This window comes from Lacerta agilis, chromosome 2 (genome assembly GCF_009819535.1).
Source record: "Lacerta agilis isolate rLacAgi1 chromosome 2, rLacAgi1.pri, whole genome shotgun sequence".
NCBI lineage: Eukaryota > Metazoa > Chordata > Lepidosauria > Squamata > Lacertidae > Lacerta > Lacerta agilis.
Window position 1 is genome coordinate 67126117 of NC_046313.1, and position 288358 is coordinate 67414474.

At 43.7% G+C, this 288358-nt stretch overlaps 4 protein-coding genes across 9 annotated transcripts; 2 read left to right on the top strand and 2 right to left on the bottom strand.

Moving 5' to 3' along the window:
- Window positions 1-36999: 36999 nt before the first annotated feature.
- On the bottom strand, window positions 37000-92094 carry MST1R (macrophage stimulating 1 receptor). 3 transcript variants are annotated; one of them, XM_033140573.1, is made up of 21 exons: window positions 91966-92094; window positions 86504-87821; window positions 64364-64552; window positions 63565-63687; window positions 61488-61658; window positions 59008-59186; window positions 55023-55197; window positions 54309-54454; window positions 51916-52077; window positions 51207-51300; window positions 49410-49637; window positions 48609-48755; window positions 46507-46672; window positions 46153-46245; window positions 45503-45694; window positions 44731-44811; window positions 43449-43630; window positions 40879-40988; window positions 39976-40141; window positions 38686-38822; window positions 37000-37681 (listed from the first exon to the last, which is right to left on the bottom strand). In XM_033140573.1, the coding sequence occupies exons 2-21, from the start codon at window positions 87710-87712 to the stop codon at window positions 37447-37449; spliced, it is 4185 nt and encodes a 1394-aa protein (XP_032996464.1). In that variant the 5' UTR covers window positions 87713-87821; window positions 91966-92094; the 3' UTR covers window positions 37000-37446. The 3 variants fall into 3 exon arrangements, with proteins under 3 accessions (XP_032996464.1, XP_032996462.1, XP_032996463.1); XM_033140571.1 differs by having other exon boundaries at window positions 45503-45697; XM_033140572.1 differs by lacking the exon at window positions 91966-92094 and adding an exon at window positions 91890-91957 and having other exon boundaries at window positions 45503-45697.
- Window positions 92095-98047: 5953 nt separating this feature from the next.
- MON1A (MON1 homolog A, secretory trafficking associated) lies at window positions 98048-111416 on the bottom strand. Of its 2 annotated transcripts, none has more exons than XM_033140575.1 (6): window positions 111234-111416; window positions 106155-106299; window positions 103434-103901; window positions 101010-101775; window positions 99667-99814; window positions 98048-99197 (listed from the first exon to the last, which is right to left on the bottom strand). In XM_033140575.1, exons 2-6 carry the CDS (start codon window positions 106276-106278, stop codon window positions 99057-99059), a joined length of 1647 nt encoding a protein of 548 aa, XP_032996466.1. In that variant the 5' UTR covers window positions 106279-106299; window positions 111234-111416; the 3' UTR covers window positions 98048-99056. The 2 variants fall into 2 exon arrangements, with proteins under 2 accessions (XP_032996466.1, XP_032996465.1); XM_033140574.1 differs by lacking the exon at window positions 111234-111416 and adding an exon at window positions 106914-107000.
- A 3625-nt stretch (window positions 111417-115041) lies between these two features.
- On the top strand, window positions 115042-166170 carry RBM6 (RNA binding motif protein 6). 3 transcript variants are annotated; one of them, XM_033140578.1, is made up of 21 exons: window positions 115042-115136; window positions 118629-118677; window positions 120112-121429; window positions 121827-121916; window positions 122652-122721; window positions 131899-131972; window positions 152461-152535; window positions 154257-154317; window positions 154926-155186; window positions 155684-155844; window positions 156692-156789; window positions 157142-157184; window positions 157648-157705; window positions 159293-159384; window positions 159474-159626; window positions 161035-161124; window positions 161993-162253; window positions 163143-163217; window positions 164242-164339; window positions 164882-165011; window positions 165908-166170. In XM_033140578.1, the coding sequence occupies exons 2-21, from the start codon at window positions 118634-118636 to the stop codon at window positions 166031-166033; spliced, it is 3378 nt and encodes a 1125-aa protein (XP_032996469.1). In that variant the 5' UTR covers window positions 115042-115136; window positions 118629-118633; the 3' UTR covers window positions 166034-166170. The 3 variants fall into 3 exon arrangements, with proteins under 3 accessions (XP_032996469.1, XP_032996468.1, XP_032996467.1); XM_033140577.1 differs by having other exon boundaries at window positions 115052-115136; window positions 118569-118677; XM_033140576.1 differs by lacking the exon at window positions 115042-115136 and having other exon boundaries at window positions 154932-155186.
- A 3888-nt stretch (window positions 166171-170058) lies between these two features.
- Window positions 170059-191089, top strand: RBM5 (RNA binding motif protein 5). The gene is made up of 24 exons (XM_033140579.1): window positions 170059-170129; window positions 175399-175624; window positions 176086-176247; window positions 176379-176448; window positions 176883-176956; window positions 179055-179138; window positions 179930-179990; window positions 180147-180212; window positions 182239-182399; window positions 182830-182927; window positions 183124-183211; window positions 183356-183433; window positions 184326-184398; window positions 184760-184848; window positions 185229-185307; window positions 185800-185891; window positions 186406-186567; window positions 187064-187210; window positions 187288-187362; window positions 188039-188218; window positions 188819-188893; window positions 189692-189789; window positions 189886-190015; window positions 190428-191089. Exons 1-24 carry the CDS (start codon window positions 170113-170115, stop codon window positions 190551-190553), a joined length of 2511 nt encoding a protein of 836 aa, XP_032996470.1. The 5' UTR covers window positions 170059-170112; the 3' UTR covers window positions 190554-191089.
- Window positions 191090-288358: the final 97269 nt, after the last annotated feature.

Consider the following 288358-nt stretch of genomic DNA (forward strand, 5'->3'; position numbering starts at 1 on the left):
AGTTCTTGTGTCTTTCTGATTCATTGGAGGGTTGTTGCCTGTCAGATAAACATCACTGATCTGAAGAAGAATGTCAGTATGATTAAACAAGTCCTTCTAATGACTACCTCATTGCCCTGTGTTACGTTCTTTGACTGAACCTAACAAACAAACTAGCTAAAAATGGAGAGCCATGGCTGTGTTCCAAAAGAGCCTCCTAGTTTGCCAAGTTAATTCCTATCTCCTTTTGTCTCAGTCACATTAGTTGTCCTATCTACCTTACCTGAGTTTCTCCATCCTGTTTTCTAGACCTTTCTGCACCACCTAGTTTCCCCAGTTTTGCACAGATAGCCCTTGGCTTGTTCCTTTCAACTTAGTGCTCAACTCTTGTCTGCAGAATGCAGGCAATTTGACGCAGCTTGATGTAGCCCTCATTTTGCTGCAACTTGCTCCTTCCTGTAACTGCTGGTTTCAAACCAGCTATCCCTTCCTTGCTGGCTTCCCAGAGAGGTAGAAATAATACAGTCTCCTCTGCTAGCATCTGAGGCATTTGTGTCAGGCACCTTTACCTTCCTGAGCTCCCTGGCATATGAAGTGCAACTGGACTGCAAATTACTGTAGCTACAGCACACTCCAGTCTATTCTCTGCCACTGCAGCACATCTGAAAAACAGTGTCTTGAGTTTTTGTTCCATGTGAAGAAGCTGGAAAGTGCTTCATGCAGCCTGTTAAATACTTGTCCTTGTTTATAAATGCATCTCCCACAGAATTGTCACCATCTTCCCTAAAAAGGTCTCCTGTGCCTTTAAGCCCCGCCTAATGGTGGAAAATTCAACTGCTGCTTTCCTTTCCATTGTGGTTCTATGACTAGAAAGCTGCACCTGTTGAGTTTCTTGCAGACATACAACTATGAGAAGCACAGAGGGGCTTGACATGTGCAGATGTAACTCATGGGCAGCCATGGCTACATGTGTACGTATTTCTCCAACTCATGTGTGAGCACATCACAGGTAAGTGCTGAATCTTCAAAACTAAGAGCAAACATTTCCATGGGACCCAGTACTGGGAAGCAGATGTGCCTCTGTGAAATGCACCTTTCGCCTCCTTTGTGGCAAAATGAATAAACTGAACTGAAGCTTAACATTTGCTTGTTAGCCTTCGAATCATTCTTACCATTTTTCTTTGTGTCCTTTGTGTTCTTTCAGGGCCTTCTACACAATGAGGCCAGCAGAACTAGGTACCGTAGTTTGCAATCCTCTCTAATATGAACGTAAGTTGCCATTGTCTGGCTAAGGGCCCTGATAATCTTTGTCTCTGCTACAGCATGCTGGGAACTCATGTTCAGTTCATTTTTCAAAATGACCTCTGAGCCCACATTTTGTGTACCTACATGCCTAACCTTGCTTTTGCTTCGCTAAAATAGAAAGCCTTATTGCCGCTGAGTGGATAGAAACCTTTCCAAAGAAGAGCTTCTCCATATGTGCCTCCTACGAGTAGGTTTCCTATTGTCTCAAGTATTGTCTGCTGTTTCTCCCAGAGAAGCTGCTTTAAGATTATATATAACCACTCTGGAGTTAGCTGCTCTGGCCGTGGGCATGGAGCTGAATGGGACTATGTGTCACTTTAAATGGTAAACATAGTGGCCCAGTTCACAGGTAATGCTGCGCTAACTCATGGCTTAGCATGAGCAAGCAAATGTGTAGGCTGCCAGAGAAGAGATTGTGTCCCCTTGACTCCTTCCCAGCTGTTTGGATTTTGCTGTGTGCCACCAGAACCCAGCCTTGTGGTTTATGTGGGATATCTAGCCTCATATAACCAACATGCTTAAGTATGATTAATGCAGGAAGGGGTTAAGACCACAGAGAAAGCTGTCCTGCCAGGCTTAGCTCACCTTAGGAGGGACTAGGTAATCAAGCCTTTGTTCCCCTCAAGTCTACCTTGTTAGTGTAATGTGAACTATGGGTTAAATTACACAGTGCTTGGTCTTGAGGAGCATGTTCACTATTTAGCAGGAAAAAAACTCCAGTGAAAATCCTCGTTATTACATATTTTTACATGGCTGTTTATTTGTATATATTTTAAAATTGTATATATGGATGTTTTATGATAGCCTATATTTGCAATGCCTAATAAAGGTTTGGAGTATACCCCCTATGTCTGAATGTTCTGAGGTAAGAGTGTCAGGTGCACTGAGTTACCATAGCAACACCAGCAAGGTTAAGTGTATGACTTGCTGAGTCATTCAGTCTCCCATTGGTTCAGAAAATATGCCAATGTGTAGAGATGGATATAATAGTCTCTAGGGCATTATTCTCATTATGTCTGTTCTATGTCCAATTACAAATGCTGATGCTATGCTGTTTGATGTCAGGGTCTAGACATTTGCTGGGGCTCCACATACCTTGCTGATACATCACACAGGTTGAAGTGTGGTGAACTACCAAGTGACAAGTCATCAGCATACCCGAGAAGCTCAGTGTATGAGGAGGTCTGAGCTGGTTGCTCTAGACCACATGGTTTTCACAAGCTACTCTTGAGTTCCTATACCAATAATTTAGAAACTTTCATTACTGTAACTAAGTCAAGTTTTACTGCCTATGAAACTTTTTCTGAACGCTGTTTGGAAAAGCACATGAAACTGACCTTTAGAGAGTTTGTAAGTAAACTATTTTTAACTTACCAAATGTATGGACTTTGTCTATGGTAGGGAAAGAGGGAAACTTTGGAAGGAACCCGGAAGAGCATATTTTAAAGATCTAACAGACTGGTATTTCTGTGCTTTACTTTGCTTCAGATTTAGTGATTATAAATCTCTGCTGGGGTTCTCTCAACAAAGAGTACTTGCCCTAAACTTGCATCTTGGCACCCATAAATTCTCCTTTTATACTTGTTTTTTCCTTGCCACTAACATTTTAGCTCTCTCCAGATAAACCACAAGCTGCTACCATGGTTTGTCCTATGGTTTACAGCTCATGGTTTGTGTGGAAGAGCTAAACCATGAGCCTGACTTTTGACAACTTGCTAAGCCAAACCATGACTTAGCACAGGGTATCACCAAAACAACTTGGTAGGAGCAAAGCAGTTCTGATCTCCTCTCTGAGAGCCTCTGCATCTGCTTTACCTTAAAAAATATAGTTCTTGAAACATGCAGAACTTCCCAAGAAAAGCTGCAGTGCCCTCAGTAAATAGAAGCTTTCAACTGGAAGGAGCAAGGCTTGCATCATATTACTCACTTAGAGCTACCAACCCCACCCTACAGAGCTTTTGGTTGGAGGGCTCTCATCCAGTGGAGTTTGCATATACTGCCACAGCCCCACCCACTTCACTGAAGGCCAGGAAGCAATATTGTCTCCCTAGACCAAAGCTTCTCCCTTGTGCCCAAGGCTCCTGCCAAGATCTGTGAAAAATTTGTTGCTGCTATGTGCTTCATCATATTAGATTTACCCTCTGCTGCTAGTTTATGTTGGGTTTCTTATCCATCACCTTAAAACAAGAGGAAACGTCATTAAACAGGTGGACAAGGGCAGATACCAATTTGTATAATATTTGCACACTCAGAGATGATTACTATAAAAAGCATCTCAACATAGCAAGGAAGACTGTGGCCAGGTGACTCCATAAGCCCATTCTGCCCACTGCCCAGGTGCTAACTCGATGGGCAACTTCAATGCCCCTCCTGCTCTCCCATCTCCAGGTTCTTTAAAGCAGACTTGAACCCAACAGCCCTTCCAAGAAACAAAGATAATAGTGCTACCCTAACTCCTTTACTAATTCAGTGAAAGCTCCAGCTTCCCCCTTCCTCCACCTGAGTTATCTAATATGACCGGCCGATAGGCAGAACTGCTCTTTCAAGGTTTTTCAAAGAGGTGGAAAAGCATTTGAAAGACATAGAATTATAGAGTTGGAAGAGACCACAAGGGCCATCCAGTCCAAACCCCTGCCAAGCAGGAAACACCATCAAAGCATTCCTGACAGATGGCTGTCAAGCCTCTGCTTAAAGACATCCAAAGAAGGAGACTCCACCACACTCCTTGGTAGCAAATTCCACTGCCGAACAGCTCTCACTGTCAGGAAGTTCTTCCTAATGTTTAGGTGGAATCTTCTTTCTTGTAGTTTGAATCCATTGCCCCGTGTCCGCTTCTCTGGAGCAGCAGAAAACAACCTTTCACCCTCCTCTATATGACATCCTTTTATATATTTGAACATGGCTATCATATCACCCCTTAACCTTCTCTTCTCCAGGCTAAACATACCCAGCTCCCTAAGCCGTTCCTCATAAGGCATTGTTTCCAGGCCTTTGACCATTTTGGTTGCACTCTTCTGGACACGTTCCAGCTTGTCAGTATCCTTCTTGAACTGTGGTGCCCAGAACTGGACACAGTATTCCAGGTGAGGTCTGACCAGAGCGGAATATAGTGGTACATAGCTTTGCAAAATGCAGTGCCTTCTTTAGGTTCGCTTATTGTTGTTTTTGGTTTTAAAAAGGCACCTTGGTTTGATCTTTTTGGCAACCTTACTGTGAGGAGTTCAGCCCTGAAGTAGGCATGCTCATCTGTCTCCAGCATGACCTTTGAAGCACTTTGTGTGGGGAGACACAAAATGCATATTTTGGCAACATGTTCTAGACCCCTGAAAGGAGAATGTTACTTAATGTTAAAGTAACGTTCTCTGGCATTCTCCCACAAGGTGAAAGTAGGAAGCCACTTTAATAATTTCTCTTTCAAAGCCTTTCTGCATGGGACTGGGAGATGGCAACTGCAGAACTCATGAATCCCTCGGAGTTTCCTCAGAGATGCTGGGTCACCATTCTGCCTTGGAGCCTGGATCTTGCCCAGGGCTGCATTTGTGGCTGGCCACCGAGACTCACTCAAGCGTTGATGCTGCTTAATGTTCTGAATCTTGGTTTGTTCATCTTGTATCTCCTTCCAGCATTTGCAGTACTTTGCAAATGTGAACCATTCTGAAAGGCACATTTAAGAAGAGCACATGTGCCTAGCAGGCTGCCCCTGGCTGCAGAGCCAATTGCACCACACTAAGCTTTCCTTGATATGCCAGAGTGCTTCTCTATGCAAAGAGACCTCACTAATTCCTGGTATGCTGGGACCTGGTCAAAAAAGGGGGGGGGCTGGTTCCGGGCTGATGGTTAATTGGTTTAAGTCAACAGTTCACACGGAAAGGAAGCAGTGGAAGTCAATGCAGAAACACAGGAAGTTGCCTTACGCCAAGCCCTTGTACCATTGGTCCACTTAGCTCTCTATTGTCTACACTGAGAGGCAGCAGCTCACCAGGGTTTCAGACAGGGATATCTCCAAGCCCTACCAGGAGATGCTGGGATCTCTTGCATGCAAAGCCTGCACTCTACCAGGTTTTGACAACCTTCGTAATGATCAGTCAAGGTTATCAAAAGGACCTGTGGAAGATGAAGGGATAGAATCTTGCTCAGGTTGGAATCCCCTGGCCCAGCCCGTGTCCAGGCCTGCATCCCCATTTGCCGAAACTGGGATGCAGGCCAGGATCTGGCTCCCGATAGGAGGTGTGAGCTTATTCCCACAGGGACAGCCCAACATCATGGGGTCCTTTTTGCCTTTCCTCTCTGCCTTTCCTCTCTTCCTCCCTCTCGCTCTCCTTCTTTCTCAGTGTGTCTTTTTCTCAAACTGCAGCTTCTGTGTCTCACAAAGCAACAGTCATAGAATCGCATGTCCAATCTCGCTCACCATCCATTCCACACAGCCACTACAATCATTCACTACCTCAAGCAACGCCTCTATCAACCACACATACGCAAATGAATCGCACTCAACAATATTACAACCCACATATAAAGGGTCACTGCCGAGCATGCACATATAAGATACACTCCTAATCTGAAATAGTAATGGACTCATGCTCCACTCCCACTGTGTTGAACCAAAGGCGGACTGCAAACTCCATCTTGGTGGTCAAGATAACCCCACAATTAATTGGTGGCTGTTGTAACAATGAGCTCATATATGTTTATATTCACTTGCTTTGATATCAGCTAATTGGCTTATATATATGTTATCCCTAGCTGTGGCTTGGGATGTTGGGCTCTGAGCCCAGAAAGGTGAACCATCTGTACGATTTGGGTATGCATGTTTGCTTGGGCAAAAACAAGCTATCTCCTTGCTGCGGTGTCTGTCCCAGGTCTGCAAAAGCTAGGAGAACTGGCAGACTGCTTTACTGTAAGTCTACATGTTTTGAAATAAAGCACTAGAAGTGGCCATTCTGATGTTTTGGGCATCCTTATTTGGTATCTTTGCATCCAACCACCCCAATGAGCCTTCTGTTTGGCCTATGGTTCATCCATTGGACCATCTAATACTCCACTCCCACCCTTAACCTGAGAGGGGCCCAGATCTATAACAGAGCAGGCGCTCACACCGGAAGGTTTAGATCTATTTCCATCCACTCTCAGCTACAGAATCATAACATGAATAGTATTGCACAACCTCAACACATGATGAAGGAACAACCAGAACTGGTAGCAGACAGAAACATCAACCACACACTCAAGTTGGGGTATTATATAGGATTATATTACATTGCTACATTTTTAACAAATATTGTACAATGGCTAAATAAAGGAGAAACGACACCTGTTCAAATATTTATTCAAAATCATGACAAAATGCCACTTTAAAATCTACCTTGGGCATATGATGAAACACATTAAGAGATAAATCATTTAATAAAACCCAGTTTATTTAGTGGCATAACAAATCTGAGACAATGGAACAAATATAAGAAAATCTTCTCACCTGGTGTGTAGCATAGTCAATCATTTCTAAATAATGTTAATTTTCAGCTCCCTGGCAACATGGAATTGAGGCCTGAGTATAATATTACAACAATATGTGGTATAACAAAAAAAGAGTCAATATTCCAGCTAAGAAGCTTTCTGATTAAAAATACTAATGAAAAAGCAGAATTAGAGCTCAAATGAAAAGTTAATCACAAAGGAAGAAGTGTGTGTGTAATCAATACTTGATTTAGTTGATAAAAGAAATTTATTTAAACAGAAATGGCAAAGAAAGAAAGAAAGAACATTATATAGTTGGAATCTAATCCCATATCTGTTGACAAAAATACAGTGGTACCTCGGTTTTCGAGTGTCTCGGAAGCCAAACGTTTTGGAACTCGAATGCCGAAAACTGGGAAGTAATTGCTTCCGTTTTTGAATGCGCCTCAGAAGCTGAATGGCTTCCACTGTGTCCCCCCCCCCCCATTTTTTCAATTGAACTTGCAGCCAGCCCTTTGTGCCTCGGTTTTCAAACATTTTGGAAATCGAAAGGTCTTCCAGAACAGATTACCGTACATTCGAGAACCGAGGTACCACTGTATATCCAAAATTTAGCAAAATGTGCTGGAAATGGGGGAGAGGCAAATATTGCACTTTATGTATATATATGGTGGACATTGTGAAACGATCAAAAGCTCTACACACACACACACACACACACACACACAGTGCTTTTTTCCTGAGGGAACACAGGGGGACGCATAACCCTAAACATTTTGTGAATCTTTGTACTTTTGTCCATTTACTGTATTTATTTTCCCCAATTTGAACTATAAAATGGTGGTTTTCTTGGGTCAAAATGAGAGTATACACACATACAGGACATTACAGGAAAATCCTTGCAGAGCTACAATTCCCGACACCCTTTACAAACTACAGTTCCCAGGATTCTTTTAGGCATGAGGTAGTTTAAATGGATGGTGTGTACATTCTCCTAGACATCTCACCACTGCTAGTCTTATTAAGCTCTGACTGCCTGACTTTAAGAAGTGCAGGAGCCTGTAAAATAATTATCCTACTAAACTCATTAACTTTCTCTTGTCATTGCTGCAATGAATAATGCACCAAGCCCCTTATGCAAAATGCATGCTCAGAACATTACAATTAAAAATCCATAAGTATTTAAAAGCTTAGAAATGGACAGGAATGGTCATCTCTATCAATATTCCAGCCCTATTACACAATCTATGCTAAGGACATGTTTCACAAAATGCTCCTATTTATGACTCCTGGGATGGCTGCTACATTCTTCCATCACACCTGTCAGCAGGGAAGCACTGCAAGAAAGCATTCATCAGCACTTCTCTGTGATGAGTAAGCAAAAAGCCCAGACTATATATAGCAGATGTTCTATGCTGCGCCAGGGCCAGCTCACAACATTTGGACCCCAATGACTCGATACACAGATCCCACAGCATGTAGCTTTCCCGGTTTTATCCCCAGCCCAGCCCAGCCCAGCCCACCCTGCTCTCTCTCTCTCTCTCTTGGTATAGGTGGTCCCTCTGTTACAACAGAGCAGGAGAAACTTAAGGATTTAAGAGTGTGGCTATTTGGGAATGGGAATGAAAAGATGCTGCTGCTAGATGCGCTTGCAAACCTGCGCTCAAGCGAAGCAGGCAAGAGGGAATGGAGTATGGAGAATGAAAAAGTAGATTGCACCCAGCAAGACAAGAGTAGGCAGAAAGTTCCACTGGTGCACAAGGAGGCAGAGGGTTTCAACAATGTCCATATTTGGTGCGTGTGTAGAATGACAGTGCCCAGTTTAATGCCCCAAACCCCAAAACCCACCATATTTATAGCTGCAATCCTAAATGTCATTCAAGACCCACAGAACACAAAGAAACTTACTTTTGATCTGAGTAAACTTACTGTGTTGCAGTTAGAAGAATGTCACAAGCATGGCAACCTAACCATGCTCTTCTGCCAGTGTTGTGGGCCCCATTCTGACATGTATCAAGTGGAATGGAAGATCACACACTAGTGAGGCATGCATGTGGGTATTGGAAGTTTGTGACTAGAGTCAGTTATGTGATATCTCCCCCTCTGCACCCCCAATCACAATGATCACCTCGTATCGGAGGAGGAAGCCAGTTATACAGGTGGGCTGATTACCAAGGATGTTTTGGTACTGGGATGTTAGTGTGCTTGACTGTGGTGTTAAGTAATGCAATGAGGCCTTTTAGTAAGGATACCCTTATCATTTTAAATCTCAACATGTTCTAATCCAATAACACCTAGCACATATTCATATAGCTTGCCATGAACACTAGCAAGTTCTGAGTTTTCATTTTCAAAAGACAAACTTTGAAAAAACTGCCTGAGGTAACTTATGGGGAAGAAGAATCAAGAATAGAAAAGATATCCAAAACACACACAAGTGTGAATAGAGAGAGAGAGATGGAGAGAGAGAGAGAGAGATTAATAAAGTCTGCTCCACTGAAAACAAGCAAAATCATATTGAGTAGGTGACTGTCTGTCTATCTATCTTCCCACCCATCTATCTATATGTTAAAAAGCTTTGTTATGATAGTGTATCACGGCTCACAGATGGTAGCATTTTTGATAAATGTTACGCAAAGTGCCGAACAGCTAAATTGATCTGCTGCATCTGCATATGTGTTGCATTAATTAAATTTTTTAAGAGTGAGACCCACACTAAAAACCTGCACTGGGACCATCATCATCTACTTCCGCTGCTCTTCTTTGGCATTTATTGCCGACATCCCCCCCCCCAGATAAAATAAAATAAAATAAAAGATAACAGAATGAGGATTTGACAGACACTACCAGTTCAGGCTGCCTCTCATAGCTGAGAGTGGGCTGGGACCAGCATCTTATGAGTCACTTCCTCTTCTTTCCCAGTGATCAGTACTGCCCACCTGCTCAGCACCACAACATTGCCAAGGCTTCCCACATTGCAACCCCTGACAACTTTTGCCCTGAATCTCTCGACTCAGGTGAGGGAAGATGTTCACAATAGCTTCCTCCTCCCTCTTCATTTGCATACTACATTCAACATGCACAACCTGTAATTCTTGAGGAGGGAATTTTTAGAGGCTGTTTAATAAATACCCTATATATTGGCACCTGCACTCCTGCTGTTAGGAATTCCTGGGTGATGCCATCCCCTGTAAATCAGCAAAGTCTAATGAGGAAGACTTCATCTAGCTCCCTCGTGTATGATTGACCCATACAAGGTATAATATTTAAAGACAAACATGGAAAAATATCAGCCCCTCTGATATTGGGGCTTGGACTGGCTAGTTGAACCTGGCCCCTAGACATCAAAATGGGGTCAGGTAAGCCTTTTTTTTTTTTTTTTTTTTTTTAGCAGACAAACCCAGATCAAAATATGCAGGTGTATTTCACCAATGTTGGGTTTATGGCTTGCCATATGCCAAAGACAGAAAAATCAGAACCCAAGAAATCAAAATCAAAATCCTTGCCATAAACACCATATGCTGGTATTTACTGATTGCATAATAACTCCTGGAGGTCTATGGCAAAGAGCAGTGAGAAATCAAAGCCCCGCTCTGGCCTTTTGGCAGAAAGTGCAGTTTCGGGAATTCAGAGTACAGCTTTTGCTGCTGCTTCTAGACTTAAAAATAAAATAAAATACCTTGAAGCAACCTTGAATGTATTCTGGATGGAAAATTTGCCTGGGAACTTGCCTAGGGGTGTATAAAGTGATGCAACAGCATAGAACAAAGGCAAAGGGGGAATGCACGTTGTTCTTCTGAAGTTCTAGAAGCTCAAAGAGGGAAGTTTCTCCCCCTTTGCCCAGATGCAAAATCATGGGATGACTTGGACATGTAAAAAGAGCTATTAAGTATCAAACGCATAATAGAGAGCTTTCATATCAGCTGTCATCACCTTAGACACAACTCTTTTTTAACAGGCATGTTCAATTGTCAGTCACTGACTGATAAGACATGTACTTACCGGTACACTTTTTGGGGAGATCCAATGCAAATGAGATAATGGATTATATGTCCATCTTGTGGCTGGACTGCGGTGGCCAGAGTCTCGTCTGTATTGTTTAACTCAGGAATAGGCAATGTAGTGCTTCCAGATGTTGCTGGACTACAGCTCCCATCATCCCTGACCATTAGCTCTGCTGCCTGGGGGCGGGGCTGATGGGAACTGGCATCCAACAACATCTGGAAGGCACATGTTTGCTCCCCCTGGTCTAATTAGTAGCAGCTTTCCAGCAGAGCTCTTTCTAGTCACCTGCCCTCTGGGCCTTTTCATTGGAGATGCCAGAGACTGAGCCAAGGATTGCCTGCATGAATTCTGCCAGGATCTTTTCATATGCCAGTCTGTGTGGATGGGGGAAAGGAGATTTCAGCAGATGCAGATTGCCCTACCTACAGTGATGAGAAAAACAGTGTAGACTCAAATTGCTTCTTTCACACAATTATTAATAGACACAGGAGTTCCTGTGTATCTGGACACCTTAAGAATGTGTGAATCAGCCCAGGGTCTACGGCATTTGGACCTGTAAATCTTAATTATAAGTGTTGCTCTATGCTGGGGAAATCTTGTAGTCCAGCTCAAGTCCTCATTTCCTATCCACAGAGTAAAAGGTAAAGGTAAAGGGACCACTGACCGTTATGTCCAGTCATGGATGACTCTGAGGTTGCGGCGTTCATCTCGCTTTATTGGCCGAGGGAGCTGTGTACAGCTTCCAGGTCATGTGGTCAGCATGACTAAGCCGCTTCTGGTGAACCAGAGCAGCGCACGGAAATGCCATTTATCTTCCCGCCATAGCGGTACCTATTTATCTACTTGCACTTTGACGTGCTTTCAAACTGTTAGGTTGGCAGGAGCAGGGACCGAACAATGGGAGCTCACCCTGTCACAGGGATTCGAACCACCGACCTTCCAATTGGCAAGCCCTAGGCTCTGTGGTTTAGACCACAGCGCCGCCCACGTCCCATCCACCGAGTAGGTTGATTAATAACTTCCAGGAATAGTCAAATAAAAATAATTGGGACAGTCTGGAAAGCGGACTGTGCTTGGTTCTGGAAGGGAAATGGTAAAGTTCTCGAAAAGCCTTCAGAACTTTAAAGTGGAATATTTAGTTTATGAACTGGAAAAAGCCCTTGTTCATTTCCCTTGCCAATGTGGTGCTGGAAATATTTTTAGGTATCATGGATGAACAATCAGGAAAACAATGAGCACAAGCTTCTCATTTATATCCATTCTGCATGGCCTAATTAAGAAACATTAAACATTTAAACACCAGCCCACTTGATTGGAGGCCGTCATTAAAAAAAAAAAATTTAGTAAGTATGATCTTTGAGCATGCAATATGAACCTTTCACACACACACACACACACACCAATTTCTGATACTTCTAAATTCATGATAATCCTGCCCCTGCTTCAGGTGAGATGGCTAATCTATGATGCTCTAAGGATATTGCCCAATTTGAAGAATGCTGGGACTGAGTCACCTTCACGAGACCCCTTGACACAAAGAATTTCAGTGGGCCTACACAAAATCTGAGGATGTAGCTGAGTCAGGTATACGGAACTATGTTTTTCAAGACCTACATTATTTTTATGATTGCAAGCTAATTTAAAATGTTTTAAACATTGTTTTAATGTTGTAACCTGCCCTGGGACGATGATGAAGGGTAGGTAATAAAATAAAATGGTGGCAGCAGCAACAACAACAATGAAGTATCTGGCTAATACCCAGAAGATTTTAACAACCTGGCTGTAGTGGAAATAACACTAATCCCTTCCCACTTCTTCCTGCCTGCACCAAAGCCAACCATTACGTACCAGTGCTGCCTTATGCCTAACCTGATAGGGGTCCCGGTGGCATTCTTCTGTGGTTCATCCTTGCGGCTTCCCCAGTGTGCTGCTTACATTACAATGCCTCATCCATTACAATTGCTCAGGACCACAATACCTCCAGGACCGCCTCTACCCATATGAACCAACCCAGACCTGCGATCGCCATCTGAGGTCTTTCTTTGTGCGTCTCCTCCGTGAGAAGTCTGGAGGGTGGCGACGCAAGAACGGGCATTTTCTGCAGTGACTCGCTGCTTCCGGAATGCTCTCCCCAGGGAGGCTCACCCGGCACCTTCATTACATACCATTAGGTACCTGTCAAAAACTTCTCCCAGGCCTTTGGCTAATTAAACAATCTACTGTGTGTGTGCGCGCGCGCGTGTGGAAGTTATTGTTTTTGTTTGTCGCTTTATTATGTTTTTTGTGGGTGGGGGGCTTATATTGTAAACAGCCCTGTGATCCTCAGGTGAAGGGCAGTATAGAAATTTAATAAATAAAAAATATACGATATACAGTAGTTGCTTTTCCTTCCAATTACTCATTTGTTTTTTGATTGCTGCCCACTTGCTATGCACTGCTTATACTGTAGGATCACTCTAGTCTTCACCTAGATCCCCATCCTGGTTTCCTTCTCTCTACTCAGGCCCATGCCACACTTCCAGTCTCATAGGCTCCACTCGCATTCACTGCTTGCCACCTTTTCTACCGAGGAATGATGCTTTGATCATCACGGCATCCAACAAAAAGTCGGCAGGGCTGTTCTCTTCTCACAGCTTTCGGCTGCTATGTGCTGGTTTCATCCCTGCTCCTCTGATCCTCCCCCACCAGCCACATCTGAATGCTCTCCACATACCTTCACCTTTGTGGTTAGTGCTGGAATTCAGCAAGACTTTAATTGGATCGGCCTCAAATTGCCCTCCTCTGCCAGAGAGACCTTAAGATTTTAAACTCTCATATTTCTGGACTGAATATAAAGCAGTCCATTGGAGGGCCAACCAAGTCCTGCCCAATCAGGGAAGTAGTAGTAGTAGTAATAATAATAATAATAATAATAATAATAATAATAATAATAATAATATAGTAGAATTAGTTACCAATGGGGAGAAATTCAATTCAGTTGACATTCAAAGGCAAATTTACAAAATCAATACCTTTCAAAACAATCCATGAACTGAAACATAGCTATCCTTCAAAATTCGTATTTCTCTGGATTTTTGCAATGCAGTTCTCCAGCCAAGCAATGTGCATAACAATGCATATACGAGGGCGAAGTATGCATATATTAGTGAAGAGGACATACAAAACCACATTATTGGGGAAATGACTGAAGAGGCATCTTTTGTCCTGGCATTCACACAGGGTCAGTGCAGGAAAAGTTAGCCTTTTATCAGGACATCAGTCTTCAGTCTGATTCCTGTTGTGGGCTCAGGAAAAGAGCTTACAAGGTTTTGGCAGTACCCAGAGTAGTGGCAGGCAGGCAGATGATGAGAGTTACTAGTGCAGGGTCTCTAGCCCAGAAGACAAATGCTTAGGAGCAGGTGGCCAAAGAATCCAAGCTCAAAGGCCTTTGGCACAAGGATTTCTCAGGGTCAAATGCCAGTCTTCCTGGTCCCTCCCCAAGTCACATGTCCTTTGAGCCCTTGAAATGCATGCATGCCTTAGTTTCCTGCAAGGTCTTCTTATCCCTAGTTAGCTGATCAAAATGTTCATGGCCATTCAGATTACCAGGGTTTAGAGAAGCGCATGCAGAAAAGAATGCACATGTGAATTCAAGTAACATTTACTTCGGAGGGATAGGAGAGGAGTGGTGTGTCTTGTTTCACAAATGAGAGGGGACACTTCACATATAGAAGAAGAGCACTAATCTATATCTTGGAGGCAAAGCTTCTCTCTGCTCCCTTGACTCCTTCCTTCAACTACAGCATCCTTCTCTTATTTCAGTATATCTTAACTGCACCGTGGCCTTTGCCAATATGCCTTCGGGGTACCATGGAACTGTTGAAAAAGTGTTAGAAGAACTGGATGCATAGCTAATTAAAGTGAATCCCAGGCTTGTTCACCAACTCCCCCACCAGTCTTGGTGGGGAAAGGAGCCAGTGGTTAGCTTTGGAAAATATCCATCACCACATCAGGTAGGTTTAGCCATGTCTAAATAACTCAAAGGGCACCTCTCGACTGTCCTACCTTGCAAAGGTGGGAGTACTTTTGCCTCTTCTTTAACAAAAGGGAAGAGGTGTGTGTGTGTGTGTGTGTGTGTGTGTGTCTTCCCATGTGTCAGTGTGATTGGTTGCTGACCACAACGGTGCAATATTTCTTATCATCCTGTTTGGGTCATGTTGTGGGACCATTCTGCCTCAGACAGCTGGATCCTGTCTAACCAAAGTGGTCTTCTTCCTTGCTCTCAGGGGGAAACCATGCAGAAGATGAAGGGCTCACCCTCAGTTTGTTGGCATTCCAAAATAGTCAAGGCAAGAAGGTGTGAGCCCACCAGTTTTGCTGCCATCAATGGAAGCTGGTCCAACAAAAGTAACTGCTTTTCTCAAGATGTATCTGCGATGGGAAGAAGCAACTGTTGCACGTATGGAAGTGCAACCTAGAAGGGCAACATCTGCTAAAGCATCAGATCGCTGGATCAGACAGTGGGATAACCAATTTTGAACATTGACTTCAAAGACTGATTTCTGTAATTAAAAAGCTAGGAGGCTTCTGCTTTCAATTTGGGGGGCGTGAATGGCGGGCGGGGGAAGTTGGAATATGGCGTGGCGGCTGCGCTTTGTAATTACAGCTCGGAGATGATTTCTCTAAGGACTCAAAATTAAAACCCATCTCTCATTTGAAGCTGACATGCACCATCAGCTGCATCTTCAGTATAACATCTCTGCTTCGCCCGTTGCTTAAAGGCCTTGTTGGGACATGTTGCTATTTGGAGCAGTGGGTGCTCCAGCTGCTCCATTGTGCTGGGAGATGGCCATCACCCTCGGATCTGATCTGAAAGCAGCTGCTTGCGTTTCAGAGCCCCGTTAGAGCACATCACGTAGCCCAGCTTGGGCATAATCACAAGGAGGTGCTATTTTTAAATGTGCAGTTGATCATTCATAGTGTGAGGTTTGTTTCCCTGGGCAGCAGAAATTGGGGGGGGGAGGGAGTTGATATCTGGACCAGCCAATTAACTTAACGAAGCTGGTGGAGTTGGTTTTGAGCAACCTCAAGGGATCTAACAACAACAACAAAGAGTCAATAACTGGTTCTGCAGCATGATTTTCAAGCCATTCCAAATTCCATGAAAGAGAGACTCCGCCTACAATCAGGTCAGAAAGGGATGAAGAAATGATGGGCATCAGAAAATGACATATAAGACAAATGGAGGTGTATTGATTTCTCCTAGATGCAAGGAAGCACAGCACGGGCAGATTTGCTCAACACTTCTTGAAAGAACAAACCATTTAGTCCTCTGAAATCCCAACAGATTGCTTTTATGTGTCATGTTCCTGTGTGTGGATTATTCTGGATTTATAAAAGTATGGTGTTTCATATGATTCCATGCTTCTCGAAGAAGAAGGAAATTCAAGGAGATGTTGCTTACCTCTCAGAGTTACAGTTCCCAGCATCATTAACCAACTTCAGGTCCCAGGATTCTTTGGGGGAAGCCAATCACTTTAAATGTGCTTTAAATGTATGCTGCTGATGTGACCACTGACAGTCTCCAGCAGTTATCCTTGTATCCATTAACCCTCTCCTGTCCACTTTGCAATCTGCCCCCTATAGTGTGGGGAGGGGGGGGGACTGAGGAACTCTCTTATATCCATACTCTGTTTCACCATCTCAGTTCAGGGAGACATACATGAGGTAATCTCATTTGCTCTTCACAACAACCCTATGAGGAAGGTTAGGCTGAAAGAGCGGGGCTGGCTGGTCCACTGTCACCCACTCAGCTTAACTGTTGAGCAGGAATTCGAACCCGGGTCTCTCTGCTTTACGTCAAACACTGGAACCATGCCACTGTGGCTCCCCAACAAGGGTGACCAGGTGCAAAAGGAGAGAGAGGGTTCGTGCACCTTTAACAGTTGTGCAACAGAAGAGATTTCAACAGGTGTAGCTTGCCATGCATGCTCTAAGTACTGAAATTTGTACTTCCAACACACTATAAAAGGTGCAGGGGTCCCCTATCCTCTTTGCCCAGCACTGAATCATGCCTGAAATGGCTGCAAAAAGTTGTCCCCATGTTTTCTCAGCAAGTATGGCTGTGCAGGTGCTAGTTGCCAAAGACTTGTGATATCTGGTCCAACTCTCTGATTTGAGAGCATAAAAAGTGCCTGCTGGATCAGGCCCAATGGCCCAGCTATTACAGCATCACTGGCCAGCCAGATGCCTGGGGGAAACCCACCAGCAGAACCTTTCCTGCAGTTTCCAGAAACTGGCATTCAAAGCATCACTGTTTCTGTCTGTGGAGGCATGTTTATTCAGTTAGAGCCTTGCACTGGCAGAAGGTACTCAAAGGAATAGCCATAGTAGAAAACATTGGTCTAAACCAGGGGTCCCCAAACTAAGGCCCGGGGGCCGGATGCGGCCCAATCGCCTTCTAAATGCGGCCTGCAGACAGTCCGGGAATCAGCGTGTTTTTACATGAGTAGAATGTGTCCTTTTATTTAAAATGCATCTCTGGGTTATTTGTGGGGCATAGGAATTCGTCCATTTTTTTTTCCAAAATATAGTCTGGCCCCCCACAAGGTCTGAGGGACAGTGGACCGGCCCATGGCTAAAAAGGTTTGCTGACCCCTGCTCTAAACAGCCACTCTACCAGAAATGGAAAGCTGAGGTGTACCATTTACATCTTTCCCAGTGCTTTTTGTTCTGGGGGGACACAGGGGTACGCATACCCCTAAACATTTTGTGAATCTAAGTTGGACCTCATTGAGGGGCAGTATTTCAATATGAGTAGGGAAATGAGAGTACCCCTAAACATTTTTAAAGAAAAAAAAGCACTGATCTTTCCCTTCTTCTGTAGTATTGCCAGCGGTGGGTCTCTCTGTAAAAAATCTGAGTCAGCCACTTGAACCAGAAATGCTGGCGCTGCAAAGGACGGTTCCTTTTTTCCAGGAGAAGATTAGTTGGAAAGAGGTCTTTGTCAGGAATGAAAGGGGACTGGTCTGTAGGTGTTCTCCATCTTCTCCCAACTTTTACAACTCCCCCGCAGCCGGGAGGTGGTTGGGTCATCAAAGGCCCCTGTTCCACATGGAGTGGAGAGGGGGGAAATCGCTCAGATAAGGAGCCTGGAACATATCTCTGGTAACTTGTTTGTCTCCATCATTCCCAAAGCAAGTGGAGATGTTGAGGACAGGACTCATGTGTGCACACAAACACATACACACCGAACACTGATACAGAGCTCGGAGGACACCTGAGCACACTTGCTGCCTAAGGGCTAAATTAAACGTGATGCATTCGATGTGTCTTAGCATTTAATATGCACTTTAAAAAACAAACAGGGAAATGGCATCAGTTGGGGATGGCAGTTGATGATTATTGGGATCACTGCCTGCAGGCATGTGGCACCAGTAGGGGATTTCCCCCAACCCACCCTGCAAAGCTAATACCAGGTTCAGAAGAGGGCTTTCCCTCAGGGCCACAGCAGGGGAGGAAAGGGTTACATTCCCCATCCCCTGCTAGCCATGACCCTGATAATAACCTTGCCCAGCACAAAATTAAACTCAGAAAGGAAAGGGCGATATGAAAGGGCAGTGCAACATCCTATGGACGTTAGGACACACACACACACACACACACACACACACACACACTTTACATTGCAGATGTGGAGTTGTGTTGACATTTTTCATATTGTCATAGGCACTGAAAAAGGTGGCTATGGCAATTGCACAATCCCATTCCTGTTCCCACCTTACTCTTTGGATTGCAGTGGGCATGTCTGCTGGGAAAGGAAGAAACTGAAATTCCCCCGGCAACTTGAGTTACCACTCCGAGTCACCTGCAATAGAAGCAGAGTACTGTGTGAGGACATCATGTGGATCTTGCATATGAACTTAATAATGGCTTCTTGTATCTCCCCCCCCCCCACACACAAACCCACATTGTCTGCAATGAATCACTTCTTAATGTCATGTGTTCTCCTGACATAGAAAGCTGGTGATTTTTCAAACTGATCCTTGTTTTGATCAATATGACGTTTTCATTCAGTGGGAAATTTCTGCTAGACTTAAATGTCACTTATGGAACGACTTATGGAAATACTGTTTCAGTGTATCTGAAGAAGTGTGCATGGACACGAAAGCTCATACCAAGAACAAACTTAGTTGGTCTCTAAGGTGCTACTGGAAAGAATTTTTTATTTTGTTATGGAAATACTGTTACGGTTTCCTACCAGGTTTTTGTGAGGTGGGCTATTGGTGTGGGTCGCCCTGAGGCAACACCTGGCCAGTATCTTGGACTGGATAAAGGGATATGATATGGGATGGTGTTCCAGGGAAGTGTCTCCATGGAAGCTGAGAGGGTCAGGTGATCGTCAGAAAAGACAGCTCATCCAGAGTCTACCACCCTCAGCCCCAGCCAGGGGCAAAGTTTCTGTGTGTGATAAGAGGAGTCCCAGGGTGGGTTGCAACATTAAAACGTAATATTAAATACAGTTCAAAGCAACTTACAATCACAAAAATAAGGTGGGTCCTAAAAATATACGAAAGTGTCAAAAGCTGCAATTACTGCAATTGCTGTTCCCAGCTTGCTCTAGGTGTGTGATGTGATTTCTGTCTGCAATAACCCGACCTGCAGTGGCTTTCTGAAGGAGAGTGGCTTAGTAAGCTGACCATAGCAGTTTTGTTTGAGGAGTGTTTAATCCCAGTGGGATCTGCTTTTCCTTATTATAGAGTAGTTGCAGCTCAAATGCATTTAGAAGGTGGTTATTGATGAAAGAGAAGCTATGCATTGGGTGTGCAGTAAGTAGAAGGGAGGTTGTGGACTCACCTTCCTTGGAAGCTTTTAAGCAGAAGTTGGATGGCCATCTGTCATGGATGTTTTAGTGAGATTCCTGCCTTGCCGGGGGTTGAACGAGATGACCCTCTGGGTCCCTTCCCACACAACAATTCTAGGATTCTAAGAAGAAACTGAGGCAGGGGTGGGTGTTTTGGAGTACCTGAGATTGCTGGCTGCCTATTGGCTGTACCTCCCACTATGCTCAACCTGTTTATGTGTAAATACTACACAGCACCAAGAAGCTTCCAGTGGCCTACTTCCAATGGAACCCAAATACACATAAGCTCTGCAGCCCTGGAGCTCCTCCCCATTTGGCACATTGAAGAGAGCCTAACAATGCAGACTGTGTGAAGAAGGATGCTACTTCAGTGTCACAAGTGTGTAATTGTTATGCAGAAATAGCTTGATAATATTAACCCTGCTCACTAACAGAGTCTTGGAGGCAATCATTTTACCTTTAAATCTTGTTATATATGTATACATGCACAAATAAGTGTTCACATGAACACTTAGGTGAGCGTGGGTCAGGCATTTTGTTTACAAAGCAAAATTATCACTCTGGGAGTGGGATGTGTGTGTGTGTGTGTGTGTGTGTGTGTGTGTTAAGAGTTTCTTCCTGCGTGCTGGGGTGGTGGTGATGTTAAGCTTATTGGCTTGCTCAGCTCTGCCAGGAGAAGCAAACAGCCCAGCCTACACACTCTCTCACTTGTTTTAGCATCCCTCCTCTTCTCCAGGCAGCCTCTCTTGATTAGCACAGGATTCTCCTTTATTTCCTCTCCTAAAATGATTTCCCCAATTCTAAAAGTAGCATGCTATGGATTTTAAGAGTCGCATCCAGCTAAGTTATACGGAGATCAGCTGAAACGAAGGGGCCTAAAATAGTCGTGTCTATTAATTTCAGTTGGTCTTTTCCGAGTACAACTAACACGGGATACAACCCATTATTATTTTCCTTGTTCCTTGGCTTCTCCACCCCCCCTTGCTTCATTCTGAGGAAAAGCCAAAGGGATCCTACATCAGATCAAGGCATTCCAGGGTGGTGGCTGGTAGAGGGCCTGTTCTGCCACTCCTATGGTGGCTAAACATGTTGTTCATCATTTAAACCCTTAAATAATTTTAAGTGGTGTTTCTAACAGCCGTGGCAGTGCAGTCACCTTGCCTAGAATGCCTCACACTGAGGAAGTGACCCTTCTCTCCTTCCTCAGAGCAAGGGAGGTGGGGAGCTTGGGTGGTTGGATCATGGAGGCAGAAGCAGGGTCAAGTGAGTAGGGGACCACCAACTTGCCACCCCCATGTCCACGGCTGGAGATAATTGCCTCAGGTTGCCTCATGAGTGCTGGTCCTGCTGTCCCTTCTCTGTTCCCCATCCTATACCTACCAGTGTTGTTCTGCCTCTACCCCACCCCTTGTAAAAACGACTCCACTTTCTGCAAGGCTCCCACTATCAGCTTTCAAACAAAGCATGCCGATTGCATAATTTATGGTGCACGCAGAGCTGGTATATTATCTGTGCAATGAACAACCACGATGACGTGAGCCAATGGCAAGCCACGCACCTGAGCCACACTCCTCCCAACAAGCGGAAGAGAAAGTTTTAAGGGACACAAACAGCTGGGGACACGGTTTCCCATCATAGATGGATGACCTGGAGGCTGACTAATTCCACAGTGGCAGCTGCAAACAATTCCTACCATTCTTTAGATCTCCTGCATCAGCTGTTTTCTACATTTCAGCAGCCTAGCCTTCATGTCAGGCATCTATTCAAGCCCACTGCTTCTGAGAAGGAGAGGCTTTCGGAGTTTGCTATCATCATTGTCTCCTTTTCTGCCACTCGCCGCCCTTAGGTTAAAAAGCCAAATTCCTACAGTCTTTGCTCTTGCAGTGTGTCCACCAATGCTTCTGTGCATTTGTTGGCCTTTTAAAGTATTTCCAATGGTGTTCCAGTTACGCCCCTACTGCACACACACACACACACACACACACACACACCTGCCTATATTCCAACATTTCTCTGATGAAAATAGGGACACCCTTTTTCTATACCCTTTGGCTGACTGATATTCTACAGCTTTTTATATGTGTTTGTGGGAAGGGAAGGTTATTGCTTTGTTTTTGTTTTAACTCTTTCCTTGTCCTTTCACCTTGTATTTTATTCTCTGAACTTGTGAGGCAGGGTGGTATGTCAATTTAAATAAGTAAATAAATGCCCTCCAACATTTCTCTGATGAAAATAGAGAAATTCCTAAGGAAAAGTGGGACATTCCCAGATAAAATTGGAAACTGGGATGGCTTCTGTAAATCCAGGACTGTACCTGGAAAATAGGAGAGTCTGGGGAGAAAGTTAAGCACCCTTTCCCCAAGAAACTGCTCTTGCTTCCCCAGTCCCCACCCTAGTTCACCATTCCCTGCACTGGGAGAGGCAGTCTGCTGCAATTCTGCCTCAAGTGGCAATTGCACCCAACATCTCTCATTGGCCCTTCATGTGAAATTCCTTATTGTCCATGGGAGGAGTGGGGTTGTTTTCCGATGAGATAAGCGCTTTTTTTTCTAAAAAAATAAAAATAAAAAATAGGTGCCAGTACTCGCCATGATGTTGTTACAGTAAGTGTCACATTTTTTAACAATAAAAAAGAGGTACCGTGTACCCTTAGAAGCAGCCCTGGATGAGATGATGTGGACAAATTCCCCTTGCAATCCATTTTATGTTTGACAACACTTCCGAAATATGCATGGCACGCCAAACGCTTGGGACAGGTGTCAGCCCTGAAACCCCACCCAATAGGCCTCAATCCCTGGCACCCCAGAAGCTAGAAACCCTACTGCAGTGCAGGCCAGATTAAACCTTTGAGCTCCCTCCCTGAAGCAAAGCCTTCTTTGCAGCCGTCTCCGATGACTAAGTTTGCTGTAATAACCTCTACTTAGCAGCAGGAAAGAGCAGCGGATAATTGCAGCTCCACTTCCCTTTCGCACGCCTGCATTGCCAGCTTTTCTTTTGCATTAGCTTCGGGATGAGCAGTTCCAAGGTTGTGTTGTTTGTTTGTTCCAATTTCCTCGGTAGCGACAGCAGCTTTGTAGAGGAATCCAGTTAGCACAATATAGCACAGTTAACGTTGTCTGGAGGCTTTTCTTGCTTTTGCTTGGCGCTCCCTTGCTACGAGCTTCGCGACCATCCTCCAAATGCATAATCAGCAACTTCTCTCTCTCTCTCTCTTTTCTTAACGAGATTATTAAAGCAAGAGCAGCTCGTTGCCAGGAATGGCATTGGTTTCCCTTTAGCACAAACAAGCATTCACAGCCGTCAGTGCAATTGAAAAAGCTTTTTATCATAAAGTTCCAGTCCAAAATCCTGCTCCTTTTCCAAGAAGTCTTGCCAACCTTCCTTCTTCTATTCCTTGCTCATAGAAGAAGAAGAATCTTCTCCAGGAATTTACCATCTTGGGTGGTGTTCTGCTCTCTTTGTTTCAAGCACTCCAACACTCTATTCAACTTAGCAGTGTTCACAGTGGATTCTAAAACACAGACAGTCAGTCAGTCAGTCATTCCTTCCTTCCTTCACTCACATAAAATGGAGCCAGTGTGGTGTAGTGTTTAAGAGCGGTAGACTCGTAATCTGGGGAACCGGGTTCGCGTCTCCACTCCTCCACATGCAGCTGCTGGGTGACCTTGGGCTAGTCACACTTCTCTGAAGTCTCTCAGCCCCACTCACCTCACAGAGTGTTTGTTGTGGGGGAGAAGGGAAAGGAGAATGTTAGCCGCTTTGAGACTCCTTCGGGTAGTGAAAAGCGGGATATCAAATCCAAACTCTTCTTCTTCTTCACTAGATACCTCCTATGTGACCAGCGTTAGCCAATCACATGAGAACTATAGAGAACTCTCTAGAATTCAATTACCAGCAAATTGAGTTTAAACACATAGTAATGCACACAAGCATTTACAATTTCAGTGAATTAAATTGCTATACTTATCAACACCCACCCCTTTGGCAGAGGTAGCAACTAGGGGTAAATGGAGCTTTCAAGCAGTTCTTAGGCTGGAGCCAAAGAGAGCTCATTTTTCAGAGTGTTGAAGGTGCTTTGAGAGAGTCATGGTTGCTGGGTGTGTTTGTGTGTGCACCCATTCCATGGTCACCTGCAGTGAAAACGTTGTCCATGTTTTCGAGCTGCAGGGGAAGGATGGTAGCTCAGTGGTAGAGCCCCAGTTTGGAATGCCCATGGCCCCAGTTTCAGTTTTCAGGATCGGGATGGGGAAAGCCCTGGGTCAGGGGCTCTGGACAGCTGCTGCCAGTCAGTGCAGAGTACAGTGGTGCCCCGCTAGACGAATGCCTCGCTAGACGAACGGCATTCGTCTAGCGGAAGCTGCCCCGCTAGACGAAAAAGTCTATGGGGCTGCTTCGCAAGACGAAAAATTTTCGTCTTTTTTTTTCGTTTAGCGGAGCGCGGCTGTCATTGCCGCTTCGCTAGACGAAAAAACCGCTAGACGAAAATTTTCGCAGGACAAATTATTTTCGTCTAGCGGGGCACCACTGTATTCGGTATGGAGCTAGAGGGGCGATTTGTCTGCCTTGTGTTTCAAAGCCTTAATAAATAAATAAATAAATGCTTGACCAGGGAGGCAAAAGAAGCATGTATACACCCAGAGCAGCAATGTCTCATACTTGACACAGGGAGATCAGTCTCTTTCAAACGCCATTTCTGCATGCACTCAACCATGAGCTCATTCTGTCCTGCTTTTTGCTGTCTTAAAAAAATACGTATTTAAAATGTACGTATTTTATACACATTCTTGCACATTCCCCCCCCCATAAGATACACATTTTTGTGCACATACTTTTAAACCAAAGCTGCATGATAAAATCTGGAGAAGTTTGCAATCCAACTGATAGCTGTGTTCTGCAAATAAGTCCAGGACTGGGCAAATTAGCTTTAAAATGCAGACTGAATGAATTATCTATCACACCAACGTTCTCTTTCTTCAGCCTCAGAAAGATCCCCCGTTGCTTCGTGTATGTCCATTGCTCTCGGTGCCCACTCAACAGGGAACAGGGAATATAATGACCCAGAATGAGAGGGCTGGTTGCGTAGGACTTGAGACCACAGGGTGATTTTCTCCTAAAAGGAACAAAGAGTTTCCTTAGCTTTATGTCCCCATATCTTTGACCCTCTGGGCAGAAAAAGCATCTGGGGGGAGAATGCTCAATGCTGTAGAGTCAGGTGGCTAAGAAAGAGTGGGTTTAAAAAGCCCCTCTCTCAATTCATCTATTGATGACCCTCATGGCCCCTTCCAGGAGGAATTCTATGATTCTATGAGCCTGAGGCTGTGCACATGCATGGGGGTGGGTGGGGGGAGAGAGAGAGCTTTCTGGTGGAAATATGCTTGCATTGAATTAGCCAAACTGTTTCCATCTGAGCTGTGCACCTCTTTATTATTGACTGCTCCATTTGGTAGATTTGAGAGGCTTTGAAATGTCAAACAGAGCCACTCAATTCGCAATATTTAATACCTATTGTATATTTTCCATATAATCAAGCCACCCATCCCAACAGACAGACATGCAAATATGTCCCAGGTATAGTGGTACTGTCCCAGTGAGATCCCTGCATACCTCCTTTCCTTTCTCTGATCCCATAGGGAGGAGAAGAGGGGCTGCTGCATATGTGAATATGGCATTTACATTTGCTCCCATAAATGTGTGTGTGTGTGTGTGTGTGTGTGTGTGTGTGTGTGTGTGTTTCCCCTCGTGAAAACTGCACTTTGGGTGTTGTCAATTCTGTGCCCCAGAGCTCTGAGTGCCTAAGGCTCCAAATAATCCTGCGCCCATTTCCTTGATAGTAGAGCTGAGTTGTGTGATTGCCAATGTACAGGACTGGAAGTAATGTTTGGCAGCCAATCGCTTCCCTGAGTTTCTCTCTCTCCCCCCCTCTCTCTCTTGAATAGTGTAATAGTACCAAACACCAACTGCTGTTCAATGTCTGCCTCCCAGCAAAGTCACATGGAAGTGTATCCTGTTGTTGTTGTTGTTTAGTCGTTCAGTCATGTCCGACCCCATGGACCAGAGCACGCCAGGCACTCCTGTCTTCCACTGCCTCCCGCAGTTTGGTCAGACTCACGTTGGTAGCTTTGAGAACACTGCCCAACCATCTCATCCTCTGTCGTCCCCTTCTCCTTGTGCCCTCCATCTTTCCCAACATCATGGTCTTTTCCAGGGAGTCTTCTCTTCTCATGAGGTAGCCAAAGTATTGGAGCCTCAGCTTCAGGATCTGTCCTTCCAGTGAGCACTCAGGGCTGATTTCCTTCAGAATGGATAGGCTTGATCTTCTTGCAGTCCATGGGACTCTCAAGAGTCTCCTCCAGCACCTTAATTCAAAAGCATCAGTTCTTCGGCAATCAGCCTTCTTTATGGTCCAGTGTTAGAAAGCCAATTACATGCCCTGAAGAGTGAACCAATGATTTTGTATGCTAGTTATGACAAAGTGCCAAAGGGTAGCGCCTGGCCAACATCTTCCCCGTTCCAAGCAATTTGCCCTGGCTGCCACTGCGAACCAGGTAAAAAAAACCTACCACTTAACAGCTGCTGCCTCTTGTCCATTTGCAGAGCACATCCCTAGAGCGGTTTAAAAAATGCTCAGAACTATTGTGGTGGAGTGTGCAACAAGCTGATGCTCAGGGAAACAAATGAGGAGAAGTGGAAGCAGCGCAGTCTGCAGGAGAGATGCAGCCAGTGAGGAGCTGCTGAAATCAACACACCCCTCTATCTCTGCAGCAAAGAGCAGAGCTGGTGTTAGAGCAGCAGCAACAGGGTTTGGTGGGTGCGTCTGGCAGTGGTGGGTGAGATCTGGTATGTTGGCCAGGTGAAGATGGAAGACTAGGCTCCTAAGAGCTATCTAGGCCCTTTCACATGGTCAAAGAAGACCATGCTGGGTGCTCTGCAGTCTGAGAGAGCACACACAGGCCACCCCATGGCCAACACAGAGACCAAGATGCTCCTGGCTATCTTCCCATGAGGGTCCTAACCCTTAACATGCTCCTGGGCCTTTGTATGCTCTTTTACAGACAGTTATGCAGCAGGTGAAGGTTCTCCTAACATGGTGCCATAAAGCTATCCTGCAGACAGTCTTGTCAAGTTACTGTCCAAGGCACAGGAGCCATGCTGTGGTGATCAGTAGGCAACCTCACACATGCACGGGGGGGAGGGGTGTCTTTCCCCTTTAGGGATCACCAATGTAGGATTGCACCCTAAATCTCCTTTGCATTCATCACAACCTTTGTCTTTTACTATGAGCAGGGGTATTTGAAATCTGCTATAGCATATGGTGGGAACTGTAAGAGAATTTAAGTTCCTTTGCTGAAAATTTTTAAAATTTGGCTTCTCAAAGCCCTGATCACATGGATGTAGGCTACAGACTTTAAGACGAGAAATCAATTCACGTGCATTTCTCTCCTTGACTGTTTTTCAGATGCTTCCTATTCTGTTCCTAAGCACCTCCAGTTTTCGATTCCAAGAGCTCACTGTGTTTCTAGCCACCACCACTAGAGAAGATTAAAATATTGCAATCTCAAACACAGTGTGGGTATTCGGATGCTTCAGTACATATGCAAAGTTTGCATTATAATGCTGTGAAGTTCATCAAAATGCTTGTCTGACATGTCTCCTTTCATTTACAGTACTTTGCTCCCCTGTTGCTTTGAAAGGTCCTTTTAAATAACGTCCTTTCATACCATGTGCTCGGATTAACCAAGTGATGACTCACAGGTAACCTGGCAACTTCTCCTCAAGGCTGGTGAATCTCAAAAGATGCAGAAACAGCTCCCTGAATGTATGAATAATGACATGACCGTTCAACCCCAAAGATTCATATTTTTGAAACCTTGACAAACTACAAATGTGTTTTTAATCCAAACATTTGACTGTAGATAATTCAGTGCATTTTTAAAATTTTGCCTACTGGTAATCTTTTCAGTTCTGTTGGTACCTACCCACCGTTACCTTGGTGACTAAGACCCTGTAACCACGATTTCTTCCCAGCACTGAAGCACTGGTAGCTAAGGGCCATCTTCACTTTGGGATTCAAGCGCTGTAGGCTTGTTGTCATGTGTTTGCGCTAACATTGGTTGTCCTTTGAAACTCAGATCCTGGTAAGCATTTATGAAGTTGGAAAATGGTGTTTTTCTGCTTCCTGGCTGCCAACCCAAATTGCTCACTCTCTAAATTGCTCTGCCCCGGCAGAAAGATCCGTCCTTTGCCATAAGCTCCAGCAAATATGCGCCTTGGCCCCAAGGGTTGCTTCACCATAGCTTTGATTACTGCAGACAGGGTACTGCAGAGCTCTCGTTCTGCAATTCGCTGGAAGCATCCCCTCCAGATTTTCAGCAAATCTTGGCACGTCACACTAAGTAAGCAACAATACAGATCTGGAAAGAACATTGCTACGAGGTGGAGTCAGTAAACAGGACGAGGAAGCAAGGAGGAGATGGTTATATCCATGCCCAGGAAGAACAAGGCAAGACACAAAGGTTGGATTTAAGCAAGGGACACAACTTTATTAACTCTGCAGTGAGCAGCAGTTTGAATTCCTCCATTGCACGTACAGACCCCTGTGTTGAGACAACAGAAACCAAAAGGCCCTGTGACTCATCTGAACTCCTGATGAGCTTGGAGACTGAAAGCCATTGTTGTAACGGCTTGCAGGTCCTCTCTGCCCCACATACTAGTTGAGTAAAGGGGACAGCCTGGGATTGCAATGAGGCACTACAAATCCTCCAATGGGAACTGTGCAACGACAGCCTAACATTTTTATTATATAGGAAGATAGAGATAGGTATATTCTTGTTGTTGGCCTAAGTGCTGTCATCTTTGCAATGTCAGCCTTTCCAATCTGAACTTTACTGTGAGACTCATCAGACCCTGGGCCCAGAGAGCTATTCAGTCCAATATAAAGGCTCTCTGCTTTTTCAAAAGACATAGCTTGCAACAACGCTTTCAAAGAAAGAAGGTACTATAATTTCCTGAAACTGGAAAATCCCCTGAAAGCAGGAACACTAAATTTCTCTGACTTACTGCTGACTTGAAAGGTTCTAGTGTAGGCATGGATCAGTGGTGAGATGTTCCTGCACATGTAACCATGAAATTGGCCCCTCAGCTTCCTATGGGGCTATTACAGGAAAGAGCACTAGACTGGAACATTGCCACTATAAAAACCAACAGGACAGAGAGCTTTCCAAACTCCTAGCTGCCTATCCACCCCCATTTCCCAGAAATTATCAGGATTGCGAAACAGATTACTGTGAGGGACTCCCCCCCCCTTTCATTTGGGATAACATCTTTCAAATGGGTTAGTAAGAATATTTTAGGATGTAAAATACACAAGCTGTTCCAAGTTCAGTTGAATATTCTGTGCAATTTCTTGTCAGTACTGCTTTGCCTCAGGTCAGGTCAGTCAAGGATGTGTGTGTGTGGGGGGTCCCTTCTACATTTCTAGCAGCTAACATTATTATTATTTTAAATTCTGGATATTCTTAGAGGAGTTAAATAAATAGCACCTTGTCCACAGTTTTAATGAGTTATTAGTTCAAGTTGGTGATGCTGTATATTTCTCTTAATAGTTCACTGATAATTACTTCCCATTTGCGAATATGACCTATCTTCATCCTTATGTAGTGTAATTTGGAACAAGATAAAAATTTCCTTTGTTTTTCAGACAGTCTTTTTTTTTTAATAAGGAATTTGTCTTGATAAGACCAAAGAGAAATTACTGGTTTGTATTATTGTAGCAACAAGGACACTGTATGTAAAGTATTGAGAGACAAAATACCCTCCCCAATTAGGTAAAGGAATGGAGAATCCCGGTTTTGGGACTCAACATGTTGGAGGGTATGAGACAAGCAGAAAACGTCGCTCTGTTTAAACACAGCCTCAAGAAGAGGAGGGGAAAGAGTCAATTATTGTTTCATAGCTGAGGGAGAAACATGCAAGTTCTTCCAGGAAGGAGTGCCCTGCTCCAGTCATAGTGATACCATCTGTGGAGTCCACAGTGGGGTCTTGGTGTCTTTGCTTGTATGCTGTTCAACTGAGCTGCCAAGGGGAGACTTGAAGGGGCTTCTTAAGCATTCTGTGGGAAATTGATTTCACTTCCAGCTGTTGGGCTTTCCCCCTTCTAGGCAAGCTCAAGGGCTGCCTTGCTGGTTTTGGGGGCCTTGGGAGGGCTGTAGCCCAGCAGTAGAGCATCTGCTTTGCATACAGAAGGTCACAGGTTCAATCCCTGACATCTCCAGGTAGGATTGGCAATGACCCTGCCTGAAACTCTGGACAGCTGTTGCCAGTCGATGTAGACAATACTGAACTAGATAGGCCAATGATCCAGCCCAATATAAGGCAGCTTCCTGTGTTTTCAGGATGTTTTGTGAGCATGAGAAATGAAAAGAGGTCATGTAAGAACTTTCCATGATGGAGAATTGGTGGGGTGTGCAGCATAGGGAAGAGCATTATTCAGACTGTCACACAAGCAGCGACTGTTTGTAGGGGAGGCTGTAGTGTGAGGCAGTAGCGTGGCTAAGCCTACACTTTGGGTCTCCCTGCCCATTGAGATCAAGCTAAAACCTGTTTAGGCAACCCTGCCCAGGTGCTTAGAACACTGATGCAATTTTAATCTGTTTTAGTATTATAACATTTGTATGGTTTAAAGCATTGTGGTTGTTTCTTGATTTTACTGTTTTATCTTTTGTAAACCGCTTGAATGGTCTTATTTTTTTAAACTATCAAGTGGTTTATAAATGATACTTTTAAGCCCCAGCTCACCTACATATGCTTACTGTACTGTCTATACAGACTCTTTGTAGAAAGCTCTATACATGTGGCCGTAAACCTTGCTTCTGCAGGGCCTGTGTGCCAGCATGCATCGTTTGCCACATGCATATGGGCCGGGCAGATGGTGTGCTGAACTTGCGTAGGTCTAAGGTGGAGTGCATCGTCACTGTGTTTCCCCCTTCCCCTTCCATGCGCTGAGTCCACTTCACACATGTTCAGTTGTGCCAACAGTATTAAGTGCTATAAATTCAGCATTGTTGCCTTGGGGTGTGATGTGACAGGAAGAGACAGTGTAGAGTAGTGGTTAGTGTTGGACTAGGACCTGAGATACTAAGGTCCAATTCCCTGCAAAGTCATGAAGCTCACCAGGTGATTGGTGACCAGTCATTGCCTCTCAGTCAGGGGTGCCATCTGAGGGGCGGTGAGGGGGTCGAGGCCCCCCCCAACATTTTCAAGGAGGGGTCCTTGCACCCTCAAAATTCTGCAATGACGCCACTTGCTCATGTCGCATGGCATGTGCGACTGATGTCAGCACGTCACAGGGCATGTGATGCTGGCACCCTCAATCGTGGGGTGGAGGCTGGTGTGCTTGCTCTCAGTGTAATCTACTTCATAGGGCTTCTGTGGGGAATGAGGAGAGGGGAAACCATATATGCCACCTTGAGCTCTTTCTTTCTTTCAATCTTCATTTTATTTGTATGTCGCTGTTCCACCGGGGGGGGGGGGGGGGATCATGTTCAAAGCAGCTTACAACAAAGAAATCAGGAAAGCATTGCAAAAAGAATTCCATAATAACAGAAGACAACAACACAATAGCAAATATAACTGCATACCGAAGAACCAGCATTTCAGCGCTATAAATACAACAAGATTACATTAACAACATTACACCTCCTGGCAATAGCAAGAATAACATGGGAGCTTGACAGTTTCACCTTGGTCCTCTGCCACGGTGTTGCTCACAGTCCATCTCCTGAGGCAGCTTCTTATAAGGCTTCCAGGGGCGGCAGGGTGGGTGGGTGGTAGCTGGAAACACCTCTCCCATTATGTAGAGTACAAAAGCAATAAATGAATATAAATAAATAAGGCTTCAGATTGTTCAGGAAGGATCCAAAGACACATTCTCTTCTTGAGGACTGGCTAGCGCTGTGTGACAGTTAAACTAACTTTTGCTGGACCAGACAAAAAACTTCCCACATCAAATGCATTACCAAATGTCAGCAGTGGTGTAGCAAGAGAGGGGCGATGGGGGGGCACCCCAGGTTACAGGGGAGGGGGGTGACACTCGACGGCCCCTCCCACCAGTCCCCAAACCGAGCCCCGCTGCCCAGCACCCCGTCCGTGCTGCTTTATGGAAAGCCGGGGCAGCCCCACAAGACGCCGCTCGCTCGGCAGCTTGCTCACTTGCCGCGGGAGCAGCAGCGCCAGCCTGGACAGACTGAGCATGTGTGGCATTTCCGTGCATGCACAGTCCGCCTGACGTGCGTCGTTACGCCGGTGCCCCCGCCCCCTGGGGGGTGCCTCTGCCCCAGGCAGCGAAGAGGCTTCCTACGCCCCTGAATGTCAGAACACATTACAAAATACCCTTGAAAACTTAATTCAAATAAACATGATTTCTTCACAACTTTATTTAGGTTGCAATCCTAATTATAGACACTTATTGGGTTGTTGTTTTTAAATTGATTATGTATTTTGTTGTTTTATACTGTATTTTGATTTTATTCTGTGAACCGCCCTGAGGCCTCCAGGTATAGGGTGGTATATAAATTCAATCGATGTCTTGGTATATAAATTCAATAAAAATAAAATAAAATAAATAGGAAGCACCTATTGAGTACACTGATACTTAAATGCATAGGATTATACCTCATGACATCAAAATAGAAAAGTCTGGAAGCCTGGAGAATGACAGAACAGACCCTTGAGGGAAGAGAGATGGCAGGAAGGAACCTGTTGGTAGCTTAGGAAAGAGATGGAGGATGGGGTGTGTAACGGATCTGCCCTTAGTCGGGGTATGGTCAGAAACCCCCAGTGTGTGAAGAGTTAAGATTCCGTCTGGTTGAGTGGCAGTTCGCTCGCAGGAGGCAGGACTTTTTGCCCTTTAAAAGGAGGGAGCGGCAGTTGGTCAGGAGGGAGAAAGAGGGAGGGAGTGGTGACTGAGGGAGTGAGGGTTAGAGACCAGGATAGTGGTGGGTAGGTTAGGCTAGGTCGAAGGTTTAGTATGTTATATTGAATAGAAAACCTTTTATGCTGTTATGAAACTACGTTTAAACTTTTGATTCTCTGAAACCATTTTGCTCTAAAAAGAAAATAAAGACTAGTTTTGTTGCTATAAGTCAGGTGTCGTCAATTTTTGGGTCCAGCGGGTTATAAACTGCTCATGAAGAGGTGAACCCAGGGAAGAGTCCAAACTGTCCTGCGGGGTGTTAGTTTGTGTCTTAGGGGTTTCACTCAGGAGGGGCTAGCGGGCTGAAACATTGTGTATGCCACTGAGTTGCTAAAAGGGTTTAGCAGACTGCTACAGTGAGGGATCCAGAGAGAGAGACCCTGGGGCTGTAGGCAATAAGGTGTTTAACCCCTGAAGCCCAGAGCAAGGATTATAAACGGCCGCGGCAGCTGGACAAATACACTCCGGTTACTAAGATACTCCCATTTTGTAACTACCAGGGAGTTAACTTCATTGACGGACCTCTGAGGGACAGGTGGGGGGGGGGGGCTAATTAGTCTGACCTGGAACACCTGAGCAATAAAAAAATAAAATAAAATAAACTTAGTAACAGGGGAGGGGAGTGTGAAAGGGAGGTTCATTGCAGGGTGGGTGAGTGTTTTTGGTCAGGTTAGCCATATTGATTTGTATGCTGTCGGTAGATTTTTGTCATTGTCTTGTTGGGCTGTGTGTGTGATGAAGGGGAACCATACCGGGGTGAAGGTGTCTTCTTCTGTTTGTCCCTGTGTCAGTTTCAGGTTACTAGTTAGTTTTTCTAGTAGGGCTGTTTCCCATACTATTTGGTACCATTGATCCATGCTTACTCCTGACAGGTCTTTCCAGTGTCTGGTTATGTTGTTTCTGGCCGGAGAGGCACTCTTCTGAAGTGGGGGGGGGGGATGAATTCCAGGGCTAAGTCATTTCCCTAGCATTACCACCCCCCTTGCACAAAGTTCTGGGGCAGAGTAAAGGTGAGCTCTGGCAGCTCCTACAATAAAATATCCTTCAAATGAGTTAAGACTATGCTGTAGAGTGGGCCAGTTTCTCTTGCTGTGGGGTCTCATTCATCTGTTCTCTCTGGGGCACTGCTTTGAATTCCTCTGTTGCCTCTTCTGAAAAATGCACCACTTACCTTTGTACCTGGGCCAAGGGTCTCACTTCTCTTTCAGAAACGAGGTAAAAAGGCTTTGTGCTCTGCTAAATGACAAAGAACAATGAGTCTGTATGCTCCCGTGCAGCTGCGGGAATCCAAGGCTAACCTGGTCCGATCAAGGCCTTGAGAATGAATGAAGCTATTTTTGGTCCAGGCAGTCCTTGATGTACCTTCAAGTGGTTTTGCCCTTTCAGACACCTCTGCTTAATTCTCTTAATAATCACAATACATCTCCGTTAGGTGATCGGAGGGAGGTCTTAAATGCATGTTCTCACAGCTGAGCCTTCATCTCACAAAGGGACTGATGGACGCATTGAAGTTTGGTCCATACCAGTTCTCAGAAGGGACAGGACTAAATCTGTTTCCAAGCATATATTTTTTTTTGGGGGGGGGAATCCTTAAAAGAGTGTGGCGGGAAGCAGAGAGTGGGAAAAACAGTCCAATTAATACTGAGCATGCTCACTGGCTGCAGAATGCAGAGTATCTGTTGGGGTGAAACCAGGGGTGCAGAATGAAACGGAACGGAGTGTCCTGGAAAAGGTCTTAGTGGTGGGCTGGCATCCTCCACATCAGCACTCCGGATTGCAGCACTTGGATGGATGCCCGTCCTGCTTGTCAGAAAGAAAGATGCTTGGCTGACATGGGATGTAACAGGAAATGAGAAGTGTTTGCTATATTTTTAGACTCGTTTATTAAAACATTTAATAAAATGTTTAAAACAGTGACAGACGAGATGGTTTCACAGTGTCTAAGAAGAAACTGCAGTTAAGAACGTAAGAACTACTTTGCGGAAGCAGAGCAAGCTTCCATCTCTTCTATCAGTGGTCAGCCAGATGCGTACCGGTAAGTGTGGGACCCACAAGCAAGGCTCTCCGCCTGCTGCTCACCTGCTCTCATCTACACTGGACATTTGGCAACATTCTGCTCTTGTACATGGTGGATGCGTCTCACTGTGTTGGCTGTAGCCCACTGATAAGTTATAACAGGAGGGACTTCAGGCCTGGGGGTGGGGTGGGGTGGGGGGCAAATGTAGCTTTCCAAGCCTATCTGGCCCTTGGCCTTGACCCCAGACCACACCTTCTCCCTAGGCCAGAGCTTTCCAAACTGTGTGTCGGCTGCAGTGTGTAGGCATGTCACTCAAACGCTCTTATAAGGGGTTAGTTTAACCGCCGGTTTGCTAATAAAACTGAATGACTGTGTCACGAAATGATGTGTGTCTAAAAACCAACATGAAAAGTTTGGGAAGCTCTGCCCTAGGCCATGGCCCTCACCAGTCCTGCTTTTTGCACCCATTTTTGAGTTGGTTTTGCCTAGCTAGAAGGTGTCCTTGAACCCACAATGCTTTTTCCTCGGCTGGATGGAGGATAGAGAACGGTGTGTGTGTCTGCAAGAAACTAGCCCACTGTGCAAAGGTAAAATGTACATTTGTGGCTGGCCCCGCCTACTTCTGGCTTGTGGTCTCTGGAATGTGGCCCTCAAGCTGAAAACAGTTCTCTACTCCCGAGTTGTTGAAAAAAGCCAGAACAGTCAGAACTATGAGAGCTAGGGATTGAATTTTCTGAAAATGTCAAACTTATCCACATGGAGGTTTTTTTTTCTAATTAGAGTTACTATTTTTTAACCTGCTCAGCTAAAAATACAAACTATTCTCACATTAATATTAAATGCACATTACATGCATATATATGCCAGGTCTCCTAACGTAGCCAGCGCATAAACTGACACATATAATAATGCACATAGCTGTATAAAAATACTTACATATAAAAATAATGCTGCAGATATACAGGACTACATGAGGTGTATTTTGTGGATAATTTTGCATATGATTAGATTTTTTTAAAAACAACAAACCTGTGCACTTCTATATAAGCAGACACTCGGTGCAAGAGGTGTTGCAAAGTGGGCAAAGCTCGACTGGGCCACACCTGCCAAATTCTCTGAATGAATTCATTTTAAATAGACTCCTCCTCCATCCCTAGCAATAGCCATCTCTACAATTTACCACATTTATATCCAGTCTTTCTTCAGAGTTTAAGGCATTTTCCATGGTTCCTGCTCTGTAGCCTACCCTCACAACAACCCTGTGAGGTAGGTTAGGCTGAGAGCAAGGATTACCCAGTGAAATTTTGTGGCTGAATGGGAATTTGAACCCATACCTCTTTCCACAACCCTAGCTTAACCATAAAATTTGCTTTATATTTCCTTTTTAAATGATATCCATTTGCTAGCACCACAATAATTGGTTTCAAAAGCAACCTTTATTGTGTGTGCCATCACAACAATCCTGGGAAGTAGCGTGCAGTTATTCCCATTTTTATAAATAGAGGACCTGAGGCCAAGAGACATGCTCAAGGCCAACCTAATGGGTCTGTGGCAGAGATGGGACTTGGACCCAGTTCTCTTCGAGAACCCAGTTCAGAGGGAAAGCTGAAGATGTCCTGAGCTAAACGTGTATAAGCCCAGGCTCCTTGAACACAGTGGATCTTACTTTAGAGTAAAGTTGCAGACTCCACCCCTTGGCTAACACTCTGGGGCCTGCATGACCAGAATTGGGTGTGGTGACACCCCCTACCATACCACAAGAGATATGGTTACAGGTGGGTAGCCGTGTTGGTCTGCCATAGTCGAAACAAAATAGAAAATTCTTTTCAGTAGCACCTTAGAGACCAACTGTGTTTGTTCTTGTTCAAGAGATATGCACATTCATAAGACACAGATCACACACAATTATCTGATGAGTGTGATTCTTTGTGTATCTTTCACTTGAGCACCTCTGCATGGAAAAGAAGTTGGATTACCCAGAGAGGAAGGGTAAGAGGACTGTGTGGATCAGTCATGGTCTGCCCAGATTGAATAAAGGGAATCTGCTTTGGAATCGGAATCAGATTACTCCCCCACTCCTAGCTTCCCAAGTCAGACAACAGGTAGCTCTGTGGGCTGACTCAGTTAAAGGACCTTGGGATGAAGAACTCATGGGAAGTGCAGCCACTTATAGCTGTCAAAGACAAAGGACTCGCTGTTGGAGCAATACAATGTGATGCTAAGCGTGCTGGGAAGGGCAGGGGGCTAGCCTTGATCAATGTTGAAAAGAGGGCATTTTGGGTCACTCGGCCTGCTTCCCAATTCTGCCTGCAGCTCCACTGCATAATGGATGCCATCTTAGCAATACAGACCCTCTGACAGCACATGTGTATATGCATCACATGAGACAGAAAGGCCCGCTTTGAGAAACAGTCCTTGAAACAAACAGTAAACAACAGTCAATTTATTCCTTTATATACAGATTCAGCCACAGGCTGAGACATTAAATTACTTTATAGCCCTTTCTAAAACAGGCCAGCATCCAAGGTCCCACATATTCTGGATGTTTCACTATTCCAAGAGGGGTAAAGGGACCTGCCCCCACCTCTTATGGAAGGGATGAGCTTATCTCTGCCTTTTCCTGAGCCCTTTAGCAGGGGGATCATATCGCAGAAGGCCTCCGGCCATGGTTTCCTTGAACCCACCAGGTGGGAGATGCTTGAAGGGAAGCTGCAGGACAACTGGAGAATCCAAGCTGCGGCAAGCCAAGGCTCAAACGGAGGATGGGTCAGGAAGCTTCCTCAGTCAGAGAAGTGAAGCTACAGGAAGGCCGGCACTGCTTGCATAGTGTTAGGCTCAACTCAGGTGTGCTACCCGAGAATTGTCTCACATCACTCAGTGCACAGTAGCAGCCTCTTCCTCACTCAGCCCACTGGAGTCCAGATCATCCTCGCAGCTGGTCAAAGGGGGGAAAGGCTGGTCTTGATCAAGGTTGACATAAGTGACATTCAGGTTGATATAATGCTCCCCCTTTAGACTGGCTAAAATATGCTGCACTTCCTGGATTACTGCAGAGAAAGTTGGTCGCTCCTCAGGACTTGGGGCCCAGCAGTTCAGCATTACGGTGTACCTGTCAGATTAAACACAGCCACACACACATTACAGCAGGGGGAATGCTAGACCAAGACCTCTAGCTTCAAATCCTAAGGACAGCGTAGTCTTGTGGTACTGCATAGCCGTACACCATCTCCTGGGCACGTTCCAAGATAACAAACTGCCATGTATTCCCGTTCCTCATTCTTCAGCAATCCCTGGCCCACAGGCAACGATCCTGCTTGTTGGCTCATGTTCACCGGGAGTTGTATGGAAAATAGGGACTCTGGAACATTTGGCAAATAGGCTGTGTACTTAGGATATGCATGGCTGGGATGGAGGCCCTCAGAGGGTCTATCAATCTGGATATTCATGGCAGCTCTAGGCAGTATTGAATCTGACTTGATAAGAACAGGCTTTCTGGGCTTCACAAGCATCCCAAAGTCTGATGGACTTGGTAAGTTTCATCACAGTGCTATATTGTGTTGCAGTTACCACATGGCCTGTTTTAAGAGGAACTCCCAAAATGTTCGTCTCTGGCAAATCTCATCACATTGGGAATCTGGGTCATCTGAACAGTACCAGGTCTCTGAACCTCATTGTTCACTGAGAAGCCCGTGCAAGGCTAGCAGGAAGGGGTTGTACAGAAAAAAAAGAATTTTAAAAGGCTGATGCCAATTAAAAGAAAGGAGTAGACTCTCTTCCAGTGAGCCCAACCTCCCCCCCCCACCATCTCATTCATAGCTTCTTTTTACCTTCCCCTCTGCCAGGGGAATATACTCTAGGTGTAGTACACACCCCAGTTTATTGGGATACACATTTTTTAATTAATCTGCATTGTTTTGCATAGAATTCTAGAACACTTCCCCCAAGTATGACTGCCTGTGCCTCTCCTCACATATTTCCATGTAGCCTAGTGGAGACCAGCTGGATGCCATCTCAGCCTTCCTATCCCTCCACATGCTTCAAGGGTCTTGCTAACCCTTCCTTCCCTAAGGCAGAGGTTTTGAACAGCCCTGCCCCAAGTTCATATATACTCACAGAGAATCTGGGCAGTATTCTGGCTGCGGCAACCTTCTCCCTCGCAACAAATAGCGGGTCATATCATATGGGTCCACTTCAGGGTACGGAGAAGCCCCTCGCGTCATCAGCTCCCACATGAGGACCCCAAAGGACCACTGGGCAGAAGAGCAGAATGCACAGATGGAGAACACATATAGCAGAACGCACAGGTGGCAATGCAGATCTGTGACCCCCAGATGGGGTGCAAACAGTCTAGGAGGGCACTCAGGAGAGGTTCACCTGGTTCCTCAGCATCCCCCATCTACCAAGCACCGCGTGTTTCCACAGTGTCGAGATGCAGCCTTTCGTGCACAGGGGCACAAAGACATTGAAGAGAGGCCTGAGCTAACAATATGTACATGTAACCCACAGAGTCTTATGAGTTATGTCACTCAGTGATTAGCGAGAGTCTGGAAGTATCTCTGTGTCAGAGAGACAGTAAGTGTGAATGAATGTTTGTGCTTGCATATGGATAGGTATGAATGTGCATGTGTGTGGATGTATATGAGTGCATCGGAGGGGGTTGGACTAAATGACCCTTGAGATCCCGTCCAACACTGTAATTTTGATTCTATGAGTGGCTGTTTATGTGGATGGCCAACCCACTTTTTGTATTGGCCCCACCCACTGCTGCCATGCAGCCCTCGGTAAGTTTACCATGAGGGATGGTGGCCCTTGGGATGAAAAAAAAAAACTGTTCCCCACTCCTGTTGCAGCAATTCTGCAGCCAGGACAGGAAACGCTGTGAACATGATTCTTCAACATCAACTTCATTGGACTGGTCGTGTTGTTTGGATGCTGATTATCATCTTCCGAAGTAACTACTCTATTCCAAACTTAAAGATGGAAAGTGTAATGCTGGTGGTCAACAAAAGAGGTTTAAAGACTCTCTCAAGGCAATTCTTTAAAAATGTAGTATAAACACCGACAATTGGGAAACACTGGCTTGCGATCGCTCCAATTGGAGAACAGCCTTTACCGAAGGTGTCATGGACTTGGAAGACGCTCGAACTCAGGACAAAAGAGAGAAACGTGCTAAGAGGAAGGCATGCTTGGCAAACCCTCACCATGATCAACTTCCACCCAGAAACCTATGTCCCCACTGTGAAAGGATGTGTGGATCCAGAATTGGCCTCCACAGTCACTTACGGACTCACTGTTAAGACCCTGTTCATGGAAGACAATATTACTAGGCTACGAGTGATCGCCAAAGAAGACAACCCTAGTTCCCATGCCTAAATAGCACCCACTGCCTTTGCTTGCACTTACTACATCAGACTTGGTGGTAAATTTTTGGGTCTGCAGGCTCTCAAGGGCCATCCACTTAACCGGCAGCTTTGCTCTGCGGTGTCGCCGGATGCTGTAATATTCCTTGTCGAAGACATCTCTGGCCAGCCCAAAGTCTGCCACTTTTACTGTGAAAGTCTCATCTAGCCTGCAAAACACAGAGAGGGGAGGGGAGGGTTTAAGAGCACACACCACAGCCAAAAATGAATTACAGTCCTTCGGTCACGGAGGCACCATTAAGCGACTCAAGTCCCACTTCTGGACTTTTTGACATTTCAGCCCAGGCCTGAGAAATCAGCGTTTGCAGTCCTTTTCAAGACCTATGAGCGCTTAGCGGTTTCCCAAACAGCTTTTAGAAGGGCAAGAGAGAACAGCTTAGCCCTGCATGTAATGAGCGACCACCATACTGAATGGGTGCTCCTCCCAGCCAAGGCGAAGCTGTTGCGCACTGAGAGAAGCTTGTGGGGCTTGTTCTACCTGCTAATACACAGGCTTTCACAAAAACAGTAGGTGCAAAGGTAAAGCAGCTGTAGGTAGGGAATAGCTATACTGACACCAAGCAGGGCCTATTTCTGTCAAAACTCAGGGAATAAATCAGCTAACAGGGGAAGAGGCCTGACAGACTCATCCAGGAAGCCTGAAGGCCAGCCAGGTATTTGTTATTTATTACATTTATATTCCTTCAAGGAGCTCAACGGAGTTCTCCTCCATTCCATTTTATCCTCTCAACAACCCTGTGAGGTAGCTTAGGGATGAGGGAGAGAGAGTGACTGGCCCAGGGTCACCAGTCAGTTTCATGGCCAAGTGAGGATTTGAACCCTGGTCTCCCAGGCCCTAGTCCAGCACTCCAACCACTATGTTCTACCCACTCATTTCAATACTTACATACAGTTCCTAGCAGCAAGGTCTCTGTGCACAAACTTCTTCTGGGCCAAATATTCCATCCCTTGAGCCACTTGCAGCCCAAAGCCTATTAAATCCTTCACAGTCGGGTTCTGGGGAGGGAGAGGAAACTTAAAATGAGTTTTCCATCTGGCTCTAGAGTTTATGCCCCTCTCGAGGTCTGAACTGCTTGCTTGTAACTCCCTCAAGACAACACAGCTGAAGCTAATTTCAGGGCTACTTCACATGGGAAAAATTTGCTACTTGGATATCACTTCTGAGTGGGAAATGGAGTGCGCCCTGCATGCACACTGTCCTATGGGATGAGCACATGAGCCGACAGACACTCCAGCTGTAGGAATTTTCTGCTGGTAGAAAGTTATTCTCTTTTGGGAGCTCACGTGGCACAGACACTTGCACATTACTTGACAAGGCCTGCGCAGGGTGCAAGCCATAACGTGGAATTGATATCGAAGCACGAATATGGTCTTATGTGCCGCTTCCCTTAAGACTTTATAATAATGCGTTACGGATGAGTATGCCTTTGTGGCCCCCTGGTGGGCAGAGGCGCTCATTGCCTCTCCCTATCTTACTCAAAGTGTGTCCCGACCACTTTTTTTTTTTAATTGCCCTTGTCCCATGAGCAACATTTCAGCAAAAATAGTGGGATACAGTAGCTGAACATAAGAAGTAAAGTAAAGGTAATGGTACTACTACTGTTACTACTCTCTCTCTCTCTCTCTTTTTAAGCCACATGTTATTTTAGGGTTGTTGGAGAAGAAAGTAAATACTGCCCTAATCTTACAGCTGTAAAGGGTTTATAACTGGCCATGATTGTATTTGGTCAGCTAGCTAATGAAATAGGGCCGAGAAAGGGAAAGGAACATAGGAAGCTGAGTCGGACTATTGGTTCATCTCGCTCAGTATTGTCAATGCCGACTTGCTGCACCTCTGTAGGATTTCAGGAAGGGGACATTCCTACCCCTACTGGGAGGTGCCAAGTCGAAGTGGACCTGGGACCTTTTGCATGTAAAGTATGCGCAGCAGCACCGAGTCACTGCCCTTCCCAAGGAGTTTTGTTGCTCATTGCTAATGACATTTCCCCCTGTGTCCAACAATCTCACAAGGTACACGTGCAACAACATCCCCTGCCGTGTTTACAATGGCAGAGAATGCGCAGCCTCAGCGAACACCCCTTTTTTGAACGTGTACGACTGCTCCAAAAGTGCGCTGCATCTCAAAAGCGCTTTTGGGAGAAAAGCTTTACTCCCCCTCCCCCCACCCCCAAGGCCTTGCTATTGACAAGTAGCTGGAAGGAAGCGAAAGCTTGGATCCCCATAAAGATTCAAGTCTCTGTATGTAATCACTGGATACAAGATGACATTGCTGTGGGGCCTGTTTTCAAACTCTTTAAGACAGACACAGCTGGCGCTGCCAGAGGTTGCTGCTCAAACTCCAGACTTAGGCAAGATGACAACGGTCTGAAGGGCTTCTGCTTCCCTGTCTTAAATCTGTCATGGGAATGGGCGGTGCATGTCCAATCCTGCTTTGTAAATGAGGCTACATGGCACATATTGTGTATGTAGATAAAATGCTTCTATGTAGAAATAATACGAAACCTGTGGGGAAAAGATCCCATGTATGCACATAGTGAAAATACATGTGTTGAGCTGTCACACACCTGACAATGTACACCGAGTTTTAATGCTATTTCCTACGTAGAAATGCTACACCCTTAGGTGGCCACACACAATAATGGTAACTGTACCACTTATTTGATCGTTGCAAGCAGTAATGATGAAGATGAAAGTGGCTACAGAGGTGGCGGGGGGACTGAAGCCTGCTTACTACCCCTGGCTCTGTTTTTCTCCCCAAAGTGAAAGGGAAGGTGGTGTTGCTGCAGCTCTCAGCAGAGAGTAGCTAGTTCTGCACTGGCCAGGGTGGGAGGGAGACATGATTGTGCTCTGCGTCTCTGGCAGTAGCACCAGCAGCAGGTACATCAGCGACCAGCTCACGTTCCTACTGCTCAAGAAGTCTCCGAGTCAGCAAAAAGCAAAGAAACACACAACCTCTGCTCCTTGGATGCTGAGGTCCCAGCTGCAAGAGCAAAAGCTACTGCAAAAATAAGGTGCTTCGTACATATAGAAAGCTCCGGAAGAAACATGATGAGAATGCTTGAGCTAACAATTTCTGCTCTGCTGCAGGATGGATTTCTCTCCCTGCCGCACCCGGGGGGTGGGGGGTGGGAGGCAAACCCTCAGTTGACTCATTGTTCATTCCATGGTGGTGAACACCTAACTGGGGGAAATGTGCAAAGACTGCAGTGATTAAACAGGAGGACATCCTGCAACAGGGATGTAGGGGGTTCACAAGGCCAAAGCAAAAGCTGACCAGAGTTGAAAGGGAGAGGAAGGAAGGGTCCACTTCACTAGGTGGGTGCGAACCACCCTCAACCCAACGGTAGCTTCAGAATCAGGAAGTCAGCATATTGGCTTTGAGATGCTCATCTCCCAGAGCAAGTCTTCCAAGGGCTGCCTTGCTGGTGTAAACCCAAAGTGGGAAGCAGTACACACCCTCTCCTCCGAACGGATAAAGTGCCGCAGGTCTCCATGCTTCATGTATGGCAGTACCACCCGGGGAAGCCCCTCCCTAGGGAGGGCAATCCCAATGAGAGAGAGGACGTGGGGGTGGTGAAAGCTCTTCATCAGAATCCCCTCTTTCAAGAACTCTTCCACCTCCTCCAAGTCCGTGATTCCTGGGGGAGGAAAGGAAGCAGGCTGTGAAAAGGCACCGGAGCAGCATATCCACACAAGGAACCGCAAAGCTCTTGGGAAATGGGTCACTGGGGTGCAGGAGGTGCGCACGAAAGCAACACAAGATCCGTTATGGATGGCACAAGTAGCTCGTTTGGACTTGGGACAGGACATGCCAGCAGGTTCAGGCTAAGCTTGAATGCCAACCCTACAGGTAATAAGGGAGGGATGCCTAGCCGGAGTAAGAACGGCTCAGGGCTAGGTCAATGTGGCACGTGGGTCCCTCTGCTTCCCAAGGCCCCAAGGGATGCTGTTGATAAGGAGGATTCTTCTCAGACTACACTCAGAAGGCCAACAAGGCCTTAAAGGCGATTGGCTGAACTGGAAGCCTTTGGTATGTCTCATTGGAGATGATGAACAAACAGCAGAAGTTGGTTACAAAAGCATTCCTCCCTCTCCCCACCACCCAGTCCAGGACTGTTTCCTGAAGTGTGTCGGAGAGCTTCCTTGGGGAAGCTTTAACAGCATGTCCTCCCATCCCCAACCTCTCTTCACAGCTATATCCACCTACTCTTGAGTGGAATGACATTGCAAAGGGACACCAAGACTTTGCCGCAGAAAATGGCACTTAAGCTAATGGTGTCTCCTTGTACCACGTCACTGAGCAAGCCGAAGGAGAGTGCAAAGTAGGGCAAGTCTCCCTAGAATCCAGATTACGGTGCCATTTACAGAAGGAATTATCCGAGTGCCTTCCTTCGATGATTAAATTGCCAAGTCTTCCCCTACAGAACTGAATCTATGCTGGTTATAGTCCAGTTGAAGTAGCATGGTGCCCCTTTTCTCAGGGGAGGGGAGGGGGTGGAAGAGCCCACTCACTTTTATTTATTAAGCAAGCAGAACACTCTTAGAAACTGTCCGCTCCAATGCTGGAAGAGGGACATAGAGCATGTCCTTCAAGTTTAAATAACAACAACATTGGGGCATGACCTGGTGAGCAGCTGGTGAGGAGGGAGAGGGAACAGGCCCTTCGTCCCTTGGCTTCCTTTTACAGGACAGTTAAGTGCAGTTGCCATTTCTGTGAGAGGAAGGAGGGATTACTCACGGTTCAGAGATTTAACAGCACAGTGTATATGTCTGTGGTCCGAATCTATGTACGTTCCATGATAAACACTCCCAAAGTGACCTGGACAGGAAAAAGAACAAAAAGACCTACTAGACACACAGCCCAGCATGCAAATCAGGCACTCTCAGCCCAATCCATTCCTTTGGGTTTTTGCATCAGCCTCTTGCAGTTAGAAGGCTGCACATCTGAGTGCAGCATAACACAAGAGTGCTGCATAGGCTGTTTCTGTGCTGGAGGCACAGAATAGAACAGAAAACATTGTGAAGACTTGCCACATTTACCAGGCTAACATGGGCGCCTGTGCGTGTTATGGCTTTGTGTTTGAAACACTTAAGCCTGAACAAGAATCCAATGGGTTGCATCCAACAAAGTGGTCCAATTAGTGCAAGGACTTCTGCCTGCGCAATGGGACTTCCTCTCCCAGTACACCCCCCCCCCATATATGCTCCAGAGGGTTAGGAGAACAAATAGGGGTTGTGAAGAAAGCAGAGGGAGAGGAAGTCCCATTGCAAAGGCAGAAATCATTCTGTTAGTAGGACAACTTCATTGGGTGCTACCCTATGTAACCCTAAAATCTGTGCTTTCAAGATGGTAATCAGAAATGCCTAGCAGAGAAAAGCACCTAAAAACGCATCTAGCATGGGGGTGTGAAGGGGTGGGTGGGGGTACTCTTCAAACACAGATTGTAGAAATTGTAACAAAGCTTTGCACACTATGGGTGATTGATACGGGCAAGCTCAAGAGCACTTACCTTTGCCAATGATCTGGTCCTGTTGCATAACCAGCTGCTCTTCTGGGATTAGAACGTCCTTCACCTCTTCTAACAGTTGCGGCCGAAAATTTTTAATGGAGTAAGAAGGCACCCGCATGAAGGGCATGGCAGAACCGTCACTGCTTCCTGTGTAAGAGGCGCTTCCGAGACTCACTCTAGAAGTACGGGGCTCTGCTAGAGCAGTGCCATCAGGAGAATGGAGGAGAGGAGACTGGCGTTAGATAGGTGCTAGTGAAATGGTAATAATTGTTCATTTAGCACCTCCTGCCATGGGGTCTCTTCTGGATTCCTGGCAAGACGGTGTCCCCACATGTCAATGGAATGCCACATGTTCCTCCCAAACAAAACGACCAAAGGAACTGGGGCATGGAAAGGGATAGGTATTTGAGCACAGTGCTTTTTGTTTATAGGAACATTTAGAGTGAACTGTGGAGATGGTGATGGGAATCCTAGTATCAACTTGGGACATGGTTGCTAGTGCAAAGCCAAATATACCATATGACTAAGCCTGCTGCCCAAGCCAAGGCAATCCCACGATAGGAAATCACTAGGCCAGACCACTTATATGACCCTATCCCAGCTGCTCCAAAGCACTAGGAGCTGTTAAGAGTCTCTTTATGCATCCTTACCAGCAGTATCTGTGTAATTAGTGTTGGAGGGAAGGAGAGGGATGCTCGTCATGCCCCTGTTGAGGCTTGAGAGTCTTTCCAAGTTTTCAGTTCCTGCAGAAACAAAAAAGGAACACTCAGTTCTCTTTCCCACAGTTTGTACGCCCAGCCTCTCCCTTCCATGCCTAACCCTGCCCATCTTGCCAGCCCGGTTACTAAACCAGATTTGATATATGCCAATGCTCTGACTGGAGACCTCACAGTTAGACGCAAACCAGCACAATCATTAAAACACTGGAGAAATGCAGTTGAATGAATACCTTTACTGAAAGCTCTGCTCTGATCAGAAAGCTTTGCGAGAAGCTTGCAGTTTACCTGACTTCTTCTTCTTCTTCTTCCGCTGCAGGAATTTCATCACGAAAAATGCCAAGAAGCAGAGGAATAGGATGGCTACAATGGTCCCCAATGTAACAGCAACAGGAGATAAGGAGGATTTCACAACCACAAAGCCTAGGTCGGTGCAGTTTCCATTCACACAAATCTAAAAGGAGGAAAGGACATGATGGAAGCAGGTTATCAGCCATGCCAGAGCAATGGCATCCAATGGGCAGGAAGGATCCAGGAGGTAGCAAGGCTTTAGCGTACTGAACTATATCACACATTAGTAAACTTGTATAACAAATTGCCAGCTGGACAGAAAGGGAGCAACTCAAATATCCAAGGATGTTCAGAAGCCTGGAGGGCCGTTGTGGACATTGCACTATTAGTCCCAAAGCTTGTGGTCAGTCAAGGTTTGGATTCCATGGAAGGACATAGTTATCGACACTCGATGTGTGCTGTGGTGACATTTTGGAAGGGGACTCTTGAAGTCCGTCTGTTTGGTCTGTTTCCTGCCCAGAAGGGGGATGATGATAGCGGTAGAAGGAATCACAGGGCAGGAAGAAAAGAGATCATGGGAAAGGGGCAGTGCAGGGCTTCATCTTTGCACAAGATTCCTTAAGTCTAGACTCAAGTGCAAAGAAGGCATCTCTGCTAAGGTTGTGATGCTCTTGTAGGAGGAGGAGGAGAACCATGAAATGTCCTGGAGGGAGGGTAGCAGGATGGCAGCAGGACACATGGCACAGAGCTGTGTCTTTTATTCCCTTGATGAGAAAAGCAGCAAGGGTGTGTGTCAGGGAGTGATACACTGAGGATGAAAAACAGCTAGTATGGAAAAGGATAAACATCTCCTCCTCTCTGTCCTTCTCTCAACCTGAAGGAACCCCAGAGGGGTAGAAAACAATCAGAGAGTCATATACACATTGTAATTTCTCTCATAGAATCTATAGAAGTGACAGGCACACACCCCCTGTCCTGCCCCCTCTTCAGTAGTTAAGACCACAAGTACCTGACTCCTCCTTTAGGCAGGATTTGGCATGCTCTGTACACAAACAAACTAATAAACTTTAAAACACACACACACACACACACACACACAATTCTAAACTCTGGACTGGCCAGACAAAAAAGAGAGAGGGAGAACGCACATGCATTCCACAGCTGGCCTGTAGCAATGCCTCTGAGAACAGAGAGTGCCCACACACACACACACACACACACAATACCCACACACCCAGAACACCAGCAGAGAATGACCCAGGGAAAGTATTTAGAGCCATACTGGGTGTGCCCTTGAAAATCAGTGCCATCTAGAATTTGGGTAGTGATGCAAGCATGGGCACCAGAACCAATTTTTTCACCATGTGCTGTTCAGTGCAGGAACTCCAGGGCAGTAGAACTGATTATCCACCTCTTTCTCACCCCCGCTCCTGAGAGTCTTGCGGATATACAGATGGATTTTCTTTTTTAAGAGAGCTATTCAGAGTCCCTGGTGAATTCCAGACATGGAAAAACCCTTTCCTAATGAAAAATGAGTCTGAGGAGTAGTGCCAAGGGGAGCCAGAAATTTCCCAATGTTCTGCTGTAAAAATGTATCTGTGGCTTGTTTGGTTTGGATATGCCAGGTAATTTTTTTTAAAGACTTTCCTTAAAGGTCAGAATTAAGTCTGCTCTGAGCTCACAAGGCCAGATGTTATAGATGACGTGGGATGACACATCCACATGATGCGACCCCAGATCAGTTTTCCAGGGTGCCATGTCATGCTTAGCTGCTCCCTTCACTACTTCTCAAACATGCGTTATTAAATAGCTTATATGTTTCAAAAGGAGAGATAAGCAGAAGTAAGGGGGCAAAAGCTTGTCAGAATAAGAATGTGTGGAGCTACTTGCCCCATGTTTGTTCAGTTCCATTGCATCTGCAGCCAGTAGTGGAAAAAACAAATGAGTGACTGAATGGTATCAGGGGAAAAAGCAGCCAGAACGGGCAGGATGGGAGGAGGCCAAGCTGCAAAAAAGGAGAATGGGCCAGAGAAGGCAGAGAGAGAGAGAAGCATGTTGTGGCATCAGTGTTGGTTGCGCAGAACTGTTGCAAGCTTCACCTGTGCTGGCAAACGATGCAGAGGGGAGTTCAGGTCCCCGGGGATTCGGCAGGTCACCTCGTTTTTCAGCACAGTGGGGTGGCATTCTTTGCCAGCCACTGTCATGGAGATCGCCATGCAGCCTGCCAGAGCATCCAGTCCGCTATGCTGTACAAACAAATAAAGACATACATGTTAACCCATTTCGGGAAAAGATCTTCCTCATTGGGCCTCTTGGCTTTGTTTCCCCATGTTTCCCAGACTCCCATGTAAACCCTGCTCTGAATCCACAAGCACTTTTGTCTATCCAGAAGAAACTGTTCCTGATGGCGCTTTAGCATCCCTACCCTCAGCCCAACCCCCCCCCCCCCGCTCACATCTAGTACATGGGGAACTATAAACAGCAGCAGCACCATTGCCATTTTATTTAATGGGACCCCCTTCACTATATACAACTTGATTTCTTGGTGCCAATTCATACGCTGCTAAATGGCTCTGTGAGTTAATTCCAACCTATGGAAGCAGTGATCACATATGAGCACTGCAACTTCAGAGAAACTTCAAAATAGCCAACAATGGAGCAGCTTCTTTGTGCAGAGAATTACACATTCTCAGAAAACCCCACTTGCAGACACTGCTGCTATGTCCTCCATGGCTGTGATCCTATTCATGTTTACTCAGAAGTACAACCCACTGTGTTCAATGGGGCCTATTCCCAGGAGTTGCCTAGGGTTGCAGCCTAGGTTTTTCTGATGCCACACTGCTCAGGTGAGCACAGCAATATTGTCCACACATATTGCTGCCCAACTGACAATTACATACATGGATCTCAATCTCATCCTCTCCTGGATTGATTGTGTACAATTGGTCTTGCCGCTCAAAGGGGTAAATCACTGGCTTGGGGTAGTAGCGGATGCGAAACGTCTGGTGCCTCAGAGCTCCATCCATCAAGATCTTCAGGTTCCCATGAATGCTCGCTGCCTTGTTTTCCAATGGGTAGTGAGGACTCTGGCACACGAGGCTCATAGCAGACCTTTCCCCCTTACAATCCTGAAGACACCAAGAGAACAGTTTAACTTCATCTGACTTGGTTATATCTATCTGATCACTGCTGGAACACTGGATTCAGTTCAAGGGCACACCTTACTGAAACAAGTGTAAACTAAATAGGAAGGGCATTGTGAAATTCAGGGGTTGAAGAATATGCCTTACCATGAAAGACAAACTGCATAAATTCCACAGCTTAATTATGCATTCTGTGCAGCTGTGTTTAATTTGCATGCTCTGTACCTATTAATGATCAATTTTGTTGCTTCCTTGGCACTGTTATTTTACCATGCTGAATCAATGGGATTTAAATCATTATTAAATCAGTGAGAGGGAAAGGGCACATTTAAATCAAGTTTCTCGGCGATACTTCATCATATATTTCCTAAACAATGGTAAACATCTAAATTCTGCAAATTTTAGAGGTAGAGTTTAAGAATTCATATTTGAGAAATAATTGAACTAGCTCTTCATTTTCGTAGAAAATATTCCTTTAACTCAATAGAAGACATTGATTCGGTTTAGCGATTAGGGCTAATATACTGCACAGTATTCTACCCCTTTCCTACAGTTTTTGGTCTCTTTTTCCAATCCCTAACAAAAAGGATTTTTTAATCTGCCGCAGCAAGACATGATACGATCATCCAGGGTAAAAATTCTGAAGGATGTTAATTGCTGAACAAACTATTCACAATTCCAGCAGTTTTTGTGTGATTTGATGGGGAAAGCTTTTACAATGAGCAGAATCAAAACCAGGTTTATTTAAGGCAAAACATAAGGAGAAATTGTTAAGAAGAATGAAAATAAAGTCAAAAACAACAGCTACCAAGTACTTGAAATATAAGGGGGTGGGGACGACTAAAAAGGCTGTAAAATTGTACATTCCATAAAGGAAATGTTAATGTTTGAGGATAAAACAAGCACAATCTATACATAGTTAGGTGCCCCTCAGTTTATCTTTTCACACAAACGAAAGAAAATGCTTTTAGGTAGTCCTGGAAGAACTATTGAAGGATATTCTTACTCATTTAGCAGCAGGGAGGCACCTCCCCACACAAACTTTGCTTTTTGCATTTCCTGTTGGTGAGCTAAAACATCACCACAAACTGTCTTCCCCCCCTTCAAATTGTAATGATTTATTGGGTTGACAGAGAACATTCTCTCCATTAGTCCATCTCTGAGACAAGTCCCTACAAGGACATACAGGGAGGTATTCTTACTGGGTGTCCTACACTTTGCGCTTCCAGTAGAGAACTATCTGCAGAACGATTTGCTGATTTGCTTGTTTGCACTGTGCTATGACACTATTATTATACACATTATTGGCAGAGTTGTGCCACTAGTTGACTGTTTGTCTATAAGTATCTCCAGGCTTTGACATGCATGTTGCACTTTAGTGTGTTTAACTAAGTAAAATTTATATTTGCAAGCCGGTTTGGTGTTTTGGTTTTGTTGTATTATATCTTATATATGCACTTGCAGCATGTTTACTCAGGCCAATGGGACTTGCTCTCTAGAAAGTGTGCTTAGGATTGCAGCCTTCATTTCTCTCCCTCCACCTTGAATACTCACCTTAGCTTCAGTAAGCACTCCGGCAGACTCAAACTGCACCTTTGCATAATACACTGAATCCAAATTGGTGCCACTGATGGAGATATTTGAACCGCTGAAGAAGAAGAAAAATCAGAAGGCTGTGAAAAAGTTTCCTTATCAAGAGATCCTATAGGTATATCCTGGTTGTGTAGGCGGACCTGGGCAGTAAACATGGGAAATCGGTAATGGTACATCCAGTTCTCAGTTTCTGGTGGTATAAACATCGAGGTCTGTGTAGGCCAGTCTAAGGCCAATTTAGGATGAGGTTTAGGCTGCAATGCTACATACACTTAGCTGGGATTAAGTCCCACTGACCTCAATGCAATTTACCTCCAGGTATCTGCACTGAATAGCACTGTTGCTATGGAGCCTCCATTTAATTTGGTTAAATGAGATATTTTATGGCTTGGGACCAGGAACTTTGCTTCACAAATAGCATGATGCGCATCACAGAAAGCCTAGAACAGGGAATGCAATGAGACATGACTGAAAGGAGACATTCTTCCAAGAATCAGGGCAGCCTTTGACAACCAAGGGCCCTCCAGATGTTTTGGAATACAACTTCCAGCAGCCCCAGGCAGCGCTAGCTGTATGTGTGTGTGTTTGAATGTATGTATGTATGTGTTATATTCCAAAAACATCTGGAGGGCACCAGGTTCATGAAGGCTGAATAAGGGTGTTCACTCACTCATAGCTGCAGTTGGGAGAGATGTGGTGTATCTGGGGATCTTCCCGATACCAGAAGGGCTTCGGAGAAAGAAACGGCTGTTCATCTATTACTACAGTCACAGAAGCGTTGCCCAGGTTGTTCACAGGAGGGGTGGTACAAATTATGGCTTCCTCTTTCTGGCTGGGGAGAAGAAGACAAACAGCATGGTAAGGCCCTGCTCAGCTACCTACCATTTAGTCTCATCCTCCACAAGGTCAGGGTGAAGGCAGTCCTTTGGATAATTGCATCATTGTAAGTTATGTCATGATGCTGGGCCATGCCTGCAAACTGCCGCCATGTAAAGAGGTGGTCCCACACACAATTATCTGCGCCTGCTCACTCTGGAAGATGTGAGAATGCGTCACCAGGGGTGCAGGTCCTGACAAGACTCATGTGGCACAGCCTGATGAGAGCATGACTAATTTAGTAAAGGAGATGCAGCATAACCAGACCCGGTGTCCATGGTCCAGCTAGGTCAGGCACTGGCTGAGGGGTTCAAGGACTTGGGGGGGGGTTCACTACTCTGCCCTGGCTGTGCTGCCATTCACCTTGGATGCTTTTCATTTGGTGAGTGGGGGTGCTGCTGCTGCTAAACAGCTTGGCTCCCCATCTGCAGTGAACACCCATGATTCTAAGGGATCCAAAATGCCATGCCCCGCTACATAGATCTAGCAAATGTGTTGCTTTCATAGGTTCATAGTCTGGTTAGGGCTATATGGGTCTGAGCTTTGCATTGTGGGTTAATATATAAAAGGATGTCATATAGAGGAGGGTGAAAGGTTGTTATCTGCTGCTCCAGAGAAGCGGACATGGAGCAATGGATTCAAACTACAAGAAAGAAGATTCCACCTAAACATTAGGAAGAGCTATTCGACAGTGGAATTTGCTACCATGGTGTCTCCTTCTTTGGAGGTCTTTAAGCAGAGGCTTGACAGCCATCTGGCAGGAATGCTTTGATGGTGTTTCCTGCTTGGCAGGGGGTTGGACTGGATGGCCCTTGTGGTCTCTTCCAACTCTATGATTCTATGATTCTAAGATGGTGGCTAGTCACTGTAGATGGGAAACCAAGCTTAGTTCCCATTCTGAAGTGCTGTTCCATGTCCATCTGAAGCATATGGGGGACAGATGAAGGCTGAGAAAGCATGTGGCAGCCTCCACAACCATGGCAAGTAAGGCAAGGTCCTGGTTGAGGTGCGTGCTGAGGCTGTGCCATGGCCTGGCACCAGCTCTGACCAAAACTACCAAGCACTTTGGGATAGAGAAGAGATGTGAAACCATGTTTCTATCTTCCATTGAAGTTGTAACTAGAACCTAAGTCACCCTCATTCATTTTGAGGAACCTTAAAAAAATAGTGGGTTCAAGCTAAAACTTTCCTTCCACACAGTATAGGCAGAAGATGGTTGATAAGAGGAGTGGTGGCTGTCCTCTCCCTCACATACCTCTGCCTAGAGTAAGAATGATTATGGGAGTATTCATAACCATTCATAACAAAGGGAGATGGCAGATGGCTATGAACTCACATGCCCTGCAAAGCTCTACTCGGTTCATTTGCTTTCACACAAGCAACAGAGACTGTGACTCATTAGGAAAGTATGACTGGTGTGGGGGCAGGCAACCACAGATTTACACACAAAAGAACACAGGAAAAGAGTTGTCTGTTGCATCATCAAGATGTTTGACACCTCAAACACTGACCATTTATATTTAGATATTCTGTATCATTTTCCTGGAGATAATACCAAAAGAACTGGAGGGGTAAAGGGAGCTGGTAACATCTAATAAGGTTGCCTCAAACCAGCCTGGCTAATGTCTGTGGTCAATCCATTAGCTTCACACTAATGCTACAGTGCTAGAAAATGAGAAAAATCCAACATATCTGGGTGGTCAAAAATGTGTTAATTATTTTGAAAACCATAGCTCCATCCTTTATCAAAGGCCATGAACGCAATTCCCAGGCTGACAAGCCAATATTACAATTAAAGGTAAAGGTACCCCTGACCGTTAGGTCTAGTCACGGACAACTCTGGGGTTGCACGCCCATCTTGCTCTATAGGCCAAGGGAGCTGGTGTTTGTCCGCAGACAGCTTCCGGGTCATGTGGTCAGCATGAGTAAGCTGCTTCTGGCGAAACAGAGCAGTGCACAGAAACGCCGTTTACCTTCCCGCTGGAGCGGTACCTATTTATCTACTTGCACTTGACGTGCTTTCGAACTGCTAGGTGGGCAGGAGCTGGGACCGAACAATGGGAGCTCACCCTGTTGCAGGAATTTGAACCGCCGACCTTCTGATCGGCAAGCCCTAGGCTCTGTGGTTTAGACCACAGCACCACCCACATGCCCAATGTTACAATTAAGTGTCACTATTTGCCATACCTTTCCCTTGTGACCAAGGGACAATCCCGGCCATTAACCATCACCTTCCTTGTGCCTCCCACCAGGAGGTTTTGTCCTTGGATAAAGATCTCTGTTCCTCCAGCCCGTGGGCCGTACGGTGGATGGATAGAAGTTATTTTAGGCAGCTGTTGATAGTGAAGAGAAGAAATGCTTAACTCAGTGTATCAAACTCTCTGAGCCCTGTAACCAACTTCGAGAAAGAAAGGGAAGACCACTGTTTTTCACAGACATTGAGGTAAGCACAAGATGTAATGAATTTAAGATGTGGCAAGGTAGTTTGGTGTAAAATATAAAAAGAAATCCTGACCATCGGGACCAACAGCCAGAAAATAGAATAAAAGTAGAGGCTGCAAGACCTTCTTCTGGAGAAGTGTTTGCCTAGAGTGGCTGATTACTAGTTCTCAAGTAATGAAACTTGTTACTAGAGATTTCTTAAGCAGAAAAGCCAGGGCTGGACCTGGGAATTTAAAAATAAAATGCAGGTTTCCCACCAAAGCACCCAAACTCAGTAGCTGAGATTGGCAATCTTGCATTATGTCTCTGCACCACTAGCCCCCATGGAACACCAGCTGCAGAGCACCAGAACGCCTATCACTGGCTCTTAGCAGGTCTATTAAACTCTCATTACATCAATGAACAAAGCCATGAAGAAGCATGCAGGAGCAAAGTTAGTGGAAAGAAACCAAGGCTCACCTTAAACTCAAAGCCACTGAGGACTGAGGAGCCACTGATGTAAAATGGGGTGTGCTCCTTCTCTATAACAGTGACCTCAACCTTCTGTGGCCCCAACATGTTCACTTCCTTTTTTGGTGTCAAAGTGCAGACAATAACTTCAACATAATCTTTCCAGCGCGGCACTTCACTGTACCTGAAAAGCAAAAAAGGGTGCTGAAAGCATGCACAAGAAACTAATGTGATTATGATCTGCCTAATAAAGTCTAGTAGCTCTTTAGCACCAGGAAATGGAAAATTATTCACAATAGTTCACTTTTACACTACTAACCTTAGGGCCATAGCTGTCAACTTTTCCCTTTTCTTGTGAGAAATCCTATTTGGAATAAGAGAATTTCCCTTAAAAGGGGGGGAAAGTTGACAGCTATGCTTAGGGCAGATATGGGGAACCTCCTGCCTGTGAACCAGACCTGGCCAGCTGGACCTCCACATTTGACTTGCAGGGCTGTTTCAGGCAAGCCACACCTACCTGCCCTACACCTGATGTCATACATGAGGGTGTGGCTTCAAAGGAACATTAATTAATTTAACATGAGATCAGGGTTATTGCTTTGTTGTAGCAAGGTGCGCTCCCATCATCTTATGAACAATGCCTGCTTCCCTTGCTCCAGCAGAAGGAAGCAGTTCCACTGAATGGAAACCAATTCCATTCTTCCTTGAACCTCTGAAAGCTGGAGGTTCAAAGAGTAGCTTTGGTTTTTAGAGGTTTAATGAGCAGAGAGGGCTACCTGCAAAATGGCTTTCAAACAGCCCACACTGTGCTTTGAAGTCTCAGCAATCAGGGCTTCAAAATGCAGCATCACCTGATGTCATAGTGATGGCATGTGACTGACAGGTGGGTAAGGTCACATCCTTCTGTCAAATTTGGCCTGCAGGGGTAGGGAGATAAGGAACTGGCCTGCAGGTCAGATAATGTACCGCATCTCTCCCTTACAGCAATTCATCTCTAAAGGGTGTGTTTGCAGAAAGTGGCAACAAGAGGATGGGTCTTTTCCATTGTAGTTGCCGAACTATGGAATGCTGTGCCCAAGAAAGCTTATCTATGCCAAAATTGCCAGTTTTGAGGTACCCAGACTTTGGGATCTCAATTTAAACTGAAATGTGATATGTTCTATGGTCTCTTTTAATGCTTCTCTTTTAATGGGGTAGGATAGGAGAAGTCCTTTTTATTCTTGTTAATAGATGAGGGCCTTCAGAAAAATATAGAAATTTAGGTTTTATGTTTGCTTATTCCATGGTTTTTTGGAATATACCGTATTTACATGAATCTAATGTACCATCGAATCTAATGTGTGCCTCAATTTTCAAAACCTTGACACCAAAGAAGTATTTGCTGGCGAATATAAATGAGCCATCAAATCTAATGCACACCCTAATTCCCGTGATGTAATTAGGCAAAAAATGGTGTGCTGACTTTGGTCCATCCATTTCAAGAGGTTCACTCTGAGTAAAAGTTAGTTGAATACTGTCCATACATATATTATATATTATTGTGGCAATATTCTTTGAATGCACACCTGCATATTGCAGAGTGAACTCAGGGAGTCAGCTTCTGTAAATACACAATGCCTGGGCTCCAGCATGCAGTTATAACTCCATCAACTGCCTCCTTCACAGAGGGCATACCATCATCCTCAGTAGGGATTGTGGTGATGGATCAGCTTGGGTCAAGCAAGGGCTCCAGCTTGGAAATACTTGATCATTTGTGGAATGGAAGAATTCAATTCACCTATTTCATTTGCAAGTCCAGAATCAGATGTGAAAAATGGATCGGGTGAGAGCAAGACGTAACAACTGTGACTCCTGTCATGTCTTCCTATATACCTCTGTTTCTCACTCTAAACAGTTTTTAAGGGGCATTTCCTTACCCAAATATGACCTGCCCTCTCACCTACATTCAGTCTTTTTCAAAGAAAATGCTGCCAGACAATGCTCAGTTGTTGGTTTTAGTTTTAGTTTTTTGCTTAATGCAGATCAAAGCTCACTGGAATGACTGACTCCAGCACAGGCCATGGAGGTGAAACTCTATTTGTACTAATAGGGAACAGTAGAAACGGCTGTTTCATTTCCGCTCCGGGAAAGCTGCCAATGTCTAAACTGTGACACACAGAAATGTCTCCTCTCCTGATTTCAACATGTAAGTGTAAGGCTGCTATGACATCATCTGAGGGCCTCACACAGGCAGAAAGGAGTACCAGAAGGAACTCTAGAGAAATTCATATTCTAACCATAAGCCCCACATCTTGCATCTAGTCTATGAATACATTGATTAAATGAGAAGGAGAGAGAGATGGATTTAGCCAAATGGATAGCACTGTGCTAAGTAAAAGGGCCAACTACCCAATGACTGAACTGCTACCCTCACAGAACTGGCAGGACCTCTGCAACCATGAAGACTAGAAAATGCCCCCCCCAAAAAAGAATTTCAGGATTCTACTGATATTGTTGGATGCCACATATATTCTAAACTCCACAGTACTTTTATGCACTTTTATCTTGAGAGCTCTGGAAAAGAAAATTCTAAACCAGAACCAATGTTTTATTCATATCATAATTCCCCTCTAATGGTGCTCAGGGAGTTGTGAGGAAAGAACAACAAACCACACAAAAATTCATTTAAGCTGAGTGGTACAAACACTCTTGAGGTGAAAAGAGAAAGAGAGTCTGTTCACTAAGGCTCCCACATAACCTACACCGCACCCCGACAGAGCCCTATGTCTTCCTGAACTTGTCTCTTGGCTGGCCCCATTTTCCTTCAGGAAGATACCAGAAGCTGAAGAAAACATTAGACCACTGCTGGCTTAATGTCCCTTAGCAAAACACCAGCAGACTGTGAAAACACAGAGTCCAAATCAAGAGAAGGGAGCACTTTTCCACCAGTTTTCCCCAGACAGCTTATCAGCTGTGGCCTCACTCTGCCCATCTGGCCTCACACATACCATGTGGAGACTGAACAGAGCACTGTGCCATTGTCAGCCAAGACTTCTGAGATTAAGGGCTCATCCAGACTTCCACTTGTCCTTCCTCTTTCTGCTAGGAAAACCTGCTCTTTAGCGCTGAATTGGAACAAACGTCAATCGGGTTTTCTGCAGATTGGCGTTTGCTCCCATTCAGTGCTGGGTTTTCGCAGGGAAAGCAGTGGGGTAAATGGAAAACTGCTCAGACCTGTGCCTAGAAAGCACAGGACAAGGGTGAAACCCCTCAGTCCCGTGCTTTCTAAGCAAAGGACAAGCGCTTAATGTACGCATCATTCAGTATGCTCCTGGTGTGAAGCACTGAAGAACAACACCAAAGGGAGATAGTTCTTCAGAGGGACCATGGGGCAAGCATGCACAAAGGAATTGCCATCAATCTTGAACTCCAACCTGGAATGTAAAACTCCTGGACGAGAGGGAATATTGCTTAACTTTGTACATTATAGGCTGCCTGCTTATATTGAAGGCTCAGGTTAGCTTTCAACCCCCAAATATAGGGTATAATTCAACATAGTGCTAAGCAGACTGCTCCACCAGCTGAAGCATTTCTGCTTGCCTGATGGCATGCTCTCTCCTCTCCTCCCCCTTTTGCAGACTTCCACTAGTGGGACCAGACGGTTGAACATGGCCCTTAACTTCTCCAAATTTAAAACAGAGTTTATATATAATTATAACACCATGGGAAGTCTCCATGCTTCTACTGACCTATCCAACCTGCCTTCACCCTGCAAAGGTAGCCCAGGCACACAGGCCTAACAAGTCTTCCAGAAGATGCTCAGGCTTAGATTGTGGTGAATCTCCAAAGAAAAACAGCCACCAAGAATTCCTCTCTGCATACCTTTCTTACATGCATAAGGCACATTTACAGAATGCTAGTCTGTGTAGATGGAGGGCTGAGAAAGTGAACAGGAAAGAAGGAAGGGGGAAATTAGTGTTTGCAGGCTTCGTGTTTTTTAAATTTCACATGTTACCTGTTTTCTAGGCTCTCTTCAAACAGTATGGTGCAATTCTTCCGTCCCACTGTAACCTTGTAGTCACCAAGGGTTGAAGGTGAGGCATCAATGCCAGTGAAATATGAACCTGAACGAAAGCCTGAGCCACAGAGTGTCACCTTAGTGCTGCCTTGTAGTGGTGCATTTCTGGGGTGGAACTGTGAAAGCAGATGATACACAAAGCTTTACTTACACAGTCACCAGCAAGATTCAAATAGTCCGTAGATATACCTGTCTGCTGCTCAAGTTCCAAACACCAATAAGACCCAGTTATTGGCACCAGGCAATGCTTCAGACATACTGGTACTCTGACACAAAGAGAACTTACATGGGAATGGGAATTTTTTTCTCCAGGCCCTTCCCTAACTGCTGCAAAAAGCCTTAGGTTATGATTCACTTCTATTTGAAGGAAAGATGTTGAATGAATTATTAGGATAAGCTGTTGCTCGGACCAAGTGCAGGAAAGTTCAGCTGCGTGCAGTAAAAGGTGCACACAGTCCATATGGGGAACACAAATTGGCAGATATCCCAATTATCTGCAATTAGTTAACATGAGGTTTCAAAAACTGTCTAGGATCAAGGCTGTCTTGGTCAGGGCTAAACTAATGGTGCGATGAAGTCACCAACCAGACCTTGAACAAGGGTGAATAGCAGCAAGCATTTGAGCATGAACATTTAATACTCCCTTGCTTTATGCTCACAACAAACTTATTTTTCTCTTGAGGCCAAGAAAAAGTGACTTGATGAAGGCCACCCAGTTTGCTTCAAGGGTGAGCTTAGATCTGAATGTGTCGCCCATATTCAAAATCAGTATAAACATGATATCACAGCATTTGCCTAAAATTTAATACAGGGAGCAAAATATGCAAATGGCAAAACATTTAAACAACTCTAAGTGTGCTTCTTTAATAATATTTTTATATGTTATTTATCTAGTTTAAAAAATGGATAAAGAGTGAAGCAGAAGTTTAAATTTATTCCCTTATCAAGCTGTTCCTCTGCCTCTTTTTGAAGCCAAAGTAATTTGACCTAATGACTCCCTGTGACGACAGGTGACTAAATGTTAATGGTTAAGCGTTTACCTCAGAACGGTTTGCTCTGCTAAATATTAACTCACCTTAACGGAATATAGGAATTGCAGTGCACATCCACATTAAAAGCCACAAAGAGACAGTCTTAATCAGCCACAGCAGCAAACCATGAACATGCATAGACTCTTTATTGGTATCAAGGAGACTTTTCAGATGCCGGCAGTGGTGTGAAGATGACCCCATTCCCAGAGGAGCCACTGCACACCTGGAGTGTGTGTCTAGGCAGCCTCTCTGACCAGAGCTAGGGAACCTCAGGCCCAGGGGTCAAGGGCAACTCTCTTTATCTAGTCCTCAGCCACACCTCCTTCTGTTTATCTAGTCCTCAGCCACGCCTCCTTCTCCCATCCACACCTCTCACTAGTCCTAGTCATATCCTCCCTGAGCATTTATGCTTGTCTGGAATGTGCCCTTGAGCTCTGATAACAGCCATACAGTGGCTACGTTTACATTTCTTGCTTTGCCCACTTTTTGCATGACACCTACAGAAGGTTGCCCAGCTGGGAATGTGGCCTTTGGCCTGAAAAAGCTTTCCCCCAGCCCTGCTGTAAGAGGAGCAAATGTATGTGGTCTCCATATACTGGCTGTTTCATGCGCACCAGCCCCAACCTGCTTGAGACAAAGGGGGAAGGTCAATACCAGAGCACCAGGAAGGGCTTTGCACTATAGCTGGAAACTCATCGGACCACCTTTGTCCCCACATGACTGTTCCTTGTGTACATCAAATGCAGTGAGTCGTTCCAAAAGATATGAAGGATGTGAATGCATAATATTGATATAGGTGTTTGTGCTAGGCTTGTGGGTTTTCTAATTTTCTGTTTGGGAAACAACAACAACACTGCCCTCACTATAGGCAAAACGCAGGAGAACACAGTGTTCAATGATGCCATGCTGAAGTCACCCTTTTAGGAAAGAAGAAAAGGTTCTCACAGAGTAAAAGAGAGAGGAAGGGTGTGGGTTTTTGGGGTTTTTTTTGTCCCCCACCCCCCATGGCTCTACTCGAGAAGTTGAGCCAGTGGTCTTAAGTGCTCTATTTGGAAGAACATACAAAGCAAGAGGTTAAGACAGAAAGAAAAAATACACCCCGTGGAAAACATAATAACTAATGCAAAATGCAGGTGATGCATGTCTCGGGAAATGCAGGCATTATGGGTCCCAAGATGCCCAGAGTACTTTAGGCTTTATGACAAACACATTTCACAAACAGAAATATAAAAAAGCCAGACATTTAACAAAGGGTAGGGGGGTGGGGGAGAGAACTAAAGTAGCCCCAAAGCACCAAATAGCTCCGTGAGCATAGCTGCAGTGTGCATAAGCCAGCATGTCAATGTACCATTAGGCAATCTCATACATAAGAAGATACTTGCGTACATCAGTGAGGACGGGAGAGCAGCTTTTTTGGTTCCACTCTCCCTTGCAGTCTTCCCGACGGGTGCATGCATTTCCACACCAGCCACACTCCATAAAACTCTCCGCCTTCAGGCAGCGGAAGCATGTCAGGAAATGGCGACAGCCTGGACCACTTATTTTCACCTGGGACACCTGCAAGATGGACAGTTGCCAAAGAGGATGGGTGGAGCTCAACTTTGCATGCAGAAGGTCCCTGCTTCAATCCTCAACATCTCCAGGTGAGACTGGGAGAGACCCCTGCTTGAAACCCTGGATAGCCACTGCCAGGCAATGCAGGTCAGCAGCACTGAACCTCCAACCCACTGTGAGATCATTTCCCCCAGCAGGCTGACCACCCACCCACTGCCCCACACCTGATATCATGTATGACAGTCAGGTGTGGGGCAGGAAAAGATATGTCTCCAAAGGAGCCTTAAAATGCACACCCAAGTGTTCACTGGAAAATGGGTTTGTATCAAAGAATCCAAGCCCCACTTGGATCAGCTTCGCTACAAAGTATTGGAAACTCCTGGGTGCAGCCAATCCAAGCAGGGATTGACGTCACTACCAAACAGCTAAATGGCAGTGACTTCAAGGCTGGCTTGGATCCACTGGGATCTTCCTGTGCAGCACAGCTTGAACTCAAGCTACACTGCAAAGTAAAAATGGGTCCTTTGGCATCATGTTGATGTCAGGTGATTGACAGGGGTGGCGGCACTTAACTCCCCCATGCTTGGTGTTGGACAAGCCTGAGCAGGATGAACCAATGATCTGACTTACTGTAAGGTAGCTTTCTATGTTCATTTGTCAAGGGGACTGATGGTCTTTCCAACAGCACATCTTTCAAACAGCATGTACTTTGCTCACCCAAAAAAATCAATTTACTTATAAGTATTTTTATACTGTCCTTTAACCATATTCCCAGGGTGGTCCACAACAGGAAAAAACCAATTAAAATGTGAATGCAATCTACCCTCAGAACAGCCCCCACTTGTGGATCTGCCACACTCGGTGCTTGTAGCTTGTATCAAGACATCAAGACATCAGACAGACAAAGCAGGTGGGCTCATAATATTCCTGGTCTCAGCAAGGCGCTGTCATCAAGTTCTGAGCTCTGTTTTACAGATGCCTGACCAGAATATTTTTCTTCTCCCCCAGTAAAGCTAGAATGAGTTGGCAGCAGAAAATGCCAAAAACCTTGCTGAAATCCAGTGGGACTGACTCTTTGCCATTTGATGAAGCCACTAAGTCTGAGACCAAAAAAGGTTAGGTAGGCAGCCCTAGAGCTTTCAGAAGAAAAAAGTGAGGCCCAATGAAATGGTGACTTAGAAGCACCCATTTTTCAATTAAAGTTCAAACATCCTAGGAGAGATAAATGACTGGCTAGAGACAGCAAGTTCAAAGGATTTCTGTAGAAAGAAATGAAAATTTAAAGGGCTGGAAGAGTCAAGGAAATGCTAATAAAATAATAAGGTGAAAAAGTAGCTCAAATAAGCCTTTGTGATCTTGAAGGGGGAGACATCTGCTACTCTGACATAGCTTAAGAAGATAGTTCTTTCCAAAAAGGATCATACTAAGGGTCCATCAGTCCTGGAGGACTGTATCTCCTCAGAATGCCAGAGGTAGATTGAATGGTCTTCTGCCTCACAAATTTTCTGCCTGTGGAAAGCTACCAAGACAGGGAGGAGATGACCCTTGGGGCCCCTTCCAACTCTACAATCCTATTATTCTGTGACTAGGCTAGAACTCTTATCCCTGATGTATGCATTTTCTGCAGCCAGGCAGGTTTTTATGTGGGGTGCTATCAAAACATGTGCACTCTATGTGCACTCTAAACTGGTGTAAGAATGCCTCTGCCACTCAGTTTTCCTGAACATGTACTTTGGGTCTGAGATGATGGATGAAGAGATCAGAGCAACCTCAGCATTCTCTCCAGATGTAAAATCAAAGCACCTGTAGAATAACCCTCCTCCCACCCAGAAACAAGCAAATAAGTAATGCTTCCTTTGAAATCTCAACCTCCATGCACAGTTGAGCTTCAGAGCCTCACAACTCTTACCTTTTTTCCTGTGACAAACAGCAAAGAGTCATTCAGCTTGCTGACTTCTCGCAGCACTGGCAATGTCTCCCCCAAGGAGAAGTTGGCCAATACATTTGTGTAGACATTGGATGGAAGCACCACCTAGGAACAAACACACACAAAAGCTTACACACCCTCAGCAGCTGTTTTTAGTGGAGCAGGGACAACACTAAGCAAACACATCTGTCTGCTGGGGCTGCGAATTACAAGCAGGAGAGTAACTCCACATTTTAATGAACATCTCTGCACACTGCTAAGTGCTATGAGATGCTGAAATAGATGTATGAATAGATTTGGGCACCCGGGATTCATGCTCAGAATTCCTGATATTCTGCAGGTCGACTCTCCAACAACCCCAAGAGTAATTCCTAATAGCAATTTCAATTATAATAAATCCTTGAGAAGTTTAGCTGTTGACACTTCCTACAAGAAACATTGGGAATTATAATTTTGTGAGCATGCTGAGAAACCCCTTGTTTGTTATCCCTAGTTCCCTCAAAGAGCTAGAACTAGGGAAAGGGTTTCTTGTAGAAAGAATAAGAAGAGAATAAAATAAAATTAGCTTAAGTTGACAGTGGAAACGTGGTAACATTTCCTAAATGTTAATGGATTGGCTTTCAGCTTTACAGCTTTCAAAGTACCACAAGAAGCCATTTAAATACATGGTGGTATTTAAAGAGATATTTAAACACTCGCAGCAGATGATAGCACAGAGGTTCACCATATTATAAACGCATATTAATAGATATAAAAAGCAGAGCTGCAGCTCTTAACTGACCTGCAGAACACGTCCTTCTGATGTGCCTAGATGAGCCACAGTCACCTCACCTATTACAGTTACAAAGATGGAGGTCAGCAGCACTCCAGCCATACGTCCATTGAAGAGGTCCACCCTGTAGTAATTTGTAGAGATGAAGGTGGGCTTCTTCCAGCAGCTGGTGTCCACCAGTGGGGCTGAGAAATTTACCTGGCATGACAGAGAACAGGTGCTGTTTCAGATGCTAAGTGAAACATGCCAGGAGTCTCAAACTGGGGACTTTGGCATCCCTGCACCACCAGGTCACCAGAGGGAGCTTCCTAGTCTGGCCTCTGTTGTACAGCAGTGCAACCCCCATAATGGCCAAAGCTAATGCTTTGTCGCGCCAACCATAACAAGTGACTTGAAGTTTCAATAAAAGCTTGGCTGAACCTATACAACTGTTGGAGGCTGAGCAACTTTTTGATGACAGAAGGTACTAAGTAGACCCCTGCCTTGTCTCTACTTGCCTCATCATCCTGCTCTGAAATTTGGGGGTTTTATTGATGGGCAGGGCGTAAATCCTCAAACAAACAAACAAACAAACAAACCAGGCATACAGCCCACCTTAGACCACATCATCTGTCTCTGGGCCTTTGGATCATTGCCTGCCTGCTCTGTAACCTGGCCAATGGAAGGTCTGGATCACGCTGTTTGCTTCCGACTTTGCTGGGCCCTGACACTGAACAGGAAGGTTAAATACCAATTATCTAGTCTATTCCCTCTCTATCAGCCTGCCAAAGCGAAGAAATGTAAGACAACAGCTTATCCAAGTTCACCCTTGCCCTCTGCTGGAGCCTTATGAGACTAGAAATCCTGGTTTGTTTACATGCTAGAAAGTCCAGCTGCCTCTTTATTTGATACCCCGGCAATAAATATACAGTATTCTGCATTCTTCCTCTATTGTACCCACTCCTGTTTTGTTTGTTTATTTAGGAATGTCAAACAGATAAACAGCTATGTGATTTTTAAAAGACATAGGAAGGCAGCCCTGTTCAGGGAAGTTTTTTAGTGTGTGATATTGTATTATGTTTTTACTATTTTTTGTTGGGAGCTGCCCAGAGTGGCTGGGGCAACCCAGTCAGGTGGGCAGCATATAAATAATAAAATTATTGTTGTTATTGTTATTGTTATTAATATAGTAGTATTGATAACACACCCACTAACTGAGTTTTTTTAGGCAGCTTCTAATATATTAAAAATTGAGTTGTTATGTGCATAATCACAAAATGTACAGTATTTGTGTGTTTCCCCCCCAATCCCAGCCCATAAATGGCAGTCAAAGGAGCTGGATATGAGGTCCCTGCCAGCCAGACCTTTCTCACTGGGCCTCTCACAGCTTCTGGCTCTGGCAGCAGAAGCAGGAAGTGCTAAGGGAGAAAAGGTGTTAGAAGCTTCTCCTCAGTCCTCCAATGTTCCAACGGCCCATACTACCATACCATATTTCACCCATAGTCCTGCAACCTAAGCCATGTGTCTGTTAGATGTGACTATATAACTGAACCAATCAGAGTCTGCATTTTAAACCAAATAGTCCGAAGTTAAGGACACAACATTCAGCCGTACACAATACATTCCTGGTGCATTGCTTCTCCCTGCTTGATTGCAGCGGCACATGCTATCCTGCTACTTATTGTGCCCTAGGGACATTCTCCTCCAATATATGAAGCTCAGCTCACAAGGAAATCAGAGTCTTCTCACTTGGTCCTGGATTAACACCAGCCATTCCTAGCACACAAGCAACCAAATGTTTTCAGAGTAGACAGAGTAGACAGTCACAGTCAAAGCCCTTAGAGCTATAAGGAGCAAGAGCAGATGCTGCAGAAGAAGTTGACCAATTACTGTAAACAAAGCAAGCCTTAAGGACACAAAAAATTATGCAAGGCACTCTTATGAAATGGAAGAGACATCTGGAGTTTGTTCAAGATCAGATTAATGAGACACAAAGCAAAGGGCAATATAAGCAGCCAAATGACAATTTACGGAAAAGAGGAAAGCGTCAGTCATTCTTCAGAGAAAAAGACAAGAGATTAGGCTTAACTGAATTCACAATAATCAAGCACACACATAGGCATTTTTAAAAAAGAAAAGGGGGGGGGGAACTTGCAATAACACCCCATCAAAGCACAGTTCAGATTTAAGAGGAAGCCATAGTTTCCTGCTTCAGGAATAAGCCATCTGCTTCTGGTTTTGAGCAAACCACAGATCCTGATAACAATCAATCTCAGAGAACTATGGGTTCTTTAAAACCTAGGATTGTCATAGGGTTATTGAGCTGTTCTTAGACAAACCCCAAAGTTATTGAGCTTTATTTTTTTATTTTTTATTTTACAAAAACGCCCCCCAAAAGCGATTTTTTTGATTGACTTGCCTAAGATCCAGGACAAAGTGCCGCCTTTCGGAAATTCCCCCCAGATATCAATTCCGCCTTTGAAATCCCGGCAACGTCCGGGAAAATCCAGATGTATGGCAGCCCTATTTAAACCACAGTCCTACAAGCCTAATCAGCGCATCAAATCTTCCCTGGTGGCCTGTCAGCTCATTTACTGAATTTGTTGGCAAGGATGCTACTGCTGGGGGAAAACAGTCTGCAGAGCACCAGTGGTGACAGAATGATTTTCATTCCCATCATGGCAATGGACAGGGCAGAGATGCAGTGCCTCCTGGGCACTTCAGAAAGTCAATGTGATGTCTTGGGAATAGGGCAATGTTTATTCCCATCATGGCTTCATAGTTTCAACTCCCTGGCAACCCAATGCCATTACGGGGGCGCAAATTCCTCCTCCTCACTCATTAACTCAATTATCTGATAAGGGTCCTCCCCCCTCATCAGCTGATCAACCCCCCCTCATCAGCTGATCTGCATAGTTCAACTGAAAATGTTTCTCCTGGGTCACAGACCCATAGAATTGTAGAGTTGGAAGTGATTTCAAGGGTCTAGTCCATGGGTAGGCAAACTAAGGCCCAGGGGCCAGATCTGGTCCAATCGCCTTCTAAATCTGGCCTGCGGATGGTCCGGGAATCAGCATGTTTTTACATGAGTAGAATGTGTCCTTTTATTTAAAATGCATCTCTGGGTTATTTGTGGGGCATAGGAATTTGTTCATTCCCCCCCCCCCAAAAAAATATAGTCTGGTCCCCCACAAGGTCTGAGGGGCAGTGAACTGGCCCCCTGCTGAAAATGTTTGCTGACCCCTGGCTAGTCCAACCTCCTGCAATGCAGGAATTTCAACTAGCTCATGCATGACTGACTGTAGTCCAACATCTGCTTAAAAACCACCAAGGTAGGAGAGTCCATCACCTCTTGTGGGAGTCTGTTCCACTGTCAAGCAGCTCTTAATGTCATAAAGATTTTCCTGATGTTTAGTCGGAATCTCCTTTCTTGTAACTTAAATCCACTGGTTTGGGTCCTAGCCTCCAGGGCAGGAGAATACAAGCTAGCTCCATCCTCCATGTGGCAAGCCTTTAGACATTTGAAGATGGCTATCATATCTCCTCTCAGTCTCCTCTATTCCAATTCCCTCAACTGTTATTCATAAGGCTTGGTTTCCAGACCCTTGATCATCTTGGTTGCCCTCCTCTGCACACATTCCTGCTTGTCGTGCAGAAGTGGACACAGCACTCCAGGTGTGGTCTGACCAAGGCAGAATAGAACGACACTACTACGTACTTCCTTTGATTGGGACACCACTTCTGTTGAAGCAGCCAAAATAGCATGAAGGTTTTTTTGCTGCCGCATCACACTGTTGACTTGTGTTAAGCTTGTGATGTGTGTAGTGTGCATGTGAGTGCCGGCGTGCTGGGTGGCCACACATAGTTTTGGCCACACCCATTTCTGGGATACAGCCCCTGCAGTGTTTGTCAAGGGTGGGTGGGTATGGACTTCTGTCTGCAAAAGTTTAACCATTTCTGTTTTTAAACTGAAGTTTCAGAACAAGCTAAAATCAGAAACCAAATAAAGATCCTGGCTTGTTCCCAGCCACCCTAGTTTTAATAAGCTCCTGAGTTTGAGGAACCATCGTTTGTTTAAAATCAGAAGCAGAAGGTTCCAATCTCCTTCTTGGGAGGAGAGATAATGTGAGCCCAGGGCTCACCACAGCTCAGTTAAACTGCAGGGAAACATGGTTTCCAGTAATATCTGAAGTGGGCTACAGACCCAATATGCAGATGGACACAAGGCCACCATTGTAGGGACATGGGTGGCACTATGGTCTAAACCACTGAGCCTCTTGGGCTTGCCGACTGGAAGGTTAGAATCCCTGTGACGGAGTGAGCTCCCGTTGCTCTGTCTCAGATCCTGCCAACCTAGCAGTTCGAAAGCACACCAGTGCAAGTAGATAAATAGGTAATGTCTGAAGCGGGCTAAAGACCCAATATGCAAGTGGGCACAAGGCCACCAACAGGGGGCTACAGGAGGTGCACATGTACTAGGTCCCCCTCTTATCTTTCTCTTTAAAAAAGAGTAAATCTATTGGACACGATTTTATGACATGTCTAAAGAAAGTTACAAAACACGAAGGCTACTCTAATGCTTTGGCACTTGCAGGCAACGCCATTGTGAAGGATACTTAATCACTGTTGCCAAGCAACCAGAGGAAGGGATGTTGACTACCCCCATTTGGGACTCAGGTGCGGAGTCATCCCAGAGCAGGAGGGGAAGCTGAATAATAATAATAATAATAATAATAATAATAATAATAATAATAATAATAAAATTTATACCCTGTCCATCTGGCTGGGTTTCCCCAGCCACTCTGGGTGGCTCCCACCAGAATATTAATAATAATAAAATAAGTGATAAAACATAAAACATAAAAAACCTCCCTAAACAGGGATAGAGGAGGAAACTCTGGTATGTTTGTTTAAGCATTTTTCTCATGTCTACATTATTTCATTCATGTCCCAAGTATGTTACCTTCACAGAACAAAGCATAACTGGCTGGCTTTTGTATGTTTTACTCTGAGGTAATTCCCTTGAAATGAAGGTTTCGCAAAAAATGTGAAATCTCAACCCGCCACCCGCACATCCCATTTAGTATACCAGGCCCATAAAATTCTGTTGGCTTCCCTTGATTTTACAGAAAGATCCTTCATCTTCAGGAAATATCAATATGTAATAAATGTTCAGAGAGAGAGAGAGAGAGAGAGAGAGTGAAAATAAAAGGGTGCTTTCTTCCTGCACATCAGGATTTGTTTATTTTTACACTTGAAATGCAGCTGGGTTTGGGGAAAACCAAAGAAAAGGCAAAATGTCTCCCAGGGGACTATTCACATAAAAACAATTACACAACAGACATTCATGTGATGGAAATGGTAATTTGAGGAAATTCTTAAAATATTCCTTACTCCAGCAATTGACCTCATGGTATGAGGGTTAAGTCACCCTGAGGCAACAACTACCTTTTGAAAATCACACCACACTGTGTGAATAATCCTAAATTTGAAACAAGACAGCCTTGGGGTATAATTATAGGATGAAGTGCTTTGTGAAAACCGCTATATAAATGAATGAATGGATGGATGGACGAATTTCTCAGAGGTAATCAGCATTCTTGGCTAGGGGTAATTCCACATCAACACACACTCCACTACAGCTCCCAGGGTCCCTTGTGGGGAAGCTATAGCACTTAAACCAGTTACAGCTGGTCATGTAGCCTTTTAATTAGTTTTTCAGTGCTCTGCTGACTCAGGGCCTCACCTGTCTTTCTGTGGGAATTTCCTTGATGCATTGTACACCCACCTTGCAAACTTTTCCATTTTCTCCTGCTATCAGTCACTGAGTAAGAATTGACTGGGCGAGACCTATAAATCAAAGTATGACCCAGAAATCTCTCTCCCTCTAATCAGTTCAAAAATATTAAAAGAAGTGTTCATGCAGGTTTGTGCTTGCTTCTCCTGAATGGAAAAAGTAGCAAACATGAGTCAGGAGAAAGTCCCCCCAGTCCTCAGGTTGCAGGTCTTTTACAGTCGAATACTTGGCTGTCTCATTTTTCATTCTCAACACCTGATTATTTATAAACAATCTAAACAGCATCAATCCCAGTACAGTATAGATCTTGGGGTGGGGAGAATCCCATGGTTTGCTTTCCTTCACTGTGAAAACTTCCCATTTATTTGTTTCTTTAAGTCACTTACATCTTGCCTTTCTGTCAAAATTTCTCAAGGTGATTTACAACATAAAATATTAAAACAGTCAATATTAAAATGTTAACAACAAAAGCAGCTATAAGACAACATTTTAAACAGCCAAAAGAAAATTTGTGGCTACAAAAAATAAAAAATAAAAACTAGTTCAAGAAAGCTTTCTTTAAAAGCTGGTCTTAGCCACGGGTGTTAGTTCTGATGACAGTTTGCAGCTGATGTGCAAGCAAGCTAGTGTTGAGCCAAAATTTCTAAGTGACAGTTTGATAATGCTTTAAAACAAACATATATTAAGGAAAATAGAAACATCGTCATCCCACCTCACCCCCCCATCCCACCTACCTCTTTCCCCCTTCTCTCCCTAATGTCTCAACAACCCAAACTGATTTGTAAAAATGTTACATGGAAAAAAATACGAGAGAGACATTGCACACACTTTTGTAAATCAAGAAAATCTTCAATAAAAACAAACAAACAAACAAACAACAACAACAACAACAACCCTCCTCTCTCTTTTTGAGTAGGAAATTATCTCTCTGGGAACCACCAATGCAAAGCACAGAAAATATTTATTTGCTGTATCTTCCTGTTGCATATTACCCCCTACTTAGCTAAAATGTACTGTTTTATTTGTACTTTAAATACCCAGGAACTGTTACATGTGCCATTCTCACACACCTTGCACATTAGAAAAAGGCAGATACACTTGCAACCACTGCAGAGGCCACTCCGAGAGGACCTGAGTCTCCGAGAAGCACTCCGGTGGCCAAGGACCCATGGCTAGAAGCTGCCATCAGTGTAAGATCACTGGCCTCACCAGCCCCACACAAAGCAAAATCTCCCTTTAACCAAACTTGCCACTCCTCAATCCCAGTAAGGTCTTCCATGCCTTATTCTAGGTTACTTCCTACTGTTTCCCCACTAGAACCTCTTCTACATGCGCCCGAATTGCTCAGGAATTATATGTGCCGTGTATTGATTTGGAGTAAAACATTCTCTAATAAAAAGACATTAAAGAGCATGTGCCAAGCAGTCATGGGAATGTGACGGAAATCCCTGCTCAAACTTCTACTCTCTGCAGTGAATGTGTGGAAGGGTTCATGGCAGCAGACTGTGAAGCCAATTTCCCTTCCATGTATTGACTTTACATAGATATAAGTTATCTGTGCTGCACAGCAACCACAAGGCTGCTACTGATACAGAGTCAAGCTTCTGTTGTTCTATGGTGCTTTGACACACCCATCCTTGAGGACTGCTAGGGCTCAAGATGCCACCCAGCTGCCAAATCAAACGAACAGCCACTATGCTGCCACGTCCCGTGAAGACAAAAATTTCCATCGCCGCTGTTCTTTAACAAGTTAGCACTGCAAGAGGAAGATGAATGAAGTAATAAAAATGAGCTTGCACTCTTCTCCACGTGCTTCCTTCCTACCTTCTGAGAGGAAGGCAGTGGAGAGGAAATCTTCATCACCATTTCACCACAGCCTGAGTCAGTCAGTCTGTTCCAACAGTGATGGTTTGTGGAAAGTTGGTTTGGCAAGACTGTGGCTGGGGAAGGGGTGGGGTAGGTGAAGAAACCTCAGGCGTATGTCCCAAGCACAGGTCTGGGACTCATAGCAGGGTCCTGAGAATGCCACCGTTTTAATTGGCTTGGAGGACAGATGCCAACATGCACTTCCAGCCACGTATTAAGAGAACAGAAAAAAAGCAGAACTATTAAAGACATTTGCTAATGTTTTTCTTATAGCATGGATTTATGTTGTGGGAGATATTCAGGCAGATTTGGGCTGTCACTGAGACAACACGTGTAGTGCATGGCAGCAAACTAAGATAGTTGGGAGAAGTCTTAGTTTTGGTCTGCTTTTACTTGAGCAACAAACCTCAAAGCCACGAAAGAGAGCACATGCACAGTAATGTATGAAACAGAAAGTTGTGCAAAGCTCACACGAGTGCCAGGAAATGGACATACAATGAATCTCTCTCTCTCTCTCTCTAACACAGAATGAATCTGCAGGGAAGTGAGCTGAGCACTCTGAGGGCCTGTGGGACAGTTATTTTGACCTAAAAGTGCCATTGTGTGGTTCTTCCGTACAAGGAAAGCAGCAGGAAGAGCAATTATGGGCTGAGTCATGCTCTTAATAGGTTTGGAGCAATCTAGACTTCTTTTGCCATTCTCATATTATTTCCGGAGCATTAGGAACAGGTTCAAACCACCTAACAATAACTGGAAAATGCTGCAGTCTAAAATGTCTTCCACAAAACTGTTGCACAGCTTGTTATCTCAGTGGCGGATCTTGGCGTTTCAAATTTCAGTGGCGCCCTGTGAGACGCCGAAATCTGGTGCCCCCTCCATCTCTTGCCTTCTGTTGAACTTCATAGTTGTGGCTCCTGCTGCGGCACTCCAGAATCTCTGTGCCCAGTATGACCAAACTGGTCGCGCTCCCCTAGATCCACCTTTGGTTATCTCCACAGGTACGATAACCAGGATCCCATAAATTCCACATTTATTTTACTATGCACTGCCTGATTCAACTCTGTGCAACTCTTTACTGATGATTTTAAAGAGGAATATATATATGAAGCATGTAGAACTTGTGGAGCATTCACACCTCTACAGCTGGTACAAACAGATGTCCAGGGGCGTAGCAAGGGGGGCATAGGGGGCGGTCCGCCCCAGGTTCCATAATAGAGGGGGTGACAAATGATCAAGGAACAATTACTGCCCTACTAGGGTGGCTCATATAAAACTTTTTTTTAAAAAAATGCCTGCTCCAAAGGTCTTATCTTACTATACAGTACTAGGGATTATATAGCTATATATGAAATTTCATGCGTATCGGTTAATATCTTGACCCTCCTCCACCAAAATAGCTGTTTTCCTATGTCATGAAGGCTGAAATTTCAGTTCAGTGGAGCACTTACTGTTCCCAACCCTAACCCTGTGGAAAGCCATCTAATTAGACTTTAATTTGATTTTGAGATGTTTTTAGTAGGTAATTTAATTATTGTTTGATTTTATACCAATGTTATGTATCTGATGTTAGCCACCCTGAGCCCGACTTCAGCTGGGTAGGGCGGGATATAAATTAAAGTTTATTATTATTATTATTATTATTATTATTACTTGTTATTAATAGAAATAGAAATAATAGAAATAGAAATAATAGAACTAGAAATACTTTATTGTCACTGTATCACATGTTTACAGTGAGATTAAACGACCCCCCCAATCTCTAAGTCCTTGTCACACTCTGTATGCTGTCATACTACCACCAACCCCAAACGTCAGCTGCAATGTTGCTGTCTTTCATTCAGCAGCCTCACGGCCCATGGGTAGAAACTGTTCTTTAAAAGGTGCTGGCCAGGGTGTGAGTCATCCCTGAGAATGTTTCTTGCTCTTTTATTCCTTTTTAAGAAAATATGAAATAACGTAAAACAATTTTTGCGGGGGGGGGGGATCAATGGAGGTGGGGTGACAAGAACTTTTCCGCACCCGGTACCACCTGACCTTCCTACTCCACTGCAGATGTCATCCCCTAAAATATGCTGCTGCTGTTGTTAATGTTGTTATGTTGTCAGGCTGTTGAACGGAACATAAAATAGCGAAATTGACTTGCAAGGTGGTGTGTTGTTCAATAAGAGATTGAGTGTTTGGGGGGGAGGCTCATTTAATTTCATTGTACACAGGTTGTACAATGTCAATAAAGGTATTATTATTATTATTATTATTATTATTATTATTATTAGATGGACTCTGTCCTCTGAAAGTGAACACAGTGAAGATAAAGCTGATATGCCAAAGGAATTTTCACAGTGTTGATCCCTACAGAAAGAGACATCATAATTCAGTAACATTTTTGCCCCAGAGATAGCCACGCATTATATGACTCTCCATGGTCATTTTGTGTGAATGAACTCCACTGATCCCTTTACACACAGCTGTAGGGCCTGATTGGAGCGTCTCTCAGCATGGCTCAAACAGAGCTTGGAGTTTGATTTGTGTTCCTAAATCATGTTGTCAACTGAAATTGCCACTTCAAAGGATTCTACATAAAGAAAGCATTCCATGTAGCCATTTGAGCACCAGCAGATGCTTCAAGGACCCTCACCCCAATCGTGAAGTGAGTAACGCTTTTCAAAGTCAGGAAAGCTACCATCTTATTCTTTATTTCCTTGCGGCATCTCTAATACCTCATCTGCCCAGCACAAGAGCACAAGGCATTCTTCCTCTCAGTTACAACTAGGGTGGGAGTGAATCAGAGCTCAGTAGGACTGAGACCCAATGCCAGGAATTAGCCTTGTAAACACGTGGTATCATTAGATGAGGGATCTCCTGTGCTGGCTGGGCCGATGGGAGTTGTAATCCAAAGCCTCAGTTGGTAAAGGTTGGGCTACAACAGCAGAGGAAACACAACGCTGCATAACTGCAAGATATTATAACACAGATGTTATAACACAGACACAGAGCTAATTTGAGCAGCTTGCAAAAACAGGTGCCGAATGTGCCAGACACAAAGGAAGCATAGGTGAGTTTATTTGTTTGAGTTCCTTTGTGTATCTATAACTTCCAGGTAATAAGCTCAAGGAAAACAGCAGCTAAGCTGGAAAGGACTTTGATAATCACGTGCCCTTTGTATTCTGCAAGGGGTTGAAATTACATTTCTAACCACTAAGCTTTCAGGTAAACTTCACTCACTCTAAAGGTCACAGCTCACTGTACTCTTATGATGCCAGAATTGTTTCAGTTTCAAGAAGTCCAAAAACCTAGAATGATATTATTGCCTGAAGCCACCTTTGTCAACAAAGAAGTGTCACATTCTTAACAAGAAAAATATAGCACCGCATGGTGTGTTACTAAGCATGAAAAAAAATCCTCATTATTTTTTAGGGTTCTGCAGCTTAACTGATGGAACTGGTGGGATTTTTTTAAAGGCTGTGAGCGATTCTATTTGTCTGTGGCACAGTGGGCATTGCAAAACATGTGAATAGTACAGTTCCACAATTGCAAATCTAATCTCCTGCTAGGACGAATACCAGGGAAGCAGGAACAAAACACGGCGCTAATATATAACACTAAAATTTATCAATATGAACTGAAATTAAAAACAACATCAAAATATTGTGGGTAGCAGACATGGGCTTACCCACACTTCCTCTTGTCTCACTGTTTCCCCTGGGGGAAAACTGCTCTTTAGCACTCAATCGGAGCAAAGAGCACTTCAGGCTTTCTCTGGATTGCTGTCTGATCCAATTTAGCATTGAAGAATAAGTTTTCCCTGGGAAAGGAGAAGGGCAAATGAAAAACCGCTCGGATCTGTGCTTTCTAGGCACGGGACAAGCGGAAGTGTGGATGAGCCCATAGTGGGAAAATAGTGGAATACTGTCTGCACACAATGTGATTGAACTATGATTTTCTTGTGGTTCTTAAAGTTGTTGAAAAGCGGTCTTCTTGACTGACTTTAAAAGAGATGTATTCAATTCCTGTAACTTCCTTGTTCTCCCTAGTATGGGACCTGGCTTCAAGATGCAACTAAAATCTTTCTACTCCATATTAGGGCACTCATTAATAAAACTGTGTCCTGAAAATTCTGTAAAGGGCAACTTTACCAGGGTCTGTGTTTTCTTTTCTCCTTCATGGATCACTGCCTTGTCGTGGCGAAGGGGCTTGAATAACTCAGAGAAGCTATGAGCTATGCCGTGCAGGGCCACCCAAGATGGACAGGTCATAGTGGAGAGTTTTGACTAAATGTGATCCACCTGGAGCAGGAACTGGCAAGCCACTCCAGTATCCCTGCCAAGAAAACTCCATGGACAAAGACAACAGGCATATAAAAGTTATGACGCTGGAAGATGAGCCCCTCAGGTCGGAAGGCGTCCAACATGCTACTGAGGAAGAGTAGAGGACAAGTACAAGTAGATTCAGAGCTGATGAAGTGGCTGGGCTAAAGCCGAAAGGTCGCTCAGTTGTGGATATGCCTGGAAGCGAAAGTAAAAGTCCAATGCTGTAAAGAAAAATATTGCATAGGAACCTGGAATGTAAGAACCATGAACCTTGGAAAGCTGGATGTGGTAAAAAATGAGATGGCAAGAATAAATATTGACATCCTGGGCATCAGTGAACTAAAATGGACGGGAATGGGCGAATTCAGTTCGGATGACCATCATATCTACTACTGTGGGCAAGAATCCCGTAAAAGAAATGGAGTGGCCCTCATAGTCAACAAAAGAGTGGCAAAAGCTGTACTGGGATGCAATCTCAAAAATGATAGAATGATCTCGATATGAATCCAAGGCAGACCTTTTAACATCACAGTAATCCAAATTTATGCACCAACTACCAGTGCTGAAGAAACTGAAATTGACCAATTTTATGAAGACTTACAACACCTTATAGAAATGACACCAAAAAAGGATGTTCTTCTCATTATAGGGGATTGGAATGCTAAAGTAGGGAGTCAAGAGATAAAAGGAACAACTGGCAAGTTTGGCCTTTGAGTTCAAAACAAAGCAGGGCAAAGGCTAATAGAGTTCTGTCAAGAGAACAAGCTGGTCATCACAAACACTCTTTTCCAACAACACAAGAGATGACTCTACACATGGACATAACCAGATGGGCAGCATCGAAATCAGATTGATTATATTCTCTGCAGCCAAAGATGGAGAAGCTCTATAAGGTCAGCAAAAACAAGACCTGGAGCTGACTGTGGCTCAGATCATCAGCTTCTTATTCCAGCTTAAACTGAAGAAAGTAGGATTTCAGATTTCCAAAAAAATAGCAAGGAGAGAAAAGAGGGCCTTCTTAAATGAGCAATGAAAGAAATAGAGTAAAACAACAGAATGGGAAAAACCAGAGATCTCTTCAAGAAAATTGGAGATATGAAAGGAACATTTCATACGAAGATTACCATAATAAAGGACAAAAGTGGAAAGGACCTAACAGAAGCAGAAGACATCAAGAAGAGATGGCAAGAATACACAGAGGAATTATACCAGAAAGATATGGAGGTCTCGTACACCCCAGGTAGTGTGATTACTGACTTTGAGCCAGACATCCTGGAGAGTGAAGTCAAATGAGCCTTAGAAAGCACTGCTAATAACAAGGCCAATGGAAGTGATGATATTCCAGCTGAACTATTTAAAATTTTAAAAGATGGTGCTGTTAAGGTGCTACACTCAATATGCCAGCAAGTTTGGAAAACTCAGCAGTGGCCAGAGGAATGGAGAAGATCAGTCTACATCCCAATCTCAAAGAAGGGCAGTGCCAAAGAACGCTCCAACTACCGCACAATTGCGCTCATTTCACACGCTAGCAAGGTTATGCTTAAAATTCTACAAGGCAGGCTTAAGCAGTATGTGGACCGAGAACTCCCAGAAGTGCAAGCTGGATTTCAAAGGGGCAGAGGAACCAGAGACCAAATTGCAAACATGCACTGGATTTTGGAGAAAGCTAGAGAGTTCCAGAAAAACATCTACTTCTGCTTCATTGACTACGCAAAAGCATTTGACTGTGTCGACCACATTAAACTACTGCACTGAGAGCCAGTATGGTGTAGTGGTTAAGAGCGGTAGACTCATAATCTGGTGAACTGGGTTCGTGTCTGCTCCTCCACATGCAGCTGCTGGGTGACCTTGGGCTAGTCACACTTCTTTGAAGTCTCTCAGCCCCACTCTCAGCCGCTTTGAGACTCCTTCGGGTAGGGATAAAGCGGGATATCAAATCCAAACTCTTCTTCTTCTTAAAGAAATGGGAGGGCATGATCACCTTATCTGTCTCCTGAGAAATCTCTATGTGGGACAAGAAGCTACAGTTAGAACTGGATATAGAATAACTGATTGGTTCAAAATTGGGAAAGGGGTACGACAAGGTTGTATATTGTCTCCCTGCTTATTTAACTTATATGCAGAATTCATCATGCGAAAGGCTGGACTGGATGAATCCCAAACCGGAATTAAGATTGCCGGAAGAAATATCAACAACCTCAGATATGCTGATGACACAACCTTGATGGCAGAAAGTGAGGAGGAATTAAAGAACCTTTTAATGAGGGTGAAAAAGGAGAGCGCCAAATATGGTCTGAAGCTCAACATCAAAAAAACTAAGATCATGGCCACTGGTCCCATCACCTCCTAGCAAATAGAAGGGGAAGAAATGGAGGCAGTGAGAGATATTACTTTCTTGGGTTCCATGATCACTGCAGATGGTGACAGCAGTCACAAAATTAAAAGACACCTGCTTCTCGGGAGAAAAGCAATGACAAACTTAGACAGCATCTTAAAAAGCAGAGACATCACCTTGCCAACAAAGGTCCGTATAGTTAAAGTTATGGTTTTCCCAGTAGTGATATATGGAAGTGAGAGCTGGACCATAAAGAAGGCTGATCACTGAAGAATTGATGCTTTTGAATTATGGTGCTGGAGGAGACTCTTGAGAGTCCCATGGACTGCAAGAACATCAAACCTATCCATTCTGAAGGAAATCAGCCCTGAGTGTTCACTGGAAGGACAGATCCTGAAGCTGAGGCTCCAATACTTTGGCTACCTCATGAGAAGAGAAGACACCCTGGAAAAGACCCTGATGCTGGGAAAGATGGAGGGCACAAGGAGAAGGGGACGACAGAGGACGAGATGGTTGGACTGTGTTCTTGAAGCTATCAACATGAGTCTGACCAAACTGCGGGAGGCAGTGGAAGACAGGAGTGCTTGGCATGCTCTGGTGCATGGGGTCATGAACAGTCGGACACGACTGAACAACTAAACAACAACAACAACAACAACAACAACAACAACAACAACAAAGTGTTTCCTTTAGAAAAATGATGCACAGTAGAGACTGTCGTGTCTTTAAGACATACAATTTTATTTACACATATTTACACATATATACACCTGAGTCTACTTTGGAGTTCAGAGCATTCACATCTCGAGAGGGGTGTGCTTTCTGCAGGAATGCAACACTGGATTCCAGGACAGTCAAAATGGCATCCTCATGTCTCTGTCCCAGCTTGTCTTAACCAGCCTGCCAAGAGTTCTCCCGGCTCTGCTTCTCCCCCACTTGTCAAGCCTCTTGCAAAACCCCACAATTTTTCCTACATCATCACCCACTGTAACCCTGAAAACGTCCCACCTCCCAACTCTTTCTTAATAGCCTGACTGCCAGGTGATGCCCTAGTCTGGAAAAACAAGCTCAACTTGTATTCTTACACTGTTAAATTGTCTGGCACCCAGGGAAGGCTCCCAGCATTTAGTAATTCGAATTATTTAGTCATCCCTGACACTTACTAACTCAAGGAGTTATGGATGCTTTTGCACCCACAAACTCTGGGACCCAAATATGCAGGTCCATGCTGAGGAGGTGGGCAGCTGGGTATACTTGCCCCGGGCCTTGGAGGGCTAACATACCCTCAAACATTTATCCAATGAAAACATTCCATTCCATAATGATTATATTCTCTGCAGCCAAAGATGGAGAAGCTCTATACAGTCAGCAAAAACAAGACCTGGAGTTGACTGCGGCTCAGATCATCAGCTTCTTATAGCAAAATTTAAGCTTAAACTGAAAAGGGCAGGGAAAAGCACTGGGCCAGTAAGATACAATCTAAACCAAATCCCTTATGAATACACAGTGGAAGTGAGGAACAGTTTTAAGTATTTAGATTTGGTGGACAGAGTGCCTGTAGCACTATGGATGGAGGCTCATAACATTATACAGGAGGCAGCAACAAAACCATCCCAATTGAAAGGAAATGCAAGAAAGCAAAGTGGCTGTCCAACGAGGCCTTATAAATAGCGGGGGAGAGAAGGCAAGCAAAATGCATGGGAGATAATGAAAGATACAGGAAATTGAATGCAGATTTCCAAAGAATAGCAAGAAGAGACAAGAGGGCCTTCTTAAACGAGCAATGCAAAGAAATAGAGGGAAACAATAAAGGTATTATTATTAACTGCATTTTCACCAACAACAGTTTGTATGCTGGACAAATGCAGTATCTCCACAACAATAGTGTAGCCCAGGGGTAGGCAATCTAAGGCACGTGGGCCGGATGCGGCCCAATCACCTTCTAAATCTGGCCTGCGGATGGTCCGGGAATCAGTGTGTTTTTACATGAGTAGAATGTGACCCCAAATTAAGGAAATGGGGTGAGATTGCCCAGAGTTGTTAAGCTTTTTTTTGGGGGGGGGGTTACTGACAATCGCTCACCTGCCTCACCGGCGCTGCCAATCGCACGCACGCCGAAGCCAACAATTGTCTGCCTGCTCGCTGCCAGCAGCCACCAATCGCCAGTCCAACTGCCGCAGCAGCAGCTAATCGCCAGCAGGCCTTGCCACAGCCACCAATCACCCGCCAAATTGCCTTGTCTTATACACCTCGTCTTATACACGGAAAAATACGGTAAATCTTAGTTTAGCTCAGCATGGCACAGGAGCAAAAAGGACCAGGGAAAAGCCAAGTGGCTTCAAGCTCCTCTCTGGGAGCCCACACATTCACAACAGTCCCAGTAAGCCATAGTTTTGCTTACTATGTCATGAGAAGCAGGCCTCAAGAGTTGTTGGCCTTGTTTTCTGGTTACATTGCATGGGGATTTCACTACTGCCTGCTCCCTGTTCCTCTTTTTGAAGAAATCTGTGCTTCAGTCAGACATCTATGTAAGGATGCAGGAGGATCAAGAAAAGGGGATGACTAAGCTTTATTGCATAATAATCCATAGACTTTAATCACAGAATTGCAGAGCCAGCGATACCCATCTATTCATCCTGCCAATGTTTTTGTTTCCATGGGCAAATATATAGGAGGGGGCGTGCAGCCATCAGGTCTCAGCTAGCCCAGATCCCACTTAGAAATGTTACATAAGTGCTTTTGTTAAAGTGTTAGGAAATGTTTGATAAACAGACCAAGCTACCACTTCTGGCCATGTTTATCACAGTGGCTACTGGAAGAACCGAGGCATGTCAGTCTGAGAATGGGGCTAGCCACAACGATAACCATACATCAAGTAGGAGGGGAAAGATGGGAAATAATTATGACACTTTTTGATGAATAGGGAGCAGGTGGGGCTTGCTCCCAGGCAAACCTGTATATTAGATTATACCCTATGCTAACATGTAAGCTTGCTTGCATTCTCTTTCCCATCCCTCTTTCAACATTGATCTTATTTTCACTTTAATCTTAGTTTTGCTCTATCTTGCCTCTCCACTGCCCTCATATCCAAAATGTCTTTACTCTTTCATCTGCTCACACACCTCTTTCCAATTCTTACTTTTACCTCTGCCTTGTGTCAATATTGGTGTACACTGTAACTAAACATCTTGCACCCACAGATTAAAGGGCACAAAATCAAGATTTGGCTTCAAAATCCTTTCTCAATGGCAGGAAAATAAAATTTTCAGTCCTCGAATACACCAAGCGATAATGCACTTTTAAGAAGCATTGTCCCAAGAGGACAAAAGCCATTTCTCAGTGTTTGAATCAGCTCTATTTCAGTGCCACCTGGGAATACACGGTGTAATAATGGGTCTATTAGCAGCTACATCCTAACAGAGATAAGGAACATGAGAGGAATATGATTTGGCTCCGGAAAGGGGGAGAAATGCTGAACATCTGAAGTGCATTCACCAGTAACCAAGTTGAGAAAACCAAGCAGCTGCAAACAGCTGACCGAGACTTTTTACATACCTTCCAATTGCCTTCTATAAATAAAATTAACAGCCATGTCCCTCTGGCCTATTGTCTTTAAAAAAGTAACTGGTTTAAATATTTGGAATTTTACACTTCAGTCCTGGTTGCAACGAACAGTTTATTTTCCCACCTTGAGATTTACGGATGAAGGGCAATATACAAATTTAATACAAAAAATAAATAGAAATCAGTGCAGTATAGTATTTAGTGTTGGTATGGGACTAGGGAGGCCAAGGTTCAGGTCCCCATTCAGTCATGAAGCTCACTGGATGGCCACTTCTGCTCAGCCTAACCTGCCTCCCACGATGTAATGGGAAAGGGGAGAACCGTTTATGCCAGCTTGAATTCCTTGGAGAAAAGGCAGGATATACAGGTAAATGTAATAATAAATAAATAGAATGGAGAAAGTGGACAGGGAGAAGTTTTTCTTCCTCTCGCACAATACTATAACTTGGGGGGGGGGCATCCAGTTACACTGAAAGTTGGAGGGTTCAGGGCAGACAAAAGAAATCACTTCTTCGTGTGCAACATAATTAAATAATGGAATCTGGTCCCACAGGAAGCAATGATGGCCACCAATTGAGGATTAGACAAATGTACTGATCCTCAGTGGCTACTAGCTACCATGCCTGTGCTCTGTTTCCAATGCTAGAGGAGGCAGCACCACTTGCTGGGAATTGCACCTGTGGGGAGCACTGTTGCACTTCTGCTGGCATGCTTTCCATAGGTATCTGGTTGGCCACTGTGAGAACCGAAGGCGATATTATTTGGGACTTTGGCCTGATCCAGCAAGTCTCTTCTTACATTCTTATACTCTACGCTGCCTGCACAAGCAGATCGCTCCCACGAGTAAAGAAATGGGGCCATAAGTAACACATGAACCAACTTTTGCACACATTAGAGCTGCTATGTATTTCTTCCGTGTTTGTAAGCATGCCTGGGATATCGGGTACCAAAGCAAACTGTAGCATGCATGCCGCAGCACTGAGAAACGCCAACGTTGGCCTAAGGGCAGTGGTGCTTTTTAAATTTACCCTTTCCCACCTGTGTTCAATCAGAAGAGCCCAAAGCAAATGCACATTCCCAACCCATCACAGTAGGGAGATTATGAAAAAGATTCCAAAGCAGAAATACTTGATTTTCCAACTGCCTACGCTTCAGAAAGGGTGTGCACTTGGATTCCAGCCACCGCAATTGAATTCTGGTTTTGCCCCCATCCGGCGTATACTCGTTGGACTAATCGTTTTATCTTATTATATTCCAGCTTTAACGAAAGTGATGCAATAAAATCGTCGCCATGGGAGACTCCGTAAACACCCACCAGCACAAAAGCCTCCCCACTCCCTTTTAAAGAAGCGGAAGTACATGTTGCAGCAAGTAGCCATGAAACAGCTGCATGTGCTAAATGATGGCAGTGAAGAGCTGATGAACATACACTGAGATGGAGACTGCTTCACAGCTTCAATATTAACGAAATGGGTAGATTAAAAAACCCCAAAGAAAGCCAGAGGCACAGAATGTGAAAAGGATTTGGGAGAGCACGTGTGTTGGTGTGGGGAGGGGACTCAAAGATGGAAGATAAGTATGCGTTGACTGATTCTGTTTTAAAACATAAAAAAAATAAATCCCCAGCATGCCAGAAGCCTTAAAACATGCAATTCCAGTAACCACGTTGCCTCGAAACATGATGCTTGTTATTCTAGTGGCACGCCACCCTCCATTATTCAAAGTATCTTCTTTTCCTAGTATTTGAACGTATTGTGGCCATTAATCAGTGGATAAGTTCTAGAGAATCTTGGACTATAAAGATTAAAATGCTGGTCTGGAAACAATCCTATGAAGAATTCCCACTGGAGTTATCAATATATCTAACAACTTCCAGATGCGTAACCATGCTAGTCTGTTGAAGCTAAAACAACAAAGAGCCTTATGGAATCTTACAGAATAACAGATTTATTGTAGCACACGCTTTCATGGATTAGTATCCAATTATTATTATTATTATTATTATTATTATTATTATTATTAGAAGTTTAGGGAAGTTTTTAATGTTTAATTCTGTTGGGAGAAACCCAGCCAGATGGGCGGAGTAGGTAGATAATAATAATAATAATAATAATAATAATAATAATAATAATAATAATAATAATAATAATAATAATAATAATTACTGTATCTTGCTTTGAGTTTAATGAAAAATCAGTAAATTAAGTAAGGTTACTATTAAAGGTAAAAAAAAAAAACTTATCCTGGATCTTTAGGGGATTTGCACTGGCATCCACAAACCAAGCATACAGGATTTTGATTAGTTCTTCCACACCAAGATGAATGAGAAAGGAACTATGCTTTGCTCACAGCATGGAGCTGCTGCTAAAAATGGCAACCCAGAGTCTGGTTCTTTCCATCTTCCCTGTAACGTAGGGGTAGGCCAATCTGCGGACCTCCAGATGATGTTGCTGGACTCCACCTTCCATCGACCCTGGCTGCCATGACCAGTGGTCAGGGATTATGGGAGCTGTAGTCCAGCAACATCTGGAGGACCAAAGGTTAGCCAGCCATCCTGTAATGTGTAGAAACCCTTTCAGTATCATAATATCATCAAACTGTGTGTTTTCTCCTTCACCCAACATATTGTTGGAGGTCATTAGCCTGGGTGGGGAATGTACAACAGAATAATATCATGGAACTGGGTAAGTGTTCCAACATGTTAATGAAGAAGAAATATTTGATGGCTGGAAGATACTGTTCCTGGCAACCCTGAATTTATTAACTGTGAGGATATGTAAGATTATCTTCATGTTTGCAGTTTGTTTGTAATGTTTTTACATTTTTAAATTATGGTTTTGTTTTACAGTCAAACCTCGGCTCCCGAACGCCTCCGTTTTGAAACGTTTCGGCTCCTGAACGCCGAAAACCTGGAAGTAAATGCTCCGCTTTTCACATGTTTGTCGGAAGCTGAACATCCGACGCGGCTTCCACGTGTGTGCAGGGAGCCGGGCCTCGGTTTTCGAACATTCTGGAAGCCAAACGGGCTTCCGGAACAAATTACGTTCAACAACCGATGTTTGACTGTATTTGTATTGTATTTTTTACCACTTTGCTAACTACCTGGAAATGTAATAAATAAATAAATAAATAAATAAATAAATAAAGTTTGCAAAAGTTTGACAGGACCCTCATGTTTCATGAAACACAGTACTAGTATCAAGGTCTGAAGAAATGTTTTTTTCAAAAGAGAGAGAGGACGCAGCAGAGGTCTCTTTGGGTTTTGTGTAATGTCAGTTCACCTGAGTTAACAAGTATGGTCTGGTGGCTACAGTGCTGGGATTTGTACTCAGGTTAAAAGCCCACATCTGCCATATTTACAGCTGGCCAGCTCTATTCCACCTCCACCAGATTCCGCCCTTGGACAGCCAAGGCATTTCTGATAAAGGCTGCAAAACCAAACACTCAGGTTGTAAATACAAGGAACGACCCTACTTTGCAGAAAAGGCAGACAATGGGAACAAGTGGGAACTAATGGAAAGAGTAATAGAAAAAAACCTCCAAACAGTTCTTTCAGCTAGGTGGAGAGGTACAGAAAAGACACTCAGACACCAACTCAGGAATACAGCAGCCACCCTCCCAGGGATGATAGTAGAAGAACCGAGTCCAATGAGGAAGAGTGATGTGTCTTTTTGACTCTTCTGGCTCCACCTCTATCTGGAGCAGTGATTCCCCACTCTGGCAGAAACAGCAGCTGTATAAAGTCTCACCAATCTGCTTCAGATTCTCTCCTGTTAAGACCCTTCTGTTGCCTGAAGGAAGCTAGGTCTCTCTTTTCTCTAAAAGTCAGTGCAGAAACTCTCCTCTGGCCTGTGCTTTGTTTCATTAACCTTGCCCTCCCCCAGGTGGGTGGTTGTTGTTTTTTGGTTCCCTACACTTGATGGGGGCAGGGGGTGTACCTTGCTGGCAGCCTGCAGAGTCCAAAACTGCCCCAGAAGGTGGAGTCCCAAAGTGCTGGGCTCTCCTACTAACATCCAGGCAACCTCTCTGCCATTTGTTTCTGTCTGTGCAAGTCTGTTCTGACGTAAACATACAGTGCTCATGTAACCTTGCTTCACAGTTTCTTAATTTCCTGACTTTAAAACGGGCCTTAGTACAACTTATCTCAAAGAACTGTTTTGAATATTTTTTTTCAAAGCCTGTAAAAATACTGTATATAAGTGACTAATGATAATTTCCTCCAACCAGCCCTCAGAATCACCTCTGATATCACATATAATAATTTCATGTAAGAAGATGGGAAATGATTGCTGGGAACTCACATTATGTGGACAGTACTCCAAACCCTGATAAAACTTCAGTCCTCGAGGCACACGGTTGTGGACGCCCACATTGCAGCACTCCTTCATCCCTTCATCGATAGCCTCATTTATCTTGTTCACGGGGAAAGCGCAAACTGCCGAGTAATTCCGGGGCACTTTGCTGCCTTCCAGGCTTTCAGCAAACACCCCAAAGAGAACCAGTTCTCTGTCGGCATCACTGACAGTGATCTCAGGAGCCAGTTTTGAGCCAGGCTGGGTAGCATGAGCTGCTTGCAAAACATTAAAAACGACATCCCTGGGGGTTGCCGCAAGACTCCTCTTCCGCTTGGTGTTAAAGCGGCAGTCCAAGTTCAGTTCACGGTACGTGCGCACTTCCGTTTCATCAGTACTGAGCCGCACGATCCTAGTGTGGTACACGCTGGACTCCGTGTTTTCTTTTTGGACTGTTAGGAAATATGCAAAGTTCCGGTATTCAAAGGAATACACATAGTTAACTGGGTATGTGTCTTGAAACACAGGTAGCACCGTTAAGGAGTGGAAAGGATGGTCGAACCCTTCCGCATTACTCTTGAGTCTCCGTATAGACACGGATTTGGGGCTATATGTCTCCGCAATGTTTCTGTTAATGGTAGATGCAACGTAAAAGTAGACCGTGTGTGCCATATCAGAAACTACAACTCTAGTGCCTAAAGGACTGGCCACACAGTCTGGACACTCAGAAGGCCCGTTAAATTTAGCAGAGAACAGGCATTTGGTGTCGACCGACACAACATTGCCCTTTTTTTCAATCTCATGCTGGAAGCAGATTCCATGATGGGAAGTCCCACAACTATAAAGCCAAAATTCTTGAGGATCCATCACCAGAACTCTGTTATCTGTATCTTCGGGATTCATTGGCCCTTTCACGGGGCACTTGGCACAGATCTCACACGCGGCGTTTCCCCAGGGACCAGTCACTATCGTAGACAGAATTTCCATCTTTGAGTTCAACATGAAGATCTTGTTCCGAACTGCAACAAAGATCGCATCATCGTACTCGGAAGTGACAATGTTCTGAATGGAACTCCCAGCATCGAATGTAGGGAAGCTGTACTTCACTGTGAAATCTCTGGTCGAGTTAGACCATCGAGGTGGGCATTGCCATGCCTTCCCAATGATTATTGTGGGCAATAACCCCAATGTGAGGCAAAATAAAAACGATACACCCATACTAGGGAGGTAACAGTAATGCAGAGTCCCAGACCTCAGAGGCTACCTCAGCTTTTCAGTTCTGTGTGGAGCTGAAATCCATCCAGAATAGTCTACCATCGCATTGCAACTGAAAAGGAGAGAAAATATGAATGACTGACATTGAAGAAAAAAGAAAACAAGCTTGCATTTACCGGTAAGTATTACAGAGCATCCGATAGAAGAGGAAGATATTGAGAAGCTGTGTTAAGTCTGATGCAGCAAAAACAACAGTTCTGTGGTACCTTAAAGATGAACAGATTCCTTACATTTTTATATTTTATTTATAAAAATATTCATATTCTGGGAAGCTTCCAACATAATAAAAACACAGCAAAACATCACACAATTAAAAACGCCCCGATACAGAGCTGCCTTCAGAGAGTTGTATAGTTGTTTATCTGTTTGACATCTGATGGAAGGGCATTCTACAGGTTTACAAGAAAAACAAACAAACAAACAACTAAAATACATAAAACCAGTGCTATTTTTCTAGAAAAAGAGGTGCCAGAACTCACCATGAACACCTTCCTTGTTCTCTTAGAATGGCAATGGTGCCCACCTGAGAGGTGCCAGAACTGGGTTCCGGCAAGTTCTGGCTGGAAAAAAGCATAAAAGCATATTGTAAAAACCAGTTAAAAGCAGACACCAATTAACAATTGTGGGAAGATGTTTTCTTAACTGCCTGGATAGGCCTGTTGGAATAGAAAAGTTTTCAGCAGGTGTTTAAAAGTTGAAGCAGAAGTTCCCTTCTTATGTCATAGGTTTTTGGGCCTCGGCCTCGGCCCAGTATAGCCTACCTGAAGGAGCGTCTCCACCCACATTGTTCTGCCCGGACACTGAGGTCCTGCGCCGAGGGCCTTCTGGCAGTTCCCTCACTGTGAGAAGCAAAGTTACAGGGAACTAGGCAGAGGGCCTTCTTGGTAGTGGCTCCTGCCCTGTGGAATACCCTCCCACCAGATGTCAAAGGAATACTTTAGAAGATATCTGAAGGCAGGGAAGTTTTTAAATGACTGATGTTTTAATGTATTGTTAATCTCCTGTTGGAAGCTGCCCAGAGTGGCTGGGGAAACTCAGCCAGATAGGCGGGGTATAAGTAATAAATTATTATTATTATTATTATTATTATTATTATTATTATTATTGGGTCGCACAATAAAAGGCAGTTGGATCTTCTTGTGTAAAGGAATCCTTTACAGAGGCTATACTGTCCGTGAAAATCTGGCCATACAATGTCCATGAAAATCCGGATGTATGGCAACCCATGCCGGCAGTGCCGTTTTGGGCAAATAAATTGAGATTTTGCCAAGAAAGCTCAACAACTTTTAGCTGGTGCCCATCATCACATCTGTGTCCTAAGTCTTGTTGCTTTTGATCTGATGTTTTCACCAGGCAGTAGAGGATCTAGGTAAAGGTAAAGGGACCCCTGACCATTAGGTCCAGCCATGGACGACTCTGGGGTTGCAGCGCTCATCTTACTTTATTGGCCAAGGGAGCCGGCGTACAGCTTCCGGGTCATGTGGCCAGCATGACTAAGCCGCTTCTGGCGAACCAGAGCAGCGCACGGAAATGCCGTTTACCTTCCCACCGGAGCGGTACCTATTTATCTACTTGCACTTTGACGTGCCTTCAAACTGCTAGGTGGGCAGGAGCTGGGACCGAGCAATGGGAGCTCACCGAGTCGCAGGGATTCGAACCGCCGACCTTCTGATCAACAAGCCCTAGGCTCTGTGGTTTAACTCACATGGTTTAATCCATGAAAATCTCATGGATTAAAAAAACAATTCCTTTCTTTTCTCATTAAAAATTATACCAAAAAGCAGGTGGAGGATGTAATAATAACAACTTCATAAGCATTATTTCCTATATATGTAATTGGTCTACATCAGTTAATATTTGCAGGCAGCTTAACACTGACTATCAATGGGGAAGGTTAAAGGTTTTAATAATGTTAAAAAATGATTTAAAATTATTCATATTTATCACTTTAATTGAATTGAATATGACAATACAAACATAGAATACAAAAAAGTAAAACATAACAACAGATGACTGGTGCATCTATTATTAATTAAAGTTTGAAAAGACAGTTATTTTTACTACATTCTTCAGTAATTGAACCAATATAATAATTCCCTTTCCTTTTATTTCTGGTTTTTACATCATCTGGGTGATAAAACTGCCAGATGGTTTTGGCAATTTGGGACTGACTTCTTCGTGAGCTTTATTTCTAATAATATCTGCCATATAAACCTTTCTGTTTCTGGAGTCAAGAAACAAGGTTACCCCCACCATTCAATACTGTATGCTGGGACAACCCCCCTGCCAAAGGCCTTAGAGTTTGAAAAGGAAATAAAATCATACAAAACAGCATAGAATTTATATGTGTATGTTTTGAGTGACCTCTTGCCACTTTTAATTTATGCAGCAGCATAATATTGAATATTTACAGCCAATTTTTCATTGGGCAGGACAAGACACCCATTGGGCGGGGCAAGTTGGGGCAGGGCGCACTGCCTGGAGCCTCACCGCTGCCTCCCCCTCAGTTGTAGGCTAGCAGAGGGAGAGCAGGCGCAAGCCCCATGCTGCCGCTTTGGGCAGCGCCGAGCCTGCAGGCACCCGAGCCACCGTGTCACTTCCAGGAGACACGCATGGCTTGGGCGTGCTGCAGGCCCCACGGTAAGTGCCGCTCCCTGCAGTGTGTTGCCCAGTGCCCCCAGCCCCCCCCCCCAGCTACGCCTCTGAATTTATGTGACATCTTTTTGTTTCTCAGTGGTAGGGCATCTGCTTTCATTCACGTCCCTGGTTCAATTTCCAGCATCACCAGGTGGGCCTGGGAATAATCCATGGCTGAAACTCTTAAGGACTGCTGCCAGTCAGTGTAGACAGTAGTACTGAGCTAGATAGACCAATGGTCTGATTTTCTATAATGCAGCTTTCGATATTCCTGAAATACCCAAAGAATAAAAAATGGTGCTCTCTCTTTGAATTAACAAATGAAGCAAACATTAAGTGATCTGGATAATCAAATCTCATTATCACTGGGTGCAGCACACACACAATCCTATATATATGGGAGGAAATGCGCACACAGTGCAAACGTGCATTCTTGGGTGTGGCTAACACATAATAATGGAACACCCAGATACTTTATTTTAAGTGCCTACTCTCCTGTAGAAATATCTCCATCCATTAACTCTGATCATATGCATGCTTATTCAGAAATGCCATGAAGTTCAACTGAATTTACTCCCAAACAAGTGCAATAACATGAATCACCCAGTAAGTTTATTTCCCCAGTGCACAACTGAAAATAAGGGGATTTAAGGGGGTTATGACTTCAAACATTACACAACAGCAAAACCAAATTTGGCACCAGGAGTGTATACTCACTGGGAAGCCCCAGCAAGGCCAAAGTCCCTGGCAACTCTACCTGCATAACACACACCAACAAGCACTGTTTCGGGATGAAACATTTTTGCCTCACCTTTCAATCTTAAGGGGTCAAGGCAGTTTGCATAAATATCAATTACACACACACACCCTTAAAAAAAAATCACAGCTCCAAAAGCACAGCAAAACACTATCAGGGTTAAATCAGATAAAAGCAACTGCCCTTGACACACCCATCTATCAAGAGAATACTAGGAAGGAGGTAATCGACTCTTTTAATGGACAGCTTCTTGCTTGCTGGCTAAAGCGCAGCAGTGAGGATGCCAAACGAACCTCTCCTTGTCGTTTTCGCACACTGCATTTTTCGTGTACGCAAATATAAAAGGGTGCATTAAAAGAAAAGAAAAGAAAAGCCGTGTGATAGTTGTGGGCAATGGGTGTCTATTGTGCCCTGCTTCGAGCTGAGGCCAACTCTGGGGCAGAAGCGAAAGCCAGGCTGGCGGTATTGCCCTCTCTCGAATTCTCCTTCTCCCAAGCGCCCTGGGCAACAGGTGACCCGGGGGGGGGGGAGCCCTCTTCCTCCGGAGGGCGGGCGAGCGCACCGCGCAAATCCCAGTCGGGGCAGGCGCGGCGGGAGTGTGAGAAGCTCCGCTCCTTCCATGCGCCCAGGTCCTGATTCAGATCCCGCTACGCGCTCGTGGACTGGAAAAGAAACCGAGTAGGGGGGCAAGCCTAGGCGGAAGGTAAGGCCGGCAGCACTGCCCACCTCAAGGCTGAGGCCCCCGGCTCTGAGCTCCTTTCCGACCCCATACAGCGCGACTTCCCCGTGGCCAAGGACTCACCCCGCCGCAGCCGCCGTCTCGGACTCTCTGAACTCTGCGCCGACTACACACCTGCCTGGGGAGGCTCCCAGGAGGAGGACGGGACGGGACCGGGCGGGGACAGCGCGCCGAGGGCGGCACTCAGCCCGCCTCCGCCTCCGCCTCCTCCTTCTGCCGGGCCGCTTCCGCAGCAGCCCGTTCCCGCCTTTGGGTCGCGTCCCAGAGCTGTCGGCGAGGAGTGGAGAGGGGCGGACGCCCGGCCTTTGTAGGACAAATGACTTCCCATAGAGGGAGGCGCAGCCCGGGTTGGCGCGTTCAGGCGCGCTCAGAAGTCGCCCTGTCTGGCAAAGGAGAGACAGGGACAGATAAAGCGGTTGCCCCCTCGGGCTGTGTCCCGACAGCCGGCGCTGGCGACTGTGGCTACTTCTCGGGGTCGGGGCCACTTCTCGGAGGAACAGGGCGCAATCCGTCCCGGCTCTCACCCCGCACTTTCCGCTGCGGATAGAGGACTTTGACCGCTGCGGCTCGCGCGGAGTAGCTTTCTAACGTCTGCAAGGGAAAGACGCGTGTCTGTAATCACCGCGGTGCCTGACCGGAAGCCGTGATTGCCTCCGTTCCCCGGCGTGTATCCCTTGGGTTTAGTTTCGTCGTGTTGGTTTGGAGTAACAAAAAGGAAAAGGGGGAGGGGACTCTTAAAAGACTTTTAAACATTTTATTATGCCGTAATAAAGTTGTTGCTTTTAATGTTTTCCACAGTAGCCTTTCTTCTGTTTGTAGGCTCGTTTTGATTTCAGACATTACGAAATACAGCGGCATCGGCGCTTGTCTGGCATGCGGAGTACAGTATGTGGGTGGATGGTTATCAGGAGTTGCATGAAATTTATTGTTTAAAAAAATAAACTCAAAGGATCTTGGGGAAGGCTACAGTAGGCTATGTTGTAACTGGAAGCTGCCCGGTGATACTGGCTGAGTACGCAGCACACGCCCTCGGACGATTAGTTAAGGGTGCCGGGAATTATAGCTCTGAGGGGTAAACTAGGATTCTTTGTTGGTGGTGCTTTGAATGTATGATGTGTATACATCCTGATTAATACTTTCCACTCCTCCCACCTTGCAGCTCAAAATCGCCTTCTCCCATTGGTTTTCTCACAGGTGTGGGAGAAAGGGGAGACTCCTAAAACATTTTGCTGCCTGAGGAGAAATAGCAAATGTCTCTTTCCCCCACCCCCAGTCAAGAAGCATGGTAGTTATTCAAGGCCAACTTAGCTATTTGGCTCCTGAAAACTTTACAAGCAGCCTCTCGCTGAGAGGAGGAAAAGGCAATAATATGAATAAGGAACAATTCACTGCCCTTTTACTACACCCCAAATCAGCTGCCTTGGGCTGCCATCTCATGCTGCCCAACAGTAGGCCTGCTCCTGTAAAGGGAACTCCCTTGCACACTTCCTCCCACCCAGGCACAGTCTGCCACAAGAGACAAGGCAGAGCCGGAACCTGAGAGTTGCACTCTGTGCAGCTAGTAATTTGCTGTGCGCACTACATCTCCAGGTGAATACCGTATTACCGTAATGTTCACAAGAGAAACACATCTGAAAAGGAGACTTGACATGCAGAGGCAATCGTTCCTTCCCTGGCAGGTTGGCATGCGTCTGTCTGTATGTTCATAAGCACACATGCCCTCAATGGCCTAGATTCAGCAACAGCAGCACCATGGAGGGAGAGGATACAAGTACGAGGGGAGTATTATTCTGTGTTCTGAAATCATGAGAGGGGTCCCTCTACAACCTACTGTCTTTGTGTGAAGGGAGAAGAGTTGCTTTCAGCCAACAGAAGGAAACAGTTCTAACTTTAAGATGGCTTGCGGGAACACATTGTATTTACTGGGCTCTAAAAATCTAACACATTTTGTGAAAGAAGGGAGAATTATCAAAGAGGGGGGGGGTCACCCAGACATCTCAAACCATTATTTTTAGCAATTTTCATTTCCTATCTCTATGGTAGTAGATTTTAAATAACTAGTATTAATGCAACATGACTGCATCTTATGACATATAAATCATATTGCAACTTATCATTCTTCATTTCTGTTTTCCTGATTATTTCTGATCCATTTCCTTCTTGGCGTCTTTACCTCCGTTGCCTATATATATATATATATATATATATATATATATATATATATATAATTATTTGCATTGCAAAGTGTTTTGTTTTCTGCATTTATTTTATAAATGTATGCCTAAAATGCATGCATGCATACATACATACATACATGCATATGAGGGGTGGGAGAAGCTAAATCTTCTTGGGCTTTGTCTCCCACAAATGTCATGTGACAGCAGCCATTCCTCTGTGGGCGAGATGGGAGCAGGCCCCATTCCATTCGCTTTGCTGGAAGGCCAGTTCCACTAGGTTCCCCTGCCCCCAACCCATTTCTGAACTGTTTTCATTCCTGAGCTAGTACTTATAAGAACCGCTATTTAATAATTGGTGCCTGAGTTTGCTTTCCTCTTCCTTTCGTGTTGTGTATTTTTGTAAGCTCACAGGAAGGGGCTGTCTTCCTTTATTCCACATAAGCTGGACTGAAAGGTTTTTGGGGTGAGGACTGAGAGGCAGCAAGGTAGACATGCTCTAAATAAATAAACAAACCTTACAGATCTGGGATTGCCTTCTCCCACACGCGGCAGACAGTATAATTCCCATCATCTTACCATAACAGTAACTGTATCCCAAAAGATAAACGTTTTCGTTATCAACTGATCTGCAGAGAGTTTCACAATCTTGCCCTACACTTTTCTTAACAAGGCTTATTAAAATGTGATTTGTGTTGAGAAGATTTAAATAAGGCAATGTAAGGGTTGTTAAAGCTGACAACTATTTTACAAAAGCCACCAAGAGCTCCTTTCTACACAGGAATTGCTTGCGCTGAATTAAAGTAGCAAGATCAAAACCATGATTATATCATCCATCTCTGGCATTCATGCTATTATTTCCAGTTTCTTTGTAGGGCTCCTTCCGGCTTTTCTCCAGGCATTTTAAATGCCCTTGTGAAATATTTTCTGGGAATCTCTCTTTAGTGGGGTAGCATAGTAGTTGCTGTGCCCTCCCTCGAAGGACAGAGCAAACAATGCAAACAGGAGATTTAGTTCAGCAAGCTAGAAATCCCCAAAGGGGCAGATTCCCCCACAAGATGGTTGTGGGTAGTAATACAGAACCCCTAGAGTAATTTAATACTGGGGATGTGCGATCATCCATGTTCAAAATGATCAGGGAGATCTTGAGATGAAGAATAAAATCAAGGAAGCATCCAGAAAAGGGTGACTTCAACTACCATCACATAGACTGGCTACATGTGTGTTCCAGTCATGACAAATGGGCAAAATTTATTGAAACCCTAATAATTTGCTCTAGGACGCGGGTGGCGCTGTGGTCTAAACCACAGAGCCTAGGGCTTGCCAATCAGAAGGTTGGTGGTTCGAATCCCCGTGACAGGGTGAGCTCCCGTTGCTCGGTCCCTGCTTCTGCCAACCTAGCAGTTCGAAAGCACATCAAGTGCAAGTAGATAAATAGGTACCGCTCTGGCGGGAAGTTAAACAGCATTTCCGTCACCGTGCACTGCTCTGGTTCGCCAGAAGCGGCTTAGTCATGCTGGCCACATGACCCAGAAGCTGCCTGCAGACAAGCACCGGCTCCCTCGGCCAGTAATGCGAGATAAGCGCCACAACCCCAGAGTCATCCGCGACTGGACTTAACGGTCAGCGGTCCCATTACCTTTTTACAGTACATATGGTCATGGAGCCGACCAGAGGGCAGCACCCTGGGCTTAATATTTGGTGCCGTCCAGAACCTGCTGCAGGCTATAAGTGTTGCTGAACCAATTGGGAGCAGTGACCATAGCACTATTAAAGTACTGTAAACATACCTGTAAATGGCAAATAGCCAAGAAAATTCAACATGGTCACATTTGTCAAAAGAGAAAACTTCCCAAAAATGAGATTAGTAAAAAGGAAGCTGAAAGTCAAAGTCAATAGGGTTTTCTCACTCAAAAATGGCAGGGAGTTGTTGAAAAAAACGGTATTAGAAGTTTAACTGGAATGTATACTACAGGTCAGGAAAGGAGCAAGAGGATGTCATTGCGGTTAACAAGTAGTCAAAGAAGCTATTAGGCAGAACTCTTCCTTCAAAAACTGGAAGTCTTGTCTAAATGAGAAGAACAAAATGGAACACAAACTTTGGCAAAAGAACTGCAAGCAGGGATGCTCATAAGGGATGAACAGCGAAACTTCTCTTATACTCTTTTGGAATTGATCTTTGCCTAAACTTAAAGCAAGCCCTATCTGGGGGCACCCTTGATACGACATGTAGCAACTGCAAAGTTGCACAACCCAACAAAGAGAGTAACAATTATTTCACATATACAGAACTGCAGATTTCCTGAAACCAAATGGTTTAATTAGCAAAAGGTTAGGGGAGATGTTATCGAGAAAACTCAAATGATATACTTTGGATTAATGAAAGTACTATTGAGAGAGATTTGACATGATATGTGAAGGACAGAAATGAGTGTGGATTAAGTAGGATTTTTAGTTGGGTAATTTAGGTTTTCTCAACGGAGGTTCCAATATATTGAAAATGAAAGTTATAAGTATTAAGGAATTGATCAAGAAGATTGTAACTGTAGAAATCTAAAGCAACTATATGACATTCTAATTCACATGTGTAGCAGAAGATGTGACCTTGGACGCAGAATATGTGACACTGTAAGCACAGGAAATTTGTTCATTTTAAAAATTCCATTTGGATCGATTTCTTGTTTGTGTTGTCACTGCCCTGATCGTTAAGAAAGCTTTCACACTTCTGACCCTTTGCTGCCACCTTGTGGCTGTTGTGTTCCCAGCCTTTTAGAGACGAGTTGACACAATGCTTTTGCTCATTGCTTTAATGAATTACATTGCCATTGGTATGTCACATTACCCTTCTCTCCCCCCACCTTCCCCCCTCTCTCATACACATTAGGTATTAAACAAGCTTAGAGTATTGAGTTCCTACAAAGTCTCACATCTAAGGCTGGGATCACACTGAGACAGTGAACTTGGGCCTAAGGCTGTACAACTGCAGCATGGATGCGAAAACTGAATGCCTATCATACCAAAAAACATAATTCACATGGAAAACTGGATGTCATGGAGAAGGGGTCCAGCCTAGCCTTCTCCGACATGCTATTTCTCCATGTGCCCCCCCCCCGCTGCCTGCAATCTGAGGTGGTACAACCCAGGCAAAGGTTTAATATCCGTCTGAGACCATGACCAAGGATAAATAATGCCCAGTATTTGGTTGAGGTAAATGAGACTTGTAGAATAACTGTATGGTCTTCTCTCTGTGTATATTACAGAGGTCAATCCGAGAGAGAGAATTCTCTTTGCTGATCTACTTTGGGACTTGGAGGACCTAAACACAATCCTTTGTATTCTCCCAAACCTCTCAAATGCAGTCAGGTATGTATGCTACATGCTGTCCACACCTCCACTCCACCTCAGCTGATTTTGTTGTTTGCTATGTTTTTCGCTGGGTAGAATATCAGCTTTACTTGTGCCTCCCTCCAGATCTGTCTCTACATTTCTTATAACGAAGCAGTTACAGCGTGGACTGCAGGCACAACCGCCACTTCCATATGTATGCTTTTCACTATACTACCGGTATTTGTTATTCCTGGAGCACATGGCGTTCTTTAATTATGTGTAAACGGTATGTGGAATGTGATTGCTTCACCATGGATGGGAATAATCTCCTGTTACATCACAGGTGTGTTGGGCATGGGGAGTAGAACTTAGCTCCTTTGTCACCCATGAAATTTGTAAGTCTGCCTCCTCAGTAGACTGTATCGCCTCCGAGTATTCCTATAACACGAGGCCAAAAAAGCATCTCTGTCTTTTCTCTTCTTATTTGCACCTTGTAGGAATGTTATTAACGAAAGGATAGAATGCAAAATATAATTGCAGACAGATGTAAGACAAAGGTGGTTGAAGCTTGATGTGGAAAACACCTTTGCCTTTTTGTCTTCTAACAGTGTAAATCATTCTGTCCCATCTGAGCTTTTGATTTCTTCTGGTATGTCCTCAGTCTGAAAGTGATCAGTCTAAACAATTGTTAAACAATTAAAAGAGTCTTGCATTATCCACACCTATACTTGAACCTGCAGCTTTCCTTTGGGGTTGAAATTATGAGTAATCTAACAAAGAAAAGTCTATCGGGCACCCAGAGCGGCACACATGCCGTGCACCCGGGGTTGGCGCGATCCGCCCGAGGGGATGACACCTGGGGCGGACTGCCCCCACCACACACCCCTTCCTATGCCCCTCTCTGTATGGGCAGCATGTGGAGTACAATAGCAGAGATGTGGATACATCAGAGCTTTGCAAACTAGGAACTTGCATAAAAATTAGAAGGAATCAGTGACCTAAGCCGATTCCAAAGGGAAGTGTGCAGCAGGGAGCTAGACTGTTCATAAAATGCTCTCTCTGCTCCCCAGTACATGCTCCTTTGATGACCCGCTGCTTGAGGTGCAAGGCAGCGTGACACAGAGGACATTTGGGAAGTCATTAAAGATTAGGGAACCCACGGGCAATGAAGTACACTGGACTCCTTGATGCATTGGCTTGGGCAACAATACAGGGAAACAATTGCCTGAGCTTCTCCCAAGAGAAGTTTGTTAGGAGAGGAGGGGAAAACACACTCGGGAGATGTGGACAAGATTTGGTTTAAGACAATCTAAAAAAAAAGTGGCAGAAGTTACATTCTATGTTGGGGATGAAGAGCATCTTGGGTAGCAATCACATGGATGAAAGCCAGGAGGATCCATGTTTCAGTTCCAGATGCAGCAGAGTTAATGTTTAAAATGTAGTACAAACTGAAATGCAAGTCTCCTTCCCAGATGCTCCCTGTAGGCACAAAACTCTGTTCTCCTCAGACCCACCTTTTCTCCTCCTCCTCCCATTTCTGCTTGGGGAAGGAATCTCGGAGAGAGGGTCTAGTCTCCCCAGAGGCGAGAGGACGTCCCTTTGGGCATTCACTGGCACTGAGGAACCCCAGGCAGACGACACAGGCCGCAGCAGTCAGTAAGTCTGGGGTGTTAATATAAAGAGCCGGTCTTCTTCCTTGCGGATCCACCTCATAAGTTTGTTGACAGCGATGACAGCTGCTGCTTTGGTTCCCAGGGGGCTGAAGCACACGTAGAGCTCAAAGGCACTAGTTACCTGGAGAAAGGAAATGTTAAAGCTCCATTACAACATGCCAACAATGCAAGCCCACTCCTCTAGAAGAAGGATTGTTGCCGTGGTGGTTGCCAAGATTGAGATTTTGGTATTTTTCACTGGTTCAGGTGGTGTTGGTGAGAGAGGATGTTAAAAAGAAGAAATGAGAAGAAATCTGATGAAGAATGATTTGCTGCTTTAAACCTTGCATGCTCTTTTAACCGTCACACTTACCATGCTATTTTTAAAGATTAAGTTAATGGACATTGGAAAATGTATCCAGAGGACACATCCGCAAAGCGCAAATGTACAAAAAAAACAAGGCATTTGTTGCAATACCAGCTAGCATCCATTTCTGATCTTGTAATCCTAAAATGGTGAACCCAGATAATAAGCTCGTACATCAAGTTATAGCCGCAGGTTTTGCTTTTCCTGTGATTTTTCTAGCAATTGCCACTGAGGTGTAACTTACCCAAGCCAGGAGATTTTCATTAGATCCAGTGTAATAGATGTAGCTCAGAGGACGGGAAGAATTATGGGCCCGGCTGTGTAAGTACTGATACAATCCCAGAAGTCTCTCTTTTTCCTCCTCAGTGATGTAGGGAGCATCAATCTCTGGGCTGGAAAAAGAAATTTCCCCTTGGTTGAACCTCTTGTCGTGAATGGAAATGAAAATGGACTACAGCAGAATAGCTTCTTTTCATAGGGCAAAAGGAAAGCTATTCAGAAACAAGTTCAGGAAAAAAAGATCTGGGGCAGAAGCCAGAGCTAAGGAACTAGCTAAATGCATTCCTGGTTATCAGATGAGCTGTCACTGAAACAGAATTCCTGCAGTTGGTTCTAGAGGTAAAACCAGTGGGCCATGCAGCGTCGCAGCGATATGTTATGCATCCTATGAGCTCTTTAGTAGCTTGGTGCCCCAAAGCTAAACATGGAGGCCATACTGACTGGTATTGACCATTCTGTCACAGAGAAAAGTAGACCAACCAGAACAAGGGTACATGAAAGACCACCTGCCCTTGAATATTATTATCATCATTAATTTTTTTGATCGCCTTCTACACAATCCTCTTTAAGGCACAAAACCAGCAAACCCTCCCAAACAGCAGGTACAGTGGTACCTCGGGTTAAGAACTTAATTCGTTCTGGAGGTCTGTTCTTAACCTGAAACTGTTCTTAACCTGAAGCACCACTTTAGCTAATGGGGCCTCCCACTGCTGCCACCGCACTGCCGCCGCCCGATTTCTGTTCTCATCCTGAAGCAAAGTTCTTAACCCGAGGTACTATTTGTGGGTTAGCAGAGTCAGTAACCTGAAGCGTCTGTAACCTGAGGTACCACTGTATATTTAAAGCAAAATTAAAATACAAAATAGACACTTTTCCTGACCCATAAAATTGGGCCCTGCACTGAATTCCTGTTTTTATAATACTGGTTTGTTTTTTATTCTGTATCTCTGCGTTGTATCAAAGCAACTTTTACTCAGTTAGTCTGTCCATTAATTGCAATGGGTCTACTCTGTGAATGGCTAACATTGCCTACAACTCTGTTTTTACGATTCTGTCCTATTGTTTCTATGTTGCATTTCATATATCACTGGAAAGAATCTTTTTATTTTTTATTTTGTTTATACTATGGCAGACCAACACGGCTACCTACCTGTAACTACATATATCACTTAAATATCTTTTAACACTTAAGTCGTTTAGAAATGCTTTTAAATAAATACATAAATCCCACCCATCCTTGCCACTTAACAAAGCATCAGATAATATTAATGAGCTGAAAGAAAGACGCAGCCTAGAACAGATTCTCACCTGGTGAAGAGTCCTGAGCTCTTAGATTTGTAGATGAAGTGTCGGAGGTCTGGGATTCCCACCTGGGAGACAGTGTAGAAAGGAGTGCACAGCGCCTCCACAAGGACATGATAAACACCGCGCTTCTTCAGCCGTTCCTGGAACCTGCGCTTGCAGTCAGACACTGTGAAGAAGTCCTCACGGTCAGTGGAGATCAGAAGGAGACACAAGTCCGTGTCCTGCGCCAAGTAGGAAATGTGAGCGTGGAAGAAACCGCTGGAATTGAACTTGGGCAGGCAGATGGGAGTCCAGGCTTCTCCTTCTCTAAATGAGGAGGATGAACTGATGAGGTTGAAGAGTAGGTGGAGGTCAATCGGATGCAGGAACTGGTCCTTTTTTCTCACCAGAGATACCAGCTGGTTCTTGGATAAGAGGATGGAGAAGACCAGGCTTTTAGCTTTGGCTTGCTGGAGGCAGGAGCTCACGGCATCCCTGACTGCAGCATCCATGGGGAGGCAACGTGCAGCCCCCATCAGAAAGCTTGGGTCCCTTGCCATCAGGTCTAGCAAGTTGTCTGTGATGCGCTCGGAGCCTGCCAGCAGTCTCCTCAGGTCATAGTTCTGCTTCTGCTGGAAGATATGGCTGAGCTGGGTCCACGTCAAGAGACTGAGGATCTGGTAGTAGATATAAAGGAGCTCCTGAGCAATTTCTTGTTCTGACTGCCGTGTCTGAGCCACAGCAACCAGCACCAGGGGGCTCCTGCGCACAAACACCACCTTGTACCCATCTGCCAAGAAGGCAAGGATGGGGAGGGAGAAAGCGAGAAGAAGCACATCAGTTTCTTTAGAACACAGTGGCAACTCCTGAACACAAAGCAGCTATGGTTCTTTTGAGGCAACTCCTCTGAATCCATAGATCACTTGTGGGGGAATCTCTGGCCTGCAGGCCTAACTAGGCTTGGCAGAGGTCCTAATTTGGCCTTGGAGTCTGTTTTCCACAAGCCACTCCCACCTATCCCACAGTCTGCAGCAAGCCCCTTTCAAGTTGTCACCTGATGTCGTAATGATGTCAGATGATTGACAGGTGAGCAATCCCACCCACTTATCAAAGTTGGCCCATGTTGAGTGGGGCAAGGAAGACTCCAGCCCATTGGCCAGACCCAGTTCCCTAACCTTATTATAGATGGTGGGAAGAAAATCAATTTCCTTACAAAGCAAATATCCTTGCAACAGTGTGATAAGAAGCCTACACTCTCCTGGAAACCCAGTGTTTAAAACCTAACAAAGAATAGGAAAATCAGAACTCTACCGCGTATGCAGTTAGCAAGGTTGCCTTGCTATGGCATAAGGAAACCATCTTTACCAGGGGCTCATATTTTAACTTCATAGAGTGACTTCCCATTTTTAAATATCTACTTCTCACCAAGTTGATCAATTTGCATCTGAGCTCTACTACTTCAGATTGCAGGTGAGGGTTCATGTGACTAACAGCTACTCTACCAAAAAAAGCTTTTCTACATAAAAGAAAAACCCTAGACGTCATGGAGAAAGGTTCTAACCTAGCCTTCTCTCTGGTGTGTGTGTGTGTGGGTGTGTGTGGGTGTGTGTATTTAACATGCATGGATTTTTTGTGATCCCCATCAGCAATTTAAAATGATATGGTCCAAGCTTGGGTTTCCCTGCTCAATGAGAATTAGGGGTAAGAAAACAAAGAAAGGAGGCAGGGAGAGCATCTAAGTCAGTGTTTCTCAACCTTGGGTCCCCAGCTGTTGTTGGACCTACATCTCCCATCACTCTTGACTAATGGTCTTGCTAGCTAGGGATGATGGGAATTGTAGTGCAGCAACAGCTGGGGACCCAAGGTTGAGAAACACTGATCTAAGTTAATTGCTAATGGTTAGGGCAGTGATTGTCAGGATTTAAGGAAGCATACTTATAGAATATTGCCTTTGACTGGTATCTACATGTAGATTCCCCATCCCAGAGACTGCAGCACTGTCAGTGTGGTTATCAACATCCATAGATAGCAGTCTAGAAAGGCTCTCTTGACCAAACATGGATTTAGATAATCATTTTTACTACACTTCGGCTTGGGACTTGCCTTTCAAAGAAATCTATAGCTTCCTTCTCTGGCTTAGTTTTGTAGCATTTTCTAAACAAAATATGAAAATAGCATATTGTTCTCTTCTGATTATTCTGTGTACAAGTTGGGACTGGCAATCGGATATTCGATGACATCTAATATTTCCTAAAACTGCTGGGTTAGAAAGGAGCATAATAAAAACATGTCCCCACGCCACTCTGGCAGGGGGCTTTCCTGGGGAAAGATCATTCGCACTCCTTGCTCCTGTTTTCTCAGGTTCTTTTCCAATTGGGGGAACCAATTGAAAAACGGTAAGATAGCGGTCTCTTGGGAAGAAACCCTGTCAGTGTGACTCTTAAGTACCTGCATGAATAGACCTAATGGAATTCTTCTGTGCTTCAAGGAAGGACACGAGAGCCATCATCACCCCCATGATGCTGGACAGTGCCTCTTCAGACCCATAGCGGGAATACACCGGCTTGCCTGCCTCACTCAGAACAAAGACATGCTTCTGGTGCATGCGCCAGGCATCCATGGTCACGTCTTCTTCCTCCTTCCCGGACAGCACAGAGTCTCGGCGTGAGGCCTGCGGCGAGAGCTCCAACTTGTCTTCTTTGCTGTGCCTTATCTCTTCTTCCAAATCCAGGGCTATGCCAGTAAGCTGGGTGCTCAGTTCACTGAAGTCCTTGCTGATCTCCTCCATCTTTGCCTGCTCACCTTGGCGCTCTTCGCTTTCCTCCGGGCTCTGGGGAGCTGCATCCTGATTCTCGGTGCTGGTCAGGTCTTCATAGGACTTGGCATGAACAAACATGGCTCCCTCCTGGCCTGCCCCTTGTAAACAACATGCCAGAACAGATACTGAGTTACTCCCAGGAAGGAGCAGATAAAAAGCTACAACAAAGGCATCATCAAAGAATGACTAGGAAAACTCATAAATGCCCACAAGACACATATGATGGCAAAAATCTCTCAACATTTTCCTTAACCTTATACCAGAGTTTTTGTTTCTGTGCTCCTCATTTAGTGGGTTACAAGCTGCAAACAGCAGATTTCAATGGTTGTGTCATGCTGTAAGGAAATATCCTTTAGTTAAATAGCATGCGTGCTTCCTAAGCCACAATGAATGCTCCTCCTTAGAAAGCACTCCAATTCTATAGATTTCTTTAGAACAGACAGGGCCTTTCATTTTAACATTTTGATGTGGTAACTGCACTGCAGGATAGCGGGAAATTGAGGTCCTTGCACCCGAAACCCTTTGACTCCCATCTAAGTATCTGATATTCATTATCTTCCATACTAAAGCAGAACATGTGCATTCTTTAGGTACATTCATCTATCACAAAGGAACTGCTTCACTGAGCCTTTTGTAGTAGTTTTACAAAGAAATAAATGAGAAAACAATTCTCCACAAGCAGCTGAAAAGCACATGCAGGTTAAAGATGTAATCCTAGGAGCACTTTCTTGGAGTAAATCCCATCAATAAGAGTAGAATTTACATTACGAAGTAAGCATGTTTGGGATTTGCTACTTGTTGATTATAAAGGTGACCCCAGACAGGTTTATTCTCACCATACAACCATGTTGAACCTGCAATCAGGTCTATTGGTCTATACCCTGTTCTGTGCAGACAGAAGAAACACCTTGGTGCATCTGTAACAGCAAAACCAGATGCTTTCATGTGCCCCAGCTGCAACAAAATATGTCACTCCCATATCGGTCTCCACAGTCACAGTAGGCTCCAACGGTTTCACTTTACCCCCAATGGTGCACCCTTCCATTCTCTCTTGAGACAGATGGATGCAAACAACTGTTCTGGATTACCTCTTGCTTTCCAGCAGTGCAGAATTTAGTTAGCTCTGTTTTGTGTCCTCTCCTTGTTTTGATCAAGGGAATATGACATTTATTATTGCTGGCATAAGGTGTGGGTGTACGCGGTCTGGAAATGCTGCCTAAGGAATAGGTCAAAAGCTTCTGGTTTTGTCATTATGACACTGTCTGTGTTTATGCCAGCCTCAGATGAGCGCTGTTGGCTGGAGATTTTTTTTTTTTGGTCAGTCCACAGAGTTGATCAGATAATGGTGCCTGACTATAAGTTCATAACAATTTTGGGGGGTGGGGTGGAGAGATCAGCAGGCAGTGAAGAGCCCAAGTCACAGAAAAAATGTTTTTGCATATATTATGTATACTTGACTGAAAATAGATTTGAATACGAATTTCCTATTTTAAACAAAATTCTGGCTCAGCTTAAAAAGTAGGAGACCTATAAACCACTTAACCAAACCATTACCCAGGGGCCAGTAAACTTTTTCAGCAGGGGGCGGTCCACTGTCCCTCAGACCTTGTGGGGGGCCGGACTATATTTTTTTGGGCGGGGAATTGAACGAATTCCTATGCCCCACAAATAACCCAAAGATGCATTTTAAATAAAAGGACACGCTGATTCCCGGACCATCCGCGGGCTGGATTTAGAAGGCGATTGGGCCGGTTCCGGCCCCTGGGCCTTAGTTTGCCTATCCATGCCTTAGAGCATAGTGAAGTTGTTCCCCCCCCCACTCCCCATCACACCTCTTGCCTCCCTAGCTGTTCACATCAGCACAGCTTCGTTAGTGTCAATTTGATTCTGTTCACACCAGGGAGCGGAAATATCTTTACCCTATGCAAAGGTATTTGCAAGAGGTGTGAAGCTTGAGAAACAATGCATCAAAGAGTAGTATTTTATAACCAAGTACAGGATAACATGCATTTGGATAATTTCATGTGAACACAGATTAAAAACCCAGCACTGAAAAGGCAGTGGGTGCATAGAAAATAGCATGGGGAACACAGTCTAAGCGGTGCACAAAGAAAATTGTAGATTAAACACAGCACCCCCTTGCATTGCCACTCTGCTGTAAGTGTGCCAACTGTGGATCTGGCAAAAACAGATGTTGGTGGGAGGGGAAAGCGCTAAAACACCGGCCCCCAAATAAAGGAGAGTGGGACAGAGAACAGCCCCACCTGCCTGGCAAAGCTTTGGATTGGGTGGTCCCTCTTCCTTTGCTTCGCCCTCCCCAGCCCCCTCTGAATTGCTCTGCCCACACCTACCTGGTTCTGTTCCCTGAGTGAGACCTGGGGTAGGACTCTCTGACCTCTCAGCATGCTTTCTGTCGCATGGGACCAATGAGCCATTGGGCACATCTCCATCCTTCTTGTGAACATCAGCAGCCATCCCTTGGAAGCTTGTTGGGACCTGCAAACAAGCAAACAAAGAAAGACCTGCTAGCTTTTATTCCCCAAAGCAGTGCAGAACTTATGCAGTTACCTAACCTGAGTGACAAAACAAGTGCATTGGAGCACCTCCATAGCATTGGATTTATATGAAGTAGCCTGGAAATGCTTCAGTTTTAATTACGCTATGGTTATCCCACATAGAGTGAGCATTTTCTAACTGCGTAGTGCAGCGTTCGTTTCTTCTCAGCACTGACCTATGAGAAAAGTTACTATCATTTTCACTTTACAAATGGGGAAAGGAGGCTAAGATACAGTGGCTTGACCAAAAATCACCCTCTGAATCCACGGCTAAGCAGGTATTTGAACTCAACAATGCTCTCAAGACCTGGAAGTATGCAATGGGGGCAGATGTTTCAATAGCAACGGCACTAACACCAAATGATTCAAGTGTTTGGTAAGGATGGCTAGATCTGTTGATGCAGCAGTAAAATGGTCAGTCTTTTCCTGCAATGTGTAACAATCGAACAGGAAGCAGGGGCAGTGGTCCTTATTCACAGGACAATTAAAGTATTATACGTACAGAATAATGTTTCTATTTGAAACCGTGAAGCGCAGGAGAGTTTGGTAATGTACTCAGCGATATCTCTCTCCTCACTGATGAACAGTCTGCTTCTGAAAGAGACTCCTCATATTAACACAGGGTCAATAAAAATGTGTCTTTTCCATCTTGATTTATTAAATGTCAACCATGTCCCATCGGTGTTTGCCTGTGGTTGTTAAAATCAAATGATAATGGAGGAGTCAAATCCTTATTATGAGATTAGGTGGACAAATCACAAAAAGACTCAAAAGCAAATGAAAGCACACGTCTTCCATATTTTCAAACTTTTGACGGCACACACAGGATGGGAAAGACATTCTGATTATTTCAGTTAAAGCAGAATTGGTTACAAGCTGCATGCTTTTAGTCTTCAAACATCCAGGCACATAATGAAATTAATTAAATGATAAGAGCTGGTAGCACTGAACACCCTCTTTCGTTCCATCCCAGATACCTTGCTATCCATAGCATGTTGAAGAATTCTACACACTGGGGAATTTTCACCCCCTGATGATGTAAAAAGTTAAGTGTCGTGTATGAAGATGGGTGTTTATGTTAAGCTGGTTGGCAGCTGGGTGTTTATTTTATTTTAATTTATGTCCTTTGTAGTTACAGGTACTTATTTTTAATCTCTGTCATCTACCACAAGACCTTGGAATGTGCTGAGCTAACTTGTTACAGTGCAACCTACCGGTAAATCTATGCTTGGCAGGGTGTTGGAATGGATGGCCCTTGTGGTCTCTTCCAACTCTGATTCTATGTACTCTGAGGTAAGCACTACAGAATTCAATGGTTCTTACTCCTAGGTAAGCAAGTATAGGATTGGCTGGGGAAACCCAGCCAGATGGGCGGGGTATGAATACATTATTATTATTATTATTATTATTATTATTATTATTATTATTATTATTATTATTATTAATTAGATTACAGCTTGAATGAACTCATGCTACCATCTGATACACTTTTTCTGGGTGTTAATCCCAATGAACACAGTGGAAATTATTTCTGAGTCAAGGTGCACAGGATCTGCAAGTAGTTAACAAAATAAATAAAGTTATTATAGATCAGCGCTGAACTGAATTTAATTTCAACTGCATTGCTTTTAAGGGGGGGATTCCCACTAAACAAGATTAAAAAATAGGTAGAAATGGAAATCCAGAACTAACTTAGTACTTGACTTCTGGTATGAGTTAAGCTGGTCTGTTTCCTTGTGCCTTTCTCCTGCTCTCACATCTATCTTCCTGGTACAATGGTTAACTGACTTGAGCCATTACCCCATCTGCTTTTGTGGCTGGTTTGCTCCCCCACCCCCCTTGTGCAGCAGTGTAAATTTTCAGCACAAATTTGTGGAATCCTATGCATGAGTTTGGCCAAACTGCAGGAGGCAGTGAAAGATAGGCATGCCTCCTGGCGTGCTCTGGTCCATGGGGTCACAAAGAGTCGGACACGACTAAACGACTGAACAACAACAAATGCATATATTTGGAAGTAAGACCCAGCGAATTCAGTAGAATTTACTTCTGAATAAACATGCAAAGGTTTGGAATGCATGCTGTTTCAGAATTCTAGGTCTGAAAAACAAATGGTGCATAGCCAGCTGTACACTTTGAAGCGATGCTTGTCCCAAGGAAACACTGCTAAACAACAAAAACCAAAATACAAATAGCTTAAATACTAATAGGCTTTAATGAAATATAACATATTAAAGAATTCGAGTAAAATACAATGAAAATTTAAGCATGAATTTTACTAAAATCTATCAAGGTTTAATATATTAAATGATATACAGAGAAAGATAAAATAATATACACAATATATACATAAATAGCTACATTAAAAAATTCTTGGCAAAACAGAGCAACACAAAATTCAGCAAACGAAAAGAGCAACTATTTAATAGGTGTTTGGTTCAGAATACATACTTAATCTGCATGTATTGGTACAGTGGGAAAAGTCGCTGGTTCTGCATTTTATTTTTGTTAGAAATTGGGCTTTTGTGGTTTAACACAGGAATAGGGAACAGGACATAGGTTAGCAACATATGGTTCCCTATTCCTGTATTAGACAAGAGAACTCCATTCTTATAAAAAAGAAAAAGAAAAGAAAAAGCAGAAACAGTGACTCCCATCAACCCTGGCTATTAACCATGCTAGCGATGGCTGTTGGGAGCTGGAGTTTAACATCATCCAGAGGTCAGAGGTTCCCCATCCCTGGTCTATCAGATAAATCGTATGACAGATGTTTGTCTCTTTTTAGAGATGGAAGTATTGGGGTTATTCCATACTATAACTTTGGGTGATGTGCGAGAAGCATAGTGAAGAGATACCAGGAGCTAGGAAATTCCTCCAATGTTCCTAGGTGTGTTTTACATATGTTCTGCAATTAGGTCCCACGACACACCCTTCAGAGGGTGGTTTTGGACGGCCTGCAGCTTAATTTATTTATAAAAATATTTATATACCACTGTATCAAGATACACATAAAGATCACAGCAATTTACAACAATATAAAAGCATACAACCAAACAATAAAATTTACTGATGAGCTGAAGTATCTTCAGCAGACTAATTAAGATAATTGTAGCTTATGATTATACCTTAACAACCTTGAAGAGGTTGCAAGTTTGAGATTCTATAAACTGTAATTAATCAAGCCCTAACATTTTATCAGGCCAACTAACTGCTTATTTAGAAATTACCAAAATGTTTATTTCAACAGGACAGAGATGAGAGGAAATACTAATACTAATACTAATAATAATTTATACCCTGCCCATCTGGGTGGGCCTCCCCAGCCACCCTGTCTCTATTCCAAGACACTTGGCTCATCCCAAATTGTATCCCCAGTTGCATCAAACTTTTTTTCTTTACATAAAAGAAACTCACTGTCTTATGTAGCACAAAGTAAATGGTCCCCAACTGCCAGACTTGGGGTGGTGGTAAGAACCTGCCCGTCCATCCAGATTTTGTTATCAACATGGGCAAGCTAAGACACACACCCAATTTTGCCTCTCAAGGTTCTCAGTGCAGCACTCTCCTCTTTAATCCTTATCACAGCCCTGGGAGGTTGGTTAAGCTGAGAGATAGTGACTGGCGCAAGGTCACCCAGTGAGTTTGTGGTTGACTGTGGTTGAACTCACAAACCCAGTGAGTTTGTGGTTTAAACCGGACCTCCCTGGTTCTAGTTTGACACTCCAACTACACCACACTGACTTTACATTCTCCTGGGTGAGCTGCCATATACCCACAAAGACCTGGGAGACCTGAGTTCAGTTCTTACCATTGCTACAGAGCAGCGTTCAAAATCTGCCAGGCGCAAATCTGCGATCAAGTGAAGATGCCCAGGCGCCAGGATGGCGCCTGATGTCTCCACCATCTGGAGGTGCATGCCTGGGGATCCTTGGACCTTGTCTGTTTTCACACACTAGCATCACATCTTGTAGAATTCGGTCCATGATATTTTATCTGCACAATCAATATGAATTATAGGAACCAAAAAGTTGTATTGAAAAATACGACTTTTGAGCCACCTGGCCCCAAAATGGCAACTAGGCCTTTCGTTTTGGCAACTGTAACCCTGGTTTAAGGAGCCATTTGGCGCAGAGCATATATATTGGAGTTTCTCACACTGCTACAGAGTACAGACTGAGTGTGTGGCCTTGGACAAGCTACTCTTCTTTCAGGCTCAGTCGTTTCCTTATGCAATGACAATAATGGCCATTTATAACAATAAAAGTTATCAGCATGATAATGGTTATAAAGTGTTTTGGCCGCTGTAAAGTGTGATATAGGCATTTTGATATCAGTATTGCAGCCTTTTGCTCTAGGATGAGGAGGCACACAGGGCCACAAGTTTGACCTGCTGCTAATTGGTAGAGTTAATTGCTCTGTGGACAGACATTCAGCCCAGCATATTGCTAGCCTCTAAATCAAATAATTATTTATGCTTTTGTACAACTTCTGATCCACACTGAGAGCACCAGCACACAATTTAAGTAGCGGGGACATAGCCAGCCCTTCTCAAGAAATGTCCCTGACTTTTACCTTGGCTACATTTCCTCCTGGGCTCTCAATCTCTCTCTGTCGGAGAAGAATCTCCTAGGGAGCACAGTGTGATCCCAAACCACTCCGGTTTCTTTGCTTCTAGTTTCCTGAGGAACCTTATTGTTGTTGGCTTTGGTAGTACAGCAGACGGATTTGTACGAAATCCAGTTTGGAAGAATTTCAGTTGCCCCGATTTATGTTGCTCAAATAACATGGAAAATATGCAGGGCTGAAGAAAGAAATCCACCGGCCCAGCCCCTGTATGTGCCTTCCTGTTTGGTCTAGCAGCACACAAAGGATACTTACAGCTTTGACAGGAACAGCCTGCGGAGGAGTGGAAAGAGCCAGTGAGTGTCTGCTTCTGCAGTTGCCTTGCCGGTGATGTCTAAGCAGAAAGGGAAGAGGAGAGGGGGTTCTGCATGCTGCTATCTCCTCTGGGGACTCTGATGCTGCACAGCCACGGACATGCTTCCCCTGAGTCTGCCCTCGCCAGCTATAGCCAGGAAGGTACAGTGCACTACCTACTTTTCCTTTCAAAGGTCACTTTCAGGGCCACAAGTCCCAGTGCATCTTGGGGAATGTAGTTCCAAGCTGCAGTTACAGTGTTTCAGTAGACAAAATACGATCTTCACAGAAAATGGAAGAGACTTCTGGTTAATGCACATCTGCCTAGATGTGAAAATCCATGAAGCAGATTTAAGCTTTCTCTCAACATAGAAAAGCTTGGTGTCCGTGTTTGATGATAACAATAGGAGTGATCATTTAAGTGTCACTTAGTTCAAAGCACTCTACGTGCATTCTATCTTGAATCCTTATGACAGCCTCGTAAGGTCAGCTGACACTATTATCCTCATGATGAAGATGGGGGAATGGAGAGGAAGTCCTGTTTCAAACTATTAAATCCTGTTTTGTTGTAATGTTTTTATTAAGTCACATCACATTCTTAAATGTTAAGGAGGAAAAAAAAGCCAAAACAAACAATTCATAGCTGTCAACCTTTCCCTTTTTTTGCAGGAAATTCCCTTATTATAGCATTGGGAAACAGCAGGGAGGGTTGACAGCTATGACGAACATGTGGCATGTTTTTTTCAGAAGTTCCGCTGGGTTTTATTCCCAAATAAATGTTTGTGATTACAGCCATGCTGCCACATTACTTAGAATTGAATTCTCCTGTGTTCATTCGAACTTACTCCTAGAAAAGCATGTATTGAGTCTGTTACAAAAATAAGTTGAAGGGCTTTGAGCTGTTGTATGCATTGAGATCTGTAAATCAGAACGTTCACATTCAGCCAGTGTACTGTAGTGGTTAGAGTTCTGGACAAGGACCTGGAAGATCATGGTTCAAAACTCCACTCAGTCATGAAGCTCACTGGCCAACCTGGGGCCAGTCACGAACTCTCAGCCTAACCTACCTCACAGGGTTATTGTGGTTAAATGAGAAGAACCATGTATAGCACCTTAAGCTCCTTGGGGGGGGGGGAAGGTGTGATATAAATGCAATAAATAAATAAATAAATTTAGCTCAGTTAACTCAACCTTGGCAGTCCTTACAACTTCCATAATCACAGTTCACACAACTTTTCAGTTCAATCTGTTGCAGGCTTATACAGAGGTAAACCGCATCCAATACAATGGGATTTACTCCCAAGTAAGTATGTGTGGAATGGCAGTCATAGCTACTTCCTTGCACCAGTTCCAAATTATGATCTGTGAAATAACCTCCACAGGTGCAAAGTTCTTGAAGGAGCAGCATGTTGCTCTTGAAGGATCCCCGCCCCCCACAGAAAACCTATTGTGTTTGTCCTTATAGCACTATTTTGGAAATCACAATAATTAGGCACTTTAGGGTTGGTGCAGAAAAAAACTGAATGTAGGCAAGATTCTATCAATTGAAGATGCAGAATTGCAACACCTGGTGTGAAAATGCTTAAGAACTTAAGGATCAGACCAAAACCCATTTAGTTTAGAATCCCTTTCCCTACAGTGGCCAACTAGATGCCCCTGGGAAGCACAAAAGCAGGCAATACGCCTCTCTCGCTGTTTCTCTCCCAGAAACTGGCATTTGGAGGTCTGCTGCCATTTTGTTTAAAAGAATGAACATAACATTTTATGAGCATGCCACTAGTATCTCATTCTCCAACTTGGAAACTGGCGACAGTGCTCCCTTACCTCTGCTTGACAAAATAGTTCAGAATAGTTAATTATATTGAGAATATGAATGTCTTGTCAAACCCACATTTAAGGAAGACTAGATATATGCCTTTCAAAAGACAGGCAAGGTGTGAAATGCTTATTGAGGAGCCTAAAAGTGGAGGAAATAGGAAACACAATTCCACCGTTAGGGTATAGTGATTTCCATCACCTCTGTGATGAAAGGGCAGGGTTTGGCCTACTGGTTTCTGGGGGAGATGTGTGTGCATTCCACCACACAACTTTACACATTCAAGCCTCCATCACCACAATGAAACCAAAGGACAGGGACGGGTTTACTGGGCCTTCTGCTGCCCCGTGCTTGATGAGGCTGCAGGCCTCCTCCACTTCCTGTCTTAGTGCCACCTTCCCTTCTGCTTTGCAAACCTAACTGCATTCTGCTAACTATGCTTACATGCACAACCCAAACCCATCTCCAAGTAATGATAGTGTGTGAGGTACACAAACCCTCCATGGGTGTTATCAAGTGTTTATACCACCGCAGTACTGACCAACTTCATCCATAGCAAAAATCAACAGCACAAATCTTGTCATCGCCGTCATGGTTCATACGAGGCTAAAGCAACAAGTCGCAGTATACACATCGACGCTAGAGAAGAGGAGGAAGTGGGTTGCGGAGCATCCTGGGAAATGTAGTTATAAGACACACATCCCTCCGCATTGAGCAAGTGACTTGTCTTTTTATTTCCTCTTTCCAAGCAGGGCATTTAGGGCATATAGGAGCATTATAACAATACAAATATTAGAATTACAATTCTCTGATGATTGATTTCCCGAGTCAATCTGTAGCTATCTTTTTCTTATTCCATGGGGCATACGTGAGAGCTGTCTACACAAAACAAGTGGGAAAGGACCTGCAACAAAATGTTTATTAATTTATGGATTTACAGCCTGCTCGTCACCATATTCTAGTTCAGAGTGATCTTGTTCGCGGTGCAACCGTGCCCTCGGCCACGGAACTCCACTGCATTTCCCCACCCCTGCAACAATCGATCAGCGTCCTGTAGCTACTGATGCTCAGTCCTCACTGGGTTGACTTCTCATTTCCCCCAGGGTTTTCTTTTGCCTTTTTTATGTGTGTACTTTTTCAAACCTTGGGATTACTCCGAGTTCCCTCTTGTACGTGGCTGTTGTCTGGCAGCAGTACGCAGATAACAAAATTGGAATATATTCTATAGAATATAGAATAAAGAAATCCAGGATTTTGGCGTAGCTGTAATTTGGTAGCAGCAGCAGCAGCACTTTCTCCGCCTTCAGCACCCGACAGCAAATCACGCCTTTTCTAACACAGAACTATTATTATTGTTGTTGTTATTATTATTAAGTTTTAAGACCTTTAAAAATTCATTTTTAATGAAATTTATATACCACTGACTGTGAGAAAAACCGTTAAAGCTGTTCCCGTGCCAGTGCATTGTTTCCAAATTGAAGAGCGTTTAACTTACACCAGTTTTAGTGCAGCTCCCTGCTAATATTTTCAGTGAAAGGCGGGATGAAGTTGGTCTAGCTTTCTTGCAACAAAGGGCTACCTACTTGAATAAGCCCCACCCAGCATCCTACTGCATATAAGAAAATTTATGCTTCAGTGACTTGACTGCAGACCCGTTGGGCTTCAAAGTTTGAAAGCACTCAACTAAAAAAAAAGAAAAGAAAAAGAAAATTCCGCAAGAAAGCTTGCTTTTTTAATTTTGGCTGCGACACGCAGCCCAACCCCACAGACGCTAATATCCTGGATTTCTCCATTGTTTTCTTTGGGCAGCTCCCACTTCCGCCTTTTGGGAAGACCCCAAAAGATGGCTTCCGAAGCTATCTGGGCCGTTCTATCTGCCTTAAGTCTATGGTTAGCCGTATAGGCCGCTGTGCGCGTGCCCCGGGATGGCTGGGTGCTCTTTGCAAGGTCACATGGTTGAGCGCACCGGAATTTCCGGTTTCCTCTGGATCGGCGTTGCGGCTTCGCTGTGGAGGCCCAGGGTGGCAGAGCTGCCTGCCTTCCTTGTGGTGGGTATCTTCCCTTCGCGCTCCCGCTCTTTCTCTGGCATGGAAGGCCCCGCCTGCCTCGCTTGGCATGTGGGGACGACTCCCGTCCGCCTTGGGTCGTGAGGGAGGCGGGTAGGGAAAGGGTCCCTCCTTTTGTCCCTCTCGGAGCAACGAGACCGCACGCGGGAAACGCGCTTGTAGCTGACAGGGCCGCACGGGACAGGGCAGCGGGGAGGGGAGCCTCTTGCCAGGGATACCGGTGACTCTGACGCATCCTCAGCTCTTGGCATTTACAGGGTGGGGGGCAATAAGAGGGGGGGGGCGCGTTTGGGCTGTAGAAGTGCTCTCCCGGAAGAGGTGGGCCTGGAGGGGTATCCGCTTGTTAACAGTGAAGGAGGTAGACCCAAGTTCTGCACCCGGCGACGGCGCGGACTGTTGGTTTATTATGTATTTTGTGTCCTTTTTCTGTAGTTTTATGTTGTGAACCGCCCTGTGATCTTCGGGTGAAGGGCGGTATACACATTTAATTAACAAAATATTTATTTGGGGGGTGCGCGATGGATTTCAAGCTTCCTGTGAGAACGCCTTTGGAAGGTTCCCATTCAGTTACTGCTATCTTCAGTTGACAGGGTTGTTCAGAGGCCTCTCTTCCATGACACTTTGGCGAGCTGCTGCCAGTGTAGGCTAAGATGTATGATGTACCATTGGACTGGTTTATGTAGCAAGATGGTTTCCTGTGGTCCTCTGTCATGGAGAAGTGGGGTGCTTGCAGATTTGTGATCCAGAAGTATAATTGGAACAGAAGGTACAGAAACAAAAATAAAACCCCTGGCTCTAGGAATAATTGTGCAAGCATCTGGAGAGGAAATGAAAAGTTAGTAAATTTAAATGATCTTAGGAAGGCGTTTTTATTTTTAAAAATATATTCATTGTTTTATATACTGTAGTTAATTGGGAAAACAGCAGATATCACCGGCTATCTTAGAAGGGGCATTCTCACAAGACAGAATGCTAGCAGTAACGCGCGCACGGACACACACACTGCAGGGTGTTGGAGTGGATGACCCCTCTGCAGATGTAGAATCATAGAGTTGGAAGAGACCACAAGGGCCACCCAGTACAACCCCCTGCCAAGCAGGAAACACCATCAAAGCTCCACCACACTCCTTGGCAGCAAATTCCACTGTCGAACAGCTCTTACTGTCAGGAAGTTCTTCCTAATGTTTAGGTGGATAATATAATCGTATCATTTTTACAGCTCATTCCTAACTGGCTTTTTGGAAGTAAGAGTGGGATAGAAATTTAATGAATTAAATAAAAATGTCTGCTTGGAAGCAATTCCATTGTATTTACCGCCAAGATGGTAGAATTAGGAGTGTGGCCTTAATTGGCTATGAGTAATAACTGTAGTCTTAGAATCAAAGCAAATGCGGTCACACTTTGTTCCAGTGACGTTGTTGCTGCAGGCAACACATATGAACGACAGATTCTAATTATGCAAACCCTCAACAACCCTTTACCTCTCCCTGAGCTCCTTAGAGTATGAGTGGGATACAGAAATGGAATACATAAAAACTATTTGGCATTTCCCCCCATTATATTTACTGAATATCTGGAAAGACTTGTTGATGGATATAGAGCATCTTCTTGTTTTTATTAGTTTTAATATGGTAGATTTTTTATTCAGGGCACACTTTATTTGAGCATTGGCTTGGGAACACCTAATTCTGTATCCAAATTTTAATTTTGTTAACAGCTGCACTTATATGCTGCTAGAAGACACCCATTGCAAACTGACTTTAAGCAATTAAAAATAATATAGAGTTTGGATTTGATATCCCGCTTTATCACTACCTGAAGGAGTCTCAAAGTGGCTAACATTTTCCTTTCCCTTCCTCCCCCACAACAAACACTCTGTGAGGTGAGTGGGGCTGAGAGACTTCAAAGAAGTTTGACTAGCCCAAGGTCACCCAGCAGCTGCATGTGGAGGATGCAGAGACGTGAACCCGGTTCCCCAGGTTACGAGTCTACCGCTCTTAACCACTACACCACATTTGTATATATAATAGATAACTGAAAATGCAAATAAACAAAAAAACCAGTTTTAAAACAAGCATTAATTGTTACAAATCATCAGCATCAAAAACACTCAAAATCAGGTAATCAATATATTGAACACTTTTTAAAGTATAATTATTATTTTAAAATAAAAGTTATATACATTGAGTTCTGGGAAAACAAAGGACATACCTCTGCAAATAGTTTGTCTGCCATTAAAATTGTTGGTTTTTTTTTTTTTAAAGTTGTGTACAGTAACCTTCAGGGCAAAAATGGAATATCCTTGGGTTGAAATATTCACCTAGTTTCTCTTGTGCTGCCATTTCTAATTGTACATCAATTTAAATTGGGATGCATACAGACTTTTGTTTATAGAGTGGGTGTTTAAGGCAAATTATGGTGGAGTTCAGGAAGTGCTGTACATTTGCCAATATCCAGAATAAAGAGCATCTTGCTAGTGTTTTGGGCAAAACACAGATGATTTATTTGTGGGCAGTTAGGATGGACTGGAAGTGGCTCTGAATTTCAGGTAGGCTAGATGTGTGTAAAGTTCAGTGAAGATTAGATAAGAACTCCTTTCTCTGATTTGCAATGCATTTTGCTAGGCTCCTTCCTTACTCATACTTCCTCTTCCTGTGCTCTTTCCACTCTCCATATCTCATCTCCTTTGACGCTTCTGAATAAATTATGGAGCAACTTCACACCATAAATTAGCACCTGTTGCTTTCCTTTGGATATGACCCATGTTGTGGTATTGATGCTATGTTTTAAATTGCTCTAATCAGAATGGGCTTACAGTGGTGCCTCGCAAGACGAAAATAATTCGTTCTGCGAGTGTCTTCGCATAGCGAATTTTTCATCTTGCGAAGCACCAAGGCAGAATAGCGGTTTTCGCGGGAAAATTCCCCCCCCCCCCCGTCTTGCGAAGCAAGCCCATTGACTTTTTCGTCTTGCGAGGCAGCCTTCCGCTAGCGAATGCCTTTCGTCTAGTGAGGCATTCGTCTAGCGGGGCACCACTGTATTTTATTATTCTAATTGAGTTAAATGCTGTCTGTAGATGTGCAGGATTCACTGAGATGTTGAAAGACCTGATGAAGGTTCTAGGCTGTCATTGATTCAACCATTCTTGTGAAAAATAGGACCTTGCAAACCTCATCAGTAGAGGTGATGGGGAAATGTTTTGATTTAGAGTAGTTGAGTCTCACAGTTCACAATGGAAATGCGCACTGTCTTTCGGTTGCACAGTGGTTGACTGCTTAGCTTTTGACTCTTACCTTGTAGGTTCAAATCATTCAAGAAGTTGAACTGGGTAATATTTGCTGGTTTAAAAGATAAAATTCATTAGGCAGAAGAATACTAATTTATTTGGCTTTTTATCATATTTGTATCTTGTAGAAAACAAAGCTGCAGTTTGACAAAAAACAAGAACACTTTCTTCTGTTTGTCTTATCACAGACAAAATGTGGGGAAACCCTCGACCAGCCAACAGAATGGGTCCTTTTCGGTAAGTGTTTAACATGAAATACGTTTTTGTATTTATATTTGTCCTGTATTAGGCTAGATGCCATATAACAAGATGACACAAAATCTCTGCTTCATAATTGGTAACCACTTGTGACAACCCACTTGCACAGCATCCTTACAGGGCTTGCCCTTCCCCTCCACCAGCTCCTCCTCAGGGTTTCCTAGTGCTACTTTTTATGTAGTCAAAATAACATCTTGAGTACTAATGAGGGAGGTACCATTAGTTCTGGGGGAACTATGCTCAATGGTCATGGAATGCTGATGAGAGGAAGAGGGTAGAATGGAGTATCCTGGAAGCAGATGTAGCTGGTGCATATAACTCAGTGTACACTTGGAAGGTATGAACATTTCCCTTGTCAAATTGACAGTTATATTAACAAATGCCTACAGGAATTACTGAATGATGCTTTGGCAGAAAATAGATTCCATTCAATGTTGGGACACTATATAGTCATGGAAGAGTGTTTATGGTCATGTTTATATGTGCGGGACATGAACTTGACCTTCGTGGCCAAAGCTACTTTGCTAGGCTACTAGAACTGTACATTATGCCTTGTGTTATTGTAGGGTTTCTAGGATCAAAAGCTGGAAGCTTTATGGCATGCATGCATATGCTCTGACACAGTGAAAAATCTTGATAGAAACAGCTATATTGACAGAACCACTGATAGGTTTGGGGAAATGTCTTCAAAGAGTAATGGATAGTAGCCATCAGCAGACGACAGAGATGCTTTGCTTTTATGCATGGGTCTGCCTACTAAAAACGCATGAGACATGTTAGATGGGTACGCAGTTGTTATGGTGCAGTGAAGGAGCACATGAGGAAGGTGCAATATGCATTACTGCAAACAGATCAAAGTAAGAAAATGGTGCAAGCCGAGAAAGTATATAAAATCTCATAATTGTCTCTTCTCCTTGATAGTACATTACTGCAACTAACACATGGACTGGGCAGTGTTGTTCAAATATTGATCTTGTCCACAAAGGCCTTGTTTTATGAATATAGCAGCATGAGCATAGTTGCTCAGCTGCTTAAGATAGTGATAAAACCAGATTTAATGGAAATTATTTGTTTGGAGGAGCATCAAGGACAAATGCGGTGGCTTCCTTAATGGAGAATTCCAAATGCCCCAGCTGTATGTACTGTGAGACTATGTAGATTGTTACCTTCAATGACTCATTAATATTTCAGGTATTCCATGTTGAGTTCAACTGGGAATTATGGTGAAATGGGAGTACGCAAGTTTACTTGTCACGCCTGTCGTATACTACCTCCTCTTAAACTACCAAACATCAATATCTTCTGCGGATCTTACTGTTGAACAGCTCTGTAAAAGGTTTAGAGAAGAACATGCTGATGTGTAGATTACAAACTCGAAGGACATTATGAATAACACTGTCTTTATTTCTACAGTGGGAGCCAAGAAGAAAGGTTTGCTCCCGGGTGGAACAGGGATTACTCTCCTCCTCCCCTTGATAGTCTTGCTCAAGAAAGACACTCTGGCAACTTCTCTGGCAGAGAATCACTTCCTTTTGATATCCAGGGACACCCAGGCATCCTCAATCCTCAGTTTGCCAACAGAGAGGAACCTACTTTCAGCTTTGGAGGTAGAGATGGACCACATAGTGACTTCAGAGGTGGGGAGGGTCATTTGCATGGTTTTGGAGGCAGAGATTACCCACCTTCTGATTTTCAGAATAGAGATGAGTCACACTTGGACTTTAGGGGCAGGGTGCCACTTCTTCCAGATTTTAGAGGCAGGGAGATGTATCAAGGAGATTTCCAGGATAGGGAGGGCCAATCTATGGATTATAGTGGAGGAGACATTCCTCCAATGGATTACAGGAATAGGGATTCTTTCCGTATGAACTACAGGGATAGGGAAGCTCATAATATGAGCTATAGAGGCAGAGATGATGCTCCATCTGATTTTCGTGCAAGGGGAACATTTGATTTAGACTTCAGAAACCGAGATGGATCTCACCCACACTTTAGGGCAAGGGACATGTCTGAACAGGATTATAGGGGCAGGGAGCAGCCATATTCAGAGTTTAGGAAAAGAGAAATTCCTGATATGGACTTGAGGAGCGTGGGTGCAGCTGACCTAGACTTCAGAGACAGAGATGCACCCCATTCAAATTTCAGAAATAGGCCAAAATCTCAGGCTGATCAGGATTTTAGGGGTAGGGATGTGCCACCTACTGTGGATTTTGCTGACAGAGATGTGCCCTCAGTGGACCCAAACCTTGTGGACTACCAGCATAGCCTTTCTACAGTGCCGCCAACAGATAGAGAATCTGAGGTAGATGAGGCTGGACTTGCTGCTAGAGAGAGGTCTTCCTTTAGTGTTCAAAGCAAGGAGTTTCCACATTCAGAACCAAGAGCCAGAGAAGAAGAATCTCAAAGACAGAAGCCTGAGACTGACTCTTCACTAGACTTCCAAAGTAGCTGTGGTCCTCTTCCCACTCTTCAGGACCAAGATAAGCCTTCTCAGGCCTTTGTTAGCAATCAGGAGTTCCCTGCGGGTGAACAGCAAGTGTCTGAACCATCTGCTCTTGGACCTAAGGAAAAAAGTGACCTGGAGTTCCTTGGAAGGCAGGATACAGACTATAGGGGCATTGAGTATCGAGATGTAGATCATCGACTGCCAGGAAGTCAGCTGTTTGACTATGGACATGGCAAGTCTTTTGCAGAGGGCAAGTCTTCTAAAGATTCTCAGCCAGATCTTCAGGTATGTGATTCGTTTGAAAGCTTGTGTCTATAATCATGTGTAAACATATTTACGAAAGCTTTGGAAGAATATGTTAATTACAGCCTCCCCTCCTTTGTATATTTAAAACCTTAAGTTAAGCAATGATATTTTATAATGTTGAAACTTTCTCAAATCTAGTAGTCTTCCCTTGCTTCCTTTGCTTATGGGTAGTGATAAAGCGGGATATCAAATGCCACATTCCTGACTGACAGGGGACTTCAAACAGCTTACATGTGAAGCTGATTGTGCTTCAACATCATGAACGTTTTATATAAAAACAATACTGTGTTATTTATTTTAAATCATTATAAACTGTTTAGTAAAATGATAGGTCTTCATTATTGTCTTTAAAGTTTCCTTGAACCTTTTCTTTAAGGACCAGGATTATAGAACCGGCCTCAAAGATGTAAAACCGAGTAAGCTGATTCGACTAGGAAAAGTGCCTCAAACTGCAACAAAAGATGATGTAAGTATTTATTTTGCTTCTTGGAACTTAATTAGAACAGCCAATGATCCACAGTAACAGTTTTTTCCATTTGTTGTTGTTGTTGTTGATTAAATTTATACACTGTCCTTCATCCAAAAATCATTAGGCGGTTTACAACATAAAAGCACAAAATGCACAACATAATAGTGAAAACAATAACACCCCCAACACACACATTTAAAGGCCATATATAGTTTAACAGCCAAAGGCCTATTTGAAGAGGATTGTGTTTTCCTGGCACCTAAATGTATGTAATGTGGGCGCCAGGCGAGCCTCCCTGGGAAGAGCAATCCATGCGGGGAGCCTCTGTGTAAAAGGCCCATTCTCATGTTGCTGCCCTGTGGACCTCTCATGGAGGAGACACACAGATAAGGGCCTCAGATGGTGATTGCAGGGTCTGGGTCAGTTCATAGGGGGAGAGGCGGCCATTGAGGACCTGAGGCATATAAGTCTACATAGATCAAAACTAGCACTTTGAATTGGATCTGGAAACTGCAGCCAGTGCAGTTGGGCCAGGATTGGTGTTATACACTCAAACTGTCTTGCACCAGTGAGCAACCTGGTCATTGAATTCTGCACCAGCTGAAGTTTCCAAAGTGTCTTCAGAGGCAGCCCTGTGGTAGAACAGAATGTTCCTTTTAAAAAAATGTTACCGTGTAGGGTTTTGTTTTTTTGTTTTTTAAACTTAACCTGAAACTTTGTTTGCTTCTGTAGATTCTTAATGCTTTCCAAGCTTGTGTTGGGACACCAGTGAAGAATATGCGCCTGAAAGATTATACTACAGGTGAGAATTTATTCAGTGTCTATTGGGTGGATTTACATTTCACCTTGCAATTATGGCTTCCTTTTCTGACATCCTTACTACTATTGATTAAATGGCCTTTGGGTCATCTAGTCTTCCCTTGCCTTCTTAAGGATTGAGCCCAGGCTTAGCAGAGGTGATTTACAGCTGACTTGCTAATTCTACGTTAGCCATGAAAAAAGCCCCAAAACACTCCAAAGGAAGTCTTCTGGAGAGGACAGTGGATTGTTTCTAGTGGATGTTCTTTATTAAATTTTCTCATTGGGCAATATTTTTTCTCATCCCTGAAATACTTGCCCTGTAACATCCTATGTACAAATAGTCTTCTCGTAAGATTTTGTGGCACCTAATTCCAGTATCTTCAAATACTGATAGCTCTAAATAGCTCAGTGGAAATGTTTCTATACTTGCCAAGTGGAAATGTTTCTATACTTCTATGCTTCCCAAGTTTCTATACGCTGGGTTGGACTTCTCATTTCAGAGGATGACTTCATTAAAATTTCCTGGCCTCAATCCTTAAATTCCTGACTTGTTCAAATGAAGTTTAGTTAGGGAATAATTAGCAGTTTTCTTGATGGGGGTTGGGGAGGCAAACAAAGATGGGCAAACAAGCAATTAGTGGCTTAATCAGATCATGGCTGGAAGTTCCTTATTTTCTCATGTGGGGGTAGGAAGCAGAGTGAAAGCCTAAGGCTTGTTTTTGTGATGCCAAACCATGGGTGAAATTCAATATAGCACTTAGGCAAACATTCTGTCCTCAACCTCTCCTTCCTGTGTCCCCTAAATCTGTTCTATGGGTTTCCCCAGGTCTCTGAAGCAGATTTGACGCTGGTATGGGGTGCATGTAGGGAAAAAGATCCGTTGTGCAAGCAGAAGTTGTTCTGTTCGCACAATTATTTAGTTGAAAACCACCCCATGTTCTGCTGTTAGGTCTGAGTAGCTTAAGCAAGTTTGTTCTGCAGGATACAAAAATTTGTCAATATATGGAGATTCTTCCTACAGTATTCTCAATCGCAGTGACAAAGAGGCCATGTAGTGTAATAACCCCTAACTGGGAGGGAAATAATATGATCAGTGCTTTTATGCTTCCTTTATGTATTGCTGTTTACAACATGATTTTGGTCAAATTTGTGATTTAAAAATAATAAATAAATACTTAATATAAAATATTTATTTGGAAATGATAATTTCACACCCTTCTGTATTTCTACTCCCAGAGAGGTTGACTACTACTAGTAAATAGTTAAAAGCAATACAGCATCATGTTGAAAAACTAGAGTTAAAACATAGGTGCGTGCAGTTTTGATTAACTTTCGGTGTCAACTGATTTCTTTTTGAAATGTTTGAAGCAAACCCTTTGAGCTGAAAAACATATCCTTGGAATTGAATCCCAGTGTTTGTTTCTGAGAAGTATGTCTGGAAATAGAGAATTGGGATAAAGTAGGGTTGAGTTCAGTTTCGTGAGTAACTACATTGAATGAAAATTTCACTAAATCATTAGTAAAACAGAATTTAGAGGAGAGATTTATTTTAGTATTCTGGTATGTATAAGCAGGCACAAAATATGTGTTTGATTTGTTTTAAGGTCTAACTTCTCTTTGGATCCTGACGTGTGGCCGGGGGGGGGGGGGATTACAAATCTGCCTGGTGGGGTTTGATTTCCAACAGTCCTCGGCACTGCTTGAGAAGCTGTAACAAACTAGGGAGCTGAGAAATCCTGCCAACCATTTACAGAGCTTTCAGCCAAAACTAAATTGAATGCCATGTTCTGTGTGCTGCTGTAATACAGCAGAAAAAATATATATAAATAGGGGATTCTGGGTGCAGAGAAAGTTCTGTACTCTACAGGCATCTAGGTTTTCTGGGAAGAAAATTCTGTTTTAAGCCGCCTTATATATTTGTCAGAGCAATAAATCTAAATATTTTGAAAATGATAGGATTTAGAAGGGATGAAAATATTTGAATTATCTTTATATTTTGATAGTCAAATGTATTCTTGAATTACAAGCAACTGAAAGCACTTTGATATACGTATTTTGCAACTCTGATTTGATGTTTGTACTGATGCTTGGGGCGGTTTCTCAGGAGGTAAGCCTTGAAGGGGTGGCATGAGGGTAGAGTTTGTGCAAGAGTTTGTAAAAAGTTTTCTATCTACCACAATCTGTGTAGGTTGAGAACTTCTCATGTTAGCTGCCTTGTTTAAAAAAATGATGAAAAGGTGGGATATAAATTTAACAAATAAGGTTTGGTGAATACTTTAGGTTATAATGAGTATTACAGGTTATAACTGTTCTATGAAACATCTTCGTTCAGTCCTTCTCTTACCCATTTTTGCCATAACTGAATTCTGCCCCTCATCTTTGGCTGCCCTGATGTTTCTCTAACTCAATTAGAAAATAGTTGTATGTGGAACTGAGTTTTCTCTGTGTAATGCATGCTAAAGCTCTGGTAGGCAGGGAGTTGGCAGCTTGTTGAAAACATGGCACATTTAGTTCATAATTCACGTAGCCTCTTTAGGCAGGTATGCTATGTTGATATGACAAGATAGCAACTGTAAGTCTCCATGTGAAAAGTGAGCAAGTATTGCCTGAATCTATCCTCTCTGATAATGTGACATAGGACATTTGTTCTTACTTCTCTTAAGGATGCACGCTTCACCTAGCCACATCATACACGATCAATTTCGTGCTCTTGTTTCAGGGACTTGACTAGTTATAATTCAGTCTGTGTTCTTCCATATATTTCGGCAGCCTAGATCTGACAGGATGTTTAAGTAAGCTAGAGGATTTGGGCATGATGATAGACGGTTGATTATTTGAAGCTCAAAGAGAAGAAGAGATCTGTATATGAGTAATTTGGGGGAGTGGTGGGATGGTTTTTCAGTCCATGCCTTGGTGTGTTGAAGCATCTCATTTCCCCTATTTAGGGTCTGTACAGAGAGAACCTAATGCCGTTTTTATGGTGGGCAGTTTGAAATTGGACATATGGCCTTTTGTTTCATATGAGTCAAGAAATATTTTAAGGAGTAGGTTGTCTCTAATAATCCTGACCAGTGCCACCACATCCAGTGAATGAGCTTGTAAGTAAGTCACTTCGTTTTCTAGCCAGCAATGTGATTGCTTGTTAACTCCCAAGAACGATATGATCATCAAGTCTAAAACTAGTTTTAATAAATTATTGAATAAAAGTTTAAAAAACAACAACTCCTCTCCCAACGTTGCCACTTGTCTGAAATATAATTAAGACAGAGCCATATTCCTTTTGTTTCATCAAACCACAGTTCCTGGGTTTCAGTTTCATAGAAATTACATGTGATTTAATTTCTGCATATAAAATTTCATGTCCTGTTTTTTAAATCGGAGATTAAACCACAGTTTCTTTTTTATATCATAGATAGTTGTGGCTTAAATATTCCAGGTTCTATGCATACAAGCCAAGGGGCTAGGAGCGAGTGTGCAGTTATGTGATCAATTCTCTGGCCAATAACCACTATGTCTGAACTGAATCCTTATCTCTCAATTTATTAAAAACTAGCTGGCCCGGCCACGCGTTGCTGTGGTGTGGGTTTTTTTTTTCTTTTAAAAATTCTCCTGACCCTGAGAGTATTCTGGAATCTCCTGTTTTCATTCTTCCCTGTCCCTTTAGAGCAGGGGTCAGCAACCTTTTTCAGCCGTGGGCCGGTCCACTGTCCCTCAGACCATGTGGTGGGCCAGACTATATATATTTTTTTTTGGGGGGGGGGGAAATGAACTAATTCCTATGCCCCACAAATAACCCAGAGATGCATTTTACATAAAAGAACACATTCTACTCATGTAAAAACAGCACGGCGGCCATTTTAAGTGAGGGCACTGGGGAGCATTCTCCCCCACCCTAGTCCCAAATTTGAACCCTGGTTACTCTCTTAAATGCGTGCCTGCCCCTTTAATAGAATTAAACCCTTGCCCTAGATTTAACACCCCCCCCGGAAACCTGATACATGGTACAGTCCACTCTGGCATTGAGCCTGGGGTCAGAAGGGACCATAACGATGCAAGGAGGGGTGATGGGGAACTGGTAGGGTCCTTATACATTTGTGTGCGGCGCTTTTTCCTCTTCTGATAACTGGAGTTTCGTTTGTAAAGCAATACAGAAGTGCAGAAAGGATTATGTGTGGAGACAGGATAGGGAGCAAAGCATATTTGCTGAGCTTTCTCATCCTACATTCCCCCCCCCCCATAAGGAATGGTATGGCCCGGGCCTAAAAACCTTTTCCTGCCTGGAGCTGAAACTACTAAGAAGAGTTTAGGCCTTCCTCTTAACTGTATTTTTTGCGATCTTTACTGAGTGCGGTAAGAATGCAGAGGCTGGGGCTAGGGAGCTTAATGGGGGCTGTCCCTGCTGTCGGTTCCTCCGGTGGTTGCACACAGGAAAATGGAGGACTGAGGTTAAGGAGGTTTTTTGGTCAGCGCACAGTCTGTGACGCTGCCCTGCGATGAGCCTTGCTATTGGTTGTTGTTCAAAGTCTTCAGTTCTGTTGCTGGTGACACGTAATGTGTGCGCCATTTCCCCCCCCCCCTTTATTCTATATTTTGGGCATGATAGGTGTGGGGTTTTTTTTGAATTTTTATTATGCCAGATCCTTCCTTGATGGTCATGCTACACTGTGTCCTAAATTTGATGCGCTTTGGTCCAGCGGTTACGGAGCAAGGTGGTGTCGCGCGCGCACGCACGCAATGGGAACATTTTAATATATATAGATGATATGGTGAGTTAGATATGATCAAGTGTAAGCTATTGTATGGAGGCCATTTCCAGCAGTCTGCTATGCCTGTAATGCATAGACCAATCTGAACCTTCATGTATTTTACATTCTATGTAAAATAGCCTTATGCTCAAATACCACTGTTGACTGATAAATATGTGCTTAGAAAGATATGTAAGATGATAGTCACCGTTAGAGAAATTCATACCGCTGTATAGTTAACATAACACTTTTTTGAGGTTTTCCCCTGCCATGAACATCTGAGACCAAACTAAGCAAGTTGTTGTTGTTGTTGACAACAACTTGTTTTTAAAAATAGCTAGTATGGGGTGAGGAAGAGAACCAAATAGGGAACATATGGATATTGTGGAGTTTAACCCTAGGCCCCTACCGTGATCCAAAACATTTGTATGATGTTGTTGGGAGTGGTCATTAGGAGATTTGGAGCAATGAATTAGTTCTCTGTTGTGTTTTAGCCTAGTACTTGATATAGACGGGTCTGAATGCAGTGGTGAGCCAGGTGAGGGCCCGTAATCTGAAGCTGAATTTTGACAAGATGGAGGGTCCGTGTATAGGTGGTTCCTGGATCTGGGAATTGAGGCTGATGTTGCGCTTACCCTAAAAGGGAGCAGATACATACTCTGGATGTGCTGTTGGTTACTGGTGGCTCAACTAACCTCTGTGGTAAAGAGCACCCTTCGCCATCTTAGGTTGATGCTCCAGTTACAATGGGTTCTGGATGGGGATAAACTACTTGCTGTGATCCATGTGTTCATAACCTCTAGGTTGGATTGCTGTTATGCAATCTCTGTGGGGTTGCTGTTAGGTTTGGTTCAAAATCTGCAGCTAGCAAAGAATGGTTTCTACACTGCTGAGTGGCGTCTCCAGTTTCACCCACAGCACCTGTGCGGAAGGAACTGTACTGGCTGCTGATCAGTTACTGAACCAAATTTAAGCTGTTAGTGTTGGCCTTTAAAGCCCTGAGTAGCTCAAGACATGGATATCCCCTATAGACTGACCCAGTCATTACTGTCTGCTGATGGGGCCCTCCTTGCTGTGCCTCAACCTACAAATATCTATTTGGTTGGCATCTGGAGAAGGGCCTTTTCTGTTGTGGCACCTACCTTATAGAAATGCTTTTTCTGTTCAGATTTGGTAGGCACTAAAGGTGGCATGTTGCCTGCCATGAACTTTCCCTGATTGCTAGTGTTGTTTCCTCTTGCCGTTGGCTACTGTGAGGTTATTACGAAAACTTGCTGTTTTTATTTACTGTGATGTTTTTACTGTGACTTACTGGGGTTTTTTTTTAAAGGTTTTGTGTGTTATGATTTGAACCGCTTTGGTATTTTTGAAAAGTGAAACTTAATCTAAAAATCCTGTTAATAAGCAAATAAATTTAAAAAATATGCTTAAACCAAAATCCAAATAGGCAGTGCATAGAAAGTTTGAGGCAATTGTCATCTTCATCCTGCTTTGAATTGCTGAGAAATCTGTTGGGGGTGCTGTGTGGATAGTGCTGAATTTGTATGGCAGAGAATGAGCTTGAAAATCGCTGCTTGGTCACAAAGCTTACCAAGTGGCATTGGACAGGCTGTGAGAAGCCAACCTAACATATACTTCAGGGTTATTGGGATAAGAGAAAGCTATTTCCATATTTCAGTGTAAATTAAAATATAAACTCGTTCAAATTGCATGCAACTTTTGCTGGCCTTGTGAGAGGTATAATAAATAAACATTTGATTTTTTATTAAGATCTTAAAGTAGGAGATTGTCTCAGTACATGGAAGTAAAAATAGATTTAATGACAGAAGGCATTATCTATCGTTTGTGTAGAATATGATTAATTTCAGCATTAGTGTTCATTCCTAATAGAAAGTCACAACAGTCTTGTGGTAAAAACATGTCACAAATTTTATTTCTGATTGGGGAATTTATAGATCTGTACAATCCTTTCCCTAGTATCTTTACCTGATGGCAGCTGTATTGCTGGGGTATGTGAAGGCAGAGGAAAATCTGCTTCTTGTTAACATATTTCACTAGAATGCAAATTTTCACACTATAAGTAGGTAGACAGATAGCATGGGACTGTTTTTAGAGGTTTTGTTTACAATCAAGCAGCATATAAATTATGTTAAATAAAAATAAAATAAAATGTAGTTTTGCCTTCAAGAAACCTTTATAAAGCTGCTGAATTGATCGCAAGGAATTCAACAGCTCATCTTCCAGATACATGGGCATGGGCGTTACTCAATCTGCTGCGCCTTGCCCCCTGAGGAAATACAGTGGTACCTCGACTTACGGAGTTAATCCGTTCCGAAGGCGCGCTCGTAAGTCAAAATCTTCGCAAGTCGAAGCCGCCATCTCGGAATGGAAAAAAAACTGCAAGTCGAGAAAACCGCATTGAAAACCTTGTAAGTTGAGGTATCGTGCCGCCGCTTTCACTTCGGAAGTCGAATTTTTTTTCACTTCCAGAGGTCATTCGGAAGTCGAAAAATGCGGAAGTCGAGTCGCTCGTAAGTCGAGGTACCACTGTAGATAAAATCTAACACTGTTAGCCAAAATTTAAGTTATTAGTGACATGGAGATGCTGCTGAATATGACACCTCCTTTAATTATTCTGCCCTCTTTGCCCTTCAGTTGTGTAGCAAGTCCTGTCATGACATAAATTTGCTTAACAGCTGCCACCGATAATATTGGTTAGGGATGGACACACAACATACAGTGTGATGACATCACAATATGGATAAATGTTGTTGTACATTATGAAATACTGCTTAAAAAATAACAATCATTGACATTATTGACAACCCAAAAATACAGTAGCAGGGTATTACATCATGGTATATAGAAAGCAAAGAAGCAATAAATAGTAAGAAAAGGAAATGGTAAGAAACTAATATAACTCAAGACATCCATATTTCCTGAGCTGATGTAGATGGTGAATCTTGATCATCAAGGTCCAAAGCATAAGAAAGAAAATCCCACCAGATGGCATAGAAATGTTCTGGATCCTCCAACCCCCAGGAAACTTGTAATTGATGTATGTTTCCTTCCCCACACCTTAGCCAAATTCCATAGGTTCTTACATCACACATTCTTATGCTACCTGTAAAAAGTTCAGCGCTGAGTGATAAGGAGACTGAAGCATTGCAAACTAGTTTTAGGACACAGCATCTCTCCAGTGATTTCATGTCAGAGGAAGGTGGATATTTCCTGATAGACAAAGATGGTGTGTGTATGTGTATATGTCACATAGAGTTTCTGGTATTTGTTTGCTTGTTTTCTTTAAAGAAAAAAACAAAAACAAAACCTATTCGTACACCTGTGCCAATTACTTATCTGTGCTACACAAGGCCTTCTGTTGCATTAATTTGTTCTATCTGCAATACCAGATCGGACAGAGTTAGTACATAATGTTTATGTTTTGTGTTATTTGTGAGAACAACTGAAACATCTGAGTAGATGAAGCAGTCAAAACAAAATGTTTTATTTTTGTTTCGTTGTGAATTATACCATTGCAAACCAGTTCTTGCAGTTTCAGCCTTGGAAACTTTGCACACTGTTCCCTGCTTAAAGTGACACATCTTCCCTTGAGTAAGCCTTGGTATTAATTTAGATGGTTATGAATCCTTGATAATTTTGAGGTAAGGACATCTTTATGTACCCTTCTGGCCTCCATTTCAGGCAGATGGGTGCATCGCTTCTTGAAATAGATTTCATCACTAGAAAATATTATTCTCTCTTAGTGGAATATGGTTAACTAACCATTTTACAATATAGTTAAAGGGATTACAAATGACCCCCCCCCAATAATAATAATAATAATAATTGCTTGTCCTTTAACTTGGACTACTTGTGAAGAAAGGAACAATAACATTTTAGGATACTCTTGTTAATTTTCTTGCAGTGTTTTTGAACTGCATTAGATCAGTTTGAAAATCAAAATTAAAAGGGTTAAAAAAATTGATCTTCACTTGGGGTGAAAAAGATTCTGAGACTAATGCTATTACTGTAGTCAAAAATTAACATAAACTAAAGCACTTTGACTTCTTGGTTTCACTAGGGTTGAAATGATGCCATTGAAACCAGACTCTACTGTCTGGACTTTTGAAATGTGTGTTGTGCTTTTTTAAATAAGTGTATCTCTGGAGTGTTCATTATCTCCTTAATTTCTAGGAGAATGAGCCCTTTACACTTTTGTTGGCTTTTTAATGGAACCCCACATTGCCTATTGAATTTTATAGTGTTTAAGACCAGTTTAAAAGAGCACCAACTATTGCCTTTGTTTTATTTTATGGGGAGCATAGGGTGGCGGTAAATGGGTGTTTGCTGAAGGGAAGGGGAAACTGGGTACTGAAATTGTGGCTTTCTGGCACTAACTCAAATCCCGTCTGTATTTAAATGCTTGTCCCCAGGTTACGACTATGGCTATATCTGCGTGGAGTTTTCCCTCTTGGAAGAGGCCATCGCCTGCATGGAAGCCAACCAGGTTGCTTTACACTTCGGTCGAAAATGCTGCTAGAAGAATATTTTTGTGGGGAGGGTTGACACCTAGTGATTTTTTAAAAAGTAAACAAAGATTCAGAGAAAGTCTTCCCCCCCCAAAGAAACTGTACAGCGTAACATGGCTGATGTATTACAGAAATCAGGAGAGGCTTAATGTTCCACAGAAAGAACTTAAAATAGTCTGCCTCTCAAGTTGTGCATGCTTCGCAGGCTTGATAGTTTCTAAGTGTGGTAGTTAAGGAAAGGTTTCCAGTTCTGGTGGTTGTTCTTATGAGCTTGTATGTGTGGTAGATTTCAAGTGACAGTAGCTAAAATGTCAGATGTTTCACTTTCTTGATTGTACAGTAAAATGACAATCTGTACTTCCTCTAAGCAAAATAGCTATGTTTGAATATGCTCCTGGGAGTGCAGACTCTCACACACCCCTTTACGTGTATTCATGGGCTAGACCACTAATATGCAGCTCTGAGTGAAAAATCCAATTTGCATGCCTCATTTGTCTATGTGCTTTCATCTGGTTGGTGGGGCGGGCTTTGTCTGTTTCCTTGAGTATTCATATTTATATTATTATGCAAGTTGGAGCTGCATAAGAGAAGTCTGGCCTGTTCCAGCTGCACCTGGTTAATCTGAATGTCTTAACATTTTCTTAGAAATAGAAAGTGCCTAGCATAGCTCCAAATCATATCTTCAGCTTTAAAAATACATATATATTGAGTGCTATAAATAAAAAATTATAGCAGAAAATGGATCTTACAATAATACCTATGGCTTAGAAATTTTAGAAAATAAGCCCTATGTTCCCCCCCACACACATTTAAGAAATTGATCAAATTCTCAACTGTTTTTACATAGTAAATTCTTACTTGAAGTTACTCAGTTCTTCATATCCAGCTTGAGAAATGCCTTCCAGTTTCTGTCTGCTACGATTCTAGAAGTGATTAATATTTCTCACAAAAATAATGTAAGCTGGAAACACTGTATCCTTGGTAATTTCAGTGAACAGATTGATGCTAAATGTGATGATTTATATACCCAATAATTTGAGAAATGAAATTTAGGAATCCTCGCCACGAATCTGTTCTTCTAACATGACTATCAGATATAATGACCAGAGTGCTTCCATGTCCAACAGCTGTCAGGTACCTGTTTATACATATTAAAGTAAAGCAGCCATTTGAATGTAGTTATTTTCTGACAGCATCCTATTTTTGTAGAAACTACAGATTGTCCTTCTAGATATTGTCATTGCCCATCCTTTTTTTGTTTACTGTCGCCCCATAGCTCAAAAACTCAAGGCAGCACTATATATAAGCCTGATTATAACTCAGAATATGAATTTTCTTTCCTTCTTAAAAATTGGCTTAACCAATAAGGAAGATGATACTTAATTATTATTAACCATTTATCAGTCACTTTGCACAATAAAAAAGTTTCAAAGTGACTTGGCAATGTTCCATGAATTCTCAATCATGAATGAATTTGAAATAAGAATTTCATAGCTGCTGTTCCAGTAGTCTGTCTGCAGCTTTATTCTGAGCTGTAGCTAGGTCTTTTTTTCTATTCTTATAATTTGCATTTATACCATTATATAGTTCATCCTATTCTGGACAGATAACAGAAGATAACTACCCCAAAAGAGGTAGTGATGGCAACAAATTTGGATGACATTAGAAGAGGATTAGACAAATTCAAGTGTTAACCCAACTACCTGAGGCAATATGCCTCTGAATGCAAGTTAGTGAAAGTGACAAGTGGGGAAAGTGCTGTTTGGCTCAGGTTCAACTTGCAGGCTTCCCACAGACATCTGATTAGCTGTTTTGGTAGCATAGTTTAGATTTGTGTTAAATATGATTGGCATTTACCACAGTGCTGCCCACCAACAAGGTTTTATTTTCAAAACCCACATGTCTCACTTAAGCTGCAGCAACCTCAGATGTTGTTTCCAGTAGCCATGCAGCCACAAACAAGTTCCCCACCATTAAAGCTTCTTATTCCGCAAAGTGTCCTGAATTAATTTGAGCAGTGGCTCTTGTATACACATGGCTCAAAAAAAGCACTGGCACAAGGTTAACCATCAAACATAAGCAGAGGGCATACTGCAGAGCCCCTTCCCTTCATTTGGAGCAACTTTTGATTTATAATGTTTGGATGCTTTCTGACTCAGGATTGACCAGGTTCAGCTTTTGCCTGTTCTCTATTAACTGTAGAGTTCGTGTGTGGGGGTGTGTGCTCTATATCAGGGCAGAATTTCTCTTTGACGTATTGTACATGAAGACCCCTCACCCTCAAAAAGCTACTTTACTTTTTGTAGGAAGTATGCCTGATGTACTGTCTTCTGCCAGTTTGGACTGCTGTAGCTAAACCAGTTAAAATGTGTTGGTTTTTGTAATGTACCAGGACAGTTTTAGAACCTCTCCTTTTCAGATACAGAGAAAAGCCCTGAAATTTAGGTGAAGGCACCAAGGCGACAGGAGCAGGGGGCTACTTAGCAGGATCTGTTGTTGATGATGAAATACACAGGGTTACTGTTGTCCTTGTCACCAGAGGGATTTATTTGGCATTCCAGGCACTCTTGTTGCTGCAGGTGCATTGCCATTTAATTCAGGGTAGGGAAATGAGTAAAGCAAACGATAATTGAATGTGTCTCCTGTTCTCGCTGATAGAACACCCACTGTGTGATATTTGTAAAAAAATTAATACCATGACTTTCATGGTGACTGTTGTCACCATGACTGTTGTCAGTTGTCTTGTCATTTGGTTTTGACATCACTTTCTCTGTTAGTGTGTTGCTGCTGTCCATTTCGGGTGAGATGCCTTTTTAGGTAGGGAAGAGGTGCAGAAAGTAACGTGTCTTATCTAGTTTGCTTCGCCTGCATACACATGAATTGTTTTCTCACTACCAAAATGACTTCAGAGTTAATGAACTGGCTCCTTCCTTCTTCAGACAACAGCCTTGAAACGGAAAGAATATAGCAAGAATATAGAAAATTACTGAGTATGCCTTTTTTATTGAAGAATTCAATTATTTCAAAAGGTTATTCCATTTTGAGGACATGTTTAGCTCCCTGTGTGGGATGGAGGGAGCAACCTGTATTAATTTTCAAAATCTCAGCTATCCAGGGTATTCATGCGCTTTTATTCTTTATAGTCACCTGGAGCCGAGGAAGATTAAAATGCTGCCAGTCCTGCCTTTTCTTGGTTCCTATTCTAAAATAGCCAATGTCTGTCATTTATTTTAAGCATAGATTACCTGTGATTGAAAACTGAAGAATATTTGTATTAGATGATGGCATTAGTATAGTTGTCGTGATACCGTTGCCAGTCATTGAAACAACTGAGCTGACACAAGGGTGTGTTACAAGGTTTATTTGCTATTCCTGAGTTGGGTGATCCGTGTCAAGTTAGTTATAGCCCTTGTAATACAAAGGATATAAATTCCATAAACCAAATTGATAAGCATGTTCAATTTGTCACAGTTGTTAAGTAGTTGGAAGCACCGGCAGGTCTTTCTCTTACCATTTTCTGGATCATTGATAAATCATTAGGATGAGTTTGATAAGGAACTGCAGAAGAACCACAAAAGATGTTCTCTTATCTTTCCTGTGAGGCCTGCTTCATGTTAAGTTTGAAGCCCCTTGCCAACAGTGGTTCTTAACTGTGGTCCATGAACCACTGATGGTCTGCAGGCAATTTAAGTCAATTCTGAGCATTGACTTAAGGAGGAAACATTGAGGCCAGCAGCTCATTTATGATATGTTTGACCAGTTGTGACATATAAGGAAGCGAACTTTATTGGGAAGAAAGGCTGGTGAAGTGTGTGGCTGCAATTCTTGCAGTTCTTCTTTTACATGTTATGTGCAGTCTGTGGCACATGCACTTGTTAGCTGCAGTATCCAGCGATGGTTTTGCACTAGCAGAAAGCACATGCTTATGCATAGTGGGGTCCATTATCTTTTTTGGATTGATCTTGCCAGCTCCACTCCATGCCTTCTATCCTGCTCCTAAAGATTGGGGAACTCTCTTGAAAATGTGGGATATGGCATGGAAGGCTGTCGTGGGGAGGAGAAAATAATAAAAACTGGATGGCTTAACTTGCATGAGCAGAAGCGCTTTCCACTAGCACAAGGCATCATAGGTTACAGCCCAATATCTTTTTCCAGTAAAGAACTTCTTTTGTGTGCATCTGAGGTCTCAGACTGAGCATTTATTTGAGTATCCTTGTGATATCTGTGGAACTACTGTGGAAAACAGTGTGAGACAACAGGTTGCTCCTGCAGCTAATTTTGTTTGCACCAAGTGGCTAGGATTTCCAAACACACTTCTGTTTTCAAATACGATTAAGACACTTCCTTGAAGTACATTATTGTAGATGGTTTATCTCAATGGGAACTCCGTTATGCAGACAATCCTCAGCCATAGCAGGGCTAAGTGGTTCACCTGATGCCATGGTGATTAGGTATGATTGACAGGTGGGCAGCCTCACCCACTGGTGAAAATGGTTTTCAGGATGGGATCCCAGAATCCTGCTTGTCCTGTCTTATAACATCTCCATTAGCTACCATGTAAGCACAGCCCCTGACATCATCTGAAGATGGCCCATTCTTCCACCCCCACCAGTTCCTTTCTTGCTTTTTGTTCCTTTTTGTTTTGTGGCATTTAGGATTGGGAATTCTAATCTGAGGTAGCCTTGGTGAAAATTGAAGCAGGGCAGTGGTTATTCTGGGCTATTTAATCCAAAACAGTTTTTTCTCTGGCTGTGTCAGTTATTTGCTCTTGCTCGCTCACTATAGCATGTGCCTTCCCTCTTACATAGCAGATTTACTCCTGAGGGAGTGCACCCTCAACAAGGAAAAGATAGGCCCTTGAGGGCTTTAGCTAACACAATCAACCTGAATTGAGCTGAGAAACAAGTTTGTAATTGGGGGGGGGGGGACTAAGACCAGGATAACACTGCCTGAGTGTTAAAGACACAGTGAAAAGCCCTTGTCTGTATCCCATTGCTATCAGAGGTATGGTAGGTGAGCAGCTGAGATAGGGCCTTCTTTCTGGTAGTGTCTAGATGGTCAAATGCTGTCCCTGGTGAAAGTTCTAGACTCCTTCCCTACTTTCATACAGGTCCACAGCTAAGGCCTTTTTGTTCCACTAACCTGTTAATCTTTGACTATTGTGTCCTATTAATGTGGCTACTTTTATACTTTTATGTTTTGCGGTGGTTTTATTGTTTTAAAGCTACCTTTTGATAGTGTTGAATATAGCATGAAAAAACAGGACATAAATATAATGGAATTTTTAAAAAATGTCACTGGTCAAATACCTGAGAACTAGGCATAATACAAGTTGAACAATGTTAGGAGAAAAGGAATATTTGCCTTTTGCTTTCATCTGTGTGTAAATACTTTGGTGATCATATCTTTGCATAATAGGATTGTGTGTGCTGGCAATAGTGTGTTGCACATTTTGCCTCCTTACAAAGGGGGAGATGTTTGGGTTAACCAAGAGATTACAACAGTCCTTTCCATGTAGCTTTTACACTTCTGTCTTCTCTAGTCACTCTTGTTATTCTTTCTGCAGTCATTTTTGTAAAGCAAAGTCTCATTTCAATATAGGATCCTGCTGAGATTGCACTAAAAAGGCTTCCTGTCCTCTTCCTCTGGTTAGGGGAACCTCTTATTGCTGTGGGATTTAGAAGAGGTGTCCACCCTGTACTGTAAAAGAGTGATGCTACCCTCATAGGAAACAATGGAATAATACTATTTCAAGCTAGTTTGCTATTAGAGTGCGAAATACGAATCTACAGTGTCTGGAGTTTCTTCCACTTTTCCTATTATTTCCCCTTTTACCCTCAATTCTTGCTTATTTAGTCTTACTGCTCCCCCTGCCCTGGACAACTATCTGTTCCCGTTCCATTCCCAGTCTACAGTGAGGCCCCATTGGATTTTAGGAAGATGTGTCACATTTCTGTTGTGATTCTCTAGTAGAAGATTGGTAATATGACTACTAAATAGTGACCATATTCATGTGTAATGCTAAAACAAAAACACAAACTAATACAGTAGCCCCCTCCCACAAACACATTTAAAAGGACATAGAAAGTTAACCATCCAAAGGCCTGTTTAAAGAGAAATGTTTTGGCCTGGCGTCTAAAAATATATAATGAAGGTGCCAGGCAAGCCTCCTTGGGGAGAGCATTCCACAAACTGGAAGCCACTGCAGAAAAGGTCTGTTCTTGTGTTGCCACTCTCTGGATGTCTCCACTCTCGTGGGGGAGGCACATGAAGAAGGGCATCAGATGTTGATCACAGGGTCTGGGTCAGTTTATATGAGGAGAGGCTGTCCTTGAGGTATTGCAGTCCTCAGCCTTTTAAGGCTTTATAGGTCAAAACCAGCACTTTGAATCGCGCCCATAAACTAATTTTCAGCAAGTGCAGTTGGGCCAGGATTGGTGCAATATGCTCAAATGGACTTGCCCTGGTGAGCACCCCAGCCACTGAATTCTGCACAGGTGGACTTTCTGAACAGTCTTCAGAGGCAGCTCCTTATATAACACGTTGCATAATCTCTTTGAAACACACTCAGCTTTTTGGAGAGGGGGAGGGGAGGACCTTTGCTTTGGGAAGTGGCATGGTGGTGAGTGTGTGCTGTTTGTGTGGTTTGTATGTGTGTAGCATGTTCTCTGTATACATTGACCATGCCAGTCACTGGTATGTGACCCTTAGAGGGCTGGCCTGTGTCAGTGTGGCCACTGGGCTAAAGAAGGTTCACATGCCCTGTCTGATAGGCATCACCGTGCAACCCAGTAATCTTATGCTGTTCTCTGAACCTGCCACCCTAAGTACTGGTAGGAGTGGAACCATGGTAAAATGATATCACCAACTCCCAACTTTGGAGAAACTCTGGTCCAGGCTTTCTCAACCTTGGATCCCCAGATGTTGTTGGACTATAACTCCAATCATTCCTAGCCAGGAGGACCAGCAGCCAAGGATGGTGGGAGTTGTAGTCCAACAACATCTGGGGACCCAAGGTTGAGAAAGGCTGCTCTAGTCAGATGCAATGGTCAATGCTATCAAAAGCCACTGAGAGATCAAGCAAGAACAACAGGGTTGTGCTTCCCCTATATCTCTCCCATAGAAGGTAATCCAAGGCCATTGAATTGACTATGGGACAATTCTCAGCTTTCTCAGAGTCCAAGCAAGGGTTTGTAGGAACAGTCACACTGCTGCCCCCTTCAAGGCATTGGGCACCACCCCCTGGCACAAAGAAACACGAATGATTTTCTTCCCATGTAATATACGTGGCATTAAAGTGCATGCTTCTAAGCCTTATTTGTACTACAGCATGACTGGACATGCTGGTTTACCCTCGGCACACACTAAGTCAAGTAGTAAGAAGCTGATCTCTTAGGAGAGATGCTCTGAAGGATTCTTCTACCTCCTCTTTGGGGTACTATGCTGCAACTTACAAAAAATATTTCTGTTTGAAATCATCTTTTTTGTCATACCTTGTATAAAAGAACAAGAGCCAGTGTGGTGTAGTGGTTAAGAGCGGTAGACTCGTTATCTGGGGAGCCGGGTTCGCATCTCCACTCCTCCACATGCAGCTGCTGGGTGACCTTGGGCTAGTCACACTTCTTTAAAGTCTCTCAGCCCCACTCACCTCACAGAGTGTTTGTTGTGGGGGAGGAAGGGAAAGAAGAATGTTAGCCGCTTTGAGACTCCTTCGGGTAGTGAAAAGCGGGGTATCAAATCCAAACTCCTCTTCTTCTTCTTCTTCTTCTTCTTCTTCTGCTGATGATACAAGAATATATTTTAGTTATTGCCAAAATGAGAGAGTATGAAAACTCTTTTCTGTCTTGACAGAACATCAACTAAGACCATACTAAGACACAGTATGGCAGTGTCCAAGGGAAGTCCCATCATATTGGTAGTTGTTTTGTGAATTTGATGTCCCCCTCCCCTTAAATTCATTATTCAATAAGTGCGAAACCCAAGCAATATGCAAATCACCAGCAGTGAATGTCAGGGTGCAGACCGGTCATTGTTCACCATCTTATATGGGGATGTTAGCTTCACTTGATAATGCTAACATATATAGACTAAGTGTTTGTGTACTGTGAAATATCGGCATAGCTTCTCAAAGCTTTCTTCACTTGAGAAATATGTCAGTGGGCCATGTCTTATAAACAAGGGTGTTGGCCTCCCCTGGCCCATTCATCTGAGTGCTGTCATTGATAACTTTCCCTGCCTTAAAGTAGGATGTCACAACTATGCATGGGACTTTCATAATGCTAGCCTATTAATAAATAAAGGACACAGTTGTGAGAACTGAATATACAGTTGCTTCCCTCAGGCCAAAACAATGCATTGCAGCAAAGCAGAAAAATAGCCCTGTGCACAGTCCCTCGTGTGCAGATTGATAGTACACAAGCAGTGTGCAGGGGACTTTTCTTGTCCTCCTAAAGGAACTAGTATCTCTTGAAGGCTTGGAGGTGATGATAATAGATCTACTGTTGAGGTGGATGTTGTAGCTATGAAGATGATTAAGTTCTTATATATGTTTAAGACTATTCTGTTGCATTTCACATATAGGTTGGAACATTCTTAAAATCTAATTTTGTAGCTTATTCATTGACTCCTTAAACTCTATGCATCCTGTGCCATAGGAAAAAATGTGCTTCTTAGAAAATCTTAGTGAAAGCAAGGACTTGAAGTGTGGAGACATTTCAGTTTTTTATAGATCACTTTTATTTTGTGTTTGGCATTCATGATGAAGAGTCCCTTGATATCCTTTTTATGACATGCTGTAACGTATTAGAAGAACCTTGGCAGATTTCCCATAGCATTGTTTTCTTTCACAATTTAGAAGACACAGCACAGGATGTCTTTCTGTCAAGTCAAGTTGCTTTCTTGAGACATTTCATCCAGGCTGTTCCTTTTCTGTGCTTTCTGTGCTGGTAGAGAAATGAATTTTTGAGTAGCTGCAATAGTTCATATATAGCTATCCTGTTGTGACTCTCCTTCCATGGTTGGACTGCAGATTAGTGTGCATTCTGATTGCCTGATTGAGCTTTTCACAAGAATCTGTCTGGTGATGAAATGTGTGGTGTAAACATGCCTAGTGAAACAACTGAAGAAAAAGTTTGCTCCTGCTGCAGCTCATTCTTAATGTTTATTGGTTGTAGTCAAGTGATTGGGCTGTTAGGAGTCCAGTGGATCCCGTCTTTTTTGTTTGATTTACTGCCATGATTAAAGAAATTAAATTCATCCATGGGTCCAAGTAGCAGCGAGCTACATGGTAGCAATCCATTACAGAAAGTGTGCATCTACAGAAACTACTCACTGGCTGTCATCATGCAGCATATTACAGAAAAGTGCTTGCAGGGTCATATCCAGATTACCCATGGGATTCCTGACAATATCAACTTTTCTGTACCAAGAAGCGAGCGAGTCCTCTTTGCTGTAGAGGTAAGTTTGAATTACGCTCACTGACTGAGTAAATCCTATATGGGAATGATCTAAGGGTAATAGCAGGAATCTAAAGGCCATGTGTAACCAGGGCTGTCTCGCCATAGGGGCTGGGTGGTGCGGTGCACCAGGGTGCCAGGCCCCCCAGGGGCGCCCCCGCGAGCCTGCCGGCATACCGGGCGCCCCCTCCCCAACCCGCGCCTGCGGGCGAGTTGCAAGCCGGCTGCCCTCCGGAGTCCCAGCTGGAGCTCTGGGAAGGGCGCGCAAAGCCCCGCGCCGCTCCAGCGCCACACCCCTCATCCCCCGCTCACCCACCTCCCTCCCGAGGGGCGGCCAGCGCGAGAGGGAGGTGGGCAGAGAGGCGGTCTACCGGGGGCGACGAGGGATCGTCGTGCCAGGACGGCCGATCCCTTTAAGACGACCCTGTGTGTAACCTCCTGGGCAGGGCTTTCTAGCCTCCTGCTTTTAGCATTTAGGATTCTGGATGGCTCAGTTGGTTAAAACGTGGTGCTGATAACACCAAGGTTGCAGGTTTGATTCCTGTGTGGGACAGCTGCATATTGTATTCCTGCATTGCAGGGAGTTGGAATAGATGATCCTCAGGGACCTTTCCAACTCTACAGTTATGTGATTCTGTTACCTTTGTGTCCCTCAAAAGCTACCCTGAATGTCAGAATACCTTCTCAAGCAGATTTCCATGAAGTGTAAAAGTCAGCCTTTCTGCCGATGTTGTTGGATATTTAGGTGCTGTAACTCACATGTGGGCAAATTGCCGACTGCAAGTTGGAACCTTTTGGAGTGCCCTATGTTGGTGCCCAAGTCACTCCCACTGCAAAATTACTAATGCAAATCATGCTGTCCTCTCCCAGCTCAAAAAATAGGAGTGTGTTTGTGGTGAGGAGAACTGGGGGGGGGGGACTGTCCTTCCATGTAAAATGTGCTCTCCTCAGCCCATCATGCAGCTGTTAGGTGGACTGAGGGTAGTGTGGGTGTAAATGGATGTGTGTAATTGTGATGGGGTGGCTGTGTATGTGTGAATAAGAATTACTGATAGGGTATGTGTGGCCCTGCCCACTGCCTGCCTTTTCACACCCCATCCACAGGCACACAGCTACTGTTCACCTAGTTATCTTTGGAAAGAAATAGCGTGCTCCACAGCCTTTGTGCTTGTGGGGATTACTAGTGCTGCTTCTATCCTCCCCTTTTCATTTGGCAAGTAAACAAAGTGGCTTACAAAGGTTTTTAAATATGCAGTAAAATATACACTGTATGCAAAATCTTAAAAATAAAACCATATAGTTTAAAACCAGTTAGCGAGATTAAGAACCAGATATAGCAAAGTTGAAGACTAAATCAAACAGTAGAAGTTGGAGAAACGCTCTGGGGCAGATGGCAAACTCCCCAAGACTCCGGAGCATCCTCCCGGTGGCCCTCTCTGGCTGGAACATTCCTTCAGTCCAGAGGGCCAGTAATCTGTGACCCTTTCCTTATGAAAGGAGCACACAGGTCTTCTAGCATCATGTAGCAAGAAGAAAGACTCATCTGTAGTGCTAAACTACTTTATTTACAGTCTATGTACAGAGACTCCATTTCTATGTCTGTGTTCTCCAAACCAGAGTACAGAGCTGCGACACAACAGAAATGAAACCAAAACATATAATAACAATACTTAGATGGAAGAGATAAAGCGGACTTCCATTCCCACACTCTCTCTCAGACACTCATTTGATTTACACTAAACATAACAGTCCTGCTGAAGCAGCAGAGGATAAATAAAAATCCCAACAGAAACCTGAGGTCTTCAGCCACCTTGAAAATGTGTTCCCAGTGAATGGGGAATGTTTAGAAGTTCCAGGTACTTATACTTCAGTGCTCTCCACAATTCCTTTCTATTTTGTCACAAGCTGAATAAACTGTGGAAAGTAAGCACCACAAACAATTTTGCATTCAGATCTCAAGATAATGATACACAGTGCTATCTGGTGAAATCCAGTTTGGGGTTTGAGAATTATCAACACTCATTGTGGTTGGAACTAGACTTCTGTTTGTGGAAGGACCAAGCTCCAGCAGAGGGTACCGGGAGGGAAAGGGAGCAGAGAAGGTGATTTTTTTTGGGGGGGGGGCATATTCTTTTGCAGTTCCACACTGTTAGAAGGAGGTCTTGCAACCCTCCTGAGTAACTTTTTCCAGGGACAGGGGGAATGAGTGCCTCCCCACCACTTAACAGAGGAGTCTCATGGATGGAGTTCTGCCGACACCTATCTGTTCATTTCATTGGTGCCGGCTCGTGCCTGCATTTCCTAAGAGTTATTGCTGTCATCTTTGTCTCTTCCTGGATTTTTATCTCATGTAACTGACATCTGGGATCTCCTTAATCACAAAAATATTAAGGACTGTTTTTAAAAGACCAGTTTGAAAGCTCATGGTGGAATGGTGGGTACCTGTGTGGGTTAGATCTAGTTGTTCATTGGGGTTCTGAAAAGAAGTAATGGCCAGGCCTTTTCCTTGGCTACAACAATGAAGCAAGGGCATAAAATCCAAGTCCCTGTAGACATTACTGTCTTTTTTAAGGGCAAACTATTTGGAGATAATGGGAAACTTTAATAGTTTGAAAGACAAGTGCAACTGTTGCAAATGGAGACAAAATTCCAAAAGGGTAACTGTATTGAACTGTCACAACAAAAACAAAATCTGGCTGGAACCTTAAACACTAACATGTATTTGTGGCCTATTTTGCCATAGGACAAAGCCCACTGTTAGATCCATAAGTGGTAATTTAAGGGGCCTGGTATATAGCAAGTTATGCCAAGTTCAGAGAGAAGAAGGGGGAAATGTGTACATTAAAATGAAAGGTCAAAGAGTCAGTAGAAGTTGGTATGTAACAGTACCCAGGAGTGCAGAAATGGAAGTTTCAACCAGTACGGTGACACCCACTCATGACTAACAGCCACTGGTGATGAAAAGACGTAGCATGGTCACCAGTGTAAGTGGACACCTGCAGAAGGGGAACTACTTTCTGTAATGAGTAAGCCATTCCTAGGATTTGTAGAGTCCATCAAATGGCTAGATCACTGCAGCAAGTATTGTCCCTTGGTACGTATTTACTCACAACTGATCTTGCTATATCTGATCATCACTAGTGGGAAACTTGGATCTTGAATTTATTTTATTGGGTTCCCTGCAACGTGTACCCTGCATAGGAGTGGCACATCCATCACTATTTCTTCAGGTTTGTTTGTTTTTTTAAAAAAAACCACTGTCACACAATTTTTTCTACTTTTCTTCTTCTGGGTTATATAGTGGACTCTGGTCCGGAAAATAATATGCCACAATAAATTTGTTAGTCTTTGAGAAGACCCTCTATGGCAGGAATAGTCAAGATGATGCCCTCCATATATTTTTGGTCTTCAGTTCCCAATATCTCTCACCATTGGTCATGCTGGCTGTGGCTGGTGTGAGTTGTAGTCCTGTAACATTTAGAGGGCACCACAGTAGTTACCTTTGCACTATGGATTGTGTGAACATAGGTGTTTGCATTGATGTTTGAACCCATGTTCACAAAATCCAAAGTGCAAGGGTAACTACTGTGGTGCCCTCTAAATGTTACAAAAGATGTAAGTGAAATTCTAAAAATACCACTAAGAGCTCACAAATTTGTACCAAATGTAGCAACAAGGATTCCTGTATATAACATTCTTCTAGACTGTAGTAAGGTGAATCTTGCACCTCAGAGAAATGCTTTTTTCACAAGAGCACAAGGGACTGTTGGAGCTGCTATGTACTTTGTCCTACATTTTCCATAGTTGCCATAAGATCTGGGCAGTGGCAATAAAAGGAAAAGCCATACTAGTAGCATACTAGTAACAACTAGTTCAGCAGGGTATTCCTAATACTTGAACTAGTCTACACAACACAACAAAGACTTAGACATTCTGGACTGCTAGAGATTATGGTCCCTGAAATTCGTCATTGGCAGTGATTCGGATCTTGAAAAACTGCACAGGAAAACTTAGCTAAAAAAATATTGTTGTGGCCCTTTGAACCACAAAGGTCTAATTTTAACATGCAACACAACTGAGTGAGTGCTCATTTGTTGGTAGAGGTATTATTTTTATTTATTAAAAATATTTATAGTCTGCCCTTTGTGTATGCAGATAAAAGGGTGGGGTACAGAACACAAAATAAAAACCAACTAACCAAATTTATAAAATAAGCAAGACATAGTAAAATACACAATCAAAGAAATGAATCAACAAATAGTTCTGCAACTGTAGAGAACCTAAGCTCATCTTGTGACACCCTCCCTCCATTGAAAAGATTTCTTAAATTTCTGTTACTGCTCAGCCTGAGAGTGCTTTGCGAGTTATCTCTCTGGATTCTCCAGTATAGTACTTGGAGCTCACGGTCACATCTCCTTAAGTCTCCTCTATTCCAAAAATTGTTCAAGAACTAATTCCCCATAGTGGGCACTTTGGCCCCCACTGAGTATCTGAGTTTGGAAATTTTATCATCTTAGGTTCAGATTACAGTACTTGTTTCTAAGCATCCTATGACAAAAGTGAATCCCCTGCATTTTGAAAGCTTCTAATTTATAACCAGGTCTTTAACTATCTGTGAGCTTTTAGAAATGGGTGTGATGTTTTGATGTAAAGTGCTCCGCACTTGGTTTTACTGTATCTATGTGGAGGGCTTGGTTGTAAATCATTTTGGGTTGCCTTGGGCAAGATAAAGTGACTAACAAATTTTAACAACAACAGCAACAACGATGACTGGATTGCACCCTGAGCTATTAGTAAATATACTATTAAAATAAAAAAGTGTGATACTGCTGTAACACTATAATGCTTTTTAAAAAAAAGTTTCCTATCACTGCCTTTTAAAATTGTCGTGAATGGGAAAAGGGTTTTAGTAATAGAAGAACTTTTAAGAGCCACATTTGTGGTAATAAAGGCATTTTCTTATTTGCTTTAAGCAGACTAATTATCCATCTTTGTGGAAGAGTGTCCCCCACACTGAATAGCAGCTGCAGTTCCTTTAAATCTCTGGTTGTTTTGGCATTCATGTGTGTGTTCTCCCATCCAATCCCCCCAAAGTCTTCCAGTGTGAGTAAAAGCGCTTCCTCTGTGTGGAGCACAGAAGAAAGAGGATTTCTTCTGTGGGAGTGGAAGCCCTGGAGAATTCACAGTGGCCAGAGTTTCTGGCAGCTCAAGACTCATGCTGAACTGAGCAGCCAGAGAGGATTTGGTCAAAGAAAAGGAGGCAAATATAAAGATAGGAGCTGCTCAAATGAATTGTACCCTAACCTAACTCCAGCATGACATATACCGGTATACTAGCATGGACAAAAGATAAAAGATAGCAAGCCTACAGTATATAAAAATCAAATTCACAGTGTTAGGAACTGCCTGGAAACACCCTCATTTAGCTTGACACTGACTCTAGGCTTTCCCTATTCTGTTCAGTAATGCACCCTTGTCATAATTTAAAAGAGTGGTGGTGGGAAGAACACCTGAAGCAAGCAGCAGAAGAAACTGGGTGCTAGCATGTCCTGTTGTGTACAGTTTTATAAACAGGTTACCCACTTTGCTAAACGGGGCAGTTTCCTCTTCTCACCCCTTCCTGTGTAGTTCTCACCTGTCTCAAATGTCTGGATTGATGTAAAGGCAAGCTGATGAATTTAACTGCCACCCATCAGAGAGAACAAAGGGAGGAATGTCACAGATTGTTTTTTCCATCAGCACAAACATTTCAGCTCACTACATGGATCAATCCCTCCTCTCCTCCCCCCACATGCTGTTCTGGGGGTTTGTCTGATCGTCCCCAAGCCAGTTTGTGGATGGGTGGGAGAGTGGAAAGCCCCATTGTGCAGGTTTCTATTAATAGGGCCCAAATTGTAATGATCAAAGTGTGCCATCCTTTTTTAAAAGTTGTGGAATGATTCAACATTAATCAACCTTAGCGTTGAGCATTAGACTACATTGATTGTGAAAGTATTGTAAGATACAGTGTGAAGAGCTGTGCAACATTATTTTCTGTTAACATTGCAATTCAGAAGGATGGATTGTTCTGTGAAAATAATACTATTTCTTGACACTAATTTTTATTTCAAAATGGCATGCCTATAGTAACTGTGTTGTAAACCGACTTACACTTAAACTTGAATGATTAATTCCTGAAGATGTATTAAGACCACATATCTAGATTTCAATTAAGGAAACAATGGCAAGGGCACCAAGCCCCACACAGCTGCTTGTATATGGAAGTGAGCTTTAGGCTTGCTTTTCTTAAGCAGCAGTCCCACCCACCCCATCCATACTACATGCCATGAGACGATCTTCAAAGCAGTTTGAGATATGGGTGTGTATATCGGATTTTTGAAATTAAGTTCGCAACATTCCAGGTGTTTAATTCCTAGTTGTTGCTTTTTGTAGAGCAAAGCAGGTTTGGAAGGACAATTCTGTACTGCACTTAAACTTACCTGCACGTGCTTCTTTCCCCAGTTACTTTTTCCTCACCTCATTCATGGGGTTTTAGAAATGTAGCAGTGCAAGGAGAGGGGTGGTTACAGTGGGTGGAAAGGGTGCTTTTCAGCTGAAAGTGGAATGCGCCAGAAGCTGTTTTATACATCTCTGTGTTTAACATGTCATTTGGCCCTTATTATTAATGCTTTATAATTCAGAAATGTAATGGTGTACATTGCACACCCACCCATCGCCTCTTCTTATTTCGTATTTTTAAAAAGAAAGAGTATGTGAGTATGGCTGATATCCGGTGATATCTGCCCACTTGCGCAGTGACAATCCACTTGTGCAATGGGACTTGCTGTTTCTTTTCCCCTACAGTCCTGTGTACCCCAAAAATCTGTGACAGAGGGTCCCCCAACCCTCCAGGGCAGTTGGGGGCTGCAGGTGGGAGGGGAGAGAAAAGAGAAGCTCCCTTACGTGAGCAGATGCCTTTTCATGCTACATTGGCTCTCACCCTTTGACTATTGCCAGAATGTGCCATTTATGGTGATGATCTGTCTGGGAATAAAACTCAATGTATATTATCAGAGACTGTTTGAAAATCTCTGCGTATAATCTGTTCTGGGAATGGGAAATAGAAGCAACATAAAGACACGTCTTGGGCACAGCGCGGTAGAAGGATGCATGTGAGCAGGGGGAAGGCTAGGATAAAAATGTAATAAGAAAAAATATTCTTAAAATAAGAAGTGAAATGTTAAACATCACTTAGGTGCTTCATTCTCCTTCCTTTAAAAATGTGCTAAAGTACAGAGATGAGTTTTAAAGTTATAGTCTCTGAAATAGAAATAGAAAAGGGTTCAAAGAAACCAAACCCACCCAACACCTTTTCCTTGGAGTGTTTTCCTTTGATGGCAAGAAGTTGGTGAGCAGGCTAATGTAGTTTCTGACTTCTTGAAATTTTGAGGGATCCAAGGTCAATGCAGCATTGCTAACACAGCCACTATTAAGCGGTTCTTATAAAGAAAGAAAAGCTTGTTGTTGATGACTGCATCTGGTAAGTAGTAACTATAATTGTTAATAAAGTAATATAAAAATATGCTAATAACTAATATAGCTATGTTATTGTTTATGAATGCTTTTTGTGTTTCAGGAGATCAGATGTTTCCAGGTTGGAATCCACCTCACATTTAGGAATATGTGGAGCACAACGAAACTGATCTTCAGTTTGAGAATATGAACTGGAACATCAGAGTATAAAAACACAACAAACCGAAGAAATTAGGATATTACTGCTGTTAACAAATTAGCCTTGATAGACAGGAAATACTTTGCTTGTCATAATCTGACACAAGTAAAAAAAAAATTGTTGTAAAAACAAAGGCTCCGGGTTTTTTCTTTGATTTGTGTAGGACTAGAAGAATACATGCATTTTCATTTCATATATGACTGATAAATCATGCTTTGAGTAAGCATAATATATAGAAAGAAGGTTAAAACAAAATCATAGCTAAAAGCATTTGGAAATAACAAAACTAGCAGAAGTAATGCTTGGTACCTATTTAGAAGTGTACATGTTTGCATAAGACCTCTAAAAGATTTGATGAATACAATACAGACGTTTAGTAGCAAATTTGCATAGGCCAACCCTTTAACAAATACAATGAGCACAGGAGGGCATCAGAGTCTGAAAGTCTAGCTTAAGGGGGAGGCATGCTGTACAGTGTTCCTGTCTGTGAAATGAGCTAACAGCTGGGCCAGAGGTTATCCCCAGAGGAAGACACAATTTAGGGAGCCAATCAGAAAAGACCCTCAAATTTTGAAGGGAAAAGGTCAGAGTGGATAAAAGGCTGTTGTCTGAATGGGCTAGCAAGGACAGGAAGGAAGGAAGGAAGGAAGGAAGGAAGGAAGGAAGGAAGGAAGGAAGGAAGGAAAACTAAACTCAGGGTTGACTTGGACTTGGAGGAATTAGAAGCAATATATCTATGTACCGGTATGTTGCTTAGTCTTAGCTTAATAAAAACTTTACAATTAGTTTAACTTGCTTGATCTGTCATAGCTTGCTTTAGTTTGGGTTGACTCTTGCATGTCTTCAAACATGGTGGTAGGTTCTCTGCTGGGGCTACACTTTAAACTATTTCAGCACAGAATCCTCACAGATGATAATACTGACTAATGGAACTTGAAGGGAGATGGTGTCTGAACCAAATTATGGAGAACAGGTTTGGAGTTGGATATCCATGGGGGAATACTGGTTTTGTTGCTAATTTAAATAGAATATTATTGGAGTCACTCATGAATACCACTTGGGATGGAAATTACAGATCTGTCTAGGGAGCGAGTCGGAAATTGAATCAAGAAAAACAAATTATATCTGCTAGGCTGCATAGGACATGCACCTTTTTTATCTTTGCTGCCATGGGACATAGGCTGATCTCCCGTAAATAGAAGTTAAAATCACACTCATCTTGGGAGCTTTTCTTGAAACGAGTCTCTTAACTTGCCCTTATTCCATGGAACTAATATTTGAATGGCTGTCATATATGGTAAGATCCAGTTTTGTACCTTCAGATGTGACAGGACTTTCCTCCTCCTCCTCTTCCTGTAGCCCCTCATGCACACACCCCATCTGCTCTGGCAGGTCTGCCAACCCACTGGATTTTATAACAAAACTCTAGAGTGATCGTTCCTTTGTGTTTTGTCAAAAGAAGGTGTCAGTTTTGTTTCTTTCTGTTTTTCGGTAAAGAGCAATGCATAAGTGCCAGAAACATTTCCTGTATTGCAAAATGGTGCTAGATGTGTGTCCGTCACCTTTTCATCATAATTGTAGCGATGACAGATTAAAAGTGGAGAGAGGCGGGGATTTTACTTTCTTCTAGCTATCCTTTGAAGTAACCAACTGTTCTGATTACAGGATATTTCTTTCATTTTAATAAACTTGAGTACCACATATCAGCTGAACATTAAATCCTCTTATGTAGGCCATCACAAGTTTTCAGTGCTTAATATTTCATAAGTTGATTCTAACTGGCAAACTGTCACCTGTTTGCTTTCATCATAAGTCGAGCACTGCTGAGAATCTCTTGAGATGTAACCTACCTTTTCTGACAAAGCTTTTAAAGGGAGACGTGTTTTAAGATATTACTTAAGCCTTGTGTTCAGTCTGCAAGTCAAGCATCTAGCTTGCCAGTGAAATAAATAGGATCCACCCAAGTTTTAGATGCATGTATGGAAAAAGTAATTATTATTTTTAAGCCCTAAGACTTTCTGCACTACCACACACCATTTAGGATCAGGTAAGGACACGGGTGTCGCTGTGGGTTAAACCACAGAGCCTAGGGCTTGCTGATCAGAAGGTCTGCGGTTCGAATCCCCGCAACGGGGTGAGCTCCCGTTGCTTGGTCCCAGCTCCTGCCCACCTAGCTGTTTGAAAGCTCGTCAAAGTGCAAGTAGATAAATAGGTACCGCTCCGGTGGGAAGGTAAACAGCGTTTCCGTGCGCTGCTCTGGTTCGCCAGAAGCGGCTTAGTCATGCTGGCCACATGACCCGGAAGCTGTACGCTGGCTCCCTCGGCCAGTAACGCGAGATGAGCGCCGCAACCCCAGAGTCGGACACCTAATGGTCAGGGGTCCCTTTACCTTTACCAAGGGGTAATTATTATTATTATTATTATTATTATTATTATTATTATACCCCGCCCATCTGACTGGGTTTCCCCAGCCACTCTGAGCAGCTCCCAACAGAGGACTTAAAAACAGAATAAAACATCAAATATTAAAAACTCCCCTAAACAGGGCTGCCTTCAGATGTCTTCTAAAAGTCAGATAGTTGTTTATTTCCTTGGACATGTGGTGGGAGGGCGTTCCACAGAGCGGGCGCCACTACTGAGAAGGCCCTCTGCCTGGTTCCCTGTAACCTCACTTCTTGCAGGGAGGGAACCACCAGAAGGCCCTCGGCCCTGGACCTCGTATCATATGACTGGGTAGCAATCATATCGGCACAACATAGCTCAGTCAGTGTTGTGTGTTCAAGCTGAAAGATTCCTGCAGGGGTTGGACTAGATGACCCTCATGGTCCCTTCCAACTTCAAAAATCTCTACTAAAATATGCTGTTACATGTCTGTGCCACAGTGACATGGCAGGCAAACTAGACAAGCAGTGGCTTCTTTAGGATCAGAGTATAAATGTTTTACCATTAAATTTGCTTTATTAAGTCCAGCCTGTATTTGTAGCATATCTAAAACTTAGTTTAATCATCTCTATATTCTCTTAACACACACATGTATAACCTTTATTAAAGGCAATACCATTTGGCCTCTTCTTTGTAGAGTTAACGTGCGATATTTTTGCTCTGTCAGCTTATAGCAGTATAGAATCAATGTATCTGAAATGCAAGTCACCTTTTCCTTGTTTGTTTTCATTCATTTCCAACATTTCAGGTGTTTAAATCAGCCACATGACTTTCCCCAATAAAGTCCCTCTTCAGGTGTGTTTTTATTTTTGTTACATTTGGCATGTAAATTCCCCTTTCTCTTTTTGATTTTAATAGGGACACCTTGTGATTGGTGATAAAGAAGTGACTCTGGAGTACAGCCAGTCACCTGAATTTTGGCACTGCAGGCGTGTGAGTATATGGAAAGAGAACTCCAAGTTACCTCAGAAAGTGTATTGGGATTTAGACCACAGAGACAGTGTGTTGAATGCTATTCTGTTGGTGTGCTACTTTCTGGGGGAGAGATCTCCAGCTGCTAAGAATGCTGTGGATATTTGTGTGCCATCCCTCTGCTGAGAAAATAAATGTGGTTTTTTTGGATGTGGAATCTTCCTAAGCTCACATGGTGATGCCAGGCTTTTGCCATTGGCAGGGAAGGGAATGTGCACAAACCTAGACGCTTTCTGAGTTGAGAATTCTTCCTCGAATTAAATGAGGCTTTTGTCAATCGGCGTCTAGTATAAAAACCCCAGAGGTATTTCCCCCCTTTATTTATTTGTTTATTTCATAAAATTTATACACCGCTTGACTGTAAAAAGAAAAAAATAAACCCTCAAAGTGGTTTACAAAAGATAAAACAGTAAAATAAAGGGAAAAAAATTATACTCCTACTTTAAAACATACAAAAGTTGAAGTCCTAAAACATTAAAATTACCTCAACTTCCTAAGCATCTGGGTAGGCTTATCTAAACAGCAGTGTTTTCAGTATTGGGGGGAGGGGAGCGAATACAGTGAAGGCGCCTGCTTGATCTCAATAGGCAGGGAGTTCCAAAGTGTAGGAGTTGCCATACTAAATGATCAAGTTCTTACAAATGCAGAATGAGCATTATTTGGCACCTGCAGTACTTTAAAAATAGACATTAAAAGTAAGGAACCTGCACTACTGCAAAATGTTTTGTAATCTATAGGGCTGCTGTAAACAATGAAGATAATAAGCTTCACATGTAGCTTGATCAAGAGCAGGTTTTATTACAAGTCAATTCCAATGAAGTACATAAGACTTGGATATTGCCAATGAGGAGTGATGATAATCAACAGCTTTGAGATTTTGTTCCATTGAACTCAAGACCTCTTAATGACACAGGCTCTGGTGCTGCTTGCCTAAGGCCTAAACTACACTATGAGCAGATGCATGGGTGCTGCTAGCTTGCATCTCTCCAATAATGTGTCATTTTTTTGGGGGGGGGTGTCAGGGGAAGTATAAGTCATTCTGTAAGTATCCTTCCTCTCCCTCCCCACCCGCCCCAATTCATTTAGCTGCCACTTTCAAGGGTTGGATAAACACTAGCATGACAACACATGCTGTTTATCTGCATAATACCATGGAGATTGGGGCAGATGGGGCTCAACAACCTGGGAAGAAGAACCTCATCAGTCTAGGAGAAGGAAAACTCTGATCTCAAACCTCTGCTCTCTTGCGGGATATCTTTGGGACAAGAAAAAGCTCAGGAGTGAACCCTACACAAATCTAGAGTGGAGCCCAAGACGGTTGGATGGCACCTTGTATGCCTCCTTCCGGGAACTCCTACAGCCAATCTGGTGCCAAACATATTGCTCTGCTTCCCTTTGGACCACATCAGCGAGGTCTTGTCATCTGGGCAGCCCAGGACCACCATAGATATTGCCTAATGCAGTGGTTTCACTTCATCCCTGGAGACACACTCCATTGTCTCTCAAAACAGACGGATGCCAACAACCCTGGAGATTTAGGGGGTAGCACACAAACATTTTGATGCAACATTCAGCTTACGCTTTAATAACGCAATAGCATTTGTATAAGAGCTACAAAGTATATTGGATGGAGAAAAACATTTTAAGTGTCTTTCCCTTATGCTGTGCCTCTTTCATTGCAGTGTAAAGTGTCCACAGTAGGGTATCGTTCATCCTGTTATTACTGCAGACTCCCAAGAGATGGTGAGCCTACTTTTGTTTAACTGGCATTTAAACAAACAAATAGTAGTGTGAATTCTAAGTGAATAAAAAACTGAGATGCATGTGGCCCTGGAGGGCTGTAGGTTCCTCAACTGCGATGTCCTAGGAAATATTGCCAGCATTATTAGTAATTGTGTTCCTTTCTGCAGACGGTTAACTTAAAACTAGTCAAGCACTTGGGAAATAAGGAGAGGCAGAGAGATTAGTCTGGACTTGGAACAGCCTTTTAAGTTTGTATGAGTTGCAATACTTTTTTTTCTGCTTGAAAGTGCAGTGTTTCATCCAAAGACTCTCTTCAGTAATGCTGTGTTGGCAAGCTGGCACTACCGAAGAGAGAGGAAGGGAAGAAATTACCTCCCAAGCTGTTAAAGGCTAATGATGGAAACTTAGAGGAACAAGTGGTGTTACTCATGTTTATGCTGATCCTTGTATCCGGTTTGTTAGTGTGATCCTGCCTATCATTGGTGTAAATTACTAACAAGATGGCTAAGCTGAAAACAGTTTTCACTAGTACATATAAGGGATTAAAAGAGCCGTTTTAATATAGTGGTTACTGCAGACAGGGCTTCACTTGTTTTACTTTTTGCTAGTAACAGAAGAAAAGGTTGAAAAGGGGGAGGAACCTCTTAAGGACCCTGCTCCTCCACAGGAACCTTCTCCTCAGATACCTACTTCTGAGCAGGAAAGTCAACCTCAGGAACCTGAACCCAAGAAGGATGAAAGTAGGGAACAATGGCATTCACAGGAAAAGAAAAGGGACTCTGAAATGTACCCACCTCGAAGGGAGAACCAAGAACATGGTTCAAGAAGAGAATCCATGGAAACCAAAAATCAGGAGGATGAGAGTAAAAGTAAGTAGATTATACTTGCAACCACTTGAGTTCATAATGGACACTTGGACTTGAGTAACTTGCAAAAAGAGGCTTGAATTGAAGCTTGCAGTTTACAATTCTCTTTGTGTTCTGCAGCATTATTGATTTTAACAGAGTAGTCTTCAAGTCAGCTGAGCCTAATACCAGGAGCTTTTGACATAGGATGACAGAAAAGATGAAGTACAGTGGACACTCGGGTTGCGATCGTAATCCGTGCGGGAGGCACGTTTGCAACCCGCAGTGTCGTGTCTGTGCATGCGCGGGTTGCAGTTTGGCACTTATGCGCAAAGCGCAATTTAGCACTTCTCCGAATGCACAAGCGCCGAAACCCGGAAGTAACCCATTCTGGTATTTCCGGGTTCGGCACGGTGCGCAACCCAAAAACGTGCAACCTGAAGCGGCTGTAACCCGAAGTATGACTGTGCATTTCTCCTCCTGAAGTAATATTTCACTTTCTCCTTGTAACTTTTTAACAGCAATTATGCTAAAACACATCCCTCGCTTCACTCCGCCGGAAGTGATTGTAGGACTTCTGGCACCCTACGTCCGCTTGTCTACTTCAAGTGTGCGCGTCATGAAGAACAAAGCCGGTCGGATGGGCTACACCTATGGCTTCATTGAACTGGATTCTCATGCTGTATGTTGTCATTCGCCACCCACCCCCGCACAGTATAGTATTGACAATTCTATGGTAGACATACACGTGCAGTGTCACCCGTCCTGTAGCCCCCCCCCCCATGTGCTTCAGAGGGAAGGAGAGGAAGAACAATTCTGTGAAATCTGGAGCAACACTGGATGTTTTCCTGTGCCTTTATCTTCTTATGTGACTGAGCCCCCTTCTGGCTTTTGTTTTTGTGTATAATGTTTAGTTACAATATTGGAACTTCTTCTGCCTTCTGTGTCCCAAGGCTAGCCAGCAGTGGTTGCATATTTAATGCATTAAGAGGAAGCTCTTCCTCCTGATATGGCCACAAAGCTTCCACTTTATAGTTTATTAAGCACAGCTCAGTGTTGCTTCCAAACACAAAACTGTGGTTAACCTTAACTATGGTTTACAAAACCAAGCCAGCTTCTTAAACCATAGTTTGAAGTTGACTTGCTTTAGAAAACCATGTTATAGAGTACCTATTTTGTTTATTTCACCTGTAATGCTGAGCTGTAGTTAGTCAAGCTTCTGAACTCCTTGTGGCTATGTGTCATAGTCTGGGTTTGAGCTTTTTCTTCGGGGCATAAAGGCCGGGCCAAGAGAAAGAGTATGCCTCAGATCAACTGGTGTCAGAGGGAACTGGTGACCAAGAGGAGGAAAGTGAGAGCTCCTTTGGGGACCAGTGGGACTCACTTGGACTTAGGTCCACTACAGGAACTTGATGGGTGGGGGTATAAATAATACAATTATTATTATTGTGACAACTTATTTCTGGCTTACTGGCTCAAACTTGTCTCTCCACCCCCCCACCCCCCCCATTGGATTCTTGTCTCCACAGGAAGCAGTCCGCTTAGTGAAGGTTTTACAAGATCTGGATCCCCCAATCAGCATAGAAGGCCGTGCTGTGAATGTAAACCTAGCCACCGGAAAGAGGAGGTAATAGAAACCTCACTAAAAATACACAATTATGACTCTTATGTTATCATCATATGCTTTACACAAAGTGTTATGACTATATGCAGTTGGATCTGCTTGTTAAGGTGGCTGTGAACTCAGCTTATAGTTCCTTTGCAACATTGTGGTGATATCACATCTAAGCCATTTGGAAGGTAGTCATAGTGAACATGAGCAACAGCTGACTGAGCTATAAAGCCAAGTTTCTTGTTGACCAAGTGGCGCACTGAAACTAGTAACGTTAGAGTGAAGCAAAAGTAACACTTGCCATGCATGTAGCATCTTTAGAAAACTTAAACTGGTATTAATTCAGATGTTCTCTTTTTGTTGCTAGAAATGAATATGGAGACCATGGTGATGCTCCACGCTATAGCCAGGTATGCTTGTAGTACAATCTGTGATAGCACTGAGGGAATTGACTCCTGCCTCTCAGCTATGCAGACACTGAGGGATTGAATTTTTTGATTTATGAGTGTTTGCTGGCATTCTTAACTGTTCTATAGAAGTTGCCACTAGGGAAGTTACCTGTATTTTCCATTATTGGTTCAGATTACTGCCCTTCCAATCTTCCTCCATGATGAGCAGGAGAAAGTCATCTCTTCTGTAGGCATTTCGGTAATGCACATCTGATCTGACTTAGCACCTTTTGATGTCAATAGAGGATCACACACTGACTTTCTTGAGTTGCACATTTAGGTCAGAGAAGCATACATCAGTGCCTTTTATTTTATGACAGCCCAGTACATGCAGATTAGTCTGGAGTGCTTTGAATTATGGGGAACTGTCCACCACATGTTCTGCTTTCTTAGTTTGTGTTTTTAAATGCCTTTTCTGTATTAGGGCAAACGGGGCACAGGTGACAGGAGAGGCGCTGACTCACAGAAGCGAAGATCAGAGTGTAAGACTCAACTTCATTTTCTTGTTACTGTGTTCTTCTGGTCACTTTCTACATGTGAAAGCTCAGTGTCCTTATTCCATTTTTTTTTTAAATGTTCCTTATATAGGGTTATATCCAACAAAGCACTGATGTGAATGTTCCATCAGTATACAGACTTCTACTTGTGCAACAGAACATTCTTCCCCCTGTGCACCCCCTAAATCTATTCTAGGGGTTTCCGCAACCATCTGGAGAAGATTTGGGGCAGAGGGCAGTCTAGTTGTGCAAATGGAAATCCTTGTGCTGACAAGATGTTTTGGTTGAATTCTGCCCATAGGATTGTTGACATTTTCAATAACAATTAGAAGTTTTTGCAAATGCACTTTTCAAAGCTGAGTATGCTTTGAATAAAAATGAAATGTGTACACCAGCCTTAAATTTTCAGTTTTTGGATTTTGTATTGGACATCAGAGATTTTTCAGTGGAAATATGTGTTGATTCTATGTTTGACTTTTATTCTGACTGTAAAATCTTGCAAGAACTTTTTCTGACTTCAAAAATGCAGCCAAATTGATTGTAGAATCATAAGGCTTCCCTGCACTAAATGTGGCTTGCCTGTGAGCCATATCTGGCTTACCAAGTCATAGGAAGTAGACATTGGTCCCCACAACTTTTATCTCCTGATGGAATCAGGAGATCAAGCTATCTATCCTTTAGAGAGCGATTGGGAGATAGAATCCCTCTGCTTGTTCTTTAGAGATCTACTCTAAAAGGTAGCCAAAATCTCTGATCTCAGCACTATGTACCATAGCACTGATATTGAAGATTAAACCTAGTCTTTAAGATGAAAAGCCAGCATTTCCCCTCTCCTTTAGCGCTGGAGTGGGGAGTACTGCGAGTACTGGTTTTGTGTATGTGGGTCTGCATGTGTTTGTCAGTGTTTAACTGCATTTGTGTTTGTGTGTGTGTGTGTGTGTGTGTGTGTGTGTATATATGTGTGTGTGACTGAGCTCTGTGAAACTGCTGAGTGGCCCTTGGAGGGATGACTGGATGTCTTTGGCTGAAAAGTTAGCTCTCCCTCCCCTACATAATTACCAGCTTACAAAGGGTATTTGGAGTGATACCAAATGCAATCACTAATTCCTTACATGCACCCCAAGACCTGACTTGGTTATAATTTGACTGGTTCTCTTCTGTTGGATTGACACTTATTGGAGGCCTCAGGAAATTATCAAGCAAAAAAAGTGGCACCTTCTCACTCCTTGGAGAGAAGTACATTGAAGCACAATGTGTAGAGATGTGCAGTGCTAGTCACCTCGTCCTTATTAAATTTTTAGGTTGAAATTTCATCATCAAGTCTTTCAGCAGGATAATTTCTACCCATGCATTACCCCGTTCTTTCAGGGCTGGCCTAACCATAAGGCAGAGTTTCAGGGTATCCTTAAGCAACAGCAGTTATTTAGTGTAATATATATTTATTATCCTGGCAACCCTTTTGGAATCTTACCCCTCGAACACCAGAATGTCTTGTGCCATCTCTGTTTTTATTTAAATAATGTTTGACATCTTCAGAAGTATATGATGTTTGTCCTTATTTCTTCCCCTCAGCTTCCTCCGATGTGTCCACATTCATTTATGATCCAGACACTGGAAACTATTTTGACCCCATTACAGGGGTATACTATGATCCCAATACTCAGGTGAGGGCATGTGCATGTGTGTGCTCACTTTGCCATTTCAGTGCCAGGAAAAAATATTCTCTAAACACGTGCCAAATATCTCCTTCCAGAGAGATGTTCCAATGGGTCGAGAAGCATCTTCATCCCCACCACCACATACTGGGAGGAGGCGCAAGAGCCAGGATAGGACAAGTGAACGAGATGAGCCATCCAGTAGAGATAACCGAGAGAGAAGAGAGAGACACAGAAACAAGTCAGCCAAGGTAAAATATCTGTGCCATCATCATTCTTATGAACTGTACAAATTGGCATGGTCCAAAGATTAATGCTGCCATAGTCAAAGCTTGCATTTGCAGCTAGGCAAGTCTAGGAATTTGCAAAATATGTTGGTCTGCTTTAGTCAAAACAAAATAAAATATAAAAAAGTTCCTTCCAGTAGCACCTTAGAGGCCAACTAAGTTTGTTCTTGGTATGAGCTTTCGTCTGAAGAAGTGTGCATGCACACGAAAGCTCATACCAAGAACAAACTTAGTTGGTTCTTTATTTTTTATTCTGTAGATAATCAAATTTCCTTTTAAACTCATAATCCTTTTAAGGCACCCAGCTTCTTCATGAGCACAAAAGCTCATTTGATCATAAAAACAAGCAGATCAAACACGCTTTCAAAGGAGGGCACAGGTTTGTGGATCCAGAAACCAAGTGCCATTAAACCTAAGCGCGTATTTTAAAATATGCAAGCAAAGTAACTAAAATATAAAAATCATTATTTGTAGAAAATACTATGGTTCACTGGACTGTTGAGATGGTACACTGCAGATCAGACCACTTGAGTGTACACAACATTTTAAAAATGACCACTCTTGAAAACACACAATCCTACTTTTTCCCTGAAGTTGCCAAGAGAGCAAAGCCAAGTACACATCCAGAACTGAGAGTTCCAAGAGAGGTGTTAGTAAGCCCATAAGTGGGCACAAATAGTTCAGTATAACTGTCAATAATTATTATTTTCTTTTGAGATAAAAGTTCTGAGAATAACAAACAACTGTAATTTGATTTACAGGCAGCTTCCTCAAATTGATCAAGCTTCCAGTTTTCCTGTGACTCATCCTGAACAAATAGGAGAATTTTCCAGTAGTGAACTGGATATCTAAAATACCAAGATTCCATGCACAATAAATCTGGTCTGATTCTTGTGGTGTAATCTCCAGGGAATCTTACGTGCTAAGAGTTACCCAGTAAATGAGTGCATTGCACTTGCCCTTGTTTAAAAGCTAGTTTGACTTGATTTGAACAGGGAGGGAAGAGCAACATTAATTGAATTCAAGAACAGGAGCTGAAAGCATATTTTCAACATCCCATACAGCCAGTAGCAGATTTCAGCACCTGGCATACGTGTTCCTCCTTACAGCTTTGATGGGCTGTTTGCTAAGTATCTACCAGCTACACAATCCCGTTTGAACACCCCTCTGACTCTCAGCCACAATTTGTCATTCTTAGATGCAAAAGAGTATAACTGAGGGTAGCAAAAGTGAGAGAGACAAGAAACCATGTATCTCCTTTATGCTTGTTACTGTAAACGAGGTAAAGGTACTAGTAAGAAAAATGGTTGGAGGCAGACAGTGGGGAAGCCTAGCTGGCAACAAGTTTTAACTCCCAGTCTTAATGTTTCAGAATGAGAATCCAGAGGAAAAGCTTCCTGCAGAAGATGTCTTTAAAAAACCACTACCTCCAACACTGAAAAAAGAAGAAAGTACACCCCCAGTAAGGACTTTACATGGCATTTGTCATCTGGAACATTTAATTATTATTTATTGATCTTATCAAGTATGATGATTACTGTCCTGCTGAAATTTGTCTGGTACATGCTGTAGTAAGCTAGTCAGTAACAATTCTTAGCATTGTAGCAGGGAAAGTATCCTGTCCCCCTCATTCTTGCAACAACACTGAATGGACTGCTGTGTGGTTAGGTGGCCTTTTAGACTGTATCCCTAAACCTACTTTCAAGTGGGAGCCATTGAACTTAGTGGGACTTACTTCTGAATAATCTTGCATCCGTGGGATTTTGTTGTCATTGTTTCTCTTGATGGACTAAGTTGTTTAGATTTCATTTCTCTTCATAACAGTTTTTTGAAATTGATTGAAAATGAGGAGAAATTGTAACAGATTTCAAATTGTCCGTGTAATGTGCATCAAAAAAGCAACATGTCAACAGGAGCACCATGTGCAAGACGGAAGAGGCAGCAGTGCTGACTTAGATTTGGTCTACACATGCAGCACAATGTTGCGTTCAACTTGTAAGCTAGTTGAATGGCCTGTACTGCTTCAGTCTCTTGTTTCAGTCAGGGATTGAATCAAAGTCGAATCTATGCAACAATGGTACCAGTTCCCAATAATCTTTATTTTGCATGTAGGCACTCCTTCCGTTTGTCTTCTTACATTTTGACTATCAGTTTCCCCCCTAGTGAGTTCATGATAGAGGCAAGATTCAAACCAGGGATTTCCCTGATTGTAGCTTAGTCACTTAGAACTATACTAGACCAGTAATACATTAGTTAAGGCATCTTAAGACCTCAGATCCACTGAATTGGCTTTGGTTTGCATGTGGTTCTCATTCTGCCCCCCCCCCCAGCCAAAGGTGGTGAATCCTTTGATAGGACTCCTAGGAGAATATGGTGGAGACAGTGACAATGAGGAGGAGGAGGAAGAAGAGGAGGAGCCACAGCCACAGCCACCACGGCCACCAGTGCAACACGAGGAACGGCCACAGAAGCTTGAAAATGATGAAGAGAAGCTGACTGACTGGAATAAGTTAGCATGTTTACTTTGCCGGAGACAGTTTCCAAATAAAGAAGTCCTGATCAAGCATCAACAACTTTCCAATCTTCACAAAGTAAGGAAAAAAGCAACCCGTTCAGGAGAATCTGCTATTCATGCTTTATCTTGCATTTAACAAAACTTCTCCATATTTCACAAGCGCCTCTCACAGATGTAATTTTTCCTGATTTCTCTTTCCTTCCTGTATTGTGTCCTGCTTGAATTCACACTCCTTTCTCTTTTCAGTGCTGTGATCTGCTGGTTTTATGCCTGCTTTTGAAAACAGCTTCAAATCCTGGTTTCAGTTTGTGTTAAGCACAAGGCAGGTGTAGCATTAAACCAGCGTTCATACTGAAAAGGGACGGAGGAAAGAAGATGGTACATGTGAGCTTGTGGGAGATATCAGAAAGTGTTAGATGATCATTATGGTCCTGTTTTCTCTTTCCCAAAAATTAGCTCAAGCAAACCTTTCCAATCCTTCTCAGCAGAAATAAAAATCAGAACGACAGTCAGAAATCAACAACAGTATTAGATTAGCCAAAGGCTTCCTAAAAAGTCCAGGTTATACCTGAAAGGGAACAGTCATTGCCTGCTGAGTTTCTCTGGGAAGGGCATTCCACCAAGTTGGTGCCCAAGCTTCATTTGGCAATGACACTTGAAAGAAGGCCTCAGGTGGCCATTTTTAAAAGAATGAACAGCAATACATGGAATGGATATGGATAAATTTAATTTCTTTGCTTTCATTTTGCACTCTTAGGTATATTTATTTTGTAGTAATATGTACCCAGCTGTTGGAATTCAGTATAACACTTTGATTTAATTCCAAATGTTTGCCCATACATCCTACTATCTCATGCTCACAAAACTTAAGAATTGGCTAAATATATTAAATGGCTAGAACAAATATTTTTCATTACATGAAGTGAGACAGTTCAAAAGTTATTCATTCATTTTGCTTCTTACAGCAAAACCTAGAAATTCATCGTAAAATAAAACAATCGGAGCAAGAGCTTGCGTATTTGGAGAGGCGAGAACGTGAGGTAATTACATCTGCTTTGTATAGTCCTGTGCAGCTGTGGCTCTGCATAAACAAAACACTAATTCCCTGTGTGCCCCACCAATGCTTACTTGCAAGAAAGAGAGTGTGTGTACGTACACACACACACACACACACACACACACACACAGTGCAGCAGGTATCTAGATTCTAGGCTGAAGTGACTCCTGAAAGTGAATTAAACAATCATCCATCATCTACCCAATTTTTTTGTCATGCCGTGGCAGCCTTAAGCAGCACCATCAGTTGATATTGAGAACTTTCCTTTGTGTGACCTCTCTGCCTCCCTGATATTTCCCTTGCCATCTGGAGAGTGCTGTTTACCTTGTTTTTCTGGGTGCCATTAGTCTACCTGCTATTTAGAAATAAAGCCAAGCAGCAATAAAGGCTCCAAGTGGGAAAGAATTAAGCAACCTGATCGTGTAGGAACATGGTTTGTTATAAACACCCAGCCCTGGGGACTCTTCTCTTAGCTGTGCACAGAGACTGCACTGGCTCTCATCTTGCCTGGATAGGGAGAGACACAAAATGGATCTGACAGAAGATGTAGACTCTTGACTGCTAAATTTATGCCCACAGTAAAGTCTTGCTTTCAGTGTGCAGCAGTGTTCTTGGATCTGAATGTCAGACCCCTCTCTGCCTTAATGCTAGCACTTCATTCCACACTTCCAAAGAAAATTAAACACTCTGAAAGATAACCAAATTGTTTCAATTTTATGGAGATGCAAGATCAAAGTAACCGATACTTGTACTTTGATATTACATTGATAATACAAAGTTACCGGTAATAAGTTGGGTAGGCTCTTGTAGAGCTGATGTAGATGCTTGTTTGGAAATTTCTGGAAAATATAGCAAGATGTTCTGTTGCAGTACTGGGGAACTACTGGGGAATTTTTCTCCACTACTTAGGTTAGTTGCACAAATGTATAATTTTTAGTCACTGAATGCATTTTGGGAGGGGAAAATCTGTGCTGCCATCTTTACTAACTCTGCCTTTTAATATAAAGGGAAGGTTTAAAGAAAAGGGAGGTGACAGAAGAGAGAGATTTGAGGAACGGAACTCTCCAGAGAGAAAACGACTGAAGAATTTCAGGAATTCTGAAAGGTATTGGGACTTTCTTATCTCAGAGTTGTTTTTGCCAGCTTGCAGAGCTGTCAACCTTCCTTTTTTTTGCATTGGGAAACGGCCATAGCTGTCAACTTTCCTTTTTTTTGCAATGGGAAACGGTGCTGGAATAAGGGAATTTCCCGCAAAAAAAGGGAAAGTTGACAGCTATGAGCTTATTCCATAACAAGTGAAACAGGCTGCTTTGCAAAGTGTGATCTCTTTTTGTTAGAGGCTCAATGACTATCTTACAGGGATGCCGTAGTAATGGCTTTGCTGCATTGACAGATGGTGGTGATGGTAGGAACTGAAGTGCCTCCCAACTCTTTAGGTTGTATCCAGCTAAGTTCTATTCAGAATAGATCAATTCAAATTAATGCACCCTGGCCTAGATGCTCATTCTTTAGGCAGCTAACAGCCCGGCTCCTAAAGTTTCTTTGCATCTATAAAACACACTATTGCTTATACACTGTACAATAATTTCTATAGCAGATATGCTCCTGAAAGTTTATTCATGCCAGCGTACTTACATTTGTTTGCAGTGACTATAAGCCCACAGATCGAGGAAGACTGGAGAGCAATAACAAAGGAAGCCGTATGATGCAGGCTATGGGCTGGAAGGAAGGTTCAGGTCTGGGTCGCAATGAACAGGGCATGACGTCACAAGTGGAGGTAAAATTTTTGTGTTTGCAAAGGCAGGTGTTTTGAATTATTGCATCTTACGAGCATAAACAGTATCCCTGCAATATCTCTGCATACTGGCACCTAAAGTACTATTAGTGGAAGTGAAGTAAAGGGTCTTCTTGGTTTCAGCACCCAGGATATGGAACTTCCTGCCCTGGGAAGTCCTCCTTATAAGCAGTCTTCACATGAAAACATTGCTGTTCTAGTTATATTTTTTGTTTAACTCCTGTTATGTTAGCTTTCTTGAGCACTTAACTGAAGTGGAAAGTGAGGGGTATGATTTTTTTTTAATGTGGTTGGCAATACTGGAGCAAGGTGGGTTGTGGTGCTGAAGGTGGGATTCAGAAAAGGATCCCAAAGAATGGAGGTGGCATAGCATGACCACTTAAAGGACCAAACAATGTCCTTATTTACAGCATTTTTAGGCAAAGCTAGCTGGTATTAAATGATGTATTCCCTGTACATTATCCTTACTCAAAGCAATATTGTTAAGCTATGTTTTAAATAGCTTGAAATGGCTTTTCATTGTTCAGATACTCGCTTGAACATGCAAAGAACTAAAACTGTCTAGAGATAGGGGTGTCTGGATGTGAAGGCAAGTCCTGCCCACAATGTCCCTGCATGGGGGCTCCTTTCTGAATTTTGCCCAATGAGTGGAAAGACATGAGGAGCCTCCATCGGTGGGGTTTTGCGGGGAGGGGCAGTGTTCACCCTCATGAGTTTGGTGAATGCCTGAAATGGACCGACCTTTCTGTGACATGCCAAGCAATGTTTATTCCTTCCCTAGTGATAAGAAGTGCACTTGGTGAATGTTCTAGGTACAAGTACAACTAGCTGCTTTTATCTCTCTTTCTCTCTCTCTCTCTATATATATATATTTCCAGGCTGAAAGTCGAAAGAGGGGAGCAGGATTAGGGACCCAAGGAAGGCCCAGCAGAAGGCAGTCTAATGAAACGTACCGAGATGCTGTGCGGCGAGTCATGTTTGCCCGCTACAAGGAACTTGAATAAATATGGAAAAAAATCCCACCATACCCAACACACCCCATTACCCTTCAGCCCTTCTTTGTGTCTGTCTTGTTTTTTGAATCAATGTTTTTTTGCTGCTGAAGTGTGTTTTTGTTTTTGGAATAAAACAAAAAAGTCAATGTTTGGTCTCTTCTTTCCAGATTTTTGAGCCAAATCTTACTGGGGAAATAGTTTCTGTTCATGTCCCTTTGAAATGATAGTACATTGTTATATAATAGCAGCCTCATTCTTTCTTTCATAAAGTGAAAGAAAATAAGATTATTGATATACAATGAACAATATGGAAATATTAAAGGGAAATCAAAAGCAGTGCAATGTTACAAAAAATAATTGATACAGCACAATGTATAAAGAAAATAACAGCAATTGCATAATTGCCAAAACAATAAAGCAATTATAGATGGATACAGATATTATATAAAATTCCCAAGCTCTACATTGCAGCCTCCTAATATTTACTGCAGCCCATCTATTTCTAAAGCACTGTAAGTTTCCTAGCTGTTCTAGCCACATGGTATTTTAGCATTTAGCTGACGAGAATAATCAGTTGATCACCAGTCGGGTATAGTGAGCCAACAAGTCAAAGGATCCCTCCATCGCTAACAAGGCAGTAACAGAAAAACAAAAGAAGGGAGAAGAAAAGTAAGACTAAACAATAGCCCTTGTCTTCTCCCCTCATGCAATAAAAGTTTTTCTAAATCTTTAAGCTGCCCCCTCACTATTAACCATGCTGCTGGTTTTAGCCACAGGCAGTGCAACCCTATGCATAGCTACTCAGAAGCAAGTCGCACAGAGTTCAATGGGATTTAATCTTAGGTAAATATGTATAGGATTCCAGCCTGGAGTATGCTACAATATTATGAGAACCCAGTATTTTTTTCGCCCCTTGATGAGTGGGCAATATCAGTATCCTCTTAACCCATGCTTTCACAACAAATGCCTTCTTTTGGGCAAAGGGTATAATTCTTACTAACCTGGGGTGCATTTAAACAATGTGCAAATTCAAATGTTTGGGAATAGAAATACACTAACCATTTTAGGCCACCATTTTCCTCTTTACAGCCTCCACAGCCACTACTGTATCCCTGCTGGGGAAACCTATATATGCATCAGTATGATACCAGTCTTACTTCAGAGCCAAATAAGGGCGTGCAGGTGAGAGATTGTAATCTGAAAAAATGATGGGGAGTGGCTGAACTCCTGAGGTGCTGCAGTTCTAGTCAGATTTTATTCCATGTTGTTACATCCACAGGTCCCAAGTCACATCCAGTTGTGCTTGGAACTCAGTGCCAGTGTTCTCACTGGAGCCAACTTCTGCATAAACAAGCTTAGGATCCTTTTCCAACTAATGTGCTTGGTTGTACATTTAGCTAACAATGCTTTCAGTTTGTACAGAAACCATAAAGTTCTTTTTTAAGTTGATAATTTTAATTTCAAACAATCTTCCTAAATACCAAAAATGACACATTCTCAGTGTGTGTCCTTATGCAGCTAAGACAGCACCATCCATCTCACACACACACACACAGGGCAAATACAAAACATATTTAAGAAAGAAACCCCAAAGGTGTGGCAGTCGGGAAGCAACCCACTGTGGCCACATCTATTGGAGAAGGTCAGGGCTGGCTGAAACCAGGAACAGGACGATCGCTCCACATGACAAAATGTTGCTGCAGGTTTCACTTGCCGTTCCCTAAGCATTAGACCTTTATAAATAGTAGCTCAAAGCTTATTTTTTGGAAAGTCACCGTTTTGGCTGAACTCTTATTTCTACAGGTGCAGTCATTCTGCAGTGCAAGGTATCGCTCCTGAAAGTGGCTGTTGAGGGATATTTTGGTATTGAGAGGCATCCCCTACCCACCCGCGCCAGCCATTTTGGGAGGGTTAGAATTCGGGAGGGGGGGTAAAATTGAGAGATCGCTTTCTCGCTTCCCCCACTTATGTAGAGACCATCTTCCCTGCCATTTCATACGGTGAGTAAACAAGCGGCAAGCCTTTTATTTCCCTGTCCTACCGGCCCTTAGTAAGGCCCGTTTATGTATTTGCAATAGGAACAAGAATGGGAGCAGAGTCCGCCTTTACTAGGCGCGTCTGGAGAGGGAGGGGAGGCGTCGACTACAAAGCGGCTCAGTTGAGCGGCGGGCGAGACGCTTCCCCATTCCTGTACAGTACTGTATATACAGTACTGTATATGCTTCCTCAACAGTAAGCCTCACTGTGCCCAATGAGACTTAATACCAAGTAATGCGCACAGGATCGCACCCATTACGTGCTTCGCTTGTTTCTCTACTCCAGAACGTGGCAGTTCTGCAGAAGAAAAGGCTTTTCTATAGACTGCATGTGAATTGCGATGTACCATTAAGGCGTGTGTTAGAGAGCCTACTTAATACCATTTCGCCATTATTATTATTATTATTATTATTATTATTATTTTAAAAAATAAACATCATGTATTCACACGCTCCAGACTTTTGTTCAACTCGGCGGCTTTATGAAATGGCCGTGATTGCCGGCGATGTAAATTTCACAAAATGGTTGTCTGCCCAGCGGGATCTTTGCAGTCGCTGCACATCACATTTTTGCACAAAGCAGGCTCCGTGGCCGGCGGGGAGGAAACCCCGGGAGATGCTTGAGTCAAGAGGAAAGCGCTTTGCATTGTCTACTTGGGACCTACAAGCTTGCCGCGGTGGGTCTAGCTTCGCATCTCTGATGCCCCATCACGAACATTTTTGGGCACAATCCCTCTTCGCTCTCCCTCACCCCCCCCCTCCCCGCGAAACGCAATAAACGAAGGTTGGGCTCCAGCACACAGACGCTACCCAGCAGGCCGCGCGGAGCTAAAGGCCGCCTCTCGAGCTCGCAGCTCGCTGGAAGCTTCCAGGAGGAGGAGCGAGGAGGCGGGGAGCGCGAGGGATTGTGGGTAGAAGACGGCGAGCTCCCCTTCAGCGCCATTTTGTGGTGTTTGACAGAAGCTGCTGTGGCTACTGCTGTAGCTGTTGTGGTGGCAGAGGCGGCCCTTGGCCCATTTCCCTTCCCCGGTAGGTACTGAAAACCAGGCTTCCGACACGGAGACGGCATATATAGTCAGTAGAGAAGAACTCGAGAAGAGTCCTTAGTCTGATTTGGGAATAACGAATTAGGGTTGGTGTGGTTTTTTTTCTCTTTTCTTTTTCCTGTTCATAAGACTTTTAAGCCGTAACTGGAGCCTGCTACAGCTTCAGAGGCGGCAAAGAGAGAGAGAGAAGAGACGCTATAGGGATCCCGGTTTGGGGTTGGGGGGGGGTGGGCGCGGCGGTTTGGAGCGCCAACCGTCCGCTTTCTGAAGCAGGGGGAGATTTAGGAAATGCTTCGATGGGAAGGAGCTTCAGCTTTGGGTGTCCTTTAAAACGCCATTCCGTCCCTTCTCCGAGTCGCCGCCTCCCCTTCATTGCGTTTGTGGAGAACTCCGCATAATTGCTATTGTGGTCCCTATTGTTGGTCGCCGCAGGTGTGGTTGCGTCCTGCGTGTCTCTTTCTTTCTTTCTCTCTCTTTTTCTCTGCTGCGGAATATCGGCCACCATTAAACGCCGCCCTGACAGCGCCAGTCTCTTGCAATGCCCAGGGGGAGGCACCCGTTGTAGAAAAGATTCTTACGGTTTAATTTAACCAACACCAGCGTGGCCATTCCGCTTCTGACTTCTCTATTCCTTCCCAACATATGCGTACCTTAAGAGTCGCTTTTTGTGGATACCTAAATGTGTCTTTTAACAGCTCTGCAGATACTGTAATCCCTTTACAGCGATTTCCTGATTATCTTGTTACTGTTTTTCTTTTTTGCTGCAGACATAGCATTAGGATCGAGGGTACTGAAAGCTATTTTTTAGTTGAAAGTACGCTGTTGGAGGGATGTTCATTAGTAAGGTGCCTGACCAGGTTTTTATAGGCATTATTTTGGAGCCTTGCATTTCTGCACTATGCTTATAAAATGATCGGTGTCTGCATTGATGGTTTTTTTTGTTTTGTTTTCTAAATAGACAACCCAATTCACTAGAAGCAGTTTAATCAGGAACTGAAGGCAAGCCATGGGTTCAGACAAACGGTAGGCAAAAGCAAACATTGAAGTATTACATAATGGTGGCTGCAATTTCAGAGATGTAGATTGATGAAATATGAAAAACACTTTCTTCTGATGTGTCCGAGATCTGTGGTATATGAATGTACTGTATCTCTTTAGCCATCTTCAGGCATTACTTGCATGATAGGAACATGTGTGGCCAGGGGGGTTGCATGGTCACTTGTTTAGCTCTGCCTCAAGTTGAATAGCCCCTGCTTCTGCCTTTTTGGGATACAGCTTATGAAGCAGAGTGCCTATTCGCTCTACAATATAAAAACCTGGACAGTCAGGGTTCTAAATTGTGTAGGAAACTTGCATGCACCTTGTTGGATCACACCCAATACCCATCTTGTCCAGCATCTTGTTTTTACAGTAGCCAGCAAAATGCCTGTGGGTAGCTTGCAAGCAGCACTTGGCTTCAACAGCACTCTGCCCACATACAATCTTTGGCAACTGGTATTCGGAGGCATATTGCTTCCAGTGTCATGAATTTGTTTAAATCTTTTTTTAAAGCCTTCCAAGATGGCCCTTATTGGATCTTGTAGGAATGAATTCCATAGTTTTATATGCTGTGGGGGAAAACATTTTTTATTGTCCAGAATTTTCCCTCATTCAATTTAACTGAATGAGCTCAAGTACTGTGATAAATGCTTTTCTCTATCTCCCCTTCTGCACAGCATTCATAATTTGGTAAACCTTTATCAGGTCCTCCCTTGCTTTCCCTTTTCTAAATTAAAAGGCCCCACATACTGAAACCTTTCCTCATAGGGGGTTGTTTCATCCCCCTGATCATATTCAGTCTCCCTTTTTTGGCTCTGCAACATCCTTTTTAGGGACAGAAGCCATAATTGTACTCCATATATTCTGTGTATGGTCAAACCAAAGATTCGTATAACCATATTATGATATTAGTAGCTTTATTTTCAGTGACTTTCCTAATGAACCTTAATATGAAAATAAGCATTTTCACCGCTGCTGCACAACACACATTTTCATCAAACTATTCACTATTACCCCAAGGTCCTCTTCCCTGTCAGTTAATACTTGTTCGGATCCTATAAACACATGTTGGGATCATAGCTGTCAAGTTTCGGATTTGAAAATAAGGGATCAGCAGTCTCACCTATCCCCGGGGACAGTCACATGTCAGTGGTGGGGAGCCAGAAGCAAAAGTGGGCGGAGCTGCAATGTAAACTCCAAGCGGCCTCGGAGCGGAGCAAAGAGGAGGGCAGCCATGTGCTCCGCGCGATGGAGCCCATCATCTTCTTGTCTGATCCCATCAAAAGAGGACAGGAAGCAGCAGCTGCTCAAAGGCAGCCAGGCTCCGCCCGCCAGCTAACCATATTGGCCAGCTGAGGGGCTCGGCGGCAACGGATAGGAGCTGATGCAGGGGGAGGAATACACCCCCCTGTAAGCACGGGAAACTGCTCCCACTTGCTTTGAGGGCTGAGGCTTTTCTCTCCAAGTAGGCGAGGTCTTCCCACCCAGTCCCTGGCCAGCAGGGAGGAGCTGCTTCCATTAAAAACGGGAAATTTAAGGGAAATAAAAAATAAGGGAGACCAGCAGGAAACTGCTTGAAATAAGGGAGAATCCTGGGGAAAACGGGATACTTGACAGCACTGGTTGGGATATGTTGGGATACTTTTGCCCCAATGTGCATCATTTTACACTTGATTATGTTGAATTGCATTTTCCATTTTAATAGCCATTTACCCATTTTGGATGGATCCTTTTGGAGCACCTTGCAATACTTTTTGTTTTTAACACCTTGAATGATTTGGTGGGATCAGCAAACTTGGTCACCTCACTGCTCACCACTAGATCCATTCACAACAAAGAAGTAAAATTTCTAGTTACTCTAAATGATAGTGCCCTTGAACAGTTGCCCATGGAAAAGAACAGAAGGGTGGTGACCCTCTACTTGATCTTTGGCGTGTGCTCGCTTCGGCAGCACATATACTTCTACTTGATCTTTGGCGCATCCAGCACCTTTTGTGACTTGTAAATGTTATTGAATTGACTACAAACAGTGACCATAATGCTTTCAAATTGAACATACATGTAAGTGAACAATTGCCAAGATAGTCACACTTGACTTCAAAAGAAGAAACTTCACAATGCTTGGGGGTTGTTCAAAACTATAATAATAAAAGCTCAGCTAAAATGTATATTGCAGGTGAGAATGGGTACCATCAAACCAATGTAATTAACTAGCAAAGTCAAATAATTATATGGAGTAAGGTTTCTTTAAATAAGTAGAAGCCCTATCCAAATGAGAACAAAAAGGAACATAAACTTGGCAAAAAGAAATGCAGTTGGACAATGAGGGATATAAAAAGGCACACTGCCAGTAGCCATAGATAGCCCTCTATGAATTTATGCTGATCCCTTTTTAAAGCCATCCCAGTAATCACTGCCTCCTGTGGAGAAACTTTCTTTTGTCCCCTAGTGCAGGGGTAAGCAAGGTTTATCTTGCCTGGGCTAGATCGGTCCCACGGAGGACTTGTAATCTTTGAGTCTGGTCCTAAATGCACAGTCACTTTAACCAAATGTTCTCGTGTGTTGATGCTTTCCCTGTATGTGTTCACCTTACACAGGTAAAAGTAATAAAAGCTGTTTTGATTGTTTTGATGGAAAGGAAGAGTAAAAATGTGTTTAATAAATAAAAGTGCTTTTTATAAAGCATTTGAACCACTTTTGTGTGTGTAGTAACATAGAAAAACAGTTGTGTCTTTAACATATTAAAGAAATACACAACACAGCTAAAAATTAGCTAATACATTAGTTACAAGAACCAGAGCTAGAGAGACTGTACAGTACAATACTTAGGACCTAACTATTTGTATATTTTACCACACCAGTGTAAACAGTAAATAAGGACATATATCCCTGTAAATTTAAATCATTCCTGAAAGCTAACAATTTTGGAGTTCATTTTATAACAAATAGATTTCTTATTTTTCGTCTTTACAAATGTTAAGTAAGATGCATATTAAGTAATTTTTTAGCATTCTAGCTGTGTCCCAAATACTATAAAACAAATCCCAAAAAGGCAGGTAGGGAATTTGTTTTCCAGTGAAATGCTATGGAGATTTTAAAAGCAGTTAATGTATCAATCATTTCTACACCTGTGTTGTCCTTTTAAATAATTTACAGCACAATCCTGTACATGTTTTCTTAAGTCCCATCTCCCCCAAAGCTTATTACCTAGCAATTGGTTTTGGGATTGTAGCCCTGAAAACAAAAATACTGAAGTCAGGGGCGTAGCAAGGTAAATTGGTACCTGGGGGCAAAAAAAAATTTTGTCACTCCCCCCCCCCCCCGGCATGGGAAGGTCAGGTGGTATCGGGTGCAGAAAATTTCTTGTCAACCCCCCCCCCCTTGATCCCCCCCCCGCAAAATGGTTTTATGTTATTTCATATTTTCTTACAAAGGAATAATAACAAGTAATAAAAAAACACTTTTATTTATATCCCACCCTCCCCAGCCGAAGCTGGGCTCAGGGTGGCTAACATCACATACATAACATTAGTATAAAATCAAACAATTAAATTACCTCCTAAAAACATCTCAAAATCAAATTAAAGTCTAATTAGATGGCTTAATTAGATGGTTGGGAACAGTAAGTGTTCTCTGAACTGAAATTTCAGCCTTCATGACATAGGAAAACAGCCAAGTGAACAGCTATTTTGGTGGAGGAGGGTCAAGATATTAACCGATATGCGTGAAATTTCATATATAGCTATATAATCCCTAGTATAGTAAGATAAGACCTTCGGAGCAGGCATTAATTATTATTATTTTTTAAATTGTTCCTTGATAATTTGTCACCCCCTCCATTATGGAACCCAGGGCGGCCCGCCCCCCTTGCTACGCCCCTGCCTGAAGTAACCTTTTATTTGTTCAGTGTAAAACAGCCAAATTCAAACATTTACTTTGTTATATACTTGCAAAAAGAGAGTGCAATTTTCATGCTGTCTTCTATAGTGTTAGCTATTTAGTCAGTCATCAATTAATTTGAATTTTTTTATAAAGAGGTAAAAATCACAGGAAAAAATATTTGATTTTTTTTTTTTTTGCAATTTAACATTCTTTACAAAAGGACACTTATTAGTTAGGATTTCTTAAAATGAATGTCTCCCTATAAAGTCACAAGTGCATAATAATTCTTATTAGTCAAAGTTGTACCTGAAATTACCCTTGGCCAACTTTATATATTCCTGGGTATATATTCCTTTATGAAAAGGGAGAATCACATACAAATTGCAAGCAGCGACCATTTTAGGCACATTCGATATGTGTGTGACCGCACACATGTGCATTGTGCTGAAACCAGAAGTAACACAAAAAGGGGTGGGGTGTTTGTGGGCTTTTTCAATGGTGTTTCAAATACCGTATTGGCCTTAATATAAGCCTCACTTTTTCCAATTTCTGACCATAAAAAGTTTAAGTGTGGCTTAAATTCGTGACCTTACAAAAATTGGCTTTAACGATATCGCTGCTGACACAGACATAAGGTAAAATGGAATGGGTGTGAGTCCCTGCTGAATTTTAAGGGGGTGGCTTATATTTGGGTATTGTCTCTCTTCCCCCCCCCCTCTTGAATTTTAAGGTGCGGCTTATATTCGGGCTAATGCGGCATGTGTGATTTCACTTTAAGGTGCAGTTACTTAGAATGTAGCCCCCACATAATTTGGGAGTTACTTGTTTAGCCATATCCTTTATTTTTATTTTTTAAGACATTGTACTATGATGCCCCAGTGTGGCTGGGACTAAAGGTAAAGGGACCCCTGACCATTAGGTCCAGTCGTGTCCAACTCTGGGGTTGCGGCGCTCATCTCGCGTTACTGGCCGAGGGAGCCGGTGTACAGCTTCCGGGTCATGTGGCCAGCATGACAAAGCCGCTTCTGGCGAACCAGAGCAGCACACGAAAACACTGTTTACCTTCCCGCCGGAGCGGTACCTATTTATCTACTTGCACTTTTGACGTGCTTTCGAACTGCTAGGTGGGCAGGAGCTGGGACCGAGCAACGGGAGCTCACCCTGTCACAGGGGTTCGAACCGCCAACATTCTGATCAGCAAGCCCTAGGCTCTGTGGTTTAACCCACAGCGCCACCCAAGTGGCTGGGGATACTTGGGGCTTTATTTGATTTGGTGGTTGGTTGGTTTTGCATAACCCTGCTGATCTTGTTAAAAGGTTTGCTGATTAATTACATTTTCCAAGCTGTCTGACTTGACATACTCTTTGTGTAGTGTGAGCAGAACTGAACGGAGTGGAAGATATGGCTCTATCATAGATAGAGATGAGCGTGATGAGCGGGACTCCAGAAGTCGCCGACGGGATTCTGACTATAAAAGATCTAGCGAGGAGCGCAGAAGTGACAGATATGATGATTACCGGGATTACGATAGTCGGGATTACGATGGCAGAGATTATGACGGCAGAGATTATGATGGCAGAGATTATGACAGTCCTGAGGTGAGTGTATGTGCATAGAAAGTTTTGAACAACACATGTTTTAACTTTGGTTACTGTTACGCAGAAATGGGAAAAAGGTGGCCCTCCAGATACTCTTGGTTAGCATTTTCCATCATCTTTGACCATTGTCCATTCTGGCTGGGACTGATGGTGGTTGGAGAACCTCGACTGTCGGAGGGCTACAGGTTCCTTATCCCTGGCATAATGAGTGTCTTTGTATTGTGCTGTTTCCTGTGTTAATCAATGGTACACTTCCTAGCTTCACTTACTATATGTAGCTCATATGGCCAATATTTTTTCTGGATGCCGACTGTAGAAAGTAAACATATCTCATGTTTCTCAAGCAAAGAAAGGATTGTTTGAATATGGATTGAATGATTTTCACAATTCCTGATTGGGTTTTTTTTTAATGGATAAAGTGCTATAGAGTTAGCTTGCTAAAACACATGCTCACTTGGCAGAGAGAGCGTGAACGTGAGCGGCGTAATAGTGACAAATCAGAAGATGGATATCATTCTGATGGGGACTATGGTGAGCATGACTATCGAAATGACATAAATGATGAGAAAGAAAGCAAGACCATCATGTTGCGTGGGCTCCCTATCACTGTTACAGACTATGATGTAAGTAATACTTAACTATTCTCTTTAGAATATTTGGATTGCATTAGAATAAATGCTCAAACTGCTTATATAATCTTGAAAAGCACTCAATTTTTAATATTAATAGTTTTTTAAATTAAATTTGCATACAGATTCGCGAGATCATTGAGTCCTGTGAAGGCCCTCGGCCCGCGGATGTGAGGCTGATGAAGAGAAAGACAGGTGAGGGTGTTAACCTATTTTTTGGCAGTACCTTCCTCTTCCCCAGGCCTAAAACGTTTTCCCCACACCTGCAAGTACAATCAGAATGAAAGGTTTGCCATGGGTAAGGAATTTAGCCTTTTGAAAGGCTGTAGATAGTGGAAGAAGCCTTCAGATTTTTATATATTAAAGGGTATGGTAAGTAACACCTACTGTTAATTTGTTTTTAAACTTTAGTAGTTCATTGCATGGTTACCTTTAAACATGGATCCCATTCAGGTGTTAAGGCAGCTTGGTTTCCTTGCCATGGCAAAACAAGAAGCAAATTCAGAGTTGACGTCGCATTTATAAAACTGCTTTGTCATGAAGTAATGAAGCAGTTGGAGAGAGATTCACCTGTTTTAAAGGAACTGACTAACACAACTATCCCGTCTATATCTGAATGCTGTCTCTAGGTGTAAGCCGTGGTTTCGCCTTCGTGGAGTTTTATCACTTTCAAGATGCTACCAGCTGGATGGAAGCCAATCAGGTTGCTTCACTCACAAAGTCTAGATTATTCCTGAAAATGGAACAAGTCTGTACAGTTATTAAAAAGGAATAAATGAAAGGCTGAAGGAGTGGTTTGTTCCAAAACCATGACTTCCTAAAGATTAAAAGCTTTGTATATGTTAAAATTTTCGAAATGTGTTTGCATAGTGCTAGAGAGCGCCAATAGATTTGCCAAACCACCTGTTATAAAATCAGCATATTACTATTCTGATAGTAATAACATAGCATTTTACCTGACTGATTTGGTCTCTAAACATTATTTTCATAGTAATTTCTCAAGTTTCGAACCATACAGGCTTTTCTGAATGCAGTAATACTGTATGTGTGCTTTATGCTAGCACTAGCTGTGAAAGGGCAATCTATTAAATTAAAGCTGCACTTTTATAGTAACGCATATGCCTTTTCAATATTACTTAACAAATGAAAGTGGAACATTGTGGAGTATTACTAATGTAATCAACAAAAAATGGTAATTAAAATAATAGTGAAATATCTTCCTGCTTATTTCCAGTGCATTTATATGCTTCTGGATTACTAATACATCAGTTTTTCATAGCAAAACCTCTCTCCAACTGAACTGCTGTTAAGCTAGACCTATGCAGCTGATGGAGATATTAAAAATCTATAAAAAGCAGAAATAAAATTATTGTGGCTTAAAAACAAGATTGAAAATGCATCTTTTGATGGATTTTTCCACTTCCGACATCCAATAACCAGAAGTGTAATGAGTATTTCTGTGGACTTCATATCATGGGCAACCACCACAGCAATTAAACTGAAAGAGTACCTAATCCTTGCATGCATTAAATGACTTTTATTATGTCCATAGCATGCATTGGTGGCGTAGATGGGTGCCTGAATTAACATTAACTGGATTTACTAGTAAACTCTGCACAATTTTTAACATATACAAAGCTATATCAGTATTCATCTTACTGAATAAATTTCAAATTCACTCCAAAAAATAACCACACATCCTCTAGCATTAGGGAAAAGTAGTCAAATCTCCCCAGTGGCCCTGTTGCTAACTGTCAGACAAACATGATTTAATGTAAATATGCCAGCAACATGTGTGTGCATAACCCAGTTTGTTCTGGGTCCTTCAACCTTCCCCTTACTTGCCTACTCTAGCAGTAAAAGGATGAAATCTGCACCCTAGATCTACCAGATACTTTAAGTTTCTTCTTAGAACTTTACTTTCTGACGTAATATTTTAGCTAAAAATTAGGTTTAGCATACACATCTCTACATACTTAAAGGTGCATCTCTCTGAATGAATAGCTGTTAATGGCTTACAGAAATTAGGGGAGGGATAGAGGAACTATGTATATGTAGGAATCAATAAAGTTTGAGAAACTTGGCTTCTTCGTATACATTTAAGCAGCTAATTGTTTATAACGTCATTCTAACTTTGAAGGGGCACTGAGAGCAAAATGAACTGTTACCCTATTGTGAAATTTCAGTAGCATTGTAGTTATTTGAAGAAAGCTACTGTCTGAAGAACACAAATTTCTTACACAAGCTTTTATGTGAACTGATGAATTAGTCAAAAAAGATTCATACTGAACGTGTGTTCAGTTCATGACATTTTGTTCAGCCTCCAGGAACTTAACCAGGGTCCTCTTGGGAGAAATTACTGTACTTTCAAGGGGCACTTCATGAAGAAAGCAACTGAAAACAGTCCATTTGTTTTGAAGTTTTAAAATTCTAGGGTGTTTGGAGTTGGGAAAGAAGTGAAGCAATCACTTGACAATATTTTTAAAAGCGTGTTGCTATGCCAGTAGGACTCGGTCTCCTTTGAGACATTTCCTGGTTCCATGTCAGCGCTTAGTTTTGGCAGCTTGATCAACACTCCCTGATTCCGTTTACTTTTACTGCACATCCCATTTTCTTACTGCCCGTGTCCTCCTGCAGGATTGAATGGGCAGAGTGTAGGAGGCGGTGGTTGGTTCTCTACGTCCTCCCCATTTGTTGTCCATTTAATTCATGAGCACTGAAACCTCCGAAGTGTGCTCTGCCATGGGAAAATGGACATCTGTGTCGTGATACAGGAATAACTAAATGTGCTTTTTTTGCAGAAAAAACTGTTGATTCAAGGGAAACAAATCGCAATGCACTACAGTAATCCCAGGCCTAAATTTGAAGACTGGCTTTGCAACAAGGTAAAGCAATGTTTCACATCTTTCTAATTGCTATTTAACTTCATTAATCATTATTGACTACACCCATGGAAGTGACTCTTAAATTTTAGTAAAATTTAAAATTCAGAGCTACTACAGCAAAATTTAAATAAGGGATAAGGCTTGCCACAAACAAGTACAAACAGTTCAGCAAGAATATACATACCCAGGGAATGATCTGAAGGTGTGTGAGGCCATTTCTTGCTGAAGCTAAGCAGGTCTGTGTAGTATTCAATGCCTGGTTTGGTGACTTTCTGGGAACCACTAGTACACTTCCCTGGGTTCCACATTGGAAGAAAAGCAGGAGGTAAATATGAGAAAATAGAAAGGTTAACAAACTTTAAAGGCGAAAGCCACTGGTTATTTGCTTCATGTAGAGATGGTATGATATTCTAAAATGATGAGAATTTCTGTGTGTTTTCCCTTCTCTGCTCTTAATGCATGTTCCAGGGCTATAGGCCCATGCAGCTGATGGAACTGTGAGCTCTAGCTCTTCTCAAACACTTAACAATGTTTGCACCAAATTCAGTGATTCTGTAATATTTCAATAGAAAGATTGGCATTGCTAAGAAAATGCTATAGAGGATAGGCTAGTTTATTTTAATAGAGGCTACTTGCAGAATTGCTATTTGTTGAGACTGGTATCTGAAGGCTGCAGATGATGATTACATGTGGTAACAGTTTCACTTTAAATTAATCGGTATAGATGTATGCTACAGCAAGCTTCATCAGCTGAATGATCTAAAAATGTAATGGATTTGTTTGTTTGTTAGTGCTGCCTTTACAACTTCAGGAGGCGTCTAAAATGCTTCCGTTGTGGAGCAGATAAATTTGGTAAGTTCTATTTGAGTAACTTACACTAAATAGATATTTTTATTTCACAATTATAAATTATGCATGTTATTCTTACTCTGACATAGTAGAGGCGTCTTGATGTAACAACTTAAGTTACTGCATGATTAAAATTATTTTTCCTGCTTTGCAATAAAGATTCAGAACAGGAGGTACCACCTGGAGGACCAGAGGCTGTTCAGTCTGTAGACTACTACTGTGATAGTGAGTAAAGTCTCAAGTCTTCTATTATACTCTGGGATTGGTTGGCCAAAGTGTGGGTTGCAAGAAAAGTCCATTTCCTGCCAAGATGCCCATAGATTTGATTCAATATTTTCATTTCCATTTCCGAAAAGTAGACCATAGAGCAAAAATCCAAGGTGCTGAAGCACAGTAACCCAGAGATTTATAAGAAGTATGAGATCCTTTTAGCTTAGTACACTTGAAACCCAAATTTAGCCCTCACAGCTGTTGCAGGGCTCCTTTCCCCCCTTCCTCAGTCTTCAAGCATGTTTTTCTCTGTTGATGCTTTTTAAACTGATCTTTGTCTACCACCACTCTAGGAGCACATATTCCTCTGCTTGCCCTCCTTAGTACATTACTCTTTCTCATCAATGGCTCAAGTTTCAACATGTTCTCAAGTTGCAAAATGCTTTGCTTCAGATTTTGTAAGCTATTCTTGATAAAGAAATTTTCTAATTATGAAATAATGTTGAGCACAATAAAACATTTTGGCACTTTGAGAATTGGTTTTCTCTAGGTTTTCCCTTCATTCACTGCCTCTCCCTCCCCTTTTTGGGTCCCATGCTGTAGACAAGAACCCTCCCCTCATTGTTTCCTCCCCTGCAGTCAGGTTATTTCCTATAAGACTTAATTCTCTTTATTGGGGTTCTTCCTGCTCCCCATTCTTCATACATATAGGAAAGGCTTCCTCTCTAGCTTTATATTTATACTAAGAAGTTCTAACATACAGGCAACAACCAATTTATGTGATTCCAAGTGACGCACGGCTGCCCCAGAAATCACTAGAAAAGGGGGTGGGGCAAGCTTATGCGCACTCCACTACAGTGGTACCTCAGGTTACAGACGCTTCAGGTTACAGACTCTGCTAACCCAGAAATAACGCTTCAGGTTAAGAACTTTGCTTCAGGATAAGAACAGAAATCCTGCTCTGGCTGCACAGCGGCAGCAGGAGGTCCCATTAGCTCAAGTGGTGCTTCAGGTTAAGAACAGTTTAAGGTTAAAAATGGACCTCCAGAACGAATTAAGTTCTTAACCCGAGGTACCACTGTATTGTGCACAGTGACCCAGAACACAACTCACACTTAAATCAGGGGTTGCTTGTACAGTGGTACCTCTGGTTGCGAACAGGATCCGTTCCGGAGCCCCGTTCGCAACCTGAAGTGCCGAATCTGCGCACACGAGGGGCGCTATTTGTTGCTTCTGCGCATGCGCGAAGCGCCAAACCCAGAAATAACCCGTTCCGGTACTTCTGGGTTTGGCGCGTTCGTAACCCGTGCCGAACGCAGCCAGAAGTGTGACTGTACAGTGGTACCTCTGGTTACGAACAGGATCCGTTCTGGAGCCCCATTTGTAACCTGAAAGGTCTGCATCCTGAAGCAATGCATGTGCTCAACGCGATTCGGCGCGTCTGCGCATGCGTGTGACATCATTTTGTGTGTCTGCGCATACATGAACCACCAAAGCCGGAAGTAACCCATTCCAGTACTTCCGGGTTTGGCACGTTCATAACCAGTGACGAACGCAACACGCAGCGTTCGTAACACGAGATACGACTGTGGTGTAGTGGTTAAGAGCAGTAGACTCGTTATCTGGGGAACCGGGTTCGCGTCTCCGCTCCTCCACATGCAGCTGCTGGGTGACCTTGGGCTAGTCACACTTCTCTGAAGTCTCTCAGCCCCACTCACCTCACAGAGTGTTTGTTGTGGGGGAGGAAGGGAAAGGAGAATGTTAGCCGCTTTGAGACTCCTTCAGGTAGTGAAAAGCGGGATATCAAATCCAAACTCCTCCTCCTCCTCCTACTCATATTTAAAACTACATCTTATTAATGTACATTCCTGCGATAGTGTAACATATAAATGACTAGGTTATATCAATATACCTTAGGTGTTATTACAAAATATTAATACAGTATTTTTTAACTTACAATGTATCACGAATTTGGTGTGCTCTTACACTTAAAGGGTAATATATGGAGCATCTTGTAATAACTTGTTATTTGTTCCCCTAGCTCTTATTCTCAGAAACATAGCCCCTCATACAGTAGTGGAATCAATCATGACAGCGCTGTCACCATATGCTTCACTGGCAGTAAATAACATTCGACTTATTAAAGACAAACAGACCCAGCAGAATAGAGGCTTTGCTTTTGTACAATTGTCTTCAGCGATGGTGAGAACATACTTTATTTCATTTTGATACTGAATTTCATATATGGTCACTGGAAAGAAGTAAAAGTCCTATTTCCTGATTGTATTCCAGTTCATTGAGATGTGCAGCATCCTGAGCAATTGCATCTTCTCTAGCTTTGTAGAGGTAGTGGAATTAAAGCAACTTTTGGAGTATCATCTTATTGAAGTACCACATTTATGGCTTACATAGTACTAAATGAGTGGACAAGACACTTCTTAAATGTAGTGAGAAGGGTACAGCGTTTGGTCATCTTAACAGTCAGTGGCATTGTATCAGGCCATTAATATTTTTAATAGAACAAAATCTTGTCACCCACGTGATGTGCTTGCCTAGCTCAGTGCTCTTCTGAGAAATAATTTTGTGTTTTAATTTGAGCTTTGTCCAATACCTGTCATTACTTACTTTCTAGGATGCTTCTCAGCTGTTGCAAATTTTGCAGAGTCTTCAGCCACCTCTTAAAATAGATGGCAAAACGATTGGTGTGGATTTTGCCAAGAGTGCCAGGAAGTGAGTGTCATTAGCTGCTGCTCTTTCATATTTAAAATATATGCCAAATTTTCTCCAAATGGTAAAGAATTGGAAATTGATATTGCTGCTATATTTTCAAATGTCAGTGTTAAAACTGAAATGAAATGGTGTTTTGAAGCTTTTTATGATAGCAGGTTGTCTGTGAAATGTTCTTAGATGTTTTTCTTGTTTTTAGGGATTTGCTTCTCCCAGATGGTAATCGTGTCAGTGCTTTCTCTGTTGCTAGTACAGCCATTGCTGCAGCCCAGTGGTCATCAACCCAGGTAGGGGATCTGAGTCTAAAATGGATTGTTGTTAATGATCTTGCCTTATTCCATCAATTTAATTAGCCATCTAAACAGCCTTTGGGTTTGGTTTGGTTTGGTTTGGTTTGGTTATTTACTTTACCATATCCTTTAATTTTATAGCCTCAAAGTGGAGAAGGTGGAGCAGTTGAATTCAACTACCTCCAGCTGGGACAGGATGGCTATACCCAGTACACTCAGGTACGTTTGACTAATGTTATCTTAGGATCCAAGCCACAGTTCACAAGTGAACAGAAAGAAGTTGACAGAAAGTTTCCTCTCCTTTCCCACCCCACTCCAAAAAGCCTATCCAGGGCTATGAGATGGGGGCAACGAGCTTCTGGGAGGATAATGAATCATCCCAAAATCGGATTGGGCTCTTCCCCAGTTTTTTGCAACTAAGCTGAACCTTATACAGCATTATCCAGAAGATTCCCCAACCTTCCAGGAGGCAGAAAACATCATCATTATTATGCATTTCATTTCTATACCACTTTATATTTTAAAGGAGGGGGAATCTCAAAAGCTGTTTACAACACATTAAAGAATGCAATCCAGAATCAAACATTACTGAAGAAAGTCAAAGTATACATTCAAAACAACATAACAGGAAACTGAAGATTTCAAAATAAAACATTACAAAGGAAGTAAACCACAGAAAACAAATTTAATGCAACAAAAATATCTTAAACATTTCATAAGACAACATTGCTACAGGAAGTCAAATGCAAAATGCACATTTAAAACAGCATAATTAACTAGAGAATAAAAGATTATCTTAAGCATAAAACGTATCTGCTGCCAGTCCTGCCAGTGGTGGTTCATGGTGGGTGGTGGCTGTAGAAGCTCAGGCCTGATGACCTGGGTCTGCACTAAAGAGAGAACCAAAATGGTATCTGACCTCTTCAGCAGCCTCAGCTTTTTGTAGCTAGAGTCAGTCAAGGCCCGCCCTCCCAAGCTGGGTGGAAAAAATTCTGCAGGGCAGGGAGCAGGACTTGCAAGACTTTTTAAAAATAAATTTCCTTTTAAGAGCCAAGCCTGTGTATTTATATTATGTACCACCCAGGTAATTTTGTCTTAATTCTTTGCATAGTGTTCACAGGATTATCAGCAGTTTTACCAGAATCAAGCAGGAACATTGGACACAGATACAGCTACAATATCAGGTAACAGTTTCCTCTTCCTATTACTGTGATAAAATTTTACTTACCCGTGTTCCTGTGCAAGATCTGTATGGAATACTCAGTGCTGGTCTCTGCATTCAGTAGAGTGGCATACAAGGGTAAACGATGAGTTTTTGTATTTGAACAGTCTAGAAAATCTACATGTTCTAGTTCAGGCATGGCTGAACTTGGGACTACAATTCCCATCATCCCTGACCACTGGTCCTGTTAGCTAGGGATGATGGGAGTTGTCCCAAAACAGCTGAAGGGCCAAGTTTGGCCATACCTGCTCTAGTTGGAGTAACAAAGTGCTGTTGTAGTTTTTCAGATTGCTTTGCTGAACTTTTAATAACTCTGTTGCCAGGTACTCCAGTGACAAGTGCTACTACAGCAGCTGTTGTTTCCCAGAGTCCTCAGTTATATAATCAACAGGCCAGTTCTCCCGATTCTCCGGTAAATACAATCTATATTCTGTTGGAGTGAGACTAGCTTATAATAATTTGGAAGGTACATTCGGCTGAAAGAGATTGGTGTGGCTTAGTAGAGCTTGCATGTGTAAACTCTATTTTGGAAGTATTGACCTGTATGTAGTATACTGAATAGGTTCATTTAAGGCATTCTTCAAGATCTGGTGAACTCCAGATGTTTTGGACCTCAGCTTCAGTTAACTGCTTTTGGCCATGCTGATGTGGCTGGTGATAATTGTAGTTAAAAAAAATCTGGAGCGCACCAGGTTGAGAAGGACTCCGTGTAAGTTTTTTATGTTAAGTTATTGAATAATTGTAACTTTTAAAGATCCTATTTTTAAATTGTTCCCCCCCCCCCTTCTATAGACACAAGTAGCACAGCCAGGCACTAGTACGCAGGTGCCATCAGCATCTCCAGTTGGCGTGGTCCCTGGCACCAAGTATGGTAAGCAAACTTCCTTTCCAAATGATCAATGGAAATAGACAGCAGTTTACACTCATACATATTGACAGTGCTAATTTTTAGGACAAAAGTAACCATGTGGGTAGCATGAACTTGGTTTTTAACCCACTGCAGTGTTTTCCTGAAGTGAGAATATCCAATACCTTTTGGGGGTTGGGGTTGGGAGGCAAAATGAAAGGGCAAATGCACTGCTGGAAGGAAATGAGTGATACAGAAAACAGGTAAAAGGGAGTTGAGAAAGATTATCAGCATTGCTATGAGCAGAATTCCAGATGATGCCTGCTCTTGGGTGTCTCAGACCTAGGGTTGATCAAGACTAGCTACCTCATTTCATTAGTTCATTATGAGCAAGTTGGTCAGACAACTGCTGCTTTATTATATTTACTGTTGCGATTTGTGGTTTTCTTGACATCTAAGTAATGGTGATTTAACACAAGCAGTTAATAATAATAGCTCACACTTCTAAATTTTCAGCTGTTCCAGATACTTCCACATACCAATATGATGAATCATCAGGTTTCTATTATGATCCTGTAACGGGGCTCTATTATGATCCAAACTCCCAGGTAAACAGTGCTCCCAGCTCTTTTTAATCAACTAAAAACAACATGCATAACCTGTGCCAAATTGTGCATACCTTTTGGAAACGAGTGTCATTCAGTACTGGATTAGCAATTTGGGGAGTAATCTGTCTCCCAGGCCTTGAACAGTTACTGTCAGTGGAGAGTACTGGGGTAGAAGGACCAATTGTCCAGCTTGGTATTAATTTGCAGTAGTTACATGTGCATTCATGCATGTGCCGTTCACAGGCTGCCATGTAGCTATTTGATTGGTATGTCTTTCAAACCTTTGGTGTTATCTGAAACAATGTTTGCACAAAGAGACAATATTTCAGAAAATCAGAGGCTGCATAGGATGTTTCTCTGTCGATTAATAATGTGAACCCATAACAATCCAAATTTAACTCAAACTTGTTCTTGGTTTTGGTATCTGTCTCTACACGAGTTGCATATGAGGAATTGTTTTTTTGAAAGGTAACTATGAATAAATACAAATAAATAGGGATTTTTTCCCCCTCAGTACTACTACAATGCGATAACACAGCAGTATCTTTACTGGGATGGTGAGAAAGAGACCTACATGCCTGCAGCAGAGGGTACATCTTACCATCAAAGTAATGCATCTTCCACAAAAGAAGGGAAAGAGAAGAAAGAGAAGCCCAAGAGTAAAACAGCTCAGCAGGTGATGATCAGAATGACAGCTTTAATTGATAAGATCAAAGTTTGCATGTTTGAAACAAAACACTCTTTTTACTTCAATCACGTAATGAAAATTGCATGTCTTATTAACAGTAGTAAGTGAAAAACTGGATCGCTTAAAGTATTTGGCACCATAAGCAGGCAGAAAAAAGTATATTTACTAGAAAGGTGTGGTTACATGTTTACAACATCAATGGGTCCCAATATGCTCAAATCACTAACAGGATGACACCTCTAGTGAACCTAGGCAATTTAGTAATATAACCTTTAAACGACGAACTAAACACTTAAGTTGGTTATGTAAAGATTTCCAAATACATGTCTTTTCATGCTAGTTTGATAACTCATTTGACAAAATTGAGTTGCATGTGAATAACCTGAAATCTATAGGTGCGGAAAATGTGATATTGTATGCAGATACTAAATTTGATTTGTTTTATTGGTATAGACTTAATTTATGTCAATATTTTCCTACTCAGATTGCTAAAGACATGGAACGTTGGGCTAAGAGCCTAAACAAACAGAAGGAGAACTTCAAGAATAGCTTCCAGCCTCTGAATGCAAGGGAGGAAGAAAGACGAGAATCTGCAGCAGCTGATGCTGGCTTTGCTCTGTTTGAGAAAAAGGTAAAGGTTGGTAGGATTTAATATCTAAAAAGGATATTGTATACAGTTTTGGGCTTATCAGTTCTTTCTTTCTTCAGGGTACCTTGTCTGAGAGACAGCAGATAATAACAGAAGTTATAAAGAATGGTGGTGAAGATGATAACCCACTGAAAGTGAGTGAATAGAAACTTGCACTGACATTAGTGTTGTTTAAGGTTTTTGTTAACATGCCTACTTCATAAATAAGTTTTGGCTAGTGCTTCCTTTGAGCTGTGGAATGTGTTCTTTTTGTGATGGAGCAAGTATCAGTCTAAATTTATTTTTTTGCATGCTTATATTTAGTGGTCAGTCTTATTTCAGCTAAACATGTTAATTAGGCTTCCGTGACCTTTATGCAATAATCTAGAAGTTTGCAGACATAGAGGTACTGAAAACAGGAAGGAGTATTTTGGGACCTTTTTAATCTCTGGAGTTGCAAAAGGGCTGTTGGCCATTGTGATGAAACTTTGTTGGTCTTTGCTGGGAAACTGATCTTTACAGTAACGCCTTTCTTCTTAGGGTGTTCCTTCTAAAAAGGAAGTAAAGCAACATCTGAGAGTTATGGGATATGGGACATTCAGTAGAGTTCTGATCTTGTCAGGGAATCAAATGCAATTTACACATTCATAGGGTGCCTCTTTGTCAAGCATGTTGAGCTGTAGAACAGCAGTGGCCTGAGGTTTCCTATATCAACCCTCTAGTAGCCTGGTAGAGCCCATAACAATCTACAGTACTATCACCTGCTGCCCTTTAGTGTGATAGAACTTGGCAGCTTGTATTTATTGAGCTAAAATGACATTACTCTTCCAGCGTGGATTGGTGGCTGCTTATAGTGGAGACAGTGATAATGAAGAGGATTTCTTGGAAAGGCTGGAAAATGAGGAAGAAAAACTAACAGACTGGAAAAAAATGGCCTGTTTGTTATGTAGAAGACAGTTTCCAAATAAAGAAGCTCTAGTCAGGCACCAACAGCTCTCTGATCTTCATAAGGTAATCAACTTCTTCAAACAATAAACTCAATATTGCAGAATTTTACAGTTGCCGCCCAAAAAAACTGAGTATCATCTTGTTCTCTTAGCTTGGCGTGCAGCAGGGGGGCGGAAGCATGGAAAGTGGTCAAAAGGGTTCCCTCTGTAGTTCAAACCTTGTCTTAATTATAGTTACTTATATCTCACCTACTAAGTAATACTAAACTCCATTTTAAAAAGCACAATAAGCAATATCAACATAAAAAAGGTTAGTATTCTTTCCACAGGGTAGTTGATGATAGAATAGCCCCGGCTTTGCGAGGAGGGGGGCAGTAATGAGCTGGAGCACACTCTTAATATTTCTGTGCCTGACTATGTTTTCTGTTGGGATACTTCCCACATGATTTGGGGAGGGGGGCACAAATTTTGTCTGTCTTTTTACATAGACAAAATAGTATGTGACATTGAGCTTCTCACTTGCAGTGTTTTATTACTTTTGGATATTGCTTGTTAGGAATAAAACCGTAAGGTAGTCTTAATCAGAAAAGTTATTTTTTTTAAAAAATAGCTTCCTGCATCAGTCTCAATTGTTCAATTTTGATGATTGTTTTTTCCTATAAAGCAAAACATGGACATCTACAGGAGATCGAGACTATCAGAGCAAGAGCTTGAAGCCTTGGAAATGCGTGAGAGAGAGGTAAGTGGTATGTAAACAAGACAATAGATTTTGAGGTGTTCATTCAGCCCCCAGGCAACCATTCCACAAGCCTTCTGTTGCGATCCCCAAGATTAGGGTCAATTCTATTGCTTTCAAAAAGAAATTGGAATGGTAGAAATGCAAACTGTGGTTCTCAAACATGAAATAATTAAAAGATGGGAAGTCCTGGATTGAAACTTGGTAGTTTAAGAAAGCTCAAGGAGAAGGAATATATCTTGCCAACCCCTGACATTTAGGAGCTTCCAGTGTCCTAGTTTTCTGGAACACAGAGAAAACAATACATCTCGTTTACATGTGTCTTCGGGTAGGGAATAAAGATTTTTTTTTCTTATTTTTTATTGAAATTTTATTTAACATTATTACAAAAATATAAATATATTACAAATACACAGGAATAAATATTTTAGATTAACTAGTAATGCAGCCAAAATCTGCAGAATGATTGCCATGCATGTACTTTATGTATTAGATGTTGCAATGTGGTACAGAACTTCTTGTTGTGCCCCCTTTTATTTTGTCAACATTAAAAATAGGCAACAATTCTTAATTCTGAAAGTAATTGAATCCAGTAGCAATAGAGGGGGATCAGTCTGTATGATGTGCACCCGTTCTTTCTCTTTTTTCCACTGTTTGGATATTGTACTTGACTCTCTTGCGTTCTATGCTGCCTACATCAATAGATGCCACATTGTTTTGCTACTTAGAGGCAGAAGAGTACTAGAGTATGTGTTGGGTTGACAATGAGTTCAGAAGTTGATAAAATTGATATAATTTCAGATGAAATACAGAGACAGAGCAGCTGAAAGACGTGAGAAATACGGCATACCAGAGCCACCAGAGCCAAAGCGAAAAAAAGTGTTTGATGCAGGCACTGTGTATGTATTTGAAATATTTTACCATTTTACAATTAGAATAAAATTCTCTAAATTTTCCTTAGTTTAACTGGTTTTTATTTTTGGTTTTTTTTTTAGGAATTATGAACAGCCCACAAAAGATGGCATTGACCATAGTAATATTGGCAACAAAATGCTTCAAGCTATGGGCTGGAGGGAAGGTTCAGGATTAGGAAGGAAATGCCAAGGTATCACAGCCCCCATTGAGGTAAGCAGGGATGAGTCGTTTAAAAATCTGAATTACACTAAGTACACATGCCCATGCTTCCATCTCTTTTGAACGGAGGAGAGATGCTCTCACCATTTTGTGCTCCTGTTTCTTTCTGCTTTTATGGATGTGACAGCCATTTTGTGTTAACCATGGCAGACGTTTTCAGATTAACACTCATGGCACTTTCCAAATGTGCCCACTGGCCCCAAAAAAGGTTGCTGAATTGGGACAGCATACCTGAGGAATATTTTTTTGGGGGGGGCATACTTGCTTGGCTAAAAAGTGAGTTTAAATTGTTTTTCAGAGGTGGGGTGGTGTTCACCCATTGAGACTTGTGAAGAATGAAACGTAACTTCTGTGGTCATAATGTTTGTATTGCTGCTGCTAAAATACCTGTGTTTCTTTGCAGGCTCAAGTGAGAATGAGGGGAGCTGGGCTAGGAGCAAAAGGTAGTTCTTATGGTGTCTCCACAGCAGACTCTTACAAAGATGCAGTACGGAAAGCTATGTTTGCTCGATTCACTGAAATGGAATAAGCTCCGTCCATTTTGGAAGCAGAAAAGCATGAAACATCTCGCCCAATTTTTCCCCAAACAGACTGTTAAAAACCTTATGACCTTGGAGGCATTGCAGTTACTTTAGTTATGGCTTGAGGTTAACTACTTCCAGTTTCAGGATTTCCATTAATTCCAGCGTGTAATGCTTCTCTTTGTGGATCATAAAACACAAAGCACCACAGCTTCATGTTGGAAGAACCATAACTAGATTAAAAGGGGGTGCTGGATCTTTATACATTTTTGTATATAGTGTAAATTTATGTGTCATGCTATTAAATTTGTGTAGTCTAAAACCCACACCTGTCCTGTGGATCAGTTGAGGAAGTGTTAATGTGATTTTACACTGTTATATCTGCCTACTTTGTACTGTTTCTCATTTTTGGCAAAACTTTCCTGTATATTTTGTAAGATATGTCTTTGTATAGTTGTTCTTTTTTTTGAAGATTTTGATTATAGATGCCAGTCCAGGCTTCTTTCAAGAAGAAATAAAGCCTAAACCAAATTTTGTTTCTCAACGTGAAAAGTTGATTTGTGACAAAGAATAAGTGACAATGTCTGCTGATAACAAATAGATAAAATACCTTTGGTCCTGCTCTGAAATATTGAGAAAAGGAACTGTATGTATGGTATACTTGTATGCAAAAAATGGCACCTACTGCCCTGGTTCCCAGGACACCAGCAATCCTGTTGACGACACTATCCAAGTTATTTGAGCTCTATCACATAATTGGGGTTGTGTTACGGGAATATATCCATCTGGGGATTAACAAATAAGCAAGATTTAAGAAGACTGCAAGTGTGCCAGCAGAACTCCAGGAAAAGAAATGGATCATATGCCCAAGCAACTATATAGCCAGTCCCCTACTGCCACATCAATTTCCTTTCCTTCCTAGTATGGGAATAGTGGTTTCTCCTACATTCTCTGCTCCTGTTTGATGGTTTTTCACTTTCTTTGCTTTATTCTCACCTCTTGTTTCTCTGGATTGTCTCTTGGTTCTGTTTCTCCACTTCTGGTGGCTTTGGCAAGAAACCATTCCTCCTGAATAAAGATACAAGCAAGTGCATTGGAGAGTTATTAAACTGAATGCTAGGGCTGCAGTAGTGCAGTTCACTTCAGCAGAGGATTCCCTAGCCCCTGAGCATGGCTAAGAGCTTTATTCAGTTGCTGTCTGTAGAATCCCTAATGCATTCTTTAGGGAGCCAGCACAAATAGGCTGGCTACAGATGCAGTAGGCAATTTGGACTTCAGCAAAGGGCAGAATTACTGTACTCCGCACCTTAAGTGAGTAGTTGGTGGTGTCTTGGATAGGGGAACTACTGGAACATCCCTTTAAATTCCACTAGAAGGCTTCTGCATTGCATTACAAGACCTTTTTGCCTAGTGAGGTTCACTCCAGGTGTTGCATCCTTGCAGAGAAGCACAAGCCAGAGTGCAGTAGGCAGCTAGCTGCCATTCTTTTTTCTATTCCCTACTTTCCTTCCCATGGAGATGGAACTGCTTGACCTTTGTATGATAGCTATCTTCAATCTAAAGGTCTGTCACATGGAGGATTGAGCAAGCTTGCATTCAAGTTACAAAATAGGAAATCCTGTAGGAGCTGTTCAACAGACATGAGAGGTGGTCTTCCCTTCCTCAGAGGCTTTTAAGCAGAGGTTGGATGGCCACCTGTCATGTAGGATTTCGTTGAGATTCCTGCATTGCAGGGGGCTGGACTAGATGACCCTCTGAGTCCCTTCCAACTATGATTTATAATCTGAATTGAAGTAGTGCCCGTGGGCAAGTTCTACCTACATACCTTTGAGTAGCTCCTGCTGCATTTAGAGTCAGATTGTCAATCCCAGTGCCAATTCAATCTCACCCCTCCCAGTGATGACAGCCTTTAGACGGTGTCTCAAACTCCCTGCCTCGGGAAGGCAGAGGTTGCAGGAAACCAGGGGAGTAGAGTGCTCTTGTGCTCAGGTCCTGCTTGTAGGTTTCCTACAGACATCTTGTTGGCCACTGTGAGAACAGGATGCTGTGCCAGATCAGCCATTGGCATGATCCAGCAGACTTCTAGTGTTATGAGATTAGTTTCTGAAGAGGATCTCTATGGCAGAGGCCTGTTTTAGCAGGTCCTGGTAGGGTCAGTTGATTCAGAATGGAGCTGTCGGGAACAATGGCACAGCAGCAAGTGGCTGGAGCTCCAATGGCTTCCTTCTGGCCCTTGGATTTTGCAGGCCACCTCTTCCTGCATCTCATGTTTTGCCCATGTGGATAACATCCATGAGGGCACATCAGGGGAGGAGAGGAGAGAACTGGGTCTCTGTTTTTTTTGCACAGGAAGCAATAAGAAGTAGACCCCTCCTAGATCAGACTGTGGTCCTGTTACAGGAGCAGACCCTGTTTTGCACACCAACAGAAGTTCCTGGAGAGTTTTCAGAGGCAGTCCTACACAGCACCTTGCAGTAATCTAAAAGGGAGGTTACTAAGGCATGAATTATTCTAGCTAGGTTACATGTGAGGGCAGGGTCAAAGTTCTCATTATCAACCTAAACTGCTAAAAAAAAAAGTACACTCTGCTAGTACCTTGGGTGACAAAAGATGGACACCGGTCCCACTCCCCCAGAGTTACGTCTGATTGTTGTGAGGAAGCATAACCCCCAGAAGAAGAGGCTGGACACCACTCACTGGGTACACAAAACGGGTCAGCTCCTCTTTCCAGTTTTGGGCATATATTATTTGGGTAGATTTGGTAGCATACATGTTTTTTTGTTTTTCATTTGGCACCTCTTCTCCAAGTATACCTAAAAGAAAAGCTGGGTTTTTTTTTAAACAAACGTTATTTTAAACATTTTTTTCCAATTCATTATTAATCATTTCCCAGAAGGCCTTTGCAACCTTACAAGATCACCACATATGAAAAAGGTTCCTTCTTTCTCTACATTTCCACCATATATTGGATTCAGACTTACACATTTTTGCCAGCTTTTCGCCATGTAGTTTTCTTTTAAAGTGTAGCATGCTGTAAATATTAAATCTTTCCAAATTCTTTCCCATGCTGCCATATCAATATAACCTATACCCATTGCCCAATGTAGCATTGTTGATTTGACCATTGCATCCTTCGTTTCACATTCCAATAATAATTTATACATTTTAGACATTACCTTTTGATTATTCTAATTGGGAGGTTTGAGTTGTAAATACATTTTTTAAATCTATCTTAAATATCTCATTTATTTGGCAATATTGTAGCCAACTTAATATTCCACTTATTTCTTCAAACTTTTTTAGTTTAACCTCCCCTTCCACCTCTATTAGCAACTCCCTATATGTTAACCAGTCCGCTTCCATATTCTTTTTTCCCCACCGCTATGGCTTCTACTGGTGAGTGCTACATTGCTGCTTTCTTTTCCAGCAAGTTTTTTTTAATATTTATACCATAATCTATAAAAAAATTTAATTATATGGTTTGTGAAACCCAGCACTTTTTTATGGAGGGACACAAAGGTATGCATACCCCTAAACATTTTGTGAATTAAGTTTGGCCTCATTGGGCATTATTTCAATATGAGTAGGAAAATGAGAGTACCCCTAAAAAAATTTTTAGAAAAAAAAACACTGGTGAAACCTTTATGCATTCCATTTTTCCCATGCCACAAATATGCATGCCAGCCAAATTTCTTATGCCCTTCAAGATCCAAAATCTGCATATTCTTCAATAAAAACCACTCCTTTAACCAGCAAAGACAGGATGCCTCAAAGTATAGTCTTAAGTCTGGCAGGGAGAAGCCACTTCTTTTGCATCAATTAAAATTTTATATTTTGTTCTTGGTTTCTTCCCTTGCCAGATAATTTTTATTATGTTTCTTTGCATTCCTTGAAGCATCCTGCATTACCGATCATGGGAGCTGTCTGAAATGAAAAAGTCATTCTTGGCAGAACATTCATTTTTATGACTGACGCCCCCCCTAAAGTACAATGTACGTATGCAGAGCACATATGATAAAATGGTAATCTACATGGTGGTTGGGAAGATTATATATAGAATAAAAATCTACACCCACAACCCACCACCACCATTGCTGCACCCAATAATAAGCTCTGCTGTTTGTGAATGTGTTCCCCTTCTCTTGGTTATTAATATCATTCTGTGAGTGATTTGTTTACACATCCAGGAGCACATGTTTATCTTAACTTTTCTGTTCCTGTTTTTCAAATACCCGTGAATTTCATTTCCATCTGGGTGTGTCACAAATGCCTATCTATAGAATCAGGACAAGGCAGAGTAGAATAGTGCTTGGCACAGAATAGTCATATGCAGTGCTGCGTAATCCCCACTAGGCGACAGCAGATTCCCAATAATGACAGTCCCTCCTTACCCCTGCTACACAGTGCTTTCTCATGTGGCTTGTTCAGAAAAGATACATTTGTCTTTACCAACCAATAAACTTGCAACCAATAACAGATACTGCACCCATGAGCTTAAATATAGCTTTATCCATGGCAGCAGATCCACAATAGCCATTGGAAATAAGCCCCACTCCTCCAACCCATGTGGCACTTTAAAGGACCTAGAGACTATCATCTTCTCTCACTAACTTTCAGGAACCTCACTTCCACAGAAAGTATAGGTGTGTGCATGTGTGCCTGTGTATGGGAAAAGAGGGAAATTATTTCAATAAGCCGCAAATTACTGCAATAGAATGCTATGATTCTATTTGATATATTTGTGTGTCACTGCTGTCAGAGGAGGGACAGCAAAACCATTGGACCTGATTGTTTTAAGATTAGATTGTGCTGACTTCAGACGCCCTGTGATGATTCCACTAAGACAAAAGGGCTGCAAGCTCTGGTAGGGATTGTGGGCTGTTGTCCACAATATCCTTTATTTTCTTCTTTGGGATGCAGCCGTAGCAGATGTCCCATGTCTTCTCCACCTGCCACTAGTCAGTGAGGGGCTCACAAATCTCTTGCTGTACCACAGTGCTCTGTTACATAATGCAGAGGGAGATCCTGACAGGCTGGATAGAATGACAGACAAGGGAAGAGTTTCCCAAATGACATGGGCCCAAGCAGTAGATGGGGTTTATACGCCTGTGTTGACACTCTATTGGGCATCCAACTGATAACATCATGAACTGCTACTTCCTGCCATGCCCTGGGCAGTGCGGGCATATGCTACGCTACTGTTCCAGTATGAGCATCAGTGCTGTGGTTGGTTAAGTTGCCACTGCAACCAGGGCTGGGCCAGGACTGGCTGGCTCAGATTGAGCAATTAGGCAAATATCTGCTCCCCAAAATGGACCTGAGGTGACATGCTAGACTCATGTTTCTTCTTCTTCAGCTCTTGGTGAGAAACTGTAGGCACAGAAAGGGCAGGTGTACTTCAAAGACCACATGGAGACTGTGGCAGTGGTGTGCTTCCAAGCCACTGCTGGAACCAACGATGCGGTGGAGCTCTCACAGGTCACTGCCAGAGGAATACCAATCGAGCACAGAATCATCTCCAAAGACAGGATCTGAGGCTCAATGGGCCAGTCAGCAGGAGCACCTGCCAATACTTCCTTCTCCAAACGATGCTGTAAGCCTCGGGGAGTGGTTGCAAGTGTGCTGCTTAGTGGATTTTAAACAGCACAGGCAAGAATCCATGTTCTGCTCCTTGCCAAGACAAATCAAAAATCAATTGTGCCCATCAGTGGTAGGGACCACAGTGCTGTTTAACAGATGACTGCTGCACCATCAGTATGCAGAGAAATTAAGGGGAGGGGGAACAAATCAGGAAAACCATGAATTATAGCCAAACCGCACAAAGAATCCAGGAAAAAAAGAACAAGGAGCTCCCTAACCAAGAAAAACTAAATTGTAAGTCTCACCGTGAAAACATATATATTTTTTAAAAAATTCCTGAGCTGTTCTCTTGACAGTTGGAAAAGATCTGAATGGGTGGCCATCCCACAATTTTCAAAACTTGCACAGACAGGAGGGTGGGAGGGAGAGAGAAATTTTATTTTCAGGAGGAAGTTCAGAGCACAAGCTCCCTGATCACAGCTGCAGAATGCTCCTTGAGTGGGCTCTGAAGAGATGCAGAGCCTGTGTGTGTGACTGCACAGGAAATGGGGTCTCCTGGAGGAAACAGGGGACATAGGAAACTGTCTTACAGTGAGTAAGTGGCTAATGAACAGCATGCTCAGTACTGTCTACACAAGAGTTTCCCTCCAGATGTTGTTGAACTTCAGCTCCCATCAACCCCAGCAAGCCCTGCCTACATTCAAGGATAATGGGAGCACTGGCGGAGGAAGAGGGGGGGCAGGGGGAGCACACCGCCCCTGGCAGCGCAATCCTGGTGGGGTGCCATCATGCCCCCCCCCCCCCGCGCACACGCTGGATGCCACGCCCCCAGGACGCGCACCAGTTCTCCATCCCCCAGTGCCGGAGCATGAAGCTCCGCCACTCAATGGGAGTTGTAGTCTATCCCCCCCTACCCCTGATCTACAACAACTGACAGTGGGCTTCCAGGGTTTCACACAGGAGTCTTTCAAAGCCCTAGCAGGAAATGCCATGGATTGAACCTCAGAGCATCTGTGTGCAAAACAAGTGAGCTTACAATTGGGCATTTCCCTAGGGTCTTATTAATAAAGGAAAAGTCTGCAAAAGTCCTAAGAAATTGTCAATGAACAACAACTGGTCCATATAATCTCAGGCCCCCTTCAGATTGTTGCTAGTTGCAGGTGAGATTTAATGGCATACAGCAAAATCAGGTTGCACAATTACGGTGGATTTGGTGTTCTTGCAAACCCACTTGGGTGGGGGTGGAGGGGAGAGGAAATCCACACACCCTTGCCCATTAATTATTTTGTGGCAAGGAAAGTGACAGGAAAATCCACTGGATACGACATTGCCTAACCTTCCCGCTAACAAATCAGAATGAATATTCATAAGCAGTCAGCGTCATATAATCTCCACACAAATTTTGTGCAAACAAATCAGTATAAACAGGTTGTCTGGAAGTGAGTTCAGTGAATAGTCTTAGGCTGAGAAATGATTGCTGAACATCTTAGGCACCAGCTTGTCCATATAGCCACAGTGAATAATCTTAGGTTGAGAGACAAGTTACCCTGATGTGTTTAAATACTACTACTACTCATGTAAGCTTTTCTCTATCTGTGGGGACAGAGTGCGGCCTAATTGTATGGGCTACAGTGATAAGATACAGAAAAGTCACTTCAGGGTCTAGTCTCCAACCCAGGATGATAAGATATTACAGTAAGGTTACCAGATTTTTTTTCCAATGAATCTGGGGACACTTTTCAACTTTAGTAGGAATGAGAGGATTTTGTCAGGGGACTGATCTGTAAATCCGGGGACTGTGACCAGGAAATGGGGACGTCTGGTAACCTTATATTACAGCAAACAAGCTAGTCACATTGTTAAATACTTTCCACCTTCTTATAGTTTACTTTCTTACATCATGGGTAAACATCTTCAGAAATAGATGAAGTAAACTACCGGTAATGTATATTTTGGAGGCTAAATTCATAAGCTTATCCTTGTGTTTGTACACTCAGTTTGAAAGTTTCCATTTCACTAAAAGCTGACCTTCAGTCTGCCACAGTTTGAAGTTCTGAAATATCAAGTTATGGAAGATTTGAATGTTCTAAAATGCCAGTGCCTTCAGCATTTCGAAGCCTTTGATTTTAGCATCTTTAAAAGCTAAACTGTATTTGCAAATGATAAAATCAATTGTTAAGTTGTTGGCATCCATCTGTCTCAGGAGACAATGATGGAGTACGCCTTCGGGGGTGAAGTCAAACTGTTGGAAGGTTGCAGCACTTGGTGTGGCTGTGGAGACCAATATGGGAGAGACATGTTTTGTTGTAGCTGGGGCAGATGAAGGCATCCGGTTTTGCTGCTTCAGGTGCAACACGACATTCCTTCTCTCTGTGCTCCTCCCAGCAGTCATTCCTCCTCTGGTCGCTGCTAAGGATACACAACCTGTCTCCAGGCACTGTGGTCGTCTGCAACCCACATGACAAAGTTGATGTTGCCAGCCTTCATGTCATGTTTGCAGATACCCAAATCAAATAGAAAATTTAATTCAGTGAATTCAATTCAGCCAAAATTAAGGACAGAAGACCTATTGGCTGACACATCTCTTTGTCATGGGAATCTACTCTGAGTTCATACTCTGGGTCTGCAGCTACTCTTAGAATTCATTTTCTTTCTAAAGTAAGCAATCAGTAAAAAAAAAAAGTCTCTTCTTTCCTAGTTCTACTGAAATACTAATGAAATATCCTTGACACCTCAATAGCGGAATTAAGTCAAACTAGTTTCCTCACTGGAATGGGAAAAACGGGGGTGGGACCACTGACTGTATCTTTGCAACATAGTCCACAAACATGTAAAAGGGAAAATACTGGCCATTAACTTCAAGAAAATGTTTGACTTCATCTGGCATCCAGGGTTAGTGTTGAAGCAAAAACATATGATCTAACTAAATCTGTGCACAGATCCATCAAATGAAGGATGTGTACCGAAAACAAATTAGAGACTCCAGGCGGGGTGTAAACGGGGTGTAAACAAGAGAGCCATTCTCAGCTCAAACTTCTACTTTACTAAACACATCGATAATTTCCCAGCCATCTTGAGCTACTCATCAAGCTCAGGATGATGAGACGAAATAGCCACCTACACGCCAGCATGACGTTACCAGCAATTGCTATGATGTCATCACACATAGAGCTGCAAATGCATTTGATGGAAAACTAGTCCAAACCTCAGCAAAGTAAAGTTCCACTCCAAAGAAGTGGCGATTGAACACATCTTAAATTATACATACCTGGGTCTCATAATTAATGCATTAGGGCACTATCAGAAAGTCGGGGGGAGCAGGGGGGAGTCTATGGTGTGTTTTGTGCTGGCGCTCCCCCCCCCCTTTTTTAACACAACACTGAATATAATCCTTCTGTTTATCGCCACTGACGGCTGTGAAAAGCAGGGAAATGTGCAGGGAAAAAATTCAAAAGAATTCCATATTCTTTTGATTTGCAATGAATTCCCCTGCTACCTGGGAGTTCCAGCAACAACTGACAAGAGAGGGAAAGGTGGATGCTTTTCCTTGCTTCTTATCCTAGCCATCAAAACTTTCCACTTTCTGGCAATTCCTCAATCAGACTAGGACACTCCCCTGCACAGCACTCACTGCAAACATTTAACTCAATAGCTGACACAGCTGATGTCCGTAAATCATGCAAAAAAGATTCAAGCTGCTTGATCAAGAGTTAAAAGCAGCCACTTGCTGCGGAGATAATGGACAACTGCTATCACACAGTCTCTTGCACTGCTACAGATTGCTGCATTCGATCATGACAACTAGCAATTGTGCCAACAAATGCAGTCTCGTACCCACTAGTATCCCCTTCATGGATCACTGCCTTGTCGTGGCGAAGGGGCTTGAATTACTCAGGCAAGCTATGGACAGGTCAAGATGGACAGGTCATAGCGGAGAGTTTGGACCAAACGTGATCCACCTGGAGAAGGAACTGGCAAGCCGCTCCAGTATCCCTGCCAAGAAAACTCCATGGACAAAGACAACAGGCATATAAAAGATATGACGCTGGAAGATGAGCCCCTCAGGTCGGAAGGCGTCCAACTTGCTACTGGGGAAGAGCGGAGGACAAGTACAAGTAGATCCAGAGCTGATGAAGCGGCTGGGCCAAAGCCGAAAGGACGCTCAGTTGCGGATATGCCTGGAAGCGAAAGGAAAGTCCAATGCTGTAAAGAAAAGTATTGCATAGGAACCTGGAATGTAAGAACCATGAACCTTGGTAAGCTGGATGTGGTAAAAAATGAGATGGCAAGAATAAACATTGACATCCTAGGCATCAGTGAACTAAAATGGACAGGAATGGGCGAATTCAGTTCGGATGACTATCATATCTACTACTGTGGGCAGGAATCCCGTAAAAGAAATGGAGTGGCCCTCATAGTCAACAAAAGAGTGGCGAAAGCTGTACTGGGATGCAACTTCAAAAATGATAGAATGATCTCGATACGAATCCAAGGCAGTCCTTTTAACATCACAGTAATCCAAGTTTATGCACCAACTACCAGTGCTGAAGAAACCGAAATTGATCAATTCTATGAAGACTTACAACACCTTATAGAAATGACACCAAAGAAGGATGTTCTTCTCATTATAGGGGATTGGAATGCTAAAGTAGGAAGTCAAGAGATAAAAGGAACAACTGGCAAGTTTGGCCTTGGAGATCAAAATGAAGCAGGGCAAAGGCTAATAGAGTTCTGTCAAGAGAACAAGCTGGTCATCACAAACACTCTTTTCCAACAACACAAGAGACGATTCTACACATGGACATCACCAGATGGGCAACATCGAAATCAGATTGATTATATTCTCTGCAGCCAAAGATGGAGAAGCTCTATACACTCAGCAAAAACAAGACCTGGAGCTGACTGTGGCTCAGATCATCAGCTTCTTATAGCAAAATTCCAGCTTAAACTGAAGAAAGTAGGAAAAACCACTGGGCCAGTAAGATTCAATCTAAATCAAATTCCTTATGAATACACAGTTGAAGTGAAGAACAGGTTCAAGGATTTAGATTTGGTGGATAGAGTACCTGAAGAACTGTGGATGGAGGCTCGTAACATTATACAGGAGACAGCAACGAAAACCATCCCAATGAAAAAGAAATGCAAGAAAGCAAAGTGGCTGACCAATGAGGCCTTACAAATAGCGGGGGAGAGAAGACAAGCAAAATGCGAAGGAGATCGTGAAAGATACAGGAAATTGAATGCAGATTTCCAAAGAATAGCAAGGAGAGACAAGAGGGCCTTTCTAAACGAGCAATGCAAAGAAATAGAGGAAAATAACAGAATGGGAAAAACCAGAGATTTATTCAGGAAAATTGGAGATATGAAAGGAACATTTCGTACAAAGATTACCACAATTAAGGACAAAAGTGGAAAGGACCTAACAGATGCAGAAGACATCAAGAAGAGGTGGCAAGAATACACAGAGGAATTATACCAGAAAGATATGGAGGTCTCATACACCCCAGGAAATGTGGTTGCTGACCTTGAGCCAGACATCCTGGAGAGTGAAGTTAAATGGGCCTTAGAAAGCCTTGCTAACAACAAGGCCAGTGGAAGTGATGATATTCCAGCTGAACTATTTAAAATTTTAAAAGAGGATGCTGTTAAGGTGCTGCACTCAATATGCCAGCAAGTTTGGAAAACTCAGCAGTGGCCAGAGGATTGGAGAAGATCAGTCTACATCCCAATCCCAAAGAAGGGCAGTGCCAAAGAATGCTCCAACTACCGCACAATTGCACTCATTTCACACGCTAGCAAGGTTATGCTTAAAATTCTACAAGGCAGGCTTAAGCAGTATGTGGACCGAGAACTCCCAGAAGTGCAAGCTGGATTTCGAAGGGGCAGAGGAACCAGAGACCAAATTGCAAACATGCGCTGGATTATGGAGAAAGCCAGAGAGTTCCAGAAAAACATCTACTTCTGCTTCATTGATTATGCAAAAGCATTTGACTGTGTCGACCACAGCAAACTATGGCAAGTTCTTAAAGAAATGGGAGTGCCGGATCACCTCATTTGCCTCCTGAGAAATCTCTATGTGGGACAAGAAGCTACAGTTAGAACTGGATATGGAACAACTGATTGGTTCAAAATTGGGAAAGGAGTACGACAAGGCTGTATATTGTCTCCCTGCTTATTTAACTTATATGCAGAATACATCATGCGAAAGGCTGGACTGGATGAATCCCCAACCGGAATTAAGATTGCCGGAAAAAATATCAACAACCTCAGATATGCTGATGATACTACCTTGATGGCAGAAAGTGAGGAAGAATTGAAGAACCTTTTAATGAGGGTGAAAGAAGAGAGCGCAAAATATGGTCTGAAGCTCAACATCAAAAAAACTAAGATCATGGCCACTGGTCCCATCACCTCCTGGCAAATAGAAGGGGAAGAAATGGAGGCAGTGAGAGATTTCACTTTCTTGGGTTCCATGATCACTGCAGATGGTGACAGCAGTCACGAAATCAGAAGACGCCTGCTTCTTGGGAGAAAAGCAATGACAAACCTAGACAGCATCTTAAAAAGCAAAGACATCACCTTGCCGACAAAAGTCCGTATAGTTAAAGCTATGGTTTTCCCAGTAGTAATGTACGGAAGTGAGAGCTGGACCATAAAGAAGGCTGATCGCCGTAGAATTGATGCTTTTGAATTATGGTGCTGGAGGAGACTCTTGAGAGTCCCGTGGACTGCAAGAAGATCAAACCTATCCATTCTCAAAGAAATCAGCCCTGAGTACTCACTAGAAGGACAGATCCTGAAGTTGAGGCTCCAGTACTTTGGCCACCTCATGAGAAGAGAAGAATCCCTAGAAAAGACCCTGATGTTGGGAAAGATGGAGGGCACAAGGAGAAGGGGACGACAGAGGATGAGATGGTTGGACAGTGTTCTTGAAGCTACTAACATGAGTTTGGCCAAACTGCGAGAGGCAGTGAAGGATAGGCGTGCCTGGCGTACTCTGGTCCATGGGGTCACGAAGAGTCGGACACGACTGAACGACTGAACAACAACAACCCACTAGTATGCAAATTTGTGAGATTATTTAGCCAAAATTGGGAGACTGCTATGATGTGTAACCAACCACTTGTTAAGCTGGCCATCTGTTTGCTCTTGCCAAGTAGCCTGGGCTCTGTGTTCCCCAAGGTAGAAGCCCCCCCCCCCTGTTCCAAAAAGGGTTGAAATACAGACCCTATCCACGCAGTTCATTCTCACTCAATTGTCAACCAGTCAGGATAGAGGGTGACTACAAATCCAGCCCTCATTAGCTGGTTTTTCAAATAAACAAATAAATGAAAACTGTTGTCTCAAACCAAAATGGATCTGTTCTTGGGAATTTGCATCTCCAGCATGGAGAAAAAGTAAAACATGATGTCCTGGAGGCAGATGAAATGCTGGGAACTTGCACACCCTGTACCACCTCCAGCAAGGCAACAGTGGAAGCTTCTCTTATTGGTCTTGTGGCTCTGCTCTTGGTGGAATGGGGCAATAAAAGAAGATAGTTCTTTCTGCCTGGGCAGTAGTAGCAGCACCCCCTTCAGGAAGCATCTGGTCCTGCAGCTTTTGCAGCACCCCCACTGGCAGAGAGCCAGGCACACAGTAAGTGCTTTGATCCTCTTGGTGATTGTTTCTAACTGGAGGGAAATAATTTCACGGCGAGAGTTTCCCAGCATGGAGATTTAGCCGGTCGATAAAATGCATTTCCTCATCTCACTCTCTCTTTAGGTCTATTGATCTTGCTCAAAAATACCTTCCTCCTGGCAAGGGGAGATGAGTCAGACCTTGAACTTTCCTTCTTTAAAGTAAAGAGAGAAGAAAGGGAGAAACAAAGAGAGAGGACTAATGCAGGCAGTTTTCTCTATCTCTAAGCAGGCTGCTCCAATCAAAGAGCAATTCGTAACATTTCTAATATTAAATGTGCGAGGAGAGAGGGGAGAGTTGAAATGAGAGCTCCGACGCAGAATGTCAACCAGGTCACCACAATGGGCTCGTTCTTAATGATCTGCTTGCCCAATGAACAAGTCTGGGCAATCACTGATGTGTTCTGAACGAAGATTGACAACTCTTTTAAGAGTCTGGATGTTCTATTGTTTGTTGGGTGTGGTGAAATGGGGGCTATCCCTCACACACATTGGAAGCTTCCCCAGTTAGAGAGGAGAAGAGGAACGTAGGGATTGTGTCAGTCAAATCAAATAGTCCCAAGGGCAAAACTGGTGTCTGGAATCTTTGGGGCATCCAACTCAGGGCAAAATTGCATGGTATAACGGAGATGTCTGTATGCATCTTTGCTTACATTAAAAGTTTAAAAATAGCCGTTGGGGAGGAGCATGTGGAACCCTAATGGGCTTAACTCTCTCTCTCTCTCTCTCTTTCTCTCTGAGCAGGAGGAAACATCCACCCCAATAGATTGTTGGACAGACTTGCTGTGAGACCTCTTCCACACCTCTCCACACCAACATTTTGTGTCAGTTGCTAGGGGAACCTATCTCCAGGGCGTTGCCTCTCACCAATTCCTGGGAAATGCCAGAGGTTGCCTCCTTTGCCAAATTTCAGTTCCTGAGCTAGGATGTGACAACGGACAACTGCGGCAAAGTGTTTATATGCGATGATGAGTTTGAAACTAGCTATTATATGTACTGTACATGGCTGTATTTCTTTGGAATTGCAAAGCATTTAAGTCAGGTGTCAGATATTTAAAGATGTAGAGTTATTGAAGAATAGGACAAAGGAAATACTAAGATTGGGAGGAAGCAGATACTGGTTTCAGAGAAACCACGTGCAACTGATTAGGTTGCTTCTGCTATGAAAAGCTTTAACGAACCAATGCTGCTTTCATACAAATTGCCTCCCTCTCCTCCTCCACTTGGAGCCTAGGTGCATGGATAGCGTTATCACAAAATCTAGTCACTTGGTAGCACTGGACTTCATTGTGTTTGGGTGGAGTCAGAAGTTTCCTGTTGCTCTTCTGCTTAATAGAAACAATAAACGTCTTGTCTAACTTTCTGACTGGTAAGAGGATGGCAGGTCTAGTCTTTCCTGGATTGTGTTCTTGCTTCAAAGGGATTTCACAAGTGATTGACTAAGAAAGGTTTTCAGTATTCCCAGTCACCCAAGGAAGGAGTTATCTAGAGTGCCAAACTGTTTTAAAAGGCCCACTGTCCTTTTCAGGGGGGCCCACCCCATTTTGAGTACTGCTTTGATTGGTGTCGATGATTTGTGAAAGGCCACGTTTCTGTGACAGGCCACCCAGAATAAAGAGATGCTCACAAAATTATCTCCCACCAAATTTTGCCCCCGATTCTGTGGTTCTTAATTGCCTATTTTTGTTTATGCAGTAGCACTAGTGGGTTAGTTATATTCACCATTTTCCGGATCGAATTCCTGGACTCTATAAAGATTGCTAGGCCTGCACAGTTTAATCTTGCTGCAGCTTTCAATTCCTTCATGTATTTCTCATTCTGCGTATCATGTGCATGAGGAAATGTGTGTGCTGAAACACTGTGCTCACTTCTTTGAGACTATATTTTGTATACCTGAAAACATCAGTGTTCACTCCTATTTTGTTTCTTCAGGAGTCCCTGCCCTACAAGCACTTCTGCAACCCTTTGGAGATCTCACAACAGGAAACTGAAGCGGTTCTAGCATTTTTAAATTGCTTGGGAATACCTGAAATCTTAACCATCCATAGGTTTTTGTCACCAGAAGTACCGGTAATCTACTACATCTGCCATGTGAAGGAAGATCAGATCTGGTTGGGTGCAGATCTACAGCTGATAAGCAGAGAACGTAAATTATGACTAAATCCAGCTGGAACCAATGGGACAAGTTTGTTTCTCTTGTTATTTACAAACAAATTTATTTCTGCATGCCAGGTCCACCCCTAATTATGTAGCAACTGTGGTTCCATTTTGCTACCAAATTAATGAGCATGAGACCATCAAGTTCAGTGTTAGAAAGTTTTTTTTCTCTCTCTCTCTCTCTCTCTCTCTCTCTCTCTCTCTCTCTCTCACACACACACACACACACACACACACACACACACACACAGCGCTCCAATCCAGCCTATTCATGCAGTTGGCAAGTGATAACTTTTCTGCCTAGTATTGGACTATGATGCATTCATTATAATGCAGTAGAAAGTCTTAGGGCTTGTACAAAGGGTGGGGGGAGAGGAAAGCAAAAGACTCCCTTCTTAACTGTGCAGAACAACATGTTTATTTCTGTTATTACTCTCCCTGGCAGTCCTAATTTCGGCCCCCGTTTTTTTTTGCAATGAGCCACCCTACTAGTTGAAGGACTTAGCTGATATTAGGACTTTTCAAATAAATAAAAAAACCAAACAAATAAATAAAGGTGCCTGCTAAAACCCTAAAATAAAGTTGCCAGAAAGGGGGAAAAAAAACCAACATGTGCAGCTGAAGTGTGAATGTTTATTGTGATGCTGTTGCAGGCAACAATTGGATAGTCCTTGTGACATCACTGCTTACAAGTAGCGCACATGCCACCCCTCATCACAGGTGCAGTGTTAGAACTATTTTTAAATTTTATTCTTACTTCAGTGAGTTCTTGTTTCAATGAGAGCCCTTAGCTGGTTAGACAGATGAACACTCATAGCCCTTTAAAAAGAAAAAAGAAAAAAAAGAGCAGGAAATTATCTGCTCCCACACAATACTCCTACACAATACAAACAGCATTGCAATGGGGGGGGGGGAGAGATTGTGCAATAGCATAGGTTCAGCAGCACACAGAGGAAAAAAACCTACTGGAAAATCTCCAGATGAAGTAGATGGCAATTATGCCCCATTGAAACCAGTGAGATTTAAGCACACTTTTCAGTGCTCACCAACTTCAGCTGGATTTATTTATACATGATGCATCCCACTTTCTCTAGGATTGTGCCCACACGAATTCATCCTCAATGAAGCATGCTTTCTATCCCCAACTGGGACCAGCTATGGTGAGAACAAGCCAAGATAAGAGCCATACCACCTGAGTTGCAGAATATCCACTGAGAATTACCCAGGGCACCTCCAGAGGCTGTTGGTGTTTTGCAGGAGGGATTTAATTGAATACCTGAACTTTGATTTTATGCATGTAGGGACCCTTCCAGACATCCTTTCTTTGGTGCATCCAAAATGATTTGTGCTCATGTAGCTTATACATCAAAAGCTCCAGAGGTTTGTTCTCCTACTTTTTTTGTGCTGAAGTGTGTTCCAGACAGCAATTGCTGTTGTTGTCCATTTCTGAACCACTTGCTAGGAACAGTAAACCCTAGCATACCATTTCCCTGGCCCAAAATCAGGTGCAAGCTCTCCCAGCCAGCTCTTAAGACAGAGGGATTTTCCTGGCGGCGGTGATGGAAGTCCTGTGGACCATTGGCCACCCCCAACCCTATCCCTGCAGCCTGTGTTTGGTGCAGCAGTAAGCATCTGGGTGGGCACAGCTGGGTTAGATCGACTCCTCTCAGGATCCCCCTCCCCAGGTCTCAGAAATAAGACAATGTGATAACACTGGGGGAGCATTGCAGAACAGATAAATCGGAATTGTGTGTGGACAGTCCATTATAAATCCACTTCTAGTGCACTATCGCTGCATCAATGATACGGGGGGGGGGGAATACACCTGCAAAAAAACATCGGTCTGTAGGTTACAGCATTCTGTCACCTGGCACAACAAATTGCTCCTGGGTTATGGAGCCCCACCTGGCCTTACGGGGCAGTCAGGCATTTAGTGTCACCAGGTCCCGTGCTCTGGAATACTCCTCCAGCAGAGATTAGGTAGGCACTCTCACTGTTACATTCCAGGCATGTCTTGACCCTATATGCTAACCAGCCTATTAGTTTTAATTTTCATAAGATTAGCTTGTTTTAATGACTATTTTGTATTGTTTTTACGTTTGATTTTTATTGTCTTCATATATATCTTTGTACACCATCTTGATAGTTTGCATGAGATTGCGGCATATAGTTTTATAGATATATATAAAATAAATAAAAACATCTTTTTTAAAAAAGAGGTTGGACTTTTTGCAGTTCAGAAAGTGACAGGGAAATGCATTGTAAGGTGTGGGGTGAATGAATGAGTGAGGGGAAGATGCGTGAATCAGTATGACTAATCATCATGGCGCTATAACTGCCCTCCAAACAATCACAACACAACAAATGCTCAAGAAAGATTGGATATGATGTAACCTCCAAGTAAGCTTTGTGCAAGCAGATCGGCACGAATGCTCGATAGATGGGGGTCATCGGGGCAGCAGGTGGGTGCTGCTCAGGGCCGGATTTAGGTGACAAACCTCCAACTCAAACTCTCCCCTTGTTACTAAGTTACGTTTTTACTCAGGTGTTCTGGGTTAAATTAACTCTCACCCCACCTGTCCCTTTGAGGTCCGTCTATTACTGTCTTTCCCTTTATTTAATAAACTGGGAATCTCTTAGTAACAGGGGTTTCACTGTCCAGCGGACGTGGCCGGTTATTTCCACTGCTCTGGGCCCTTTATATGTCCAGCTGTCCTTTGTCAACAACAAATTGTCACTGTTTTTTGTGTTGAATATATTTGTTGTTGTTGTTTAGTTGTGTCCGACTCTTTGTGACCCCATGAACCAGAGCATGCCAGGCACCCCTATCCTCCACTGCCTCCCGCAGTTTGGTCAGACTCATGTTGGTAGCTGTGAGAACACTGTCCAACCATCTCATCCTCTGTTGTCCCCTTCTACTTGTGCCCTCCATCTTTCCCAACACCAGGGTCTTTTCCAGGGAGTCTTCTCTTCTCATGAGATGGCCATATTACTGGAGCCTCAACTTCAGGATCTGCCCTTCCATTGAGCACTCAGGGCTGATTTCTTTAAGGATGGATAAGTTTGATTTTTTTGCAGTCCATGGGACTCTCAAGAGTCTCCTCCAGCACCATAATTCAAAAGCATCAGTTCTTCGGCAATCAGTCTTCTTTATGGTCCAGCTCTTACTTCCATACATTACTACTGGGAAAACCATAGCTTTAACTATACGGACCTTTGTCGGCAAGGTGATGTCTCTGCTTTTTAAGATGCTGTCTAGGTTTGTCATTGCTTTCCTCCCAAGAAGCAAGCGTCTTCTAATTTCGTGGCTGCTGTCACCATCTGCAGTGATCATGGAACCCAAGAAAGTAAGATCTCTCACTGCCTCCATTTCTTCCCCTTCTATTTGCCAGGAGGTGATGGGACCAGTGGCCATGATCTTAGTTTTTTTTTACGTTGCTCTTCAGACCATATTTTGCGCTCTCCTCTTTCAACTTCATTAAAAGGTTCTTTAATTCCTCCTCACTTTCTGTCATCAAGGTTGTGTCATCAGCATATCCGAGGTTGTTGATATTTCTTCCGGCAATCTTAATTCAGGTTTGGGATTCATCCAGTCCAGCCTTTCGCATGATGAATTCTGCATATAAGTTAAATAAGCAGGGAGACAATATACAGCCTTGTCGTACTCCTTTCCCCAATTTTGAACCAATCCGTTATTCCGTATCCAGTTCTAACTGTAGCTTCTTGTCCCACATAGAGATTTCTCAGGAGACGGTTGAATATATGCTATATGGTAATTTATAGGCCCATTACTTACATCATAGGAGCCTACACAACACAAAACACTGTTGCTGTATGTAGGTTTTATTTTATTTGTTGTTTTTTTAACTTATATTTTGGAAATGTACATCCAGTTGTTTTTCCCCTTTAAATTTTTTTGGGGGGGGCCTCAAGAGAGTCGGGCCCTAAGCTATAGCTTGTTTAGCTTACATGTAAATCTGGCACTGGGACTGGTCCAACCTCTTGTGCGACACAACCTAATAGCTTGAATTGTAGAGGGGAGGCAGAAGAAGCTTGCTCCCTTACCTTCTATGATATTTTCAGAAGGCAATGGGAAAGGCATAAATTATCTAAAACTTGAGGTGGAGCTTGTGGATTTCATTAAGCTTCTGCTAAATATTAACCACCACCATCCCGAACCCCACAGTGAGATTTAAGGTACCTCCAGCTAATTCTATTTTCTGAATATAAAATCCACTTTCTCTCTCTCTAGAAGCAAAGAAAATATAAACACAATTTCCTTGTCTATCCTGTCATCACTCTAACCCGGTGTTTACTTCATGTGGAACAGGAGGTAGGGATTGAGTTGTCTTTTACCCATCCTGGGCAATTGAGAATGCTAGTTTCTAGACCCAGAACTAGTATACATGGATTTCTCTAAGCTGCAAGACCTGGCAAGAGAACACAAGCGTGCCTTGGCCAAGTCAAATTCTCCATGTTCTAGCCACTAATCTCTACCACCTCCTCACCAGGAGACGAAAATAGGCTCCAGGAGTTCTGAGTCCTCATTCCCTTGTTTATAACAGCTTGGCTCTCCTTCCTTCCTCTGCAGCTCCCACTCCGTAACTATTACTTCTGCCTTGGGGAGGGCGGGGGGAGTCAAACAGAATTACAAAGTGCTGGCACAGTCTACGCTCGCTCCACCTGGATCAATAGATTCTTTGAAGTTACAGCAACACATCGCTCCAGCTCACTGCAAAGTTGTGGCTCGAGTCGAAAAGCGCCTTAGGCCCTGGCTTCTCAAAGAGAATTACAAAAGGCAGTACCTGCACTTGCTTGGAACATCACAAGCCTCCTGACTGACAGCAGAGAGCCTTGAAATTGGGATGCAGCAACCTTTTCCCACCCCTAAACTTCATCTTCAGTGTTTGTGGTAACAAATCCAAAAGGGCTGGCTTCTTAACCTCCCTCCACAACCACAAAGGGGCTCAAGGCATCTGGTTTTAATAAAAGGAGAGGCTGTTGCAAATCATGTGATTTCTCACACCGGTGCTCTAAAAACACACACAAACGCCCCATCAAACATGGCAAATAATGCCGAAATGGGCCCGCCAATTTCTCCTCTGCGCATTTTGATGTTGAATATTCCTCAGACTTCAAATATCAAACCTAACCTTCTGATATTAGCTGTACATACAGTAGTTACCAAATGTGATACTTGATTCCAGTATTTAATGTCTAATGGATTAATTAGGGGAGCATTCAATGGGTGATTGTCCTTAACCCCTGGCCTACCTGGCAGCAAGTCAGTCCACCAATCCCCTTTTCCAGCATCAATCCACATCGCCAGTGTCCAAACCAAAGCAAAGTCCTGCAGAGATCCTGTACCATCCAAGCTGAGGTCCATCAACATGGGAAGATGAGCAGACACAGCACCTTTTGTACTTTGCATGCTGATTGCAGCATCTGGCTTGTTGAGGCATGCGAGCCTCACCTGTTCCAAGCCTATTCCAACTGATGAATAACACACCTCCTCCCAGAGCTAGCGAGCCCCACCTGGCCAGCTAGAGAACTGGTCTGTGGGCCCTTGCATAGTCCTGATGGTAATATGCAATGGTATGTAGTTGTGGCTTTGGGGGAGCTCCCCAGACACGCTGTTTATTGTGCATTTGTGGTGATTTGTGCTCATGATGCTGTTGGGGTGGTTATTGTGATCCAGTTTTGGCACTGTTTGCTCCTGCAAAAAGTTTCAGGCAGACATCTTGCTTCCTTGCCAATCAATCCATGTTCTGTAGCTCCCTGCTGAGTGATATCCTTTAAATTTCCATACCACAAAGTTCCAGGGGGCGGGGCAGTCCCACTTTTGTTGCGCTACAGAACAAGAGCACACCCCCCCCCCAAGATGGCACTAATGTGGTAGCATAGACGAAGCATTCCAGAACCACTAACAAAGCTAAATGATGCATACATCCACCATGCATGCACCATTATTGCGTCAATGACACGTTGCAAAATAAAAGAGGAAGGAAGGAAGGAAACCTGTCTGGAAGAAGCCCATGATTTCATTCACAGAGTGGGAAACCCAATGGATAGTCAACAAAACCACACTGTTGTTGTTGTTGTTGTTGTTCAGTCGTTCAGTCGTGTCCGACTCTTCGTGACCCCATGGACCAGAGCACGCCAGGCACGCCTATCCTTCACTGCCTCTCGCAGTTTGGCCAAACTCATGTTAGTAGCTTCAAGAACACTGTCCAACCATCTCATCCTCTGTCGTCCCCTTCTCCTTGTGCCCTCCATCTTTCCCAACATCAGGGTCTTTTCTAGGGATTCTTCTCTTCTCATGAGGTGGCCAAAGTACTGGAGCCTCAACTTCAGGATCTGTCCTTCTAGTGAGTACTCAGGGCTGATTTCTTTGAGAATGGATAGGTTTGATCTTCTTGCAGTCCACGGGACTGCAAGAACCACACTACCAACAAGCAAAATGTAAGCAATGGAATTTGAGAAAGACCACTTTGAAGGAAAGTCTAGATTTCCACAGGTATGCAAAGGTCAAACTGCACATTACATTGATAACATGGTTGCTGTTAAAGTGCAGGGTTTTTCTTTCACAAATAGCAGCTGTGGGGGTGCTTATCCAGAACTGGACCGGGAGTGGGGTTGGGGAATGAATGAGAATCCTCCCTGCAGCAGGTGCAGTTTCCCTTTCTGAGTCTGGATGAGGAACACAGTCTAATTTGATCTGAAGGAAAAAGCATGAACATCTGGGCAGACCACATTGTTGACATAACATATAGCTTGGCCCTAAGACTGTAAATAACATTTGTGCGCTAGGATGAAAACCTTAAAACGACTGCCATGATGACTAAGAGGGAACAAGTTGTCGAAAGCTCTTTATCTGTAAAAGGCACTGTTAGTTCAGAACTCGTGTTTCATTTTCTCAGCAAACATTCGTTACACGTGTTTTTTGTTTTGTTTTTGAGTGGGGGAGGGCACGCTTTTGCTCAGCTAGTAGTAATAAGTGGAGGCAACTCTGCAGGTTTGTCCCGTACACGAGTTCAAATTTAGAACTCAATCTTCCCTTGAAGTCTTAACCTTTAGAACGCTACCAGCAGAGCGGGAGGGAGACCTTTGATCTAACGCTGCCGACATGAGGAGTCTATTATTGTAACAGTGGCCTTTGTGTTTGCGATGCCTAAGGTTAGAAGGGTGGGAAGAGGAGGATGCTGCTCGTGAAACAAGGGCTTCGAACAAGGGATATTTTGTCCTGTCTGGAATGATGTCTGCATGCTGAGTCCTATTGGAGGAAGCCGTTCCTTTTGGGGAGGCAGACAGTTCAGGGCAGAGCATCTGCAGTGCTTTGTTTGCAGAAGGTCCCAGCTTCAGTCCCCTGCATCTCCAGGTAGGATTGGGATAGGACCCGCCACAAAACCCACGAGAGCCACTGCCAGTTAGTGTAGACTAAGGTTACCTATCACTCTGACTCATTTCAATGAAGTGTCCCCGGATTCACTGAAAAAAATCTGGTAACCTTAGTGTAGACAATGCCGAGTGAGATGGACCAATGGTCTGACTTGGAGAAGGGAAGTAGGCCTACATATGTCTCAATGTACCTCTCTTCCCACGCGCTGGCCTCTACCCACTGATACAAAGCTACTGGGAAGAATGTCACGAGAGGCTTCTAGAAGAGGCTTCCATGAGAGGCTTCTGCACATTTCCATCTCAATCACCACACCCTGTCTAATGCTGGAGCACACTTCCCTCCTAATGCGAAAAGTCCTGGGGCTCAAAAGAATGCAGCTACCCACCACCATCATTCTATTGTCCAACTGGTACGTAATGCATTGGATTGAGCAGATGGTTCGTTTTCATAAATCCCTGCATATTTTACAAAAATTAAACCATTCAGTATTCCGTTATTGCATCCATCAAAACTTATTTACACTGTTGAATTTATCTTAATGCTTCCAACGTTTTCAGGTATACACAATCCCCCCTCCATATATTCAATAAACGGTTTCCAATCTTCTCTAAATGTATATTCTTCTTGTTCTCTTATTCTATATGTTAAGTCTGCAAGCTGCGCATAGTCTGTTAGCTTAAGTTGCCATTGTTCTTCAGTTGGGACCTTGCTCATTTTCCATAGGTTATTTATCTATTTATAACCTGCCCTTTACTTGAAGGTCCCTGGGTGAGGTAATGTACACGATATATTAGAACCCCAACCACAATATTAAATCTGAAAGAAAACAAAAAACAATGCCTTAAATCAGCATTACTGATACAGTCCAAATGAATGATCTTGTTGGATTATCATGCTGTGGCCAAAATGTTAGCTCTTCCATTGTGACCTTAATTCGCCAAGCAGAGAGAGCACTGTGGAGCCAGGATGGACTCAGGTTCTGTCTCCTTGCGCTGAGGTCATTGGAGCCTTGCTAGTGTTTTGTGATCGAGGCTTTATTTACACATGGACCCAGGCTGAGCAAAGAGGAAGATACTGCTGAACTCTAAGAGATGTCCCAAGTTCCTTGCTGCCCATCAGATTACTAAGGCAACTGCCTGCACTATGAGATCCTTCCAGAGAGCAGCTCAGCCCTCTTATCTCCTCATCTCCATTTCGTTCTGACTCTGGCTCTGCATTCTTCATGCACCATAGCTAGAGCAGGACAGTCTGCTTCTGCCAGAGGGGTTGGTGTCAGAGCAAGGGATCGGAGGAGATCTCCAACAGGCAGCCATCACTCTAGCCAACCACCCAATTAGCAGATGGGAGGGAAAGGAGGGAGGTGCTTTAGAGCTCCTGCAGGGTATGGGGAGGAGCATGGGGCTAAGAGAGGGTGATAAACCCTCATGACATTCTTGTTAACACCACTGGAGGCTTCAGTTTGGCTCATAACTGGACTTATCATAAAATGATCTTCTTCTTCTTCTTCTTCTTCTTCTTCTTCTTCTTCTTCTTCTTCTTCTTCTTCTTCTTCCTGCCACTGACTACTAGTGGGTGGGACATCAAATCATCTAAATTATCCTTTGTACACTAGGCTGTTTTCTCCACATGACCACACACCCCTCTTGATCTTCCAACCAGGCAAGCAAGACGCATTGTCAGAGTTCAAGCACACATTCTGGACAGGCAGAAACACTCAGGCAGGGAGTGGCGCTGGGCTGGTTATAGGGGTGTGGCTTGGAGAGAGACGGTGGTGGTCAGAAAGGCTGGGGGGGGGGGAGAACGCCAAAGGGTGAGAAGGGATGGGAAACAGAAAATTAGGGGGAGGAACCCTGTACTCTCCGCACTCCCCACTTCCACTCCAACCACACCCCAGATCTTTCTTAAGAGTTCCCAGCTACTCAAGAGAGGTTTTTTGGTTCACCTGATGTGCATCTCCTTGTTTCCCCGTGGCTGCACCCCCGAACTCCTAGTCAGTGAAGTGGGTATCTGCACATGTGCAATGGCTGTCTCAAATGTACACACCTCAGCTTAACTGCGGCTTATGTCCCCCCCCCCCCAAATCAGATGGAAGCTGGTTTGAGGGCAAATGCATCAAACGGCCATATTTCTTTATAAGACTACAAGAAACCTGTGGGTTGTGACTAGTGTCACGGGTACTCAGCTTTGGATACCAGTGGTGGGAGTGCACTGTAGTCAGAGTAAACAGTGTTGTGTTGTCAGCCTTGGAATAAGCTCTTGATTCTTCTGGTGCTGCAGCTTTACCTGCCCTGCACCTGATGTCACATGTCGTGTGACAAGTGGGCGTGGCTTATGCTAAATGGACAAATGGGGAGACCAGGTGGGGCGAATTATGCCCATGGGCTGGAGGTCTCCCTCTCTGCTGAACTAGTCCATCCGCTGACCAAATGCAGGAATTGCAGGATATATCTTTATTAGCCCGCTAGCAATCCTTCCCTGCTTTCCCCTAATGGGAGTACTGCGATTTGGGATTCATGTTTCTGAGGCTTCTCGTAGAAAGTGAAGGAATCAAGCTTTGGGTTCTTCTGTGAGTTAGGAAGGAAGAGAAGAAAAACAGAAATAAAGCATCGCACATAAAACTTTCCATTTGCAGAATCTGTGTCCTGAAGAAGTGAAAGTATGCCTGGAGTCTAACAACCTGATTAATTCTGATTTCTGGGACAAGCTGCCGGGGGGCGGGGGCGATTAGGGCACGCTTAGGGTTTTTGACAGGCGCAAGCGTGGAATGCGGCAGACACCCTGTGGGGAGGCCAACGTGTGCGCATGTGCTTCTCGGAAACTGTCTTTATTTCTCATTCCCGGCTTCCTAACTTGATGTCTTTGACAGAGAGGGCAGGTCTGCTTTTGTGCGAGTCGGTGTGCTGCTGCTGCAGTCATTTAGAAGCCCCAAAGAATGAGGTGATTTGCAAGGGAAAGCAGGAAATGGAGGCCCCTCCGCCCCCTCCTCTTCTCCTGGAACCCCAGCCAAGGCCGTGGTGCCACTGAGGCAAAGTGAGAGCATAGCGCACAGTAACCATGGCCACAGAGAGGAGCCCCAAATATAATTCTTTGAAAGGGCTGCTTTTCCAAATGACCTCACAGCATTTTCCTCCAAGTAAGTAAGTAAGTAAGTAAGTAAGTAAGTAAGTAAGTAAAGGGTTAGGCTGTGATTTTTTTGCACATGACATGTAAAGCTGCCCACCCCTTTTCCAGCCCTCTTGGCGATTCATACTAGAGCTGCTGCAGATTATTATTTATTATTATTGCTGTAGCTGTAAAAGGGGGGGGGGTTTCACAATGCTGGTTTGCTGCCAGTAAGGCTGGAAGGAGCCCCAAGGTGCAGCAGAAGAGAGTCCAAGAGGCACCCTGCCTTTCAGGGTTGTTGCAGCAGATCTGCTTAACTTTGCTCACTTTGGAGGCCATCCAAAGCCAGCTTTTTGCTTAAAGCACATTCTACCCAAGGACTCCTTCTACCCCTCAACTGTGCTGGTAAAACCGCGACATCCCATTTCCCCCCACAAGAGCACGGGGGCCATTTTGGGCACCACAATCCTGTGTGATTCCGCACATTTCACTCCCCCCGAAAGTGCCTTTTGGGACTGCGATTTCATGCAGGTGGCGGGACTGCGGCCCTGAAAGATGTTGTCCTGGTTTTTCACTGTGATGTGTTGGAGAATATGTTCTGTGTGTGCTGGTCCTCTTGGCCCTAGTTAGCCAGGTAGACCACCTGATCCAAAACCCACTCTGCTCCATTTGGTTTTCAATTGCTTTTGAGGCAGGAGTTCTTCTTAACTAAGTCTGATTGTGGCTGGTCTTGGGTCCATCCTGAAATTTGACTAGGAGTCAGTCTCAGGCTCTCTAAAATAGCCACATGTATTATTTCAAAAAAAGGGATGCGATTGGCGCTGTGGGTTAAACCACAGAGCCTAGGGCTTGCCGATCAGAAGGTTGGCAGTTCAAATCCCCATGACGGGTGAGCTCCCATTGCTCGGTCCCAGCTCCTGCCAACCTAGCAGTTCGAAAGCACGTCAAAGTGCAAATAGCTAAATAGGTACCGCTCCGGTGGGAAGGTAAACGGCATTTCTGTGCGCTGCTCTGGTTCACCAGAAGCGGCTTAGTCATGCTGGCCACATGACCCGGAAGCTGTACGCCGGCTCCCTCGGCCAATAAAGCGAGATGAGCGCTGCAACCCCAGAGTCGTCCGCGACTGGACCTAATGGTCAGGGGTCCCTTTACCTTAACCTTTACTATTTCAAAAAGCCATGTGGAGAAGCCAATTGTAGGACAAACCAAGTCCCAGTGCCTTGGTTTGGCTTTCACTCTCATCTGCTGAACACTGCCTGGAGAAGTTCTATAGCAGGGATCAGCAAACTTTTTCAGCAGAGGGCCGGTCCACTGTCCCTCAGACCTTGTGGGGGGCCAGACTATATTTTGAAAAAAAAAAGAACAAATTCCTATGCCCCACAAATAACCCAGAGATGCATTTTAAATAAAAGCACACATTCTACTCATGTAAAAACATGCTGATTCCCGGACCGTCTGCGGGCCGGATTTAGAAGGAAATTGGGCCGCATCCAGCCCCCGGGCCTTAGTTTGGGGACCCCTGGTCTAGAGCTAGAATGGGGACTCCTTCTTATGTCCATAACCAGGATTTATAGCCCTTCTCCAAGTGTTGTTAGACTCCAACTCCAGCCCCAGCCAGCGAGGCCAATGGTCAGGAGTGATGGGATTTGGTGTCCAGGGCTGGCCAACCCATGAGGAAAGGCAAGGCAACTGCCTTGGGTGGCAGGACCCACAGGGGCTGCAGATCCTGCCTCCAAGGAGTGCATCACCCATCACAGCAACCCCCCCATAATTCCACTTCTGCAGCAGCCTCTTGGTGAATAGGAGGTCCTGCTGTTCTCCTCCCAACCCTAGGGAGGAAATGGCAAGGGCTGCCCTCTGAGGTCTTCTGGGCTCTGCACCTACACAGTGTGATTCAGGGAGGATCCCTTTCCCTTGAAAGGTTCGACCATTGGGTAAATTTGATTTGATTCCCCACTTGTTCCTGATGTAGATCTTCACTCACCCCTAGTGGAGGAGGCATGATCTTGTGTTTCGCCTCAGTTTTTCAAATCGCCTTAGGCCAGCCCTCTTGGATTCCAACAACACCTGGAAGGCCACAGATTCCCCATCCCTGCTTTAAGATAAAACAGGGTCTGTGGATTCTTCTGCCCAGCATCCCCACAGCCTATCTGCTTGGCCACCTGTGGAATAGGCACCAAGCGTCTTTCAGGCCTGCCAGATCCACGGAAGCAGGTCTCATCTCGCAGAAAGAGCTTTGGTGGAGGGTTTCCCTGTCAGAAAGCCAAAGCGGACAAATTCAGGCCTTGCCGCCGTATTTTTGCCTCAGTCCTTGCAAGTGTAACCGACTGAGCTTTTTAAATAGAAGGTGAAGATTAACAGTTCTGCGGAAATGAATTTCAGATTGTAACGTTGCGTTGTAGTATTTGGAATTTGTGTTGTGTTTAGATAGCTCCAGCCAAGATGTGTGTAACCGGATATGTGTGTAACTGAAGCAGCGTGCACTTCAGACATTCACGAAAGAATTCCCGCGGGAGACTCGCACAAAGAATTTTGCCAGTGATTTTTTGGAATAATGAGTAAATTTGAGAACTTTGGATCGGCTCACAAAGAAAGCCAGCTGCACAATCCAGCAGATCAATTATTCCATATAGGTTATATTTGTGCAGCTGCTGCCCTTCGTTCTGCTTAGACAATTCTTGCATTTTAACATGAATCCCCCCAAACCAATAACAGCCTCAATTAAGCACCACACGTCCTCTGAATCCCGCCAAAGGGCTGGCCCAGAGCATTCCAGTGAAGTCAGTGAGAACTGGTCCAATCATTTTTCTGACCCCAAATCCCAAATGTGAATGGACAGAACTGCCTGTGTGGTGCACATTAAAGAAGTCATCTGAAATATGGGCATGGCGTCAAAGTGAAGGGCCCCTTGGAGTTGCAGAGCTTGTTCAGTAGAACACAATAGGACAAGTCAATGCTGAACAAAGGCGAACTCAGGATCTGTGCTCCAAACAAATAAACATTATGAACAAGTGTTGGCTTTTGCATTGGCTTACTTACTTCATTCTGTTCGTAAAATGACACTTTTTTTTTTTAAGCAGAATTGGGCATTTTCTTATTGCAAGGATTTCAGAGCCAGGGTTCCCACTTCTTTGGCAATCGGCTGAAGTGATATTCTGGAAGGTCCATTTTCCATCTCCTTTCCTTCTTGCAGCGCATAGTTGAACTATGGAACTTGCTCCCACAGGAGATGGCTTTAAAAGATGGCTTTAAAAGATGACTGGACTGACAGATGTCAAAATAAGGCTATTGGTGGCTACTAGCTAAAACGGTCTGAAGCTCAACATAAAAAAAACTAAGATCATGGCCACTGGTCCCATCACCTCCTGGCAAATAGAAGGGGAAGAAATGGAGGCAGTGAGAGATTTCACTTTCTTGAGCTCCATGATCACTGCAGATAGTGACAGCAGTCACGAAATTAGAAGACGCCTGCTTCTTGGGAGAAAAGCAATGACAAACCTAGACAGCATCTTAAAAAGCAAATACATCACCTTGCTGACAAAGGTCCGTATAGTTAAAGCTATGGTTTTCCCAGTAGTAATGTACGGAAGTGAGAGCTGGACCATAAAGAAGGCTGATCGCCGAAGAATTGATGCTTTTGAATTATGGTGCTGGAGGAGACTCTCGAGAGTCCTATGGACTGCAAGAAGATCAAACCTATCCATTCTCAAAGAAATCAGCCCTGAGTGCTCACTAGAAGGACAGATCCTGAAGTTGAGGCTCCAGTACTTTGGCCACCTCATGAGAAGAGAAGACTCCCTGGAAAAGACCCTGATGTTGGGAAAGATGGAGGGCACAAGGAGAAGGGGACGACAGAGGATGAGATGGTTGGACAGTGTTCTCGAAGCGACTAGCATGAGTTTGGCCAAACTGCGAGAGGCAGTGAAGGATAGGCGTGCCTGGCGTGCTCTGGTCCATGGGGTCACGAAGAGTCGGACACGACTGAACAACAACAGCCAAAATGACTATGCTCTGCCTCCATGGTTGGAGGCAGTAGTGCTTCTCAAGGCCAGTTGATGGAAGCCACAGGAGGAGAGAGGGCTCTTGCGCTCAGGTCCTGCTTGCTGGTTTCCCACATGCACCTGGCTGGCTACTGTGAAGGTAGATATTGTAGTAGATGGGCCACTGGCCTGATCCAGCAAGTTCTCCTTATGTTCTTAAGGCGCAGCATGACGAAAATGGAGGGGCATAGGTATGTCAAGGGAAATCAAATTGTGTATGGTGGACTAGGGTCAAATTGTGCACAGCTTCAGAAATGTAAGTAGCTATATTTTCCACAGCCCTCCCCTCCCCAGCTACTTCTCACCTACTTAACCACTTTCCATATTGCCTTCACACCACACCTGGTGACAGAGGCAGTTACTAGCGCACCAGCAATGACCCCTGCAGTTCTGTCAGCGTGATGCGATGAGCCAGCACACCATGTCACACATTCTGTGCCAGGAATGTAGCATTCCAGAGGATAACGTGTGCAGAAGTGGGCTTTGTGCTTTATCCTGAGTGCTGCATTCCTGGCATGGCAGTTTGCAGGGCAGGGCGGGGAGCTGATGAGATGCAAACAATTATTTATTGGCATATAGCCCCAGGCTAAGGCAGGGAGGTACCTCAAATTCACAGGTAGAGAAACGGAGGCAACAAATGGAGCTGGTGGTCAGACATTTGGTTGTTTATGAAATTAGATACTTAACCTCAGTGATCTTCTTTCTTGGAGCTGCTGAATTCACTCAAAATCAATACATAACAAGAAATCTTTATCTATATCCTGGACATGCTCTGCCCAGAAGGAAAAAGTACTGGGTATTTGAGGAAGGGCTGAAGCTCAGCTGTTTGGCACATTCTTTCCATGGATAAGTTCCAGGGTTCAATCTGTGGCATCAGCGGCTGGGAAAAGCCCTGTCTGAAACTCTGAAAAGCCACTGCCAGTCAGCTTAAACTTTGAGCAGGGAACTCCTTTTAGGCTGTGTGGGCTAGATCCTCATCATATCCTAGCCTTGTGGCTTGTGGGTCAAATATGAAGGGGGGGGTGGACTCCAGGCAAGTGGGCCTTTGAAAGCACCATGCAGGGCTTTGCAAGAGAAAGCAGTGGCTGCCAGATGGGAGGTGGCGTCTTACCTGTTGGCTTTGACTGGGCCAGAGCTTCTCCCTAAGTGGTTTCACTCAGGGAAGCAGTGTTGATAGGCACTGCATCCTGTTTCCCTCCATGCTGGTGATATCCCCTTTCATTGGGAAATGAGACGTTGCCCCAATTCCCAAAGCACTTGACTATCCTGATACTATAAGATGGAGTAGCCAACCTGTTGCCCTTCAGATGTTGTTGGACTAAAATTCCCATCATCCCTGGCCGTTGGCCATGCTGGCCAGGACTGATGAAGGAGTTCAAGAACTCATAGAAGGCACCAAATTGGCTATCGCTGATATAACGCAATCCTATTCAGGTTCGGGTAATCAGGGCTCCATTATGGCATCTTAGGCCTTTGCACATAGTGTCTAGCTGAACATTGGTCAATGCCTTGTTTCCCCCCTATGGAGTCAGCTTTGAGACTGTGCTCCTCAGAGGCTCATCAAGATGGTGTCAAAGAGGTATAAGTCATCCCCACCGATCAAGCAAGAGCACCGAGACCTGGGTTTGAGCTGAATGCAGCCTGTGTGTCTGGATAGGCTTGTCTCCCCAGCGAGGGGGTAGCCAGGCCATGTCAGAAGAGCATTTGGTTCTGGTGATGACAGCCAGAGCTCTCCTGACAAAAGGGTGTCTGGAGAGTGTCAACCTGGGAACACTGCTTGGCCGCTCTTAATGTGCTGCTTGTGTTAATTAAATCAGTCTCCTAACCGGTCTCTGGGGGATAAGTTTACACGCAGCTTGCCTGGTTCTGGCATCTTTCTGGCCCCTTTCTCTTGCAAGTCCAGAGCTCTTTCTGTGCAGCAAAGCCATGAGGTCATTGTGGAGGCTTAGAATCAAAGATGGAAAAACACATTTCCAACAGCGGGAACATGCAAGGAGAAGGAACTGACAGAGGCATGGGAGAAGGGTGGCGGAGGGAGGGTTTTGGATGATGAACCATATTGCAGGGCCGGGAGTTGGGAAGGGCCAACCTTTCCATAACATTGGTGGGGGGGGACACCTGGGGTCTGAGCTTAAATGGCTCTGGTGAATCAATACGGAGATGGCATCTGCTGGAGGGAATTGGGCTTATGGGCTGGTGGCTGTGCTGTGATCCATCAGAGAGACCTTTGGGAAAAGAGTGCTACATACACAGCTCGATTCCTGCCCACCATGGCTTTGGTTTTATGAGCTGAGACTAGATGAACCTAAGCATCTTTATCCTAGCTGACACCTCTAAGATGCTGCGTGGGATGGTGACAACAAGCAGAATCAAACAGGATGCGTTAATAGTTAGTCACTGCAAAATGTCAGCACGGGAAGCAAAAGTAAGGAAGACAGGCAAAGGATTGCTCTTTCAGGGCCTGTTCCCACAACCATTTCTGCACATCACAGGCTGGCCATTTGACAAGGGTATGTTGACTTTTGAGCTGCAATGTGTGCTACGCAGGGAGACCTTCTGTGCAAACATTGGCGGCACACAAAACTGCTTCTCACCCAAATGGGCCATGGATGTTGAGATGGAAGGGAAAGTTTGGGATTGTGCCCTGTCCAAACACTGAAGAGTGGTGAGAGGCCAGGTTAAACGGGACCATTTTGACAAAGTTTGGTTTTCATTTATTATCTACGTAAACAGAAGCAATAATACTGCCCCCATGCCTGCCTATAGAGTGGCTAGGTTATGAATCCTGGATGTCTTAGTGCTGCAGTAGAGGCTTGTACACATTGTGCTGTTTTCACTCAGTTTGCATTGTGTGGTTGCAATCTGATCATGCCACTCCACAAAGTTTCATTGCTATTGTATTTGTATTGTTGTAAGAGCACTAAAAACTTGTGGGGGGAGACACACCCATTGATGACACACAGAGAAGCCATCTGTTCACATACCATCACAAGTGGCGATGGCATTCAGATATCCGCTCCCCACTGACTTCTGCTCATGGCTCCAGCACTGGGCAGCGCTACATATAGCAGCACAAGTGAAAACTCAGCATGATCTGGCTGAAAATCACAGACGTGGTGCTCAGAAATGGGTGGTTTGAATTCATTCTTTTTCTTCCCACAAACTCAGTGTTAAGAAGTCATTTTCCCTCAGCACTGTGTAGACTGCTGAGAACCATGAAACCTTGTCCTTGCCATGTTACCGGCTATCCACAGAATGGATTTTCTTTTTTATCTAGGAAACCAAGGACTTAACAAATGTATTGTGGCATAAGATTTCATGGACTAAGATGAACTTCATCAGATGAAGGAACAGAACCATTAGATGATGGAGACTCTAGCTCAAGCCTAGGCTTTAAGGTTCAATGGTGTTCCTTGTTATTTTTGCTGCAAGTCACTAGTGTGACTAGCCCTCTGGAAGTTTTTAACATGTTAAGATGTGCAAACACAGTTTTCAAGGGTGGATACATGAGATGCTTAACAAAATAAAAGAAAACCATTTTTGTTCTTCTGAAGATGTTACATTTTAAAAAAATTCCTCCCCATAATAATTGTCAGTCACAAGCTAAATAGCTTTCTGGCTGTTAGCCATAAATAACATCCTGACTTTTAGCAAGATACAATGCTCCAATTTACTTGGGGCATTTTAATTGACCATGCAACGCTTTTGGATTCACCTAGGCTTCCTTTGATTTTGGCCTTTGCTTTTTAGAAGATCAAACAAGATCTTTGAGAAAACAGAAAAACAGCAGGTGGCTGTTTTGGGGACAACTAACAGCCATGGCCCTGGCTTCAGTGGGAAAATTGGGGTGGGGCCCAAATCTGGTTCAGGAATGTGGCACTGGGTCAGAGCCTTGCATAGCTGCTTCTCCTTCAAGAGCGAAGTGGCAGCATTAAAAAGTGTGAATAACATGATCTGGTGTATGGATCTTAGCACATCACCGTAAAATGCCTCCAGAAAGAAAGACCATGTTAAAATGTATACAGTTAATAGATTTGCCACAAAGATGTGTGAGAATTTGCATATATTGTATATTTATACTTGCTCGAATACTGTTCAAGATGATTTATTACACATAGCTTATAAAACTGATTGCTCACCAAATTCCTTTAGAACCAGCTAGAAGCCCTTTGAAAACGAGTGGTCTGTTGCAATCCATGCCTCATTATTGGTGAGAGTCTTGTAAGGGCAGAATTCTGTGCTTCAGTAAAAGGAGCAAAACTGAGTTTCTGGGTAAAGATGGCTACCTGAGCATCATTGTACCATCTCTTAAAACTGTACAAATCTTGTGCACCCTCTTATTCTGTTCTCCAGGAGCTGCTTCAATATGCTGGGGTTTGAGCTCCTACACCTGGATGGCACTGGCATCAGCAGGGCCTGGAGCTTTCTAACATGTACTCATTGTCTCCCCCAACCCTGCCATTGCTTTCCCAACCCTGATCGCTTTGATACCTTCTTGCAAGCCAGATGAACCAAGGGTTGGTTGGGCCTGACAGTTATGCAGCATCTAGAAATCGGCTCTCTAAATACCTGGCTCTGTTAGGTCTTTCCCCTTGAGGTTACAAAGTGCACATATTTCTCACAGAACCGAGTCCTGCAGTTTTGCTGCCAGTCGCTTACTAAGTTTCCTGTAGCTGGGCAGGTTGTTTACCCTTTTGCTAGGGATCATTATGGCAGCTTTGACATTTGCTAGGGCTCATTTTCCCAGGGTGAGTCAGCCAACTCCTGAAAGGCAGCACTGAGCACCACACAACCCTGTTTCACACACATCCCTTGTATTTTCATTCATTTTGAGCAGTGATATCTTGTCAAATCTTTGGGCAAAGCTACTTCCTACACACTCTTCACCTGCAAAGTATCTGTTGCCTTGGGATGAACAGTAACTCTGGCATCCAGTGACCTGTGGCACAATGGAAGGGATCCATTACGCCACCCATTTTCAAATTGATCCTTGTTTGTTGTTTCTAATGTATGATTTTTGTTATTGTTTCTGTATATGCTGGAAGATGTCCAGAGTGGCCGGAGTGACCCAGCCAGATGGCGGGGTATAAATAATACAATTGTTGTTGTTGCACTTTCATGTTGCCCCAGAGATGCACAAAAGCATCTTACATTGCAAAAGCTGTTCTTCTGGAGCCATTATTTTGAACTTGCCCTACAACCTATAAGGTGGGGAACCTTTTCCAGGCTGAGGACTGCATTCCTTCCTGGCCAACCAGCTAAGAAGGCTCTGTACCACTTAAGGAGGGGAGAGAATCTTCATTTGGTTCACATTTAAATGTGAACTTACTTAGTTGGCACTTTCTAAGAGAATCAAACCGAAACAGGTGTCCTTTGAAATTCGCATTCCTTTGAATTTTGCAGTTCAGTTCTCCAGCCAAGTTATGTGTAGAAAAATGCATAGATGAGGGTAAAGTCTGCTTGCACCTTGGGGAGGTCACTTTGGTGCTGCTAAGGCAGCGGTTTGTCTTCACCCCCAGAGGCACACTCCATTGTCTCTTGACACAGGTGGATGCCAACAACAACAACTCTTTAAGTGTCTTTCTCTGGGTAACAGGAATGTTGGGATTTGGGGGTGATGGAGCTAGCAATGAATAATTATATAACCTGAATTATATAACTTGCTCTTTAAAACAAAATACACCCAAAGGAAGCTATTTTAATTGCCATTTTACATTTACATTACAAATTGATTGAACCAAGAAATGGACAAAATCTCACAAGCAAAAACTCCTAACATGTTGGTTTTTTCCATTTTAAAATTCCTTTCACTTCTCATTCTGATCTCTTTCCCTTTCTGTGACATACTCAAGCTACGTCTTCAGATAGTTCTCCTGAAAAGCTTTTTTTTTAAGGACTAGTGAAGCAGTGTGCTCTTTTTTCAATGGAATAATTTGGAATATGTTTGATTTCAAATCTTCCTGGCCAGGGGTCTGGTGGAAACTCTCGAGAGTTGCATTAAGCTCTTTTCTCCATCCCTGATATGATGTGGGTTTTGGATCTTATGCCGGGGCCCAGTAGAACAGGCAGCCACTTGTGGAGGTAAAAAAGAGGCTCTTCTCAAACCAGAAAGTAAACAGACAAACTAAAGGGAAAACCAAACAGGGCTGGGGTGTGCCCAGTGTATGGTGAGTGGGGAAATCCAGAATCAACAGAGCTGCTGCCAAAACAATGTGAAGCCTGTTTTCCTAGCCAGAGAATGTTGCTGAAATCTTCCTACCTTAGCAGCGATGCTTTTGATATTTCATCAAATGATCGAAACATTTGGTTTCCTTTCTCTGAAGTTGAAAGAAGGCAATTAACACCTTGAGCCACTCCTCACAAGGGTATCTTGCCCTTCTTCTGCTTTTCCTTCTGGTTGCTCTTTCTGTTTTTCTGCTGTCTTTATTGTATATGTCATGTCTATATATGTGAAATACATTATATATTTCTTTGCTTAACTTTAAACTACAGGGCTGAGCAAAAAACAACACAAAAAACCCCTCCTAAATCTCTTTCTCTCCCTCCACCCTCTCTTCTTTCCTTCCTTGTGGAAGAGCTGCAGCTCAGTGGTAGGGCACATACATGCAAACTGTCCAGGGTTCAATCCCGAACATCTCTAGGGCTGAATCTAGACACATCAAAGAAGCGATTCAATTAAACACGTTGCAAATGTCATACAGGGAAGTTCTGGCGAAAAACGGAACTCCACAGCTCCATCTGGTGTCATGGTGTTATAACGCATAAAGGTAAAGGTAAAGGTGCCCCTGACCATTAGGTCCAGTCGCGGACGACTGAGGTTGCGGCGCTCATCTCACTCTATATGCCAAGAGAGCTGGTGTTTGTCTGCAAACAGCTTCCGGGTCATGTGGCCAGCATGACTAAGCCGCTTCTGGCAAATCAGAGCAGCACACGGAAATGCCGTTTACCTTCCCGCCAGAGCGGTACCTATTTATCTACTTGCACTTGACATGATTTTGAACTGCTAGGTGGGCAGGAGCAGGGACCGAGCAATGGGAGCTCACCCTGTTGCGGGGATTCGAACCGCCAATCTTCCGATCCGCAAGCCCTAGGCTCTGTGGTTTAGACCACAGAGCCACCCACGTCCCTGTTATAACGCATACAAAGCGCTTTATCCTTATATATGTAGCTGAGTCCCTTAGGTTACATAGGGCAGGGGAAAGACCCCCATCTGAGACACTGTCACTGCCAGTCTGTGCACACAATACTGAGCTTGCTGGACCCAGTCTGCTTCTAATGATCCCTCTCCTCTCTCCCTCCTTCAGGCTATAGAGTCTGGGAAGAAAACCCCCTGCAAACAGTGGTTCCACCAAGGTGCTTGCTCAGCTCCAGACACATGGGCAACAGGCTACAGGAAACCACAGCTCTGCTCTCACAGCATGAGTTCGCGAAAGGAATCGGGAGAGTAGGGGGCATGGATGTCTTGTGGTTTCCAAATGCCCAGTGTGAAGCATGTGTGTGATTTGTGTACTGTACGTGAGAGCTGGGGGAGGGGGCATGCCCAGGGGAAGGAGCCTGCTCCAGTGGTGTCTGAGAACACATCATTTCTCAGGCCCATGGCCTAGCTGACACAACCCTGCTGCAGCTCTGCATTTAGATGGCTCTTGCCGTCGGATGGAGATGTCATTATACCCTGCGCCTATCAGGCAGAGCCCTGGAATGCTGACCCTGCCCTGGCCAGGGCGGATAGGCCCTTGTGGGGAGAGAGGACACCTGCAGGGTTTGATATCCTGCTTGTCTAGAGTCTTAGATGCCATTTGACCTCAGGTCACCAGAGCTGCAAACTAACCTCTCTTTTTGCCTTGGTTTATGTTACAGTTGAAAAGTGATTTCTTTATGGTTCAGTTCTTGCTTAACCTCCTTTCCTGGCTAGGAACACTGGGTTTTATTTTTCTTCACCCTCTGCTATGAATTTATTGCTTTAAAAAAAAAAAAATCAACCTTTCGTTAATGGGTGATATCCAACTACCGGTAAGTCATACGCAGAGTAAACCCAATACTCTGAGTATGATTAGCGTTGGAGATCACCCGGCTGTGGTTTGCATTTGGAAAGAAACTGCCTTGGTACCATGCGCAGAAGACAATGCTGTGGCTAATATATGGAAAGGAAACCTTAAAATCTTGCCTATATAGGCTTAGGAAGCCCTACCCAGTGCATGTTTCCCTGGATTTCACATTTCCATTGTTTGAAAGGAAAGCTTTATCAAATCCCCTGGTGAAAGACAGTGGTGCTAGCAAGGTAAGTTTAGAGGCTGGACTTAATGGTCTTAGTGCCCCCACCTCTTTACTTCACATATTTCAAAATGCCACCTTAATGCATTTTGGGGTCCTCCTGCTCGTTCTGCAGCTGTGGGGGCACTAGACATCTTTCCCATAGTCCTACCCTGGTTGCAGCACTAGCTTGAGTATCTCTGATCTGTCTAGAAGGTAGATCAGGTTGACTTTGTTTCGGTTACAACCCAGCATTAAAGGTGCACTTATTATTGCAGAGTTTCCTGCTGTTCTTCAGGATAGAGTCTGCAAAAGCAGAAGGCTTATGCTCTAGTTATACGCATGTTTACTGAGAAGTTAGCCCCAAGGCACCAGCTGTGTTTCGTAGGACTAGGAGTATGGCATAAGTGTGCAGCATCACCCCCTGAATGGTCCTGCCAGGGAGCACCGTATACCCATATAGACAGTTTAGGCGAGAGAGCCCTCTTTGTGAAATTCAAAATGAGCATTGAATCTTCCCTCTTTGACAACGGAGTTCTAGGGATGAAGAGCAGCTGGTTTGCGGGGTTCTATTAATTGCTCAAGCAGGGTGGGCAAGAACTTGGTTTATAACTTGGTCACTTGGCATTTTGTTTGTGACTTTGTAGCCCTGTTTAATATTGTGAGCATACAAGCACAGTGAGAGTTCTGCTGGATCAGAGCATCTAGCTAGGGTTGCCATAAGTCTGGAATTTACTGGACATACCCAGAATAATGCAGTTGGCAGCAGTGTCCTGGTGGGAATTGGGGAAATGTCCACAAAAATTTGGATTATGGTAGCCCATGTTGGCAGTGCCATTTTTGCTGATTTTCCATAAAAATAGCTCAAAAACAGCTCTCTCTCTCTCTCTTTTTTTTACAAGTTTGGCCAAAAAAAGTGGAAGCCGGGAAACAACTTATTGAGACATTGGAATGAAATGTGGTTTTAAAAAGGGTGTTCAGCACTGGCACTTTAATTTGGAAGAAAAGGCAGCTGGCAAGGCCTCCTAGTGTGGACTGGGGTCCCACAGCAGTTTTGTGCTGAAAAGCCACCTGATCTTATTCCACCCCCCACCCCACCCCCGAAGGTGCTGTTCATTGCAAATAGCAGCCGGGGGGGGGGTGTTTCAGTGGAAAACAGCACAGCTCTGCCACTGCTGACCCAGACCCAGAGGATGGTAGCCAGTTGCTTTTGCTTCAAAATAAAATCAAGGGTCCAAAGGTTACTTCAAGAAGGTCCCTCCCTATCGTTTTGTTAGCATAGCTATTGCATTACTATCTCAAGTTCATGGCGATGTGGCTCTTGAAATATGATTGTCTATACAAGCCATTAAGGGAGATGCAACCTCTGTCTGCCTCAGATTGCCCTTGCTTTTCATGTGTGCGAAACCCTTGGGAAGTATAAGTGACTGAAATATATCACTGCCTTCCTTTCTCAGTGCAGCCTACTTAGACCTCTCTATGTGAGTATCACCAGGCAAATCAAATGTAATTATGCACATGGTATCTGAGTGACTGCCTAATGCAGCCTGAATAGAGATGTCAGAAGCTCCTTATTTTAAGGAGGTTTCTTTTGGATTCACAGAATATCACATATGTTCCTTATTTCAGAATTCTATAGCTCCACAAAGCCAGCTCCTCTCTAAAACGACTGGATTAGTTTCCCCTAATGCCATCTATTAAAATGAAGCCAAAGAAAGCTGCATAAAGTGCCAGCCAATAGCCATCTGTTATCTGAGTCCAGTCTTCAGCGCAGATTTTCAGAATCATGACTTGGCGTTGTTGAATACACCAAAGTGAGACGAACTTTGAATTGGTTCACGCTGGAGATGTTGCACTGATTTTAGGCAGCCATTGGCCATAGGAAGAGCTAGTCTCTTGTCTGGCCCTGTCAGACAACTGTGCTCTAGACAGAGTGTGCCCCACTGGTGTCTAGCTTTCCATTGAAGTTAATGACCTATTGCTTCTTGCTGAGTGCTTAGCTAAGCATGGGGGAATTTACTTTGACACATTACCGTAGGGTGGGGACGAGCTGACCCATAAGAACTCTCTTCCATCCCAACAGGTGCCAGGAATGTGCCCGGGATTTGATTAGAAGTGGCACTGTGTTTAGATTTGTACATAATTGTTCTTGGTGGATTAGTTCTTAATTTTGCTGGTCTTCTAAATGCTGGAGAACACCTGTGATAGCTAAGCAGGCAACACTGCTTTCACCCATGCCTTGGAACTAGAAAGTGGCACTGATTGTACAGTAAATATCAGCCTCTTTTCTGAGCTTACATGAATATTAGCACCCTCTCATTATTATAAGCAGTGCTATTTTTCTGGAAAAACAGATGCCAGAACTCACCATGAACACCTCCCTCGTTCTCTTAGAATGGCAATTGTTTTGGGAATTATAGGCACAGAACTACCTAAATTGTATAGAAATTTATTTATGTATGCTATTACAGCAGCAAGAATGCTGCTTGCCCCCAAAATGGAAAGAAGCAGAAGTCCTAGCAAAGGAGGAATGGATACAAAAACTTATGGAATGTGCAGAAATGGTAAACTTACCGAAAAAATAAGAAATCAAACTTTTTATAAAGGAATGTATATGGACTATTGAATATTTACAGATAAATTGCAAACAGATAAAAACATTGGCAGGATTATTGTAATAACCTGCAGTTTCATAAGAGTATATATTTAAAGTAGATAATTAAATGAGCAGAAGGAAGTAAAACTTTGAAATGTTAAAATGATTGAAAAACTAATGAAATGTATAAATTTCAAAAGTATAAATAAATACTTTAAATATATATATATAGGATGGCAATGACACCCACCTGAGATGTGCCAGAACTGAATTCTAGTGAGTTTCAGCTGAAAAATAGCTCTGATTGCCAGCCTCCATATGGTTTTGGCAATTGGACTTTTTAAAAAAATAAAAAATCCAGAAATTCATTATCTGATCTTGGGCAACAAAAGGGCACCCCTTTCAGAAGATGGATTTGTAAAGCTCTTTATGGGGAAGGAACAGCAGAGTGATTTTAAAAATGCCCAGTCAAGGTGCTTTTCCCCATCCTGACTTGATTGGATTAATTTCACCCTGCATCTGATCTCTAGTGTGCACACAGCCCCAAGTGGCGTTTATTCATCCCTAAACTTTTTGCTATCTTGGCTGTGAAAAAAGTCAGATGTTCTGAGGAGGCGAGGGAAGGTCAGGTGCTTGAGGACTGAAGCACAGAGCAGAAAATGGACTTAGCTGAACCACAACACTTGGTGTTTCTTTTTCTCACTTTCGGAAGAGAAGCTGGCGTTGGCACCTTGCCATGAGAAACACTGACTTCCCATGACAAGGGTGAGAACAACAGCTTCCGGGCCATTTCCCACTCAAGAGCAACTCTGAAGGAGACGTCACTTCATCGAGGTCAACGCCTGTGGGGGACAGAGTGGACACTTCTCCTTCCTGCAGAATGCACTCCCATATTGGTTTCTTTTCCTTAGTTGGTGTAACTAGTGCTGCCTTCAAGTCAGGACTTTGGGGAAGAGGTAATAATAACAACAATAACAATAACAATAATTTTATACCTCGCCTATCTGGCTGGGTTTCCCCAGCCACTCTGGCCAGCTCCGAACCGAATATTAAAAATACAGCATTAAACATAAGAAAACTTCCCTAAACAGGGCTGCCTTCAGATGTCTTTTAAAAGTAAGATAGTTGTTTATTGCCTTGACATCTGCTGGGAGGGCGTTCCACAGGGCGGGTCGGTGCCACTACCGAGAAGGCCCTCTGCCTGGTTCCCTGTAACCTCACTTCTTGCAGGGAGGGAACCGCCAGAAGGCCCTCGGCACTGGACCTCAGTGTCTGGGCAGAATGATGGGGATGGAGACACTCCTTCAGGTATACTGGGCCAAGGCCATTTAGGGCTTTAAAGGTCAGCACCAACACTTTGAATTGTGCTTGGTTAACACCCTACACAGGGATGTGGGTGGCGCTGTGGGTTAAACCACAGAGCCTAGGGCTTGCTGATCAGAAGGTCAGTGGTTCGAATCCCCGTGATGGGGTGAGCTCCTGTTGCTTGGTCCCAGCTCCTGCCCACCTAGAAGTTTGAAAGCACGTCGAAGTACAAGTAGATAAATAGGTACCACTCTGGCGGGAAGGTAAATGGTGTTTCTGTGCGCTGCTCTGGTTCACCAGAAGCGGCTTGGTCATGCTGGCCACATGACCCGAAAGCTGTACACTGGCTCCCTTGGCCAGTAACGCGAGATGAGCGCCGCAACCCCAGAGACGGACACAACTGGACCTAATGGTCAGGGGTCCCTTTACCTTTACCTAACACCCCCCCACACACACACATAGCAGCAGAAGCAGGAGGGTGCCTAACATCAGAGTTGGTTTGCCACATTTTGAAGTAAGTGAAGTAACAGACATTACTGTCTAAAGAAGTGTGTGGGGTTCCCTGAAAGGCAAGAGACTGAAATTACCTAACTGCACTGCCGGTGCAAAGATAACCTGCTCAGTTTGTGTCGAGAAGAAAACCCTCTTCGATTTCGAATAACAAACCTATATTCTATTCTGTTGACTGGAAATGTCTTCCTTAATGGGTTCTTATTGATCTGGAAAGCCTAGCCTGCCTCCCACCCCCTCACCCCTGATCAAGATATGCTTCCATGGGTTGAAATATCAGCCTGTTCTGATATTGTGAATAGCCAGAATGCAAGTCAAGCATGGCATTTGGGTAAATGGTATGTGGGAAGTGGGAAGAATTCCCTCAAAGGCAGGGAAAAGTGACCAAGCTTAGTTGAACTGGTGACGTCCTAAAGAGAAAGATTGGCCAATGCAAGAGCATGAGGAAAATCCATGTGCATCTCTACAAGGCTGTGGCCAGCAGGGAGATCTGAGCCACTGTATGCTGAGCTTTTATGGGGGATCTCATTGGTGGTCTATAGACATCTGGTGGTTCACCCTTGTTCTGCCCCCCCCCCCCGGCTTCCATCTATTTTGCAGGTGGCCAGACCCTCCGTCAAAGGGTTTATTAAAGCAGCTGGAAGCCAGGAAGAAGAAGCCAACTGTGCTGCTTTTGCCAGGGAAGGAGAGGAAATGGCAGCTGCTCTTGAGCACCCAGACCAACCAAGGGGCCAATGCTGCCAGACAGAGGCAGCGAAAGGATAAGCAGTCAATAGGATCAGAGGAAGGGAAAGGTGGAATGAATAGGAGGGATGTGCAGAGCATGTGTGTGAGAGAGGGAAGAGGGATAGAGAAAGAGAGAGCATTATAAGCAAAGAATTTGAGATAAGGACAATGATAATACAGTGGTACCTCTAGTTGCGGACTTAAATCTGTTTCGCACCCTGAAAAGTCTGCAACTAGAGTGCCTCTTCTGCGCATGTGCGTGGCGCGATCGAGCACTTCTGCACATGCGCGAAACATGCAGATCGCTTCTGCGCATGCGGCAAACCCAGATGTAAACTCTTCTGGGTTTGGCACATTTGTAAGCTGAAAGTCCATAACAAGAGCGGAACGCAACACGAGGTATGACTGTACAAAGTTCTGATACATGGGTAGGCAAACTAAGGCCCAGGGGCCGGATCCAGCCCAAACGCCTTCTAAATCTGGCCCGTGGACAGTCCAGGAATCAGCATGATTTTACATGAGTAGAATGTGTCCTTTTATTTAAAATCCATCTCTGGGTTATTTGTGGGGCATAGAAATTCGTTCTTTTTTCTCTCTTCAAAATATAGTCCGGCTCCCCACAAGGTCTGAGGGACAGTGGACCAACCCCCTGCTGAAAAAGTTTGCTGACCCCTGTTCGAATATTTAACACTTCCAAGTGTCATGTTGCTATATGTAAAACCCAACCTCAGCCATAGGAAGTCTTGAGTGAGCAGAGGTTGGGAGACTTTCGTAGTGTGTTTGCCCTGCCTTATTCACTGAATTTTTCAGAGGGCCCTATTCTTAAATTGCTGCTGTTCTTAAAACAGGTTGTCATTCTTTAAATGGAGGCTGGCATGGTCTGTTATACCACAAATTAAAAGGGCAATTAAAAAAAATATCCTAGAGGGCTGAAGCGCTGTTTCTCAGAATCATGGGGGCCACTGCTACAGTTTCATGGCTGGATTATACTCTCTAATCTGAACCCACTCAACCAACTTTAAGTTGTTGGGGTCAGTTATCATGTGACACCATTTTAAGTGGGGTGGGGGTCACACGTAAAAGGATTCTTTACTGTTTGTTTTCCTAAAGCCATTGTTTTCCACCTACACTGTCTCCCAAAGAGAAAGGGAGAGGACGTGACAATGCTCACCACTTTGTTGCATTTTCACACACAAGCTCAGAGGTATGTTGTTTAAAAGAGGTAGGATGCCAGGTATCCCAAGGACTCTCCCATGCTCCAAAGGAGATTTCCTTATTCCGTAAGAGAACAACTCCATCCAATATAACGTGTGGGCCTTATTTCAGAACATCTTCGGATCACATTGAGCCAGACACGGAAGCCATCTGTTATGCAATTTTCATCTGGCAACCCTCCTGACGGGAGATGCAAAGCAATCAGTAAAAATATTTGCAAGATTGCAAATGTGTAAAGAGTTGAAGCCGGGGGAGGGGGGCAGAGGGAGAGGAGAGAAGAGAAGCAGAGCAAAAGAATGTGTAAGGTTTTCATCTGCCTGAATTAATGCCCTTTGCGGAAGTTCTGGTCTCAGCCAGTTGTCACTGAGATCCTGTTAGCTTCCTTCATACAGATTCCTCTTGTGGGATGGCCTCTGCTTTCTATGAATTTTAAAAATTTGGGTTTGGAAGAGACCTTGGGGGTCATCTAGTCCAAATGATGCTCATTGCAGGAATCTAATTTGGGTAATAAAATCTGCTCCATTTTTAAGCGGGTCTAGAAGTGGGGGTGTAATTGTATCTGGTTTGTGAGATCCAAAAGGTAGCTGGTTGCTTCTGGCAAAGTCTGTCTGCAGCACTCCAGTTGTGTATTTGGGGCCTAATGCAGTTTGAATTTTCTGGCCTGTTTGGTAAGACCCAATCTCTGGGTTGTATCCAACAAACAACCCCATCAGCACAAGGATTTCTGCTTCTGCAACAGGATTTCCTCCCTCTCGTCTCAATATGCACTCCCTAGATCTGTTCTAGAGCTTTCTTCAACCCTCCAGAGCAGATGTGGGGAGGGTATGGAGCATGCACAGGGAGAAGGCGGGGAGATGTCCCTCCCACAAGTGGAAATTCTTGCTGGTGAAAAAAGTTAGCTGAATATAACTAACTCACTGTAGCTCAGACTGGATTACAAATTGCTCAAATATAATTCAGTGTGGCTTCTCCTATTTTGGAGGGCACAACCCTCAGTGGAGGTGAATCTATTTTCATGGCTTGTCATTGCTTTGTTGCGAGTAACTGGCAGACCCAGGCTGTGAAAATGTACAGCTAAAAGTATCTCAAAACCAGCACTAACTGTTAACCTACTCTGCGATGAGTCTTTTTCTCGCACTAAAAAAGGAAGTGAGAAAACCTACACTACAATTTTACATTTTTTGCTGTTATAGCAAATCTGTAAACGAGTGAAACTAAACAAGAAGCCAGCACTGCCGGAGATCTCAGGCTGCTGGCCAGGTAATATCTGACTGGAATAAAGGCAGGATGTTTTTTTTTATTGGGTGTGTGTGTGTGTGTGTGTGCATCGTCAATTCTTATTATCTTTCCCAGGCAGATAAAAACAAGAACTCTTAACTGTAACTATGATGAAGGCACAGAAATTTGAGGCTACTCCAGACTTCAGAATTTATTATTTATTATGCTGCAGAAGATTCCTTCAATGAGGGTGCTTCTATGACAGCAATGCTGTGTGTGTATAAGGGGGCAGGGTAAGTATGTAAGGAGTTGCAGTCTCAGTTTTCTATCAAAAGTAGTGTTCTTCCCTACTTCCATTCAGCCAGAACCTTGACTTACCTGCCAAACATTCCATTGCCTTTTCTTTTTCTTTTCTTGTCTCTGTTCATTGACTGTGTTTCTGTAGCACACAAATTCCAGTCTCCAACCTACCCCAAAACAAGTTCATTTGTGATTAAAGTGTTGGAAGTGTTCATCTATGCAAAACATCTCAGATTATTCCATGGATCATTTTGATGATGCCCCAGTCCTCTGTGTGTGACAGCTTTGAGCATACTAGGTATGTGATAGAAAATATAATTCCATGTTGTTCCAGTGTGCAGGAAAATTTCATTGCGATCTACAACTCTTTTTTTCTGATTGCCAGCTTTTACAGTGGGAAATTGCACCAGAATAATTCTTTTATTAAAAAAAAAAGAATTTTGATTGCAAATTTCCAGTCAGCTCTATTTTTCTTACCTAGTATGGCCAGGTGTATGGGAAGATTAAGCTGACATACTGTACATGAGTTTTTAAAAAGTAGAATTCAGTCCTGTCCTTATTTTCCCCTCTAGTTATATGAATACAATAGGGATAGAAGCATGTTTATTTCAAGGTGGGGAAAACACACTATATGACTTTAGCATTCATAATATTAAGAAGTCAGATTCTGGTCCACTGTGATTGTGCTGGGATAAATTTTCTCAGTCTCAGACACTTTCCCTGGGAGGTCTGTTGCCTTAACTCAAGGAGCAAAGGGGATGTGTTTTAACATGGATCACTTCCAAGCATCCATTAAGTGATAGAGCGATGTGACTGCTAATGTGAACTTTACTAACTAGAAAGTGGATAAGGACCCTATTATTTATTCAGACTTACAATAACAGCTGTACAGCCCCCGGTCATATTCGTATACACTTTCTGCATCTGCATCCCTCTAAGGGGAAGTAATGGATGCATATTATAAGACAAAGACACTTGTAAAACTTGAACTCTTTGAGAAACCATCTCAACCTGTGACACGTAATTTGAAGATCTCAACAGATGGCGCTAAAGAGTGCAGGATCAAGGCAGCAGGCACTGTGCGGCCAGGCAAGTCCCATAGCTTGACAAAGAGCCATTGTAATAATCACCTCTGATCCCATCACCATAATTCTCACGTGGATCAAAGTAATTCATTCCTTGAGAGCGCTCAGCTCCCCAAGCTGGGTTCTGCCTCCAAGTCTGAGCACATGTAGAAAACCTGCCAAGTTTGCTCAGCTAAACTCCCAACAAGCTTGTATATATTTCTATCATGTGAATAAGTCATGCAACAGGTGGCATAAAAAGAAAAGAAAAAAACCTTACTAATAATAGGAGCTAATAAAGAAACACATCAATGCCTTTCAGGGGCACAAGGTAAAGTGATGGCCATTATTGCCAAGGAGAGGGAATGGGCCCTGGGTGTGGAAGGCATGAATGATAAGGGTGAGAGACTCTGAAGGAACTTTTGTATAGGCCTGGATCTAGTGCAGCATCCTGTTTTCACAGTGGCCAATTGCTGTGTTGCTCTTGAGTAGAAAACACCGTTGTTCCTTGAACCAAAACAATTGTGGGTAGACACTAATCCTGTTCTGCTTGACACTTTATTTATTTTATTTATTACATTTGTATTGCCTGGCAAGGCACACACACCCCCACACCCCCTTCAGTCTTCCCGAATACTAAGAATAAGAGGACGAAAGCTCATACCAAGAACAAACTTAGTTGGTCTCTAAGGTGCTACTGGAAGGAATTTTTTATTTTTGTTTTGACTATGGCAGACGAACACGGCTACCAACCTGTAACAAGAATATGAGGCTTGACAACCAATATTTGGGTGAAATCTGGCCACAATTTATTAACTACAGGTGTAAGAAGTTTGGCATAGGCATCGGGTAGACCCCAACACTTCTGGTTTGCCTGCCAGAAGAACTTACATTTTGGGATCAACTGGAAATGAGGGAGTCCCTGACCTACATCAAGGAGTAACTCCCCACTGGATTGCACCTGGAGAGTGCTATGGCCCCTTGCCCCCGCATGGATGTCTGGATAGAAGCATCCCCCCTCAATCCCTTTAATTGGATACCCTATTCTGGAGAGGCCAGGCAAAAGGCTACAGGGGAAATCGGTCATTTTCAGCTTTTCTCTGCTTCCCGTTTTCCCCATCTTAAATTCAGTTCTCCACAATAATTTCTGATTTAAAAAAAACATCAACATGAAAATTCCCCAGCATGCTTCTCCTAATATACTGGTTTTTTGTGCTATTTTACCCTAATCCATGTACTTTTTGTACGCCTTTCTTGGCTTGAGAGCTGCATAGCAAAACTTGGTTTGCATACTGCTTTGGAAAACGCTGATGTGGCAACTTGACCCCAAGATCTTGATGGGTGGGTAGCCTGCATCATGAAGATCACCTAGGCAGGGGGACCAAGGGACACACAGCTATTGTCATAATCTCATTTTTCTGAGGAACATGGATGTGCACAGCACACACGCATTAGTGCAGAGGCCTCTCTCTCTCGCCAACATGTTCCAGCAGCAGGTGTGACCTATTTCTCGCCGGGCTGTTTTGTCTCTCCTTGCGGCAGCCCCTTCAGTGTAAGCCCCTATTAACACCTCGGCTGGCAGCAGACCCAGCCGTCTCCAGCTCCAGCATTCCTGGCTGAACAAGGCCCATCCTGGCTGCAGCGCAGCAGCCACTCCGCTCCCCAGAGCTTCAGCAGGTGTTTCCGTTCAGTGTTTCCCTCTCTTTGCTCCCCTCTTGGTCCCTTTCATTTTCTCCCCCAAAGGAGTGCTGTTATTAAACTGTGAGGTGTATGGATTCCACAGTTGCTGCTCCTGATTGGAGAGTTCCAGTGAGGGGCATTATGGGAAACAAAACGGCCGTAAGTTATTATGAATGGGCCCCTCATCCTTCTACCATGCCTCACTGTGCCAAGAAGTCTCTGGAGAAAAGAAAAGGCACTGAAGAATGACCATGCAACAATCCTGAAGGATTCTTACACGGTGTGAAATTTCTCCCTTGACTATGCAGTGTTTATAACCATGAACCAGAGATACCTTGTTTAATCCCCCTGCTGCCCCCATTTTCAAATTACCTCTTGAATGTTGATCATAGATGAGGAGCTACTTCGCAGTGGTTAGTAAAAGCCCACCCAACTCCTGGCATGCTCTTTCACTCGTGTCTGTTCACACATTCACATAGGCAGGCACATAAATGCAAACACCCGCTAGGATTCGAAACTCCTTCCCTTTCTCACCTGACCAATTGGGCTCACCTGTGTGCCGCTCACTGGGTTTGCAGCCCTGGGCTGTACCACTGCTCTGTGATTCTGCTAACACATGCAAAGGATGTTGCAAGTGTTTTGTGCTTTGTTTGTTTTTGGAGGAGGATTCTGCAATTTATAGATAGACCATCATCATCATCATCATCCTCAGCACCACAACCTCTTTTGGTCCAATGGGTTAAAATGCTATCCCAGGAATTAAACCTTAACTTCCACTGAAGGAAGGCAAGTGAAGAAGATGATACCCCCCAGAGTTGGCTGAGGAGCTTGTGCATGAGCGTCACCTTGGAACATGTGAAGTGACATCAAGAAAGAGCAAGAGCGCATCTTAGCATGTGCAGAGTGCCTGCTGGGAATGCGCTACGACCAGCAGAGGAGTGTATTCCATTCAGGGCAGAGTGAAATCAGGTGAATTGCACCCTCCGTCCATTTATACCTGAAACTAAAAGAAACTGCTGCCTAGATGCCGACAGGCTTCACACAGTGACGTTTTGGGGTGACACTTGGGCAGAATGAGGGGGAATAGTCCTTGGGGAGGGGCTGCTTCCTGACATCCTCTGTTTAGGTTAAACCTGTTACTATTTTAGCCGTGCTTCTCAGCATGCACATGTATTTGCACTTTGCACTTTACATTTCGTTTTTAGAATGTTTTATTGTGGTTAGGGTGTGGATTTACTTCTTTTTAGCATTATCTAATTGGAAGCATACTAGCTATTGATTTTTGTGATAATTTATTTTTGATTTATGTTTTCAACTTTATTTGAATTGCTTATTGAATTTGTTGCGGGTTTCCCCATCACTGATGTGTTGTTGGGCTCTTAGATAATTCTGTTGATATGCATATATGGACAGAAACATTTAATTTCTTTGTCACCCTCATGAGCTGCTTTGAGCTTTACTTTGTTGTTGGATATGTTGCAAACAAATATTAAATCTTTTCTAACCTTTAAGCCTCCAGGAGCTTAAATCCTATAACTTCACACCCCTGGAATTCAGGGTGATGGGTTCAATCTCTCACTTTTAAAGTAGTCATAGAAGCGCAGAGCTGGAAGGGGCCACCGAGAGACCATCTACTCCAGACTCTGCCAACTTGGCAAGCCTACCCAGGCATACAATTTATAACATGCAATTTTATTTTATGTTATTAACTGCTGATTTGACTTATATTTTGGTAAATGTTGAGGTAAACCTGTTCTTAAGGTTTGTTTTTAAAATGAACACTTTAGATTCTGTGTAAACTGCCTACAGTCAAAGATGATTAAATATGTATATAAATCCTGTTACTTTATTTAATTAATCAAGTTGACATGCTCCAAATGCTTTGGAACACAGCTGGCTGTGGCTGATGGGAGTTGTAGTCCAAACCCTCTGTAGAGTTGGTAAAGACTGCTGTACTCCAACCCTTTCCTCACTTCAGAAAAATCCAGAACTAGGCCACCCATAACACATGGCTGCCCCACTCTCTCCTTGAAGACCTCCAGTGAGGGAGAGCCCACTACCTATCTAGGTCAAATTGGTTCCATTGTCAAAGTGCTCTTGCTTGTCAGGAAGTCACATTCTTGCTGAGAGTTATTCTGTTGCTGCTAGGCCTCTTTGTTTCCAGATGTGCTGTTACACATGTGCTTGGGCTGTCTGGCCTTGCTGTTGTGAGAAGAGTATGAGAGATCAAGATGTGTAGAAACCACTCAACTTTTAAAAGTTGGAGGGTTGTATTTGTATTTTTTTTTAATTGCTTGATGGTTCGAATTACCTTTGTAAATAGCCTTGGGAGGGTTTTGCCCTCCCATATAAATTCTTTAAACAGACAAAGCTGATAAGCAAGCAAGCAGACAAACTGTAGTGCAAGTTCTTACTGGCTTTTTCCAGCCAGCTCATCAGCAGGGACCATCCATAACACATTACATTTTTTTAAGCTCCACTTGTCACAAACACACCCTGTTTAACAAATACCAAATCCCTTTCTTCTTTGTCACAACTTTGCTACCTTCCCTTGATGCATGACGTGCGAACTGTCCTAAGGAGACAGAATTCCCTTCTCTCCCCTACCGTAATCCAAATGCAGTTCCCATATGCTACAGCTAATACTGCAATGTGATTACAGTCGTAATTTGGTTTTCAAACAGCTTAGTTCTTGAATGTTTTGGCTCCCGAACACCAGAAACCTGCAAGTGACTGTTCTGGTTTGCAAACTATTTTTGAAAGCCGAATAGCCTACGGGGCTTCTGTTGCTTCCGATTGGCTGGAGGAGCTTTGGAAGTCAAATGGACTTCGGGAAATGGATTCTGTTTGACATTCAAGGTACGACTGTATTTCTCATTCTTAAGGTACATTGACAGGAACATAGGATTCTGCCCTGTGTGGAATCAGACCAGCAGCTCGCCAGGGTTTCAGGCAGGGACCTGTCTCTGCCCAACCTGGAGATGTTGGGGATTGAACCAGGGTACTTTCCGAATTCAAAGCAGATGCTCTACCACTGAGCTAGAAGTCCATCCCCAATACCTACATGCAAAGCATGCAGATAGAACATCACACATGAACAACAATTGGAAACAGAGGGCTGGTCTACACATGCAGCCTAATGAAGTGCTACAATGGATTGCAGTCCCACTTCTGAGCTGCTCTCCGTTCTGCAGCTGCATAATTTGATGTTGATTTATTCCAGGGCTGGGGCACCTTTTTCATCTTGAGGGCTGCACTCACTCAAGAGCAACCTTACGGGGCCTGCCTACCAGTGGTGGGCAGGAACAGAGGTAACAAACAACTCTTCACCCATGTTCAGAAGACTACATACCTCTAAATGGACTATACGTCTCTAATGCATAGACACAAAGACATTTAAGCATGCACCAACACCCACAGAAAAATGTATTAACAAGTACCGCTTGCCTATACAAGCGAATATGTTCCTTTCTGCCCCTGGGATGCCCACTCTCCTCCTGCCAAGCCAATAAATGTTAAAGGGTGTGGAGTGGGAGCTCCCACATCTTTCCATTGAGTATATTTAGCCAGTTCCATTTTCAGACTTGCATTTCTGGCTCCTGTCGCAAATCCCCACTGCCCTGGCGAGGCTCCTTTAAGCGTGTGAAAGGGGAACTCCTGCAACACTCATATGGTTTGGCTGGTTTTCTGCTGGCCATTATTTTGTATCCTTGTCCAGAGTTTCGAGCAGGAGGTAAATAAATGTCTCTTTTTCATACTTTCAGGGTGTTTCGTGTGTGTGTGTGATGTAAAATACTCCACTGTTGATGGGATCCAGCCAATAAATGCTGGCCCAAATAGGAGAGTCTTGCATAGCTTTTGGAAGATGGTTGTGCTTGAACTTTGCAATTGAGCAGCCGGGGAGCTGTGTGACCTTTCCCTGCCTGCTCTTGTGAAAGGGACACTCTCTCCCTCTCCCTCTCATTCCTTCACCTTGCAAGGAAACAGTCTTTTGGCCAGCTAGACCAGTGTTTTTCAACCTTTTTTGGGCAAAGGCACACTTGTTTCATGAAAAAAATCACGAGGCACACCACCATTAGAAAATGTTAAAAAAATGTTAAAAAATTTAACTCTGTGCCTATATTGACTATATATAAAGTAATTTTTCAATTTTCCCCACGGCACACCAGGCAACATCTCGCGGCACACTAGTGTGCCGCGGAACAGTGGTTGAAAAACACTGAGCTAGACTTTGCTTGGTAGCAAGAGATTTGAAACTGAAAAATTGAGACCTACCTACCTTTCTTTCTTGTTTAATAGTTCACCTGTGCCCTAACTCTATTCAGTCAGAGCTGCCTAAAACAATAGGACTTTGTGAAAGAACATTTCTTCCAGTGCCAGAAGAAAATCTGGCATGGAAATTGTACTCCTCCCCCCCCCTCATTTTCTCTTTCTGACACGCTCTCGTTAACAAAAAGCCTTTAAAGCATGGCTTTCCTGCGGTCAGTGCGTGACTGAGTGAGTGACTGGCTGACTGAGCCGTGCTGGAGAAATCCTTATTAGACTTGTCTTTCAGAATAACTGTACCCTGGATAAATGGCCCAGCAACAAGGGCTTGTGTCAGAAAAGGAAGGGGGGGGGGCTCCTCAGCCACATGGATATAGTCATTTAAACAAAGGATTTTTCTTAAGTTTGTTTCTGCTTCCATAATTTTCTTTTTTGGTCCTTTTCCCAGCAGCATGGATGTCTCACTCCTCTCCCCAACCCCAACTCTGCTAGAGTCCCTCAGCAGTCCTGTTTTCTACTTCCAATCCTTATGTCTCTTTCCCCAGTAATTTAACTGATATCCTTGCAGTGTGAGTTTCACCACTGGTCATGGAGCAGCACCAAAATGGAAGCTACGTCCAATGACCTGCAAAGAGTGGCAGTCATGGCATGCAGATAGACTGGGGCTTAGCCTCAGTGAACATTGACCCTCAGAACTTAGTTATTCAAGGGCAAGCACAGAAGGGATGGGAAAGCTGTGGTCCTCCAGACAGTGTTTGACTCCAGTCCCATGCCCTACGACCAGTCATTAGGGATGATGGTGGTTGTAGTCTTCTAGGAACACTTGCAGGGCCAAAGGTTCCCAAGGCCTGGTTTACAGCTTGGCTGGTCCAAGATATTTTCCTACCTTAAACTTTGTTGTTGTTTAGTCGTTTAGTCGTGTCCGACTCTTCGTGACCCCATGGACCAGAGCACGCCAGGCTTAAACTAGCGATGGGCAGATCAATCAGTTTTGGTTTCTCTCTATTTCTCTCTTTCTCTTTTTTCAATTTTAAGTGCCACAGCAGTTTGCCATTTTTAAAATAAAGTTCCCCTGAAAATCCATCAACATTTTAATGTGAATTTATCCCAATGTGCACACATTGCATATAATTTTGCCTACTGTACACATTTTTGCAAAGTAGTTTTCCCTAAAATTATGCATTTTGTATGTTATTTCACTACAGTATATGTGTTTTTATGCGCACTTTCCTCGAATGCATACGTTTTTGTAAACATCACTAGACTGGAGAAGAACTGCATGGAAAAATTCGGAGAGATGAAAATTTCAAAAGATGACTGTGCTGTTTCAGAAAATTCCAATTAGGTAGGTTTGCCTTTAAATGTGCCCTGAATTGAATTTCTTCCCCATCCCTGCCGAATATGAAGGGCAAGATCCAACAACACATTCCACATTCAGAAGCTGACCAGTCTTACAGTTGAACCTTACTTCCAACACCAGAGATGGAGTGTCCTTCTCCACCACACCTAGCTTAGGTGCTCAGGGCTAGTAACCTGACATACATGGCTCTGTCCTCCAATTCCACACTGTCACTCTCAGCCCAGTATTTGCCATCTGAGGCAGTTCCCTCCCTCTGCAAAAAGGTAGGGCCAGTCCTAGGTGGACTTTTCTACTGAGGGCTAAGTTCATTATGACTCAGATACCAGGTGGCACGGTTGTAGGGACATGACAGTGCCCTGCTTTCAGCTGCTGCTCGAAGGGCTCTGGTATGTAGCAGAAGCTCACCGTTCTGCCGCCTTTCCTGACACTGACAGGGCACAGAGGATAGTGAGGAATCTCCAGCCCAGTTGTGGAATCATTGTGAGTAATTGATAGCTTCCTCTCTCCTTGCCTTGATGGTGCTGTCTGAATTACTCTCATGTCCGCTTTCGCTCGGCTGCCGAACCCGCAGGGAGTCCCGAGCGGCATTGAACTGTGGATGGGAAAAGCAGCTTTGCCTAATGGCAGAGAATTACAGTTTGGGGAGCTCACATCAAGGTGATGTGTAATAGTGCCCCCCTGCAGGGGAAGGATAATACCCAACATATGGCAGGGGGCTCCCCCAGCCTGCAGCAAATGGAAAACGTTTGCCATTTCCCTTTGAGGGGAGAGATAATGCTCAGACCTGCCCGTAAAGAGATTAGGAGAGGGAGGGGGGCGAGGGCTTAAATGGAGCAGTTGGCAGAGTTTCAGGCCACACTCAGCTTCCTGTCTGAAACCCAATCGGCTGAGACAGCAGGCCAGCCATCAGCCCCATGCGCTTAAGATCCCCTGTAGGCTGCGGTGCGGCTGGGGATGCTATATCCCGAGGAAAGGGATAGCTCTCCTCTCTTGACAGCAGCACAGCCATGTTTACCAGGGACTGTCTGTGGCTCTGTCATATTAATCTAGCCTGGCTCTGCCTTGTCTCATCTGTCGTCAGGCACTGGGGACCGGAGCCCGCTGAGGACTTGGGCAGCAGGACAGAGCCAGCTTCCCTTCTGTACCATGGCTATGGCAGCTCACCCAAAGAGGGAGCCACTGACTGGTGCTCTGCTGCACTTTGGCAACATCGCTCTAGGTGGTCAGAGGATGGTATTACAGTTCCCAGTGGCACAGGAGTCAGGTGACCCAAGGGCCCAATAGGGAAGCATGTGGCCTTATGATGCTTCTGACTCTGGCCTGGCTGAGGCAAGCCCTGATAACTCCCACTAGGGGGCAGGGAATCTATGGCCCTAGACTACAGCTCCCATTATTTCTGACCATTGGCCATACTGGTTGAGGCTGATGGGAACTGGAATCCAGCTTCATCTGGAGGACCACACATATTCTCCTTGCCAGCCTGCTAGACCTGGTGCAGCCTTCACAAATGTTTTAGACTGCAGTTTCCCTTAGCCCCAGCCAGTATGGCTAATGGTGATCAGGCATGGTGGGCATTGCAGTCCAAAGCATCTGGAGGGCACCAGGTTAGGGAAAGCTACCCTAGCGGCTCCATTCTGGACTGCACCGTCTTAGTTCAAGACCAGGTATGGTTTCTGTTGGCTTTGCCTTGCCTCCTTCCCCAGAGGCCACAGGCCTTCAGTGGTGGGTGCGACCCAGATGTTACTGTGACATAGGCCACATCTCAAACCTGGCAGGCAAAAGGCATCCTTACAGTGCAAAGACACAGTTCAGCCAGGCAAAAGCACTTGAGGAGGCTGATGGAGAGGTGTGGCCTGTGAAGACCCCCCAAGAGCGAGACAGAGATACATGGAGGGTTGTATTCAAGTCTGATGGCCTGAGAATCCCCACTCCTGGGGCAATCCAGTGGTTTCTCCTGCCATTCCTCTGCATCCAACCGGCCTATGACAGGCTGAGACTCTGTTGCTATCTCAGAACGCGAGGTGCCGCCAGTTTCTGGGATGAAAACCCGTCCTGCACGAGGCTTGCTTCACAACCTCTTCTCATCAAAGGCCCTGCTATTCCCTCACTTTTTTCCACTTGCTGACTGATCTCTTTATCCCACCCTTCCCTCCATACTGCTCTTGGGCAAGGGAAATGGAAACCGCACTGCAAAGAGTTCAGTAGCTAGAGATGCAGAGTGTGTGTGTGTCCCCCCCCCCCCGTTTCCACTCACTTTCAAGTTGGGGGTGGAAAATATTCACTTCTGAAGCTCAGGTTGAGTGGGGGGGGGGTGAACACTACAGATTACGTGGGGCAGCAATGGCAAACTCCTTCTCACACCTCCTTCTCACACTGAAATCTGTGGCAAATTTTCCAGACAGAAATTCAGACTGAGATGCTTCCGGCAGCCTGGGTGAGAGGCAAGAGCACTTCCTTTGCCCCTTTCCTGCTGGTCCGGTGAGATAACATCTTCCTGTCCCTGCCAGGTCCATGCCAATTGGTAATTGTCCCATTTCATTGCATTTATATTTGTGGCATATGTGTGGTAACCCACTGATGTGAGAGCCAGTGGGGTGTAACTGCTGGACTAGAAATGAGGAGATCCAGTTTGAATCCCTACTCAGTCATGAAGCACACTAGGTGACCTTGGCTGTGTACACATTGTATTTATATATATATATAAAACCATTGCAGTTTCTTAAGAGTTGCTGGAACTTGTAACCCCGTGAAAGGTTACTAATTACTAAACTGCATTGCCCAGAATTCTTTGAGAGGAAAAATGTTTTTTGAATGTGCTCTGAAGGTATAGTGCGAAGTCACTGTTGTTCAACTTTGGTTCCCTCACAGAGTTATTCTGAGGATAGAATGGAAGAGGAAGAAGCTGAGGTCCTTGGATGAAGGGCAGGATATAAACCTGCCAGGATATAAGCAGACAGAATATACCTCAACAGTGGAATGCACATTAAGTGCTAATTTTAAAAAGAAACTAGTGGGGGGGGGGGGGAGAGAGGGAGAACCCAGGACCATTTCATCCCTGTTCAGCCCTAGCATTTCAGATATTGCTACCAGATCTTTTCTTCCTAGTTATCTCTACTGCTGAGGTAAACTAGTGCTGCTGCTGCCTGCATTCATACAGTCCAGTGAATGAGTTGTGGACTGTCCAGCAGCAGTTGTGAACAGGAGTGTGGCAGCCATTATGTGGGGAGAGGATCTGGGTAAATTCAAATTTGTTCCCTGGATGTCACCTGCTCTTCATATCCCACAGCCTGGGGGTAGTTCCAGATAGATACTAATTGTGGGACTGGTGCTCCTTATGCATCTTGGTGGGGTTTGGGGGATTTTTTTGTAGTGTCCACACAACATCATTGGTGTCAAACTGTCAGCCCAAATCCCTCCCCCAGTTTAATCTAGAGTTACCATTTCAAGGAAAAATCCATCAAGGCTACTTGCAGATGACCTAATTATTGGAAGGGGATGTGGGTGGTGCTGTGGTCTAAACCACTGAGCCTCTTGGGCTTGCTGATCAGAAGGTCAGCATTTTGAATCCGCTCAATGGTGGTGAGCTCCCTTTGCTCTGTCATAGTTCCTGCCAACCTAGCAGTTCGAAAGCACACCAGTGCGAGTAGATAAATAGGTACTGCTGCAGTGGAAAGGTAAACAGCATTTTCCGTGCGCTCTGGCATTCGTCATGGTGTTCCATTGCACCAGAAGCGGTTTAGTCATGCTGGTCACATGACCTGGAAAGCTGTCTGTAGAAAACAGCGGCTCCCTTGGCCTGAAAGCGAGATGAGCGCCGCAACCCCATAGTCGCCTTTGACTGGACTTAACTGTCCAGGGGTCCTTTCCCTTTTACTGGTACCTAATTATTTGGCCGTTCATCCCAATTCATTTGTGTGGAGGTTATAAGACATTGCACCTGGCATGTTTTATTCTACCTTTTCCAGTGCATTTCCCCATCACTTTCCTTGCTGCAAAAATCCCAATTTTAGAGGTGGGAAACAGGTTTGTTGCAAAATAAAAAATTTAAAAAAATAAAAAGAGCATTGAATCAAGTTTAATCCTGCAATCTGAATATGCTGGTATGTGATTGAATCCAACCTACAAAACAGCAAGCATCTGAAAGCACCCCCGAGTGGTGTTGTTTCTCAGCATCCCTGTTGCCAACCACGTTTGCAAAATCTCAATGACCTGTTTGCAAGTCCCCACCTGAAAGCACCTTGGGTCCTGGAACAGGCTCTGTTTTGCCTCAGGGACACATGTATGGGCTGCACGAGTTGAGGGCCTTCGGGATACACCCTTGCGAGGGTGTGTGGTTACCTCAGAAACCCTGTGCAAAATCTCCACAGAGATGCAACCCACAACCTTCTGCTTCTTTTGACCAGCTTGGAGTGAATCTACTTAGCCTTTCCTCTCCCCACACTGCCTGTGCTGTCTCATCTGGTTCCAGGCATGAGAGGAGGCCAGCTTTAGCTCCTTCTTCTAATGCAAACCAGACACACACATATATATGAGAGAGTGTGTGTGTGTGTCAAATACACACACATTGGAGGCAGAGAGCCAGCAGGGGGTGAGGGGTGGAGGAGGGAGGAAGAAGAGTGTTTAGATGGATTACGAGCAATTTCATCCTCCAGAGTCAAAACTTAATTTAGGGGCATAGGAAACCATTTTGCTCTCAGCATCTGGGCTCAGCAGGGGCTCCAGCAGCTTCGGCAGCTTCCAGGGGTCCTGAGGCAGCAGTGGTTCTGGGTAATTTGGGTCTTGTGCAGGTAAAGTAAAGGGAGGCAGGGACAAAGGGAAATGCTGCCAATGTCTCAGGGCTGCTATTGGCTAGGCTACTATTATTACTTGTGTTATGGCTGACTTCCATGTAATTTAATTGGCATCCTTAACTGCTGCTGCCCACTGTGCAGGCAACGTTCTTTTTAGAAAGCTCAGCAGGGACACCAAAGGTGATCAGAAAACGTAGGCAACAGGGCCAGGGGGAAAGGGGATTTGGCAATCACCAGGGGTTAGAATTGCATTCCATCAGCAGCTTGGATTGATGCCCTCTATTGACAGCAGCTCTTGTTCTGGGCTGTCATTCATGCCTTTGATGCACCAGGAGCTGGATTTGAGTGTCCCGGTCTCTCACCCATGCAGATGAGATCCTAGATCCTTACCTAGATCTTGCATCTACAGTGTGGTGATTGATCAGGTTCCCATCCAAGGATGCTTCCAGGTGGAGGCTTAATATGGATTCTTGTTGGCAACAGTTCCCCTCCCCCTTGGAAAAGGTAAATCTGGATTAAAATGGGGGGGGGGGAGGAATACAGACTGATCTCAGGCATGCACATTTCTCTGCTCTTGCAATGATGGGCACCTTTCCTCTTGCCTGATAAGCATATAACTATGGGCATAGCCAAGGGGGGCAGGGGGGCAGCTGCCCCCATCAAGTAAATTAAAAAAAAGAAACACTAAACTGACCAATCACGTTTCAGATAGCTCAGTTTCACACACACCCAACACCAACCCCCCCCCCCCAACATAAATCCTGGCTATGCCCATGCATATAACCCTCACTGCAGTGACCTGACCATCCTGCAGGGCACCTTTACTGCAAATACTATTAAATCAATATTTGAATTGGATGCATTTGAGTGAGTTGCTGTGGCTCAGAGGGAGGCCAGGCAGCCGGACTAGAAGCAGTCAAGGTATATCCAAATGTATTCACTGGCCTGTCTTTATTTCTACCAGTGTGTGGTAGTCCTTCTCTCTGCTGCAGACTCCTTTCTCACCTGCCTTTGACAGTCCATAAACATCCTGACACCAGTCTTGGGTGGCCAGGGGAAGTTTCTCACAGGTCTCAGGTGAAGCCCACATCTTGCCTCCCCACCCATCCTTTACACAGCATGATTCACAGGGAGATGAAGGAGCCTTTGTGCTGCAGCCAGGGGAGGCTGGTATCCGAGCAGCTCCTGGGAGGTGTTGGGTGTCAGGGACTGCCAAATCCACACAATTCATGCAGGATCACACTCCAGGTGGAGGTGGAGAGGGAATGAAATTGAAAGCTCAGGCAGAACACCCCTCACCACGCAGGCAATTCAGGCATGTGGCCTCGCGAGCAGGAGGTGTGAACAAGGGGGGGCAAAGGTAGGAAGTCATCACTCTGGGGCAGGGGTTCTTAAACTCCCCACACACCCAGGAACACTTGAAAATGGCTGAGGGTCTCCCACTTAATAAACTTCTGTTACTCTACAAATCAAAGCACGTACATAACTCATACTTCGATCATTGTAGTTTTGCCTTTCTAATGTGATGGATGTGCCTGTCTCCGGTGAGAAAGTTCTGTGAAGTTGGGAGGAACGTATGCCAGCTTTATTTAGCCTCAGGTCGGGTTCAGAAAGTGACACCCAACAGGCAATTTTTAAGGGGAAAATTAGTGGACTTCATGGACCCTAAGCCACAGCAGTGTCAGCCTGTTTGATAATCTGGCCCTGGTCAAGACAGCCTTTGTAAGAAAAAATAATTCAAGTGCAAGGCCAAGGGAAGTTATTCTCAAGTGTTCTGCAGTGTTACTGCCCCATCCCCCACCGGCTACTGCCGCCTGAGGCAGTCGCCTCACTTTGTCTAATGGTAGGGCTTTGGCCCTGACCACAACCTTTCCGTTGACTACATGAATGCAGTTGGCAGACCACCATGGTTCACAGAGTACGGTTTTATAAACTGTGCTCTGGACAATTTTATTTAATTTGTTTAATTCAATGCATTTATAACTGGCCTTTCTCCCAAGATGGGATTCAAGGTGGTTTCCAAGATTTAGAAGCATCATTATAAGATACCAAGTATTAAGAACCAACTAGTTAAAAACAAAAATAAAAATACATAAGAACACATGGGGAACCAGTAGCAGAATACAGTTTGCTCTGCCAGTATGTAGTCCAGTGATCAGCATTTCCAAAGGCCTGACTGAATAGGGATATGTCTTAGCTTGCTGGCAGAAGGATGACAAAGAGGGAGCCTCTTTGGGGAGGGAATTCCACAGTATGGGAGCAGCCACAGAAAAGGCTCTTGTTTCACCACCAACTCTGCTCCTGATGTTGGTTTGACTGAGAGAAGGTGCTCACCTGAGGATCTTAGTACCCTGGCATGTTCACATAAGGATATATGATATTTCACAGTTTGGGGAATCAGAAGAAAAAGAGGGCAGTGCTTTATAATGGGAGATAGCTGACTACCCTAGCAATATTATTCAAATCCTGCTGGAGATATACTAATGAGTAACAATTGGATTGCTTCCAGATGGTTAATATTTTATGGGAGGGATTCAATTGCATAACTGATAGTGTATGCACTAAAATGAACTCTATCACCCTAGCACTGTCTTTTGAGGCCTTTTGCAGTTAGGAAAGTAATGGGGAAATTCACTGAAAAGTGTGAAATGAAGAAATGGTTTACCGGGAAGATGCATAAGCACTGTGAAAGTAAATCAGGATGAATGTGCATTGTCATATAACCTCCCTGCAAACAAATCAGAATGAATACTCAGTAAAGTCTAGACACCTTGTAACCTCCATGGTAGCTTTATGCAAGCAAATCAACTGAATAAGCAGCTTGCCTAGAGGAGCCCTGACTTATTTAACAATCCTTTTAGTGTGGCAAACCAACAGGTATATTTGCAATAGTCAGCTGGCATCCAGTTAATGTCTGGACTTGGCTCAAGTACCTCCATAGCTCTGCTGTCGAAAACCTGAGGCCAGTCACTCTCCCTCAGCTTAACCTTATTTACAGGACTGTTGTTGTGAGAATAACCTTGCATTGCGATGAGTGGGAAGAAGCTAAGAAGCCCGCCTTGAACTCCTTATAGCAAGTGTGATATCAAAAAAAGGTGGTGTATAGATTCCACCGAGTAGGTCTTCTCCTAACGTCATTGTTCATCAAAGTCGTTTGGAGTTTTTGCTAGCCTTTGAAGATCGCCAGTAATGAATGCGAGCCTTGCTTTGAGGCAGAGGAGCCCATCTGATAGCCGAGAAGAGTAAAGAACTGGCTGTTGACCAACACACCGGAGGCAGAAGGATGCGATTTCAGGACTCTTTACAGTACACAGAAAAAGATCCTCAACGCCTTTGAATTCCAGGGCACGAATCCCTTTTGCGCAGCTTGACTCCGACTCCGACTCTGACTCCTTGCTGTCCAACCAGTGAACCATGGAAGAATCTCTCCTTCTCCCTCCTCTCTGTTCCTCCTTTGTCTCTTTCTCTTCCCCCATCGTCCACTGAGGGCCAAAGAAAAGGGCAATGTGTTAAAACTGTCTTTGCATTTAACTTGCAGGTTTTTGAAAATGCAAACTGTATCAGCTGGTATGTGTGATAATTATGGGAATTGCAGCAGACAGGTGGGATTTAACCCTTTTCTCCCCTGCCTGATCTTGAAGAAAATCACTCCCCTGAAGCTGATATTTGCCTTGGGAGGGAAACCCCTGCATTTACAGACAGCAGCATGTCAAGTGCAAAGACGCATTTAACCTAAGGTTATCAGACGTCCCCGTTTTCTGGGGACAGTCCCCGGATTTCCAAACCAGTCCCCTGACAAAATCCATCTATTTAGTAGGAAGTTGATAAGTGTCCTCAGATTCATTGAAAAAAATCTGGTAACCTTGATTTAACCCCATGTCGAGTTCTGCCCTAACCCACCTCTCTTTCTTCTGCCTGCTCCTGCCTTTCCCTCCCCTTCTTGGCCACGTCTTTCTCACCTTTCTGCCTCACCTGCATTTGCATCCTGATGGGCCTTTACTTGCACAAGCGGAACCCTGTAGAGCCGTAGCTTAGTGGCAGAGGAGATGCTTGGCATGCAGAAGGTGGCAGGTTCAATCCCCAGCATCTCCAGGAAGAGCTGGGAATGTCCCCTGTCTGAAACCCTGGAGAGCCATAGCCAGTCCGTATAGATAATGTTGTAGCATGGGGTTAGTGATTTCAGTAAGTGATTTCAACTTTCTGACATAGCAGGCAGGAGACAGCTTCTTCATGTAACACTCTTTATTCAGGCAAACAAAACTGGAGACTGAGGAGAGGGAAGCTACATTTATAGGGACAGAAGACTGGCTAGAAAGGATACATTTTGGAGGGAACAATCTCAAGCAATCACAAAGCTGCCTTTTGGTGGGAACCAATAAGACTGAGGATCCAAATACAGTAGCTTAAATGAACCAGTAGTAGCTGTTCCTTCTGGAACAGAAAGGCAGTTACTTTCCCCTAATGTGAATACAGACAATAGTAATACAGATATGATAACCCTTGAATCAATACACAACAGATAATACAGGGCAAGATCAACAAATGGCTTGATTTGGTATAAGTCATCTACAGTGGTACCTCGGGTTACAAACGCTTCAGGTTACAGACTCTGCTAACCCAGAAATAGTACCTCGGGTTAAGAACTTTAATTCAGGATGAGAACAGAAATTGCGCGGCAGTGGTGCAGCAGCAGCAGTGGGAGGCCCCATTAGCTAAAGTGGTACCTCAGGTTAAGAACGGACCTCCGGAATGAATTAAGTTCTTAACCCGAGGTACCACTGTACTTACTCCTGTGGGAATGCTTCTTCCTATGACTGGGGTTGGGGTGGGAAGCTGGAGGGGCAGTCGTTCAGAACCTAGATGAGGTGCAGTGAATTTGGTGGGAAATTGCAGAGTTCATTATGACCTGGTTCTCATGCAACAGCAAGCCAAACTTATGGCCAAACTATGGCAGGCAAGCCAATGCATGAGTTCCTAGAGCAAAGATCACGCCCCCTGCACTCCTCCCAAGTCCTGTTTACTGCTTGTGGTTTATCGTGGTGGGGGGGGCACATAAACCATGCACCCAGGTTTTGAAATAAAGATGTGCCAAACCAGGACTTAGGCTTGGGTACGTAGCAGTGACAAGACCAAGAGAGGACTGCCGGAGCCGCAGTCTTCACTCCAGGAACCCGATTGTTTGTTTGTTTGTTTGCACTAATCCATGGTTTGGCTTAGCATTGCATGCAAACTGGTCTTACAATTACCAGCTGTTTTGGAACACTACTTTCGTTTAATAGAGCTGCAAAGTTCAAGCCAAATCTTGGTTTATCAGATGGAAACCCCTTGCTGGTAATGATATGGATGAGAACAGCATTGGATTCTGTGACCTACTCACAGGACTGCAAGCATGGCTTCCAGCTGTGAGCTTAGAGGACGGAAAATGTCACAGCAATCTTGAACATACTTACTTGAGATTGTGACCAGTTTATTTGTGAGTGGTATTTCCAGGCAAGTATGCTTAAGATTGCAAAATCAAGCAGGTTACTTTCTTGGTCAGCAGCCCAGCAGAGAGATTAAATCTATACCCAAATGGTCATTTCCTCCTCTGCTGGTTGAGCCATTTAATGCTAAAGTATGCAAGAAGCAACAGTGAGGGGAGAGGGAAAGATGCAAAATATTTGCCAATTAATCTGTCATTTGCATTGTGCCACCCATGCTGACTCTCATAACTCATTCCTTGGAGGTGCAGTGTTGTTTGAATTAGTAAAAATTAGCCCAGTTGCTGTGTCAGGCACCAGAGTATTTGAATCTTCAAACTTGGGGCTTGCCTCCAGACTGTCAGTATTTTGCAGAAGGGAGTCAAGTCCATCCCAAGATTTAAGCTTTGTGCAGATAAAGTGGATTAAAGTGTTCTGTCACTCTAGTGCAACAAAACCGCTTTAAAAAAGAATATCAACCAGACTATTTGCAGTTAGGAAAGTGACAGGTAATTGCACTGAAAAGTATGTGATCAACACTTTATCAACAGGAAGGTGTAGAAACAAACAGACCACAAGCAAATCAGGATGAAGTCTCAGCAAAGACCAGAGATAGTTTAATTTCCTTGTTAACTTTGGACAAGGAAATCAGGATGAGTTCTCTGTAAACAGGCTGACTGGAGGAGTCCTCATACCCCCACCCTGGCATGCACTCAAAATCGCCTGCTGGGAAGTTTCTTGATGGGTTCTCCTTAGAAAATGCTTGGGAACTACCTATGGAACTTGAGTAAAAGCTCAGGTGTCATGTGCTTTGAGGAGGAATGACTGCAGGCAGTTTGAATGAAATAAGCAACCAGGATGCCAAATCTGGACCATCACGGTGGGGTGGGGAGGTGGAGCAGAGACATTGATGGACACTTGTGGAGCAAAGGATCACTTTTCTGCAACAGCCCTCCAAGGATCAAGAGCCAGGAGGTCTCCCTCTGTGAGAGAGGCCGAAGAGGATGCTCTTCAAAGGCAGGTAGGTGGCTTTTGTGATTTGCACAGCTCTTCATCTCATGGACTCTGCTCTCTGTTTTTGCATGCACACTGCCTGCCACCAAGAGTGCATACGGTATTAATAAGGCACAGAGACAATGGGCTGAAGCTGCTCTATAATGAAGACCAGAGGATCGGACTCAGCTCTGACATGTGGAGCGGGATTGGGGTGGAGGCTGTCGCCTTGAATTCTTTTGCGAAGAGCGAAGCATTGTGCATGTAAATCCACTTGGGCTGTTTACCCTGGGCTGCTTTGGATATCGTTCTCAACAATGGGACTCTGGGGGAGAGAAGGCCTTGGCTGCCCCCGCACAGGAAAAAAGACTCCATGGCGTGCTTATCCAGGATTCCTGCTGGTGGCCACAAGAGGGCAGCATTTGCTCACTGGTAAAGCCAAAGAGAGCAGGGATCTGGCAGGAGTTTAATAGAAGTGACTTTATATGCCTGGGAGGATGGTGCTTCCTAGTGCCCCCTGGTGGCTATAACATAAAAAAATCTACAAGCTTTATTATGGGAAGCTCACCGCCATTTTTACCCTGTTCACAAGACCAAACAGGATATACTAAGCCCATGGATGAATGGGGGTGAGGAGTGGATCACAATGGTGGGTCCCACCTCTGACCTCCATATGTTCACCAGCTCTTCATGCAATCAGAGCCTACAAAAAGCAGCTGTTTGTGTACAACAATGGGGGTGTCAAACTCCACAACAGGGCTTCCTCTATTCTCCCCTGAAATCTGCTCCAGATTATTCCCCAACCTTCCATAGCAATGTCCATGAAGATTCTTCAGCAAATTGATATTCATGTTTGTATGTAGTTTTGACTAATATTCGCATTTCCTGACTATAACACACTTTCGTATTGTATTTTCACGAATATATAAATTTTATGCACAACTCACCCTGGTACATGCATTTTTGCACACATTGCTTGGCTAGAGAACTGCACTTGGAACATGTCCATTAGGTTGGTTCACCTTCAAATGTGGTTTCTCCCCCATCTGTACCCCTGAGTCAAAATTGCAATGGACTCCCCTGCTTCCTCCCTCCTCCCTTTGTCTCCTCGCAGTGCCCCTCCTGTGCCCGCTTTGCCCTTTGAATGCTCCCTCTCATCCTTCTACGTGCTTCCTGCTCCACTTTTGGTGCCACTTGTGGACTGTTTATCCTGATTAGCTCCACATGACTGCCTGCTTAAAGAGAAAACCCTAATGAGATGTTGGCTCCCTCTGCTTAGGAAAACCCAGCCGGTTGGGAAGAGGAAGAAAATAGCAGTGTTTAGCCCTGCAGTAATGCAAGCTCATCTTGATTTCAAAGCAAAATGGTCAGGAATGTGGCCTTTAATCAGGGTTCTCTTGGTACACAGATGTGGGGCTTGCCCCTTTGGCTGAAGGATGGGTGCTATGAAATAATGAACATTAGTCAGACCCCAGCCAGAAAGCGGCTCAGCGGGGGGCGGGCAATGGACAAGAAGAGATGGGAAGACAGCTGGACTAGATTGGATCTTCCTTAGAAAAATGAAGTCAGAGCCAGACTTCAAGGGAACTCCTGTACCTTTAAGAGCAGCATAAAAAAGTTCTACCAAGTGGAGTTATCCATTCTGTGCAATGCTTAAAGGCACAGAAGCCTTTTCAGGCTCTGGAACTTGCATCCCTACTTTAGACGCACCAGCTATTTTTTCTCAGCAGGCCTTGGCACTATGATAGTTCTGAGCAAATCAGCATACTAGAGCCATTGTTGCATATGCAGACATTTCTTTTGTCCAAGACCCCAGTCCTGTTTCTTAAGCATTCTTCATCGAAAGATTCCAGGGCCGTGTACAAAAGCAGGAGTAATTAATTCCTGCAACATATATAAATACAGTTTAAAATCCCAACACATAAGCATAACGAAATGAAACAAAAGATGACGAAGCTAAAAACAGAATACAATTTCCAAAGTAATCTACAATCTAAGTGTCTGAGCTTTGTACGGGCTTTTGAATGGTACGAAAGCTATTTGATTAGAGACAGTAGTCAGAGGGGTGCTGGAAACAGAGATAGCAACAGAGGTTTATATACAAAGTAGCACTAATTTTCTCGTTCTGTTAGTGAAAAGATTTACACTAGTGCAATGGGGCCTTCCCAGCCTTCCAATTTGGGGAGAGCATGGGATGTGCAAGAGGGGCAGAGAAGGAAAGTTGTGTTGAACTAGCATAAATCCTCGTGCTAACGGGCCAAATGCATTGGATACCACCCAAAGTTTGCATTTCCCCTGGGTGTACAGTAAACACAATGTTCATCTTGTATCTGTATCTGTAATGCTTGGAAGCAGCCTAATTAGTTTCAGATCTGCTCCGTGTCATTCAAACTTGCTTCATCATTTAGCTCCATATCTTATCTGTTAAATCAGAAGCTTGGTTTTACCCCCATTGTCTATAACAGTGGATCTAACAATGGCTATAACTTTTTTGCTTTTCACATAAGTGGATGAAATTTGCAGGCAAAGATTATGCTACTGGATGGATTAAGCCTGCCAAATTTCAAGTGGGGTTTTGTGCAGGCAACAGTTTCTTTAAAAGTAGCTTTTATGCTAGAGAATGATTGATAAAGTCACTAACCATTGCTGGAGCTAGACAGGCTCTGACATTCTGCACATTCCATCCGATGCTTAAGACTTCTTATTTTTGTTTTTACAAGCTTTCTCAGAAGGATGAGTTGACTCCAACGTTTCTTTTGTCTCTTTTTAACTGCGGTATTTTTATTGTTTTATCGCTGCATACCAATATGGTGTTTTGTAATGTTTAATTGTTTATAAATATTGCACACACACTAACAAACCATGCAAGGCCTACTCCAAAGTCCCATTTAGTTCAATGGATCTTATTCCCAGGTGGGGAGGGCACCATTTTTTGGTTCAACTGAGGCAGCAAAATGTCTTGGGCCAGCCCTGATATAGACTATATATACGGGGTAATAATAACTTATTAATAGCTCTTTGATGCTTTGAAAAAGTACCCTTCGTCTTTACATCAGTCTTATTTCTATAATGGTTCTCCAGCTACAATGTCTCTTGCTGCTTTAAAGCTTTTCAAAGGACAATCAGGGCCTTTGGATTGACAGCCGGCTGAAATCCTAGTGGAGTCCTCTATCTTGCTTAATCCTTTCTGGGACAAATCGCCCAGTGGTGCCATTGGCCTTGTTGTGTGGGGTGTTTCCTTTGAAGATTTGGGCAAAACAAACCATCCCTTGATGAAACTCACAGGATCTCTATACCAAAAGCACTCTAAGAGTCTCTATTTTCCAGGGACAGTCCTGGATTTACAGAAGGTATCCTGGTTTCTCTGCAGAGACATCACCTTGCCGACAAAGGTCCGGTATAGTTAAAGCTATGGTTTTCCCAGTAGTAATGTATGGAAGCGAGAGCTGGACCATAAAGAAGGCTGATCGCGAAAAATTGATGCTTTTGAATTATGGTGCTGGAGGAGACTCTTGAGAGTCCCATGGACTGCAGAAAGATCAAACTCATCCACCCTTAAAGAAATCAGCTCTGAGTGCTCACAGGAAGGGCAGATCCTGAAGTTGAGGCTCCAATACTTTGGCCACCTCATGAGAAGGGAAGACTCCCTAGAAAAGACCCTGATGTTGGGAAAGATGGAGGGCACAAGGAGAAGGGGACGACTGAACAACAACAACAACATCCTGGTTTCTGAATCAATCTCAGAAAGTCCCACTTTTCCTTAGGATGTCCCTGTTTTCATTAGAGAAATGTTGGAGGGCATGGCGTTATCCGAGCCCTGAGCCATCTGAAAGCAGCCCTGTATAGGGAAGTTTTTTGCTGTTTACTGTTTTATTATGTTTTTATATATAATAAACTGGGAAGACCCAGTCAGATGGGCAGGGTATACTACTACTACTACTACTACTGCTACTACTACTACTACTACTACTACTACTACTACTAATAATAATAATAATAATAGGAAGTTGGAAGGTATGATACCATACTCTTTAAATTGCATTTCAGATCACTGGAATAATAAAGGAATGCCATGTGGAATAATGATTATTGATATCGAGGGTTCTGTTAATACAATTATGGGCATGGACTAGATTCAATATTTGGATGCATTCAAAGAGCAGATTATTTACCCTTTAAGCATAATTGAACTGCCATTTTAAAGACAAAATATGAATGCTAAAAAGGAGGACATTTCCTACAATCTCCGGTTTGTTTGATTTTAAATGCTCGCAATCATTAGCCAGCAACCAGCTTTCTGAACATATAATCAGGATGTTTCAAGCGCAGGAAAAGAGAGTGTCTGTTTTCTGCATATCTCCAGTGCCAATTTATGACTGTTCTTATCAACCCGGGTTGAGCCCTTATTTATTCCAGATTACAATTAAGCCAGAGTGTTTGCACAATCGCAGGTTGTTATCACCATTTGTAAAGGCAATAAAATTGGAAATGCAATAAAATTAAATAAAAATCCTTAATCCCGCTGATAGCGTGTGAACAAATGTGTAGACAATTACTAATCAGTGCTTTCACTGTATTTGTAAATCAATGAAGGTCCGGGGAATAAAAACTGCATTCCTGAGCTCATCCTAGCATATGTGCTGCAGGGAAGGTGGGGGGTGGGGGGTGGGGTAGGTGCAGGGGAGCCAAAGCAGTGGGAGGTGGGAAGGGGGCAGCAGGGATTTAAATCTTTTCTTTCCCCTCAAATAAAAGGCAAGTAATCCCTTATTCCTAAGTGGAAGCAGGTGGGCACGGATGCAGCATTCTTTATAGTTTCTTCCAGATGTTGCGAGGAGGAATTCCTAGCAAGGAACTGGGGGGAAGAGGAGTCAGGAGCAGTTACAGGCAGGGTAGGCCTACTGGTGGCTCTAAATAAGGGTGGGTGGGTGCTATTCCATACGATCAATTCATATAGGAGGTGTGGGCTTCCCCTTAATTTCTTTGCCCACTAAGGATCTCTTCTCCTCTTGTGGTTGTGGACATCACATTTTCACAATTTTCCTACTGCAGTGCAGAGCTGTTGTTGGTTTCTGATCTGGGAAAACGAAACGCTTCTGCAAGTAGTGTGTTTGCCTCTCTTATGATTACTATGTTGCTGCTGCGCAAGTAGCCCCGGCACCTATTGGAGGCACACAATACTTTGGAGGCTGAACTTTTCCCCTTTCCTCCTCTGTAGTGCATACCTATCCATGGAGATCAATTATCAGGCTATACAGACAACATTTAGCATTTATGTCAGTGGTGAAGTGGTTAAGAGGGGTGGGCTCGTAATCTGGTGAACCGGGTTCGCGTCTCCGCTCCTCCACATGCAGCTGCTGGGTGACCTTGGGCTAGTCACACTTCTCTGAAGTCTCTCAGCCCCACTCACCTCACAGAGTGTTTGTTCTGGGGGAGGAAGGGAAAGGAGAATGTTAGCCGCTTTGAGACTCCTTCGGGTAGTGATAAGGCAGGATATCAAATCCAAACTCTTCTTCTTCTTCTTCTTTTCAAACAGGGCCAGATTTGATGAAGTGAAGGGCCGACCAAAGTTGTTGACCTTTTTTTAGGATTGAACTTGTTGAGTTGAGTTTTTTTTTTTAGGATTTTTACCCTGGGAAATAAACTGCCACAGGGGTCAGATTTAACCAACTGGCAGGCCAGATTAGGCCCCCGAAACGGACTTTGGACATTTCTGATTTATGTTCTTCAAAACACTTTGCATAGAACCATAGAATTGTAGAGCTGGAAGGGACCCCGAGGACCGTCTGGTCCAAAACCCTGCAACGCAGGGATCTTTTTGCTTGAACCCACGGACATGAGATTAAAAAGCCTATGGAAAGCATCCAGACAAGGTAGGCCTATCCAATTATCCTGTCTGTACAGATGAGGAGCTGAAAGAATGGTGCCCCGAGGGAATGATGGCTGCTGTTATTGCCAGAACATGATTACTTGAAGTATGAGACGAGGGCTGACTTGTGACTGGGATGTGCATTTGACCGATCGTGCAGGAAGGCCCTGGGGCTGGAGGATGCAAAGGAATGAACACTTCTGTCGCTCACTGCGTTGCGCATGGAAGAACAGAGTGAGCAGGGACAGGTCTCTATCCACACACACACATCTTCAGCTGCCCAGGTTGATTTTGGCTGGTGTTTACGGCCCGTAAATAGCTTTGTGCAGAGAGATGATGTTTTCTTGAGCAGTTGCCAGGAGCAAGGGCCTGGAACAGAGCCTCTCTAAATAGTGGAAAGCTTTAGGTGCAGGGAACAGCTCTCGGCGGTTTCCATTTGGGTACCCACAATACCCAAACTGCCACCTTATTTTGACACTGCAAATTCTGGTTAAGGGTCATTTGGGAGAAAGGGCTGCTGTCCGAGGAAGGGTGCACTTTCACCTGCGCCCTCCTACACTGATGTGTAAGTTATTGCGGGCTCACATCATCCTTCTTGCAGGGAAAGGGAAATGCCTGCTGACAGATTGTAACTTGCACCATCCATCAGGCTGGGATGGCCTTTCTGGTTTCATGCCTGCTGAACTCCCCCAGCAGAGAAGAGACCTCAAGGCATATGGCAATCCCCTTACATAGTCTACTCCTATGTAACCTCTGGAAGACTGTATTATTTGTTACCCATTCCCTTCATCCCTGGTGAAATTGTTCAAGTCTGTATGGGACAAATCTTCAAAAAAATATTTATAAACTGAATTTGAACTTCACCAACATTGTCACTAAGAGAGGAGGTGGGTGAAAGTGTTAAAAACAGTTTGCAAACAGTTTTTGTCTCGAGCTATTAGCCGTGGTAACTACCTGAAAGCTAAACATCCTTTCATTTGGCATTGATTTTGGGCTCCTAGTGAACATGATGGAAGCTTATGGAATTGCTGCTGTTTGGTTCCCATTCTGCATTAGGATTAAGGGTGCAATCTCCTTCGGATAGGGTTGCACTCTCCCTGACAGATCAGGGACTTGATCTGGTGCTGCTGTTAGAGGCTCAGGTGAAACCAGTGACTAAACAGTGGTGCCTTTTATCGGCTTTGGCTGATGTGCCAGCTGTGCTCTTTCCTGGAAAAGTCGGTTCTTGCCACACAAGAAGAGCCCTGCTGGATCAGGCCAAGGGCCCATCTAGTCCAGCATACTATTCTCACAGTGGCCAAACAGATGCTGAAGAGCACTCTCCCTACTTGCTCATTCATATAATTCTCATTGGATATTTAACATTATAAGGAAATGATTTTTTTTAACAGTTCTCCTAAGGTGGACAGCTCAGTCTCTTAATCTCAGGGTCATGGGTTGGAGCCCACATTGGACAAAAGATTCCTGCATTGCAGGGGGTTGGACCCTCGCAGTCCCTTCCATCTAAACAATTCTATGATTCTTGTTTGGACAAGGCTTCTGTTTTCTGAAGGAGTCCTTCTCACCTAATTGCTTTCTTAATTATACTTGTTAACCATATTGGCAAGCTCTGGGCTGTGGTGGTACCATTCGTGATGCGCAGTATGTGCATAAGCAGAAGAGATTATATTATTCTATTACTGTAGTTTTGAACAACTCCCAAGCATTCTGGAGAAATCTGATCCCCTTGACTTTCCGTTTCAACTTCCTTTTCACCAGTCCCATCAGTTTTCAGACATTTCTCTTTTGAAGTCAGATGTGACCGTGCAGCATTTTCTTGGCAACTGTTCACTCCCACATGGGCTGAATTTGATAGCCCTGTGGTCATTGTTCCAATCAGTTTAGCAGCACTTACATTTTCCACCAGGTGCCGGGTGTTCCTAAGTTTAAGTCCAGGGTTGCCTTCCTCCCCCATGATCAGTTCCATGTCATTTTTACCTTTTTTTGTTGTGACTGGAACACATTTTCCCAGTCTATAATCACCCGTTACTGCCTTGTCTCCATTAGACACCTCAATGATTTCATAGTAATTTTTGCTTTACTGTACAAGTCTACAAGTCTCAATTGGGTGGCATTCAACAAAGTTTCACTCAGAGCAGACCCACTGAAATTGATGAGCATCTCTAAGATGGGTCCATTCATTTCAGTTGGTCTACTGTGACTAAAACTTAGTTGCCTACTAACATATTGTTCTCAGTTGAGCTTACCCAGAGGTGGTGGAGAACCTCAAACCCAGGGGTCAAATGTGGCGGTCCATGCTTCCTTACCTGTGTTGGTGACTTGTGGAAGTCACTTGGTAGTTCACCACACCTCAACCTGTGTGATGTATCAGCAGAGTATGTGGAGCCCCAGCAATCTTCAGAGTTTTCCTGCTCCCAGCAGACAACTTCTTCCAGACTCCCTGGTTAAGCGAAAAACTCCTCTCCCACATGGTTCAAGTTAACAAAGTGTTTATTGTCTCCAGACACGAGACTAACCTAAACACCACTATCTACAACATACAGTTCTTCTGATCTTTGAAGTAAAGGTAGAGATATACACATCAGATAACACTATCACCATGCTAGCTAACGCTGCTGTGTAAAAACCCACAACCTTCCCCCTGACTCTCACAGGTTCAGAGTCAGACCCTGACAGCAAACAGGATAACATCAGGACATGCAACAGGACACTGGAACAGGAACATAATGAAAGCAATACCCTAGTGGCTATTGTCATTTTGGTGCCATAGAGTCACGGAATGGTAGAGTTGGGAGGGACCGCGAGGACCATCTAGTCCAACTCCCTGCAATGCAGGAATCTTTCACCCAATGTGGGGCTCAAACCCGCAACCCTGAGATTAAGGGTATCATGCTCTACCAACTGAGCTATCGCCATATCTCTACACTCCTGAATCAACAGCAGGGTGATTGACTCAGCAAGTCTGATCTCTGCCCTGTTGCTGTGGTAACCTGGTGCACCTGCTCTCTTATCTCAGAACATCTAGACATGGCGGATATGCTAACTCAGGACATGAGACCAAGCACTTGGTGATTTAACCCATAGTTCACATTCCACCAACAACCTGACCCTCAGCAATACTCTCCCCAGGCCACACCCCTGCCCAGACCCTACCCCTCTCCCCAGGCTGAAATGTGCCCTTGGATTTGGATGGTTCAAATGTGTCCTTGAATTGTAGTAATGCCTCTTGCTGGCCTGAATCGAGAGATGTGGAGAGATGAGGGGGAGTGGGTACTGTCACTTTTGTGTGGCTGGAATGTAGCATACTCTGCAATGGCAGGAGTTAGCTTTGCCTCACCCCCTTTTGCCTCTGGCTCCACCTTCCAGTGGCACATGGCCTCCAGATGGCTGATGACCAGCGCAAAAGGATTGAAAAAGATTCTCCACCTCTGGTGTATAGGATTTGTGTTTCCTTTCATTCTATTCCATTTGCATTCCTTTGGGCACCACAGTTCAAGAAGGATACTGACAAGCTGGAATGTGTCCAGAGGAGGGCAACCAAAATGGTCAAAGGCCTGGAAACGATGCCTTATGAGGAACAGCTTAGGGAGCTGGTATGTTTAGCCTGGAGAAGAGAAGGTTAAGGAGTGATATGATAGTCATGTTCAAAGATATAAAAGGATGTCATATAGAGGAGGGGAAAAGGTTGTTTTCTGCTGCTCCAGAGAAGTGGACACGGGGCAATGGATTCAAACTACAAGAAAGAAGATTCCACCTAAACATTAGGAAGAACTTCCTGACAGTAAGAGCTGTTCGACAGTGGAATTTGCTGCCAAGGAGTGTGGTGGAGTCTCCTTCTTTGGAGGTCTTTAAGCAGAGGCTTGACAGCCATCTGTCAGGAATGCTTTGGTGGTGTTTCCTGCTTGGCAGGGGGTTGGACTGGATGGCCCTTGTGGTCTCTTCCAACTCTATGATTCTATGATTCCTTTGTCAGCCAGTAGGATGCAGTCATTTCCCCATGCCTCCATTTTGGAAGCTATGGAGGTGCTGTTAATAGACCAGTCTGTGGATATGAGAGACCCAGGGAACTTCTGGACAATCTATTTATTGAGCATTCATCTCGATGTGTTTGTAAGGAGGTTAGACAACACCAGCTATTTATTCAGCATCCATTTTGATTTGTTTGTGGAGGAGTTAAGATGACATTGCGTCAAAGCAAGTCTTATCCTACACTTTCCAGTGCACTTTCCTTGTCGCAAAAAGTATAGCGTTTGGGGGAAAGTGCGCTTGTTTTGCAAGAGTTCCAAATCAGGTTTACTTGTGCAACCTGGATTCGAAACCCATCTAAAAATAGCAATAGTTTGGAAGTGCCCCACCCTCAAATTCAGATTTAGTTGTTCCACTATGAAGTTCACTGACTTGCTTGGGACAAATCACTCTTCTCCTGCCTAAATCACAGAATGGGGATTTGTCATGAGGCTGTTTATTATTGTTTATATATAACCTGGTGTGGGTTCATGGGCCCATGTGCAAGGATTAGGCCATGTGCTTTGATCTCCCAGCAGGTCTTGGCAAGCGGATGTGTCACAACCCCTCTAGCTGTTGTTTGCCTGGCACCTCTGACTGGCATTCATGAGACAGCCACTGTTTTCCACTATAAATTTCCTTCTTTATGAGATAGTATGTTTATAAGAACACAAGTTTTCTATTTATAGTGGAGGGTGCTTCCAAAATATGACTGGGTGGCAGCCATAAGCCTTTGGGAGAGAGTGAGAAAGGAATTTAAGTAATATAATGAATTGCCTTACAAAAAAAAAGGTGGTACCACACTGCTTTCCAATGATTCCCATCTTCCATTAATTTTAAGAGCCAAGGGTTTGTGCCAGAGCTTATACTTAAGCACAACTTTCTCTTTCACAGACTCACAGAGTTGGAAGGGACCACGATGATCATCTCGTCTCGTCGAAGCCCCTGCAATGCAGAAATCTTTTTGCCCAGACTGCATCCCACCAGGTTACACCTGTGCTCCACATTCTCTCTGCTCCCTTCTGATACAACACCTGTTTTGCCCAAGGCACTGTCTGGCGCTAAGTCAACCACACCCACCATGTGCCAAGGAGCCTTCTTGGACGAAGGCCTGTGTCTCTCACATGCCACTCTGTGCAATCAAGCAGCAAATGCCAAAGCATCTTCTATTTTCTTTGGACCTCAAACTTGCCCAGGCTTCACATGACGACTCCACCACCTAGCACTAAATCACACACCCAGCCTGGCCCCCTTTCTGCTCACAAGAAGCACTTATGTCAGCACGCCTGGTTTCATCATTTTTCATAAGATCCTTCACATGGTCCAGATCACCGTCTACTCCAAATTGTAGCAAGAGAAGCCCAAGCCCATGCAAGAACACAAGAAGCTGCCTCATGTACAGTCAGGCCTCTGGTTCATCTAGCTCAGCATTGTCTCACTGACTGGCAGCAGTTCTCCAAACTTTCAGATGGGGGTGTCTGCTGGCCCTACCTGAAGATGCCGGGGTCGAGGCTGAGACCTCCCGCGTGCAAAGCATCATGTGCTTGACCTCAGAGCTGTAGCCCTTTTCAACCAACATGTGGATTATGCTCACTGTTACCAACCTATTAATGATTGCAGATATTAATATTGTGCAGCTTGAAGCATCTGGATGCATAAAAACTGACTCCTTTTGGAATGAAACATTCTCTAGACCCATTAGATTGTTCAAAACTTTACTTGCAGAACTTTATTCAGAACAGAACAAAAACATCAAAGATATACATCCAAATAATTCCATACAATACCTTCTGCTGTCCAACACAGGCTCAGCATCTTAGAAATAAAAGATAATTTCAAACAGAACTAGAATCAAAGGTTTCTCTCTCTCCTTACAGGCTCCGTTTTGTCTGGAGCTGTATGCTTCTGGAGAACTTCATTTACATCTTCCTCTTATAGGGCCTGAGAATCAAAGACAACATCTACCACCCTTCCAAGATGGAGATTTGCAACCAAATACCTTCATCACATGATCAAAGACACAGTGCAATTTAGAGCAGAGAACGATCAACAGTTAATTATCAAACCACCAAGGAGCTGAGAGTGCATAATATAGCCCCATGGAAAATCCCCTTCAGTAATACACATTCAGGCATTCTCCATTTCAGTGTCAATTAAACAATTATACTTAACATTAATTTGTAGGATTTCCCAAACCTTCAGTCATTCAAAGGATTGGCTTCCATTGCCCTCAGTGTATGGGGTGAGGGGGAAAGGCTGGTGCTTATACATTAGGAGTAGGAAACCTTTGGCCCCCCAAGTGTTGCTGAACTACAACCCCCTCCCACCTGCCCCAGCCAATATAGCCAATGGCCAGCAATGATGGGAGTTGTAGTTCAGCAACACCTGGAGGGCCAAAGGTTCCCCATAGCTGATGCACATGCTTTCAGCCCATGGTTTTCAGCCTAGTAAAATGCTCACGCGATGGGCCCCCAATTTTGATTTCTTCTTACACCCCTTTCATGCCCTGCAATTCTGCAGAGAGGACGGAGAGAACACCCAAGAGAGAAATCAGTGTAGCTTCTCTAGCCAAGAAAGTATGGGGGAAGCCCAGCTGGAAAAACGTAGGCAGCACTTTCCTAGAGTTTTGCTTTGAGGGATCCCCCACCTCTCTGGTGCATCTGGCGGGTGACCCAAGAGGCGGGAGAAGTTCCGAACAGAGACCCTCTTTGCTGCTCGCTCTGTGTGCGGCAGGGATTTCCCTCGCACGACAGTCTGGCCTGCATCCCAACCCCAAGGAGTGAAGGGTCAAGCAAACACAAACACCGCATGTTTTCTCAAGAGAGGTAGGGATCCTGCTGCCAAAACTCCTGCAGAGCTCTAGCTATTGAGTGCTATGAGGGAAGGGAAAGCAATCCAAGAGGAGATGTGCATTTCAGGGAAGACGGAAGGCTTGTCCTGCTGCCTACAGCCCCTTGTTTCTCTATGCCAGTGCCTGCAATGCAGAGATAGGGGACCTGTGGCCTTCCAGAAGTCACTCCCATCAGACTCAGCCAGTGTGGCCAGTGGTCCGAGATGTTGGGAGATGGAGATCAACCACATCTGGAGGGCTACGGGCTCTGATCCATGGTGTTGTAGTGGCCCAAACCAACAGATCTGATGCAATGCAGGCACCATGATCTGTCTGCATGCTCTGCATCCATCAGCACTGCAGGTAGATTTGAGTATGAGTATATTAGTATGAGCATCTTACATGCCACAGTGTTTCTGTTTAAACAGTTGTCATCCCTCCTGCTTCATCTGACACGAATGTGTGACAAATGAGCAGTGCGGACATGGTGCACTGCTAAACTGGGGGATATCTGCCTCTGGGGGCTTCTGTGGGAAGCGTTCAGTCCTTGCCTGGAGCAAGCCAGGTTACGGACAGGAAATTGCAGGGCTTGCTTCCAGTGCACAGAGGTGGAATCCCCAGCACTGCAATAACTGGCTCATAAATTACCACCTAGTTGGGAACGCTTGCTTTGAACGTAACAAAATTGCTCTGCCAGAGACCGAAGGGTGACCAGGCTCCTTTCCGACCAGGTGCATGACCAACTTGCAGGCTTCCCACAGGCATCTGCTTGGCCAATGAGAGAACAAGATGCTGAACTAAATCCAGCAGGGCTTATGTTCTTATGTCCACAGCCAAGTCCCTTCCAGTGTGCTTCTCTCCAGGCATTTGATGGACTGTAATAGCTGTAAAAAAAAGGTAAAGATAAAGGACCCCTGACAGTTAAGTCCAGTCGCGAACGACTGTAGGGTTGCGGCGCTCATCTCACTTTATAGGCTGAGGGAGACAGTTTTTCCAGGTCATGTGGCCAGCATGACTAAGCTGCTTCTGGTGAAACCAGAGCAGTGCACGGAAACAAGCAGGGACCGAGCAACAGGAGCTCACCCCGTCGCGGGGATTCGAACGGCCGACCTTCCGATCGGCAAGCCCAAGGCTCAGTGGTTTACACCACAGCGTGGCCCGCATAATAGTAATAGCTGTACTAGGTGCTTAACCTGAAGCACGTTGTTATGCTAAGACAGGGAGTGGGACTAGACTTGCTTGTTGACTGTAGCAATGGAGCCTTCGCTGGGACTGTGTGTGAAATAGGGAGCTGGGGCTAGGAATCCATTCACAAGCTGGGGCCTGGGGGGAGGGGAGAGACACACCTTAAGTTTTCTGAATCCTCCAGTCTCAGAGGCTGCCCTTGGGACCACATGTACTCACCTGCACGCATCTTAGATGCCAGAAGAGAACTCTAGGGTGGGATGCATTATTTTAAAGGCAGTGATGCTCAGCTGCTATGCCGTACTAGCCCTGCTCCTATGTATTCAATGGCAGCAGGAACGGTCCCAGGTAGACTTCTCCGCAAAATATCAAAGAGAAGGAGTGAGCTTCTCGGAGTCTTGGAGCTAGATGTTCAGCTGGTCATTTCTGCCTGCTCTTCCTCCTTTCTCTAGATGCCTCTATGTGAGTAAAAGAAGGAGAGACTTCATCTCAGGCTGAACCATGGCATGATGACTCTTTCCAATCCAAAGTCATGCTTTTTCATTGCCTTTTTGTAGCTCCCCAGGAGGGTGCCACTTGTGGCAAAGACTGCCATCAGGCTGAAGCAGGTGGATCTGCCTGCAGCAGAGCAGCAGTGCAGCCAGGGCTGGGGTCCCTGCTTTTCACAGCCTCTGCAGCTGCTCATCCCCTGGGGGACAGCATGCCTGGCTGATTTGGACAGCCAGGTCCCCTCTGGCACAGCCAGCTCACAGTTTTGCTTGGCCTTCCAACTTGTGGCTTTATGGCACTACGTACAATGATTGTTTATTTATTGCAATGGCCTTTTAATTGTCTGTGCTGGGACTGCTTCAGCTATTAATAACAGCTATAAATCAAGTTCAGAAATGCAGGCACAGGACCTTGCGAAGGCTCTGTGGAGTTGTGCTGCTCTTGAGGATTTGCGTTTTGGAGGACGGCCTCCCTTGGATGTCCCATGAGCAAGTCCTGTGTAAGGGAGATGCACGTGTTTGCTTTAAGCTGGTCCATTTGCTTCTGATGGTGAAAAGGTCACCATCTCTCAAAACTCTGGTACTTGTCACTAAACCAGGACTCTGCTGGCTTTCTTGGGGTAGCAGAGGCTGATGACTCAATGGCTACAACCAGTGGAAGTAAGGCAAGATGGAGACAGCACAGAGGAGAACTGGAGGTGCAATTCACACACACTTTTCCTGCATGGGAAGTTCTGCTGCCTTCTAACCCACCAAGTGTGTTCTCCGCCTACACAGTTGGAAGCCTGTGTAGACTAGATTGCAATTTACAGTTTTTTTTCAGCCTCAGCGATCATGCCATGCCAGCTTGATGTGTAACTATGATGAAAAATGAAAAGTGTTCCTCCAGATCTTGGGTTCCCTCCCACCCACATGCACACACTTGCCGAACCCCATTGCCCAGCGACAGAGGGCTGCTGCTGCTGTTGCTTGTTACCTACAAAATGAAAGACAAATGCTCTGTCTAGAAAGGCAGCAGAGGCTGAGGGCCACCCTGATTTCACAGAATGCTGATTTATGGGGAAGGATCAAAAAGCTTTTAGAAGAAGACATGATCCAAGTTTCTGCAGTGACTTAGCTCTTTGGCCTCGGGGCCTCTCAGCTGAGGAGATTTGGCTTCAGTTGTGCCTTGAACTTTGTTTATTTTTTCCCCATGCAAAGTTCCCCCCCCCACACACACACACACTGGGAGGCAATGGCAAAACTGTACAGTGTTGTTCATCAGTTTTGGTGGAGAGAGCATACGTGTAGGAAATTTATGCTGAAATGGCAAGAGCAACTGTATATGATGAAGCTACATCAGTGCAGAAGGCAGATTTCACAATGGGTGGAACAGAAGGGGATCTGGCAGCCTCTTGGCCTCTCTTATTTCCCTCCTTTTCTAAAGTGACACACAGCGGAGGTACAGTGCTTGAGACCACAGCTCAAGACTTGCTTTTCTGTGGTGTCTTCTCTAGCCAGTGAGCGACTTCACCATGTGTCCCAGTTTGTCATGCTACTGGGGAATCCCACACCATGATCTGTCTTCATGCCACCTTCAAAATTCTGGCAGCAGTTTACTGTGGCTTGCAGACAAAATGTGTGGTGTGAGCAGATCTGTGCAATGTGCCAGGGTGCAGGAAATGCTTGTGGGGCAGCTGCCTCATGGAGGGCTTTCCAAGATGACTTCCCATAGTAGCTGTGTAAAACAGCCCTACCTCCCATATTTTACTTGTTATCCAGATACCTCTCTTCTCCCCCTCCCCACCTCTCTCTGTGTGAATGTGTGTGGGTAAAGGCAATGTTATGTGCCAAAGGCTCATAGACTTGGAAATCTGCCATCACTTTTAGCAGGGAACAAAGGAATCTGATAACAGAACATCTCCAAGGGAGAGGCTAAGGCTATTAAATCCATTCCGTAAAGAACTTACATTGGGAGCCCTCACAACTGAGGTAGTTCTTTCAGAAAACATTGATGCTATGAAAGAAGTCCCTGCAAGATAACCATCTCTTGGTATGCTAGGGTGAGAAACGTAACTGCAGGCTTGAGAATGTATGTGTAAATTTACTGCTGAAACCATTTGGAATTTTAGTTCTGCATAAATCTTTCTACCCCTCCTCTTCCTAATCCCCCTCCTTCCAAGATTGCTTCCATGCTGTTGCTCCCCTTTCTGGTAGTGGTTTAGAGATAAAAGTTCCTTTGGTTTAAGGGGATTTGAACTGAGGCAAAACTTAGCCTGTTGTCACTGAAGCAACAAAGACCCCTCCCTCCAAACTAGCGGTATCTTGTGGGAGTTCTTCACAATTGTTGTTGTTGTTGTTGTTGTTGTTGTTGTTCAGTCGTGTCCGACTCTTTGTGACCCCATGGACCAGAGCACGCCAGGCACTCCTGTCTTCCACTGTCTCCTGCAGTTTGGTCAGACTCATGTTGGTAGCTTCGAGAACACTGTCCAACCATCTCGTCCTCTGTCGTCCCCTTCTCCTTGTGCCCTCCATCTTTCCCAACATCAGGGTCTTTTCCAGGGAGTCTTCTCTTCTCATGAGGTGGCCAAAGTATTGGAGCCTCAGCTTCAGGATCTGTCCTTCCAGTGACTCTGGTGCAACAAACCCACTTTTAAAAATTAAGAATTGACTTTTCACTGTAAGGAAAGTGATGGGGAAAGGCACCTGAAAATGTGGGGTAACATAATTGATTGATGGGAAGTTGTATAACCTCCACACAAACAAATGGGACGAATGCTCAATAAACAGCGGACATTGTGTGACCTTCAGGAGAGCTTTGTGTAAACAAATATGGGTGAATGGGTAATAAATGGGCTTTGAATGTGAATGTGAATGTGAAATATTTATGGGGGAGCCTGATGATGACCCTTTCAGCTAAGAAGCATCCCTACTGGACGGAGGTTGGGTCTGGGTGTTCACTGCTAATCCCATGGAAAGGACATGAGATGCATGTGTGTATGTGGGGTAGTGGTAACAATGGCAGTCTAAGAGCCCACAGTGAGTTGCTGCATCAGGTTGCTGATGCTCAGGTGAGCTCAAGCAGGGCAATCTGCCTGCCAGAGCTGACTCTCATTACAGAAGTGTTTTCAGCAAAATCAGCTGGCACAGCACAGCTAGTTCTTTCCTAATGAGCTCCCATCCTTACACACCCCAAGGCAGTTGGGTAAGTGTCAAGCTCTCCCTCTTCAGGCTCTTGTGTTTGGCTTCTTGAGAAGCTGTTTTCCTGGATGTCAGAGACAGTCACTTTGAGCGACTGTTCATTAGCAAGGGCAGCCTTGATCCCTTTGGAAAAGAGATACCTTATCTGTGGTGTTGTCAGTCCTTAACTGTTCCCCAAAACAGAGGCCTAAAACCCTATTCTTACTGACACTACTAAAACCTTATGATGCTGCTATTATGTCTCGGGGGGCAGGGGGCTAGCAGTCATCTATAACATGAGTTCAGAGGTCAGAACAGGCAAATTGTAGTTTGCTAAGGGTGCTGACAGTTGTTCGGTGGCTCCTACATATCTTACAAAGCTACAATTTCCAGAGTAGTTTAACAATCAATCCCTCTTCCCAGGGAACTCTGGGAACTGTAACTCTGGGCGAAATATGGTTCTCCGAACAACTCTGATCACTCTTGAACAAACAATAGTTCCTAGGATTCCTTGGGAGAAACCATGGCCATTGAAGGTGGTATGATACTGCTTTAAATGTATAGTGCAGATGAGGGCCGAGTTAAAATTCCCAGCAACCCTTAACAAACTACAGTGCTCTCTTGAGGGGAATAATGTGCTTTGGAGTTGACATGTGTACACAGTTTTAGAGTGGCTGTATGGTGCCTATGATCAATGGGCATCCCCTCATTTCCTCAACCTGGGTTCACATTTTGGATCTCTTAAGGGTTCATTCTTGATCTGGTATAGTGTCACTGTGAGCAACAAAATCTCTAAGTGATATTATACAGGCACCAAATCCCTAATGCACACATGCCAACAAGAGTGATCAGCCCCACTGATGATAATTTGCCCTCTCCCCAAGGGTGGAGGAAGGGGGCAGTGGGGGCGGTGCGCCCCGGGTGTCATAACTGAGGGGGGTGACATTCAGCATGCCGCCCACCTGCGACTCCCAAGCCTACCCCGAGCTGTCGGGGAAGGGGTGGAGCTGCGCTGCCTTGCCGGTGGCCTTCCCCCTTCTTTTTGACAGCTCAGGGGAGGTTTGGGAGTCGCGACTGGGTGGCGTTCCATTGCCCCCTGTTCCTGGGCTGCTTCCTGGGGGGGGGAGGCCACCCCCGAGCTGTCAAAAGGAAGGGGGAAGGGAAGAAGGCTGCTGGCAAAATGGTGTGGCTCCCTCCCACTTCTGGAGTAATGTTGGCTAACTCTAGAACGGCGGTAAAGGTACCCCTGACCGTTAAGTCCAGTCGTGGATGACTCTGGGGTTGCGGCGCTCATCTTGCTCTATAGGCCGAGGGAGCTGGTGTTCGTCTGCAGACAGCTTCCAGGTCATGTGGCCAGCATGACAAAGCCGCTTCTGGCGAACCAGAGCAGCGCACTGAAACGCCAGTACATACACATAAAGTCTGTTTTTCGGGCCCTGTAGAGTTCGGATTTCTGGGCAATGAAAGGCAGGTACTGAATGTGGTTTTAATTGACGGGGGGAAATGATGTGCATTTTAAGTAGATTTCCTCAAGACTCTGAAGATCCTGTTTAGATTAAAAGCAAAAGAAACTGATCCAATATGTGGCTATAAGGTGGGATGATGCTAGCATGCGCTTCTTCCAGGGCTGTTTGAGCAGAACGGGGCAACGCTGACTGTCTTTCAGTTTCTTTCCATTCTCTCCAAACTCTGCACAACCAAGCTTAAACATTGCATAGCAGTTTCTCCCTTTCCTTAAGGCTCTTTTGCTCTGGCCCCCGGACACTGCCTATTTTATCCTGGAGAAAGCCGAAGCCTGCAAATGCAGGGAAATGAGTCTGAGAATATACTTGGATGTTTCCCTGTGGGGCTTGTGTGGACTATGCACTGGGAAGGGCTGAATAGGCTCATGCCCCAGGGGAAAGAAAGAGGCGCTTGGCTGTGTGCCATCTGCCTCTGGGGACAGGGTGGAGCCTGGTAGGCAAGCAAGGAAAACCCCTGCTCAGGAATTGACCAGGTGGACAAAAATAGAAACTGGCAAGATCTGTAGAAGGGTGGGGCGATCGGGTTCTTTTCAGGTTGTAGGCTTCTCTATGCACTGAAGATTCTTCTTTCCACAAACCTTTCTATCGTAGAACAGAGGTTTCAGCTTACCTGCAGTCTCTTTGCAGCCTTGACATTCAGTACTACCCACATTGCGAACAGAGAGTGTTCACCAATTTATTCACCCCGTTCTCAAGGCAGCCATCTCAGATCTTCTGGGTGGTCATGGTTTCCAAATAAGCACGGGCACATTGGTGTGTAATGTGTAGTTCGATCCATATCCTAACTGAGTCTCACAGTTCATGGTGGGAAGCCTTGCAAGTACACCAGTGTGGTGTAGTGGTTAAGAGCGGTAGACTCGTAATCTGGTGAACCGGATTTGCGTCTCCGCTCCTCCACATGCAGCTGCTGGCTGACCTTGGGCTAGTTACACTTCTCTGAAGTCTCTCAGCCCCACTCACCTCACAGAGTGTTGGTTGTGGGGGAGGAAGGGAAAGGAGAATGTTAGCCGCTTTGAGACTCCTTTGGGTAGTGAAAAAGCGGGATATCAAATCCAAACTCCTCCTCTTATTCTTCTTCTTCTTCTTCTTCTTCTTCTTCTTCTTCTTCTTCTTCTTCTTCTCCCAAACTCATTTACCTGCGGAGGTGTGGCTGCTCCCTAAGGGCCCTATCTTATCAGGGTTTTATCAAGGACTTTATCTTACCAGGTAAAGAAATTTATCACAAACCTGTTATCTTATCAGGATCTCCCTGACCAATCCCAAAAAAACACAGGTTCCTAGGAAGCTTTCCCTACACTTAGACTAGAGGCCCATTTGTCTGGCAGCAAGTCACCAGGGCTTCATACATAAGAATTTCCTAGCTAGGAACGGGAAATCTGCCAATTTTAGTTTTCTTGGATTCTTTTTCCTCTATCTTAAATTAAATTCTCCCCATTTTGAGACAATTTGCATTTTTCATTTTAAAAAATTCATCCACATTTTAGTGCCAATTTCTCCTAACAAACACATTTTTGTATGCAGTTTTTACTAACATACACACTAAGGCAAGCAATTTCCTCTAACATAATGCATACTGTATGCTATTTTTACTAATATCTTTATTCCAATCAACACTTTCCTCTAATATACGCATTTGTTGTGAACATTGGCTGGTTGGAAAACTGCCTCACAAAATTCTGGTACGTGTGAATTTTGAAGGCTCCCTGTGTTTCAGTTCTCATATTGTTCAGAAAGTGCACATTTGCTAGATTTGGCTTTGACTTTCTCCTCCATCCCTATTCTTATGCCAGCATATTAGCATGGGACCCTCTGCATGCAAAGTGTATGATCTACATCTAAGCTATGGTTCCCCCCCCCTACACTGTGGGGGTTCTCTGATTTTGACTAAGGCATTGGAAGAAATGTTCTTGTTTTCAGCTGTGTTGGGTGCCCTACCAGCTCCTGTATACATTTAATGAGATTTTTTAGCAAGCATTTTTGCTGCACATAAACTTTTTCAGCATTATGAAATGGAGTGAAGGAGGCCTGTTTCTAGGACTTGAACGGTTGCTTCTCCCTGGGGGTTGCCCGGGGCATCTTAGGTTTAGACCTATGCCTGGGTTACAGCTAATAGCTTCTGGCGTGCCACTGACACCCTCTGTCTGTGCTATGATATTTCAGGTGTCAGCAGTCGGCTCTCTCAGAAATCTGGACCTAGCTATGGATGAAGAGCTTTTGGAAACTTGAGCTCCTTGGGAAGTTTGCCTGCTTCGATTTGTCTTTGTTGTTCCTGAAGAAAAGAACAAGCAGCGCATGTATGATATGAGGTCGCTTTCAAGCCATGCCTCATAGCTTGCATCACCCAGCCTTGCGGGGGAAAGATGGGTTTTAATTGAATCTTGATGAAAATAATGTGGGTTTCGTTACGAGGATGGCAGGGGGGGCAGACTCTTTTACTAACCCAAAACATCTGGAAGAAGCCTGAGAACCTTCAACTCTTCTGATTTATTCCATCAATCCAGCATCTGTCAGGGTCTTTCCAGATGAGAAAAAAAGTATTTTGTTTTTAAAGGCTCTGTGCTTCCACAGAGCAACATTTTGTCTTCATGCATTGGGTGGCGGCAGTCTCACTGTAGTGGGTAGTAGACGGCTGCACTAAAAGGTTGTGGGGGGTACCCTATTGCAGCTGAAAAGAAATTGAGCACAGAGTACTTGCCCAGTCTCTTCGTTGGTTTCTGCTGCTGCTGCTGCAAACTACCATTCCCACTGGGGGGGGGGATATAATAATGTGCACCATATCATCCTACATAGGCCAAAGTTTCCATGGGAGAAACTATCCTGGCCATTTCATTAATGCTAATTCACAAATTCGTAAGCAAACCAATTTAAATTAGCATGTTTCAATTGGTAGGGCAATTTCTCACTGGTAGATGCTTTCTAATTGGTAGATGCTTTCTCACTGAGAAAGCTCAAAATTACAACCAAGGCAACTTCAAGGTGAGCGCTTTCATTGCTGCATGGAAGGGATTCGTGTCACATGGCCTGTGATGTCACAGGCATCGTTCCAGAGGTGCTCCTGACGCCCACATAAGCATATTCCACACCATGGTTAAAAGTACCTATTTTGCTTGAGTGCTAGGAAAGTGATTTACCACAATACCTGCACCAGCTGTTCATTTACTAATCAGCAAAAATCATTATCTAGATAGGCCATCAAACTCAGAGACACTTTGGGGGTATCATGTCAGCCCATAGGTACAATAACTTCATTCATATCTTGCTCTTCCCCCAAGGGTCTCAAAGTGATGTTTTAACCCCACAAACAACTTGTGCAGTGGGCTAACATTCTTTGGGGAAGCCATGACTGTTATAGTGGTATAAATGTGCCTTAAATATATGGTGGATGTGACCTTGGGTCCTCGGTGAGCTTCAGAACTGACTTGAAATGTCAGCTTGGCTTTCCCCTATCCACTGACTCACCTGTGGGTATTAGCAGAGATGGTTCTAAGCAGATCAGTGAGTGGCACCCTGAAATACTATGATGCATAGTTCATAAACAACACATTAAATGAGGCCAGTATCAGGGGAGGTGACAGAGGAGATCTCAGAGGAGATGTGAATGAAGCAAATTTTATCAAAAGGGTGGCTATTTCCTCATAACTTTGGTGTTGTGACTGAGCAATGCTCAGGGTTAATGTGTCAGGGTTAGACGTTTATAAAATTATATTTATTAATTATTTAAAAGACCACTGTAAATGTAGTAAAACATTAGCAGGCTTGATATAACATTTATGAAATTATATAATTGAAAATTAAGATAACCAAGAGGGAAAATAAATAGTTTGGAGAATTGTAATTAGATGCAATAATTTTTTTGGGGGGGGGGGAATTAGACACCAGGGGCAGGGCGGGGAAGAGTTCATATTGTATTTGTGGATACTATTGAATTTATAAAATATTGTGATTATAAAATGTGAAAACTTGAAAATAAAATATTAAAAAAGAAGTTGATAAAATTACGCAGGGCACAGAGAAAGTGGATGGAGATGAGTGTGTCGTTGTCCCCCGACACTTGAACTCGTGGACATCCAATGAAGCTGAATGCTGGAAGTTTCAGAACTGATCAAAGAAACTATTTCTTCAAGCAGTGAATAGCTAAACTATGAAACTCACTCCCACGGTCACATCCAACTTGGATGGCTTTCAAAGAGGATTAGACAAATTCAACGAGGACAAGGCTATCAAAGGGTTACTAGCAATGATGGTTATGTTCTGGCTCCATGGTTGGAGGCAGTAACGCTTCTGAATACCAGTTGCTGGAAACTGCAGGATGGGAGAGGGCTCTTGTGCTCATGTCTTGCTTGCAGGCTTCCCATGGGCATCTGGTTGGCTATTGCTTACCATCTACCACCGAAAATGACAAGATCCACTCAGCAAGGTCAACAATAGATAGTAGGTGGTAGGGTAACAGCACAAGGGACTACCTCCATATTAGATGGTCTAAACTGAATGATAATGTTGCCGGACTACAACTCCCATCAACCCTGACCATTGGATATGCTGGCTGGGACAAAGGGAGTATTGCTGGAGTCCAGCAATACCTGGAGGGCTCCCCAACCTGCATTAAACCAGTGGTAGTGGGGGGGAATGTGTTATCAGAGTCTCAGAGAGCTGCAATCCAGTGTTTTCAACTGCAGTGTTTTATAATTGCTCGTCTACTAGTGGTAGGGTGAGATTTCTTCTTGAACGGAATTCCCCCAGATTTAAGCTAGATGTGAGTGTCCTCTAAGGGAGGATGGCTTTTTCAGCAAGATAATGATTCATCATCATCTTCATCATCATCAGATGAAGTCACCTCAGGACAACCAGTTTTAGAATCTTCCGTGACTGTTCGTTTTCTGCTTTTACAGCATGTGGTATAATAAATGGTAAATCTGTGGCTTAGACTTCTAAGCATTTCCTGTAACAGCAGATGCGTATAAATAGAGGATGAAATGCATAGGAAAGAAGGTATATACGTTAAATAATTGTGTGTGTGTGTGTGTGTGTGTGTGTGTGTGTGTGGTGTGTTTAAAAAAACAACAACCTGCCCATGACAAACTAAGAACACAGTAAGAGCCCTTCTGAATCAGACTAAAGACACATCTTTTCCACCATACTAACATTGACCGTCTACTCCAGTAGTGGCCACGGGGTGGCACAGGGTGGTTACCATGAAGGGGAGGGCAAGGAAGCTTAGCAGGGTGTGGGTGCAGTGTTAGCAGCATCAACATGGCCCCACTGCTCTGCCTGTGCTGTGCTGAGCTTCCCAGCTGCCTTGACCCTCTCCCTCTTAATAATAATAATAATATTTATTATTTGTACCCCGCCCTCTGGCTGGATTTCCCCAGCCACTCTGGGCGGCTTCCAACAGAAATCAAATACAAAATATCAACATTAAAAACTTCCCTAAAAGGGCTGCCTTCAGGTTTTTTCTGAAGTCAGGTAGTTGTTTATTTCCCTGACCTGTGATGGGAGGCGCGTTCCACAGGGCGGGCGCCACTACCGAGAAGGCCCTCTTGAGGACATGGCAGCAATATGCATTGTTGCAAAGCCAGTGAGCCACTTTGCCCTGTGCATGCCACCCCACCAGCCTCTACTGCATATACTCCTGGGAATTTCAATAGTCTTGTGCTCAGTTAGGTATTATTGAGCATGTAGAGTGTTATGTCCACTCATCTTTTCTTTAGGAAGATTATTGCTGGTTTAGATTATCTAATATGATGCGACTCCTGAGCTGTTACCCTGCTATCTGCCATTGAAAATGGCAAGGTCCACTCAGCAAGGTCAAAAGCTTTCTCCAGCTCCACCGCAAGTCCACAACTGACCAGTATGACTTCTAGTTCCCAATGCAGGAGCTTTGCATTGTTGGCGATGGGCTTCAAGGATTTTAAAATATAAGAAAGCTGGCTAGAATGTTCCTTAAATGTGGATTTGGCAGATGAGAAACAACATACCAAGCTGTTTATACATTCTATTAAAAGACAGGGAGGGTTGCTGATATGTAATTTGTAAAAGAGACTATATGATATTCAACTTGAATTTTATATCTCCGTGTTCTGCCATGACCCCACAAAAGTGTCCCTTTCTTTTTGTTTTCTAATTTGGAGGGATCATGTATTTATTTATTCATTTGGGATTGCAGCCCATCGTAGCATACACTGGCATTTTAGGACTGTGGAAGGTCAGGATGCTAAATCACACGGGAATCTGCATGAACAGAGAAGACTCCTCACTGATTCCTTGAACCAGGACAGCTGTAGATGGCTCTCTCCCTCCCTCCCTCCCTCCCCCCTCCCCCCCCCCTCTCTCTCTCTCTCGCATTTCTTCATTGGTCCTTCCTTGGGTTCAAGTTTGGCCAACCTACCAGATAGCATTCCTGTTCCAATATTTTAACTGAATGTTGTGTCACTCTCCAATAATGCCTTGTTTTAACTGTCATTATCCCTGCAATGGAGGCTGTTCCTCCTTTGCGTATAGACACGGCTATATTTTATCACTTTACCCTGCTTCACCCCTTGATCTCTGCAATCTGAGAACAGTATATATAGAATCTCAATAAAACATTTGTTAGCACCTGCAAGGCGGTGGCTATCAAGCAGTAGAGTTCCATAAAGCCAGAGGTACGTGACTGTGCTGTCCTACAGGTGGGGCTTTGTGTATGTACCTGCAGGCTGCAGTTTTTAAAGCAAAGAGGCATGTAAAACACAATTGCATAATCCCTGAGTGCTTTAGGCATAGGCTTAAACCCTTACATTTCTTGAAAAGAAAACAGCTAAGCAAAATACACAATTAGCCTCGACTACAGACCTATTTATTATATAAAAAGGGAGGGAAGCAAACGTGCACAGAACTATGACTCCCCACCTCCCAACCTAAATGAAAAGATTTCATTAAACAGCTGCAAGTATGAGCTAAGATTTTGGAAACTACCTCACAGACAAAGACTGTTGATTGAGTTTCTCCTGGTTAATTTACAATTTGGTCATGCTCTGATGAATATTGCAGGGTTAGGCTTTTCTGACTGTACACTACTGTAAGCCTGAATACAAACGAAGAGATCTTGTATGTGGAAGCTGAATGTAGATGAAAACTGGTTGGTGAAAAGAGGGGATTAGCTATTGGATCCTACCCAGTGTGGCTGGATGAGAAAATGGTTGGGTTTCATAATATAGTCATTTCTATTGAGCTGCTGAGGCAGTTTGGTTCCATATATAAAGAGAGAAGCAGTCTAGCCTCTGTTGCCTTCAACGTGCATTGCTTTGATCGGTTGTGAGGCTCTTTGGCCCTTCACATGTGCGCAACTGCAACTCCATCATGCTTGCTGGTGATATTCTACCTTCACTCAGTGTGAATACAATTTGCTCAAAAATGCAGAGGCAGCTAGTACTGTTGTGCTCTGGTCCAGCTTGGTGTGTTCCTTAGACATCGGGTTGGCACTGTGGCTATCTACACTTACCCTCCCCCCCCCATGTTTTCTGAGGTACAGGTCCATGCTTTCCCAGTTCATGTCCAAGCACTTTTTTTTTTTCTTGCTTTTTTGCTCACTGCTTTCCCCAGGAAAATTCACTCTTTAATGTTGAATCGAAGCAAACAGCAATTCAGGTTTTCTGCGGATTGAAATTCGCTCAGATTCAGTGCTAAAGAGTGGGTTTTCTTGGGGAAAGCACTGGGGAGGGCCCCAAGGTGTCAAACAAGGACCTGGAAATACATTACCTAGAGCAAAGGTAGTGTAGGTGGGTCTTGTGTGGGAACAGGATGCTGGATTAAATGGCCCTTTGGCCTGATCTAACATGGCTTTTCCTAAGTTCTAAAACTCTCAGGCCTCTAAAGGCAGCAGGAGGAGCACATTCTGCTATCACACTGTTAACACGTAGCAAGCTCAGCCTGGCCAATGCCTGGACAGGGAACACTTTAAAATGGCTTTTAAAAAATGTAGCAGCTGCATTGAATTTGGAGTGGGCTGGGTTAAGGTGCCTAGATGTGCGATGACATAATGAAACTGTAGTTTCGGGGCTGCGGGACAGATGGGATGAAAGGACAACATATTTGTGCTTGTGTCCTTGGATGCAGATAATTTACCCACAGCTCTGACACAGGGTGGCTGTTGCGCATCCTTGCAGAGAACAGTCTCCTAGGGCTGTTGGGTCTAAGTCCAGCTTAAAAACAAAGTGCCCTTATGAAGGGATCACAGGTCTTGAAACTGTTCCTCACCAATTAAGCCCTGGATGAGAAACTAAGCAGGCACACAGCCCACGGAGCCACAATATTCTCCACTACGGGAAAATGTGATCTATTTAAATGATGTTCATTACTTCTGCATGGCATCTACACATACCTATGCATTAGCATGTGCACAATTTATGCAAATCTTACTCCTCTTTTGATTCCTTTGGTGGCCCACCTCGATTATAGGCCCAGGCACAGATTTGTCACTTCCGTGAGAACTGGGCCAATACAACACACATGTAAAAAACAAACCAAGAGAAAACAGTGCACACGGACTGAGGCATCTTGGAAAGTTTTCTCTTTACTGAAGGATTTAACCAAAAGCCTGCTTTCTGACAGATCAAATCCAGCTAGTCCTGTACATACAGATCACATACATCATTCAGTGGCAGAAAAAGCATTTATTCAATATATAGCCCAAGCATTCCAAAGGTTTGAGGTGGATGATATTATTTTCTGTATAAACTCACAAGGGTCCTGGTGGAAGCAGTCTTCTCTCCATAGGCTTAACCCTGCTCCAATGTTACTGAAATATACTTCAGCTGAGTGGCTCTGGGAGAGACAAGCCAGATATGCAGATATAATGTTTAAAGAAAACACAAGTGAGCAAGCTGCAGTTGTCGAAAGCCTGTTTCTTAGCCTGCCATGTCATGTTAAGAGAGCCATCAGTGCTGCTTAAGAAGACTTCTATAACCTTTGGTGAAGGTAGCTCCTAAACCAAAACCAGCAGAACAAACTGAAAAAGAAGGCAGGGGATGACGACAACAAAAGACAAAGAAACGTGTCTTGATTAAAGACTTCTGAATATTAAAGGAAAATATAAGATCCTCTCCAATTGAAACCACTCACAGAAAACTGTAGTAATGCAAACCTGAACACAGCTTCCCGTGACACATGGCGTGCCTGGAAATCAAGAGATAAAGGGCTAGAGAAGTGCTATAAAACAATACCATATTCTCTAAAATTAATATGCACTTGAAAACACATTTTTAACATAAAACAAAACAAACCATTTCCCAATCTTTATAACAATGGAGGGCGGAAGGAGTCTGATTACCAGTTGCAATTTTATACCTACTTAAGAGCATAAGAGGACTCGTGCTGGATCAGACAAAAGGCCAAACTAGGAATAGGAAGAGGAATAGATAGGAATAATTTATTATTGGCCAAGTACATTTTCCAACATACTTGGAATTTGTTTCGGCTACATTGCAATGTAAACATACAGACACTGTTCCTCTCACAATACAAAGAAGTAAAGAAACCCCACCCATATTTTCTCCCCTTAAGCTACAACTACGAATTTAACAATTTAATGGCACAAGGGAAAAAACTATTCTTGTGCCTGGCCGATTTTGTATATGAAGTCCTGTAGCGACGTCCAGATGGAAGTAAATCAAGCAGATGATGACCGGGATGTAAAGGATGCTACAATTCTCTCTGCTCTCTTCCTTACTCGGGTAGCATAAATTGTCTCTATTGAAGGCAAGCTAACACCAATTACCTTTCTGCAATTCTTACAGCTCGTTGGAGCTTTTTCTTGTCTCTCTTAGAGGCTGTACCGTACCAAGCTGTTATAGAATTACAGAGAACAGTTTCAATGATGCCTCTGTAGAATTGAATCAACACTTCCTGGGACAATTTAAATTTCCTTAGTTGACGCAGGAAATACAGCCTCTGGTGGACCTTTTTAATAATACTATTGATGTTGCTTGACCAATTTAAGTTATAGAAATTATGGAGCCCAGGAACTTAAAGGACTCTACTATTACAACCATGTTACCAAGAATGGAAAGTGGTGGCAGAACAGAAGAGTGCCTTCTGAAATCAATTACCATTTCTACTGTCTTTTGGATATTTAGTACCAAATTATTTTCAAACTAGTCCACAGTGGCCAACCAAGTGTCTAAGGGAAGCTTCCTAGCAGGGCACAAATGCTTCCCAGCAACTGGTATTCAGAGGCACTGGAAGTAGCAGCACATAACCATCATGGTTGGTAACCACCTTATCCTCCTTGGAATTTGTACCCCCTTTTTAAAACCACCCAAGTCGCTGGCCTTGTGGGAGCAAATTTCACTCTGCAAGGCAAAACCCCAGTTAACACCTGAGGAGGAAATCCCGAAGCAAAGCTCTGAAACAAACGTAATGACGGAAGTAACATCTCAGAGCCCTGGAAGGAAACCAATTAGAAATACGGGTATTAGAGAGGATGTGGCCCACAATATTGATGGTGACATACTACAGGACTGGCAAGTTCCAATTCAGAAAAAAGGTTGGAACCTGATACTAATCCCTCAAAAGCTTGTACAGTATTTGTCAACTACCCAAAACGAAGGGCTTCTCTCACGGATAGATGACATAATGCATTTTCTGAACATCCTGAATGATACGTTGCCAGGAGTAGTAAAGCCAAACGATATTGTTTCCATAGAGTACTTACATTATGATGGTTACTCGGTACGAGCAATGATCACCTTTCAAGGTCAAAATTTGCCCAATCTTATCCACAGATCAAGACACCTATTCTTAAAGGAAAGGATAGCAATACTAAGATTCTTTGAAATAGGGTTCCATTGACACCCCCCCCTTTTTATGTCAAGTGTGACTCTGTGGTAAGTAGCGTTGGCATGGCAGAAGGCACAGGATCTGACCTTAGTTCCAACAGTCCCTACTCTGGGAATCCCTGCTTAGCCAACCTGTTGGCATGTGACTGAATCTTACTCCCAAGCAGCAACAGTTCGGAACTGGCTTTCAGTGATTAAAGAATAAAGAGGCCACTTGGGCTTAGGTGCTGCTTCCTGGTTCCTCTATGACCATGTACTCCAGTCCACCTTTCAGCCATATGCTTGCCGGTGACAGAGAGGGAAACTGCGCAAAAGCGTATCCTTCTCAAAACCACTTCATTATGACACACTTTCCAAATAACAGACCTGAATAGATAGGGAGGGGGCCACACATGAAGCTTTGGCAAGAAGGCATCTCTTGCATAGCCTGAAACATGATTTTGGACCATCTCTCCCCTTTACTAGAGGAAGAAGAACCCAATATCTAAAAAGCACAATATAGTTTCTGGAAGGCAAATTGCTTTGTTTCTTGGAACATGAAACCACCCACACATTTTACAGTACAGATGCTCATTAACAAACATGCAGAAAACAAGGGGGAAATATTTTCCTGCTTCAATGGCTACAGGGAAAAAAAACAAAAAATCTGACTCCAGCTAGAATCCTGGGTTAAGGCATGAATTGCTACAAAAAAAGATAGGGGGGCGGGGACATGATTTCATGGCATTTCTGATCAAGAAAGAGAGTGAAACTGGAATGTAGCCTCATCACATCTCCTTTGATCCAAGAACCTCAGTGATTCATTCATTATTTTGTAAGTGACCAAGAGTGCAGCTAACTCAGTAATTTAGGGCAATTTTTTTGCTGGTGACAGCATCACATTTCCATCTACAGAACACCTCCCCCACCACCTGATTATTATTATTATTTTAGTAACCTTCTTGAAGATTGAGATGGATACCCAATTAAGGTTTGATTCACACTGTTGATTTCCCTTCCAATTCATCCTGTAGGTGTGCCATATGGATTAAATTTAATTTTAACGTGAACTGGACTGTACGCACATGGTTAATACTATATTCATTCACATACAGAATATGAAAATATTTAAACTGGAAACACATACTCCATGCTATCCTTTAATGGGTTAATTAAATAATTAAATGGGTTAATTAAATAATCCTTTGGATGCAACAGGGGGTAGGAAACTTAGGCTGTGAGTCTATAACTGCTTGCATGGGTGTAAATCCCAGTAAACTCAATATGACTTACTTCTGAGTAGATATACATAGGATTGTGCTTTCAGAGTTTCCTCAATATGTGAATGTCTTCATCCAAATACTGAACCAAAGCATTGATCATGATTCATTTGCAATCCCTTTTTTAAAAAGCAATTTTGAAATTATATAGGAAAATGTGGATGCCATTATGGCAATGGATGTTCTGTGAAGGCTTTGAAGAAAAGTGATGGCCCATATTTGCTGGGGAAGATTGCCAAGGGTTTCTCTGGTTATGGAAATTGTTCAAATGTATTCAAGCTGCTGAAGATGACTCACAGTGGAAACCTAATCATGTCTACTCAGAAGTAAGTCCCACCGAATCCAGTGGGTCTTAGTGCCAGGTACAGTAAATGGGGTTAGGGTTGCAGCCTCAGAGTCAAAAACATGCGGAGACACGAATAGTACATGTGTGCTTCTTTCTATGAACAAACTGTGCTGCCAAACAGCAGTTCTTAAGAAAGTGACTATAACTTTTGGTATGTTACCAGTTTTATGATGATCATATTGTTTCTGTTAAGAAATTCATACGCTTCACACATTATACGGTAGCATTTTATTTTTTAAAAAAGTATAATATTTATTTACTATATTTATATCCCACCTTTCCTCCTCATTGCTCAAGGTGGCATACATGGCATTCTCTCCCATTTTTATATTTAGTTAAGCTAAGACTCCTTGTGTGAGATTTCAGTGTCCACACAGTGAGCCAGTAGCCATTTCCATGACTGTGGCTCCCTCCGCCAGCAGCCATTTTGGAAATGGCTGCAAGAACTAAGCCACATGAACCATGTTGATGCCACCTTAACATTCAGTCGCTGCACCTCAAAAAGGCTGTTGTAGAGCTGGAAAATGTTTTTTAAAAGGGCAGCTAAAATGATCATGGGATGAGAACAATTCGTCTGTGAGGAAAGGTCATACTGATTGGGACTTCTTGGTTTAGAAAAAGAAGATTAAGTGGGGAGATGACAGGGTTATTAAAT

Excerpts from the sequence above, each read along its gene's own strand:
- RBM6 (XM_033140578.1), top strand. The coding sequence starts at position 118,634 with ATGTGGGGAAACCCTCGACCAGCCAACAGAATGGGTCCTTTTCG. Across the intron at positions 131,973-152,460 it reads CCTGCATGGAAGCCAACCAG|GGACACCTTGTGATTGGTGA; the intron begins GTTGCTTTACAC and ends TGATTTTAATAG. Across the intron at positions 155,845-156,691 it reads TTGAACTGGATTCTCATGCT|GAAGCAGTCCGCTTAGTGAA; the intron begins GTATGTTGTCAT and ends TTGTCTCCACAG.
- MON1A (XM_033140575.1), bottom strand. The coding sequence starts at position 106,278 with ATGGCTGCTGATGTTCACAAGAAGGATGGAGATGTGCCCAATGGCTCA. Across the intron at positions 99,815-101,009 it reads AGCTCAGGACTCTTCACCAG|CCCAGAGATTGATGCTCCCT; the intron begins GTGAGAATCTGT and ends TTCTTTTTCCAG. Across the intron at positions 99,198-99,666 it reads ATGAAAATCTCCTGGCTTGG|GTAACTAGTGCCTTTGAGCT; the intron begins GTAAGTTACACC and ends TCCTTTCTCCAG.
- RBM5 (XM_033140579.1), top strand. Across the intron at positions 183,212-183,355 it reads CCCAGTGGTCATCAACCCAG|CCTCAAAGTGGAGAAGGTGG; the intron begins GTAGGGGATCTG and ends TTAATTTTATAG. Across the intron at positions 190,016-190,427 it reads GTATCACAGCCCCCATTGAG|GCTCAAGTGAGAATGAGGGG; the intron begins GTAAGCAGGGAT and ends GTTTCTTTGCAG.
- MST1R (XM_033140571.1), bottom strand. The coding sequence starts at position 87,712 with ATGGGTGTATCGTTTTTATTTTGCCTCACATTGGGGTTATTGCCCACA. Across the intron at positions 64,553-86,503 it reads TGGAGTACTGTCCACATAAT|GTAAATTTCTCAGCCCCACT; the intron begins GTGAGTTCCCAG and ends CTGTCATGCCAG. Across the intron at positions 37,682-38,685 it reads GAATACTGCCCAGATTCTCT|GTACACCGTAATGCTGAACT; the intron begins GTGAGTATATAT and ends TTAATCTGACAG.